We start from the raw sequence: 252,486 nt of genomic DNA, 5'->3' as shown, positions 1-252,486 counted from the left end.
ATTAAGCTATTTTACGTCAATTTTCTCAAAATTAAATTTTCTACAAGTTTTGAAAATAAATTTTACGCATTATTAGTCATCTAAAAAGTTTTTTTATTACAAACGTGTTTTAAATGATTGCTGGTGACATGGTTCTGAAATTTGTTTATTCAATTTTGTCAGGTTAAAACCCTTAAGAAACCATCAACATTATCCCTTAATTTGGGTTCCTAGAATTTCAGTATGTTTTTTCTTTCACTCATTGCCCAGAGATACAAGCGAAATATTTCGCTAACCGTAACTCGCCTACGGAGCGTTTTCAAACCCACGTTTATTTGAAATTTTTTAATTATTTTTGCTAGTAGAATCGAGTTCAGTAAGCGCCGGTAACACTAGACACTAGGTCTATACAGCGCATATCGTCCTTTTCTGAATCGCTAAAGATCGAACTACGATTCACAGAATATGGTTTTCTTTTCAAAATATAATCACTCATTTGGCTTTTCGATTTTTTAAGTATCGTATTTTGTTTATAGAACTCTTCTAATGGCATAGTCGGTATCGCAGGATTAAAAAAAATTCTCTGCTTTTAACTTCGGACAACTCCCAATATTGAAACAGCTAAATACAATAAATTGTCCTTATCTCTCTCTTAATAATCAAGGATGTTTTATAATAATATTAATGGGTATTTTTCTACTGGATTAAGAATTTGTATCGATTAAATTTTGGCGTATGGAAACAAGAATCGTAAATGTCACAATGAGCCAAACGTACTTCCAGTGGTAAGTAGAAATACTGCACTAATTCTGCAGATTTGGTTACGGGTTAAAATTATATTACAGATTGATAGTAAATGTGACTATAATGAAAAGTACTAAAAAACTTTTGCTACATATATTTTTAATAAAATTAAAAGGCATTCAAAAAAAAAATGAAAAGGAATAAATTTTAAGAATTAACCCTGAAACATCTAATATTTATGTAACAGTTACTCGAACTAGGGAATTTATCCTAATAATCTTTGGAAAAGTATAAGATATCTGCAAAAGCACTTTTTGAATTTAACTTTCTAAGATCCGTTCTTCACGCATTAAATGTTAAAGAAATAACTGAAGTGGATTAATCGTTTACATGGTCATTAAGATCAATTAATTACAGCAAATCGTAAGCTGGAAATAAAAGAAACAACCCGATCACAATGTCGGTGTGGTATGTATAAGCTATAACTGCAATAACCTTTTATGATTCTATGTAAATTACAACTCGCATGCTTAAAATAACGATCCTATCATGAAGTAGGGTATAATAAGGATAATTAGGAGCAAAGTACTTTCCATTTAATTATTTTTCCACTGTGGCGAATATACTGCCTATCTTTATACAAAGCTTACTGAAATTCAAGTAATATTTAATCCTTAAAAAAATGATACTTTCACTCAACCAGACTGATTGACTGTTTACTGAGCATCATTTCTGTCAGCTATAGAAAATCAATCTTGTACTTCCAATAACCTCAGGCACAATCTTGTTAGCTTTAAGAATGGCTGCAACATATAGATTAATTTTACCACTTTTTGTATACTCTTTTCATTCAGGACAATTAGAAAAAGAATTTAGATTTACAGCATTCCAAAAAAATAATTAACCAAGAAATCCTTTATAATTTTTTTTTTTGTTCGGCTTTTTCTAGCATAGGTTTCATGTAACTTTAAAATCTGAATTCTTGTCCGAGTTCATCCAGTATAGTTCTGATATCATTTTGAAAACAAGATTTTTGTTTATAAATATTTAAGTATAGAAATTATAAAATTAAAAAAATCATAATATCCATGGAAACAGAATAAAACAATTTAAAACAATTTTAAAAATCTTTATAAGCATATGTATCTTTTCTGATCAGTTTTTTACTTTTATTTGATAATATTTAAAATCGTGTACTGTATCAGATAAAATTAACATTAAAAAAAAATAAAAGTTTTTTCAAGACGTAAAACTTAAATTTTATTAATGTATTACCATAAACAATAACTTACTATTGTTAAGAATCAGAAAAATTATTTTCATTAGTATATTTTACGCGAAATATTTTTTGTAAGTTTTGAAATTTTTTTAATTACTTTTTTTGGAGTAGGACTTTAAACATTTTATAATATTTATGTAGGATGAGAATACAACCTGATGTAAGTTTCGATTGATTTCGCCATTTTTTTACGACAGCTTATCGGATAATTACATTTATTTAGTAATAATAGATGGAATCTCTACAACTATACAGACACATAAGAATTAAATTTATTACGGTATTCCAATGGGTAATGAGGATAAACGAAAGGTCAGGTAAAGAAAATTAATATTACATTAAGTGTAATACATAATTAAGTATATAACAAATTTTATTACATAATTTATCGTGCCATAATTACTAATATATTTATTTACATCTTACCGATGGAGTAGAAAAAATAAAGTCCTAGGGATATTACTAGATCTGTTTATTTGATCTACCTAAACAAAAAAATTTAACACATTTTAAGAAATATTGAAACTACACATAAAGTTCTTTCTTAAAATCAAGCTATTTAATTAGTAGAATGCAACTGTCAGTCAATGATGACTGACGGAAAATGAGGTGCCATGCTGTAATCTAGTCCCTTTATAACAGGTATTGAAAATGGTGCTGTTGTTGATGGCAAACATCTTAAAATGTGTTAGTGTAAACCCACTTATTAAATATTCAAACAATACAGGTCAAAGGAACCTGTCGTATTTGTTAACAAGCCGTTAAACAATACACAAATGGCAAGAAAAAATAATCTTTTTCAAGACAGTGCTCGATTTTATGTGCAATTTATATTGCATCCTTTCAATTAACTGATCAAGATACAAATATAATTCGATTTGTCGGCGATACTTTTCCTAATTGGAAAATGAGTAAATGAAACTAATGAACTACAAGAGAGCTCATTCCATTACCAATACTATATATATATATCACATTGGTTGGCACTGATGTTTGACTGCCTTGCTCTTGGTGGGAGGGCCAGAGACCGCCACTCTGGAACTTCAAAGATAAGGGGAAAATTGGCCACTCACAAGCAGCGAGGCAATGTGGCGAGAGACGCATTGTCGGACCGTGTGGGAGTTCCTTGATGGGGGTGCTTTCTTCAATCGACATCGGTAGTTTACTTAAGGGAAAGATTCCTACAGCACTGCTGTGGGAAGCTAACCTAAAGAAATATATATATATGGCTGACCACCAGCCAATTAAGGCTCCAAGCGCTTTAATATGGTGGACAGGTACTTGCTGGCATTCAGCGACCTAGGTGTGGCAGCGAACTGCTGTGTAGACGAAGTAAATTTTAATTTATGGATGTCGTATATATTTTTAGTAGTTGACGGGGTGCGCCTACCCATTTTAGTAAATATATGACAAGTGAGCGGTTGGGACACGTAAGTCGATGATGAATGGCACCACGCTTAGTCCGCTCACGATGTTAGGTAGTTTAGCGACCAGTAGCTCGCTAAACTGTTCGAGGAGTTGCCGTTTGTGGCACAGACAATCGGTCTTATCCTTTAGGGCGACCGATTGGAGTAGTGGCGGGAGAAATGCCAGGCAAACCAACTGGTTGGCAAATTATTCCTTAATATGAAACTAAGACAAGATAAAAATCGTTCCATTCTATGAAACTAAAGCGAAAGTCAATTTACGGACTGTAAATTGGTAATAAATACTCGTCATTCCAGACGGTATTCTTTAACAATTGAAAACAGTTTCTCTATACAATATCTAATAATTATAATAGTGTATCACCTTAGATGAAAGAAGTTTACGGAAATACCTCAACACTGCATTAAAAAAATCATTATATTTGCATTTTAGAGATTTAAAAACATCTTAAAATTATGTAACCATTTGACTGTCTATAGAATAATATTTCACTCTCTGACTATACACAATCATCTAAAAAACTGTGCCCAATATTTAATCTTTAATTAATATCTAGTACGTCAAAAAACTTACTGACTGCCCGTAAATTTCACCTAAGTAACTTATGAAAGATCTGCACTTCAAGAATACTGATTGATATACCTGCTAAATAATAGTAAATTATACAGCTACTAGGTTTAACATTTTGAACATAAATGTCCCCAAAAGAGACTCAAAGTTTGGACGATTAAACTTAAAACTTTAAAAATGTTGGGATCAAATTTTTATGACAAGTTACCAGATAAAATAAAAATATAAGAGAAATTCGGCAGGATGTATTACTTAACGAGATTAAATTACGTTTACAAACAAGGTGTATGAGGAATTTCGAGTCAAAATATAGTCATTATTACCAGTTACTTACACAAGCAGACTGATAATAAAGTCATGTTATAACATTATATTACTCGCACACTAATTAATATTCAAGAAATAAAAAAGGACCGTAATTTATTTTTGATGTGTTATTGTTTATTATTTTGTACTGAAACTTTTGGAATAAACTTTCATTGAATTTAAATTGTAACAAATAATCTTAAAAGTAACTGATAACTAGCAACTACAAGCTAATGTCCAAACAAAGCCACAGTTAAGGATAAAATTGAATACCTCTTACACATGAAGAAATACAAACCTAATGTAATTTTATTAAATTACGGATTTAATTAATAATTTCAATAAAGTCATTAGATGCCAAAACCAAAAAATTTGGTTGGTGAACAGGTGAAAAATTAACAGATTGTAATTTAAGCTACACGCTAAGATTACTCGTACACTTTTATAGGCAAATGTAGGAATTTAGCTTTAAAGTTTAGATTACAAATCTATTAAATTTATTATTTAATATTTAATAGAAAATTATCGAAGTTTACATTTAAAAGTATAAATAACAAAGATGGACCACTGAATGTGAAAATAGGAGGAGAAAAGATTATGGAGGTAGAAGAATTTTGTTATTTGGGAAGTAGAATTACTAAAGATGGACGAAGCAGGAGCGATATAAAATGCCAAATAGCACAAGCGAAACGAGCCTTCAGTAAGAAATATAATTTGTTTATATCAAAAATTAATTTAAATGTCAGGAAAAGATTTTTGAAAGTATATGTTTGGAGTGTCGCTTTATATGGAAGTGAAACTTGGACAATCGGAGTATCTGAGAAGAAAAGATTAGAAGCTTTTGAAATGTGGTGCTATATGAGAATGTTAAAAATCAGATGGGTGGATACAGTGACAAATGAAGAGGTATTGCGACAAATAGATGAAGAAAGAAGCATTTGGAAAAATATAGTTAAAAGAAGAGACAGACTGACTTATAGGCCACATACTAAGGCATCCTGGAATAGTCGCTTTAATATTGAAAGGACAGGTAGAAGGAAAAAAATGTGTAGGCAGGCCACGCTTGGTATATGTAAAACAAATTGTTAGAGATGTAGGATGTAGAGGGTATACTGAAATGAAACGACTAGCACTAGAGAGGGAATCTTGGAGAGCTGCATCAAACCAGTCAAATGACTGAAGACAAAAAAAAAAAACATTTAAAAGTGTTGGCACCATTGTTAATTGGCCTAAGCTATAAACATTTTAAATTCCTTCATTACCCACGACGGAACGGAGATGGTATAGGCGGTTGGGGAAGAGGTTGTGAAGTGCGTTTTTTTGTATACCTGTTAACATTTTTCTTAAAAACTATTCAACCGATTTCGATGAGGTTTTTAGCATTACATACGTATTACCACAGAGCAGGTTCTTCGATATTTTTTACGGTTATAGGCCACCAGGGGGTACTGCAGCAGATGTTTCTCTAAAACGGGATTTTGATGCGGTTTATGTATTACATAGGTATAACCTCAGAACGGGTTCTTAGATTAGTTTTACGGTTATAAGCCACCAATGGGCACTGCAGTAGATATATTTCTTCAAAACTGCTTTGTGGGTATTTAAATTTTTAATTTTACCACTTCGTATTTATCAGACAAATTATTTACTTCTTGTCGACATAAATAATTAAATTTTTAAATTCATTATTGTAAAATCAAATAAAATTCCTGTGGTAAACTACACTGCTTCAAATTATCATAAAATACAAGATATAAAAACTAAAATGACAAATTGGGTTATTTTAATAAAAATTAATTTTTAAAAGCTATTAAAACTTCACCTTCTAACTCTGTTAAAAAAGGTTTAGAAACTTTCTGGATATATCTCATTTACAGAAATATAATCAACTAGTCGTCTAATATTAAAAGTAAAAATAAAAATATCGGTAAGTTTTTATTACTATAATTCTTTAGAGTGGAGGTTATACTGATAATTTTATAATAAAAGTTTTAAGTTATCAGGACGCTGTTATCGTCCTGATAACTTATTTACAGAGAAATTAATTTATGTTTACAGAGAATGTTTAAAATGACCGGTATAAAAGAGCATGTTAGTGTGTTCCAGGGATTATTGGGGTTATTTTTTCAACTGGTTATTGTTATTTCCTTCTACTCTGATTTATTTTCTGCTATTTTAAAACATGCATATTTCAACCTAATTCTTATTGGATATTAAAAATACATAGATTTTTGGCTAATTGGTTAAAAATTAAGTGTTTTATTTGGGGGGGGGGGCGGGGGCTTTCCGAAAAAGAACTCAACTTTCTTTATCCAACAAGACTGCTTTACAAGGCTTTCTTGAAGCCGGAATGGACATATGGAAATCAACTCTGGGACTAAAACCGGTGTGTTGATCATTCAACGGTTCCAGAATAAAACACTACCGAACATGACCTACGCCGCCATGTTTCGTGAGATACACGATTATATAGGAATTCCATTCGAGATATATGACCAGGTTGGAGAGGCATGTTAATCATCCAGCTTTGAATTTAATATTAGACAACAGCGAGGACGTTAGGAGGCTGAAAAGACTCCATGCACTTATCTGCTTAATGGACCGATACAACTTCTTATAACCGTTTTTGTTTTACTTTCGGTTATTCCAATTTATGGATGCTTAAGTTTATTATTTATTTACTAACAGACCCGGCAATACTTCGCTACTGCTAGATTTAAGTGTGTGTGTATATATATATATTAAATGAACAGAATTGAAAGTTTGATAAAACATTAACAAAATTAACATTACGGAACTTCACAAAATTTAACCTTTCCCTTTTCCCCTTCCACCATTTCAATTTCCCACAATTCCCCATCTTCCTTTTTCCCATTTTCATTTTTACTACATTCCCTTTCACTTTCCATCATTTTCCCCTTCCCTTTCCCATATTTCTCCTTTCCATCCCCATTCACCATTTCTTTCCCCCTTATTGGCTTTTTCCCCTCCTCTTTCCCCTTTGCTTTTTTTTCCTTTTTCTCATTTCTCCTTTTCCCCTTTTTTCCTTTTCACCGTTTTCCCCTTTTAATTTTTTCCCATTTTGCCATTCTTTCCTTTTAACTTTTCCGATTTCTCCCTTTCTCCCTTTTTGTCCGCGCGTAAATCGGTCCAGTAGCTTTTTAACTGTAGCAGACACACATATCGGAAACACTGAAATGGAATCGTAAAATATTTAGTATAGCGTGTGTTGCTTTTACGTCCAACAGATACCTCTATTTAAAAAAAAATATATATATATATTTTACCTGTCACAGATGTAACATCTTAGATATATAAATAGTAGGTATATAAAAACACGCACATATTCGAATGCAATGTGTCAAAATTTCAAAGCAATCGGTGAAGAACTTTCGGAGATTTAAAATTTTGAACAAACGAACATTTACATTTTTATTTACATAGTTGGTTATCTTAAAGTTATGTTACATTTATTTATGTTCTATTTACGTAACCGACTTGATTAACGGAGTGAAAATACTTAACTGTATTCTCAGACGCTATAAAATATTTTATTATTTCATAGGTAGCAGAATTTATTCGTAATATTTATTTACATTAATTGTTTTTGTACTATTGATAGTCTGTCACACGACTTACTTTTAGCTTCAGTATGGAACCTGATTGTAAATAAAGGAATTTAGCAAAAAAAAATTCCAAAGTATAGCAAGTTTTAGAGAATTAACATTTTTTACGATAGTTTATATACTTAAAATACATATAGTTAGTTACATTTTACTTGCATATGAATGCTAAGTATACTGGAAAACGTATTAATAGTATCTGGGTGCATTTAACAGAATTGTCGACTAGAAATTACACAATGTATTACTATGCACTAATATAATACATGCAACAAACATAAGCGATATTGTACATTACAGTTAAAAAAATAAATTTCCAGACGGTGAGTTAAAAATTATATATTATTATATTACAAAACTTTCAACTAGAGATTACATAACCTCTGGGCTGTGCCTTTAATATATTATTATGAACTAGTATACGATAAACACAAAATATAAATGGGAGTGAAAAAAAAATATTATTCAAGTTTACTAATGGAGTAATTCAAAGAAAAAATTTGATTTCAAAATTAAAACTAATATAAATTGTTAGCAGTATCAATGTAACTTAATACAGAAGAAAATTGAACTAACAGTTTACCATAAAAGAAATAAAATACCGTCGGATTAAGTTATGTAGACGGTTTTTCTGGGTTCCGTGGCGCGAGTGGTAGCGTTTCGGCCTTTCATCCGGAGGTCGCGGGTTCGAATCCCGGTCAGGCATGGCATTTTCACACAAGCTACAAATCATTAATCTTATCCTCTGAAGCAAATACCTAACGGCGGTCCCGGAAGTTAAAATGACGGTTTGAAAGATAAATGCACTGGATACGGATTGTCACGTTTTGATAAGAAACCTTTTTTTATTGAATGCCATTAAAAAATTAAAAAAATTTTTTTTTAAATTCGAAAAAATTGTCGATATTAATTCACGATCTAATTCAACTAAAAATGAAAAAAATTTTCATTCTTCAGTGTTATTTACGCTTTCTCTAGTCACGTTGTGTCTTCGCGGATGTGTTTTTACCTTAGCAATTTGCTTCATAATAACGGAAAAAAATAAATTGAAATCGGTTGTATTCCTGGATCATTTGTCTTTGGGATATTAACTAGCTTCATTAATACTGTTTTTCTTTAAAATATTACGAAAATCTTTTAACAAACGAAAGTAAAACAAACATTTTAGAAGCATATGTGCCGGTAAAATAAATAAGAAAACGTTTCTCATTAATCTACCAAAATTTAAGAGGTTTTCCAGTTATTAGCAATTTTTTAAGCGTCGGGTTTTTCACCAAAATTAACATGAAAGTAATCGAAAATAATCCCACTACTATATTTTTAAAAAATACCGCTGTATAAAATATTTTCGCTTTTGAATTTTTATATATTCTATGAAGCGAATTATTAAGCTTCAAAGTCATCGGCAATAATAAACGCTATTAGTATACGTAAAAAATCCTTTTAACTTCCGGCTATTTTTATTTTATTATTATTGAATTCCTAAGAATTTTAAGAGATAAACAAGCTCTTTTAAAGCCATCTGGTCAACATTAAAAAGAAACAAACAACATTTTTACTTCCTAAAGCTTGGAATACAACAGGGTATATTATACTGTAGTATACGGCGTTAGGTATAGGATGAACGGAATTTCAAGTCGTAATTTTCAAATGAAGTGAAAATGAAAACAGGGTAGTTTGAAGGATGGCTTCCTGAACAGCTGTCACCCCATAAGAGGTGAGTGGACGCAATTCAACTAGGGTTGTTTAGTAGTTGTATCGGTATAAGTTTAAACATGTATTCAACTCTGGATGTCAGGGGCAATTTCAGGTTCTTTTTAGTAATGAATCTTTGAAAATATTTTTTATAAAGTTTTGTACCATGGCTTAAGAGATATATTCATTATTACTTCACAATAACAGGTTTTCTAAAACAATTTCCGAAAAAAGTACATTCTTTTTTTCACTTACTAGTGTAAGAACAGAATAGAATGCGTCTATTATACGATTATATTATATTTCATGTCTTCTGGTATATTAGATAAATAACAACAAAAAAAATATTGCAAAACTTCCCAGACTTTTTTCCTTATTTTCAAAAAAAAAAAGTTAATTTTAATCAAAAATTTTAATTCGTTTTTTATGAATCCAAGAATCAAGTACTATTTGGCACCGTTAAGTTAATAATTTTATTTAATAATGCAAATTATTCTTATTATTAATAATAGAGAAAAGTTTATTATTAATTTGGTTTGGCTGACCGGATACAGGAAGCAAAAATTTTACTCATTTGAAAAATATCAAAATTTTTAGTTAACAAAGAAATAAAATCCTGATACTGCATTTAGAATATAATTTGTAGTAAAAAAATATTGAGTCCCACTTAACTCCTACGAATAGATTCATATAAAATTTAACGAAAAATAAATTTGAAGATTTTTTGTCATTTCTTAAGAAATACCATAGATTATGATGAAAAATGTTTTAATCCTCTAGTCGAGACCCATGGGATCCGCTTTTTAAAAAAAAACATTCAATCTAGTCTTGTCGTCTATATTAATACTGTTATTATGTTAATATTAATGTAACTTAATATTCAAAATTAAAATTAAGAAAATTAATATTTTAAGTACGAATCCCATTCCTGCTTGCTTTTTTTGGAGTTTTAAGTTTATTTTTCGGAGTAACTTTCTATATATCAGTTAAGTCCTCCCTATTTATTTGGTGCAATGTTGTTCAATAAAGCTAAATAAAATTATAAAAAAATACATAAAAGAATAAGGGCGCCATAATGCTTTTTATATATATATATGTATATCCAAATATTTTTGCCAATTTTTAACTTTTTTGATCAAGAGATTTTTGAGATAAGAAGTAAAAACGTTTTAGAAGTAATGTAGAATACATCACACACTTCTAAATTTAACTGACTTGAAACTTTGGAATTTTAAGGAAATTAATTAGCACTTTCATTAACCGAAACTCAATATTCTACGACCACTATATAATAAGGCATAATTATGAGATCTACCTCTCCCCAAAATATCATCAACTACCAAAACACGCCTCTTTTGAGGCGGAATTAAAACAGGGTGTTCCAAACCATTCAGGAGGATTATCCGGTGTAGGAAGGGGCGTCTTGCATTCGGCGCTCCACAGAACAATTATGACAGAGATTGCAGCGATTCAAGCAGCCGCTACCCAACTTGAAATCCTTTTCTTCACACGGAAGGCAGTTTTCTTTGCCGATTCTCAAGCAGCCATCTGGAACTTGTCATGTAACACTATAATTGACTGCACAAGAACTTTCGAGTGCAGAAAGACTTTAAACGAACTGGGATGTTAAGGCTGGGAGTTAAAATTCCAATGAGTTTCCAGCCATGTTAACATATTATGGTAATGAAATGGCTTACAAATTGGCAAAGCTGGGAAACTCTCTGCCTCAGTCATCCAGCACTCTTTCCTCAAGCAATCAATAAATGGATTGACGAAAACCGCAAAGAATCAGAGGCAGGTAAGAAGTGAGAGGACCTTGTCACAGATAGCCCTATAAGCTACAGCCTCCCTCTAGCAGTCAGCGTTGCTGCATTAAATTAAAAACCAGATATGACTACATCGCATACGGGTTATGACCTCTCCAGCATGCCAAATCTACGGCCACGAAACTATGGATGCAGACCATCTGGGGATCTGCAGAGCTCTGCATCACCCGAAGAGTGATAATGAAGGCCCCGTTTACACAGAAGCTCGTCTATACTGGTCAGCGCGTCACAAAATGGCTCAACAGCAAAGAGTGAGCGTTGGCTAGTAAGTTATTGTAACAATTTTTAAATGATATAATTCTTCATTTTTAAATTTTATAATTTTTTTATTTTTTTAATTTATTTGACTACGCATTTCATAGGATTTTTAAACTTTGCTTTCTTTAATTCAACAGTGATATTCAATTAATTTTTTTAACAAAATAATTATATTTAAAAAAACGCTAATCGTAACATATCAATTGGTATCGTAGCATCAATTGGTATCGGAGAAATTTCCGAATTAAGTTCATCGAGATCTCCTTCGCAAGGAGAAACGGTTTATTGAAAAATTATTAACTTCTCTCAACATACCCTAAATTTTAAATAAAGGTCTATATTGTTTCTTCAGATCAACTCAAAATTTTTTAGTTATGTATTTTGAATGAGCAGTGCGATCCACAAACATGAACCCCATAAAAAGTGGCTTTCAGAAACGGGAAAATTTAACGAAAAGGAAGAAATTAAGGAAAGATAAGATCATAATTTATGTAAAACAAAAATTCAGATGTGGTCACCACACGACTTCCTTGTACGCCTATTAAATTACATCATATACACGTTATTAAAAGAACATAAAATTTTATTTCACTATTTTTTTAATTTTTTTATTGTTATTATTGAATTATTATTTATTGTAATATTTTTTTTTACAATCCCAGATTAATAATTATTAATAAATCAATGTATTTAAATTTAAACAAAAAGTTAAAAAGAGGAAATGACGTCGAATTCGATCCGATGTGCCTTTGTGCTGATGTCCCCTTGTAAAATACAAAAAACTGATGTGGTCCCCACATGACTTCCTTGTAAATGTTATTCCTTCCTTTGTTATTTTTTTATTGTAAATTTTTTTTACACTCGCCGACTTGTGTTTGTCAGAAAATCCGGTGATCTAGAGAACGCCCCTGCATTTAGAGCGCTGTGCCTTTTAAACAGTTTCTCTAAATTGTTTGAAAGGATACTCGTCAGATGGCTATAGCTAGAGCTAGAGTCCAAAGGTGGCCCTGAACGATATAGTTTGGGTTTAATATCTCTGCTATTAGTGCTGTCACTCGCGTTATGCATACGGTGGAGCGGGCGGCTAATGGGACCTGGAGGTCCAGAAGGATCCTTGTGGTTATCCTCCTGAACATTCGGAACGCCTTCAATTCCGTAAGCTGGAGGTCGATATTCCGGGCACAGGAGTATAGGGGTATTTCACCATATCTCTGGAGAATGATATACAAATATTTATAGAACAGAAGATATTTCTTTGAACTTGGGGAACAGAAGACGCACTTTGAAGAGTAATGTGGGGTTCCGCAGAGTTCAGTTATTGGGCCAACTCTGTGGAACCTCGTATACGACGGCGTGCTGCGTTTTCCTTACCCGGAGGGTATGCCATAGCCTTTGCAGACGACCTCGCTTGTCATTGTTACCAGACTGGAGGCGGACATTATGCTGATCATAATGACTGACTGACTGACTGGACTGACTGGAGGCTGATCAGTGATTGGCTTGACAAGCGGGGATTGTGTCTGTCTCCCCTTAAGACTGCAGAAGTAATGGCCGGTAAGAGGCGAGTGGAACCGACACGATTCACGGTTAATGTCACGTCGTGGTTCCAGAGAACGAGATAAAATATCTGGAATATTAGTTCAACCGGCAGCGTTCCTTCACAGCACACGTGGGACATGTTGCTTTGCAGGCAGAAAGGACGGTTCGAGCTCTGAGCAGACTACTTGGGAACGTTGGATAATCTGGATCCTCCAAACAATAGAGTCTACCCACATGTAGTAACCTCTGTTTTACTCTATGGTGTTCCTGTACTGCAGAAGGCCTTGAACGCTGCGAGAAACAGGCGCCTTCTGGAAAGTATCCAGAGACGGATGCCTTGAGATTCTCCTCAGCATTCAGAACTGTTTCGGCTGAGGCGGCCTTTATTATCGCGGGCACACCTCCCATTTGAGCTTCTGGCAAAAATGAGGTGTGAGACCTTTTCTGAAGTAAACAGAAGGGAGGACAATGACCTGCTGCTAAAAAGGTGACACTCATTGGAGTGCCGCAACAACTGAAGGATAGACTTGCCAGTTAAAAGACAAGAACCGTGAATCCTTATAAGATTTAGTGAGCTCAGTTACGAGCTCACTCAGTTCCTAAGGGCTACGACTGTTTCAGACAGTACTTACACCGGTGCAGAAAGTCTGAAGTCAACTCATGTTTATACTGTGGCAAAGTTGACGATGCCAAACACGTGGTTTTAGATGGGAGACTTTAAGATACAACCACCGACATCTGCGAACCTAACTCCAGAAAATATCATACAAAAGATGCTACAAGAAGAGAGCAATTGGGATGCCATCTCCAACCTGATGTGCATTGGCATCAAAGAGGCCGAGGCTAGGAGTGACTAATGACCAAGTGAAAGACTTAGACTACTGGAGTTCAGCCTCCACACCTAGCTGAAGACAATGGCCGGAGGGCATTAGCCTACATTAGGAGCCGTCATTCGTCCATGCTGGCATGGATGAGCGATGTGATGATGCACGTTGACTTTGAATCCTCTAAGCTTGAAGGTACCTCCTGGGGCTGAGCAATGCTTAATCGTGGAGGTGAGGTGGATAAGTGGGTAGGGCACAAATACACAGTTGGTAGACGCAGCGGAACCTGTTGCAAGTCTGACACTGCCCCTTTGGAGGCGTACGTAAATGCTAGTCATTTACGTAAACATTTCGTATCGCTCCGTATACTTGCAAAATATACAGTACATTGTCAGAGTTGTCAGGATAGTTTTTAGTGCGGTACGCCAGCCGACAGCGTGTGTGCACAGCTATACGCCGCCCGCTATACACGTCAATGTCAAGAGTAGGGGTGGTTTGCTGGATCAGTGATTGGCTTGCTAATGACGTCTTGTCATGATACATTTACCCCTTCCACTTTTCTATTAACAGCGCAACATTACATAAAAAATCCGGATAAAATTATTGCGCATCTATGTGTCCATCGAAAAGTTGTAATTTTTAATATTTTTGTTATGTTGACAATTCTACTACTTCTTTTTCCTGTTTAGCCTCCGGTAACTACCATTTAGATAATTCTTCAGAGGATGAATGAGGATGATATGTATGAGTGTAAATGAAGTGTAGTCTTGTAAATTCTCAGTTCGACCATTCCTGAGATGTGTGGTTAATTGAAACCCAACCACCAAAGAACACCGGTATCCACGATCTAGTATTCAAATCCGTGTAAAAGTAACTGGCTTTACTAGGACTTGAACGCTGGAACCCTCGACTTCCAAATCAGCTGATTTGGGAAGACGCGTTCACCACTAGACCAACCCGGTGGGTTATGTTGAAAATTCTAATTTATTAAAAGATAACCTGCGGGAATTACGAAAAGTTATTAAAAAACAATATTGACAGTTATTTTTTCCCCAGTAATAAAATTTCAAAGTTTCACAAATCTTGGTGTAGTACTTAGATTAACGTTAAAGTATATTTAAGAATATTATTTTATCTGCCATTTAACTTTTTTTTTACGGTAAGATTTTTTTATATTGAAGCATAGTTCAGTTTCTGTAGTGAGGCTATTCATTAAACCACTGTATCCAGTAGTTCAATGTACCGCTACGTCACACCAAATTTGCCCACTAGGGTCGTGCCGTTTTTCTTTAGTACGATAAAAAACCAGTTATTTTGTTATCCTGGGAGAAGGTTATCTCGAAATAATATCATTAAATCATGACAATTATTGTAACCGTGGACCATTACTTTCAAAACTAAATAATTTATTTTATTACGGTCACGATTTTTAGCAAATAGAATTAGAATTCTAGACTGCCATTTTTAGAAAAAGCAGGTTCTGACATTTTATCGAATTTTATCGACATTTCACATATCATAAACATCCAGGTAATACAGAGAAATTTGGTCGCGAGTAGCAGAAGAGAAAAACATACTGATATTCTATTGTGAAACGTAACCCAAAAAAACGTATCGAGTGTTGTCATGAACCTCCATCAGTTTTAACTGAAAAAGTTAAACAGGCCCAAGAGCGGAGCATGTAATTCACTAAAAATAAAAAGAACTTAGAAAAAAATATATATAAAAATCTTTATATAAATCTACTTTTTTCTGAAAAACTTTTCGTAAATATAAAAAACAAATCATTTCATTCATTGTGTTCTGCCAGTGGGACAGGTCTTGCCGTGGCTGCTCTCCACTTGTTCTTGTCCTGTGCAAGTGTTTTTGTTTCCGAATATTTTCCACTATCCATAATTCCATCAATTAATTCATTGTATACAATAAAAAAAAACTTGTAGAAGAAATTTTTAAATGTTTACCAAAATCTTTAAATTACTGGATTTTAATAAAATCTTTATTATAAACTATCGACTGGCAAGTTTATTTTTTTTGAGAACAGTTCATTTATACATTGCCTTCATACCAAATAATTCAAACTTTTTTTGGTACTTCAGCAGAGAGAAGGATTTCAATTACAGCCGGTGGTAATCTAGAACCTCTCAGAAATGATAACCAATCGCTTCGCGTAAAACATAATAAAAAATAGCATTACTCGTCAAAGTTTAGAAAGTTGACATGGTGCTCAAAGCGAGGATGGATTGTTGAACCGACAAGTAAATTTCTACCAATAAGATATCCTAGGCTAGAACCACTCTATGAGTACGTTTTCTAAACCTTGATGAATAATACATATCTTTTACCTAGTAAACTAGTCAAGATTATAAACAGTCTTGTAACGATGGAGGTAGACTACCGCTTTTAAATGGAAACTATTTTTTTTTAATTTTATCAAATAGTTATAAGATTTTCATACTGACAACAGAACGTATAGAAGCACGTCAATTGTTTATCGAGATAAAACTATGTTTGTTGTATTTTGTTAAAAAAGTGTTTACAAATGTTATAGTTATCTTATTAATTCTAAATCTACGAATCGTACAAGTAATACGATTATATGATTCATTATTATGTAACAGTAAACATTTTTAAATAATGTTAATAATACTTGAATAACTTTTGTAGTTTTGTTTATGTACTGTATTACAATCTAAATTACATTCTCCGCGGTAAAAGTCAACTGTAAATGCATTAAATAATTTTCGTATTTAAAATAAGTTTTCAAATTAAAACGTTTATTTTTGTTTCTTTGACTTAGGAATTCATTCGGGGAAGATTTAAACGATAGTTATAGAATTTATTCAATACTTTAAATAACATAAAACGATGGGAAAAATAGACCAGGTAAGATTTTAATTTTACTCTCTTTCAGCAAATTAAATGAATCGTTAGACGAATTAAAATTAAAAAAATTACTTAAGCTGCGGTTTATCGCGACCGTTTTAAATAAGCCACTCGTCGTTTCGAAAATGGGGTTAGCCGCTATCTGATAAAACCTAAGGATGAGAAACATTATAAAGTCTGATTAAACCAGAGCACACCCTTACTGCTACGACGCTATGACAGCTATAGCAGGAATACACTACTGGATATGATTATGGGTGAGGGGTGGTGAACGACATCTGGCGAGCAAATGACGAACCAGAGGTAATAAATGTCAACAGGCTGTAAAATATACGAAAGATCACCCTCTTTTAAAACCGTAGAAACAATTCTTACAAATTGGTTTAACATGCAATAACATTAAAAGTAGGCTATCTATTAAATTATATAGGCGTTACGGTAATAAAATGTTTATTTCTAATGCGCGGGTTGTTTTAAAAAAATAAAAGAAAGCGAAAACAAAATATGAACGTAAACAGGCTGAAAAGTATTCGAAGGATTTTTAAAATTATTTTCAACAAAATTGTTTTTTGTGCTCTTTCCTCAATAATTATTTTTTTAGCTTTCTCAGTTACGTAGTATATTTACATTCAACCGATCTCTACGGTAGAATAGTAGCGTCTCCGCCTTTCGTCTGGGAGTTCCGATTTCGAGTCCCGGTCAGGTATAGCAATTTTCACAAGTTAAAGAATTCATTATCGTCATCAGCAACTATTATTGGGCATTATATATAAATATAAAGAACTGCTGTTGTATAAAATGATAAAAGAGTTGTTGAATGTTTTTAATTGAAAACAAATCACGTCTTTAAAGTAAAATAAAGAATGAACTGTCCTGTATTCATCCTTTAATTTAATTAATTTCGTCCTTGTGACGAAATACATTAAATAGTTTATAACTCAACAGCATAGTAATCCATTGTTTTCCATAACCAACCACTTTTTTAAGTACCTCGTATTTGCACGACAGGAATTTTTGTTTCTTATATTGAACTATCCTTTTAATAATTGCTTGAAAATTATTATTTTCCTAAGAACTTACGATTAAATAATAATTATTTATTAATTTTGTTTTTGTTATCAAACCATTAAATTTGTCAGCGTAAATATAACAAAATAATTTCTGCTTTAGGTTTTGTCTTAAAATGCCTTTAATTATATTTTTCTACTTCTGTGATAAAAATTGAAAATACTTCTAATAACCCTTTTTCGTGAAAAAATTCAAAACGACGCCGCGGCGATTTGAAAAAACCGATTACTTTAGGAAACTATCAACTTGCCCTTTATTTATGATATTTATATCAGTGCAAAGTCGAGATTTAAATAAAAACATTGGCACATTTATCGAATACCGGAATCGCTGATTATTTTATTAAACACCAAATATTTTTTTATTTTTAACAATATAGGAATGTTATCTGATTAAATGGTTCGAAGAGATAAGATAAAATTAAGTTTCCTTGACGTAAATTCAATTCTGTATCTGTGTCTAATGTTCTGCAGCCGGTTACATAGAGCTGGTTCTGTGCGTTTAACGTGAAATCAGTTTTATTTCGCTACCGACATTTAACATGAATATTTGGAATTTACCGATTAATGAACACAATGCCATTGAGTTCCTGCAACTGCGTTGCATTCTACTGGAAACCAAGACATATCGCAACGAATATGATATGCTTTTGTACGAAACTAATTATGTTGTATGGCGTTGCAAAAGACGTAATCGCCGGTCGAAAGTCAATATGAGTGTCGGTACGTGGCTGAAAAATTCGAACCTCAGTTTTCCATATAGTTGGACGTCCGATATATCAAGTGCTGTTCGGTGTCACGGGGATCGAGTATGGATCTGAATACAATAGTTTACTGAAATACTTTCATTAGAGATTTGTGTGTTGACTGTATTGAACAACACAGGCAAGGTAAAATTGGGAAAATACTATGTTCGTCGAAATCAATGAGGTCAGTCAGGCGCAAAAATCATACTAGTCGCGTGTACCCAAAATAATAGGTTTTCGGCGACGAGTGTTTTGTTATGAAATTTGCTAACAGATTGATTCAATCCTGGTGAATGCTATCAAAGACGACTTTAATGGCGGGAGCGTATCGTACTCGGATTCCTGGCGCGCGTATCAAACCGATGCCCTGAAAATGGAAGGGTTCCGCCATTATAATGTGAATCATCTATACTATTTTGTTGATACTCACAGCGATGTTTGTGGACAATCTATTGAAAACTTGTGGGAATCGCTGAAAAGGCGGAATAAAAAGTACAGGGTAACTGCCAAGCTCCGTGTGAAATCCAGTTCGTCGAATTCATGGAGCGTCACACGATAGGGGACGAAAAATTGTTCCAGAAAATATTTAATGCAATAAAGAATCTTTACAAAAAATTCTCTTAAATTATTGAGAAAATGTTATTTCTCGCAAAAATACTGTAAATAAAATACTGTAAAAAAATACTGTAGGCTTCACATCGCCTTTCAACGACTAGATTTTAAGTAATGATTACGAAAATAATTACAAAAAATGATTAGCAAAATAATGTTACTCTAAAAAGAGATGTTGTTCTTGACGATTGTGTAGCTTGCGAGTTTTATTCGTGTTTTTTTTTTCTAAATCAGTTATTTGTTATGAAACAGTCCCGAGAGAATTTTTGTAATATTTTTCAAAGTTTTTGTTCGACATAATTTATTAACTTTTTTCTGCGTTTGAAGACTTGTGCAGAGAAGTTTCAGAGTAGCTAATAATATTTAGTTTCTTTGTAACATCGATTACTTTCGGATTCGGGGAAAAAAACTGTTTTTTGAAGAATACCTTCACACTGTTTTTCGGGGGTTTGTATTATTTATCATTTTTTCCATATATTCTGTTTTTTTTTTTTTTTTGTAAGGAAGTTCACTAACACCTTTACAATGAAATTGTTTTATTTCGTGGTTGTAATATCAGTTGTTTTAGTTACATATTTTTAAAGTGTACATCGATCACTTTTTTCTCTGTGAAAAATATACAGGCATCTCTTGAATTTTTTGGCTATCTTTATGAATGCTTAAATCGTCTTTCCGAATCCAATTCACGTTAAATTCAATTCTTATTATAATATACAGGGTTATCATAAAAGAATGGTGCGGTTTCAGTAATTCATAGGAAGATTGTAGGGAAATTTCTAGATGTTATATTGGTATCCCTGAAAGCCTCCAGCCCAAAAGTTTGTTTATCAGTAGTTGTAACCACAACGTCAGTTCTTGTATTGTTGTTGCGGTGAGTTTAGCGAGTTACTATGTTCTCAGATAAAGACAAAGCAAAGTGTGTTTTATTGATGGCTGAATTAACATCCGTAATTTTAGTTCAAGGTGCGTTTCGATGTGAATTCGGAAGAGATCCGCCACACAAAATTAACATAACACGTCGGTTCAAACGATTCGAAGAAACTGGATCGGTTAAGAAACAGAAATCAGCCGGCAGACCAAGTGTACCAGACGAAACGGTTGAACTCATTAGACAATCGGCAATTAGAAGTCCTGGGAAGACCATCCCCCGTCGAAGCGTCAAATTAGGTATTCCAAAACCAACAGTTCACGAAGTTTTACATAAAAAACTGAAATTACACGCTTATAAAATCCAGATACTGCAGGAATTGAAACCCGATGATGGTGTAAAACGTTACAATTTGGACGTTGAAATGTCGGACAGAATAAGTGAAAATGAATCGTTTTTAGATGATATAATTTTTACAGACGAAGCTACAGTCCGTGTGAATGGATGTGTTAACAGACACAATTCACGAATTCACTGAAAACCCACACGCAATTATTGAGAAACAACGGGATTCGCCTAAAGTTAATGTTTGGTGTAGTGTAATGAAAAATCGTGTAATAGGGCCTTTCTTCTTTGCTGAAAAAACAATTAATGGAGTCGCGTATCTTGACATGTTAACCGATTATTGCTTTCCGCAGCCGGATGAAATTAAAAACATTCATCGACTTCATTTCCAACAAGATGATGCTCCCCCGCACTTCAATGCATCGGTCACGGACGCTTTAAACGAAAAATTTTGAGATCGATGGATAGGCCGGCAAGGACCCATACTTTGGCTTGCAAGGAGTCCAGACCTGACACCTTGCGATTTTTTTTTGTGGGGGTACATCAAAAGCGTTGTTTATACACAAAAAATTCGCGACCTAAACCACTTAAAAAACAGGATTAATGAAGCAATGACAACCATTAACGAAGAAATGTTAGCTAATGTTTGGAGAGAAGTGAGTATCGTTTGGATATTTGTCGAGCAAATAAAAGTCGTCGGAAAAGAATAAAAATGGCGATTTCATTTTACATGAACAGAAAAGAGTAAAAACATTGAACGTGTCGATTAATGAATATTTAATAATGAAAACGGTTCAAAAACAGCTGATTTAAGTCATTTTTGAATTTATGCTACTTTTGAGAAATTTTATTTTATGATTCTTTTTATTATTTTTTCAATGTTTTTTTTTTAATCTGCTATTGAATTGTTTGAGTTTGATTCGTGTCAGTATATTCTAAAGAATGTGAGTTATATGATTTCACGAGTTATAAGGTTATTATTTTACATATTTGCTTTCTATTATTTTATTTTTTTACTGTTAAATTAATCTTTGGGTTAATCTAGTACCTCCGGTATGGGCTTCAAGTATTGATCAGCCTTCGGCTGTGCCCATCGATGATAATGGGTTGACAACTGGTAGCTCCGGTACAACGTTGTCTAGAAATCGTGGATCCTTATCGGCTTCTAATAGAGATCCAAGAAAACAGTCTCGACGCAGACTTATCAGAAACGATATACTATTTGATGTATCTGATGACAGCGAAACCGAAACTAAAAACACACTCTCATCTAATAATACCTATATCGTGGGAGAGTGTCGGATTTACGTGGACGGAACACAACTTAATACCATTTGTAAACCGGTGATTCATCCCTATCGATTGTTTTCAAGACCTTCCGATAGAGGAGACAACGTGGAAATCGATCGAAAGGACGCAATTAAGCCACCACCTATAGTCCTGTATGGCATCAATGTTGTTATGAGGCTATAAGAATTGATCTAAATAGTAATAGTCGATAAATGCGACTACAATATTAGCTATTAGCGCGAAGAACTACGAATTGTTTCAAAGGATGTGGCAGCCTACAAAAAGATAATTGACTTGGTGAGGGAACACCAACTGATCACAAGAACGATGAAACAGCCTTTGAAATTGTAGTGAGGAACCTGTATTTCTATGGTTCAATTGAGCTTATCAGAGAACAACTTGACAGTTACGGTCATGCAGTCCGTAGCATTGTCAACGTATGACACCGAATTACAAAATATCCATAATCAACTTTCTTTTTTCGTGGTTCTTGTGTGAAGAGATAACAACAAAAAGGTGTTTAAAATAAATCACCAATTGCGAGGTTGTTGTTGAGGCACCCAGGTGGTCTCCAGGGCTGGTGCAGTATATGTGCGGTCGACAGTACGGCGAAAGAGAAATAACCGTATGCGGCTTTCTCGATGTGTGAAATGCGGTGAAGGACACAAGTTGTTGACTCTACTAAATATAACATATGTGGCTTAGCAACCATATTAGGCAAGTAGCGGCGGATGCCGTCTCAGTGATGCACAAATTTAGGAGGATTGCTCGGAAGGACTGTGGGTTATCTGGCCGTCAAATGTATATGGTGTACGGACGTGTCTTCGAAAGTATGATATCTTACGCGACGCCCGTTTCGGCGCATAGGTTGGATATGAATAGAGCATTTGTTCAAAATTTAAGAACTGCACAGCGCAGAGCCTTAATTGTATGCACTGGTGTTTTTAAAACGACCTCCTACGAGGCTACCACAATACTGGGAAAGGCTCTCCCAATCGATTCAATGTTGAGAGAGCCGCATTGTCGAACCGTGTGGGGAGTTCCTTGATGCGGTTGCTACGTTCAACCGACATCAGTAGGTTACTTCAGGGAAAGACTCGTAACGCACTGCTGTGGGAAGCTAACCTTGAGATATATGGCTGACCACCAGCCAATTAGAGCTCCAAGCGCTTTAATATGGTGGACAGGTACTTGCTGGCATTCAGCGACCTAGGCGTGGCAAGGAATTGCTCTCTAGACAAAGTAAATTTTAATTTACGGATGTCGTATATATTTTTAGTAGTTGACGGGTTGCGCCTACACATTTTAGTAAATATATGACAAGTGAGCGGTTAGGACACGTAATCCGGTGGTGTATGGCATCGCGCTTAGTCCGCTCACGCTGTTAGGTAAGGTCTAGGAGCTATTTAGGACACTGGTCGCTAAACTGTCTCGAGGCTCAGTAGCCGTTTGTGGTAGAGACATTCGGTCTTACGCTTTAGGGTGACCGAATGGGGTAGTGGCAGGAAAAATGCCAAGCAAACCTTTATATACTTAATAGAACACTTCAGTTGTTTACACGAATAACCATCCGACAAACTACTGAGGATGTGGGGTTACACACAGATCATGGAGAGAAAACAGAGTTAAAGGGTTAGTTGGGCTACGAGAATAACTACTTATATTGGAAACCAAGATAGGCAGGCTACTTCCTTCAATTGGATAATACAGACATTTTATATATCTCGACGTTACAGACATATAACAACGATACAGACATATCTCGACGCTAGCGCCACCTAGCGGATCCATTTTTATTAAAAATATTTATTTTAATATACTAATGCATATTTTGAATATGAGCCAAATCGGACCATAAATACATTTTTTGAAATATCTCGACTCTAGCGTAATTCAGAAACCTTCACGGGCGTGCGCAGAACAACTCACCAAAGTTTATCGCAATTGTACGAGTAGTGTAGGAATAAATAGGGGACAAACAAACAAACAAAAACCATCCATTTTTATATATATATACTTCCCTACTTTCATCAGCAGTTATTACAGTATTCAACAAATTAATCAGTCATATACTTTTCTAAAAGAAATCTAGAGTGAATAAGGAACATAAGCTGTGAAGAAAGAAACGTAAACATGTATTTCACATTGACATGAATTCTCTCCCTATCTTCAGTTGTTAACGAACGATAATCAATGTTTTTAACCAACAATTTTTTTTTAAGACATGTTCACTTCAAAATTTATATAAATAAAATCAAAAAATAACCAAAAATGCTAGTGGAGTATTATCATGTTTATTCTGCATGAGATAAGTACGGTGATAATTTTCTTGCTATTTTGCATTTAAATTAAATTTTGTACAGAATATTGTGTATATAAAAAAAAAACTGCTTATATTCACAGCGCTAGAAATGTACTATAACTACCAATAAAATCTACTGCTCTTAATAATTGTAAATTGTAGATAATAATTATAAAACATACACAGTACATGTTCAGGAACTTACAATAAAATAGTGCGCCTATTTTCTTTTGAAATAAAACAAAAAGCTCCTTCATTAAGTAACTGGCTACTCATTACAACACATATATGTGGTAATAAATATGTACGCGTCGAAACTAAACAAAAAACAATGAAAATACAAATACATTTGATTTTAGACTACAATCAACCTTTACCTTATTCATTCACTACAATTAATTTACCTAATTTTTTTAATTACTGAATCTTAAATATTAAAATAAATACCTATTTACTTTTGTTTAATTGTTATTTAATAAACATTAGTTAATATGGATGGTTATGTAGTACTATTTCATGTATTTCAATAACATGGATTCCTAAAATGAAGTTAATACTTGTATCTTACCTTATCTCCAAATATTATAAAATTGATTTTATTCCTGCAAATAATCTACTAAAATGCCATTAAATCATACTAAATTAACACAAATATTTATAAGATATACGGTCATTTAAAGATTACGGTACATAAATTAAACGTACAATTAAAACGTAATAACTGTAAATAAGTAGTACATACTGACACAACAAACAGTACAGATTGACGCAGCACAGTAGATGATAGTCGTACACCTGTCTGAACATGTCATTCAACATGGCAGACTGTCAGCGGGAGCGGCGCAAGCGCACTGGCACAAACGGTAATCAGACGAAGATTTGACAACGTAACAATAGCGTTAGGTAAATTATTTATAGCCTATATAATAACCGTTAAATCTAAACAAATTTGAGCTAAAATCTCATTTGTTTAACTAATTTTAAGCCGGTATTTGAATGTCATATAGATATTCATTTTTGATATCATTTATTATCAAAACCCGAAATTTCAAAAATATCTATTTAGAATAATAATTGTTGAAAAAAAAATGGTTTTTACTTCTTTGTACGAAGTAAAGGAAGTACTGTGATCGGGAAAAAATTCGGTTTTCAGATTTCAACGGAAATATCCATTTTGACACCCCTGAATCAATTTTAACTAGTTTCGGCATGAAGTCTGTACGTACGTATATGTCTTGTAAAACTCAGAAATGATTAGCTATAGCATGTTGAAATTTTGGATTTAGGAGTGTTGTAACATCTAGTTGTGCACCTTCCCATTTCATTGCAATCGACTGGAACAAAAGTGTCCAAAAAAGCCCATAATCCTAAAAAAATTGGATTTTGGTATTTTTCTTAACTGTAGTAATAAGGCCTAATTGACAGCTTTTCAACGAAATAAGTGGTACTTATTTTCATTGGTTCCAGAATTGTAGCCAAATAAAATTTTGATTAATGAAATATCTGGCTCTTACAAGGGGAAGGCATATCGGATTGAATCAGACTTCATCTCCTTTAACTTTTTTTTTTTAATTGAAATATATATTGATTTATTCATAATTATTAACCTTTTTTTTCTTTTGTTTGTTTTACCTCCGGGTCCGCAGTCAAGCAATTCATTCCGCAGAGGATGAGATGAATGTTTTGTAGCGTGTGTGAAAAATGCCATGCCAGACCGGGATTCGAACCGGGGACCTCCGGGTTAACCTGTGATTTAAAAAAAAAATTGTTACGGATAAATAATCAGTAATAAAAATTAAAAAAATCTGTTTTGAACTTCACATCACTCCTTGTACTTCAATTAAATTACATATATTTGCTCTTTAAATTACATTATGTGCTCTCCCCTTGTAAGATCCACATATTTCATTAATTAAAATTTTTATACGCCTTCGGTAAAATTAAGCCGCACAATAATTCTTAAGATCCGAATTAAGGAGTAAAATTAGTGGTTTTACATGAAATCTGACTTGAAAAATTGGAAAACCTAAGTCCCAGAACTGTATTTTTAACGATATTCCAAAAATTAAAATCTGCCAGATTTTTATTTGTTTTGTTACTTGTTTTAACAAACTTCGAAATTCTTACATTTGTTCAATACTGTTATGCTTATATTACTCATTTAACAAAGATACTTTACGTCAAACATAAAATAGTGTTTTTTGACCCCAATCTTTCGTATTTTATCTCAGATTATTCGAAAATTTCTAAATATATAGTTCTGGGACCTATTTTTTCAATTTTTCATGTCATTTTTCATATAAAACCACAAAATTTACCTCTTAATTTTAGCCTCAACAATCAAATCTAGCGTAATTTTACCGAAGACACAGAAATCACGCCGAAATTTATCGCGCTGAAAATAACAATGAAGTACTGTACTGTACTTAATTTTTATTTTAAATGCCTGGGATAATAGAAAAGGCTATATATTTTATTTAATCTCAAATCCTTGAAGGAAATTGAATGCGAAAACAGTGTTGCAGATATCGAAATGAACATTTCTTTGTTAATTCGTTTATAGGAGTGTGAATTAAATACTGAAAAAAATTGAGTTTTATGGATACATTTTTCATAACCTAGTTTTTTTTTACAAATGTAAAAAAAAACAATTTTCATTTACATTTTTCAATTTACATTTACAAATGTAAATTGAAAAATATTACACCTTAAAAAAGCATAATAACATAATTCATAGCCTTTATTTGATAGATTTTTACTTCCTTGTACAAAGTAAAGGAAGTACTGTTCCTGAAAGTACTGTTGAAAATCACGAAAAATTTAGTTTTCAGATTTCAACGGAAATATTCATTTTGACCATCTCTGAAACCATTTTGACTAGTTCCGACGTCTGTACGTACGTATGTATCTCGCATAACTCAAAAACGATTTGCCGTAGGATGTTGAAATTTTGGGTTTTTTGACTGTTGTAAGACCTAGTTGTGCACCTCCCCTTATGATTGCAATCGACTAACCCTAAAGTGTCCTCAATGAAAGTTTTTTAACGACGTATCATAAGTGGTACATATTTTAATTGGTTCCAGAGTTGTAGCCAAATAATCTTGTAATTAATGAAATATTTGGATCTTACAAGGCGAAGACACATCGGTTCAAATCAGACTTCATCTTCTTTTTTTAGCTTTTTTTTTATTTAAATTTATTGATTTATTAATAATTATTAACTTCTGATTGTAAAAAACATTTTACGATAAATAATAATTCAATAACAATAAAAAAAATATGAAAAAATATTAGAAATTATTAATGAAATAAAATTTCATCTACTTTTCATTTTAAAAAAAGTGTTTCTGTAATTTAATAGACATAAAGTAAGTCATGCGGTGACCACTTCAAAATTTTTTTATACTATTTTAATTGTTTAAAATATTAATTATAAAGTGTTAATTTAAAAATAGTTTTGAATTACGGTAAAATATGGGAACAAATTTTCAGTTTAATAAAACTCTTGGTAAATTTATCAAAATCATTGCCTATGAATTTCGAAAGTATTCGTTTTTATACAGGTCTGACACTGAGACTAGCGGAACCGAAAATTATACGTAAATATTATTCTTATAAATATCTAGTCGTACAAACGTCAATAAATATATTTTCTATAAATATTAGATCAAAACATTCTACCGAGTACACATTTATTTCATTTCAATATCAATGCTGTTACTCATCTTTCATTTGTAACGGTTTCTTATATAAATAACATACATTCAACACGTCAGTAAAATTTTAATGCAACTAAAGTTGAATCTTTTGAATTATTTCAGAGTTTATACAGTTATTAATTATGTTTACTTAATTTTTAATAACTAAGATTGATATGTAGTTATAAATATGTTTCACGATGTAGGAATTTCATCCATCCAACAAATTTATAAGTTACGCGTAGCGTTATACAAGTGAACAAATACAGATTCACCGAGTAGGTATCTTTTTTCGTAACCCTAAAGATATAGTTCAGGCTATTTATATATAAATATTTTGACATATGAAATGCAACAAACGCAGTCTGTAATCAACCCTTCGACAACTCATTTAATTTCCTTTCAACTTCTTTAGTTTATTATATTGACCTTGTGTTTATTTTTATTTACCTAACTAATTTATTATTATTATTAAAAAATAATTATTTCAAAAATAGAAATGAGTACATTATTTACATTTAATAAATTATTTTCATAATTCACACAACGTGACCCCAGTAAAATTTAATTTTTTTTAATACTTGAAATCGTAATTAAGTAAAATTAACTTACACGTGAGGTTCCTCCATAATCGGATATTTTACACGACTGCCCAAAAAGGAGTGTAATGTATTTAGAAGGATGTATGTATGCTTGTTCAAACGTAGCAGCTCAACGATTGAACCGATTTAGATGTATAACTCGCGATTGGAATCCTCACGTTAGCGGGGTATCATAGGCTATATAAATAAATAAAAAAATATATATATATTTTACATACATGAGTTTTGCCTGTTGAAACACTAACTTTAATGAACTGAATTAATGAGCTAACGTTTCCACTGAATGATTCGAATCAATCAAATAAATATTACTAAAATAATACAAGTAAATATACGTTAAATAAAAAAATTATATTTTATAAATTAAAATTTCTGTTTCATAATAATATGGGATTCCCGTGGGGACTGCGTGTGATGTTAGAATTGTGAGGTGATGCGAGCAAGAAACGGGGTGCATCCGATGCGGTTTTAGTAGTAACTATTATTTTTCCATTGTGGCAAAGCCCTCCCCAAAAATTGTTTTTACTAAAGCTTCTGTATTTTTAATACAATGATAGCTATACTCATAAATAACAATTTTGCTTTGGAGCTTACATGTAAAAATTACATGAAAAGTTACATGTCAAATGGCTTCCCGCTGCCTTCTTAATTTGAGCCGAAGTAGTGGAGATTTGCCGGTTGAAGCACAAACTTTAATGAATTGAATTACTGAATTGTGAACTGTGAATATCTGTCACAGAATGAGTTGGGTTTGAACTGATTGATTACGAACATCTAAAAATTATTTTCAATCTGAGTTTCAAGGTAGAAAATTGATTTTAAATACTTGATTTTGAAACACTGATATTTTTTCTTTATTTCCCGGTAACAAATGAAGAAATCAATTTGATATTTGGTGAGTGCAATCTTCATATCAATAAACCAATTTCTAGATTTCTGAAATTCGACCTTCAAAGGGGATGAAGACATGTAAAATATTTTTTAATAATGATGGAAATTTTCCCAATACCGACTATAATAAACGAGATATACAGTAGATTTGAGCTTCCAAATATTCTTCAGATAGATAATTAAAATCTATTTTTTGGTTTTTTTTTATAATTCCGATTTTTTTTAAGGGATGCAGAGGTATACGGTACTGTGTCTCAACCACCGCAATCACCGTTACTGTATGTGGCACTGGCTGCACATGCCTCCGGTTACTAGACTAATAAACATAAAGTAAAAAGATTGATTGCTACGAGAAACGCAAGTAACCGTATAGCGCGGGCAAAGCTGCGATGTGGAGCTAATATTGCATAAACGGACTCACTTTTACATATTCTGTAGTTCCACTATACACAAAAACTTGAAGCACTGAACAGTCATTGATACAGTGAGATTTTCATAAAATAACTACAAATGACCGATAAAAATATTTTCTTACGTAATAAGAATAGCCTTTGTATGAGAGAAATGCAAAAGAAAGCTCGCATTAGTCTCGGGCCATGTCGTAAAAGTTTAAAAATTTTATAAATTAAAATTTCTGTTTCATAATAATATGGGATTCCCGTGGGGGACTGCGTTGTTAGAATTGCGTATGTTAGAATTGTGAGGTGATGCGAGCAAGAAACGGGGTGCATCCGATGCGGTTTTAGTAGTAACTATTATTTTTCCATTGTGGCAAAGCCCTCCCCAAAAAATGTTTTTACTAAAGCTTCTGTATTTTTAATACAATGATAGCTATACTCACAAATAACAATTTTGCTTTGGAGCTTACATGTAAAAATTACATGAAAAGTTACATGTCAAATGGCTTCCCGCTGCCTTCTTAATTTGAGCCGAATATACTATTTTATATTACCAAATCTATCGAAGATTTTTCAGTTAATATTCATTCTTAATATTACATCAATACCCAGTACAGAAAACATTACTTTTTTTTTACGGAAAGCAACACTGGTTAGGGGGCGTGGAATTCAACTGCTATATATACGTAGATACATACAGATATGAATAACATGCATAATATGCCAAGCTTTCTAAGAAAAATTTCTGGTTTATTCTTCACTGAACCAAAAAATTACGATTGTTTTACAAATTCCAAGCCCACAAAATACCATTGACATATCACTCTACAAATGTTCATTACAAGAACTAGTTGTATAGAAAACATCGTAATGCTCAAAGAAGATAACTTTATCGGTGTCTCTTGTTCCGTAAATACTTTATACGTCCCTCACAGTCATAAGAAATACTGAAAAATATAACAGATAAATTTACTCATTTCTGTTTTAAAACAGTGCATATTATTATTCCTAGCCCAACTTAGCTTAAATAAATTTTTTTAGCTGTTTCCGAGTCTGAGATGAATTTTTTTTTTTACTTACACGTTTTTTTTATCATTAAGGACTGAGAAAACGATAAACTTTTGGTGGTCTATCCTCAGAAATCATGATCAGATCCTACAAATATTTTTTTCTTTTAGATAATGTAATTTGAGGTGACTTTTTATTTTATTTATTATTTTTAAAATAAGAATAAGGGTAGAACTCATTTTACCCTACACCAATACAGGTGTTGGGTATATCCAATAAAATAATCTGAGCTGTTTCTCAGGGCTTTACAATATTACAGTTTTTAATTATGTACTATTTATAAAGTTAATTCCGATTAATTGAAAAAAATTAACCGTTACAGTGATAATCAAGAATAAAAGATAAATTATTTGTTAATTTAATTTATACGTTTAAAGTTAGATAACTTAATTAAATAATTACAAATAAAAATTCGGATCTAAAACTGTAAAATTATTGGTAAATTAGCAAATTAATCTTTGAAACAATATCACAGCGAGTGGTACTTATAACTATTGATTGAATCGTTTAATGTTATCCAGCAGTCAAAAAAGTAACAAGAGTTTAAAAAGCAATAGTTTAACAAGTAAAAGTACGGCTGTCAATGAAATTAGACTCCCCTGTAAGAATAACAGTTCACCCTGCTGTGATAATGATAGAAAACAGAGCTTACAAACTATTGTTCTCTTTTTTTACGTTTAACTCGGTTAAAAAGAGTAACTTTATGAAATAAAAAAATAAACAAACATTAAGTTAATTTACATCAATTTTTATATCCGTTCAAATATCGCTTTTTAAATACTTTCAATATATTTCACTTACGAAATCATCATTTTATTTTTCAATTAATTTTTGAAATGTAACAAAAATTACAAACCAAACTTAGAATATTAAATATTGAAATAATTATAAAATGAAATTATAAATTTTTCTTATTCTTTTATACCAGTTACAATAGAAAACGTGTACGCAACGGGAACAATATTTCGTTCCAAAGTTAACACCTATTAAAAATAAATTTATACGCGTGTATTAAACAAAGAACTTATAAAGAAGGATTATAAAATACGGTGAAATCGTGTAATATACAATTTACAACAGCGAATTGTGACAAGAAGGTTTTTTTAGAACAACCATTATTCTAATCTTGAAAAAGAAAAAGTGTTAAGATTACAGAACAATTAGCTTGATTTCGCATTAACCGATGATTTTTTTGTGAATTCCGAACAGATCGATAAAAATTAGAGTAAATAATATAGATTCGGAAAGAGAGAGAGATTCTGAAATACGTTGCTTCTAAGAACTACTGATGAGAGGTATATAAGAGGTAAAGGAATAAATAAAAACGGAAAAACGAAATGCGATAAATTAATGAAAATATTAAAAATACGATAAGTAGATTATTAAAACGATAAGTAGTAAAAGATTAATTTAAAAAAATTACCAAATTCAGAAAACGGCTATGTTTATTCAAATTTGAGCAATAAAGAGTGCTCAAACGAAGTGGTTAAAACCTAGCGAAGGAGTAAGGGAAGAGTGTTGTGTTGCCGATCATCACCCTTATCTAATACGTATTTTAAGGACGTGATATAAAAAATCGTACAGAATAAGATAAAGGAATCAGAATAGGAACAATGAGAAGAAAAGTTTCGCAAATGAGTATGTTTTTTTTTTAAGTGAAACATACAATGTTTAATTGATGATTTCAAAATTAGTAGATGAAACCATGAAGAAAATAAATTTAAGGAAAACTAAATATCTTAATCGTCTCCTATCTTCATCGTAATGAGGGAAGGAGACAATAAACAAATGAATTTTTGCACATGCAAGTACGTAGACGCATTTTTATCAGAATATTACTAAAGTAACACAGGAGTAATTTAAAAAATCTGATGTGGACAGCAACATGACTTTCCTGTACGCCTATTAAATTACTTATACAGGTTTTTAAAAGTACATAAAATTTTATATTTTTGAAAACCGAAATTTTTGCGATCAGAATACTTTGTACAAGGAAGTAAAACAGGATGAAAAAGAATTTAAAAGAAAGAAAAGTTTAGTATGAGATAAGATGGAGTTAAAACTGAAGAGGCGTCTTTTGAAGTATTATTTTTGGACTGTACTTCTGTTCGGATGTGAAACAAGGAAACCAAGGAAACCAAGTACATAAAATTTTATATTTTTGACAACTGAAATTTTTGCGATCAGAATACTTTGTACAAGGAAGTAAAACAGGATGAAAAAGGATTAAAAGAAAGAAAAGTTTAGTATGAGGTAAGATGGAGTTAAAACTGAAGAGGCGTCTTTTGAAGTATTATTTTTGGACTGTACTTCTGTTCGGATGTGAAACAAGGAAACCAAGAACATAACCAAGGAAACCAAGTACATAAAATTTTATATTTTTGACAACTGAAATTTTTGCGATCAGAATACTTTGTACAAGGAAGTAAAACAGGATGAAAAAGAATTAAAAGCAAGAAAAGTTTAGTATGAGGTAAGATGGAGTTAAAACTGAAGAGGCGTCTTTTGAAGTATTATTTTTGGACTGTACTTCTGTTCGGATGTGAAACAAGGAAACCAAGAAAAAGAAAGCAGAAAGTTTGAGGCGTTTGAAATATAGGTATATGAAGGAAATTTATGAATGATAAAAATGAGATACAAAATGAAAAATAAATAATGAGAAAATTTTACTGAAAATAAAACCTTACTCGGAAAACCTTACAATTTATAATAAAAAAAATAGCCGGCCGGGTCAAATCATGAGATAAGAAGATAGATTAAAGCAATACTTGAAGTCGGTAAAAATTTGCCGAAAGAAGTACAGAAAACAGTGAAGACTATCGAAAAGGAAATAAAAGTTTAGCTGGGAGTGGAGTAGAATAAAAATGGTCGTAGGGCAAAGGACCTGACTCAGGGCTAATTAAAAAGTTCGAAGCAGAAAAAATAAAGTACAGTCGACTTTGATTTACAAAAAGGTCTTTCCAATAATGGCATTTTTTTAAACGATTATTTTTAGTACATTATTCTTTAATTATAAATTTAAGTCTGTTGAGAAGCGAGGCAAAAATCTAATTTAACCCAACAGATATGATTTGATAAAATCCTCACTTTATCCCTGCAATTCATTATATAATAAGAATTGAAAAAAATAAAAAATAAAATTGGCACAGAGAAATAAGACTTGAGTGAAATATTAAATGCTATGTTATAGCCATGGATAACAAGTCGCGAGACATTTGTCACTAAAAAAACACTTTTTCAAAAATAATAAATCTCCAATGTTAGATTTACTTAGTTGTTTTCCATTGCTTTCTTCACCGAATGAATATACTGGTAAATCGAAATGAAAGTAATTTCAGCGGTACAAATGACAGTATCATTTTGATCCTCATAGATTCTACAATGAACACAAATACAATCGGAGGAAGCACTCGACAAGTTCCTCCTGTAGTTAACATAATTGTGCGTAGGTATGTGAATGAGCGTGCAGATTATCAGACTATTTTAATTTATTTTCTTCACGCCAATTTGAACTATTACATAAAGTTACACTAGTTTAAAATTTATTATGTCAGTTCCATTCTTCCTTAGAAGATTACTGACTAATAATTTATATATTTCAAAAAATATAATACAAATTTATTTTAAAGTAAGTAATTTTAACCACTCTACTATGTTCTGACTAACAAGCATTATTCAACAACGTTAATTAACGAAGGGTCATTTTTATTTAAGTTTAAATAAATTCGTTTTGTCTATAAGATAAGAAAGAGGTCATGCAACAGAAATGCTTACCCGTTGATTAAATACGTATTACTACTATTAGTTTGTTTTATGTGAGTATACAGCACGTCAAAACAATAATACTTTGTTGTTATTGTCTAAAATAACTTTAAAATCCATTGAAGTACTACGATAAATAATGATTACATAACGCTTAACTATGTACGCGAGTAACAATCACACAACCTTAATAGTATTACAGTTTTTTATACCCGCTGCACAGTCTGCAGTCTAATTATTTATTTACATTTTCACAGTAACACTAATAGGTTTATGCCCAACAAAACACAGTCACTGAGATAAATAATAGGTTTTCGTAGGTTTGAAAATGCTATGCCTGACCGTGGGATCTGAAGTTTTAATCATATCATTTTCGAATGAAAATGTTGAAAAAAACAAGATAAGAAATATTTTTTTTTAATATTTAGTAACAATTCGAGAAAATAATTCTAATTATGATACAATTTGTAATTTAAGCATATGTTCTACTGGTGAATTTAAAGGAAAAGTTCATATAAACATAAGTATAACTAAAATACAAATATTTTGCGGAATATGTTATATATATATATATATATATATATATATATATATAATATATAAACATATTCCGCAAAATTAAACCAACTGTTAATTGCTGAAGACACAAATTAACGGATAATTTGTTTTATATGAAATCTCTCTAACTCCTGTTCAGCCTCCGGCAATTACCGTTCAGATAATACTTCAGAGGATGAATGAGGATGATATGTATGAGTGTAAATGAAGTGTAGTCTTGTACAGTCTCAATTCGACCGTTCCTGAGATGTGTGGGTAATTGAATTCCAACCATCAAAGAACACCGGTATCCACGATTTAGTATTCAAATCCACAAAAAAGTAACTGCCTTTACTAGGACTTGAACTTGGACTCTCGACTTCCAAATCAGCTGATTTGGGAAGACGCGGTCACGCGTTCAAAACCCGGTGGGTTTTTATATGAAATCTAACGGAAAAATTGAAAAAAAAATAGGTCCCACAATTGTATTTTTAGTAGTTTTTTGAAAAATCTGGGGTAAATGACAAAACAATTGGAATCATCAAAACAAACTATTTTATGTTCGACGTAAAATAATTTTGTTAAATGGGCAAAAACCTAAAAAAAAAATCTGTAATGGACAATACATGACTTCCTTGTACATTTATTAAATTACATATACACATTTTTTTAAAATGAATAGTACATAAAATTTTATTTCATTAATAACTTTTGATATTTTTTTATATATATATATTTTTTATTGTTGTAATTAAATTATTATTCATGCTAATGAATAAATAAATCAATATATTTAAATTAAAAAGAAGTTTAAAAAAAAGGAGATGAAGTTTGATTCGAACCGATGTGTCTTTCCCTAAAATCTAAATATTTCATTAATTAAAATTTTGTTGACTATAACTCTGAAACCGATGAAAATAAGTACCACTTATGATATATCATTGAAAAACTCTCAATGAGAGTTTATTTCTGCGGTTAAGGAAAAGTTCAAAATTCAAATATTTTTGGATTTTGGGCTTTTTTGGACACTTTTGGTGTCAATCAAAAAAATTCAAATCAAAAAATTTGAAATCAAAAATTTCAACATCCTACGGCTAATCGATTTTAAGTTATGCGAAATACATACACAAAAATACATACGTACGAATAGAAGTCACGCTGAAACTAGTAAAAATGGATCAGGGATGGTCAAAATGGATATTTCCGTTTAAATCTGGAAAGTAAAATTTTTCGTGATCACAATCCTTCGTCTACTTGTACAAGGAAGTAAAAACGTTTTAAATAAAACTTGTTCAGAATTTGATACTGAGTAATATGGTAAGAACAAAGTCCAAAGAAAATAAATACAAAAGGCACAGAAATCGGGGCGAACTCTTCCGCCAGCTGACAATCGCGAACAAAGTATTTCCGAACCTGTTTACGTGAATTTTTTTTTCATTTGTAGAACACGTGTATGTATGTATTTGTGTGTGGGTTTATTTTAAAATCTGTGGAATACAAACTAATTCATCCATAATTATTATATATGTATATTTATCATAGGTTATATGACTATTCATTTCACTTACGGCAAATAAAATTTCTTCAGTTGAATAAACAGTGGACAAAAACGTTAAAAAATTGGTAAAATATTATTTTCATAGTTTATTAAACGTATTAAAAATTTAGCTTATTCCGTTTCTATGGAGAATTTTCGCCGTTCTTTTTGTTCTCAATTGCGCATATTCATGAAATTAAGGTATGAAAAATGTATAGCGTGTAGATATTGTGTCAAGCTTTATCAGGATTTGAATCGGAAACTTTCCAGATTTAAGATGGAGGCAATACCACTCTACCAAGGACATTTAATATTTAGATTCAAAAGTATTTTGAAAAAAGTTGGTAATTAGTTATACAAATTTGGTGTTTAAATACGGGTTAAAAATTATTACCGGTTTGTTTTCGTAAGGTACTACTCGTACAAAAAAATATTTTTATTAAAAGTTAACGAAAGAAATATTAAATATCAAAAATGGAAAGCAAAATTTTAGGGGTTTTGAAAATAGCATGATAGCTGTCCGTCTTTCATCCGAAGCTTCCGGTTTCCATTGCAAACGGCATATCATTTTTCACACGCTATAAAATTCATTATAATCCATAACGGAAACTTTTATTGCGTTTCAGTCATTTGTTGCTGTAAGAAATAAATAAAGTGATAAGTTTTTAAAATAAATACTTATTAACGAATTAAGCACTAAAGTTGGCACTATTATACAGATTGTATCAAGAAGTTCTCTCCGCTCTTTCAAAACTTATTCTACTCGTAAAATAATGAAAAAATTAATATAAACTTATGTTGTAAAATGCTTCGTTTACGAGTTACGGTAGTGAAATATTTCGCTAGGATTTCAGCTACCTCGGTGAAATGAGGTCGTAATGAAATTTTTACGGCGTTAATTAAGAAGCAGAATTAGTGATTTCTTATGGTATTTGATCTGAAAAATCTAATAAAAGTGCCAGTTATCAGTTTTATTATAAACATGCCGTACGTACCAGTTTATAATGTTCAAAAATAAGCCCACCATTTTCAACACATTTCTTGTACTACTTTTGTTGTTATTTTAGTTCTTCAGGGCTGTCCTTAAGTTGCTCAGCCGCATCCATAATGAGGACAATTCATTCCTTATGAGAATATATTTTTGTATTGTATACAATATTTTTCATCCATCCTCATCAAAATCTGTAGGTGCTACATGAGGCGAGCTTGTTGGCCAGGAATAAGAGCCTCCGCCACCGATCCATTCTCAGGGAAATGATGATTTAAGTTAGTGGAAACGAGTCATGGGAAGTGGGGAGGCGCGCCATTGTGCTGAAAGTATATTTTGCTTCTCAGCGCTAGGGAAACATCATCAAGCAGTTGTGACAATTATTCTTGAAGAAAGTGCCAGTAGACCTCAGCATTTAAGCAGCCTAATATGAAACGCTCCAAACAGCTGATTGTGAAGAAAACCGTGCCATACATTGACGCAAAATCGGTGTTAAAAATTGCATTCCCTTGTTTCATGAGGATTTGCTTCTGCCCATGTATGATCACTGCATAAGTTGTTGACGCCATCTCGGGTTAAATTTGTCTCATCCGTTAATGAGCTCCCATTAAAAAGGATTTTATAGGTGTTATTTTCCTTCGTTTTTGTTATGTATGTACGTTTATATGTTGGATATAAGATTGGTTATTGTGTTATTAATTATTTATTAGTTTTTTGAGGTTAAATTTTAATTTTATTGAATATTAGTGTTAGAAGATTAGGTAATAGGTATGAGTAGTGAAGCTCGTATCGAGATCAGTTCTGACGGTGAGTCTGTCAATGGTGCGGGTTCCAGTAAGCATCTAACGTCTAAGAAAAAAAGAAAAATACGTCTCCCCCTAAGGAGTCATCCTCTGGAACAGGGAAGCGGGTAAAAGCTTGAGATCGTAGGGGTATCTGGTCTAGCCGCCGATGATTCTGATTCAGATGTGAATCTGGTCGAGGAGATTTTTGGGCCATTTACTTCGAATCAGGGAACGTGCGGGAGAAGAGGGCCTCATATCCTTTCACTAATGCGAAAATTACGTTATTTGCATCTGTTACGAGTTAAAAGAAACGATAGGTTGCAGCTATATATTGAGGGGTACCTGGCTGGAAAGGGGTTGGGGAGAGGACTGTTTCGCTCGTTCCAGCCGCGAGATTAGTAACAGAGGAAGTTTATCATTTTGATTCGCAGAAGCCGAAACCGAAGGTATTAGTTATAGATAAGCCTTCTCATGTTTTAACTACAGTTTTCAAGGGTAGCCTAATAAAGAAATTTTATTCAAGAAATAAAGGTTTGCGGATTATCAGTCTGAAAGAAAATCCGAAAGGAATACTGACTGTTACCTACGATAGAGACACTGAACAGAACATTCGTGAAATAGAGAAGATGAGCAAATATCCAATTAGGATGGTTGCCTCTAGACTTCTGCGGCCTCGATTAATAGTGTACGGTGTTCCGCATGAATCCGGGGAAGGAGGCTTCATAGACGCTGGGGATTAACGATTACGACGATTTTCGAGTCAGGTTTAAAATCATTTATCGTACAGGCAAAAGAAATAGCAAGCAATTATATAAATTACGTCGTGGAATGTGAAAAGGAAATACGTAAAATTCTTCGTACGATTAGTCGCCTTTTCATAGATTTTCGATCGTGTAAGTTGAAGGATCATTTGCAGGCGAATCGTTGTTTCAAGTTTCTCGGGTTGTAGTACTTGTAAAAGGAAATAATTACGATCATTTTGTTCTAAAGAAGGTCATCCTGCAAAAAACTGTGCTGTCACCCGTGTCTTTAAATTGTTCAATAGTTAGGAAACTCTTTGGTCACGACTGTAGATCGGATGACTGTCCCGGAACAAGCATGCGCGGGATGATATCTGGTTGTCAGTTTTTGATGCTATGTGTTCATATGTGGTTTTTAGGTTATATTTTCGTTTTTGGTTGTCTTTTGTTGGTTGAATTGATGTTATTTTCTCTTGTTGTTGAATGTATGTTTCGGTTTGGAAGCGCTGATGGTTTGTCACCACAGTAATGTTCAGGTTTTTGATTTTACACAAGATTTTTAATTACAGTCTATTTGATGTTATTGTATCTTGTTTTCTGTTTATTGTGTGATTTTCAGTTTATTTTATTTTTGTTCAGATTTTTCGATCGATGTTTGTTAATTTTGATATATTACAGTTTGTTTGTATTCTATTTATGTTTTGTCGCTTATATTTTGTATGTTGTGTTTATATTACTTTTTTATGATTAGTTGAGGTGTTGTACGCCGGTGTTGAGTACTGCTCATGTGCCCATTAGGGGCGTAGTTGGGGATTCAGATCGCTCAGATGGTCCTTTTGGGATCTGTTAGATTTATCAGTTACAAGTTCCAAAATAGGCGTTTTACACCGATGTGAATATCGCTTGTGGCATTTGACAGCGGCCAGACCGGGAGATGTCTTGAGGCCTTTGAAGTTGACCTCCGGTAAACCCCGTAAGGGCTAGGTATGGAGAGGGTGCCGTGACGGTCGGACACCCTCTCCATCCGTCACATGGTGGGTGTCTTCCCTTCGGGGTCGAGATGTGTACTGACGCCAGGACTGCGCTGAACTACATCGATAATAATTTCATCAATAACAGTATTGTATTGTACAGATTGTTGGTAGCTGGTACGAATACAAGGTAATGAATCTGTTTCCCGAAAATTGCGAAAGCCGCGTTAATTTTTTTGAGATATGGAGTTCAATTCAGAAAATCTATTCCACATTCTACCGCAACAACTGTAGCATTACCATTACATACACCCAAAATGAATATCATATCGGCGTATTCCTCTGTTGTAATTAAGTGCGGCATTATTTCAACGGCAAACCAAAATTCACAAAAATCCTTCGCTAACGAAGCACAGTTCGAAGAACCCGATATACTTAACGCACAGAATAATTTAAATCAGTGATTCCGAAACTGAACGCCGCGGTCTCTTCACAAGGGTGCCGCGAAATACTGTAAAAGCTTCATAAATAATTGAATCAAGACATTTGTAATAATTAATTTAATGTTAATAAAGTAAAACAATAATCAAGATACGAGTTTTATTTATTTTTATCTCTTACTTATGAGTAGTCAAACTTTTACTTAGGGCAGAGCGCCGTGGAAAAATTTTAATTGAAAAAGGACGCCGCGACTCGGGAAAATTTTGGAACCACTGATTTAAACACTAATACGCTATTGCACATTGTTGATCAGCTGTTGTTATTTTATTGCCGACTGTGAAATAATAATTTTTCAAATAATTTATTGTATTTTTCTCGTTAATAAAAGACTTATTATCTAGTAATTTTTATTTATTTATATTTTATTTACAATTGTTAACAGCAATTTTTAATAGTGGATTTTGTTTTTAAATTTTTTCATATCACCAAAAAAGAATTTGGATTTTGTTTACATTAAAGAAGTACTTTTCTAAGAAATATAGTAATGAACTGTTTCTAAATAAAATTCGAATTTTTCTTTGTTTTATTCAACTTACATTAAACCATTTTGTTCATAATTAAATTCTATGCATTTTTTGTTTAATTTGTATGAATTTATTACTTATTTATCAAAGTTATTGTACGTCAAACGTAAAAAACATGAATTATTACCCCAATTTATTGGTTTTCACCCCAAATTTCACAAAAACTTCTGCAGATACGATTCTGGAACGTTCTAAGAAATCGATAATTTTGCTCCTTAGTTAACTTCCTAAAAATTTCAGTAACACCTCATTTCACCGGGGTAGCCGAACTCAGAGCGAAATCTTTCGCTAACCGTAACTCGAAACTAAGCATTTGAATACATATGTTTATATGAATTTTTTAATTATTTTCAGAGTAGAATAGGTTATGAAAGTCCCGGGAAAACTTCGTGATAATCTGTATGTTATTTATTTAAGGAACTTTGCCTTGACTGACACGATCATATATAGGTCTACAAATCACACAAGAATGTGTGTGATTCCTTTATTAAGGAGATAAATCTTGAAATCTTCGGGAATCTAAGAAGAAATCTTGATCCTGTAAAATATTCAAATTTATTTATGTGAAAGGAGACAGTCGTCCTGATAATTACTCTCGAGATTCAATTTGACATTAATAGTTTGTACCGCGCTTTGAATCTTTAAATCAAAAATAATACTTAAAAGCATTTCATTTGGGTATAATTTCAGTTATTTGAGTAAAATATGTAAATATTAAATTTATATTCGTCAAAATTATTACTTCTTTGATATGACTCTCTTAGGAAAAAAAATCACGTTAAAAAAGTAAAATAATTTTAAAAAAGATTTTTAGAATTACTTTACGAGTGTTTTTTCCCGTAATCTTCTGATAAATTTTAAAAACTGTTCAAACTAATAACGTTGTTGGTTTATTAAAAATAAATTAAATAATCTATAAACACTAATATCAATTAGGTTGAATAGTAAAAGCTTAAAACCATTCATACAGAAATTTTACGCCAAAGACTTTTATGAAATGTTTATTTTTTGAAGATTTTCGGGTCAGTTTATACAATGATTTTTCAGTGGAAGCTAAAATCGAAAAAGTACAGAAAATCATTAAATCCAACTTCTTAGAGATTAATCCTCAATGTTTTTTTGCCATGTCATACTATACAAAGGGTAGGACGAAATTATAAAGAACCCTACTGGAATACATCGTACTAAAAAAATAAATAAAATCAACTTCTACTAAACATAATACCTTAGTAAATTTTATTATCATTTATAGGACTTAACCGAAATATTATTAAGTTTAACCAAAGTTAGAAGTTTCAGCAGTAGAAACATATAAAAGCAGAGAGGGTTATTATGAATAATACAGAATACTCTTCTGTTATACAGAAACCGATAAAAATAACAATCAGAAAAAAAAATTAAATCGACCATAATACCAAAAAAATGGAGTAACTTTTCTAAAAAGTCACTAGTCTTCATATTTATGAGAAAAAATCTATCAATTTCTTTAAACAAAGAAACTAACAATGGGAAGAGATATTTTGAAAATGTAACAAATTTGAAATTAGAATGAAATATTTGCTAATCGTAAGTTGTTACTACGCCTGTTCGAAATTACTGAATGTAGTTAAAAGTATATGTTATGTTAACTTGGTTTGAATGCTGTTATTAATATATTATGACATAGCAGTGAATCGATTAAAACCATTATATCATTATATCAGAGGGTGACAGACTTGAAACTGTAAAATCCTCTAAGAGCAGGAATTTCGCTAATTTTTATTTATTTATTGTTTTAAATATTTTAATATGAGTAATAAATGATAGCTATTCGCTCAATTATATATTGCCAGTTTTACACAGGTATCTTTATTTAACTTGAAATTTTCACATATGCAGTTCGTGCTATATATTTTTATCCGAATGACTAGGGAAGATTTCATAATTTACTATTCAAAAAGTATACAGAGAACCTGTCAGATATAAGACGTCGATAAAACACTAATTACATCTACAGTTCTACAAAATTCTACTATTTTTCTTTTACCGCATTTAACTTTTTTTTTCGAAAAAGTAAATATGATAACTGATAATAACACTCAAGAGAAATAAAAATTTCGTCATTTTTTTAAAAAATAAAATATTAAAAAAAAAAAAATAAATATAAATAATAATGTTTAGAAGTTACTTTCCCCAATAACAAAATCTAATAAGGTTCAGGTTCAATAATGACAAGGGTTTTTTTATCTAATAATTCAATTATAGAGTTAAATTAAACGAAAGATTTTTCGTCATAAATCACAACATAGAAAGAAAATATTTTTTTTTAATGAAAATACATGAATTATTTTTATTAAATCAATTTTGGAAAAAAATACTTCTAGCGAAAGAAAATGAAATACGACATTAGTATCATTACAATTGCTACTGTAAAATTTGATATTGCAAAATTATACACGGTTATCACAAAACATAATTAAAATATACAACGGATACGTTTTCTTAAATTCATGGTTTACGGGTTTACGATCTAATTTCAAAAATAAATAACATTTTGCAGATAAATAATTATTTAGAGTTTACTTTATCGATAAAAAATTGCATAATCATTGTAAAATTTATCTGGGAAAAAGTCAAAAGATATTCTTGATTTACAAACAAATCCCTTATAATATGTGTAGAATATTCGAGACATGAAAAAAACAGCGTAGGTACTGTTATTTAATAAAAGATAAAATCTGTTTATAAAATAACTGATAATAAAACCTAACGATTGCAAATTAAGAAGCCTAGATGTTTTTGAAAGTTTAAATAAATTTTTAAAACGCCTGTTACATAATACGCTTACAAGTATTCCACCATATTAATCTACGATTTTGGAATTTATAGGTACAACTTATACTATAAATAAAAATATACTTCAAATTTAAGAATACTGGACGTACTTAGAATAAATAAGTCAACATTTATGAACAACAGATTTTACAAGAAAGCAAACACATAACTCAACCGTCTTCTTAATTGCGTACTCTACAAATAGACTTATTCATCTAGAAATGCTTGAGTCTTTCCGTAAGCTAAATGTATGTCGACCTGTTTACGATTAGCGGTACCTGAAAATGACTCAATACATATGTTAAGCAAGGAAGGATACAAACTGTCAATATATTTCACCATCTAATGGCGTTAGAGTATACTGTGTATCCTTGTCCTTGCGCCGCGGTAAACTATCCCTTTAATTGTTCTGTTAGAAGTACCCATAGAACTTCACACACCTCTAATGCGCATCGATGCGTTTACGCGTTCTAAGCCTTAACGAGTATTAATTATTATTTGATTTTCAATAAAACTTAAAACCTATTATTTTTTTAGAAATTTTTCCTGCTTCTATTTCTTTGACCTTTTTTCCCTGCTTTTTATTTATAAGTCATAAGTTCATCTCCTTAACTGTTTATTTTCTAGTTTTAACCTTCGACATCTTTCACCGCCGGTGGTAATTCCATAACTAAACTCGCTGAGTTATGAAATTAATAAATAACCTTGACATCTTTTCGTCTGCTGGAGCCTACCCCTGTACAAATACAAAAAGCCATTCTTTCTTAACAGTTTCAGGTTTAACTAACACAGACAATGCAGCGTTAATTTGCTATGCAACTCAAATAATAGAATTTTCTTTTAATCCCTAGATCACTGGGATTTTTAATAATTTGGATACTAAATATCTAGAAGTTGGCTGCACTCATATTTTGAGTAATCATAACTTAGGTGAATTTTACTTACTCGAAATCAGAATGGCAAAAGGTTATATGGTAAAATTAGAAATAATACCATTATGTTTTAGAAAGCGTACAACGTAAGAATTAAAACCGTTATACATTATTATTTATCAAGTATGTTTTTTTACGAAAAAGGGGGAAAATAAAATTAGCTCGTTACATTATCCTATATATAAAACAACATTTCATTCGTTTCATTTATATCGTATGACATATGATTTTAATATTAATATTTTTACGATGTTATAGCGTACAAAAATAAATTGCAAATCAATAACAACCCAGATAAAACTATTGACTCACTCAAATATTATGTCTACGAAGAAAGTCTAGTTTACAATTATAATATCATTAACATCGCATACCAAACCTTATTTAATTATAAAGTGTTTCATTTCAAAATTAAATGCGTTTGGGTTAACTATTTATCAAAACGCTGATTCATTTTTTCTAAGAACGATTGGAAACAGATGTAAAAGCCAGATTGAAGATAAGCCAAAAAATAATACGGTAAAATAAACTAAAAGAACTGGCGAAGAAATTACATAGGTTTCATTTATTTTAAATTAATCATTTTTAACCGATACAGATTGTCGATCTGTACCTTAATCTCATCAGCTAATTATTACGTAATTAATTATAATTATTATTGTTATTATTTGAACCAAAAAATGTAAACTTTTTTTTGTATTATGTACGATTTCTTTAGTCACAAGGTGCTGTTCTAATAAAATGAAAGATATAAAATGTAATTTTAATATTGAAATTTATTTATTTCATTTCAAAAGCTGAAGATGACGCCTCGTTACAGCTACCCACTCTTTTTTATAAGAAATTAATTTTTTTAGCGTTTAAAAACTACAAAGATTGAAAACCAGGATTTGAACCAAGAACTTTCCGAATGAAAGGCAGAGACGTTACCGCTTCGCCACTAATGTTGGGGTAATAATAAGTTGAAATAATGATTACAATACAAATTTTATTAGTATTATCCTCTTCACCGGCTAACCTTGCGAACGAAAATTTTATGTTCGGCCAACAGGCAGATGGGTTATTTCAAACGATAATAAAATTATACTTGGAAAGAAGCGTACTTGAACGTTTAATAATACATAATAACTAGCTGCTAATTACCTTTAAGCCTAAATTTAAATTGAAAAGCTGAAGGTAGAAAATGTAACGGAAATCTTATCGGCATACGAACGTCATTTACTGTATAATAATTCGAGATTGCGTAAATAAATACGTTAACTGATTGCTTATTTTCACGCAAAAAAAGTATATCCAAATGGTTTTCATGTAAATGAAGTAAGTCCATATATATTTGTATTTATTAAGATGGTCCTTCGTTTTTATAAACTTCGTTCTTACACTTTAAATTGTCATAAATCTGTAGCTTTATATTTTTTTGATTAATTTAGATGAGTTTATTAAAGAAAGTAAACAAAACGTTATTATAGGCCAATCAATATCTGAAAGCCTTTATTGTAAATTTTATTATTTTCAATTATTATTTGAAAAATGTAACAGTTAACTGTTTAATTTTCAACATTTACTGTTACGAATTTGTTTTCTGAGATCTTTAACAGATTTTTTTTTCTTTTCTGTTTAGCCTCCGGGAGTTACCGTCAGTATTACTTCAGAGGATGATATTGAGTGTAAGTGAAATGCAGTCTTGTACAGTCTCGGTTGACAATTTCTGAGATGTGTGTAAAGGCAGTTGCCTTTACGACCTTTACGTTGCCTTTATTTTCTATCTTTCCAAATCAGCTGATTTGGGAAGACGCATTCACCACTAGACCAACCCGGTGGGTTAACAGATGTTAGAAAAGACTCTAAATAAACTATTCTACAAAAATTAACAATATTTATTGATTTAATTTTAACTGATTACGATAAAAAAATCACATGTTTTACTGAATATTTTCTTAATTTTTTATTTTTTTAATTATTAATCTTTTAAATGAATTTCTCAGTTTCTTCCTACCAAGTGGTGAACCCTTAGTTACAATATTCTGCTTACGGATATTCGAAGTTACAGTGTCGAATGTGTAGAGATACGTACTGATAAGGTTTTTTAAAGTAAGACTTAACTAATTTAAATACGGGAACAATGGAAGGTGTCATGAACGGGTTGAGCATAGACCAGAAGAAATATCCTCGACCTGGATGCTTGGCTAGATCCCTCTCATGGCGAATTAGATTACCACACAAGGCAACTCATGTCGGGACATGGTGCGTTTGAACAATACCTGCATAGGTTTGGCAGGAGAAAGTCGCCCATCTGCTGTTATTGCGATGCGGTTGACGATGCCGAACACACTATTTTCGTGTGCAGACGATGGGAGGAACATCGTATAAATGCAGGACTGATATATATAGATAGCAGCTCTCGGAGTGGGTCTTGGCTATGTCGGAAACTGGCATAATTTTGCAATATTTGCAAGAGCAGTCCTCATAATAAAAGAAGATGATGCAAGACGACTGTGATACTGAGGGTTTTAGTTTATAGCAGGGCAGGGCGGACAGTCCCGTACCTGAGGGCTCACATGCCCTGGTGTGTGGGTTCCCGTGATGGAGCGGGGACTGTTCGTTAGGTGTGGATTAATGAAAAGACCGTGTGGGTTCCCGGATACGCTTCGGCTCCTGCGCCGTAAAAGATGGCAAAAGGAAAGACCGAGACCCGGTCTCCGTAGGGGGGGCTCCCCCTACGTTGGTTTCTTCCGTCGGAGATTAGAGGCAGGCAATTAAAAGATCCGGAAAGGACACGTCCCCGAGCCGAGTATACTTAATTGGATGTCCAGCTCGGGGATGTAGGGGTAAAAAAATTTAAATACACAACTCTTTCAATCTATTTACTAAATTACCAATTTCAATATTCTAATTATTATCCTTTTTTCTTGATTTTACTACCTGTATTCCGTTTTTAAAAAAACAGTATTCACAAATTCTTTATGTAAGGTCCTAATTATATAACCCACCCGCACTGTCCTTGTTTTTACAAGGTTTTACCGTAATCTTCTCTAGTAGTCTCAAAATCGTCCTTAAACCCCTTCGTTTTATGTTCTAATTAACCTGTCTCATTTTCAACGTTCTCGTCTGCATAATCTAACATTTTTCTTTTCAGGTGAAAAGAAATTATAACATATTTCATTACAAATTTCTTTTTACCATATTTAAACTGAATAATCAACTTGTATAGAAAATTATTTAATCTTTAAAAAAAGTGAGTAAGATTTAAATACAGTAGACAGTATCCTGTTAACCCACCGGGTTGGTCTAGTGGTGAACGCGTCTTCCCAAATCAGCTGATTTGGAAGTCGAGAGTTTTAGCGTTCAAGTACTAGTAAAGGCAGTTATTTTTACACGGATTTGAATACTGGATCGTGGATACCGGTGTTCTTTGATGGTTAGGTTTTAATTAACCACACATCTCAGGAATGGTCGAATTGAGAATGTACAAGACTACACTTCATTTACACTAACACTTCATTTACACGGTAGCTACCGGAGGCTAAAACAGTAAAAAAGAAGACAGTATCCTGTAATAATGGAATAAAACAATATAATGAGACAAAAAGAATAATTTGAAATAGTAGTTTGTGTAATAAATTTAGTTTAAAGTCGTAATCTAAAATTAATTATGCAGACCTTCACGGCTGAGTAGGTAGCGTCTCGGCATTTCTTGCGGAGGTCCTGGGTTCGAATCCAAGTCAAGTAAGGCTTCTTTTCGTACGCTACCAATTTCCACCGGGGTAATGACCGTAGTTGTTGATACCCGCTCTTTCATAAAAAAAAGCAACTTAAATATATTCTATTTTATACACAATATTCAACATCTTTACGAATTTTACAAGAAAAAGTATAAACGCTTACCACATCAGAATTTTTTGATTCAATCACTAAAATAAATTGAAACTATTTTTTCATTTTAAAGCATAAAAATTTTTTAAAATATGTAGAAATCTTTCAAACACGAATGAATTGTTCAATTCGTTAAACATTTGATTAAAATCCACTTTATTATATAATCATGGTCAAAATATATATATATATATGAAATAAAAATAAAAAATAGTAATGAATGTAGAAAGAAAAAAATCGATATAAACGAGACGAATATGAACACAGAAAAAAAATTACACGCAAAGAAAAATCATACCATTAATCAGTATAAAACTATACAGAAAAACATATTAAAACCAGAAATCTACGGTTTACAAAAAAAAAAATTAGATAAGTTGTTTTATTCAACAAAATTAACTTAATAAAAATTAAAAACTTTAACAGCATAAAAGAGTTTACGAGAATTTTTTTAATTTTTTTTTAATCTAAATTAATTATTATTAAAAAAATTTATTCTATAAATAAAATCTCTAACTGAAAAATTTAATAATAATTAATAAATAAAATAATAAGAAAAAACTGATAATGAACAAACTGCGTTGAAAAAATTTATAGTTTAAAAAAAATGTCAAATACAATTTAAAAATCTGTTGTATATTAAAATAAATAAATGTGATGATATAAATTTAATAATTAGGTGTATTACAGGTAGCTTAATTTATAATAATTAATCAGAAAGAAGCGTTTGGTTTAAACCGACGAACATTTACAAACTAATAAATCTCGACTACTGTAGGTCTACGTATACGGAATATATCGAATATCAATTGCGGTATACTATCTATTAGTTCCGTAATAAAGAAACATTAATAAAATTTTTTTGCAATTTATATTGCACGTATCGAGACAAGTGTATCGTGAAGATTACTCGATGTAAACGCAGGGAAGAAGGCATTCGAATATTCAAGAGTAGCGAGCAGTTCGCTTGTCGGGGAGTATGAAGTACAAAAGTAACAGAGTGCGCGACGCGGGCGTGCCGTTGGGAGGAGCATGCCGGGTTGCGTGCGACGTCTGCACTACCACACGCTGCAACGATCCCCACCAGAAACGTACCCCCTCCAGCGCGCTCATTCGGTCCGAGATCCAATCAAGTTAAAACCGTAGAATACAGCTATAAGCCGTTTCGCCCTGGAAGGCGAGCGACACACGTGGTTCTTCAGTCAAACTGTATACATGTGTCTCTATATGATATATTACTATTATTATTATAATAAAAAATATTCTCATGTAGTGCGTGAGTGCGCGTGCGGTTTTTTCTCATTATTAATAAAAATAATCGATTACTAATCACAATTAACGCGCGATGAGTTCTTATCAATTCGTTAATTCTTTAGCGTCGTGTTATCAACAAGGACAAACGCCGCGTTCGCCGGTCGATCCTCAGGTGCATTCTCCCGGTTCGGATTATTATCAGCATCAACAAGCCAGCGTTTATCCGACGGCCGGATGTTATTCGCCTCAACAATATCCTGGACAATACATGCAACAAAGTCCGCCTCCGGGTATGATGGATTATACCCAATTACATTCAGCGACCGCTACTTCCCAACATCAAAGATTAAATCACTTACAAACGCTACATACGACCGGGTCTGTTTCACCGATATTAAATAATAATAACAGCTGTAAATATGCCGATACTACGACATCGGTATCGACAGCGCCCAGCGGTATCAGTAGTCCGCAAGATTTGAGTACCACAGGTGCCCCGCCGACTAGAAGTCCGCCTCCGAGCACAAAATCAGCGAGAACATCGCCGGCCGCATCTGCAACTCCCCAAAATACTACCGGACCGGCATCCCAAAGTTCCTCATCGCCCGCATCGTCGACAACATCATCAAATTCTAATTCGACAACCGGTAATAATACGACATCCGGTGGAAAACCGGGATCAAACAGCAATCCGCCGCAAATATATCCGTGGATGAAAAGAGTACATCTAGGACAAAGTGAGTAACATTTTTTGTTCGTTACTTCTTAATTATTTAAGTAATATTCATTTTTATACATCAAATATCCAGATTTTTTAATAAGAATAATTAAGAAGTAAAACTTATTTAACAGTTTTCCTTCTGTCAAAAGAAAACCTAACCTCTCTTATCATCAAATGTTGTAATTATCATCGAATTATTATTAATATAATAAAATATGTAATTAACAAATTGTTGTTATTTTAATCGTTGTTTTTTTTATATTTATGAAAAAAAAAATATTATTAAATTTTTATTTTATAAAATACTGCAGAGTAAAGATTTTTTTTTAAAGATTACTTTTTATCAATAATTTTATTTAATATATAATATATATATAATATATAATATTATATAATATAATATATATATATATATTATATAATATATAATATTATATAATATAATATATATATATATATATATATATATATATATATATATATATATATATATATATATATATATAAATTATTACATATATAATATATATATAAAGATAACCCAGTGTGAATTATACATTTTTAGTTATCCAGTAATACCGAGCAGTTATTTATATATAGGCTAAATTTTATGTAATAATATTAATTGTATTTCTACTTCCATTTCAAAGTAAGTTTAATAAATATATACATAACATTCGTTACTGTACACATTAAATAGATTTTTTAAATGTTAAATATTTAAATGTTTATATTAAATGTATAAAAATATAATTTTTTTAATTTAAATAATGTTTAATAATAAATAAATAAATAGAAAACCTAATTTAAAATAAATATTGCAGCCATTCGTTGTTCAAAATAACATAGGCTAACTTTTAATTAAATTATTTGCAATTATAAATATATAAATATATATAAAAAATCATAAAGTCAAATAACAATAAATTTGATAATTTTTTCCTTTCACACAAAAAAAGAAAAAAACGAATAGGCCGTGTATTTAAACTGGATTGCTTACAAAAGAACGGATCAGACGTAACCCATTTCGGTGCCGGCTTATGTTGATTTATCGCTACTTTATTGTAATAATAATAGGGGCTCTTTTTTTAAGAGGTAAAGTCTGCTCATTCATAAAACAACTAAATTACATAACTAATTATAGGTAATTACCTTTATTTAATTTTATTAATAAATTTAATTGTAGGCTATCGCAATTACAACTTTTTTTTTAAAAATTAACTTGTACAGTACAATTAAACTAAAAAAAAGAAAAAGAAAATGATTTAATTTATTCTATTCCGTAAAATTTTATCCGGGTTCTACTTATCTCGCTGTTGATTTTTAAATAAAATTCATAAAATAACATTTTATTTATTGCATTTTTAAAAAAATATAGTACGGTATTTTAAAAAAATTACAACTATCTGTAATATCTTTACATAAAATAGGATAATATTTAATAAATAATTTCTTAATAGTATTTTAAGAAAAGAAAAAAAGCTAAATAAATAAACAGTAATATCTAATGTAAAAACATCAAACACTACAAGTAATATTTATTGCTCGTGCTCCTTTGTAAAGATTTATGGGTAGGTTTTGACAACTTAACTCTTACTGTAAATTAATTTTTGTTTAATATTGTAGTTTTTTTTTAAAGATACACGGTTATATTACCATTAAAAAATGTATAAATACTTTTTATTACAGTAAAACAAAAAATAAATTTCACTTAATGTTTAGAAAATACGGAAATAAATTTTAAATGTTACCTACCCATTACAATTTAATTTGATAATCGTATATCAATCGGCGGCTTTTCCTTCCTTCGAATGGAATTTTATTTTAATTTGGTAAAATCTGTATTATAGTTTATTTTTCATCGAATTTCTATTATTTTTAATAGAAAAATAATATATAAAATATGTAAAATATTATATGTAAAATTATGTAATTTTACATATAAAATTATGTAATTTTATAGCATTATTTTTATTATTTTACAATTTTATTCCGGATAAAAGCGTTCATTAATTTTTACTCGCAGTCGCTCGTTGGATCTACACAAAATCTTTTGACTTCATTTTTTTAAATATCAAATAAATAAAATTAAAAAAAATTTAACTTTTTGAATTTTAAAACAATATAATTATAAATTAATTCTTATGGAAACAGTACCAGAAATTTTTTATTACAACAAAATTTTTACTTATTTTACAGAACTATTTAATTTTTTTACTTTAAACTTGACTTATTTTTTAAACAAAATTAGTAATTTATATTTAAGCCTACTAATTTATATATATGTATATATAAATATAAGAATATAGATTTGTCATCATATTAAGACTTACTAAATTTTATATCTAGATACGATGAAAAAGTACACTTCTTTACGATTACGAAAAAATTCATGAAAGTATTTTTAACATTAACACCTGCAACTTAATTCTTATTATTATCGGATCCTCGGATGAGTCGATAATAAAAATACCGATTATTAATCTGGGAATTGTATTTTACATTATAATACGCGTAATTTAATGTTCAATATAGTAAATTAGATTTTTTTAAAGATTTTTATATGTGTCAGTTTAGTTATTGAATAATAACAAATTATCTTTTAATATCTAATTAAGTTTTATTTAAAGTTTTGTAAAATAGTAACATTAAACTACTAGGGTGTCATATTATAGATCTGAGAACATTAGTTATGACAAATATTTAACTGTTAACAAGAATAAAATTTGACTTTTTAAACAATATTGTAATACTAATTTTTTAACTTAAGTAATAAATTGCACACCGTTCTAAAAATTTAGCAGCACAAATTTTTTTTTAATCGTGGATTAAAAAATAATGGATTTACTTTTGAAAAGACACAAATTATCATCTTTAAATAATAAGTTATTACAACATTTTTACAAAAATATTGATATTCTTTTAAAATTGATCACTAAATTTTTTTAACGTAAAAATATTAAAATTTATTATTAATAACAATAATAATAAATTATTATTGTAATAATAATTTAAGTTTAATAATTAGTCCAATTATGATAATTTTTCTGAACGGAAATACCATTATAAATTACAAATAGTAATCGATTTCACATGATCATTAACAATATAAATTATTGACAAAAGTTCATTAACCTTTTGACCTGCAACAATATCATTGTTAATATTAGATTGTTATTGAAAACATAAATAACAAAACTGTCATATTTTATAAGTTTTTTTAACCTAGGTCTTTATTTAGTTATATACCGTAATGAATACAATTAATTAGTTATTAGAAAAATAACTACAATATACGACAAGAAGTCCCAGTTCTTTAAAAATAAACTTTTATAATTTCAGGTAGCGACAGCGTTTTTTAAAAAATAATATTTTTTAATAATAATATTAATAATAGGTAATTATAAAAAATTTGAAATTAGTTTTTTTCTTTAATTACACTCCATTAATTGTAGTTTTTAATACCTTAACTTAAAGTATAAGTGGATTTTATGTTTACAAATTTATAACTCTATACTAAAAAAACGCCATGCGAAATGTGAAGGTAATGCGTAAAAGCTGCTAGAAATTTTACTTCAATATTAGAATTTTAAATTATATTATATTTTTATTATGTTATATTATATTTTATATTTAAATTATATTTTTTAAAAAATGAAGCAATATAATATTTTTTTCTAAAATACAAAAAATTTTTGAATTAATGTTCACCTATGTAACTTTAAAATTTTTTTACACCGTAATATTCATTGATGATTTAAATGTAATTTGAATTCTAATAAATATATAAAAATAGTCAACGATTTTTTAAATTCTATTTTTAAAATAATATATTTTACAAAATTAATATATAAAGCGGTATACTGAATTGGATAGTTGCTCATTACGTGAAATATAAATTTCTAGAATTATGAAATATAAAAGTTGAAAGTTTTACAAAATACGCATCATTTTTTTTTAATAATTTGTTTATATATTTCAGTGTGAACCGTTATATTTTACGGAAACACACAAGAAATTTTGAAAAAATTATTGACTTTAACAGTGAATTTAATTTAAATAAAAATTATACTTTTATCTAATAATATGCCTTAAATATTTCTAACTTTAAAAATCTTCTTTTTTTTTAAATTATCTTTATCGATACAGGTTTTAATAATTCGGCAGAAAATTTGATAAAACATTTAAAAAATTCTAAACAAATAATTTCAATAAAAACATATTAAAAATAAAAATAAATAAAACTACAAAAATTACATCATTTTTATTATTTAAAGGTTCAACAAATTTTTACAGTTTTTATTTTATTTTATTTTGTGTATTGCGTTTAATTTGTGTATTAAATGCTTAAATTTCAACATTATTATTTGTAAACCCTAATTTTTGCTTAGGTATAATAGTATAATAACAGCGCTATTATGAGGGGGAATATTCTTTAACGTTGATTTAGTGACAACGTCTAAAGATTAGATCCGCTCTCTTCATAGAATCTACTCCACCCCGAGTTACCGTCGCTATTATCTTAACAATAAAGCTATTGTTTGGTCTGTTGTCGGCCGACAGGTAATAATCGGAGGGGAAAACAAGCCTAATATCAAATAGTAATAACTATTGTTTGTTTATTTATTTTTTTTAATTTGTCGTTTATAAAATAATTAAGTTATAACACTTGTATTAAAAATAAATACTTAAAATATACATTTTATTATTACTTAAATAAACAGAAAATTTTCTCTTTTAAATTTAATTATAAACACATTCCAATTCTACTTTTATAAAAAAAAATAATACAAAGCAGAATTGATTTCGGTGGTATTTTAGCAATGTTTTATAAAAATAACATTTATATTTATTTATATTATTACGCTCAGAAATAAATTTATAAATTCCAGGATAATTAGTCTATACATATCAAGTTATATAAAATAAATTAATAACTGAACCGTAGTTTTTTTTATAAAAAAAATAAATAAACGAACAAACCAGCCTGACAAGTAATGAATAATAATAATAATGACAAGTAATAAATTAACTTAAAAGTATATATTTTAATTATAAGCTACAGCTAATTTTAAAGAAATTTAAATCTTTTAATTAAGCGAACTGTATTTGGGTACTAAAATTTATATTAAATAAAAGATAATACAAATAAGTTTTTCATTTTGTAGGGCGCTGATAAAAAAATTATTACTAGGCAAATTATAGTTTATATATCAATCATTTTTCGGATTTAGACTCTATTATACCCCGTTCACTGATGTCAATTGAATCCCAACCGCGGAAACATTTGCACCTTATCGGCTGTTTTAAAATGCTGTAGCACTCTTAAAATTTATTTAGCGGTGTTCTTTTCATTTAGCGTTTAAATCTTAATGTACATTTCATTCTGTTTTTAATAGAATATTTCATCTACTTTTTCCCTTCGCTAATCATTTAGGACTTCAATAAGAGCCTATTTCGAATTTACTACTTTAATACCGTATTTCAAAACCCAATTTTTTCATAATTTTGTTTTGATCATTTAACTAAGCTATTGTTACAATTTTCAATTAAAGAAAAAATATACGATATTTTTAATAATCTTTTTCTAATTTATAAATCTGAATTCGACTTCCTTATTCTACTGTTTTAAGGTAATTTCTATTGTAATTTATTTTACCTCAGTAGAAAAGCATTTTCCCTCCTAGTAGGTCATATATTACAGATTATATTTAAGTATACAACTATTGAACAAAGTATATTATTTCATAACTTACAACAAATAAATATCGTCATAACATTATAATAAATCATTTTTATTTAATAGAAATAAAAAATGAGTAGCAGATTATGCGTATTTAAAGTAAAACGCTTAACATAATTAAGCGGTATATTCAGAAAACAAATCACATTTTAGTATGGTTTTCACTGAAATTAAGTAAAAGTTAAAAATAAATCTTTTAGACGTAGAGAAAGACGAGGAGTAGATAGTTAATGGCCGGAGGTGAAGGGGAAGAAGTTAATATTGGTAATATGCCAGTTTGTTAAATGTGTGACGCCATACAAGTGAAAAAAATATATATATATAAATATAAGAATTTTTTATGGTTCCGTGTACACCATTTCATCTCTGTATTAGCATTTACAATCATTGCATAGAGCCTGTAGGTCAATAAATTATGTAATTATTTACAAATAAAGATTTTATTAACACTAGCAAAATAATTATTTGCAATTCATACGGGCTGTCTTAAACTCGTACATTCTTACATTCTTACTAAAAAAAAATTGTTAACGATTTAATTCAGTTTAAAGGAAAATTATCCTGATGTTATTTTATTTTTTACTAGTCGCTACTACAGCTTTTAACTTTTCCAAATAGTAAAATAAGATAATGAAAATTCATCCATTACACTAAAATTTGTCATCGATCGGGTTAAAATTTAAATATTTAACTTAATTTTTTCCCTTAACAGACTGTAAACTCAAAATAATATAATTAATCTTATCATAAAATGATACTTTACATTTAAATATACTGTGGAAGCTAGCGTTTGGAAAATAAACGTCTTTAATTTGATTAGAAATTTGTAAGCGCATGATTAAAAAAAATCTTTATTTTGTTACTATAGAAATATAATTTTAGGATAATATACACTTTTTTTAAATGACCGCAAAAAATTCCGTGTTTATAAAAGAAAATGTATCGACTAAATGTAAATAAAAGAAAACGTTTTTACGTATTTATTTCAAATAGCAGTTTTAAAAACAATAAAAATTATCGACGGGAATCGCCAAATTATATAAGAAAAAAGATATACATCATAGTTTCTGTAGTAGAATGAAAAAAAAACCAACTGTAGCGGTCCGTCGTACAACGATTGCTTCCTTTCCTTACAACACACACACACACACACACTCTGAAAAGGTTTACCTGCTCCCCTCATAAATCTAAGAATTGACTGCTGGTAGTGGTAGTGCGGGAATAGTATGGGTAGGCCAATGGTTTTAGATATAAGAGGGCCCACCATATGATCTCCTTCAGTGTTAAAAGAAAAGGAAAGTCATTTTAAAGTGGTACAACCAAATAATACCGCATAATAGTAATATTCTGTGTTATAAAGGAGGCAGTGAGCAGTTCTTTCTTTCATTCGGATCGTGTAATATACTTCAATGTAAGTTACAAATACAATATATACGAAATATTACTATACGTACGCACGCATACCAAATCTTTTTTTTTCTTGAATATTATTATTATTATAATATACCTTCACTTACGTTTTATTCTCTCATTCAAAATTCAAGGTAAAATATCAGTAATACAATTGCTAAACTATATATAATTGTAGTTAAAATTCACGTAAACTGCTTTGTTTGTTTTCGCTTATTTTTTTGTATTATATATATATATTTAGTTAACTGCATGTATAATTAATTTTAATTTGAAATTGCGTAATTTTTTACTTTATATAACGGAGTTAAAAATATCTATAACATAACTTTTATTTTTGTATTATTGTTTTTTTCATTTTCTTACTAAAAATATTATTTTTTATTAGAAATATCAAGTACCTTTTTCAAATTCTCTCCAATGACCTTGGACTTGGATGACTAATGATTAGTCATAATATTGTTTTAAATGTAAACTTTTATCTTTATACTGGACCGATCTTTATTAGTATGTCATTTATTTTTCTTGGAAAAAGGATTACTGTACATATAATTCACAGCTGAAAAACTCTTTTTTAGAGTTGCATGTTGTTCGTTTACCAGTCAGTGGTTGTGTTTCATAAGACCAATACTTAATTTATTTAAAATTTGAAATATTAAGAATTTAGGTGTGATTTTAAAATGTAAGAAACATCGTTTGGTTAATCCAGAAGCGGCATAACGGCAGTCTTCCAGTTTCTTATACATGTATATATATATATAATGTACAATCAACAATCAAAATTTCTTTAAAACTTTACTAATTTTTTTACTTGCGTTTCACAATGTTTTTTTTTTTCATGTTTATCCTCAAATCTTGCATCCTTAATTTAACATATTTTTTCTGACATTGCCGATTAATGAAATTTTGCTCAGAAGGTCGGGTGACAGTACAATATTCCACCATTACTTTTGCAAACATCCCTTCGTGCGGGGGTAAATTAAGGGTCCGGGTGTAAAAAAAAGTGCAAAATCTGGAAAACGGTTTTTGGGGTCGCAGATGACAAATCCGATAATCTTATAACGTAAAAAAATCACAAAATTTGATTACGGAAGTTTTTGTGGTTTCGAATTTGACAACATTTTGTCATCATATATACATACATACATATATCAGATGATTTTTGGCGTGCGGTATGTTGAAACAGCTCCTGGCGGTTCACTCAACTCATAGCTCGTAATTCACATAGCTCGACGATTCACTCAGCTTCCGTATATATGATGTTATCTTTTGAAATATATGATGTTATCTTTTGAAATATATGATGTTATCTTTTGAAATATATGATGTTATCTTTTGAAATCCAAATTAAACTCGTGCAATGTATGATAATAATTTGATTAATGTACGACTAAAAAGTATGAAGCAAGTTTTTAAAAATTTTGTAATATTATTTTAACTTCGATGTTTAATTTTTTTACGTTATATTGGACAGATTTCATGTAAAACTGAAGAAAATTATCTTAATACATGTTTGCCATTTCATTTAGTCTGGGCATAAGGTTTGTCAATTTAATCGCTGAGAATATATTTCATAAAAAACATAATAATAAAAAAATTAAAACTAAACAGTAGTATATAAAAAAATGTTTTATTCTGTAAAAAATATTTTGTGACTTTTACGGGAAAAATCTTTTGAATTTTTCAACGGGTTTACGAATTTCTTAGAAATTTGTTTTCAATAGATTTTTAAATAATTGTTAAGAATTTATAATTTAAAGATTCCGTGTTATAAATCTAAATATTAATGAACAGCTTTATGAATTGATTTTTTAAATACAGTATGAAAAAAACATGAAATATTATTTATTTATTTATTTTTGCTTCATTTTTTAACCATTCTGATACCATAATTTTAAATTCATCAATCAAAACCTTTTTATCGATTACATTCTAAATACGTATCGACCTTACCAAAAGTAAATCTCCAATAATAATATTATCGGTTTCCCCCAACTAATGAAGAAAAGGCTTCAAGAGCTTGCAGGCTGCAAGAGCGATTGAAAATTACATTAGTATTTAAAAAAAGTATTTAAAAAATAGTCTAAGTTTTGTTTGGTTTAATGTTTAAAGATTTAAAGAACAAGAAAATTCCCATAATACTATTACAGTATATATTTAAATTATTATGAATACGTGGACTACTGTAGTAGGAATTAATTATTTATTTATAACACTCGGTAAACTCAACTACAGGCAAATTTTAACAAAATTCGACCGCAGAATATTTGAAAAATTTATATATTAAAAAAATAAAATGATTTAAGTCGTTCGTGAAATATATATTAAAAGAAAAAGAAAAAAAACTGAATAGTTTATTCAAATAGTATCATAAGCAATATTTTAGATACAAATCGATTTTCACCAATTAGATCAAGATAAGTTGTAATGGACTCCATTAAGATAGTTGTAAGTTATAACAGATGCGTGTTATTCGCTCGCTTGACAAATTAAATGTTTTTGTGCGTATGCGCGTACGTGCTCGGAAGAGGCAATCATAAGAGCATACATCCTTGATTATAATTTCTTAATTTCATAATACTACGTGAATTAAAGAATTCTTAATTGTATCATGAATTTTTTGGTCAGTTAAATATAGATCTTGAACGTTCCTATGTAATTTAGCATTAATTTATATATATATATATACAAAATTGTTCCATAATAAAGAACAAAATTGCACAATATAATTAGATAATGACTTTATATAATAATAACAAAGGACCACTTAGAAAACCTTAAAACAAAAAAAAAATCTCAATAATGATTAAGTTATCAAATAATTTTCTAAACTATTAAAAATAATAATATGTTATGGGATAATACAATTCAGATACAATTACTACTTAAAAATAAAAGTTACGATAATATATATGTTTAACAATATTTTTGCACCAAATTCTGTTATTAAATATCACCTTACTTATTTTAAAAAAAACAATTATTTTGTTTTACGCTTTACAAAACTCATGCAGAACATCCGAGTTCTGATTTAGATTTATAAAACCGACAACAAAACGGAATTAATAATGACGTTAATTAAACTGTAATTTCAACCAAATAAAAATGATGAAATTTTTATAAAAAATAAAATTCTAAAACCATACACGTTTCGATTGTTAAATAATCATCAGTATGTAAAAGAATAATTAGTCATGATAAAAAAAAAAAAACTTCAGATGTTTATTTAATTGTACCGGGTCAACTTTTATCGGAAGTATTAATAATGAGTGCGAAATGATTAGTGAAGTATAATCTCAAAGAGAACATGCTGGAGTACGGTCTTAATACTACAATGTTTTTTTTTTTCATAAAGATATTTCACTTCAGCAATCATTTAATGGAGTTCTTTGTATCGGCTATATTGATAGAGAAAATTGTATAATTACCTTTCAGCGTAAAACAATAATATATTTTCAGTAGAATTAATGAGTGTTCTGAGAATATATTTATGTCATTATTGTGCGGTCACTCAAAATGATGGTAAACCATTAATCCGAAGAATTAAAAATTATTCAGAATATCAAACACTTTATAGTACTTAGGTTTTATGAATAAAAAACTTAATTTAAAGATAATTATAAGCCGGATTTCTGCAACTATGAACTGTAATTATTCTAGCACGTTTTATTTTTTAATGAATTTTTTTAATAATAATAACTACACAGCAACTTTACAATCTGTTCAGTAAGGAACAATAAGTAAATAACACCTATTTGAACTAACATTAAGCAGCCAAAGATCCAGTGGTTTGTGACTTAATAATGAAATAGAAGAGTACTCGGTACGGCCTAATTGAAACGATAAGAGAAGCGAAGAATATTGTTCCTCAGCAATCTTGAAAAATTTGTGTTATCAAATAAATTGATAGCCAAATAATTCGGGTGCTGATCCAAACGATTTTAATACCGTAGCCTGATTAGAGAGATTTCCTGCCGAACGGTTCGCAACTTAAGATCATTGTACATCTTTCTTTTTCCTATTTAGTCTCCAGTGTTTACGTTTCAGATAATACTTTAGAACGAGCATGATATGTATGAGTGTAAATAAAGTGTAGTCTTGTACAGTCTCAGGTCGACCATTCCTGAGATGTGTGGTTAATTGAAACCCAACCACCAAAGAACACCGGTATCCACGATCTAGTATTCAAATCCGTGTAAAAATAACTGACTTTACTAGGAATTGAACGCTGGAACTTTCGACTTCCAAATCAGCTGACTTGGGAAGACACGTTCACCGCTAGACCAATCCGTTGGATAAGATGTTGGATACATGAGGGTGTTACTTTTGTACTAGGGTATGTTGAGCATTTTCCTGAATGTTTTTATACGGTAGCGTTGAAGTACATCAATACTGGAATTGCATGCCGTACCCCACAATTCAAGCCCGTAAGTCCAAACAGGCTTCAAAACGGATTTATAAATCAATAATTTACTTTCTACTGAAAGCCGAGATCTACGTCCTGTAAACCAGTACATGTGTTTAAACTTGAGATCAAACTGTTTCCGCTTAGATGTGATATGTTTCGCCCAAGTAAGTCGTCGATAAAGATGAAAACCCAAATATTTACAGTCTTGAGATCTTGGAATCGGAACATTGAAAGTAGAAATGAAAATTAATTTCATAAAATTAAAATAATTTTCCTGTATTTTTAACGCTTGCAAGAATTACTGAAATATAACTTATTTATGCTAGGTCTAAGAAGCCTATGTAAAATGATACGTTTCATCAGCTATTTGACTGTTTTGATGATTTTCTCTTCGGTGCTAATCATTTAATATTTTAATTTTGTTTTAATTTACATATATTTTGCTACTCTTCAATCCATTTGAGAAGTATACTTTAACATTCCATATCATTTTTAACATGTAACAATGCATTCGTAATTTAGGGTTCTCGCAGACCTTGAAAGTCAGGGCCATTCGATTTAGTCAGGAAAGATTTTAAAATTTCACCATGAATGAGAGAAATCTATTGAGACATTTGAAAATTGAAGGGAAAACTTGAAATATCTATTTGAGCAGAAAAATTACTAAAATATAACGGCAACTTATGTATTTTCCTCGCTAAAGAGGCTTCAATCATCAGACAAATTCTAACATTGAAATGGACAGTGTTCTAGCTAAATCCAATTCGGTTAGATTCAACAGGTTTCTTCAACGGACAAACGGATAAATCCAACTAAATTTTATTCAAATTAGATTAGCCAGATCTCAATGAAATGAAAACGATTTGATCCAATGGAATTTTTTAAGCAGGGCTGCGAATTTCACATATTTATCTAACAATTTGTACAATGAATAAGTTACTTCATGCTAGTAATATATACGTATATTATGGGTGAGATAGGACTCGAAATGTATAAGACGAATTGAGTATTTTATAATCGAGTAGAAACGAGTATTTAAAAACAATTTTACTAAGAAATATGCAAAGACTTGTATTTTCTATTTCATATTAATTTTGTAAAAGAGATTAATCAATCTACTTCTACTGTGAAATATATTTTCATATTAGATTGAGATTAATTCTATATTTACGGTATTGGAAAATATGATTAGTTTTTGAATTTCCAAGTTGAAAAATCATAATCGAGTCGTTTATCTCAGAAATCCGCTACGTTCCATATGAATATCGGGAATAACGGGATTTTGAAATAAACGATTATGTGCTCTTTTGAAAATTGTTTGGAAAAAATATTGTCAGACTTTATCTCTGTATTCATTAGAGAAAATTTTAGTCAGAGAAAATCATTTTAAAAATGTTGGTGGAACCTTGTAATAGCGTTGTTCTTTCGTATGTTCAATTACCATTAATACTAAATTTCATACAAATAATTTTGAGAACCTATCTCAAATTTTAATATTGGGGCCCTTTACACCCCGTAAGTGTTTGTGATTGTCCTTGTCTTTCATGTTTTAATGTTTATTGTGAAGTTTGTGTTTTTTAAATAAAATGTAAGGGCCCTTTACACCCTTACATATGACGATCCTGATGGAGATAATAATTTCTTTTAAAGAATGTGACGAGGGCTAATGACCTTAGCAGTCGATGCCCGTAAAAATTCAGTTAAAAAAAAAATAATAATTTTATGTTTTACAGAAAGAAATCGTTCATAAAAAAAAAAAAACAAGAAAAACAGGAAATTCGTCTATAACTTTAAATATTTAAAGAAAATTTAATATTCCAGTTTTTTTTAAAAATAAAAACACTGTAAAGTTTTGATTTGAACATAATTTAATGCTAATGTCGATGAAGATGTGAAAATTTAGTCGTTTATTTCTTTGCTTAGTAAATTGTTAAAATAGATATTTAGCAGTTTTGCAATAACATTCTGATTCAAATTCAAATAATATTATGAATCTATTTGTTTTAAGCATCAATATTATCGATATACATTAGTCGTTCAATTAAGAGCATTTACTCAATAAATTATTAACCTTTACGATAAGGTTGATCTGATTAATTTTACCTTAAAGGTCTATTGTTTAAATATTATTAATATTTTATAGAATTAAAGAAAGATTTTTGTTTTAATTTTTTACTTAATAATAATTTATAAACCGTTTAATTAAAATAATTTTAAATCAAAATGAACAACGAAGTGAAGTAAAATCATGTAATAAATATATTAAATACTAATTATTTCAATAATATTTCGCGTTTAACATTGACATCTGAATAGGAAAATGAATAAAAGTTTTATTTAAATAACTTTAACGTGACTAAAAAATGAGGTGTAAATACGGATTAGAAAAACGTTAATCGTTAATATTATTATCACACAAATATATTAAATACACATCTAGAAGAAAAAATAAGAATCGATGTATCTTTTCATAAAATCTTTGGTTTAAACTTCGGAAAAACAAGTACGCGAGTGTTAAAAATCACCGCAAGTTATTAGTAAAAAACTGTTAAATACAAATATTTATATAAAACAAAATAAATATAATTTATATGTTTTGAACGTAAATCAATTTTAATTAAAACAAGCGAATAATGAATTTGTAAAAAAAATTATTTTTTATAAACGAGTTATTAAACGAATGAAATATGTATATATCAAATACTATTATGAAGACATTATTTTTCATTTTATAATCTTAAAGGATGCTTTTTTAAATACTGTAGTTGAATAGAGTCAGAGTTAAGTTAAAGAAGGCAGTTAAATCGCCTTAGGGAAATCACGTTGAGGAAAAGGAGTTTGTAATTTATTCTGGCTTGGACCGACTACCAGCAACAACAACAACAACAATCTTAGAAGAGCCAACTCTAGTGATGGCCACTATAAAACTGTGGCCATGGTTCATAACTCGACGGCTTCATCATTCTGACGCTACTTTTGTTTTTTTCTCAATATTTTGAAATTATTTCACTAATTTAACACGGTGCGACAAAAACTATAATTATGTTTTTATTTTTTAAATTTACACGAAAAAAATAATTATGCAAAAATATAAAGGATTTAATTATATTAAAAAACTGTTCAAAATTTTGTGTAAATCGGTTTACGGAAATTACACGTCTAAATTCTTTAATAACAAATTATAGTCAATCATTTATGTAAAATAAAAACTAAAAAAACTGTTTTTTTTAATTCTTTTAGCTAACCACTTTCGTTAACTATTAAAAACTAATGTAAAAATCACAAATATTATGATTTAAAATAATTTTATAGATTATAACGTTTAAACAGTTATTCACAAGTCGTAGACATTATTTATCAAAACCGATTCAGTGTTTTTTATTTTTTTTTATATTACCTCAGAAAGTTTAATAAAGCATTAAAAAGTAGAATAAAAAAGTTACGTAAAACTTATTAATGTAGAAGTTATATAAATAATCGTATTTTTATAAAAACTAAAAATGAGATAATGGTAGAAATGAAGTGTTTCGTAATATAATTAATTTAAAATTATTTTCAATGCAAATTTATTTTAAGCATAAATATACTATAATTACTATGATATTTTAATAATTATACGTTGCTCGTATTGTAATTATAACCTAAATTATGCATTCGTGTATATCAAACTGGCAACTACATGATAACGACTGAAATATATAACGCTTTAAATAGGAGTGAGAAATTCAAAATAGTTTTATCAAATTTTATTTTGTTTATTTGCAAACTCAAATGAAATATGGCAGCTCTTTACAAATTTCTCCTATCCAGAAACATATGTCACTTTTATTTAACGTATAAATACACAGGTATATGAAGTTGTTTATCATTTATCCGAGTGCTATTTTCTTCCCTTCCTAACACTGTCACTCAAAAATACGTAGATGACGCGTTTCGGAGTATCTCCTTACTCAAAACTACTTTTAGGAGTTTTGAGTTTTGAAGGTACTCTGAAACGCATCGACTACAAATGTTGAAGTGACAATGCTAGGAAGGGACTAAAATAACACTGAAATGAATTAAGATAATCCTAGCGGAAATGTAAAATATTTTTATTTATTTTACTGTATTTTTTATTTATATTTATTAAAGATAAGAATTTTTAAGGAAAAAAATAATAAAATTACACCATTTTTCGATTAGTTCATTTATAAAAAATTTCGAAATATATGATAAATGATTGATTTTTTTTTTTAATACTCGTACTATACCAATTTGAGTTTCATAAATATTTAATTTAGTTTTTTTTTAAATTTATTTTTACTCAATATCAATCGTATTTATGTTTAATTTATTTTGTGTAATCTGTTTAACGCTACACATTTATATACATTTAAATGTGTATACATTTTTGATTCATTTCTTTTGTTAACCGTCGACTTACATGAAATTTATATTTATTGGATTTTCCTCTGATAATAACATTTTTTAACTATTAAATCATAAAAAATACTAATTAGGCACACATTTTATTAAAATAGATTTTTTTCTCTTAACGAAAAGTAATTTTTTGTAATTATCTTCATAAAAAATAGTCGTACAGTTTTTTATGCAAAATGTTAGTTTAAAATACCCGGCTTAGACGATTGATTTGATCTAAGGAGCAACAACGTAATTTTAAAAAATTGTTAAGTATGTTTATAAATTTAAATTGATATATAACAATCGTGTCTTACTATCTTCTAAAGTCTATCAAAGAACTATAGACATAAATGTTTATATTTCATTTATTTAAATCGAATCAATTGAAGTTATTTCTTAACTATTTTAGAATGTTTTTATTATTACAGATTTAATGGATGATTTAAAAAATAATTAAATTTAATTAACGGTGAAATTTAAATTAGTGGCAAGAATTTATTTTACTGAATTGGACCTAAGTTTCAATGTATATACAAAGATGAAAAACGTATTTCATCACTACTTTGTATATATCATTAAAAATAAGTATACATGAAAAGGAAAGTCTAATAAATTAAAACAACTTATTTTAGTTTCTTTCATTTTTAAAAAATAAGTTATTTAGATTTTACAACAGTATTTTTTTAGAGAGGTAGACATTTCTTTATAACAAAGAAATTTTATACATTTATTTACTTAAATTAAAACTTGTCAAGTTGACTGTATAAGACAGATTTAACGTAAACCCCTACTATAATTATCACTAAATTTTGTAGTAATTTGTACGAATCCTTCAAAAAGCTTTTAACTTAGGATAAGACCGGTTTTAAACGTACTCAAAAAAGATCTACTCTAATTCTTTTCGCTGTAAAACGAACATTAATGTGGATCCTAATTTATTTATTCATTCATAAAATAGTAAGAACTCTTAAGCGTAATAATAATAACCACCATAATGGATGACATGCCGGCCTCCGCGGCGCGATATGCTTTGAATCCCCCATCAGGCATGGCATTTTCAAAAGCTAAAAAATTATCATTCCTCATCCTCTGAAAAAATACCTAACGGTGATACCGGAGGTTAAACTATATATATAAAATGGAGGTATATAATTCCATGCTTGATCAAGATTCAAAACCTTTAGGTGTATAAATTTTAGAAAAATATTAGAACATTTAATAAATTAATACTTTTTTAATATTTATTTTTATAATTACAGTCAGAAAATTTAAATTTAATAATAAACATTCATTTTGGTCTTAATTCAGGATAAAAAAATGTAAACACACAAAAAGAATTAAACATAAATCCTTTTTATTTACTTGTTAGTGAAAGTAGTACAAGTATGTTTATTTTGAATTAATTAAAATGTAATAAATTACAATTAGCGTCCTTTGTTATTTTAACAACAATAATTTTACATTTGTAAGAAAATATTAAATTAATCGAAGGAGATGAATATATATATATATATATATATATATTATATACGCTCGTAGAAACAAAAGGTTTTATACTGAAGGCAACAAAACATTACTACTTCCTTATTCAATATTAAGGTGTCACTAAGAATTTTTTTTATTCTAATGAAAAACCTTAATTTTGTACTTACATTAAGTACAATGTAATCTTATTTTTCTTTGACAAGTCGCTTCTTAATTTACCGTAGCAGAGAGTATGAAGATGCCTTGACTCTCCAGGATTCGAACCCGAGACCCCCCCAGATAAAAGTTCGACACGCTAACCACTCCGCCGCATAAATCGGCATATTAGGGTTGAAATTAATTTCATATTTAGTTACTGTGTGATAACATAATCCAATGTATAATTCAGTGGTATTTTTTTGTCGGTTAATTACTTACAAAGACCTACTGGCGATTTACGTAAAATATTCTGCCTAAAATTAATATTTTGTATTTGTGTTGGTAATTAGTAAACCAAATTTCCAATAAAATAAAATTTTGAACGTGCAGTTTTCACGTCTCGGGACCAATAATTTTTTTTGGGAATATAAATTTCTATTGATCGGCTACTACCGTATTAATTCAAAGGTCATCGATTCATCATGATGTCAAACGGTTCACTGATATTTTACAGATAAATATTTTGAAAAAAAAATCTAAATTTGTTTTACAAGTAAAATTAAGTTATTTTCAATGAAGATTAATGAACATGAGAGGTATTAATTTTGCAAATAAATTAGAGTATAAAAAAATAATTAAGAAAATATGGAACGGCGCCTGCATTGGTTTACAATTGTGGATTTTTTACATGTAAGATAATATTATCATTATAGGTTAAAAAGGTTATTATTAAATTTTATAATTAAAACAACCATTATTTATCTTTTAGAGGTATAAAAACAACACAAAATTGCTAACATTTTAGAAGAAAAAAAATTGAATGGCGCCAATTTAATGAATAAATATTTTAAGATATAATAGTACAGCCTAAATATGGCTGAATAACACAATAGTAAAAAAAAAAAAAAAACAACGTTTAAATAATTGCATAAGTATTCAGCCTCTAAAAAGTAAAGATCAGTAGAAAAAAATTTAATTTACGTATTATTAGTCAATTTCTATAGATTTCACAATATTTCAACCATAATCATAAATGTATTGTGATAATATCGGGATCCCTGTTTAAATTCAATTAAGTAATTTTATAATTTAGGCGTTACGATAAAGTAAATGACACACATGAGAATTGTTTCCTGGAGTCCAAAGATTTAACTATAATATCAGTTTACAGTAAAAATTCTAATTTTTCTTTTGTCGGAGGGAAATTGTTACTTTGCTAACTCATAACGCTCAAAGTCGATTTACCAATAACTGCCTGTTAAGTCTAAGTTAACGGTTAACTGCCCAGGTTCGAAATAAATCTGAATAATTTACAACCGTAAAAAAACACGGAAACTTAATTCCAGAAATACTTGAAAATGGAGAGAAGCGAAAATCTAGTTAATTCATAGTTAAATGAAGAATCCGTAAACAAAAGGAATAAAACCGAAATAGTTTTAAAAAACTATCCCTTAGGAAAATAAATATTAACATAAACGGTCACGTAAAAGTAAAAATTATAAAAATATTTAAAAGGAATAATCGATATTTTATTATATAAATGAACGATGATTTTTAAATTAAATTATATTTTATAAATAATTATTGAATTTATAATGAAAGTCTTATTTTTCAAATCAGGAGATACTGAATATTTTTTTCATTTGACACATCTTGTGTTTAAATAGAAGCCGATTGGATTTTTTCTCATTAAACAGAAAAAGTTAAACAAGATATATTTTAAGTAGTGAACTCAAAAAAAGGGTTTTATCGCATCGAAATAAATTACGGATTACTAATTCCTTAATCTATTGAGTTTGCAAAATATACGATTCACTTAAGCGTTGGAAAATTTAGAACATAAAAAAAAATATGTTGACCTAACCCCTATTATAATTCCGTATTTGTTCCTACCTTGTGAAAGCATGTAAAACAGATACTTTTTAGATATATTGTTGTGTAGGAATTAAATATGCTAATTAGTTTATTATTATTGGATATTTTGTAGATATTTTATATACTAACATACTCGAATTTAGCTAATATGTGCCCATAGCGCGCAGGATGAGATTTTTGTATAACAACCTGATATTAAACAAAAGACCCTGAACCGGTCCATTGATAAAATCTCATCATCTATCCAAAAGTACCCAATTACCAAGAACTAGTTATTTTTATATAAGTTCCAAAATCTCTTACACGGAATTCTGACCAAAATTTACAGAATATCAAGGGTTATAGACGGGATTACGGATAGAGGAAAATTTTTGAAAAAAAAAACGACAGTGAGAAACTCATCTACCCATAAAATGATTGCAAAATAAACTGCAAAAATGTTTTTAAAGTCATCCCAACTGAAGAACCAGTCGGTCTATCGGGTCTCCAATCCCGCATCCACGATTCCTTTTTGTGATTATAGTTTTCTTTGCAGGTTAGAAGCATTAAAGTACGGTTCAGTGATTTTGTATTAAACAACTTAAACAGGCGCGGCGATAAATTTTTCTTTCAGTTACTAAAACGGAATTCAACTATCTCAATAAAAAAAAACCTTTGCTTATATGAAAAATAGTTAGATTATAAAACAATATTAATATTAACTTCTCTTTCTTAAAAATATTTTTTGTTATTTGTATTAGTTCCATATATTCTACAATCAGTACAATAGAAAGGAATTAACGACGAATGTAATAAAGAGAAAAACCAAATGATAATGAACAATTGACCTTTACAATGGCCATTGATCGAGATATAGAAGAATGATGCATCAAAAAATAAAAGATATCATGAATGATTGAACGAAAGAAAACGAGAGAAGAAATGTTATAGAGAGAAAGAATTACGAGGGGGGAGTGAATGAGAAAGAAACAGATAGAGTGGGAAGAGAAAAGGATATAATATTCAATGAAATATACTAGACTGGTTTGACATTAGATGACTGTCAAGCGGAAAAGAAGGGCGCTAATTTCGACAACACTTCAATACAGGTGTAATTACGACAGGGCGTGTGCCGTGCTTTATATATGCTGTTATGCCCGTCGGTCAAGTATTTATCTATCTATACTAGGCCTATATTTGAACGCGACGTTATAATATAAACTGTACGTTGGTAACTGACAAAAGAATCTTATATCAATACATCACTCGGTAGGAGGTTTACATATTATAACAACACACTGACTGTAGATATTTTAAAGGAAGCTGCAAGAGGATGAGTTTCGTTAGTTAGGTTTCTTACACGTACTAGACTATAATATTCGATGTAACCCTCTTTTGCGTAACTAACTAATTTGCTCTTGTATTTAATTCATGTCGTACTAATTCACGACGTCACATTTTTATTTTTTAAATCTATTTATTTTGTTTTTATTTTTATTAATATATCATGACGCCAACTATAAATAACTCACCGTATAGATTATTTCTATCACATATTTATGTTAATTAGAAATTTTTATGTAATGAATTATTAATTCATATATATTTATATTTAAATAAAGCAATACGCCTTTCGTAATCATTATTACGTAATAATCATCGTCGTTAAGTCCAGTATTTCATTAATAATCTACTAATATTTTTATTAATTTATTTGCAAAATCCTTCTTTTTAATCTCCATTATGTAGGCTACATTTATTTTTTTGTTACCTTACAATAAAGAAATCTATAATTAACAAAAAGTAAAAATAAAAGACTAAAATATTTCTATTTTACGTTTTTATTGTGTCGTGTGAAATTATAATAAAAGAAAAATATTGATATAGGAATACAGTTTAAAGGGAAACACAAAATTATATTATATTCCAAAGTTATAATGGAAAAAGAAGATTACAAATATTTTTTTATTTTAATTAAAGCAAATATGAAAAACAATGAGAAAATTCTCATTTTAACCAATTCGTTTGTCATTTTTTATGAAAATTCCTCAAAATGTTTCAAAACTTTAAATTGTCAAAACTTTAACGTCGAAAAAATTTACATGGAAAAAGATTTTAAAATAATATTTTTTTTTTTAAATTTATCATGAACGTATGCGTATAAAGTTAGGGATAGGGTTAATATTCTAATAAATTAACTTAACTCTCGTTTAGTATTAGTCTCGTCGTGTAATTTCTCGACATTTTCTTATTAATATCAAAATTGAGACTTCTAGCTGTCTTTTGTGGTTAACGTGTATAAATATTCCGAAGCATAATTTTGTCTCTGTGAAAGTGAAATTAATTAGATTTTTAAAAATTTGAAAGCATTTACTAAAGCATTGTAAAATATTTTTCTTAATTGCCTGTTCTTTAACAAAAGATTAAATAACTCTTTTCAATGCAGGCAGAAGTTATTGAAAGAAAAATATTACTTTGTATATAATAAAACCTTTATTTATACGCATATCTATAATAAAAATAAAATATAAAACTTATTATTGTTTATTCCTGTTATATAATTATTTTTCATCAATCATTTTAAAGGTTTCATGCAATTTAATTTTTATTTATATTTTAACTTCCACTTATCCTACATCCTTATTCTAAAACAAAAATATGGGACACCGGATTTTTTGTTGTTGAAGAAAATTTCCGCCGATTTCTTTTTATGTTTCTTCTTAGTCTTTTTGTTTTTTACGATGTAACTCGTCTATTAACGATGTAACATAACAAAGCCCACTATTTTTTCTTTATTGCTAATATACATATCCATTCTTTTTTATGAAGTGCCAGTAGGTTCTTTAATTTATGACATGAAAAACTTTCATTTTAATTTCTATTTTAATCTTTAATTCATAATAATCTCATTCTCTCACATTTACTATATATATATATATATATATATATATATATATATATATATATATATATATATATAGTAAGTATTATATATATATATATATATATAGTAAGTATTATATGGCCCAAATACCAAGTAAATTATTTAGATTTCTAATACTACAGATTTGCCTATAGGTTACAGGTAATGTTATAAACTTATTTTGTAGTAAACGTACCAAGCAAGTTGATTTTCAGATTGTAGTTCAAAGATAATAATTGCCCACAGCGTAGAAAGATTATTTTTATATTATGTAGTTAAATTTATTTAAACTTAATGAATAATAACAATGACAAGTAGAAGTAGGTCTTGTAATCAAGATTAAGTTATCTTTCTGCACTATGTAGGTACCTTCAGGGACTCGTAACTGAAAATAATAATATATGTTAACGGTTGAAAAACAAAAATAATACCGTAGAGGAAATTCACTTTGAAGTCGTTTAACTTATAAAGTAGCGTAAAATTTAGAATTGTAATTAATCTGTTTAATATACTAGGAGCATTATTATGATTTACAGTGTAATTGACAACTCGTCTAGTTCACTGATAAACAACGTTAAAGTCTTTATATTAATCTAAACGTTATAATTTTCTCTAAATGAGGTAGTTAGCCGTATATCCATCGATTTATCTCTAACATTTGAATATGTAATTACCCCTTTTAATTACCCCTTTTATTTGAAACGGTATATAATAGGGTACGATATTAGGCGTTCCAAAACCAAAAAGACACAGTCGTTAAAAATTATAAAAGATCCAAGAAGATATCAAAGGAAAATATGAATTGAACTTGACCGAAAATATAGATTTGTTAAAAATTAAAGTGTACGGTGTAGCCTACAAGAAAAATAAATAGTCAAGGGACAGACAGATGAATTAAGAGATAAAAAATAAAATAAAACGAAAGGATACGTGATGTAAAAAAATAAGTAAAAGGGGGAGGATTGTATCAGATTTCTTACGTTGATAATGGGAAACATGATACAGATCAAATCAATTCCATTGATTTTTTAATCAAAATAAAACCGGTTTTAATGAATAGCTAACATTATTTTAACTCGTAATAATTATATATATGTATACAAATTAGCGTGTTGTAATAAATAAAGCGACTAACATTGAAATTTCATTCGAGAAGCTTATTAAATACTACACAAAAATACGTTTACAAACAAATACGTAGACAAAAAATAACTTTTTTATTCTAGTAAAAATCATACTTATGAACAGCAGTACACGAATTATTTTTCTGCTATTACTAGTAGCGTAAACTGTCCTATAATGTATACTACAAGTACATTGTTGAATGACTCGTGTCAGATAAATCATATCACCGCGCTAATAAAAAGACTATATGTTGTTTGTAATAAAATTAATTTTTTAAAGAAATTAAGTTAAAATTAAAAATTACTTTGTCAACAAGAAATTTGTATTTTCAAACAGATTTAAAAATATTAAGTTAAGTCATTAAGTTAACTCAAACTACAAAGCTTAAATCAATAGTGCGGTTTCTTTAAAAATTAAAACGACTTACAAGAATGGGTTATTTAGATTATTCTTTGGAGCTAATAAATCTAAAACCTATGTTTTACTAAGTAAAAATATTTAGTTTACCCATATGCTCAGATATATATATATATATATATATATATATATATATTTATAATACCTAAAAAAAAAAATAATAATAGTCACTTTTACAAAACAACCCCGCTTACAAGAAAGGGTATTTCTGTACTACCATTTTAATAACTTACCGAACCATTTAAAACAGCTTCCCACTAGTTGATTTGAAATAGGAATAAAAACAATATTTTACAGAAATGATTTTACTGCGTCGTTGAATTTTTAAGTAATACAATTTAAAAAGAAAAATTTTGTTACAACTCCGTTCAAAAAGTACATAAATATGTATTTAAGTTTAATTAAACTTTTCCGACTTGTGAATTAATTTTAATGATCCTGTATTAATATAAATTCTATATTTAAATTTTAAATAATTAATTTTGATTTTATTCACTTGTACTTTTTATTTTATAATTTATGATGTATTTTCTTATGTTAATCTAATCAAGGTTTTACCACATTTTCCCTTAATTCATCCAGGCAATGCTGGGGTAGTTCCTGTTTGTCTTTGAACTCCGGACTAAATCTAAATTATTATTATGTGTCGATCAGAATAAAAAAAAGAAGATTTACAACATTCACTTTAAGTACCACTGGTATTAAGTTCTTTTTCTGGGAGTAAATATCATTTTAATTTTGAAAAGATTGACGTGCCAATATGCAAGAGAACATTTGAATTACTCCTGAATTAACAACAGTAAGCTTGGTAGTGGAACAATTTCTTTTGTTCAGAATAGCTGTAATTTTTTGTTATATGTTTCCATTTCAGAAAAACGAGAAAGGTTATTATCGACAGAATATTCCAAATTCAGTACCGTATTACAAATAAATTAAAAATACAATCATTTATTAATTTTGCAGTATAATTGGAAAGAAAATAAAGTCACAATTTTTTTTTTTTAGAAAAAATAACATACAGAGAAACAGAAAATGTAAATACGGACATGAAAGTTACTGAAGAATGAATATAAAACAAAAATCGGTGTAAAATTTAACCACACAGAAAAAAGCAAACAGACAATCTATATATACATAGTAAGCCGTATTTATTAAGCGAAAGTAATTTAGAAAGACTTTTCGGGGTCCAACCAAAAACTTAAAAGCAAAAGCGATTTTTTTTTTGCTCAATTATAATTAAAATTACAATCGGCTCTCCTGCGGAGCCATAAGTAAGTTTCCTTACAAAAGCACGTGATGAGAAGATCCTTAAGGAACCCCCTAAATAAATAATACATAATAAATAGTTGCAAATCAAATATGAAATTTCAAGCTCAGTCATAATTCACAAACCATTAATTTCAGCACCATATAGTCCAGAAAACAAACATTAATATCAAAAAAAAAAAAGAAAAAGAAAGAGAAGTAACAAGAAATTAGATATGACACCACTAAACTTGACGGTGTTAGATTCCAAACTGTTACGCAGACGAATACATGTGCTCGTTTCAACCGTCGGACGTTTCTGCTGTTATCGAGTAGATTAGTTGCAAAGTGGTTTACATGATTTTCAAGTCTCTGCAGGTATTTGACATTGCGTTGTTGTGCAATCTCACGAACCGACGGGAGCGCCAGATAATCACGAACTCATCATTCCGCGTGAATCACGAGCTTCGGCAATTACCCTCGCTACTTCGTTCTGAAATCGTTGTATAATTTCCACATTACTAGCACACAATTTGTGCTGAACTATTGAACTACACAATACATTTGTGCTGAACTACAGTACATTTGTGCTGAACTACACAATTTGTAACATTACTAGTGTTGCAATTTGTGCTGAAAAATCGGAATTCAGAATTTTAAAGCCTTATATTCGGAACTCAATACGTACGCGAATTCAAACGTACCTACGAACTCAAGTTGCCTACAACCGTTTGGTTTTAGCAATAAGTCTATAAACATTTAATCCTCAAATCGCTTTTTAAACAATGCTTTTATAAGAGTTGTTATTATTATTTAAGCAATAATATTTAAAAAATAATCATTCTTGCATTTATTAAATTTTAATTTTTTCAAAGACTTGTCAAAACAGATTATCTTTGATGACCCGCTGAAGTACTGATACTACTTATATTTCACAATATTCAGAGATTTGGATTTTTTTCCAATTTTTTACTGAAATTGTGCACCGTAACGTACAAAACATGGGTTTATGATATTTCTGTTACAAAAATAAAATGTAATATGAATATATAAGATAAGAAATAATCAGTACTTAATAACACAACAGTGTAGCATAATACAATATAATAATTATTCCTGTAATGCTTATTTAAATGGATAAGTTACGTACAAGTTATTTACTTTTATTATTTTTAATTTTAATAAATATCTATAATCACGTGAATTCAAATTTTTGCGAACTACTAAACTTATTTCGAAACTTACAGTTAGAGAATCACGTGGTCTATTCTACCGGTGAACGAAAAAGAACATCGGAGTTTTAATTTATTATATTCACTTTGACGAGGTGTACGGTGTTGACTTAAGACTAGAATCGTACATTGATTCGATATTTTTCCGCTGGACAGCGCCATTAGTTCAGAAGGTAACTAATTGCTGAATACAAAACTGTTTTCTAGTTTGCTAAATGCGAATCTATATTTTCAGTTCAACGTGCGTTTCAAGAAATATTCAATCTTAATCCTCCAAATGACAATAATATTCGTTGATGATGACAGTACGGAATGTACTAAGGAAACGTTTACATAAGTATCAATACTGTTTGCAGCGTTACAGATTTCGAAGCCCACTGAATAGGCTTTGTGTGCCGATTCGCAAATGTGGTGGAACGTTGTTGGTGGTACTTTGTTCGATGATGAGTCGACATTTCATCTTAGCTGAAAAGTTACAATACATACTGTCCGCATCTGGGATCAGAAAATTTCAATGAACTTTTACAGTGCAAAAGGGACTTCCCAAAATTAAATATTTTCTGTAAAATATCCCGACCGAAAGTTTACGGGCCCTCGTTTTTCGTTGAAACAAGCTAATAAGGGTTGCTTATTTGGATATGATGCATACACGGATCTTTCTTCACCTGTTTGGTTTTAATTGGAAACAAGATTGCTTCGTCTCATCGTTGTCATAACTCTATACGAGAAGTCGATTGAATAACGTTTTCGTCAACTACTGGATATGTTGGTGCGGATCCGATGGCAGAGCTTGTTACGGTGGCTTCCAAGGACGCCCGATTTGATTCCAAGTGATTTTTTCCTTTGGGGGTTTTTGTAAACTCCAAATATTGTGTATGCGCCTCCGCTACCTACTGATCTACCCGATTTGAGGCACAGGATTGAAGCTGTCGCTTCCATTATTTCTTAATTATTTATTTATTTGATGTGTAGGTTAAAGTGTTTGACGATCTGTCATGTCGGTTGCATGCGTGCCACAAGAGGAAAGGTGCTCATAATAAACACTTGTAGGAAAAAATTGTAAGAGTACTCTTTTATTTTATTTATGATTAATTACTGTAAGTCAAAGTTAAGAGATATTAAACAGCTTTAAAACGCGGATATTCTTTCTCGTGTAGATAAATAAGTTTAAAATTTTTAATTACTTAATTATATAATTGTAAATTTTTAAACTCATTAGAGCTTAATTCCTTCCTTTCCTTTCCTTTTTAAAATGATATTTAATAAAAGCATAATCTATATAAGTAGAAAATAATTACTTAAGAGAACGGCTATATTTATTATACGAGCGGGCTAATAATAGTAATATGTTCTTGCAGACAGGCTATGTAAATTTTTAACGTAAAAACAAAAACATGTTACTAGGATAAGTATTAATAATTTTAATTATGTACATTTTTAAAATATGAAAATTTATAGTATATATATATATTTTAAATGAACAACAAACCAATTAACATTTTAGAATTAAACCCGATTTTTAGTTAGATATGTAACGAGAAATATTAATCGCCAGTCAATCATTATTACAACATTTTTATTATGCAACTATTTCTTAAATATAATAATTTTTGTAATTACATGTACATATTTTATTAGAAAAGAAAATAACTACTATTATGAACAAAAAAATGATACATTTTCATGGTAAATAAGTTTTATTTTTTCAATCGATCAAGAGGAGTACGACCACAAGTAAAATAGTTAGATTATGAATAACGTATCAGGCGACCATTCAAAGATAGCTCACCTTAAATACAATACTAATAATATATATATCACCTCTCATCAACGAAACAATTATATATCAACTATATCAACGAAGCAGTTATTTAGTAAAAACAAATATAACAGATAATAAATAATTAAGCCAGATAAAGGAATTTATTTGGACTTTATTTATTATTATTAAAAAACTGATAAAAATTCAAACTAATGTAGGTAGGTTATGAACAATATTTTAAAACAGAATTTCGTTAAAAATGCCTACAACAAAAATTGTTAAAATTAATTTTAGTGCTTTATGATTCCCAATTTAAGAGAGCATTTAAAGATTTGAATGGCAGATAGGCTCCTGGAATAGACGGAATAACTGTAGAATTACTGCGCAGTGCAGGTGAGGAAGCGATTGATAGATTATACAAAGTGGTGTGTAATATTTACGAAAAAGGGGAAGTTCCGTCAGACTTCAAAAAGTGTTACAGCCATGATATCAAAGAACGCACGACCAGATAATCTTAACTAGAATTCTGTACAGATGAATTGAGAGGAGAGTGAAAGAAGTGTTAGAAGAAGACCGATTTAGTTTCAGAAAAAGTATAAGGACAAGGGAAGCAATTTTAGCACTCAGATTAATAGTAGAAGGAAGATTAAAGAAAAACAAACCAACATAAGGCATTTATAGACCTAGAAAAGGCATTCGATAGTAGCCAGAAATAAAATGTTCAGAATTAAAAAAAAATTAGGGTTTAAATACAGAGATAGAAGAACAATTGCTAACATTTACAGAAACCAAACAGCAACAGTAATAATTGAAGAACATAAGAAAGAAGCCGTCATAAAAAACGGAATCCGACAAGGATGTTCCCTATTCCCGATACTTTTTTATCTTTACGTAGAACTGACAGTTAATGATGTTAAAGAACAATTTAGATCCGGAGTACCAGTACAAGGTGAAAAGATAAAGATGCTTCGATTTGCTAATGATATAGTAATTCTAGCCGAGAATAAAAAGGATTTAGAAGAAACAATGAACGGCATGGATGATGTCCTAAGCAAGAACTACCGCATGGAAATAAAGAAGAACAAAACGAAAGTAATGAAATGTAGTAGAAATAATGTAGATGAGCCATTGAATATAAAAAGTAGGAAGAGAAAAGATTACGGAGGTAAGAATGTTGTTATTTTGGAAGTAGAATTACCAAAGATAGACGAATCAGGAGCGATATGAAATGCCGAATAACACAGGTGAAACGAGCTTTCAGTCAGAAATATAATTTGCTTACATAAAAAATTAATTTAAACCTCAGAAAGGCATTTTTGAAAGTATATGTTTGGAGCGTAGCTTTATATGGGAGTGAAACTTTGACGATCGTAATATCTGAGAAGAAAAGATTAGACGTTTTTGAAATGTACAAGAGAATGTTAAAAATCAGATGGATGGATAAAGTGACAAATGAAGAGGTGATGCGGCCAACTGATGAAAAAAAGAAGCATTTGCAAAAGGATAGTTACAAGAAGAGATAGACTTATAGGCCACATATTAAGGCATTCTGGAATAGTCGATTTAATATTGGAGGGATTGGTAGAAGGGAAAAATTGTGCAGGCAGGCGCCGTTTAGAATATATAAAACAAATCTTTAGGGATGTAGGATGTAGGGGGTATACCGAAATGAAACGACTGGCACTAGATAGGGAATCTTGGAGAAGTACATCAAACCAGTCAAATGACTGAAGGTAAAAAAAATTCACAAACACAAAGGCACAAAACATTCAAAAGTCATCAAAATAAAGTCAGAAATATTAAAATACTATAGATTTAAAAATTTTTAATTTATTTAACACGATAACCTACCACTGTATAATCAGTGGTCACGCACCTCAGTGATCATTTACCCCCTCAAAGATCAGCGAGGTCCAGTACATGTAGTCTCATGAATCGTGTTACTGCCTCACCGTTGTCATGTAAATTCAGAGCCAGATGATTCACATGTTTTTCTAGCTTTGATATGTATCTCCTTACGGACATACGGCACCCTAAGATACCCGTGTTCCTCATCGTTCCTAGCGAAATATGGAGCCTCTGATACCACACTGAGCACCTTGTTTTGAAACCTTTTGGGGAAAATTATTTCCCCAAACTCGTGCACCTTTAATGGTAAATAACAGTTGTTGTAAAATTATTATATGTTACATTAAAACGATTCTGCACTAAAATTAAGTTAACAATTCTTCGTTACCTAAATTTTAACAACGTCGTGTTTTAAAAACTTACATTAGTTTGAATTTTTAACGAATCTTTATTAAATATTTTTAAATTTGATAAAACTGGTGAGCGACTAAATACAAACCAGAATAATGCTAATTACATTTTATAAGTATAGTAAAAAATTTCATAACCATCCTGACACGAGATACAACTCAATCCTCTAACCGATCTACCCATTTCTATAATAACAAAGAGTTCTATACAAATTTCTCAAGATAAATGAGAGATAAATCCCGTAATGTATTTAGATTAATTAAATTAGTAAATTTCAAAAATTTTAGAATATTTATTAGTCTGTTTTAGTGGAAATCTTAATGTACATACTATATCAGTTTCTTTTTTTATAACAAGAAGTTTTTTTTTATTTCATAATATACTAAATTATTATTAGATTCTCTGATTATTTTAGAATTAAAAGTTATTTAGTATTAATTTTCCATTTAAGTAGTGTATGATCTTACAATAAATGCCGGTCAAAATAGTAAAAGAAAAACATGTGATAAAAATATTTTGATTGTTTTGTTGATAACTATATTTTGGTAATAATTAGGTTGGTTTGTATTTTACAAAAATGAATGAATTCAAATTTTTATAAAAATGTTATGAGAAAAAGTAAACAGGAACAAAATTAGGAGGCGATATAAAGTTAATAATTGAAAAATTAAATTAAATAACTAAATATTATTTAAACAACTGAAATTCTGTAATTAAAATACAATTAAATCATAATTAAAAAAATATAAAAAAAAACGTACAAATCGGAAGTTAAAAACTAAATAAATTAGCTATATATTACTATAAATAAATAACTGTAGTAATCGCAGCCAATTTCTATTAGCAACTTGAAGGAAAAAAAACACAATTTACAAACGAAAACACGTAATAAATTATCTTGTATTATAGTATTAGAGTACATTAAACTACGGATGCTTTCAGACTAAGATGAATACGTCGACTAACACTTCGAACGCGCTCTCTTGTCAAAAATGTTAACTATATCTTTATATTATGTACTTTATCATAGTTTTCGTTCGACCGGTATAGGAAACAATTAAAAAAAAAAGCAGTTATAGATTTATAATTTAAATTTCTAATCGTTAAATTTACCATTTTTCTTCAATATTAATTTATTCTAAATTTTTGTCATTTTTTAACTGTTTATGCCAAAACTTATTAACTAATAAAATATATGTATATAAATATACTTTTCAACAAATATGTTAAAAAGATTCAAACATATATTTTTTTTTATTTATTGTAAAAAATTTAAAAAAATATATATTCTTGGTAAGAGCGAAACCGAATGGAATCTTAATTGATAATTTTTTCTATAATAGTTCTACTCACTTTTGGATTTTGACATTTCAAGAATAATTTTCTTCTGGTCCTCATACAACAATATGAAAAATATTTTACTAATTACCATAATTCTGTTACAATCCAATTGTAAATTACACTTTACGATGTAAATAAAATTATGCTTAGCAATGTGCTTTATATTAATTGGTACATTATACATCGAGACTACGATGATAGCCACTGATGCACGACTGCCAAGTAGTAAGCTTTGCAGCAGTGCATTAATGGCCATTATACAGAGTTGCATACTATAATTTTTATACGGCTGAAAAATTATTGGGATTTTTTTTTATTTTAAATCAATTATAGAATACATAGTTTACGGAATATTTTTTTATATTTTTTCAATAAATGTAAAAGTCAATATAATTGACTTCTTATATTTCTCATTTTATTTATTTCTTTTCTATATAAAATACTGTAACAAACAGGTATAGAGTATCAGGATTGGTTTTTTTAAACAACGTGTAATATATTTAAAATTTATTTGTTGAAATAACCTGCTTTTTACTTGCTTTTCTTTAATTCACAATGATTTTTTTTCATGTTTGTCCTCAAATCTTGCGTCCTTAATTTAACATACTTCCTGACATTGCCGAATGATGAAATTTTTCACAGTTACTAGGGTCGGGTGATAATACAATATTCCACCATTACTTTTGAAAACATTCCCCCGTACGGGAATAAATTAAGGGTGCAGTTGTAATATAGCTAAAAGCCATTAAATTTCCTGCCCTGTACAGCTACGAAACTGCTGAACACCGAATGCTGGCGTTAATTTTATCACGGGCATCAACCGTCCATAAAATGCAAGGCAGCACTGTAGATTACGCAGTTGTTTATCTGGGTCTAAAGCTCTTTGCTAAAGGCCAAGCCTATGTCAGCCTTAGCAGAGTTAGATCTCTCGATGGATTTGAGATCGAATAATTTGACAGCTCCAAATTAACAGGAAGAAAACCTTGCAATAATGACGAATTATCGAATGAGAAATCTTTTATAAAAACTTTGTCGAAAATTGTGATAGTTAATTAAGTAAATGAAATAAAAACTTCACTATTTCGTTAGTTTGTATAGTAAATGTTTGATTGAAAATTTGTTTGATATTTTATAAATACATTAGAAATTCCAATATATGATGTTATCTTTTTAAATCCAAATTAGCCTACTAATTAAACTCGTACAATATATGATAATAATTTGATTAAAGTAAGACTGAAAGTATAAAACAAGTTTTTAAAACTTTTGAAAGATCTTTATAATATTATTTACTAGTTGTTGCAAACTGTGCACTTACATTCAAGTTACTGTTTCTTCGACGTAGTCCAATATTTTATTCGATACTTCAATTTTATTTCTAATCGACTCTGCTACGTACTATTAGTTACTTATCGGGGTACTTTCAAATTAATCTCTGCTGGCTAACAAATAAAAAAATATTCGCTTCTGATCGGTCGGTGGTTGAAAAGACCTGGTGTCTTTTGAACTGTATCATAATGACCCTCATTATGTTATTATCTTATCATTTTATAATTATCGTTGAAAATATCTTAACAAAAACGATTACCTTATAACTGTTAAATTTAAAAAGCAGCTTAATCCCAGCGCAAAAGATACTACTTAAATTATTTCATGATAGAAACCGCATTTTTTAGTTATTTTAAAGCTGTTTTCTTGAAAATTGTTTGTACGTCAAAATTTTATCAAACGTAAAAGTTCGTAATTTTACAAAGTGCTATACAAGATGTAAATCGAATCAAGTTCAAGGTTTAAAACCTTTTAAAGTAAATCATTAAAAAAAAATACATCACACACCCGTAAAAAACTCCTTTTGAATACTCAGAAGGAAATTTCGAGCAAAATTCTATTTATTTTATTGTCTTGACAGAAAGTTTGGGTTTTAAAAGAAAAAACTACATTTTTTATGATTACAAGATTAAACTTACTTCTAAAAAATAAATTATTTTTAACTTAAAATATTAAGAGATTTCTATTTCTAACACAAAGTGTTAGTTCTAGTTTAACTAAATTTCTAATAGAAAATCGTATATATATTGAAACGATGTATTTGTGTTTCATTTTGTATTATCTTCTCTACCAAAATATAATAATAAATATAGTAAGACGCGAATGTAATGAGAGATGTGAGATGTGAACCGAATGACATGAAATGAATTGGCCCGTAGCCAATTACGAAATGGGAATATTTATACACGAAATGACTTTTAAATGAAATATGTAGTATATTTATATAAGAAATATTTCAAATTTATCGTGTGATTACTTTAATTTTGTGGCGATTTTTCCGGTAATAACGTTACGAAGGTCGTAACAGATATCTGATGCAATATGGTTTAACAAGTATGCATTCGGAAACTAATAGGCTTAAATATATGTAAATGTTTTGGTAATCAGTCGTTTGGCTGTAAATATGTGACTAATATGCGCAAAAAATGAAGGAATTTTTATGTCTTTGTACAGAGTGTGATTTGTTACTTATGTGGTGTGTTTGTCACGGTTCTTACAGGTTAATTAATGATATATTCTAGCATGGAGTTATGACAACATTTGAAACCTGGATAGTATATCCAAACTGATAGTATTAACGATTTCTGTAACATGAGTGATACAAATATAGGATAAACGATGACTTCTGTTCTATCAAACTTTGTAATTTAAATTCAGATTTTACCGTTGTATTTATTTAAAGAATGTGAAACAATAAAGCCATTTCATACCCTACGTTAAAATTTATATCATTTACTTTCATACTTGCCGATAAATTAATTCTAAAACCAATTTATTAATAAAGCAATCCGGCTAACGAAATTTAATAAACATTATAACAGCCGGTTTTTTTGTTTTCCCGAATTAAATCTAACAATTTTTTCTTGAACGTCATTTTAGACTTAAAATTCACGAACCTATACTACCGAAAATGCAATTCCCGAATAATGTACCATCATACTACAGTGAGCAGTATAAAATACTGATTTGCTTCTATGGAACACGGTAAAGCGTCAATTTTATATTTCATTCCGATCTTGGAAATTACCCTTCTAAAACGCGAAGACAGATAAAAGTTTTCCGAGAGACGTATAACAATAGTAATAAAACTTTGTAATAAATAGGTAGGCAATAAAATTTATTATGCTTAGTGAAGAGCCTAGCGCCCTTTGACGATGTGTGTGAGAAAAGTAATCAGATTGGTAACATTGCTAGCGATCTGGCAACGCTGTGTCTACCGGTCTGTGCTAGACCGGTTTGTTCATCCCTTCTGCATGCTCAGTACGAGTTTCAACTCCGTTCAGCCAACACATTATTTTTGACAGCGCCATCAGTGAAGTTGTGTTTTTGTTGTGTATAACGAAAAAAGAGCACCGGAATTTAGAGCGACGTTGTGCGATAAAGTTTCGTGTTAAACTTGGGGAATCCGCGAGTGTGACCTTTCAAAAGTTGAAACAGGCCTATGGGGAACATTTTTTATCAAGAGCACAAGTTTTCCGCCGGCACAAATCACTTTTAGAAGGCCGAGAACACGTTGAAGATTAACCTCGCTCAGGGAGACCTTCAACTTCAAAATCTAACGAAAACGTTGAGCGTGTGAGGGTTCTTGTTAGATTAGACCGTCGTTTAACAATAAGGATGATTTAGTAAACGGTTAAATTTAAACACTTTCGCCGTACATCAAATTTTGACAGACGATTTGGACGTGCGAAAGGTTTGTGCGAAATTGGTGCCGAAAAACCTCACAACGGAACAGAAGGACAATCGCAGAAACGTGTGCGTTGATCTTCTTGAGAGAATTGACAACGACCAAGAATTCTTCAATCATGTGATCACAGGTGATGAATCCTGGAAATTTGAGTACGAACCTGAAACAAAGCGACAAGCGAAGAGTGGCACACTTCGTCATCTCCTCGACCGAAAAAATGTCGAATGAGGAAATCAAAGATCAAAACCGTGCTGGTTTGCTTTTTTGGCAGTGGGTATTGTGCATAAAGAATTTGTTCCTCCAGGACAAACTGTCAACCAATTGTTTTACAAAGGTGTCATTGAAAGGTTCAGGAAAAGAGTAGTGATTCGCGTGAGACCAGACATTGCAGACAAGTGGATGCTTCATCATGACAATGCCTCGTGTCACATGGCCATTTCCATCAGGAAATTTTTGACCTCAAAACGCATTCCTACGGTTCCTCAACCCCCTTATTCACCTGATTTGAGTCCTTGTGACTTTTTCCTTTTCCCGAAATTGAAACATATCTTAAAAGGAGGTCATTTTGGAAATCTGGAGAACATTTAAAAGACTGACCGACCAGTTAAAAGCCCTACCAGTTGAATCCTTCCAGCACTGCTACCAGGAGTGGGAACAACGACTCCGCCGGTGTATAGCTGCCCAAGGGAACTATTTTTAAGGAGATAATATTGTTGTTTGAAAAAAATATAAAAAGTCAGCCTCATTACTTTTCTCGCACACCTCGAATTTCTTTCCGTGAACTTTTTAAGCTACTATTTTGTTTATTTCTAAATATTGTTCAGTGATTTTGCGGATTCGTTTTTTGTTTGTTTACACTATTTTGATCTCTTGAATCTTTGTGATCACAGTTAATGCAAATGTGTTTATTTACATAGACTTTTAATGAATATGTAGTTTATTTATACGTATTTGTATATACGTCGGGAAAGACGATTTGAGAAAAAAATAATTTAAAAAGATTTACTCAAAATTCTATTCAAGAAAACACGGGGGAGCAATGTTCTATAATACCATAACTAAAAATTGATTTCATAATTAATAATATAAGATAAATAATAAACAACATAATTCAAAGAAATTTACTAATAAATTAGTTAACAGATTTTTGTAACAACAAAAATATGTTACAAAACTAAAAAAAAATGTGTATGATATTTTAAAACTTTCAAACTCCTTTGTAAAAAAATAGCATTTCATTTTAAATTTGAAAATTTGTTACTAACCGTTGGAATTTACATATTTTATTTATTATTAGTTTTTTATATTAATTTTCCTATCGAATAAAGATATTTCAGAAGAGGGAACAACCACCGCTTTTCCCGTGTCCGATTTTTTAATAGGCATTAAATAGCATTAATCTTTATATACTTCCATACTCGTACAAACAAATTTGATTCACTCGTTCCGAAGATGTTAAGAAAAATAGAACCAATATATACAGGTTTATACCTAAAGAATTTTACCAAAGGGTTGGAAGTTTTTTTTAGGATTAGAACACCTCAAAATTTTGAGAATACAATAAATAAACTACGCGAAATTTTACCTCATTTCGATATTATACCATTTTATAGTTACTTCGCCCCTCGCACCAGCAAAACAGCCTACCAGTGATCTTATCTTTGTTGATTTTTTCTTAATTTTCTCAGAGTGCATCAGTTTTTCTTTTTCTGTCGGTTTTCTTCTGGTGCTTTCTTTCTTTATCCACAAGAAACTTTGCATTATAAATTTTATCTAAACTCATAAACTTCTCTCTAGAATTTATTTAAACAGTCTTCCTTTTTTATCCTTAGGTTTAAAAGTTATTTTTTAACCCAGTTTATAAATCCTGTATGGGTTTTAAATTTCCAAAGTTTTCGAGAATTTGTTTAATTAGTTTTTTGGATCGAGAAATTTTAATCGGAAAAATAGAGATTCTATTTAATAATTTTTCAATGGCTGTTTTAATTTCAACCACGTTTGAATTACGTGGCTGAAACCTTTATCATAATGTCGGTCATTATGAAACAAATTGTCATTGTGATAAAGGTGTTCAACAGATCAAAATTCGTCTACTCTTGTCAACCACTGATCAACCGGTATTGTTTAATATATTAGCTATAGCAAGAAGAGGTTAATTTTAAAGTACACCCCGATTTGTAACTAAGTTTCTATACTAGACATTTATCATTTTGTTAAATATGACGGATTCTGAGGAAGAAATGTCTAACACTGATCGATATTAAAATAAAAGGCATTACGACTAATAACCTATTGTGACAGAAATGTATTGTTTAATGAATTTAAAAATATATATATATTCCGTAAACAATGTATTCTATCGTTGATTTGGATCAACCACCCAATATTTTCTCATCCGTAGAAAAATACGGTATGCAACTCTGTATAATGACCGTTAATGCACTCTTGTGAAGTTTAATAATCCCTGAGGCTCGTGTCCGTAACTTTGCACTCGTGCATTAATGGCCATCATTATAGGCGCGTTGCATAATATACTATTAATGAAATCGTTCGGTCATTCATTATTTCCTTTATCGTATGAAATAAGTTAAATATAAGCTACCGGTAGCATATACTAAAGATATTTTGTGTACATTAAAAAAATAAACAAAATTTTATCACAGTTTTATATGAGATTAATTTTCAACTAATTTGTCGTTATCATTAATAGTAATAATAACAATAATAATAAATATATATTGTAAAATACATATGTTAAATTATAATATAAATGATAATTATTTATGTTTCTGAGTAACAAATTGCTATCTTAAATGGGACTGAAAATGGGGTCTTTACAATTAGTATATAATTTGATACTCTTAACATAAAAGGTTATCTTAATATTTCTCGCACTAATAAATTAAAATATAATAAATAATTAAAAGTCACATTATCATAACAATAATAATAGTAACAACAATAATAATTGATAATTATTATTAGTTATAAATAATAATTTGACCAATCAACAAAATATTATTTTTAAACAGACACTATAGTTTAAATTTTAATTGGTTTCTTCCTATATCTATATATAGTGTGGTAACTGTATTTTAGGCTAGAAAGATAAACAGTTTTTCTGTGTGTTTTTTAAAATATTATCAAATTTAATATAAAAAAAGAAAATTTTAAAAGAAAAAATATTATCAGACTTATCAATGTTGCACGCGCAAATTAAATTTAATAGTATAATGATTATTATAATATAACGTTTTATTATTAAATTAATTATATATATAAAAAAAAAGGTAAAAAATAATTTAAATTTTAGTTAATTATTTAACATAACGAATTTTTATAATATTTAATTTTTTGTTTAATTATATCCGATAAAAGTAACACACATTTAAGCGTAAATACTCGTTAAATAATAACAGTCAACTTTGACTTTCCCAAATATATTTCATATTAAGGAAATATGTATTAACGTTTAGAAGGCCCGATAAGCATCTCGATCCCAGATTGAGTTTTTTACAGCCACCGCGTAGAAATTAGATTCCCTGAACAGATCTATAGGCACAGGATTTTACCAAAAAGAAAATTAAATTACGATTCTGTGGCTTAAAAAGAGACCATAGTTTTAAGTGTAAAAGCGTCTTAAAAGAATAAAAATAAATAAAAACGGTATCAACAGGGACGATGAAATCGTGGGTAAGGGAAAATTTTGAAAGTTATTTAAGCCATTATTTACCCAATGGGGAATTGGAAAACGAAATATGTTTACGAGTAAACACAATCCGTGGAGTGCTACCAGGCAGTCCCAAAGCGATTGGAACATTTATATCGTGATTGGTAGCAGCTTACTAACTACCATCGAGTTTTTGTTACACTTCAATATTTGTTTTTCCACCATATGAAAACCGCAAAGTAAATCTTTGCCAGTCGTTTAGAATTTGTGAGTTTTGGAAGTAGCTAAATAATTTTGCTAAGTTCCTCAAAGGAAGGTAATCGATAATTTTCTTAATATAATCGAACCGTTCAATAAGTAAAGACAAACGATTCTGTTCGATAACAGTTGCATTAAATAAATTTAACGGTTCATCTAAACGTATGAAACGGTTACATACTTTTTCCATCAATCTTTAGTTTTACATGCTAGCACCGAAAAATTATCTTAACTCTGTGGTAATTTTGTGCACTTATTTGCTGATTGCTGTAATACTTGACTGCATTTAATAATTCCTTTAAGGACGGAAACAACGGAAAAAATCTAATGAAGGCTCACCTTCCGAAAATGTACGGTTGCTGGATCTAGCAGAACCTCCATACCTAATATTTTGCCGATTTCAAGAGCTAATCGTCCAATATGCGGACGAGCATTATTATAAAGTTACACTTTTCTCTCTTTCTTAATCTATTTTTTACATTATGACAGGTAACACTATTTTTAAGAATGTATCTTTACACCGGTGTTTTATTGATAATAATGCGTTGATCTTTGGAATTCAATAAGATAGTACCATCAGCTTTTCTGGATGATGGTCGGATCATTAATTTTAATTGAGACTACCTGTGTTTTTATGGTTGCTTATCGACCGATTTAAATTGATAACACGGTTAACGGCTTATGATTTTGAAATTACATTATTTCTATGCGGCTGTTTATGGCTTTACTTATATATTAAGAATACATTCTTAATATATATTTAACTTTATATCTACACATTAAACTTTAAAACAAAAATAAAAATTAAAGGTATATGTGTATTATACAATTATGTGATTATCTTCAGGTAATATCTTTTAAAAAGTACTCACCAACTCGCAATCCCGCCTTCAAGAATGATGTATAGTATTATGAAGGACGTGTTTTATAATAATTTTAACTCGTGTAGACGGATCTTTAGGCCGCCCGGTCACTGTTGGGAATAAGATGAAGTAAAACAACAACCGACAAAAAAAATAAAAGAGAGAAACAGATGAATAATACGAAAAGAAAAAGAACGAATGTAAGTAGTGCGTTGTCGGAATTCTCCCCGTTAGAAAGACAAAGACAGAATTTAAAAGAGAAGGATATTAGTGTACCGGCGTTAAGTCGGATAGGTTAAAAAGGAGGGGGTTACAGTTCTAAGCAACAATTTGATTTATGCTTAAACCATGCGACCCACAAATAGCCACCTATCTTTGTTTACCTTCGCATTTTACAATGTGTAAATCAAAAGACAAACCGACTTCATATAAACGTACTTTTTCTTCGATCTTATATAGTCATAATTCTTCTTTATTTTCCATCTAAGCTACTCCTGTCTTTCTTTCTCATTTATCCGTCATTCTTTTTACCCCTGTCTTTTATCTCGCGCGCATTTATACACATACACAACAAGATTCATATATAAACACTCATTCCCTACTGCATTTTTTTGCCCAATTAACATGGTCTGTTTGATTTAATGCACGACCCTAATGAGATTAATCTTCCGCGATGTTGTACCAGGCAACCTGGTGACATAAGTAATGCGCGTTTGAATTATTCTTAACCGGTCGGTTATCATTCTGACGTCACGGTTTTCATCTTTCTTTTTTAATACTATTTATACCTTGTTTTTTTAAATTTATAACCCCGTTGTAGTAATATTTGTATCTGATATTAATTAACTAACCTATGAACAAGACCTAAAACCTGTACACGCTAAGTTTTATTATAGAGTATCTAATACATCTTCGAAGAATTCTTCCCGTTTATATAATTTTTTTTTCTTATGTATTACGTATAGTTGATTCTTTATTCAGTTTTTTTTATAAATACAATATTGCAGTATAAGCTGTAATACTGCTCTGTAGAATTGTGTAATATGTTGTCATATATGAAAGTTTTTTCAAATATTATTATATTTTTAACTAAAACTACTGCTCTATAAATAATTTAATTTTATATTATCACTGTACGTAATGGAAATTGTTAAAATTATTCAGACTAATAAATTATGTTATTATTATTATTATCTTTAAATAAAATTGTGTGTGTATATATATATATATATATATATATATATATATATATATATATATATATATATATATAATATTTCATTAATATTTATTACTGTTGAATAATAATGATGCAGGTTTTTTAATAATAATAATAGTAAAATATTTAAATTTCTGAAATAATTCTTTCGAATGTATTTATGCGTTTATAATAGCAAGAATTTTAATCTACTAATCTAATATATATTTTAACTATGTTTTGTATACATAAGAGTAGCCTAACCCAGTACACGCAAAAATATTATAATCTATAACATGTACCGTGCCTAATTTATATATGATTTTTCTTTCTACTTCCTTTTTGTAATAAGTTTTTATTAAATAAAATATGTCTCCATTTTTTAAAATTAAGATATAAGTTTTCTTGAAATTCTTATAACTGTAATTTTTATTATTATTTAAAATCGGTAAATATTTGTATACGTAAATCTTAAAATATTTATTTTAATTTAAAAGTAATAAATCTATTTTTTTGTTAATGGCATTTTTTTCGCCATTAATAATTTATATTAAACTATTTAATCTATTTCTTTGACGTACTAATAATAGAATTATTTATAAAGAATAAATATTTTATTATTTCACTTTCATGTAATAATTTTCTGAAAAAAAATCTTTTCTTGATTATGTATTTTTAATGTTTATAATATTTTTTTGTCGCAGTGAAATTTACAATCGATTCCAGTTTACGGGAACCGTAAGTAAATTTGAGTGCAAAAAAGACATGCAGAGATTGAAATTTTCAAAGAACTGTATACGTACACATATCTTCTTATACAGTATACATTAATGTACACGTAAACATAAATAAATACATGTAAAGATGAGTTCAAAAAAGTTGATTAAAATCCAAAATTCAGAACATAAAAGCAAAGAAAACACCAATAAAATCACTTTCCGCATGCCGGAAGACGTAGGTAGATTTCACCGGAGCTAAGTAGGGGATAAAAAAGATTTCCACCTTAAAATTAAGAAAAACTTCAAATTTACTCAATACGACAACGGTTACATGTGAAAAAGGTTTTACATATTTAGCATACGACAAGCCCATCTTTTTACAATTCCAGCAAAATTTTGTTCATCTCTTGCCGTAAGGGTTGGTCATATCAAAAATTGTTTCAGACAAGTTTTAGGTAATTGTTTAGAGGACTAAAGACCACTTTAAACAGATTCTATACTGTATCTATTAAGGGAAGTATGATTTTTTGGTCTTCGAAATCCCATTTTTCCACCCACTAAGCGAAAATATTTATTTACATAAGTTCTTTACTTTTGGGTTATTATTTTTTTTTCTATGTAGCCTCCGGAACTACCTAAGGTATTTCTTCAGAGGTTGAATGAGGATGATATGTATGAATGTAAATGAAGTGTAGTTTTGTACATTCACAGGTCGACTATTCCTGAGATGTGTGGTTAATTGAATCCCAACCACCAAAGAACACTGATATCCACTATCTAATATTCAGATCCGTAAAAAAGTTATTCTTCCTTTGCTAGGTTTTGAACCTTAGAATTCGACTTCGAAATCAGTTGATTTGCGATGACAAGTTAACTACTAGACCAACCTGGTGGGTTTACCAATTAAGCCTGCTACTCTTCAAGATCTGTGAAATCGAATTGATGCAGCAGTAAATTCAATAACCATGGATCAATTACCAATAAAAATAATTTTGGACCAATTAAAATAATTAACTGTTATTTGTAAATCTTGATTTTTACATCCTTGCACGAAGTAAAGGAAGTATTATGATCGGGAAAAATCTCGGTTTTCAGATTTCAACGGAAATTTCCGTTTGACCACCCCTGAATCCATTTTGACTATTTTCGGATACGAGATGCGGCAATAAAGTAATGAGACCGATGTGAAAAAAAATGTTGCTTACCGTTTTAGTCATGTTTAGTGTAGTCTCCTTCAAAGTAGTTCCCCTCTGATTGCACACACTTATTCCAGCGCTTCTGCCATTGATGGTAACATTTCTGTAACTCATCTTCTGTAATATCCTCCAAGAGCCTCGTAACAGCTTTTTGGACACCTTGTGTTGTTTGAAAATGGTGTCCTTTGACCGCCATTGTGACTCTTGGTAATAGCAAAAGTCGCACGGAGCGATATCTGGTAAATAAGGTGGCTGTGGTAGTATTGAAATTTGTTTTGAGGTTAAAAATTGTTGTACTGACAGCAGTATGGGATGGCGCATTATAGTGATGCAGAATCCAATTATCAGCAATGTTGGCACGGACACGAAGAATTCGTTTACGAAGTCTTTCTAAAATTTCTTTGCAGAAATATCGGTTAATTGTTTGTCCAGGAGGCACCCACTCTTTATGAACGATTCCCTTGGAATCGGAGAAGCACACAAGCATGCGTTTCACTTTTGACTTTGACATGCGATCTTTTTTTGGTTCGGGTGATCCCTTTGAGCACCATTGCGAAGTTTGGCGTTTTGTCTCTGGATCGTATTGAAAAAACAACCTTCATCACCAGTGATAACACGGCTCAACAAATCTGGATTGATTTCCGTTTGCACTAACAGATCGGCTGCCACATTTTTCCGTGTTTCTCGCTGTTGTTGCGTAAGATTTTTGGGGACCATTTTTGCACAAATCTTTCTCGTACCAAGATCTTCAGTTAATATTAGACGAACCGTTTCTCAATTGATGTTGGGTTCTTCTGCAATCATTTTCACGGATAATCTTCGATCAGACCGTACGATTTCACGCACCCTGGTCAAGTTGACATCTGTACGTGAGGTTGATGGTCGTCCACTGCGGTCTTCATCTTCAACATTCGTTCTGCCTTCACTAAAAATTTTATGCCACCGAACAACTTTGAGCTCTTGACATAACCTCCTCTCCAAAAGCCTTCTGAAGCTTACCGTAAGTTGTCGACGCGTTTTCACCCGATTTAACGCAAAAAGAAATGGCATACCGTTGCGCGATATTCTGCGGTTTCATTTCTGTGACGAGAGACACAATCACGTGTTCACTTATTACAGCACAACTCACGACTGAGCAGTTGCATCAATGTACCGCTTGGACTAGAAGTAGCTTATAGACCAAGGTCAAAGATGGTGTGCCTACGCAAGCTGCAGGGTTGCCACATCTTGCAAAGAAAAATCAGTCTCATTACTTTATTGTCGCACCTCGTATACTAGCAGCTAATCATTGGCCCGATGAAGACATTCGTTTAAGAATTTAATGAAGACCTTCAGCCATGTTCCGAATTAAGTACGTTCATTTTCAAATATTGATAAGAAAGAAATTTTTTATTATAAAGGAAAGGTTCGTGTTCGTTATTCCCTAACCGCACCTAATTATATCACCAAAAATCATAAGCAACATAATTAAACATACAGTGACTAACTACTAAATATTTTTTTGTTGGAAAATCAAGAAATTAATTACACATTTGCGATTCTTTTGAGGTAACGAATTATCTTATTAGCGTTTAACTAACCTCAGTGTATTACCTGAGATGCTACAATAAACTATAGACTTAATATAATTAATGAATTACAATTTAGATAATTCGTTACCTCTAAAAAATCGCAAATGTGTAATTAATTTCTTGATTTTCCAAAAAAAAAAAATTTAATTCATTAATTATATTAAGTCTATAGTTTATTGTAGCATCTCAGGTAATACACTGAGGTTAGTTAAACGCTAATAATATTAATCAAATTCAGAAAAATAGCAATAATTATTGAAATAATTTGGAAAATAGGTAAGCACTTTGAAGGGATTTACACAGAACTTTATTTTTAAAACCTAAAACTAGACGGTGATTGTTAAACGTTCAGTACAAATAAAAGATAAAGATAAAATAACAAAAATCATAATAGTAATGAATAATTAAGAATCGAATACGAATACAAAATAATTGTAACGTAAAACAGTATTCTGCATTGTTAAAAGTATTGTTTATTTTTAAAAAATACTTTACTGTTGAAAAATCGAAATGAAGTAATAATCACCTAATTTTAGTTTATTAAATACATTTTTTAAGAATGATTTGTCAATATTTTATGTTTTGGTTTTGATATAAAATCTTGAAAATTGAAATGGAAGTACATAACTGCCGGTCGATAACTTACGATTTACTATTTACTAATGAAAAGCACAGAGAAAGTTAACAATTTAACAAACTATATGGTTCATTATTGGTGTAGTTTACGCGAAGTAATAACACTGTAATACACAAGTGAACAACGGGGATGTTGTATAAAAATTTATTGATATATTTTGTATTTCATAACTCAATAAAATAAATTGTATTTCATAAATAAATTTTTAAAAAAAACATAATCAAAATAAATAGAATTTGTTTTAAGATATATTTATTTATTTGACAATGTATTCCTGAAAGTAACTTAACATCAAGAATATCAAACATTCCACGCCAATTTTATTAAGAAACGTGAGGAGTAAAGTGGTTTATATGGTCTTTTTTGCTGTTTTCTGTTTAGCCTCTGAAAATTACCGTTTCAGATATTACTTCAGAGGATGAATGAGGATGATATGTATGAGTGTAAACGAAGTGTAGTACAGTCTCAGTTCCAATACCCCTTGAAATGCATGTGATATTTAATCCTACGAGTAACATCGTCCCTCTATTTCTGGCTAGGACAAACTATTTAACAAATATCATTATTCCCACAGAAATCAAATCGAATATTTATTGTACAACTCTTTTACATGTGTTAGAGTCATAACAAAGTCTGGGACAAATTGTGTGAAGTAAGAAATTAAAGGGTACTCGTCCTGATGTAAAATAAAGCATTTTATATCCTGCTTCGACTCTGTCCGGGGAAGAAAATTACGCACTGTTTAATATAAAGAATTTTTTATAAAATCAAAACGATTATAACATCATCATCAATACATCCAGAGAGAGAAGGTATTTATATCCAGAAGGTATTTATAATCGCTCTGATGTGTGGTGATGAAAAACAATTTGACCAGTGATATTCGATACTTTTTTTTTGTATGTGGAAGAGAGGACGATCTCGATAAAAAAAAATTTAGAAAGAAACAGAAATTCCAATTTAAAGAAATATTGTTTCCTTTAATTAATTTGATACTTTATAATTTATCATTGGTTAATTAAATAAATTATAAACTTTTATAATCATTGACAACCATCTAAATTATTTATTATTTTTCTTCATGAAATATTTATAGATCGGTTTGAAACGTATTTCATTTAATGGTTGAACACCAATAATTGGTTTGGAATAATTTTTCCACGTTTTTGGAATTAGTATGCATAAATTAAACGACTTGATTAAAAAAATTATTCACAGTGTTAAACTTATAAATTAGAGAAAAAGTAATAATAATAATAATTACAACAACAAAATCATCAAGAAGAAAGTATATATATAAAAGAAATAGCAGTAGAAAAAACTCAAGCGATTTATAAAGAGAAGATAAGAAATTAAAATTATTTTGTTTATGTTTAACTTAAGCTGATTAAATGTAAAAGTTATAATTTTATGCAATAAGTTGTTAATAGTTATGAAAGACTGTGTGTAAAATTACTATTTAGAAAATTAACACACATAAAATACATAAACGCATAAATTAATTCAATCAGTAATTACCACTTATGATACACCTCTTTTGTTTAATTGTAATCAAGATAATTATTTACTTCCGTTAAATTGTTTTAAACGCAAAAATTTTAATTATATTTTAACATGATCGTCACCTTTTTAATTATATTGTTAATTTATTATCTTATGGGTGTATGTACTTTACATTTTATAAAAATAACGTAGAGATAGTAATAAATTTTGCTGTTAATTAATTTTTTTAATGATACTGTTTCGATGCATCTTGCTACACATAATATCGATGCGAGTTGGTAAAAGTACATTAATTCATAATCATATGTAGCTTATATGTATATGAATTAAAAAAAAAGTACATTAGGAATATTTTAATTTCAAAATGCAATACTACATTTTCTCTACAATGTTAAAAAAGCTGTTTACGATGTACCGGTGAACATTCTTAGCATTTGAGTAGATAATATTTCTACGATAGTTTTCCTGTTTTTAATTACCTTTTTTATGTTATTTACTTAGAAGAAAAAAAATGTTTTATTACAATTTTTTTTTGTTAAATCAGTTGAAATTATCTTATATCTGTGTAGATTAATTATATTTTTAATTATTGTAAAATATATGTATCCCTAGAAAAACAGGTTGGACTATTTATATCAAAGCTATTATTATTAATTTCATTATTAAAAAATGGTTCTTTTAAAAGTTAAAAGCCTTCACAGTGCTTCATTAAAAAAAGCGATTATAAAATAGTTTCAAGCTGGAGGGAAGAAGCAGTAAAAATATAAAATCATTTTACAAATTATATTTTTAGTGGAGAAGAAGAGTATATCAGCCATTTCTAATATTTTAGAAATTAAAAAAAAAAAAAAAAAAAAAAAAAAAAGAATAATTATTATAGTTCTGGTAACAAATTTGTTAACAGATAAATCGTTTTTTTTCGAAGAACAGTTCGGCATTATTTTCAACGAACGGTGGAATTGGAGAGATGAAATTGTTTTACATTTGAAGTATGAGGAATACGAAAATACCATCACTTAAAATGTATTTTCCTTATATACGAGGTTCATTCAACAATTAAACAGACAAACATTTTCAGTAAGTAAGCACTTAATACAGCCAATTGAAACTTTTGTAGTATTAGTTGACAACCTTGTGCAGAGTGTTTTAACACCTTCAGCTGTTCGATTAATATTTACGAAAACATAACCTCTAAAGTCTTATTACGATGGCGTGTCCACTCGAAAAAAAGTACTTTAGAACAGCGTTCAGTAATCCGATTTTTACTTTCGGAAAGTGTACCACCGTCAGATATATTCTCTCGGATGAACGAACAACACGGCAGTATTTGCATGAACCGTACGAGTTTTTAAGCGTAACTGGAAAAGTTTAAAAGTGGTCCCAAAACCGATGAGCACCGCTTCGGGCGTCCGGTAAGTGTCAACTTCGGCGTTAAATTGTTGTAGTGATTCACTTATCTAAGAAGATCGACTATTTACAGTTGAACAGATTGTTGAAAAATGTCGAGTAAATATCGGCACATCCTGACCCCATAGGGAAGACACCCTCCGTCCCTTATAGACTTTAGCAGAGTTCGTCTTTAAACCTTGGTATATGTCATATTTCAGTCCGCCTCAGCCAGGATGCCACCGATGCGAATGCCACAAACGTCATTCCCATCGCTGACCTCGTGTGGTACCTTGGGCTTCACCTTGTTCTTCGTTTTAAGTGGAAGTACCGCGTGAGACAATAAAAGGAAACGGTTAAACGCGATGTAAAAGAAGCTTTATCGATTATTAGGCAGGAATTCAGCGACAAAATAGTAGTCACTCACCGAAAAAATTTTAACGTGCAAGATGATTCTAAAACCGATTTGGACGTACGACTTAGAGCTACGGGTACGACAAGCAAGTGTAAGATTGAAATTATACAAAGTTTCCAGAATAAGTTGGCGAGATCCATCGCAGAAGCACCGTGTTTCGCACGGAAAAGAAATTCACGACTACGTAAATTATTTTATGTTCGCGAAGAGGTCAAACGGTTCGGTTCAAAATATAGGTAGCGTTTAGGTAATCACGTGAAATTTCTAGCAGTTAATTTCCTTGACAACGCCGGTCTTCGTGGTGCGAGTGGTAGCCTCTCGACCTTTCATCCGAAGGTCCCGCGTTCGAATCCCGGTCAGGCATGACATTTTCACAAGCTACAAATCATTCATTTCATCCTCTGAAGCGATACCTAACGGTGGTAGCGGAAGTTAAAAAAAATCTCCTTGACAACAGGGATGATGTCCGGCGATTGAAAGGCCAACATACGCTGGACATGGGGAAATCTGAGCGACTTTTAATCTGGTTCAATGTCACATATGTGATGAGCATCTTTCTATATTTTGATGAGGAGCCTAGCCTCTTACAGTTTACTTTTTATCGAGTGGAAACTGAGAGCTGGTTTTATTGTTCGTTGGAAACCCCTCATTATGTATTTTTTTTAATACGATTTACTCTTGGTTCTTTACTCGGAACCGATTATAAATAAATTATAAGGAAAAAATACAATTTAAAGGTGGTTTTATGAAATGCTTTTGTTTTGTATAAGGCTTTTACTTACAGTATGAAAATTATTTAATTTTTAAATGCGAAAATTAAAATTTTAATCAAGTCCAAACACTGTTAACAATAAGCCTTCCTATCTTTCATCTGATTTTCTGAAATATTAAATAGAATTGATTCCTCTAATATGTATGTTACCAAATCGCATTTCGTAGATATATAATTTCTGACATATAAAGAATGATAAATATAATTCAGTTCAAATTCACGCAATTTAGTAATCTAGATTTTGTTATATTTTAACTCGTGGGATTTTTAACCCTCCTGAAATACAAACGTTACAGAGTGTATTTATTTTTATAGTACAGAAATAAAGCACGATTTTTTTTCTACTTTATATATTATTATAACTGGGAATAGAGAAACATGTAGAGATAATATTTAATTGTAATAATAATAAATACGTGTTTTTTTTCTGTCACAACAAAAATCGTTTCAATTAAATTAAATTTATCTTTTTAGTATATATATATATATGTTGTACTACCTTATTAACAAACGAGATAATATTATGTATTGTATTTCATTTACATAAACATGTACTGCGTTTTCATAATAAATAACTGTTATTATATGTAATTTAATATTTTTTTTATTCTGCAGTGTTAAAATTATTTTTTATATAAAAACCTAAGATTTTATTCTAATTATCATATATTTTCACGTACATTCATATATATGTTCTTTTTTTAAGATAATATTGCTACTTTATAATGAAATTATTGAGTCACAGAATTTAGTTGGTGGCTATTTTTTTTATTATATGCAACACTGAATCATACTGAATACGTCTTGAGATATTTAATTTCAGATGAATTCAATTAAATGATCGTATGGTTATTTATAGACATTACATTATGGACCGTGTTATATCTAGTGAATTCATAATTTATATTCTACCATTTAATTAAAATTTCCTTAAATATACAGACAAGTTGAATTACCCGGCATTCTTCTGGATACTCTTTCTTATTTATTTAGGAATCTATTTAAGTAAGAGATTTAAAGAAGACAAAGATTAAATAAGTTCTGAATCAATATTTATATAAATTGTTTTGTTAAAATTTTCTTCCCGCGTAATAAATAAGAATGAGTATCCAGAAGAAGATTCCTAACAAACAAACTAAAAAAGAAAAATTACTCCCTCAATATAAAGGAAGTATCCCGAAAACCCTTTATAAGATTTTATAAATTAAATACCAAAACAAAAATCAGACTATTTTCTAAATGTTACTGTAAGCTAGACCATACCTTACCGTAAAATAGCAAGCACCCGTTTTGCGAAATACGGCATTGTAAAACATGACATGTTTAAAAGTCTTTCCGCTTATTCAATATTAAAATGTTATATTCATTCCTATGGTTAAATAAATAAAAATAACACTAAAATCGGCCCACCTATTATTGAATTTAAAAATATATATATAAACAAATTAAAATATTATCGTTCTTATTTATAAATTTCAAAATTCATGAATAAATTTGAGATTAAAAAACAAAATTATCCATAATTTTAATCTCGCATCTCTACCGATCTCATTGGTGGAATGGTAGCGTCTCGGCCTTTCATCCGGGAGGTCCCGCGTTGGATTGTCCGGCATGGAATTTTTCATACGCTAAAAAATCTTATTTCCGCATCGCACGCACAGGCATAAGCTTACATAGCGATATTATTAGCGAAAGAAAAAATAAATAAATTTTGTAATATAAACATTTTATTTTATAATATAATTTTTGTTTACAGTTCGTAAATACAGATAGATCGATTGAATAAAATAAATTAAATATTGGTTGATTGTTTATTTACATGTTTATTATATTTTATTTTCTTAAAAAAAAAAGTTTATTTTTAGCTGCGAGTAATTTTGATTATTCTATATATTTTTTTAATTAATAGACGATAACTAGATATGAATGTTTGATAAAGAAAATAAAAATAAAATGTTCATAATATTGTAATAATATTATGAATCATGTTAAAAAAATATCTTATCAGGGAAATAATTTCATTGAAAAACCAAACCAAACCTTAACTTACTAAATAAAAATTTCAAGTTAAAGAACAATAATATTTATTTTATTATAAAAAAAAAGAAATAACGTTTGTAATCTTTCATTACAGTCAGATATATATTTTCTTAAATTATAATATTACTTTTGTAGAAGCATATTTCTTTGCGTAAATGTAAAGTACATTTATTTTAAAAGTAACAATAAGGGCTATCGACCTTAGTTTAATTTTAATAAAAAATAATACATAAAATAATAAAATTTAGTGCATTTAAATTCTATTCATATTTTACCGTTATAGAAAATAATTTTAATGCAGACATTACTGTCGATTAAACATTTAATTAGTATTTAAAAAATAATTAAAAATAATTTATAAATTTTCATGAGATTCACACCATCGCTTTGCCGTATTTAAGATTAATAAATTCTAAAAATAAAAAGATGTTCTATCCCGTGTCTTTTTTTGGTAACTTGTTATGGAATCCGGTTTTCATTTAGTCTTATTATATTCAAAAGTTATAATATTATAATTATAAAATAAAATTTTAATTTTTAGATGTATATTTTCAGATAATTTTTTTGAAGTTTCACTTTTTAATCGATTTTTCTATGCGATTCCTTGTAATCTAACTAATCTTAGAAATAAAAATCGTTTCAAGTTATTTTCATATATTTTTCACAGAAAAACAAAACAAAAATAGAATATCACGGTGATACAGTTTTTTTTCAATTCTTATATGTATTTTTATCAGCAAAAAAAAAAAAATATATGAAAACAAATATTTTTATTTTGATAACGGTACGTTAATGAACTCTAGAGTTTTGAATCTATTTGCCAACAACCTCGGATCGGATGAATGACAGTGTTAAAGTTATGTATATTGTATTACTTAACTATTTAAGCTGCTTAATTTTTTTCTGTAGAAATGCTTTAGTCAAGTATTTTTTTCAGTTTAATTTTCTCCAGTATTAATAAAATTAGCTTAAATTAATATAATTATAAAAGTAAAATGTTACAAAGAAATAACTGTTGTAATAAATTATCTTTTGTATAAAAAAAAAAAAAAAACTACAGTAAGACCTCGCTATGACACGGCCATTCGAACAACTGTTATACCCACGTTATTTCAAGAAGATATGTAATCGCTTTATTCGAAGATAAAATAAAGAACAAAAAAATGAAATAATGACAATTTGTTTAATGTTGTTAAAAATAAATATAAAATATTAAAATAAAAATTAAAATATTACTGAATGGTACAGTTAAAAATTAGATTATTATGGGTGTAAAAAAATAAAATTGCTGAATGTTTATTGTATAGTAATTACAATTTTGTTAGCCGGCTTTCATTTTCAACTGTCTTTTTTTCGGAACGTTAAATTACAGTAATTGTACAGTCTTTTAAGCACTTTCTCTTACAGCCTGATAGAGAGTACAGATTTCAGTTCAAAATACAGTGTAGTAAGTCTTAATACATTACTATATTAACACAAATCTGAATATATAACTTAACAATTAAATTTAAGACAATTATTTGAAAAAGTAGGAAGTTATTTCAGTTTGTTTTTTGTTCATATTATTATTTATAGTTACATGTAATTTCTTAGAGCTAATTGTTTTAGCGTACGCGATTGTTCTGTTCAGTTTATTACTAAATACCGATAAGTACTTAATTCATTTAGCACATGCGACTCCCTCCGGAGAAGAGGGCGCATTGCTCCCTCCAAATAACTAGTACCCGACCCCGGGAATCACTCCGGGAGTAGAGGCTCAAAAGCCTAGTCTCGCACGGTCAGACCCGGTAAATAATTTTCACTCTGGTCCATGCGGAGAAGAACGCAAATCACCAAATCCGTCCATAAATAAAACTTAAAATTTATAACCGCCACTAAATAACCGATGAAATCCGCCCGATAATAGAAAGATACAGCAGCAAGGGATATTGTCCAGGTTCTGCGATCTGTAGGGAGAAATTATGAAACTCCCGCCATTCTTGCGTTCCATAAGTATTTAATGTACTTATAAAAACATTTAGAACGGACGGTTATTTTTTAAAATTCAATTTATAATAAAATTTAACACCCTTTAAGTTCGTTAATTTAAGGAGTTATTTTTTCCAGAACGAAAAGCTTAAATTTTTAGATCTGATGACTTTTAGATGATGATTTTTAGATCTAAATTCTTATATCTTTGGTATCACTAAAAATTAAAATATCTAAAAAAAAAAATTAATAAAAATACTTGTTTAGGTTCTCTTGGTTCTTTATATAACTAGTCTATGTATGTGAATGGGTTATATGTATGGTATATGTATGCGTTCTATAATATAAGCATAACTTTATGAACGATTTTTAGGTAGATTTTATAAGAAAGCTAATAGGTACCATGATTCGATATCTGGAAAGTTTTTACATATCTTCGCGTTTCACATTCCTTAAAGCCCAAAACCGCCATCAGTTCAAAGGTTTATATACAAATTTATATATGCAAACATATATATATATTTTTTACTTTCTTATAGACACGATAATTGCCATAATTTTCCTACATTACTTTCAAATTGATTCATAAAATATAACGACCCAAAATCTTAATCGATTTCGTTTATAGGAAACATCGGACCATGGGTGTGGAAATGGGAGGATTTTTTCGAAAAAAAATGAAATATGTATAAAATATATATAAGTTTCCTAATAAGTAAAATATCGAATTCGTTTAAAGTTCCTACCATTCTTTGGATAAGGGTCTAAAACCTATCTAACTAATGTTTTTTCTTTTATCACCAACCATTGGATCAGGGGGTGGAAAAAATGGGTTTCGAAGACAAAAATCATACGCCCTTAATAGGCACAGTATCGAATCGGTTTAAAGATGTACTTTAACATTACCTAAAATTTTTGTCGTAACAATTTTTAATATGACCAACACTTAGGGGCAAGAGATGACCAAAATATTGCTGGAATTGTAAGAAGATGGAGCTTATCGTATGCTAAACATGTGAAACTTTTTTAGATGTATTGTCGTATTGAGTAAATTTGAATTATTTCTTAAGGAAAAAATGTTTTTTATCTCTTACTCTTAGCACTGGTAAAATCCTACCGCCTTCCGGCGTGCCGAACGGGATTTTTTTTTTACTCCGCGTGACTCGGAGTAAAAACTAAGAACTTCTCAGTGAAATTATGAAACTGATAAAAATCCTCTTGAAAGTTACCATGAATAAATCAGAAACAGAACGCTGCTTTTCAACATTGAAAAGAATAAATACTTTTCTTAGAAGCACTATGAGTATGGAAAGACTAAATGGGTTTGCAGTACTTTCAGTGAAGGGAAATTTTCTCAGTTGTCATCCAGAGATCAAGGTAAAAGTTATTGGTCTTTTCGCGCAAATTAAAACAAGAAGAATTAATTTCATTTTTAAATGAATAATCAAGCTTGAACTGTAACGATTTAGGTTAAAGTAAGTAAAAAATGTTTGATTTTGTTCTTTTAGGATTTTATCAAGCTTCTGAATAAATTTTCTTTTTATTGCTTGTTTCCTTTACACAATTTTAAAACAAAGGTTAACATTTAACCTTTTACACACCACTGAGTAGATTAAATAGTGCGTTAAAGAAAATTAATTTCGTCACCATTCTCCCACTTTTGATAGTTGGCATTTTATGTGATCGATTTTTCGGCACATAAAAGTAATCAAGGACCATCTTCTGCCGTTCTTGACTTTTCTAAATACCTAACACATATTTCCACAGCTACGTTACTTCTAATTCACGCCATTTTCAGCTTGTTTGAATTAAAGTGTTCCACACGTTTCACCATTTCCTTACTCTTCCAGGAGATTAATCGCCTCATTTAACCGGTTTTGAATGTATAGTTTATACATGTTATAAAAATAAGTAATTATTTTTAATGTAAACAGCTAAGAAAATTTCATCAGTTAAATTTTGATATTAAAAATACTTTATTATGCAGTCACCATATTAAAAGAGCGATAAAATCATGTGTAATAATACATGTCTACTTTTATGGAGTCAGAATCGCAAATGGAATAAAAGACAAGTAAATAATTAAAAAATGAAATAAATTTACAGTTAATTTATAAATAATAAATACCAGTTATTTGTTAATATTTTTTTAAGATTTTCAATAGAATGTTTTTATAAAAAAAAATGACTGCTGTGTAAAAAATTGAATGATAGCAAATTAAAAAAGTTGAAAAACTCGATTTAAGAATAGAAAAATTTTAAAAAATTCATCTTCATTGTGAAAAATTTTAACGGTTTATATTTCCGCATAAGCAATGAATAAAAAAAAAGTCATCAACCTTGAAATAACGTAACAACATCGTTAGTAATGAGCGAGTGAGCCGTGCACTTTATACAAATATATAAACTGTAGAGTAGTAATAAATCATTAAACCTTTAAAGAAAATCTTTAAATGTAAATGATATGCAATGCAGAATTTCGTTTTTAAGTTAAGAGATAAAACATTTTACAAAATTTAAAATATCTACATTTTTATTTTTTTATTCTTATAGATTAAAAAAAAATATATATATTCAGTGTTAAGGTTTAATACACTTCAGCTAAATAAAGAAAAAAGAAATAACAAAAAAATCCTATAAATTTTTTAATTTTAGGATTGAGTTATATACAAAAAAAACCCATTAAAAAACAATTTTTTATCTGGTTATTAACGTATATTTTAGCACTGACAAACTGAAAATTGTCAAAGTTAATCACTATTTCAACATCCCTCGTAGTATGCACACCATCTTTTTTTTATGGTTTATTCAATGTTAAACAAGAAATTAGCATCTTCAAACATTAATATTACATACTGTACAATATTTTTCTACATCGCTTGCATTTTTCTATAATTTAGTCATGCTAAAGGTGAAAACTTTAATTTACGTATCGATTGATAAACTAACATCTGTTAAAAGAGTAAGAAACGCGACGATACGATGTTTAAACAGAAAACTTAAAAATATTTGCAAGATAGACTTTGAGTTTAAAAATAGCATATATTAAAGTATTACTGACACTTTGCGGATGTTAATTTTTCCTTCTCAGGAGAATATTCTCAACATAAAGAGATACTTAATTTGCCGCTTTAAATTATTAAACAAGACTGTGATACTGATGAACCACTTAAAGTCAGAGGTGATTTCGTTACGAAAAATTACGTTTACTTAATAAGTTCATATACTGAACAGGATGAAAGATAAATACCGCTTGGAGGGCTGAATATTACTTGTATTTTAGAGACGTTCTGATATGCACTAGGGAATATGAAATGACTTTATATCTTACACTGATTGGTAAACATGGGTACGTGATTCTTGTTATTTTTTAGAACAACAAGATTGTCATTTGGGAGTGTCTAGTACCTTATATTAGATCACCTACAACCATTCGGTTATAGTACATAATTTAGAAAAAGCCAACTTTCAGTTAAACAGTTTTTTAATTTTTTTTATAACGTAACAGCGACTTTACAATCTGTTCATAGAACAATAAGTAAATAAGATGTATTTCAATTAATATTACGTTGCCACAGACCCAGTGGCTTGTGACTTAGTAGTGGAATAGAAGAGCACTCCATACAGCCACACCACAAAGTCACCTAATTGAAACTATAAAGCAAACCAAGAATATTGTTCCTCAGCAATCTTGAAAAATCACTGATAGTGTTATATAATAAATTGACCACCAAATAATTCGGGTGCCGATCCAAACGATTTTGATACCGTATGCTGACCATTGAGATTTCCTGCCAAACGGTTCGCAACTTAAGGTCATTATATATAAGGTTATAACTTATGTACCAGGGTTTTTTGGGATTTTTCCGCAGTGTTGTTGTTTAAGTACAGCAGTTACAAGTAGAGCAATTAACGACGGTATTGAAAGTTTACTTTTACATTATTTATTGCAAAAGAAATCTGGTTTAAATTTAATTAAACGTATTACTTTCAAATGGGTTAAATGCCTATATTACTGCTGGGCTTTAATTAAAACAGGATACTCAAAAATATAATTCAACAGTGAACAAACTTAACTGATATTCTATAATTCTGGAACTACTACGTTTGGAGAACTGTTATAATTTTCTGATAAATAATACATTGATTACCCACCGGGTTGGTCTAGTAGTGAACGCGTCTTACCAAATCAGCTGATTTGGAAGTCAAGAGTTCCAGCTTTTAAGTCCTATTATTACACGGATTTGAATACTAGATCGTGGATACCGTTGTTCTTTGGTGGTTGGGTTTCAATTAACCGCTCATCTCAGGAATAGTCGACTGTACAAGACTACACTTCATTTACACTCATACATATCATGTTCTGAAGTATTATCTAAACGGTAGTTACCGGAGGCTAAACAGGAAAATGAAGAAGACAAATAAATACATATTTCTAAGTACGTGAAATGAAAATCATTTATTTATGTTTTGCTTGATTTTTTATATTTATGGCTTATCGTATTAATTCTACTAGAGAATTTTTAAAGATTAAAAAGTGCACATGTAATTATTTAGTAAAATTATTTGTTTTTATATTAATTAAAATATTTCTTTTTATTGTTTTAAGCTAATCTCAAACGAGCTAAATTTCATTTTGAACAAAGCAGTATTTTTTTTAAATCAAGAAATAAATTTAACCAAGAAGAATCATAATAAGTTCACAGTATCACCTTACTGAATAGTGAAAGATTAAAGTCAACGATCTTAGCCGATTAAAGTACCTTATAACAAATTCAGAAGAAATAAAAGAACTAAAGTTAAATAATGCATTAGACACGATTATTAAGATGATTTTATTTTTAATTTAAATTACAATCAGCTAGCATTTTTATCAAGTAGGCGGTTGGCATGTAAAGCAGATATGTAAAATATAACGAATAATGCATTTTAAACATACAACTAAAATTTTTGGATCAAACGTGAAAAAAATCGAGTAAAACACATATAAGAAAACTGTTCATATCAAAAAATTAAAATTTTTTGTATAATATTTCATTAATGTCTTAAATAAAAATTTATAGAGTTTTTTTAAGTATTGTAATGTGACTGTGACACCGTTTTCAGTCGCTGTTTGTTGAAAGATGAAGAAAAAATATGGACGGTTTTAAAAAGCGATTAAGAAAGTGTTATGGAATATTATCACTCGATATTGGATGTAGTGAAGAATGAAGACAAGATACTTAACGTCTGATGGGTCGTAAATTTTGGCCCCAGTTGCACTGTTTATATAAATAAATAAGGGAGGGGATAAAGTAAACGTGTTAGAGAAAGAAAAATAATAAGAAGAAATATAGTGTGGGAGAGAAAAAAAGAACGCGCGAGACCGATCGGATGATTATTTCTCCATCCAAACAAGAATACTTCTTCTTTATTAGGTTGGATATTCCCACTCTACCAGGTTATTTCTTACTGTCCCTGCCCTTGTGATCATAAATATTGCGGCGAACCGTACGACTACTCGGTTTTGCTTCTAGTAAAGTGCCCTCTGTGTAGTACACAGATAGAGGAACGTAACCCACGTGCTTTTTTAACCTCTTACTTCCTTAACCATATATAGCAACACAAAACAAGCGGCTGGTATATCAAGATTGTAAAATTGTTAAGGGTAGGCCGCATTACTAGTATATACAGTATTATTATTATTTCTTCTACCATCATAAATCCCTTTTTCTTTTCACTAGTCGTTTATTCCCCTTTCGTTTATATATCTTATTTATTCCCCCATATTATATATATATATATATATATATATATATATATATATATATATATATATATATATATATATATAAAATACAGACCTGACCCGAGACAATGTTTACTTTGTTGTAGGTTATGTTGCTTATTTTTGCAAATAAGTATGATTTTATTTATTTATATATAATATAGTATCAGTTATTTATTAAGGGATCGATTGAAAAAGAAAATTAGCCTAAGTAAAAGAAAGAGTTAAAAAAATTATTAAAATACATGAAAATATTTGTCACTATATTTTACCGAATATTATAGTTAAGAATGAGAGTATAAGATGAAATAAAATTTAGAAAAATAAATCTACTGATTTGTATTTTACAGTACTTACATTTTCTAGCTGGATTTCATTTTTGCATTGTTTTTCAAAGGTAAACTACGGTAATCGTAGTATTTTAAGCACTTTCCGTGATAAGCTTATTTGAAAATATAATACTGCAGTATTACTTAAAAAGAAAGGAGCAGATCTAAATATTTATTTCTAATGAATGTCAGTAGATAGAGACACATATGATACATCACTGGATGGAAGAAAGTTCAAAGTTTATTTTACGCATTCAACACCATTTATTATAAGACAAACGTCGAATCGGTAGTCAATTTCTTGTCACACACGAATTATCTGATCCCTGGTTATTAAATTTACTGCTGTAACGATTCCATTTCGCAAATCTTGAAGAGTAGCAGGCGTAGGTGGTACATACACGCTATCTTTTATGTAGCCCCACAGATGAAAATCTCAAGGGGTAATATTTGGGGACCTTGGAGGCCACTTAAAGTGAACAAGATCGTGTTGCCCACCTCTTCCGATCCATCGTCCTGGAATTGTGTCATTCAAATTCTGCCGTACTCCGTGGTGGAAGTGAGATGGAGCGCCGTCATGCACGAAAATAAAATCATCCCGATCTTATTGAATTTGTGGAAATAATCGGTTTTGGAGCGTGTCCATTCTGGTAATTCCAGTCACAGTTCCCTCCATATAAAAGAATGGCGCAAAATATTCAGCTTTAGAGAGTCTCTTTCATGTTCGTTGATTAGGCCGGGATTTGAAATCCCCAAATTCTGACATTGTGGCGATTCACTTTATTTTATTTGGCTAATAGTCGTTTAATTACAACTATAAGAATAAAATATAGTTTACTATAATGAAAATATACGAAGAAAAATACAAAAGAAAAGACTGCAATAAAATAAACGTAAAGAAGAAAAATAATAATAATTGTATCAAAAACATTACTAATTATAATAACAAAAATTATAACTTCTTGTTAAAAAAATTAAGCCCTTTTTTTAGATTATAATTTTCACATTATTATTTCTGAATATGTTTCTGAAACAACAATAAAGTAGTTGTATTTTATCGCATATCAGATCTAGATTTATTAATGACTGTAATGAATTCAAGTCTTTATTTCTAGAATAATATTTATAAAATCTATTTTTTTATAGTTTCAACGTTTTACATTTTTCAGACCCAAACCAGGAATTGAACCTAAGATTTTCAGTATAGTAACACAAAACTCATTACACAAATGAAATCAATCAAATTAGAAATAACGGTTCGCCTCCAAATCAACAAAAAGTTAAAGAACAACGATCTAATCGACGACTGACAAAATAGTCAGTGCAAGTGAACATTTTTTAGGAGGTAGAAAACAACTTGTAAAATTAAAGAATTTAAATAATATGAACTCTAGTTGTGAAGAAAATTTATCAAAACAGTTTTGATTAAAAGTAACTATTTCAAAGCGTTTTTGTGGTGCCGCATTGTTTAATTTACAATCGGTTACAATTTACCGGAACCGTAAGTCAATTTGAGTACAAAAAAAGACATGAGCAGGGAGGTTTCCATTGAAATCCCTCATAGAATTGTGTGTGTATACATATGTATACGTATCTTTTACATTATACATAAATAAATAACAAAACATAAGTTCATATAAAGATGAGTCCAAGAAACGTTGATGAAGTTCGGAACATAAAAAACCTATTCGAACGGTCGGCGATCCCAGATAATCGTGTATTTCAGTGTTTTTCGCAAACCACGGCGCTTCTGTTACATTTCTCAACAGTTTATTCTGGAATCGCTGTACGAATTCGAAGTTACTCTCGCTTGCCGTGCCCCACAGTTGGATTCGTCGGTCCAAATCGGTTTCAGGACGACTAAGTAAAGCATATGTTTGTTAGATAATAATAGCTTCGAACGGTCGGCAACCCCAGATAATCGTTTATTTCAGTGTTTTTCGCAAAGCACGGCGTTTCTGTTACATTTCTCAGCAGTTTATTCTGGAATCGCTGTACGAATTCGAAGTTAATTTTGCTTGCCGTGCCCCACAGTTGGATTCGTCGGTCCAAATCGGTTTCAGGACGACTAAGTAAAGCATATGCTTGTTAGATAATGATAGCTGCGATCCCCGCCCGGCAACCGGAACATTTCCTAGAACTTAATGTTAAGCTGCATCCTTTTCTTTTTGACACCAATCTTTCATGTCAGACGGCAATCCAGATGCAGTTCTAAGTATCGTATGCTGTTGGAATGCGGATGAAAACGTAATTAAGTTAACTCGGGGGTAGTCACCCCTCCTCGTTGCAAACCTAAGATGCACAGACATTAGCCGGATTAACCTTCACCTTCCAAGCTTTATAAAACAAATTTTCTACGTATAAATTACAAGATGGTGCTGTCAGCTTTGCTTTGAATACTTTGAATACTTTGCTTTGAAGAATACTTACTTAGAATAAGTTATCATAAGGAAACAAGGTTTTTGTTAAAATTCTGCTATAATTTATAGATTGATGTTTTAATATGGATATCGGAAAATAGGTCTGTTTTCTTCGGTAAGGACTTTAGTCTGGTTTCTATCGGATGGCTTTGCCCTTGGAATATTCGTACACTGCAGATGTTAGTGATCGACAATGTTTAGTGGTTACGGATGATGTATTCTTTTAGAGGTCAGTAGAAAACGCAAATAAAATCTATTTGTATACGAATTAACGATTTTTCTTAAGTTTGCGAAAATACCCAGAGAGTTAGGTTAGCTAACTCTGATACATGATACATGTTACGTAGACCCACCGGGTTGGTCTAGTGGTGAGCGCGTCAACCCAAATCAGCTGATTTGGAAGTCGACAGTTCCAGCGTTCACGTCCTAGTAAAGTCAGTTATTTTTACACGGATTTGAATACTAGATCGTGGATACCGGTGTTCTTCGGTGGTTGGTTTATAATTAACGACACATCTTAGGATTGGTCGAACTGAGACTGAACAAGACTACACTTCATTTACATTCATCCTCTCAAGTAATACCTTACCTAAGTTTTTTTATTTATTTAATCTTCTTAAAATTAAAAATATTTAGGTATACAATATATTGATAAAACAAATTAAAATAATTTCCATAAATATTGCTACTATATTATTTTTTTATAATTTTGAAATAAGCGAGAAAAATTCTTACGTTACTTGTTTATAGAATTATTATGATAATTTTTTGTTTAAATCATTATATTTCGACTACATTTAAATACCTACTGATTAAAATAATCTAAGTTGTGGTATTATTTATATCGAAAAATAAACTTTTGTATGACTACAGATTAATTACAAGATAATTAAGTGATAAATTCAAATTTCCTGATTAAGTGAGGATTTAAACAACCAAATAAATTACTTGGGAAAATCATGTCTGTAGATACTTAATTATTTACCCTTAGAAATCCCTGACATATCTTTACATGTTTACGTAAATATCTTATTTTTACGTACAATTTTTATTATAAATCGGTTTAACTTTAAGGAATGAACTTACTTCTTTTTAAGCAGATGAAAACTATAGACGATAATTCATAAATTATTGTGAACTGTAAAATAATAGTATATTAAAGATATACTTTAAGTATTGGTTATACTATTTGCATGAAATGGGAAATAATAGTACATCTGAAAATAAAAATAACTAACTTCGTACATAATTTATAATAGCTATATATGTAATCATTTATTCATATAATATATAAGCTATACTTAATGCAGTTGCAAATTATGTAATACGCACATCAAGATTTAGTTTAAATTTAATATTATATCTAGAAGTGGCTTAGATGATGGTAGACTTAAACTACATTCTATCGCAAAGAAAGAAGAGAAAAATAAAGGAAACTAACCTCGAGCATTACATACTATATTACAACTACTTCAACACTATAAAACCATAACCATTCATTAAATGCCACTCAGTAACAAAATTCATTTGAATGTCAGTGCCGGATGTTGCGCTGTGATTATTTTATCGTTATTGTAATATTTATTTTTTTTAATACTAAATAAAGAAAAATGTATTTTAAAAATTCGAACTACTGTATATCACTCTAAAAAAAAGAAATTATTTCTACATCAAGATTAAAAAAATATGTTTGTAGGTATGTATGAAATTATCATAAATAAGCAGAAGAAATTCCAAAATGAAACACTCCTATTGAAAAAAATTATGAAATTATTTTATTAGTTTATCTAGTCCGTACAAATTTTTATTTTAATAAATTACGAAGTAGTGTAGCGATAAGTCAAATTCAAATTTCATTTAAATAACTAAAACAATTCACTGGGTAATTGGTTTGCTTGCCATTTCTCTCGCCACCACCCCATTCGGATTTGAATGGCCATCCAGCCCTTCGCGGTTCACAAGGGTGGTTACGTTCGATCTTCCAGCTACGGTCGTGAATTAGCAAGAACTAAAAGGAGACAGTCATCGGCAAAAGCCTGGACCGTGACCCCTTCTGGGAATGCCAATCCCAGAAACCCGTTAAATACCAGGTTCCACAGCAGGGGACCGAGAACGGAACCCTCTGCGGGCTTCCCCTGTGACGGAATTTTCCACAGCTAGGTGCGCATCTTTAAACAGAGCCGTACGATTAGACAAATAGTCGCGTACTACGCAGGGCTATGGAAACATTGCGGCGTTCCAACTCATAGAGGACAGAACTCTAACACAAGGAAAAAAATGCTGTCTCTATGTCTATAAATATTGCCAAAACATATTACAGTTGGAGCTTTCCACCTCGGCAACAGCATTTAAGATCCAATCCTCGATGCCAACCCCTTTCGTGAAGCCATTTTGGCGTCGATTTAGAAAACCGTTCACCTCAATGCTTTTCCAGAGCCGTTCCACAAGCAACTTATCGATTACCGGCAAGAGGCTGATGGGTCGATAACAGCCGATCACACTAAATCATGTTGATAGATACTTTATTATATACCCTTAAAAATGCCTGCTCTGTATCTACATTTTTTTATGTAGAAAAATCTATTTTTGAAAACTTGAATATAGATTATTTACTTTAAAGTAAAACCCTAATCGTATCACGATGCCAAAAAAAAAATCACTAGCTGTGTTAATTCTATCCTTAAATGGCCATTATAAACCTACTGTCTTTTAAATAACAAAGAAATATGCAACTGCATTTCAATTTTTGTTTTCTTTTTCATTTTCTGGAACCCAGGATTTACATCTGTATATCATCGTCTATATAAATAGGCATTATCTTACAGCAGTAGTTCCCAAACTTTTTCGATTCTCAACGCCCTTAATTAATCTAAATATCCTCAAGTTGCACCCTACGTAACGAGTAACTTTTGCGAAATAGCCAATAACCTTTTGCAAGGGTTAGATAAAAGTTCCAAAAAAATAAATGTTACTGAACAAATTCAACGAATGATATTAATTAGTTGGAAAGGCTATTGATCGCCACAAGGTTTTTTCAAATAGTAAAATTAAACTTGACAAAGCCACCTTCTTCATTTCTTTCCTTGCACTGATTTTTCTTCCTTCAACACAATATGGATTCTCTTCCCTGTTGACTTTTCTCTTGCCATGACTTTGCAATACCAAAGTCCAAATAGCAGTTATCATATTTTTTTAAAATGTTTTTTCACATTCTTGCTGTAGGTTGACGATGCTTTCTTTGCTTTGATTCTCTGCTATTTGGTAAAAACTGATACATTTTTCAACACCAAATCCATGCAATACCGACATTTATTTATATACAAACACAATTACTAAAAATGATAGATATTGTTTTAGCGGTTTAAATCGATCGAGAGATTGAGCTGGTTTGCTTGGTATTTCTTCCGCCACCGCTCCATTCGGTTGCCCTAAAGTATAATACCGAATGTCTGTGCCACAAACGGCTACTGAGACTCGAAACAGTTTAGCGACCAGTGTCCTAAATAGCTCCTAGAGTTTACCTAATAGTGTGAGTGGACTAAGCGCGGTGCCATACACCACCGGCTTACGTGTCTCAACTGCTCACTTATATATTTACTAAAACGGGTAGGCGCACCCCGTCAACTACTAAAAATATATATGACATTCATAAATTAAAATTTACTTAGTCTAGGCGCTAGATCACTGAATGCCAGCAAGTACCTGTCCACGTTATTAAAGCGCATGGAGCCTTAATTGGCTGGTGGTCAGACATATATCTCTAGGTTAGCTTCCCGCAGCAGTGCGGTAGGATTCTTTCCCTTAAGTAAACTACTGATGTCGGTTGAACAAAGCAACCGCTGGCGCTGAATCTACTTGAAAATGGTGAGGAAGTAAGACGATTGTGGAAGTTTCATGTACTGGATCTCGCCGATCTTTGAGGGCGTGGATGATCATCTGAGTGCGTGACCCGTGGGATGATGCAGTGGTCAATTATGTCAAAGAGAGTTTAAACTTGAAGAATCTATACTGGAACTTAACGTACTTGAAAAGTTGGTGGTTGATTCTGAGTCGGCGGTTTTGATTCTCTGATGAGAATTTGGTGTCTTTATTGTTTTGTGTCTCTATTGTTTTTATCTGACATTATTATTTGTTATCTGTTATCTCTATTTTTCTTTTGATGAGAGAACGAGACTTGATGAGCCTGTCTTGACATGTTACTCTTATCCAAAATTTTACTTACAGTTGCAATTCTTTTGGCGATCGATTGTAAAAATTAATTTCTAAAAAAATAATCTGCTGCCAACCATTGTTTATATTAAAAATTTAACATTCTTTAGCATTGTGCTAGTACGGTGTACTGTGGTGAAGTATCGTTTAGCACAGTACTTTATTTCTGTAAATCTCATATTGTTTTTCCATAAATTAAAAATAATAAGTGATATCTATTATAATTTTTAGAGCTATTACTATGCTATAACAAGAAATAAGTTAAATATGACACCATTTTAGGAATCATAGATGTGTCATAATAACAAAATGTTTTGATATTTGCGTGTTATATTAAAAAGAGAGTTGTTTTTAACCGATTCAAAATGCATAATTACTATAATTTGATTTTGAATTATTTATAATGCAGGAATCTATATTTCATCTCGTAACGTATGGCTGTAACGATCGATCGGCATTTCACCAAATGTTTAAAATTTATTTAATTTTTAATTAATTCGTTTTAATTATTTATTAAATACGTAATTCAGTGAAATTTATCATTGAGAAGCAACTAAGGCAACATTTTACGCAATAGTTTAGATTAAATAATATTTACTTAAATACTATTACGAGATCCGGCTTTATTATCCTATAAGCACATCTACCTGAGATTAGTTATTTTATAGACACTGGTTAAGAAAGAGTGTTCCTGGATTTATTTTTAAACAGACTTCACCATCCCCAACACTGCAATAATACAAAAGACGCATTAGGTTCTCAAAATATTAACATGAAAAGACACAAGGAGTTAAAATTCACAGGTTACTTCCGGTAAGAAAAGGTCAAGGAAAAGGAAAAGTGACAGTAGAAAGAGATTATATTCTCATAGAGAAACTCTGAAATAAGAAACGGTCTTATCCACAGAAATGCTTCAAACAGCTGGCATCCATTTCTTCCATTATTATTTCCAGTATATCAGAGGATTAGAGGATTATTATTTCCTAGGATTAGAGCAACTAATTACTACTTTAAATATTGTTAAATCTAAATATTAAGGAGTGGGTTCAGGATTTCTCAAGGAAATTTTTTGTCCCTCCAAAACTTTTGATGTGTAGAACTACAAACTAATTAAATAGATCTTCACTGAAATTTAGTTTGTAATAAAAAAATAATAAATTTTATTTTTCAAACTTTGGTTTTCCAGCTTTGAAAGTTCTCGTTTATCATTTTCATTTTACTTTTACTACCTTCTTTCCATCTTATTTTACTTTTTTTAATCTAGCTTATGTATAATTGTTTGGTGCGGTTAAGATGATTCTTAAAAATGTCAACCATTCAAGAATTTACTTTAAATTTTTCTCTGAAATCTGATAAAAAGAAACTTTACATTTATGATTTGCAGCCGAGCTACCGTGTTCGAGACCAATGATGCTAGTCCTAACGATTAAAGTTAATTCAATAAATCATACTTCGTTTCTTTGTCCGTTTTCTTATGCATTTCAAACCCGACAAATTCGTCACCAATAATTAAATTCCACCAGAAAAACTTACAAGGATGCAAGAAACATTTCCTGTTTTTGGAAAATCCGAGCGAACTAGTTTAGATAACTACCGATACCGAAAGATTTCTTTTTTATTCATATAGTGCTTTTAACTAAACTAATTTCATTGAAGTAATAATTGTCATTAAATACCTGAACTGTGAAACTGCCAAAATATGCTCCTTTTGGCAATGCAGATAATTAGATGATAAGGATAAGGATAAGGATAATTAGACGATATGCTTCGATAAAATAATATTTGTTTTGTTTTGCTTAATAGAAATATTTTTCAGTTCGGATAATTTTTTCTATAATTAATTTCTTTAATTATCATAAATATTTTATAATTTCGGAAAATATTTTTTTGAATTTACATCTCTAATACAAAAAAGAAGAAATACTTCGTATAACTATTTATTCATTCAGAAAAAAATTATTTACCCTTTAGTTATTGCCACGTTTTGTTGAACACCGACTTCTTTTTTGTTTATAATATTTTAAATTTCATTTGTCACTTATTCAAATCGTTTAAAAGCTAGTCTTACTCTAATTACCGACAATTTAGTTTTATATTCCTATGTAATACTACTATGTAAATACGTGTTCTTTTTTCCATATTTTATATTTTAGAAGAATTATTTATCTTTTTTTAAGAAAATAGTTTTGTTTGGTTATAAATCCAATACAGATAAACAAATAAAAACTACTAAAAATTATGTTTGTAGTCTCATTTATTATTATGTAAATTAAATGTGACATTTTCCTATGTTTTAAGAATACCGGTGTCATCTGTAAGCTTGCATATTTAATGATTTACTTTTATTAATTGGATATTGACGTTCCATTAATTTGAATAGATTAATTATTAATCTATTAAAGTTCCATAATTATAACTTTATTTTTACGGTATAAAAAAAAATCAGTTTCTCAACGTTCAAATTTACATGACATATTCAAAAATATTATAAAACGTAAAATAAATCAGTGTAAAACATACAATTACTAGTATAACGTCATCCAGCAATAAAACAAATATACTCAATAAATAACAAGTTAAACCAATCTTGTCTCTGGGTGGGGTTTCGTATCTTGGGGAGTTTATTACTAAAAAATATGCACGCGCGCATGTACATACGCACAAAACCAAAATAGGATTATCCACACAACACTCATAATTATGCACTGATTTGTATGCACGTGCTATTTCTCAAAGGAAGTAAAGTAGTATTTCTCAAAGTAAGTAGTAAGTAACAAAATAAGTATGTTCCACATAAAGAATCTAAATAATACATTGGGCACATTATCAATAGCTACAACATATAATTTTCAATGTATACTGGAATTACAGTGATCAGTCAATCAGCTTAAAATCGATTTGTTGTGAGGTATTTTTGGAAATAACTTATCTATTTCCTTGACACGCGGTTTGAAATAAAAATACTTACTTAGTTACTAGCCAATACCCACCCTTAGCTGATAAGCCATTTTTTGACGCGCTGATCAGTATAGGGGGCTTCTGTGTAAACGGGGCCTTCATCTTCCTTCTGCGAGTAGTCCAGAGCTCTGCAGGTTCTCAGATGGTTTGTATCCATAGTTTAGTGGCCGCAGACTCGGCATACCGGAGAGGTCAGAACTTGTATGCGATATAACTAGTCATGCCCGGGTTTAATCTAAATGCAGCAACGCTGACTGCTCGAGGGAGGCTATAGTTTATAGGGCCATGTGTGACAAGGTTCTCCCACTTCTTGTCTGTCCCTGATTCTTTGCGGTTTTCGCCAATCCATTTATTGACTGCAGAGTCTATTTGCGCTTTGGCTGAGTCAAGAGAAGGAGTGCTGAGTGGCCGAGGCAGAGAGGTTCCCAGCTTTGCCAATTTGTCAGCCATTTCATTACCATATATGTTAACATGGCTGGAAACCCATTGGAGTTTCAACTGCCAGCAGTTCCGGATGGCTTCTTGCGAATCGACAAAAACTACCTTTCGTGTGGAAAGAACTTCGGGTAGCGGCTGCTTGAATTGCGGCAATCACTCCGTCATAATGGCTTTGTGGAGCGCCGACTACAAAATTCCCCTAGAAGTGGCGGCAGTAGTACGCGGCTCCTTTTTCCCCTGCTCTCGGCAGTGATGATTCGTCTGTATAAATGTATACCCATTCTTGTTCCGGTAAATCTTCATGAATGGTTTGGAGCACAGCCTATTCCGCTTCATAACGTGTTTTGACAGTTGATGATATTTTAAATTACATGTGACTTGCGGCAGATGGCCTTCTTTCTGAATGCGGAATTTGGAAGTACTGTGGTTGTGGCGTACTCTGATTAATCTTTGGCAAAGAAAAGGCTTGATCCATTTGAAAGAGCGCCCAGAGATATTGCACATGGCCAGCATGTGAATAAACATTAATTAATTAATTATTGTATGAATAAATATAGCAAACAATGCGTACTCTATTTCTCTTGTACTCATGTATATAAATAATCACTGTAAAATTGTGCGAATAGATTTTCATTCGATCTACTGTAGATTTATTTCATTACCGATTAATTTCGATTAAAATGATTTTCATAATTTTTTATTTTCTTTTTGTAAAAAAACATATTATGCAACTTATATAAGAATTGCTTTGAAATTTCCGACTTGAAATAAGATAAAACGCGGATTTAAAATTTGTACTTACTGATGACGTCAGTATTCTTCTTTGAATCAATATTTTTAATTATATGTAAAAAAAGATACGGAAAACAATTATAAAAAAAAAAAATAGGCCTCATCTATCTGTGATATGACACGACATAAATGAAAACTATATAAAATATTTTTCTAAAGCAAACAAAACATAATTTTACTAAAATAAAATGTTACATTAGATAAAGACGTGACCGGAAAATATTTAGTTACAATTCCTGAATAATTATATCTTGACAATTATGTCGTACCAAATATTATTTTCTGATATTGAACCTTAGCTTGAAATGTAATACAGATTGTATATTCGATAACGTCAATTGACTAACCGACTAAAATAAACAGATATTTTTAAGAGTTGTAATAATTAAACGACATATAAAATATATTTATAAACAAATAGGTTATTTATTTAACACATATCTACATATACAAAGTAATTCTTATCGTATTAACGATATCAATTCGTCATAAATTACATATTATGCAATTTAATTTTATAAATAAAATGTTATGTCTGTAAAAATGTATAGATTGATAAGCTTGATTAAAAAACAAACGTTGGGAATATTTTTTAAGATTCATATCTCTTATTGAGTACGAACAAAGATAAAAATTCTCTGCACCCACGCGGCGGAAAGTTACTTGAATAAATTATATAATTGGCGAGTATACATTTAACTCGATGTAACTTACTTGATAAAAATATAAATATTTAAAATAGTTACTCTATTATTTCACCGAACTAGAATCGAACGTTGAATTTCAAAGTTAAAAACAGTAGCTAATACAGAGTGTTTTTAAAACAACTCCTCGCTTTCAAGTTTTTTTTAAACAGCTTTATATTTATTACTCATTTAACTAAATATTCAACACGCAATAATTTGCATTCTGTATAAAATAATTATTCGTTTTTATATAAATAATTATCGCGGATTTGTATTCTGTAAAAGTAGGTTTCATATTAAGTAATTTGGTAATTAACGCTTACACGTGTGTAATTCACAACACGTAGTTAATCCTCGGATGACTGAATTTAAGATTGCACATGTTACATGGTAGTTAGGATCTAAATCAATTATTATTAATGGATGTCGAATTAATTTCTGTACTACTTTATAGACGTTACACCGTCAACAATTTATTCGACTGAATAAAATTAATTTTTACTAATACTAACGATATTACATGCTAAAGTAATTTTTAAAATTACACGTTCAGGAATGACGATGGAAGCTTAATATTTTCAACGGTCACCTTAAGATGCTAAAATAAAATTAACAATTGGAAAATATCTCTAATGACTGAAGATGTAGGTCATTCGAACCAAATCTGTACCAAAAACGCTAAAATCAACGTGTCAACCGACACTTCAACAGTAATAAAATAGAAATTAATACGGAATTGATGTTCTAAAATTAAAAACGGTATTAAAATTTAAGTATGTTTATAAATTTCAGATCTCAATTCCAATGTTTCAAATCGTTTCATAATTCTTACTGTCAATTTATTTCTTAAATAAAAAATGTCATATATTATAATTTCTGTCTTCCTTTCAATGTTTTCCGATCTGCAGTAGCTTTTATCATCAAAAATATAAGAATCAAAATAATTACGTATAAAAACTCTTAAGAATTATTGAATTCAAATTTATACCGTTTTTTAATTAATTTGAAATCGTCATTCTTAACAGTTTTATTTGATAATGCATGTTTAATAGTCGTACAATATTGGAATACCTTTAATATTTCTAGAAGGCTACATTTAATATTGTTACCGTGAAAAGATTAATGAATATTTATTAGAATACATAATATGTATTATAATAAAATAAACAAATAATTTCAAAAATTTTGATAAAATTCACAGATTTAATTTCTTAATAATTAATTTAGGATCTACATTTCATTGAACGCATAAATTCACACTGATATTTTCTTCACTATATACTTTTAAAATTTCATCTTTCCCGGCTATATTTAAAAACTTGTATCGTGACAAGCGTAATTTATTTTTTTCTTAAATAATTTCATTATACAATTTTTTAAACAGTAATAATATATCGCATAAATTTAAATAATAATCGTCAAATAATTTAAAGTAAAGAAAGCGGTACAGGAAAACGATTAATTTATATCGTAAAACAACTTTAATGTTAAAAAAGCTAGACGTTAATCTATTTACAGAATCATAAATAATAACAAGTCATCTTATTCGTTTAATCTGAAACACACATACGTACACACAAGTATAAAAATACACAGTAAGGGCTTGCGCGTTCGTAAACCGATAAAAATATATGTTGGCAACCGACAGGATTAACTAAACTATCATGTAGTACACTTTAATTTTGTTTAGTTCGTTCAAGTTAGAGAGCAGTCTATCGTTTTCTAAATACAAGTTAGCTAGCTGGCTGTAATATTGGTGAGGAGTCTATGAGTTGTAGACCGAATACTACTCTCTTATTTACTATAACTTAGTACATATGTGGCAGTTGTGACATCTTGTACATTTATTTTTTTCTACGTGTTTGTTCATAAAGAAAAGATTCCTGGCGTTTTATAAATGTAGTTAAAAAAGAAATCCCTTTCCTAGTATGTAAGATGGCATGCGCTTTTTTTTTTTATAACAAAGAAATAAATTCGAAACAAATTTGTCTTTTAACTATTGCCAAATTTTGGTATTTCTTTATACAAAATAACTTAAAATTATTCCTGTAATTAATACATGTAACGACTTGAAAATAAAGATTTGAGTCGAATGAAATATTTTAACAAACTTTAATGATAACAGATCAGTATAACATTTTTTAATCAATTACGTAAACCATTTAAAATAGTTATATTTTTTTATTTTTATGGGCTAATTAGAAAGGTTATTAAACTCAAACAATAGAGAAGGATTTCCCAGTGAAGTGTTATTCTAAAACATATCTTTTTTTTAGAAATTCAAGAACAGATAATTAGTTTTACATACATTCAAACACACACGATATGGATTTAGGCGGTAACCCATCGAAAACTCCCATAATTACTCGTTCTTTTGAAAATATAGATATTCAAAAGAGAATAAGCGGCCTATTGGAAAAGTGAACTTAGAAGTGGTCTCCCATTTTTTCCTCATTAAGACTAAAATATACACGTATTATTTTATCTACTTTGATAAGTGGTATTTGTAGCTCTATCTATGTAAGAGCAATGAGATTCTTTATACAGAAAACAATTCTAAGTCTACATGTTGTTTGTTGTTATTGATTACAGAAAATATCGGGAATGAAACCTCTTTATATCCGATGTAATGTGTTTATTTAATACGTACACTACCGCCAACCACTAGGGAATACCACTTAACAGATTTAAAGTAAGATGCATGTATAAAATTTATCATTCGGAAAATCTAGTCATAAAAAATACTATTTAGAAAAACATATATAAGTGAAAGAACTAACCATTTAATTCATTATTTTCGTTTCCTGGATATTTGTTTAATAAATTGTTAGTTTTTTTTTTTTTTACGAGTAGTTTAAAAGGAAAAGTAAAATCATAATTTAGTCGATGTTTATTTTATTGAATTTTAGTAATTTATATATTTCTTTAATTGTAAATTTATATTTACATAAAATAAATTATTATCATAATAAGATTATAAAATAAAACTAATATTAAAATATTTTAATTATTTCTATGTCTGAAAACAAAAGCACGTAAGTATATATACATACTAATTATTTTATAACTAACAAATAATTGTAATTTCCTTCTTCTATAATACAATAACAGAAAAATCTTAAATTTGAAAATGATTTTATGTTAAAATATTTCACGGGTCATTTGATAAATGATTTAAAAAGTTTAAAGAAAAAAACGTATGGTTCACATAAAAACCATTTCAATACCTTCCCATTCTACAGGACAATAATTATTTTACTTTTATTCGTTGATTTATTAGTTATTCGTTGTAAATAGACCGAAAGATAATAATATTACCATTCTTTAATGGTAGAATAAAAGTAACGGTGGTATTTATTTCAAATCATTAACACCCAAACAGGTAATAAAGATTCACTTGATAACACAGAACGTTCAGAAAGTCGCTGTGCAGTATGCTTTAGAATTTTGTAGTGCATTCAGTTCTTTCGGCGTTAGGTTGGTTGTGTTGCGGGTGCGTTGCTCAGTAATTGTCCAAGACGTTAGTTGTTGAATTGCGATTGAACGTGCTTCGTTTCTTGTAGTTTTTTATCGAAATCATTATTTGCGAGAAACGTAACGGTTCTTTCGGTAGAGGAATGCATTGAACCCGTCTTTCGCGAAGTTAACAAGAATACTGATTTAGTGAGGCACAAGTTTTCTGAAAAATTTCCAAACACTCCTGTTTCTCACCGCAATGCGATTTGAACTCTTATTGAAAATTTTCGTGCAACAGTTTCTATTAAAGACGTTGATCGAAGCGGAAGACCACCTAATATAAACGAAAAAAAGGGACTTGATATTTTGGTTATTATAACCGAAAGACCATTAAAGACAACACGAATGTTAGCACAGCAGCAAGATAACGGACTTGCTACCGCATATAAAACTGTAAGGAAAGAACTGAAACTTTTCCCGTACGAAGTAATGCGGGTTCAAGAATTAAACCTGCCAAAAAAAATTATTGTCAACGGTTTAAACACTTCATTGACCGAAATTCCGTAGGTATCCTCGATATAACGTTGTTTTTTTATTTTCAGATGAGGGTGTTTTTATGTGGAAGGGTGTATTAATTCACAAAATTCACGGCTGTGGTCGACAACTAACCCCCATGAATTAGACGATCAATCGTTACACACGAAGCGAAAATTGGATTCCGGGTAGGAGTGAGTAGGACGTGCATTGTAGGTCGATCTTTTTTGAAAATACAGTTAATAGGAATTATTTGGCTGTTTCATTAGTCAGCTAACAGAAGTAGAAATCAGTCCCGCTTGGTTCCGACAAAATTAGCGTCACAGCGTCAAGTCAACGCCAAAGTCAACAAGTCAATAAGTTTTTACGAAATGTCTTAGGTGAACGAATCATTTCGAGGGCTTTGTGGCCTTAGAAAGCACCCGATCTGACTTACCCAGATTACTTTGTAATGGGAGGTAGCGAAACGGCCAGTGTATCTCAACAGACTATGCACGATTGACGAACTAAAACCAGCAATAACGGCATACGTAAATACATTCCAGTACATCAGCCGAAATAAGTGTTTGAAAACAAATTGAAACGAGTGCAGTGTCATTTTGATGTTGGAGGAGCTCATTTTCAATAACTTTTTATAAAATATTCCAGTTACTGTAATATCAGTTTCTATATAAAATATGAAATAAAAAAACGAAATAATAATTAAGAAAGTTTCGTCATTACACTTTCTTAATTCCAGTGCACAGTAACTTTTCAAACGCTCTGTATTTCTAATTATGTAAATTATACTATTCTGTACACTAATTTTAAATGTGAATCTTGAAGTACACGTAAGCTATAAATAAATCGTAAGAACAAGAATATATTACGTTGATAAATAGACAGTACGTAAAATATATAACCACATAATATGAAAATTATTCTAAGAAATTATTGAAAAGGTTGTTTCTGATATTCTGCGCAACAAATTGCATACAGGCACGAACACATGCAAATATATGTATACATGTGTCTGTATTAAAAAAACGAAGTGTGAAATATCTTCTATAATTTTTTCTCCTTGCATTCATAGATTTTCTACATCTCCAGGCGTTATAATATATAATAAAAAGAGAACATTGATCATCAGTCAAACAAAAATTTACTTCTCCTTACTGTTTTTGTTGTTCTCAACATTTACAGGGGTGTCCGTTTTCAAAAATATTTATACTCAAAAATTTTATATTTACACATCCTTTTACATATTTGTACTAAACGATTTTTAACGAAACAAATTTAAAGAAAATATTACATGTCCTAGGCTTTTTTTTTTTGTATATAATTTGTTATATTAACGGCGATCAGAATACTATTTTGAACAAGGTCTGAATATTTAGTACTATAATATTTAATACTCTAAGTCTGAATATTTCCTGCATTTCATTGACTTGGCATGTCGTTTCGCAACAATGCATTTGAATCTGTAAAGAAGGCAACAAGAGATTTGCTTCTAACTTTCCTTATTAAGTCCGTCACGTGATGCTTTGTTACCTTTGGAACAAGTGTGAAAAATTAAGGCCGCTTACGTCATCGAAATATACAACGATTTACTTATTCCTCCGAATACACAACCATACCTATCTCAAAAGTTACATTATTTTATAATAATTCATGTTTTTTGACTTTCCATATATAGTTTAAACAGAATTTTTGCTAATTAAAATAAAAAATAATTTGTTATTCTGGAATTTAATTTTCTTTAGGAAATAAGTAAATAAATAAACAAAAAAATTAAGTTTAAAAGGATAAATTATATTTTTTTATGTTACAGTTGTGACAGTACAGCAACGTTGATGCCAGCTTTCTTTATTTAAATTTATAAAAAAATAATACTGTATAAACAACACAGATAAAAGTAATCGATAATCAAATTCTCCATTTCAGAACTGCATGCACACAGTTACGCATGCAGACAATAAATAAATCGTCTATGTAATGGATTATGTTGATCTCCTCAAATGTCGTTATTTTTCTTTTGTTATTGAAAAAAGAACCGCATAAAATATAATAAAGAAAAGCATACTATCATTTTACCACGATTGTTATTATTATTATTATTAATTAAAAATAGCTTATCTAAAACCATTCCTAAGACGTGCGGTTAATTGAAACCCAACCATCAAAGAACACCGGTATCCACGATCTCGTATTCAAATCCAAATAAAAGCACCTTCCTTTATTAAAATTTGAACTCTCGACTTCGTAATCAGCTGATTTACGATGACGAGTTTTACCACTAGACTATCCCGTTGGATTAGTTATTACATTATTTATATCGAAAACGTAAAAATATCTATATATTTTTATTACGAAATGAAAACCAGAAGATTTCTTAAAATATAATTCTGCAGCCAGGAATTACGTACGGGTGTTTCAGATATTTTCTAAAATAATAGAGAATGTTTTATTTCATAAATATTTAAGGTTTTTGACATCAGTATTCTATTTTTTCCGTGTTGACATTTTCGTCACACTGAATTATAGGACGTAGACGTAAAAGATCTGTTATATCTTAAAAAAAACAAAAAAAAAACATTTTCTACCGTTATAGCTTAATTTGTCACATAAAAATTTTAAACACAATCAATTTACTTACTTGAAAGCGTCTTACTAGAGATGAGGTGGTGTGAAAATTACTTCATCGTACTTGCCTGACGCGCTTTTGCGTCCAAGTATGGAATACCCAAAAAACTGAAAATTTATTTTTTACTCATTCAAAATTGCATGTTTTTGAGGTAAATTTCTGTTGTAGTTGAATTGATATTATAATTAATAATAATTATTTAAACATGAAATTACGCAAATTTTTAAACTTATTTATATTAATGTATTAATGCTAAACAAATTTAGTTCTTGGTATAAAGATAACTTTGTCTTAAAGTTAATAATTTAATGTTACACGATAAAAAATTAAGGCCCAAAGGAAGAGTTTCTAAAAATTAAATAATTTCAGCAAGGTTAACTAAATTTAAATTTGTACCTCAAAAGATATTCCAATAAGTTCCCTTAATTTTAGTTTTTTTTTTTTTTTTTTTAATCACGATAAGCGTTTGGAAACTATCCCTAAATAGTATCCAAGCGTTTTTTTCGGTATATAAATAATTTTAATAAAAATTTATTAGAGCTGTTCGGTTTTCTATATCGATATCTTAATGTTATTAAGAAGAGCAATCTACTAATAATAATTTAATTAATTATAATATTAGCAATAAATCAGAATTAGAAGCAATAATAAATAACATTTATAAGTAGAGAATTTCCCACTAGGATGAATCTCACAGTTAAGCGCTAGAGATATGTGGAACACTTGTTGCGGTATGAAGCTAGGCTATAGCTTTTCCCCTTACATGTCCCTCAACAGTCGTACAAATTTCCCGCAACTAAAACGACCTCAAACTCCCTACTTCCCATAAATAAACTACTGGTAGTCGTTCTCGACCTAGCGAATGTTTCCCCTGTCACGGATAACATTCAATTTTTATCTTTATACTTCTATTTTTATTTGATTTCTTGTAATGTTATCAATTTTGAATATGCAACGGCTAATAAGATTTTTGTTATTTTTATATAAAAGCAAAATCCTTCCCTACTAAAGGGCATTTGTATGTGTGTCTTGTCGGTATGTGCGTCCTCCTTAGGTGAGAACATACTTGCATGATCGAAGATATTGCTCGTCAAAAGATTTTTTTTTCTTAAATGTTTATAAACAATAATGAGAAGAAACAACATCAACAAGTAAGAGCAAAAAGAAAGAACATGCTTACATGATTGAAAATACTGCCCGTCAAAAACTCAACAGTGTAATAATAATTATAAAATAATAAATTTTACTACCGTAATTCATTCATTCATTCAATATCGTAGCAGATCTTAAAACAACTATTTTCGATACAAATAAATCAATACTGAAAATACTATCGATTATCCGGTTAGAATCGTGTATTTTTTTGGCCTTGTAGTTACAATTAAACACATACATATAGGCAAAATGCGAGGGTCAAATCTAATGGTAAACAATAAAAGTCAAAATTAGAAGAATTTTGAATCGACCTAAGGAAGGTTAATTTCGTATTACTATAATTTGTTTCGTAAATTGAATATAATATATAAACAATAAATTTAATTTATATTTAACCTTCCAGCTCTCGTATCGAGTGAATCTGCATGTAGATAATATGGATCTTGATTAAAATGATGAGAGTGTGGAATCTTTAAAAGATGCCTGAACCAATCTAAACCAAATTTAATTGCCAAGATGTGCTGATATTTTTTCGCTTTTCCTTTATCAATTTTCATCATTCAAAAAAAAAAGCATTTTTACACAAGAGGTAATCAATTTTGGACACCTAATAATCCCATTCCGAGACGCCGCCGCCAGGGCTTGGCTGCGGACCATAAGCACGTCCTGCAGCTGATATTAAATAAAATTATGAAATTGTATTTTGTAATTGATACCAGAATTGTTTTACACGAAGATTACTTATTACAATATGAGGATGCTGTTAAAATTAACTTGAGCAAAGTAATTCCAGACAATAAGTTGATCGTTAATTTACTTCCAGATTCCCCACAAGGCTTTAAAGTAAATTATTCAAAAAACACTTCGGTGACTTTATGATTTGAATAATTTTTTTTCATTTTCTTAATCTATTACAAATTTTTAACATTATTTTTAAATGAATTTTTATATTTCAATTTAATATAGTTTTAAATAACTTCTAGATTTTTTTTTAAATTGCCTTCAACTTTGAACACATCTATTTTTTTCATAATTAAACTTATAAAATAAGGGTATATTTAATATAAAGTATATATAAAGTATACGTATTCGTAAGCTCATTTTCCAAAATTATGATAAGACATAGATATATTTAAAACTCAGAATGTGGACAACATATTTTTTGAAATTTATATTTTCATCAATCGCCTAATAAATTTGTAAAATATATTTATTTTCTGTACCTTTAAGATGTGCAAGAGTATAAGAACATGGTCAATATTTTCCTAACGTATGACTTCTCCAGGATCTACGTCAATCGGTATAGTAGTTAGAATTCTGGTTTTTCAGCTTGTCAATTTCCAGCAAGGATCTCTTATTTTTACACGCATAATTATCTCATATTTCTTATTAAAGTACATCTAAATATCTAAATACATTTCCATAGTCGTAATAAAAAATAAACAAGTTAAAGTATAAACCTTTATTTATCTGCTTTACATACGGAAGTATTTCAATTTTTCTTTAATCCTCTTTGTGGAATGAAATCTAGTTATTACTTAACCTAATAGGAATATACCATCGTAACAAATATTGTAGGTTAACAGAAACTTCTTTGCCTGATAATACAAGGAAGAGAATGAGTAATTAATTATTATGGCACCGGATAATTTACTATCAGAAATTACAGAATTTTGTTATTCAAGTTGCAGTATTATGAAAACCGGATGGGGAAAAGTGAAGATCAAAACCTGACATGAATAAGCAACGATGGCTTTCACGCAGTTAAGTAATCTGCTGTTATCAAATACTGATCTAAGAATTAAAAAAATTATTATTAAAAATTTATTTCTATGGACTACAGGTATTTACGTGTGAAACCTAGACGTATAGAAAGAGAAAAGAAAAGGAATGGGGTTAGTTAACAAAATTAAATATTAGGTAGTACAAATGAAAAGGTCTTAAATTTAATAGAATAAGAAAGTAGTTTGTTGGGAATAATAGTGAGACATTCTGTTTTAGACGCAAGCATACGTTACAAATTCTTCTTCGTTTGTAAATTTATATGTTGAAATTTTCATAGTGGTTCAGACGGTGAAGAGCTTGTTGCTTTATCGCGTAGGAGGTTTTTTTTAGTGGATTCTTGATACTGTAGATTACCACCATTTATTGTTCGGATTAACAATCTACAGATGTAACAATCTGCATAAACAAAAAAAGTTGCTGTCTTCGGATCCGAATGAAAACACATCAGGTTGGTTTGTGGTGAACTCGTCATCGCAAATCATCAAATTTCGAAGTCGTAAGTTCTAAGGTTCAATTCCTAGTAAGGATAGTTATGTTTTTTTACGGATCTGAATTGTAGAATTAATCGCACATCTTAGGAACGGTCGACCTGAGCCTGTGCAAGACTACACTTCATTTACATTCATACATATCATCCTCTGAAGTAGCTAAACAGAAAATGAAAGAGTCCGACTCAAGAACTTAAAAAAAAATTACTGGAAATTGTCAGATTATCAATTTATGATTCACGATAGAACTTAAGGTTCATACACACTGTATGGTCAATACGCACTGTTACTGTATTATAGTATAAATTTAAAAACATTAGAATCCTCATGTTATTTAATGATACTTAATTTTGCCCCTTGGGTATCTTCCGTATCATTTTCGTTCGTTTGCAATTTGAGGGTTTAGAAATTTTATGAAATACACAGATTATTGTGGTAGTTTGAGAATTAGAAATTAGCATTCTTTTTCAGTTCCTAAAAGCTCTCAGAATTTTTCGCCCAAATATGTCGACAATTGATTATCACTTTTGCATTCCTAACTTGGAAATAATATAAGTTTATTTATCACTGTATTCGAAAGTGTGTAAATGTTGAAATGTGCATACTTGTATGATTCAATTAATTTTATTTTTAATGTTTTCAAATTTACTTTTTTGTCGTAATATTTTTTCTCTAATTGGTGGTTTTCATTCATTTTGGATTCATATTACATGCGAAGATCCTTTAATACTCTCAAATTATACATATTTCTTCTGTCGCTATAAAAATTGATTCATATCTCATTACATTTTATTATATATGTCAGTGTGTATTACGGCGGTTTTGATTTTTTACGTCGACGACTCATTCGATGTTATCATTGCAGATGAAATCATATTTTAACCGGAAAACATTAAAAATTATTTTTAATTAGGAAAAATAATTAAACCCACGGGTTGGTCTAGTGGTGAACGCGTCTTCCCAAATCAGCTGATTTGAGTCGAGAGTTCCGGCGTTCAAGTCTTAGTAAAGGCAGTTACTTTTATACGGATTTGAATACTAGATAATGGATACCGGTGTTGTTTGGTGGTTGGATTTCAATTAACCACACATTTCAGAAATGGTCTAACTGAGAATGTACAAGACTACACTTCATATCATCCTCATTCATTCTCTGAAGTAATACCTGAACGGTAATTCCCGGAGGCTAAACAGGAAAAGAAAATAATTATAATAATTTGAAAAAAATATTTTGTATGAAAACTTTTCAAAATTTTTAAGTTTTTATGAAGGACGAACAGTTAATATATTTTATAAATAAATATCCATTTAAACTTTTGCGGTGTATATTATACTCATTGTACTTAATTAATAGTTTGTCAACTTATAACGACTGATAAATTATGTACGTCAAAGATTAATGCACTTGTTTAGTAATTAACGGTTAATAAAAATACTGTGGAAAGAAATATGTACACAAAAGAAATCTACGATTATAAAAGGCATATTAGATATAAAAGAAGTTAACATATGAGAAAGAGAGAAGAGTGAAAAAAAATAAGAGAGGAGTGATTAAGGTAGGGGGAAGGTGAAAGAATCTCGAATCATACACCGGACATTTAAAGAACTACTTAATCATTGGGTATTTTGAAATGAATAAATTATATATTTTCCTGATATGTTACAGGCGACGTTGAATACCGACTAAGAAGACATTTTTATATTCGTGTACACGATGAGCTTATAGCGAGTGGATAATAAGAGGAGGGGGTAATCGTTTGAACGTGTGCGTCTGTGTGTGTTAGGGTTGGGTAGTGAACGATTAGCATAGCAGTAGGAGATCTTTTTTAGTTGACACGTAGGCCTGCAGTTTATACAATATTCTCTTGATTTTCAAGGCATATATACATATACGTCAGTATAGGTACTGTTCTATACAAACACAACGCGGACACACGCTCACAAAGTAGATATGTAATATATATGTACATACCGGAACGTCCCGACTACATCTTGCATCTTAACTAACTAAAGACGCTGACTGATCCTGCTTTCTCTTTACAGCTACTGTTAAGACAAATGAAAAATAACTAACAGCTTTTTTTTTATTTTTCTGTGGACAACGTAAAACAGGATGATCTAACTATATTTGTAGAATGTATAGGTCAACATAAAAATATATACAGTACGTATTATTTATACTTTATTGATATTTACCGTAGCATATAAATATATTTTTTTTATGCATAATTGTATATATATGATACAAAGAAATTTTGCATAAATAATCAAACTTGTAATCTGCCAAGTTGGCTATGTATTTCTAATACTTCATGACGTGAATCAGGCTATACCAATCTGCCACATCAAACAGGTTTAACTATTCACAAGCCTATACAAACTTAATAAAACTACAATTAATTATTAATTAATAAAACATTCATTATGAATGAATAATACAGTGAATATTTTTACGAAATATCTTTCCTTTAATCTTAAAATTCTAATACTAAAGTAATAGTCTAATCATTTTTAGAATTTACACATTTTTGTTTGTTTTCGAGTTCAAACAAGTAAAATCAGCTTTAACAAAATATTCTGTATTTTGTTTTGTCCTTGAATAGAGTAACTGGAATATAAATATGTAAAAAATGCGTTTAATATTTTTTTTTCTTTTATGGTTATTAAAATATTTTCCTATTTAGAATAAATTAACAATTTAATAAAATTTAAAAAGAAAAGTAATTAATATTTAGCAGAAATATTCCTTTATTATCATAATTAAATAATGATATATTTAAAATAAAGGATACATATAATTAATAATAACAATTAATATATCATTTGATAAAAAAAAAGATCTTTGAATATGAAATCCAGAAAGGAAATTTTAGGAAAAATCTAAAGATTGAAAGATTTCCAAACTAAACATCAGGTTCAATGATTGTAAGAAATGAATGGTACAGCGAGATGAAGGAATATTGGAATAAAAAGAAAAAAATAGATTAAGGCGAAATAAAAATGTAATGCTATCCATTGTAACCAAACCGGAAAGGAGAAAATTAAATAAAGTTTACAACGGTTTTTTTTTCTCTATTTTAACTGGACAGACCCTTTGCATTTCACTTTATAAAAAAAAAAGGATTTTATGAATTTTCAAACAATTTATTTTTATTTAAAAAAAAGAATCTTCCCACTTTTTCATTAACCGCTTTATATTCTGAATTTAAATTATGTAAATAAATAGTCTTTATTTTAAATTAAATTTACAATAAAAATTACTTGGGGAAAAATATTTACGTAGTGTTGATTACCGAGCAGCTGAGGAAATAAAAATAGACTAATGTAAATATCTGTGAATCGTGGGTGAGATAGATTTAAAATCGCTGAATATTTTATTTTAGCTTAAAAACATTTAAAATAAGAAAATTTAAGGCCAATAATAATCTAACTAAATATCATGAATGATCCATTACCGTGGACAAAAGAATTAAGAGTGCTTATATTAATGCGACATGATCCACACGAAGAAAAAACTTAGAGAATAAAAATATTATATATATTTATAAATTATCACACGTGAATGGGTGGTTAAACTAAAATTAGGGTTAAAAGTTTTAATCCTAATATCAGTAGCTCATTAATTTTAGTTGTTGTTACATCGAGAACCGAGTATAAAATAATATATATGACGAAACTAAAAGCTTTAGAATTGGAGCAGACTTTCTTGTCAAGTTTGAAGAGTTGTAGGACGGTTGTTTTTGGGTCGGTGTCAGCCATAATGCCACGAGGGGCGGGCAGACATCGCATCCTATCACATTCAATATAGCAGTTCAGCATGTCATACTTGTTTCTTACTTTAATCTTTTATCTTTTATCTCTACGGGATTTGATCTCAAACAAGAAATAAAAACAATACAAAAAAAAAAAAAAAGAATTCGAACGGTTTTGATTTCTTGGGAAAATAAGAAAGGCTAAATTATTTTGTATCTCAGTAGGCCAAACATCTGATTGATTGTTTGCGTTATACAAATTTGTATTTTTTTTTTTTTTTTTTTTTTTTTATAAAAATAATTGCCGAACAGGATTGAACACTTTCCGACCTCACTTTAGTTCAGATTAGTCATTTTTATCTTTTATTTCATTAAATTACGTAAATCATTAACAACTTAACAGAAGTACTTTATGAGAAAAAATATTAAGAGTAATATTCTATTATTAAAATAACCATCATTTATTTCATTATTATGGTTAGAATTGGTCATTGAATTTTTTTTTTTACTTTCTAAACACATAGAAGTATGCCCCTATTAAGTTGTTTTCATTTAGTTACAAGAAATATTTCCTCGTAATTAGAAAGTGACTAATACTTTTACATTTGTTTTCTAATAACTTTAAACAACACTTTTATGCTAATAAAGGAGTTACATTTTGGAATTGGAACAAAAACAGTTCTTAAGACAATTATTATCATATAAAAGTTAAATTTATCCTTAAAATTTCACGGACAGTATAATTAAAAATAAAAATCAATATTATATTATTTCTAGGCACATTAATGTGGATGCTTTATAACAAGTACTAAACATCATATAAACTAATTACTTCTAGAAATATTTTAAGGTATTCTTCAGAAACCGATTAGGAATTAAAACTTTTAACCATACCTCCGCAGAAGATTTCTATTTTATTTAACATTTTGTAAATTTTTGTGAAGTTTGGTTCAAAAAATAAGAATTTCTGTGTTAAGTGGAAATTAAAGTTTTTCTGTATTTCTGTTAACGAACTGGGTTCAAAAATTAACATTAAGATCATGTCGAGATAAAAAAATAATAATAATAAAATAGAAATGAAGAATTTGCACCAAAAATTTAAAACGACAACTCCCGCGGTTGTTCTTTTTTGAAATCACAATCCGTTTACAGTACGTACGATCCGTTACAGTAGGTTCCAAGAATGAACCATAAGTTAAATAGAATTACAGTTAGTGCTTGATGAGGGGTTTCCAATGAATTCCGCTAATAAAACATACGTATATAAGACAATAGTTCATTGTAAAAATGCACTTGCACAGATTTACTACATAAAAAGTACAAAAGTCCGTAAAACCCTAAAAAGGCATGTACTTAAGAGATTAGTGTAATACTGGTAAAGTTTTATTGTTTAATAAAACGCTTTAGGTCTCGTGTAAACAAATGATGTTTCTATCATCAAAATTATACACTCCATCTAATGTTAAAATTTTGATTAGTTCATAAAACGTTTTTTAACTTAGTCCAACATTCCAACGTGACATCGCTGCTCGCATAAAAACGATTTTAAAAAAATTTATTCCTTCAAATTTGGGTTTTGTAAATCTGTAGAAAAAAATGTTGCTAATCCTTAATTGGGCGCAGACTTCATAAAATTGTGAATTAATTCATTTTAGGGCGTTATAATTAAAGTTTCTTTAATTTTATTTTTATTTAAAAAAATGAATAAGTATACGAAAACGCTGATCGAAATATAAAATCCGTTCGCAAGAAATGAAAGGTGAGGAACTTACATCAAGATAAAATTAAGAAAAGAATGCGGAGAAACGAAATTGTCTTCGTAGATCAGTTTCCTTAAAAATATAGATTGTAGCTTAATGAGCGTGAACTAAGGCTCTCTGGAATGTACAGCGTGTGTGTTTGTATATATATATATATATATTATTGTTTTTATAATTATCTTGTTAGATTTAAATAAACAGTTGGTTTATGTAATCAAAATCATTTTAAAAAAACAATTACATTACTGTCCTTTAATCCGTCGTTTAAATTCGTTGATGCGTATATAAAAATAATGACTGTTTAAGCACCAAGATAAGAGCCATCATCAAATTTATTATTCCAAAGTAAACTCACGTGATATTACAGATATGCTTCATAGTAATTTTAAAGAGGGCAAACGATTTTTTTTTACGTTATTGATTTTGCATTTTATTCGCATAATTTTAAGTAATATAAATTATTTTACATTTTTATAAACCTCAAGAAAAGTTTACATCTGTTACATTTACTTTTGTTTTTTTCCTTTATAACATCTTTCCATTCTGCCAATTACATTTAGACATTTTACAAAAATATTACATAAATAAAAATGAACTAAATCAACCGGTACGGTTATAAACCCAAGGTGTACTAATTTGTGGAGCTCTCTCCATTAAAATTCTTAATTTAATATATTCTTTTTTCTTCAAAGATTATGCCTGTTTATAATTGTACAATGAAAAACAAATTACTCAAAGGTTACTTATTGTTTTCTGTTTATGGAAAGGCAGCATTTATTGTTTTTTAAAGTACATGTAATGTTTATTAATGCATTTGTAGTTTATTAGATGTATTTGAATTATATTGAACGTTAATATTTGTAAATATGTGTAAAAAGAATGCTGCCATGAATCACATCAACCCGATTACCAATAACTTTTCTATGTATTAAATCACCACAATTTGGTCAAATTTCATTTTGAGCAATTTGAAGAAACTAAAAACATTCTATAGTAAAAGCAAATAAAGAAAAATAAACATTAAAACAGACTATAAACATTAATAATACAAGTAACGGTTAATTTATCTACATTATTCTACATTTAGACAGACATATGGATCATCAAATGTATATAAATAGAAAAAATGCAGGAGGATATGTACATTTTTATTAATCATTTTAGAGTTGTATTGAATTCATTTAACGTTATGGTACTTTGAGTTCGAGGGGTAAAAGTACAACTAAAGGGTATAAGGGTGGTAAACGGGATGATAATTAAACGATGTTTTCACCCCTTAACACCCTTTCTCAACCCCCTTTTCTATACAGTACGTATACCATTCGAATATCAAAACAAATTACTTCGCCTAAAACATGCAATGCCTTAATCTGTCTATTTTAACTAAATAAGAGAAATATTTTATCTACTTTGGTTTTGTAAACATTTATAATCGTTTTATCTTGTTTCTAAAATATTTATTTAACTTTCATTTACTTTTCTGGTAATATAATGTAGCCTAACTTAAAGAAATCTATTCAGACACTTACTTCATGTCTATACTATATTATCTACGTTATAGAAAAAATAATAATAATAATAATTTAGCATCTGAGACTGATAAATGGATGAAGATTTTTCGCGGTAGACTTTGATAGCAGTTTATAAATGCCTAATATAATTGCCACGGTAGCTTACTAACAAACAAAAAAATAGTAATAGTAAATAAATAAAAATAATAATAAATAATTATAAATAAAATAAAAAGTACAATTTTCTTAAAATTTACTCAAAAAATAAGTTTCTTTTTATTGATTCGAAATCTTCCCAGCAAAAAATAAGAAAAATCGAAGTGAAGTTTTATGGATTTTTTTATCGATTGATCTCAATAATTTTTTCTCGTATTTCTCACTAGATAACCCGTTCGTAATATTTACCATTTACAAAAAATTTATTAAAATTATAAAGATGAAAAAAAAATATATATTTCAAATCACGGTAATATTAAATTGTTTTTAAAGATTTAAAAACTGTATTAGCAATGATAACTACATGTGTATATGATAGGAAGAATAGGCGAAACTATTTGAGAAAAAATAGCTAGCTATCTTGAGAAATCAAGCATCTGTTCCAACGTCTGTGTGTAGATCTGTATGTGTTTGTCTTCAGTTAGCGTCACAATATAATAGAAAATGTTATTTGTTATTTTGTAAACTTCGTCCACCACACTGTCCGTTTGTCATTGTCACATTTATGTTTTTTTTTTTCAGAAACCATTTTTTTTCTATGAACATTGATAATGAAAGATAGTCTACAGATATATCTCGATTTGTTTACTTATAAATATAAATTTATATATAAATGTGATGAAATCTTATACACGTTATTCAACATAAGAAGTGGATACATTAACAAATAAAAATTAAAAGAAAAAAATACAATATTACGGATATATTAGATGAACTTATTTTTAGTATTTAAATAACAAGTTGTTGTTGGTGTTTACAAGAAATTTTTGTTATAGTTTTACCAACAACAAAATTCTCAGTTCATATTTTCAGAAAAAGGAAGAAATATCGTAAATTATTTATTTAGCCTGGATTTGATTGCGATTAATTATTATAATTTTTTATGCATTTTTCCGTGTTAAACATCAACAAAGAAGTATTTAAAATATACGCCCACCGGGTTTGTCTAATGGTAAATTCGTCGTCGCAAAATTGCTTGTTTAACAGCTGATTTTCGAAGTCGAAGGTTCTGAAGCTCGGATCCTAGTAGATTGTTTTTTACGGATTTGAATACTAGATAGTGGATACCGGTGTACTTTGGTGAGTGGGGTACAATTAATCACACAACTCAGGAATGATCGGCCTGAGTCTGTACAAGACTACATCTCATTTATACATTCATATCATTGTCATCTTACTGGGTCATGGGGAGGTTGGTTATTGTTCGCTAGTTTAACAGATTATAACTTACACATTACGAATAAAAAAAAATATATATGCAATTATATGACACATCATCGTTTGTTTTCTATTATGAAAAAGCTAAATCCTTGCTGGAAATCAAAGAAGATAAAGCTAGCTTGAATGACATAAATAGCCAGCCGGCCAGGGAGTTTTTTTCTAATTAGACTAGTTATTTATTTGGCAAGTTTAACTTCGTATCTCCGATAACATTCTACGGTTGAAATAATCTTCTATAAAATTAGTGAAACGTAATGTCATTATTTTGGATACATAATAAACGTTAAAAAAATGAATAAATCGAAATTTAAGAAAAATTAAATACTTTTTAATAATTAGAGTATTTTTTTAAATACGGTTAAGATGTTAATATTTATGCTTAAAATTTCTATAAGGTGATTGGAATAGTAATAATATTTTTTTTAATAAAAGAAGATTTTTACGTTAATTTTAAATCCTTGCACTTCACTAATAATTTTGATATCATTACACCAACTATATTAAAGACTAATTATTTATTGTCCTTATACGAACGTAGTAATAAATGAAGTTTGTTCATACCAAAGGTTACAGGTATAAAAGATCGGAGCAAGTTCTTGGTCAAAAAACTTTACTTCTTTTTAATACGAAAAGGCTGTGTAACTTACGTAAGTAAATATAATGCAGATATTAAATCAAGAAGGAACCATAAGTAAATAGAATTACAGTAAGCGCTTGAGGGGTTTCTAATGTATCCCCTTAATTAAACACGCACAGATAAGACAATATGGTGCTAGTATAATATATAAACACATAAGACAATAATAGTTCATTTGTATAATGCAGTTGAACAGAACAGCATCATAATTAGTTAATGAAAGCAATGTAGGTCCGTCCCTTCATAAGGCATAGAAATTATGTTCATAGACATGTTAAGAGATGTCGTCCCAGTCCAAGAGTTCCTCAGACTCCTCCAGGTCCAGCACTTGACTTTTGATCGCCAAACATCCTCATCCGCACTGTAGTCTTGGATATTCAGAACTAGATATAGTTCACATGATTACCTAGCCGTTCTTTGTAGTGTGAACGGAACGGCTGGATTTCCTCGCGGACAAGACAATACCGTGGATTTATTCGTTCCGTGTAAACTAAGGCGCCTTTTGTAATAATTTTTGCCAACTTATTTTGGAAGCGTTGTGTAACCTCAACGTTGTTCTTGCTCGTCGTACCCCAGTTCGGCAGGGCAAATGTGAATTCCCGCTTAGTAACCTATAAAGCTCCTTAAACCCGATGTTGAGCTGTTTTCTCTTCTCATTCACTCGGTGCTTCCATGTCAAACGACGATCAAGTTGAATTCCGAAGTACCGTACTTCAGAATACAGGATGAAAGCGGCGTCTTCTCGGTTGACCCGTCGACAGTCATCCTCTCCTTGACGCAAACGTGACGCGATTCGATTTATCGTGATTTACTTTTATTTTCCACTTTGCGAACAGGTCGAACGCCGATCGAAGCTTCCCGGAGGCCTGACTTAGGGTCTTTATTAACAGCCAGGACCACTGCATGAGGCGATGGTTACATAGTCCGGAGTCGGAATATCCGAAGTGAAAATTGTGGGTACAAATACCGGTCCCAAAACAGGAGAATATAATAAATCAGAATTTTGTTATTTAGGTAGTACAATTACAAAGGCTGAACAAGAAATATATTTCCAAATAATAAAGTAAAACCATAAAAAATAATTTTACTAAAAACAATTTTTAAGAAAAATATATGTAAATTTTTTTATACGAATAAATGCACCATTATACAGATATAATTAAGAATCTCCTACTTTATGAAATTTGTTAAAAAGTCTTTTTTTAAATCTGTTTTTGTTAAGAAGGAAATGCATTCCTAATATTTGAATGTGTATTAATTATTTAAAAAATACTAAGGAAATATATATATATATATATATACTAATTTAAATCATTGCATAAATAAGCTTCAAATCTTCATTAAAAAATACGTGTACCAAAACTAACACAGTCGCCCAGTTAAAAAAAGTTAATCAGATTATACCAACTTATTAATTATCGTTTATTATTTATACAGATAAAATTAATACTAACCAGGAACAACCGAAGATAAAAAATTATATACATCGCGACCAAAAGTATTTCTATCTATCCAGATGTTAAATCGTCAAAATATAAAAACGAATTATAACGACAAAGGAATATAGATAAGACAAATTTAAAGAACAGAATGGTCAGACGTGTAGAATAAAACAGAAAAAAGTAGCAACAAAAGGAATGAACAGTAGAAATAAAGACGAATGTGGCATTTAACCGGCCGAATTAATAACATAAGATGTGAACACGGTCTGGTTGAAGCTCTTAACGAGTAAGCTATCAAAAAAAATCTTCTCTTAGTTTTTTTTTTATCTAAGTAGAGCATGGTAAAATTCTTTGAAATAAATAACTTACTTAAGAAAGATATGCAAGTTAGTTAGTTATTATAATACTAATAATAATAATAATAATAACAACAAAAAATTGTCTAACTTAAAACTATACGTCATTCATAGTTTGACAAGATGATATAAACATGCATTTTATGTTTGTTTTTTACTTTAGTATCTTCTTAAAAAGAAAGATATTTGTTACAGAAATATCAGCCAATAAAAGTAACAATATTCAACACACAAACAAAAAATTTCATTAGTTTAAATTAAATTCAGTCACGATTTATAACCAAAAATAAATACCTACTTTCTTCTTTTCCCATCATAATAAATAAATGTTTCATTAATTGTTTTACAAATTGGCTCTGAAAATAAACAACATATAACCAACGTACACGTATAAAAACTTAAATAAATTTTAAAAAATACTTTCCAACTTCGTAAATAATGTTAATACTGTATAATTTTTATACTATACAATTCTTACCTCGTTTATTGCTTCTAAATTCTCTGTTGAAGCATAAAAGATGCTTATCAAATATTGATTTGATGGAAAACAATCAATACTGTTAACAGTACCACTACAGCCCTGAAAAAGAAAACATAAATAAATATTCATGATGCTACACCCGGTTTTTTATGGTTTTTATTTTAACCTCCGGCACCATCGTTAAGTATTGCTATAGGATAAGATGGATGTCTCAAACTGAGTTTCATTATTACAGAAAGTTTAAAAAAATTTGATTTTAAAATCAACGATCAGAAGTTACATAGGTGTTCAAATCCAATTATAAGTAATTACAGTGTCAGATTGTTTTGAATATGACATTCACCGTAGTTTTTGTTATCTCCCGCAATTTTATCCGTTGTATATTTCGATGTATGTTACTAATAGTGATTTTCCAAGAAACTTTTCTTATGACTCAAATTCTATTATTATAGTACAGGATAGTATTACCTCATTGATCGAAATATTTCAACGAGGAATTAAATAAATAAAAAGGATCTTTCTATAAGATAACAGAAGCTCGTTAAACTTCTGGTTCCTCCAGAAGTTATAGTTTAATAAAAATTATGAATATCGATTACAGGTAGATGCACATGACTCACCGGGTTGGTCTGGTGGTGAACGCGTCTTCCCAAATCAGCTGATTTGGAAGTCGAGAGTTCCAGCGTTCAAGTCCTAGTAAAGCCAGCTATTTTTACACGGACTTGAATACTAGATCGTTGATACCGGTGTTCTTTGGTGGTTGGGTTTCAATTAACCACACATCTCAGATATGGTCGAACTGAGAATGTACAAGACTACACTTCATTCACACTCATACATATCATTCTCTGAAGTATCATCTAAAACAGTAGTTACCGGAGGCTAAACAGGAAAAAGAAAGGTAGATGCACATGAAGTACAGTCCATAATAATATCATGCGCTAGAAAATTCAAGGATTCCACTGAAAAAGTGACGGTTGAATCTGTAGTATAGATATTTGAAAGTCAAAATTTTTAATTACATCTTATAATCAATTATTCTCAACAGTTGTAAAATAAAATAAAACTGCCAAACAAAAATATTTTTTTGTTCGGCAGTTACGATATGTATTACTTTGGCCTCAATTTCATAGATTATTGTGTGGTCGCCTAGATGGAATCATCGATTTCACCGACTATAGTTAACATGGAGATTTCTGGATTTCAATTTAATCAATCAACTAATGTATGAATAAACATAATATCCCTTTTTTTAAATAGTTACAAATATTTTAAAATTGTTGTCATTATAGTTGAAATATGAAGCGACAATATCATGTTGCCGCTAGTTAACTTCAGCATACTTTAGCTGTGATTGTATTGCGATAAATATCTATGCATTCCTTTTAATTTAATTACTGTAACAGAAATGAAATAAATTTTATTAAATATTTTAGCGCTTATATAATATATCCTTGGTGAAAATTTGATTTAATTTGTGTAATTTTTTCAAAATAGTATATAAACAATAGTTGTATATATATATATATATAATATATAGGAAGTAGTGATTGTTTTAAATTTTTGTAATAATATAAGCTTAAAAAATTGAATTGTAATAGAAATCTAATTTTGATATTTATAAAATTCTAGTCTGTTATTTAGAACAGCGATTTCCAGTCGTTTTTGATTGCGTACCCCTAAGACAAAAATATTAATTTGTATCCCATATAATATAATGTGTATGTGGCGCGCACGCGTGTATGGGGTCGAAAATCAAATTATTATTTATACTATTTCTTTGGCATCCCCAAGTATCACTTTGTGTAGCCCCTGGGGTACGCGTACCCCACTTTGTAGACCACTGATTTATAGTTAGTGCAAATTGTATATGAACAGACACATTGCATGAACTGGGGGTCACAAAAATTCAAGAGATCTAACGAAAAAAACAATATAAAAGGAATCGACATTTTCAAAAAGGAAGAGATAAACAGAATAGCAGCATTGTCTCTATGTAAAAGCAAAAAAAGGTTTTTAAAATTACAATTTAGCAGTCAATCACGGTATCAACTATTAAAGATTTTCGTAGCCTATTTAATTTGATGTAATAAAACGTCAATTAAAGACAATAAAAATTGTTTTTACTTCTTTTTGAAATTCTTTTGATATTTGTGTGCTATTTTAGAGCTCATCTATTAGTACTTTAAAAGATAAATTACCGGATTAAAATACCCTGGATGTCTTTATGTTTTTGACAAAATAATGTAAACATTACACGTATACCGATTTTTACGTATGAGATTTATCATAACACCTATATACTTCCGTGAAAAATTAATCAGTTTTATATTTCATTATAAACAAATTAATAATTGAATTTCTCATCGTGTTTTTAGAGAAAAGAGATGATAAAAAAATTGATGATTTCCAAGAAGTCATTTTTAAATTCATTCTAATATTTGAATGTTTTTTCTTTCTGGTTACAATTTTATTTATTTTGTGTCTTCTTTACTTAAAACTATATGATCCCGTTAGTACATAACTTAGGTATGTATCTAAATTTACGCGTTCTTAAATTTGAAATTGAGGTTACAGGTTTAATAAATTTCTTTTTTTCCTGTTTAGCCTCCGGGAATTACCGATCAGGTATTACTTAATAGGATGAATGAGGATGATATGTACGAGTGTAAATGAAGTGGTGTATAGTCTTGTACAGTCTCAGTTTGACCGTTCCTGAGATGTGTGGTTAATTGAACCCCAACCACCAAACAAAACCGGTATCCACGATCTAGCGTTCAAATCCTAGTAAAAGTAACTGCTTTTACTAGGACTTGAACGCTCGAACTCTTGACTTCCAAATCAGCTGATTTAGAAAGATGCGTTCACCATTAGTCCGACCCGATGGGTTAGGTTTAATTAACCAACAGATGTTTTCATAATTAGAAATATTTTATGAAAAGAAAGTAGAAATTTAAAAAAAAATTAAAAAAACGACAAATTAATGTTCTTTTAAAACGACGTATTTATTTAATGACATCCATCTATTTAAGAGTTTATTGTCTTTTAATTATAGCTTTTAAACAAAGTTGATTGAAATGTCTTACAAAATTTTATTAATAGTTTCATTTTTTTTCTTTAAAGGTAATAATCCAATCGTCTTTAATTGCTTTAAACAAAAAATTAACGTGTTAATTAGTTTAAAATGATGATGTTATGGCTCATTGTTTATTATCGATGGAAAATTGGTGACGACTAACAGACGGAAGTTAGATAGATATTAGAGTACTATCTATAATTATTAGTTAGCTGGTTAGAGGAGAGACCACGCGCCAGAAAGGCAACTATAAACCAGGTGAGAAGGAAGTTTTTTGCCATACGGGTGGATCATTTAGTGCCAGGTTCAATAGACATATAGACAAACAACGAAATATGTACCATCAATCACTTAGGGGCCCAAGGGTAAGAGGAAAGCAATACCGATCAATAAAGACGAATGTGTGTTTGTGTGTGTTGTGTGTTTTCAACCGTCTCTCCATTTAATAGTATGTGGCTGACAGTTTGCCTATCCAATCGAATATTTCCCTACTAGGTTTTACAATTCATTTATTTTTATTTCACGTGTCCAGACTTTTTAAAGAGTGTAGCATTCTATAAGATAAACTATTTAAAACAATCTAAAAATAATATTTTAATAAAAAGATTAAAAATGTAATTATTTCAAACGTATTAATAATTTATACTTTGAATAATACATGAAATTCGTTATGATGGAAAACTTTTACCGCAACCGTTATTTTATAATAGATATTTAGAAAATAGAAAAGTAAATTCAGCGGAAGAAAAATAAAATCGACATTTTGTTAAAGGTAGAGATACTAATTGTTCTTTGAGTAATATTTTAGCATTTTTTTTAATCCGATTAACTAATTTTATGCTTCTTTTGGGCGAATGGTATGATGGAATCATCAGTACAAAAATGGTAAAACTCACTTTTAAATCCAGAAACGATTAAAAAATTGTCTTCACTTATTTATGGGACTTTGCGTAACACTAAACACCATCGGAAAGTATCTTAGGCATATTAGATTACATGAAAACGTTTATTTATCCCGGTACCTGGCTGCCTCTTTGACCAATTAAACGGCCTCTGTTTGCCAAACAAATTTCATCCGATTCAGTCTGTCCAGTCAGGAGATATCAAGCATAACCAAGGCTTTCAATGTTAAAATTATGTTTTTCGCTTTGAAGGAAACATGAAACGTAAAGATTTGCAATAACCTCGACGTGAAAATTCTTACCAGTTGTACAGCAGGGAAAGTAGAAATATGCATTATTTATATTACACAGTAAGGAATATTTTTCAATATTTAAAATAATGTTTATTTATCGTTAAATTCATAATTCAAATAATTATATATTTCTACAGAATTTGAGCGATTTTGATTGTTTTTTCTTATCTGTAAATTTCTTATCGCGTTTATAACTATTTAAGAAAATAAAAAGTAGCTTGTAAAAATTAAAATATAAAAACTTTGAATTTTTGTAATTAAATTCTGATAATTTGTTTGCCCGAAAATAAAATTTACAATCGGTTACATTACTAATAAACAAGAGAAACGATGAAACATTAAGAGAAACGAAAATATGAATATAAAACTAAAATTAATAACGAAAGAATGATAACTGATGAACGACGTAAGATAATGAATTTATAAGAAACATTCAGTTTTGATGTAATTCCACCTCAAATCACAAAGGTCCAACATTTGGAGTGGTTTTAAGCTTCTAACGTCTTAACTATTGTCTAGAAGGTTAATAGCTAAATGGTGCATTTACCATTTGGTTACGATAAGTCCAGATATTCGTGGATTTCACAGTTTCTTACGAACCAAAGCGCCTCTGTTTTGCTCCTCAGTAATTTATTTTGGAATCGCTGTATTATCTAGATATTGCTGCTGTTTATAATAACCAAAAGCTGGATCCAACAGACCCAAATCGGTTTCAGAGTAGTCTTATACAACTCGTTTTTAAATTTTTGATCTTCTAGAATGAATTTGTGATGTAAGTATATTTTTTTAGGATTTTTTTTTATTTATATTTTTAAAATGTGGACAACCCGCGTAAATTTCTTTACTACTACGCATATAAAATCTTAAAGATGTGGGCTAAATAATTTTTCGTTTTTCAATTTATAAAAAGAAAATTATGTAAACCCACACAAAAATATCGACAAATTCTGAAACCGGTTAAAAGTAATGATAATTAAGAGTATATTAATATTATTTATGTATTCGTAGTTGTCCGATTAAAAGTAGGCTACGATTAAATTTTTTTTTAGTGTTCATATTTTTAAAGAATTAAAAAAAGAAATAAAAGTGAGAAGTGTTTACCCAGTTACGCAATAGACTAAGCTGAACTTAAAATTAGAACTGTCACATAGATTTTACTTGAACTGGTGTTGTCAACATCAACAAGACAGTATGAAAGCATTGGAATGGATAAGAAGGGAAGTAAGACGTTGTCTTGCAACATTTTTTTTATTTTATTTATAACTACATTTTTTCTTGTTTTAAATAAATATTGATGTATTTATTTTTATATTAATCGCAAGTTTTTTTTCATATTAACGAATTAATGTTGAGTAATACAAACAATTTAAATCGTTATCGTAAAAAGACAAAAGAAAACTGTGCGGAATGTAGCCTTGACTAGAAAAAAAGCTCTGGTATTTTCTTTATGTTTAAAATAGTTTCTAATCTACAAATTTTAGTAAATGATGTTTTTTAATCGTTTGAATAACATTTGGGTTTTGATTGTTTTGGCTATAAAAACGATTAGTTTGGGATCAACAGAAGATTATTTAAAAAAATCTGGCAATAATTACATGATATTCCCGGCTATTAAAAATAAACATTGAAAGAATAAGAACCAAAACAGAAACGGAATATACGAGTATGTATGTGTTCTAGAGGTGGGAATAATTTCATGAAAGTTTTTTCTAACAGTATTTGCATAGATGCACCTTGGTCCATAAGAAATAATTAATTCTCCTCCTTCACTTACTTCCTAAAAATTTTAGTACGACCTCATTTCACCGGGGTAGCTGAAATCCGACCGAAATCTCTCGCTAGCCGTAAGGAAGCATTTTAGAATTTACATTTATATGAACGTTCAATTTTTTTTTAAGGAATAGAATAGGTTATGAAAGTGTTCGTAATACAACCTGTACACGCATTGTAGGTTAACAAATTTTCTTTACCAGTAAAACCTTAGCTTACATTCCATAGTAGTCAGTATCTCTCTTTACATTTCTTCTTTTTATCAATACGTAAATTTTTACGAAAAACCAACTAAAATATATTGTTTTATTAAATTTAAGTTTTAAAGTTTGATTTAAAAAAAAAATACTGATATGCAATTTCACAATATTATTTTATTTATTATTTTTTTACCGATTTAAAGTTATTATGAATTTTTGTAGTGTAACAGAACAAAGTAAATAAAAGGTGAATTTATAAATTTTATATCAAAATTTTTTCTTAAATAAAAAAACTCTAGTCTCGAAGCGGTATCAATAGCCACAGCAAAATGTATTCAATAGTCACAAATGAGAGATTGTTTGTGAATTTGCATTTAATAAATCACATAGAGGTGAATACCGATTACATTTCTGTGGTTTTCTACAGAAACCTAACTCACAACTGATGATCTGAATACGTTTAGTTGTTGCAACCACCCAAATGCTACTAAATCAGGCTGTGTACCTCTAAAGGAAGCCATTTTAACATATATTACGATAGAACTTATAAATAATATGTTTGAGTAAAAATTTGTATTAAGATGATAACTACTTACCATAAAATATCATAAAACTACAGAAATTTCTTATTTCTAGGTATAAAATTTTTTTATTTTAATTTATCTAAGGTACGTCGCATAATTTAATTTAATTGTTAAGAGCGTAGGCTTTTGTCCTAGAATCCTTAACATGAGATAAGATTTAAAATCAATAAAAAATATTCAAACTATTATCGAGAATCAAACCCACGACCATTCGTGTCGCAGATAAATGCGCTACCAACTGTTACCAAGATGTTCAAATTGATTGTGTTTTAAAAATACACCGCTAATTTAATATTTGTTAATATGTTGAAATTTATTTCCTATAACAGATAATTGAAATTTTAAATATATTTTCTGACTTACGTTTGCATATAGGCAACTCTTTAAAAAATTAAAAGACCTACATATATGTATATAAGCCTTTATGTATGTTTGTTTAACGCGTATGTGTGTGCGTACAGGCTATACATTGTCGGCATCGGTACTGAAGGTACTTCATTTTACAGTAGCCTACTTTTTGTAACAAGATATTTAAATGAGGTAACCTATAGGATACTTTTTTTTTGTAAATGTAAATTTTAAAAATTAATTTAAATAATTAAATCTGAATATAGTAAGTTAAGAAAAAAATGGACAGAATGAACAAATAAATATAGTATGGGTCGGGGGGGGAGTCAAATTGTAAGGCGTTTTTATGCTTCTATAAGCAACGTATTTAAAACATATGTTTCTTCCTTCCTAACGCGGGCGAGTAATTAGTGATTCAGTTTATTTGTATTTTTTTTTTTTTTAGTAATTCAAACTATTGTGTATTAATACTAGAGCCTCGTGGCATACACGTACAATATACAATACAAAAGACAAACATGAAACAAGAACTCAAAGAGGCAATGAACAATACACTTGTCTTTCTCTTGTGTGGCCCACAGAAACAAAACCGTTTGTTCAATATATGTGTCGAAGAATTTCTAAAAAAGAAAAAAATCCTTCCCGAATATGCAATCTTATTATATTATAGTTTAACTTCAAAGAACTTTTGCCGCTTCATTTTGTACACAAACAGAAATCAAATGAAAGAATATTATATTTTTAAATGCGTCAGTATGAATAAATAACTTTACACCGATTTATTCTGCATAACCTAAATATTAATTTTTGAATATATATATATATATGTAAGAGCTGTATACGGTGCAGTTTTATGGATTTTAATGCTGTAATTTTCAAAAAAAATTAGACAGCCGTATCCGAAAAAGAAATATTCTAAAACGGAAGGCCTTATTCTTTTTAATCACATCAAAGTATTATAATAATCTCTTTTCTATGTAAAAAATAAAAATACGAGATTTAAAATTTATCATAATAAATTTTTAACTGAAAGAATGTAAATTAATTAATCATTGTAATTTTTTAAATGTCCTGTTTTAATGTAGACAATAGGAATATAATTCCCTGTATTTGGAAAATATTAGTACCGTTATTTCTGGAATCATATTCTAAATGGCTTCATTCTATCTTTAATATATGTCGGAGCAGAAAAACTACTTTGCACATCTGAAGGAAAAAATTTGTCTAGCCGATACAGCTTTTAAAAAAGAAAAACTTGCGTAAAAAATAATTACCTTTTGGCGTTTTAATAATCGTACCAACAACCACTTTCGACTGTTGATATAAGGGTCCATCGTTTAATCTTTAAATTAAATTCTATTTAGTGTTTATCTTTTATTGTAATGCTTATTTCTTTCATGATTTCAAAAAAAAATCAAATTTTGATATTTATTTTTAACTAATGTCGGAATTTATTTATTAGGAAATCTACCAAATCTGAATATGTTTTCTAATTACTTTTCATCTAATCGACTAAATCCTTTGAAAAATTAAAAAGATTAATGGATGTTCGGATAGAAAAAAACATGAAAAAAATTCACAAACAAAATTATTCCTCATATTTTTAAAATCTACTGATAATTGTTTAAATCTGATGAATTTTAAGATTGGCAGCAATATTATTAGGTTGCTCAAGAACTTAGTTGACGTTATGAATTTAATAAACTATCTGTTTACACCCTAGTACTTCTCTTGTGACTGAAATTAAAATATTCTAAAATAGTTCACGTTTTAGTAATTTAGGCAGGATTAGGAAGTGAAGTTTTAAACGTTAGTTACTTTCGCCATTAGGTTTATTGTGTAGTCATAAGACAAGAAATAGACGATGGATTGGTCATAGATAGCCCCTCCTTAAATCACGCCAATGATGTGCTGGCGTTATTACCGGTTCCGATATCCTCAGCATTAATCAATCAGGGTTCGATGTATAAGTTAAGAACTAAAATAGGGAAAATCAAATCACGGTAAAAAAAGGGCCTAATAGTAAAAAATTACGATCTATTAGAAAAGGAATGGTAGCAGTTAAAAAAAAAAATTTTCTTTCCCAGAATAGATCCAGCGGAAAATTCTATTTTCTAAACTTTATTCTTAATTAATAATTCAAAAAAGATTTTAAACCAATTTTTTATAATTCAAAAATCTACAATTTTTGGGTAAAATTTCAATATTTATGCACTTATTTTAAACATCTGTATTGCACTAGTAAAATTTGAACATTGTCACAAACAAAAAATATTTTTTCTCACGTATAATATATGTTACACTTTAATAGATTTTTACGTCAATTTTTTTTTAATTAATTTTTTTTTTTTATAGCTCTTAAGATAATAGCTTATATTTAAAAGCGTGATATAATTTTTTGCAGGTAGAATTTTCAAAATAACACTAAAATAATTGTCCTTCCAAAAAAAAAAATGTTATAACATTTGTTACTATTTAAAGGAAATTTCACTTTATACAACGGAAGAAAACATTAACTGTTTTATATAGTACACAATATTACACATTCGCTTAATTTCCCCTCATATCCGCATATTCCTAAAATAACCATGAGTTTATTGTACATTACAACATAAATAAACAAAATAATGATTACGTTTCATTTTTATGACTTATTAACCTGTAAGATATACCTAAGACAAACCTTAACGTGTATGATATTTTTTTTTATTAATTAAATTGCTGTTAAGGCATGCGTACGGCTTACTTACATCATTATTAGTGAATACTTTTTAATAAAATTTGAATACTTAATTGAGAATTCCAATTGTATAAACACAATAAATCTTTCAAAAATTGAAATCAGTGACATTTTAATGGAAATTTTAAATTCGAAAATGCCCTTAGGTAGGGATATTAGCTTGTTACATATTAAATAATTTTTTACCTTACCTTTCACCCAAAATTAAAGGTTATAATTTTAACATAGTTTTCTGTGTCAAAGTAACTAAAATATGAATTAGCTAACATTCCAATTAGTTCAAAATAATTAAATTAATTGTTACCGCGATAAATAATTTAACAGTTTAAAAAAATAATAACAGGCATTCAATCCTACTTTTTTCTCAAAACGTTTAATTTTTTTAAGAATTTTCTTTTCACAGAAAATTTGATATTTTTACCTGTATGTTATATAGAAACACAAAGGACCTTAAAAATATTGAAAAATAATGATTTATAGACGATTATCATCATTTCGAAATTTAAATATTTTGAAAAGTTATGTTATTTTAACGAAAAAGATTTTTATTAGAATCCCAGATTGAATATTAAAAAGATTATATTCCAGGTTACTTTACCAAGGTATCGCTTAAAATTTTAATACATACAATGATGTTGAAACGACTAGCACTAGATACGGAATCTTGGAGAGCTGCATCAAACCAGTCAAATGACTGAAGACAAAAAAAAAACAATGATATTTACCCTTCATGTTTTTGAATATAACCCAAATATTCTGTAAAATAATTACAACTAATAGCTGGAAAAGAAATACCAACTGAAATTTATAACTTTTATGCTGAAAACCGATAAACGCACAATTGTTTTTACGAAAGAAGAAATACGAGTAGTTAGATCTGAGTGGGATAATGTAACAACAAAGCATTCAATACGGTTCTTGCTGATTTCTACTAGAAATCCATGGAAAGATAAACAATCAACTGCAGATTAGCATCGAGTGTCATGCGTACTTTGAGGGACAGGCAGATAATTTTCTATTGTAAAATCCCGGTTGAAAATATGTGAAAGTTGCATGGATCGAGAAAATTTCTTGTAGACATTTGTGTGTTAGTCAAATCTAAAGAATAAGATTTTACGCAAATATTATAATTTTGACTACAAATTTTAAACCTACCATCGATTACATTACTCGAAAGCGACTGGTAAATTTGATTAATATTTTCTAACGTTACTTTTTTATTAGTACGTTAAATTTCTATTAAATATTTCTTTTATAATTAGAAAACGGTTTTATTTTTTACGATGAAGTAGCTTTTTACATAAGAGAAAAGTTTGAATTCATTACAACGCGTTTAGAAGTTAGATGTATACCCGATTGATTTATTTTAAAAACAAATCACAAGGTATTAATTATGTTGCAATTAGTACACAGTATAACTATTTTCATCGGTATTGTTAAAATTTAACCGTATTTCTCAAAACGTTATGTAATACACAAAGCACAAAGGGAACTTTGAAAAGGGTTCGAATAAGCATTTTCATATTCGTTCCGGAAGAGGAATGGTTAAGGTGAAGAGAATTGTTGGAAAATAGTGAAAATAAGGGCGAGCGGGTGGGTCAGAGAAAGAGGGGTAGTGAAGAGAGTATTGTAAGAAGAGTGACAGAATGAGAGTGAATATAGGAAGAGGGGTGGTCTGGGGGAATGGAATGGGGGAGGTTTGGACAGTTATAAATGGAAAAGAGAACACAGGAGAACCTCAAAATTGTGTTTATTGAAAGCACTCACATGGGGGTTGTTTCCACCCCACCTCAAACTCAACTCAACTCGAACACTTCACTACTCCGCCCTCTGCACGAGTACTACTGACAAACCCGTTCAACCAACCAACCACCCACCACCCGTACAAACACAACACACACACACACACACACACACACACACACACACACACACACACACACATATATATATATATATATATATATATATATATATATTTACACATACGTCGTATTCTCTCTATTCTAGTTTGATGTAGATTCTATTACAAACTGTAGTCTTAAAATTAGGACGCCTTAAAATATAATATCATTTCTTCTCCGCCAAATGTACGAGTATATATATTTTTTTCATTTTTTATGAAAAAAATTATTTAAAATAAAAATATATTGCTATCAAAATATGTGTTTGTATTTATATTTCATAACCATGATTAATACTTTTTTATATAAAGAACGGGATAATCGTTTTTTAAAGGAAGATTAAAAAACATTTTCTTAATACCATTTGATTCTCAGGTTTTTTACATCGTAAAAATTTGGACTTTTGTGAAAATTCTAATGTATTACTTAACAAATAAATCTATTCTTAAAATTTTTTTTTATTTTTTAATTTATTTTATTGTAATCAAATTCCAGTATAATTCCTAAAGTTTAAACTAACTTTGACATAATAACTGCTGTATCCTCCCACGGTTCATGCATTGCAACGATAACCCACGTCCACAAATGTAAGCGACGTCCTGTACATGTCAATCGTTTTACTTCCTCACCGTTGTCGAGTAGATTCAGTGCCAGATTATTTACATCCTTTGAGCAATAATTCACATACTTGAGGAGTTATGGAATGCAAAGTTGTGGTTTGACAAAACAACCAGTAAAGATTGTAAAATCGTATGATCTTTATTTTTAATATTTTAATATGCTTTTATGAATCAGCATAAATGTCAATTTCCAAAATAAAAATTCTTTGTTATAGAATCATATTGATTAAAAATGAAATAAAAAATTAATTACACCGTTCATTGAGTTGAGAATATCTAAAAAGATTAAATATTACTGGATTTACACATTTTATAAAGGATAAGTTTATATTAGGTCAATGAGTGGGTGGCTTTCCCGTAAAGGAATACACAAAAATGTTTCGATTTAAACACCACGTTCTAATTTAACGATATCATCACATTATATATCTTACAATCTCATTTCAACCTAACAAAAGTTATTTTGATTTAAAAAAAAAAAATGATCGGATTTTGTCAAAATATGTTTGTTTTACCCAGAAATATATTTGACGAATAGATGTTAAATAATATATTTAACATAAAAGGGTTTATTTTTAAATCTTTACAAGAATGCAAAATGACGATAAATTTTAATGTAATTTTAATAACAAAAGAAAAAAAACATTTTGTATGACCTCAAAGTATCATCTAACAACATCTAGTTATTCCTCATGATGACTTTTGACAAATTTGCTTCAGTCTCTAAAACTTTTCACCCTAATTCTGTCACAGTGAAATGCGTAATTAATTAAAATCATCTTGTTTAAATAACGTTATGGTACGTCACTGTTTGTTTTAAATCAACGAAAACTGCGTTGAGAAAACGGATAAAACTAAAGTTTTATCGCGTGCCAAATAAAATGAAAAAGCAATGTGAAATTCGTTCAAGGTTTCTATTATGTAAATTTATCTATAACTAATCTTAATACCACGAAATTAAGTTAATTATTCGTTTATTATAGTATTACAATAACTATGTCATTCTGGTTTATAATTATAATTAAATTAGCATTTCTTTGAACAATAGAACTATACAAAAATTTATAAAACATTTAAATTAATAATATTGAATGAATGATTAATCTTAATCGATAATAAAATTTGTTATTCGTCATTATAGTAAAAGTAGTTAATTAAATGTCTTATAATATTTTGTAATGAAAAGCAGTTTACTTAAAATAAATTTCCTAAAAGGTTAAAACATAATGATATGATACATTCGGAGGTCCCGGATTCGAATCCCGATCAGGCATTTTGACCCCCGTAGGGAAGACACCCACCTTCTAAGAATTCCGGTCACCATACCACCTCCTCCGACCCTAGCCATGAAGGATTTTATTGAAGGTCGTATTGACTCTCGACCTTTGATTACATACCACAATCATCAGTATGGCCTTAGTTAGGATGCCATTGATGCCTCGATATTTTTGCTATCGCCTTCGCTGTAGGCTTCTTTCAAACATTTGCGCTCATCAACTGCCAGGCGGAACCAAAACAGGTATTGGTTTAAATTAACATAGTTGGTTAGCATCTGGGCACCCGTTGGGCACCCTTAAAAACGAGCTTGAGGCATGCCATCACCCCAGATCCTGTATAAATTTATACAAGCCGCTTCTTCCTTTAGTCGTGGTGTGCCATTTCAGTTGCCATGTATCCGTCGTGAGGCTCTGCAGCCTCTTTCGCAGGCGGGAGATGGGCAACTGAACGAAATATAAATCTGGTGTATTGTGATAGCCGTTCCGCTCCGGTACTGGCCCGGCTCGAACCCGCATCCCAAATACCTCGGCCTCTAAATCGATTGGGAGAGCCTTTCCTAATAAGATGGTAGCCTCGTAGGAGGTTGTATTAAAAACACCAGTGTATACAATTAAAGCTCTGCGCTGGGAACTCCTTAAATTTTGATATATGTTCACATCCAATCTATGCGCCAAAACAGGCGCCGCGTAAGAGGTCATACTTTCAAAGACACCTCGGTACACCATGTAAATTTGACGGCCCGACAACCCATAATCTTTCCGAGCAATCCTCCAAAGTTTGTGCATCACTGAGACGGCGTCAGCCGCTACTTGCTAACGTGGTTGCTAAACAGCAACTTCTCATCAAACAAAACACCTATGAACTCTCACTCGGCTGATTACACGGCCTTTATACTTAATGTGCGGGTTGCGACTATTTGATAATTTGTCCGCACTCCTGAGATGCAAGTACTTCGTTCTGGGCACAGAAATCCTTAAATTTTGCATGTCCATCCAGCCCTCTGCGGTTGACAAAGCCGCCTGCGCTTGTTCTTCTAGCTGCCGTTGTGAGTTACCACGAACTAATAGGACTTGAATTTTGCTGCAGTGTTAGACTGAAGTAAAAAGTGTATAAATTTGAGTCTACAATAAACCATCTAATATTCTATCCTCGTATTTCTTAAACTGTCGATCACAACAACAATTTTATGCTATGAATACCAAAGATACAGCTCTTAATTCATAAAAAAACAATGGAAATTTTCATACGCTACAAATTTTAATTTTCATGTGCCCAAGTAAAATCTGCTCTGGTGAATTAATTCATTGGGCCAAAAGAAAAAAAAATTGTTCAACACTTAAGAGAAATAAAAACATTTAGAAAATTTTCAGAATAATTTTTTTTACAGTGAAACGGTCTTTACTTTAGATATAACCTCTCGTATATTATCACCCCCTCATGTTTGTCAGCAATGATTAACAATGGTTTTTTTTTTGTCAGTCGTGTTTTTTAATTTCTAATATTTATTTCTTGTTATTTAACTAAAAATGGAAGGGTAAATATGACCAAGAATAAATTCGACAAAATCACGTTTTGAAAATTAATTTTACTTTTATGTGTAGAGTTAAATAAAATATCAGGCTAATCCACATATGAATAAATCAATAAATTATAAAATAATTTACATTAGATAGTTTAATTATACTAAATTTTATTAATTAGTCATAAGAAAAATTATTTATTGGATAAAGAATACCAACGTCTAGGTAAAATCAAAGTATAAACAAACGGGAAATACCATATTATATTTTGATCTTAACATACAAAAATTTATTGAAATCTTCTTTCTTTCTAGAGGCCTTTAAAAATAAAAATTAGATTTAAAAATAGCATTTAGGTTTTTATTTAAATAAAGAATTATGTTGGCTGGCTCTCTCCGTCTTTTATTTTTATAAAGGATGATTTAAACTTAACTGTGACTGAAATAGGATTAATATTTAGAAAACAATTAAGAATTAAAATATTTGTTCATTTTTAAGGTGGAAGTTTAAACCTTATTAAAAATATAAATTTTAATTTTAATTATCAAATAGTCTTATCTGAAATAAAATAAAGCAAAAACGAATGCAACGTAATTGTGAAACTATAATTCCTTGACAGATGTATCATAGATGGAAGGGAAGCTACCCCAACCGTAGACCAATTTTTATAATATTATAATTATAATTTAATAGGATTGATGCCTCATGTATCAAGTTTCAAATAATCATTTCAAAATCTACAGAAAATTCTACGATAATATTTTCATCTTAACACATACCCTATAGCTGTAGGTACATACATATTTATAACCTAGATTTTTATAGCATTTTTACATTCGAGGTATCTCTAAACCTTGAGATACGCAAAGAAAAAAATTGGGTTGACAATTTCTTGATTAACAAAATTATAAACATTATCATTATCGATTTTTTTTTTAAAATTTTAAGTGGATAAAATGAATTGGGGACCCGTATAAAGAACAAATTCAAACGAAAGAAAAAACATAAAAATACTATAGGTGAAAGCAATATTATTAATCTGAAGAAACACGCATAAAATGTTACGTAAAACTTTGCTGCCTAACTAGTGTTAAATATAAGAATTCTTCTGTATTTAATGAGTTGTGACATTTATTTGGCATGAGTATTAAGTCGAGGACAGTAAATTTTTGAATTTATTGGCTTAGGTTATTATTACAGACCTAATTATTGGTAAGGACTATTAAATATGTCTGTTCTTGAAACAATTTTTCAAAAATAGTTATTTTAAAATCAAACAGTTAAAAATTACCAAGTTTTTAACTTATATTATTAATTAATTCAAAATATAGTTAATTTTTAATCAGCTAAACGTTTTCTAAATATTTTCTAGGTAAAAATAAATAACAATAAAATATTTATTGAAACTCCTACTAAAAATATTACATAATATATTTTATAGCCTTATAGGTACTTGAAAAAATTAGTTAATGGAAAAAATTAATAAATATTTTACGCATAAAATCAGCTAATTTATTTAAGTTTTCACGTGTTTTGTTTTTTCTAAGTTTATTTTATTTTAATAAATCTTTTTTAAATAAATCACTACAAACGAGAATAGCATTTATTTGATGTTACATAAAAACGCACAAAAAGAAAACAATTATTAAAATGGAAAAATACAAAACGTGTAAAACGCTCTGTTTTCTTTTTCAAAACGGTCAATTAAAAAAAAAACACAGCAAGTAAAAGAATCCTGTTTTACAAAAAAGATGATTTATCAATAAGTTCTTTACATGTCTCACGTGAAATTATGTACTGGTCGACTGAAATGCGATCTTGAAGTGTCAAGTGAATCTAAGGTGGCTGCACACAAATTAATCTTGAAACCTGTTTTGACTCAGAAAGCTAAATTACATCGAATAACTCTAATGTTACATTGCTATATTACAATGTTATATTTTTGTAATTTTGAAAATAGTAAAATAGTCGGAATAATTACAAACCGTATAAATACCAATAGTATACAGAGTTACTAAAACGTTCTTTGAGCAAAAATTCGTAATTCTCACTTAAAATTAAGTGAAAAATAAATATTATATAATGTATTTTAATATATATATATAACACTTATAATGATAGGTTTTTAAACCTAATTGTTCGTTTATATATGTAATCGTCCGAAATGTATGTCTGAAAATTACGAAATGTATTTCTTATGTAAAATAACAGAAACATCAGAATCGCAGTAAAGTTTTTTTAATTATTATTATTATAACGACACATCTGTTCAGCAAGATAATTGAAAAATAAGTAAATATGATGTATTTCAACATTAACTTGCCACAGACCCATCGGCTTAAGACTTCAATGAATTGCATTCCGTACGGCCAGACAGTAACTAAGTCACCTAACTAACTGAAACGATAAGGCAGACCAAGAATATTGTTCCTCAGCAATCTTGAAAAATCACTGATCATGTTATCTAATAAACTTATCGCCAATTAATTCGGGTGCCGATCCAAACGATTTTTATACCGTAGGTTGACCAGAGAGATTTCCTATCGAACGATTTGCAACTTAAGATCATTATATATAAGGCTATTACTTATATACCAGTGTATGTTGAGCATGTTCCACAGTGTTTTTGTTTGGTAGCGTTCAAGAATGTCAATACTGGAGTTTCACGCTGTACTCCACAATTCCCGTAAGTCTAAACAGGCTTCAAACGGATTTATAAATCAATAATTTACTTCCTGCTGAAAGTCGAGATCTATGTCATATCAGCCAGTACATGTGTTTAAACTAGAGATCCAAATGTTTCCGCTAAGAAGTGATATATTTCGCCCAAGAAATTCGCCGATCAAGATGAAAACCCAACTATTTACAGTCTTGAGATGTCACAATCGGAAAATTGAAGATAGAAACAGGTGGGCAGTGTTCATTACGAAGGGTGAACCTGACGTGCTTTGATTTTAGTTCTTTTATTATACATCGAGGAAAACTTCTGAACACTACTGTTTCTCGTCTAGAGCATGATTTAACTTTATAGTCCTCTCTGCCTGCTCCACAGGAGTATGTTGATCCCTAAACCCAAATTGGTGAGCCGGAATGTGATCGTCCACGAACCGCTTCAGTTTTTTTTTCAAAAAAAGCTTTTCAAAGATCTTAGAGAGCACATGAATCAGGCTGATAGATGTATAAGATGTTACTTTTGTGGGTGTCTTTACCCGGTTTTGCTATAACAATTAACTGTGAAATTTTCTAGGGAGTATGAAGAATAAAGGCAAGTTGTCGATGGACGATCTCTTACATACGTTCGTTCAATAGCTACTAAATTACATTTACGATATGAGTAGAAACGAAATTAATTTTTATTTTATTTTTCAATTATCAAAAATATTTTTTCCCATTTCTACATATTTTTTACCAGAAATAAAAATAATAGAAATAAATATGTGAAATAATATAAAGAATTTTGAGATTATTCGTGGATGAGAATTTAGTTCCTAACTGTTATATTGCCTACATGTGTGTACGTTTAATCCAAGAGCGTACGCTTGCGTTAAGAATTTTGAACTTTTTCCAAGCTATGCTGAGTATTCACGTTTCTTAACACAAGTGCCTGACAATCATTCCTCTAATCTTCCTCTTCCTTATAAAAGGGGACTATTTTTTTCTTCTATTCAATCTACTTCTTGAATTAATAGAAAAAGAGATTCTTACACAAATTTGATTTATAAAACACAATTTGTTAATTTATAAGCGCAATTGTTTTGGTTTTAAACAATAACATTACCTATCATCTTAAATTATATAAACAGGAGTTGTTTATATAATACAAACAAAAAATTTTATCGGCGAAGGGACTGAATCAAGAAATCCCTGAATTGGTTTTTTGAAATATTTACTATTGACACGCACATAACCAGCTTTAGACAATTACCCTAGATCAAATTTGAGATATCAGTTCAGTAATAGAAAAGAAGTTTAATTTTAATAATAAGAATAAAACAAAAGATAATTAAGCGTGATAAAAAGAAAAATAATACTGCCTGCATTAATTATTACGATAAAAAAATTGTTTATAATAAATTCGAAAAAAATAACAATATAAGCAGTATAATAAAGGATAACAAATTATTTAAGATTAAAAATAAAATCAGAAAACGACAGTTTATATTTGGGGATTATAAGTAACACAATCGTGGAATAAAAACTTGTTTAACATCAGTTTTGGTTTCAAACAATTGAATAAATAGTTTTTGGATTATTATTTATTTTTAACTGGATTAAAATCATTTCGAAATAATTTGAAATAGTAAAAAATAAGCAGTTTTTTATCGTTTTACAAAATTCGGATTATAAATTCAAGAAATTGGAACTGCTTTTCAAAAATTATTAATAATAAAATTATAGTTTGGAAAATTTCATATTTTAATTGAAAAAAAATTATTTTTTAAATCAATTTTGAGGGTGTACTTCAGAATAGAGTCAATTTATTTAAATTCAAAAAAACATCACTAGAAAAAAGTTTTCTACCAAATTTTATTTAAATTTGGTTTTATTTGTTATAAATTAAATTAACAGTTCAATAAATTTTAATTCGCGCTTCAACTTCCGAGAACTGTTATCAGAATATTTTTTTATAGTAATAATTATAGAATTTTTATTTGGATAAATGTAATCAAAGAAATCCTAAATGTGATAACTATTTTTCATGTAGCGTGATATCAGATTCCTTGAAAATAATTGTAATTAAGATACTATCAAGATTGCATTCAATATTTGGATAATTTAATACTGGTCAGTTATCAGTTAATTTTTCATTTTCCGGCGAATGTAACTTTATAATTGTATTAATGTGGTGATCATGTCAAAAATGGAGTATCGGGTTTTATGCAAATCTTTACGTTTCATCTACATCAGAAACCATGCTTATGGTACGTACGAGTATATCATAATATTTCTTTATCTTTTTTCTTTAAATCTCGCTTAAATATTTCTATATATATATATATATATATGTATATGTATATATGGCATTGATCACATTTTTTTCCAAAATTCGTTAAAGCGACAGTTAAGAGATATCAGGAAAAAAGTAATTTCGATTTTCTTTAAAGGTATTTTGCAGAAAATGTTATTAAAGCAAATTTCCTACCTACAATGAAAAATTTTATTAATTATATAAATTATAATTTTTTTTAATTTTTATAAATTCTATAAAAAAAGTTAAATCAACACCCACCTCTGCAAATTAATATATATATTTCTTATTTTACTCAACTCACAATTTAGTTTAGATTTATTACAAAAAATTTAAATTTATTGTATAAGAGCTATCTAGAAATGTCTATATATTTTCTTTAATTTATAGAACCCGGACCTAAATTACAGAAAATATTTTGAAAATTTAATTTTTTTATTTTAGCTTTTTTTTGATTAGATTTAGAGAAAACTTTAATTAAGCATATTTGTTACGCTTAACCTACATATGAATATATTTAAAAAACCCTTTTTAAAAACTTAATTCCCACCTCTTTTTTGGTTCTATCTTAATTTGTATTATAATTTTTTTTTTGTTTTTTTTCCTTGCATCACCTAAAGGGCTATTAAAATTAAAGTAGCTTTGACACCTGCTTGTGTTATATTTTGTACCCAAAATGAGAAGCAATTTTTCATTGCAGGTGTAGGGTGCAAACACACACACTTTACTACCAGCTTTTTTAAAATTATTTAGGAAGAATGAAATGTTTCCAAATGATTTTAAATCGAAAAGACCAAAAATAAATTTATACGTAGATATGTTTAATTATTTAAATACTTTAGCAGTGTTATTTTAATCTTTGACCTTTACCATTAAGTAATTAAAATAATAAAAATTTGGTTTATATCTTATAAAAAAGTCTACGTGTGCCACTTGTGACTTTAATAGGTATTTTGAAAATTTATAACTTATTTATATGTTTTTAAGTAACATAGTTTATACGAAATAATAACTGGATATTTTTTTAATACTAATTTATATAGACAGCTAACATAATGTTAATATTTATTTTGTTTTTAATACATAAACAATTTTTTTTTAAAATATAAAATACGACATAAAACACTTTGCTCAGTGTAGCAGCTGTTTTCTAATAAATTAAAATATCAGTTTTTTGTGAATACCCTCTCACTCACTCACATTCACACCGTAATATACTTCTATTTTTTGCTCCGTCTGCTATGAATGAATCAGCAGAGCATTCTGCAAATGAAAATGTAACTTGAAAATATGTATTTGTTTTATAGATGCAAGTTAACTGTAAGCAATGTAATATATTACTTCGCAACAGTTTGTGTATTAAACGCTAAATAAGCCCTGAATACAGATATAATATTTTTTAATAAACTCCTGGTGATTAAATTTCGACTCCTTAAAGTGAATAGAGATTTATTTATTAAAATAAAAAAAGCCTGCGTATAATAAATAAATAATCATAAATAATATGAAACCAGTACAAGCGTCAAAATCTCATAACTGATTAAGGGAGACTTGAAACAGATTAACGGTACCCAAAACTGTATGAAAAATGGGATTAAGGATAAGAACAACCAACAGATGGTAAAATTGATGATCTAGTCACTGATAAATCAGAAAACGAGACAAAATCGAATTTTAAAGAACGAAACAGATTTTCAACAATGAAGGTGCAGGTTCAGGATATGATTGTTTAAATCCTTAAAATTAACTTAAAATAAAATAATAAATTTTTATTTGAAAATTTCGAGGTTTAGTATTTGAATTAGTTATGAAAATGATTTTTCGGGTGTTATCTCAAATAACAAAAAATGTTCAGTTACATATCGTATATTTATTTAAAATTTATATTCACCCAATTATTTTTAAAAAAATTACATTCATTTTTCTTTAATTTATCTGGGCTTAAGTGGAAAGGTTTAATATAATTTTTAAAAATAATTACCCCTTTTTGAGACCAATCGACCAGAGGATGTTAGCAGAACCCGACGATGTAAACAAGCTTATCACATGTAAATTTATGATAAATCAAGTTGTTTGATAACTTTACGCACGAATAGGAACTTACGTATCGAAGAACAAACGCTTCTGAAACTCTGAAAGATTATTTCATTGTATATATCTATTAAAAGTTTTCAATATATAAAATTGATACTCCTAGTATAAAATAATTTTTTTACATTTTATTATTTTAAAAAAAATCTTTTTACAGAATTAAATAAATTTGGAATACCTATAGTGGTGGATGTTATGTAAAGTTTTTTTTTTAGTTAATTAATTTGATATGTCATGTACCATCTATACAAAAAACGATTAGTTACACAGTAAATTTAAAATGGTGAATTCTGGTTCTACTAATTATTTTTAAAAAACGATTGATATACTAAAATCATTTAAATTATTCAAAACGCCTACCAATTAAGCCTGTTTCAATATCGGAGGTGCTAGGAGTAATCAAGGAAAGGAAGACATTAAAAAAGACTCCAGGCTTTGATTTAATCACTTATAAGTTATTAATAATGCTTCAGTGCAAGGCCATCCTTTACATAACGGACATTTTCAACGGGATCCTCCGAACAATTTGTTTCCCACCTGAATGGAAATTTTCCCATTTGGTAATAGTCACGAAGCCAAAACTCCACAAGATGTTACTTCCTACAGATCTATAAATCTTCTACCGATACCATCCAAGTAGTTTGAAAAGCGTTTCTCCGGAAGCTGTGATTTGTCTTAGAACGAGAGGAAATTATACCACATTATCAAATTTGAATCAGGAATGAGCACTCACCGTTAAACAGACCCAACATCATATTCAAATGCTCAGACGAGAAAAAACACCACTCAAGAGCGGTTTAGAATGTTCAGCAGGCTTTCGATAAGGTCTAGCGGCCTGGTCTGCTGTATAAGCTAAAACAGAGCCTCCCTCGGCCATTCTCTTCAGTCCTGCGAGTTACCTGGATGGGCTCTGTATAGTTCCTTGTCGCTGTATAGTGAACGTCACTGTCGGTCTACGAATTACAGCTACTGACGAATATTTGTTTTACCTATGGTAATATTTTCGTACATTGGTATTAATGACTGTTTTTATTTTTTTACTTTTTCTTCGTATGATTTATTTCTAGTGCTACATTAACTTTATTTGGACTACCTCTACGAGTGCTTTTCTTACATATGAGATGTTGAACCTTTGTATACTTTAATGAGGGGTTTGATCAGGGACTTCTCTTCACGTGATCATCATAAATCAAATTTATTTACGGTATCCTACGAGGTACCAATTGTAAATGCTAACAGACAGAAAAATGATTAAAAAAAAAATTAGAATTAAATATATATGTATATATATACTAACAACTTTAAAATACATTGGCTGCAGTGTAAAATTCCGATTTAAATTTACTTTTAAAAAAAATTGAGTTGCATAGTTCAAGTAAAATGTATTAAAAATTTATTAAATGTAATCTAAAAAAAGAAGACTGTTCATTTCTTTACAGAAGTTCTACATTTCTAACTAACGAGGAAAGCTTGATATAAAAAACTAAAACAGCTGTCAGTGCTTGTCGCGCCTCTAGCTCTATTTCGTTGCCACCCATTATGTTTATTCTCAAAAGAGAACAGTATGACTTGCATATTTTTTTCATTCTAATAAATATTTATTAATAAATGATGCTGCAATCAGACGTATAATAAACCGTAACGACAATTTTTAATTAAATGTATATTATTAATAAGCTGATTTAAATAAATACCTCTTTTACAATCCTAAGACATACTAGTAAATAAAAAGTAGGTTAATTTTAACAATAAAAAGTACGGAAATTCTAGGAAGGAAATTGAATTTCAAAATAATAAAAATAATGAATTATCTAAACTAAAAACAAAATGAATAATTAATTATTTGTTGAATATAAGAAAAAATTGATTTCGTAGTAGATTTAAGGTGCACTAAAGTCATGGAAAATTGATAATGAACCAGAAAAGAAAAGAATGGACGTTCTTAAAACGGAATATTAGAAAATAGTTTTAATATTTTTATGGCTTAATTAACTTTCAAAATCCACATTAATGAGGTTTTAGGAAAAAACTTAAAGTTACCTGGTAATCTGGTAAAATGAACAATAAACCACATAAAAATTGTCCGATACGTAAAAAAGCAACAAAAAAAAAACTGTTGAGATCATGCATGGAATGGTTGAATTATGCAAACGGAAATATCGTAATAAGAGTGTGTAAATTATCATTAGGTATACAGAATGACGAAACTTTAAGAAGAGTTCTGATAACGGTTTGTTTACTCCTGTTATATATGCTATAGTAAAGGAACACAATGCTAAAGTAATTGTACACAATACGGTAATAATCTCAGAATTTTACACTAAAATGCTATATAGTTGGAATAGTTGTAGTTTTTAAAGGATAGGTAGGTTTTATTAGAGTGAAAGACTCGTATCTCAAAATAAACTTCTATTTTTTATTACATTAAGTAAAATTAGCTAGAATTATAATAAATTACTATTTTGTGTCGTATCAATTTCCAAAATGTTAACAATCTGTGATTCATTAACATTTTTAGGAACAAAATTATTCTTATGTGAGTATTATTTGATATCATATTTTTTATTGTCCCTTTGAGAAGAATTAATTATAAATAAAATGACAACATATAATTTCATTTAAAATATGGCCTATGCGGTAAATAAAAATTACAGATGTCAAAACATAATCGAAACTTTTATGGATCAGCTTCGGAAGTTGTTTTACGCAGTACTTTATTTCAACCTAATTAAAATATATATATATATATATATATATATATATATACAATAATATCCGAAATGCATATAATCATAAATATCCGAGTTATAAAACTTTGCCACAAAATACTTTCTTCAAGTAATTTCTAAACAAAACTTAATTTTAATTTATAATAAAGTTTAAGGTTTTGAAATTATAGTTCTGTTTATAAAATAATTAGGGATATATAAGGGGGAATATATTAATTTGTTAATAAAATATTTATCATACATTTATTTCATCATATTATCGTTGAAAAATACTCGAAAGAGTTGAGTGAATTTGACAGTGGACAGTGTAAATAGCGTTTATTAAAAAAATTAAAAAAGAAAAAATCTTAAAGAAACAGAATGTAACACATTTCGATACTTAAAATATGAAAATTTTCATCATTTAACCAAGCTTATAAGCGTGAGAGAATGCCAAAAGATCTAAAATATTTATTGTGTTATCCCTGAAGTATTTAAAAAAAGATTTAAGTGCATATAAATAACAGATTGAAGTTTATATTAGTGAACTATATAATATTCACATCTCAAATACCTTTGATAGGCGGAAAATTCAACAGAAAAATATTATTGGGAATGGAATTAAGACATTCTGTAACTTTCAAAAAAAATTTGTGGTGAGGAGTGAACATAAAATTCAAAATAAATAATTTAAATAAAAAAATGTATGAAAACATTTTGTTGAAAAAAATAAATATGAAACGGATGATTATTTACTTCGTTAAATTTGCTAACAAAATTGAAAATTTACTTATAAAATAAAATACTAATAAATTTATTAGCAAGAGGAATTGTGTAGTGTAAAAGCAGAAAAGAAAGACGTTTATGAGCGTTTCAAAACAGTTATTAAACGATCTAGGAGAATTAAATTTGACTATTATCAGAGACAAAATATAAACTCTTTAAACATAATGAGAAAAAATATAATAATTATATCAGAATTAAAAGTGGCAGCCAGCCATTAGCTCCATCTTCTAACTAAAGAATTGAACATGAAATTTCACAGCAGAAATCTAAAGGTGTGGCCTTTTGCGGAAAATGGCCCTTACGTTCCAAGATAGTCATAGATGGGAAAACTCTGGAACAGGTGAAAAACTTCAAATATTTTGGGTGTGATCTGTCCTTTGATCGTGAACAAGTGTATACCCGAATTAGATTTTATTTAGATTTATTATAGGTCTCGGGTTCGAATTCCGGTCAGCCATGGGATTTTCACACGCTACAAAAATTGTCATTCATCTCATTCTCTTAAGTTATACCTAACGATAGTCGCGGAGGTTATAAAAAATTAGATTTTATAAAATAATGGCTATTCCTTTACTTACGTACGATAGTGAAGTGTGGACCGACAGCAAATCGGATGATATCCGTATACAAGTCACTGGGATGAGTTTTTTGCGGAGCGTGAAGGGTTGTACGAGAAACTATTGTATTAGGAATGAGGTAATTCGCGAAGAGAATAAGTTAAAATCGATCATCGAAACGATCACACGATATCGATAAAGATGGACGAGTCACCTGTTACAAATGCCTTAAGTTAGATTGCCGTTGTGTGCGCGGTATTATAAGCCGGATGGATGAAGAGATCTCGGCAGACCGAAACGTCAATGATGCCGGAACAGGCTAATCGATCCTAAATCATGGAGGAGGAAGAAAATTTATATAATTTAAAAAAAACTACTTAAGACTTATAACTATATTTAAGATGTCTAATAAATATAAATACTTATTAAATAAAATATGCCAGAAAAACCTTTTAACAAGAGAAATGACAAAAAGATAATATTACCTGCTTGTAGTATTGTTTGATTCGGTAATTTTAGCGAGAAATTTGATACGTTTTATAAGCGTTTCAAAATTAATACGATAGTCATTTTTTTAAACTATAGCTGCTTAGCATTTTTTTTAAACTTTTTCTTTATAAATTTATTGTTTTATCATTTATTGCCATAATTTATCACAAAAGAATTGTCTGTAATTTCTCTATAAACAGAAATGGGATAATCGTATTAAAAACAGCAATCTATTTTAGTAATAGTAGTGTAGCTATTTTAGCCAAATATATTAATATTAGAATATGAAAATAAGCCAACCCCACAGAAATTTAGAAGATATTTTACACTTCCTGTTCGCCAAAAGGATCGGGTGCGTAATGAATATTGTTCTCAGAGAAAATAGTTGAACTCTTCTAATACAAGAAAACTGAAATAAATAATGTTTGCGACATTAAGAGAATGAATCAGATAATATCCCTTATTGGTCATGCCTTTATTTATAAATAAAATTCTTTTGCAGTAAAATAAAATGTGTCCGATTCATATGGTTATTTTAGTTCTTAAGATTTGTTTTTAATAAGATATAAATGTTTCGAATATTCCTATCATTTTCATAAAATTGGTAATTTCATACGTCTTTTTGAAAGATTACATTAAAAATGAGGTGTTTTTAAACATCAAAATTGCTAGTATATACTAAATTAATTGATGTATCACGACTAGTTATACAAAACATATTTTTTCCATTAAAAATTAATGAATTTCATAGATTTACAATACCAATTAGAAATAAATATTTGATAAGGAATTTTATATGAAGGTTGCCAAGTTAGTTTGCACATGCATGTAGTGAATTAAAGTTAAACAGCAGCTGCTGCTGTTGTTGCAGTATACAGCAAAATTGCATTATAACATATGGTAAATTCATGTAGACTAATAATAAATTATAAGATACAGACCAAATATATATATATATTTGTGATTTGTAAGATAGAAAAGCAGCTTTGCCTTATTTAAATCTCATATTTTCTAGTTGTAGTTTAAAATGCTTAATCAAAATAATTTTCATTCGAAAAAATTGTATACATATATAATCAATTTTACATAAAGTTTTAGATTTACTTAATTAGTTATATGATAAATATTTAACTATTCTGACCAACTAAACAAAAAAACAGACAAAAAAACTTAGTTTATACTTTTATTTACGTTTACATAATCGTGTAATAATTTGTAAAAAAAAATAGGCTGCATGAGTGTTTTATTATTACTAGCTTGAGGGCGTGCCTGTGGCACGCCTCCGTGAAAATTGATATAGTGAAAGTTAAATTAGAAAATTTAACAGTAGAAATTGATACTAACGAATCGGGATTTTCCGCTAGTGATCGGTACATTCCGGTGCCTACTTTTTCGTTATAGTTCATTATTTTATGAATTAAAAACAATCACATAAATAAACAAAAAATATGTAAAAAAGATGATTAAAATACCACTCTTAAATTTAACGCACCACAAATTAAATTTTTTTTTTTCCTGAGATTAATTTAAGCGGTGGTTTAATTTTTTTATTTTTATTTATTTTCTACTTTTTAGTGCATTTAATGAGTGGTTAAAAAAAAATTAAATATTTTTTATGCTCTACCTTTTAGTCTTCATAAGTTTATACTTTACAGCTGTGCTAGCGCACAGGATTGAGCGTATTTAGCGAAAGATCAGATCGGTACGTTTTACGGTAGGCGAGTGCAATCAGGACACAGGGCTAAACTATTTGGATAACCAAGATACGGTAGATCAAAAGTGTACCCGATGCATTAAACAGTTAGTGCTTGACCTGCTGATATATACGCCGTTTAAATTGTGAAAATCGGACGAGCGGTTGCCGAGATATTACGGTGGCACACCATCGCAACCTGATATCAATTTCCGAACGGCGCCACGGGGGCGCTTGAAAATATTATCATCCGATGGGTACCACTGGGAGCGAATGCGGTATCATCGAAGGAATCGAACATTTTTTCTGAGCGCTACGACCGACCGTTTTTGAGATATTTGCGATTTTCGTCCGAAAATTCGGATCCGGTTAAAAAGTATTAAATTTTTCCAAAACCTCGATATATATACGGTATATCGATATATAATAATGTAACAAGTATAGATCTGACCACCAAGAGACATGTACTAACGATCGGTATTTTCCGTTAGTGATCGGTACATTCCGGTGCTAAGCTAAGGGGACGTACTCACAGACACACATACAAATACCGTTTAGTAGGATGGGATACATTTTATCTATTCATAAATTCTAACCTGTTATTAGTAGTAGTTTATTTGATCAATCTTGAAGTTTTAAACTAACTGACCGTTCATTTTAAAATTAGTATTTTGTCTTCCATAGAACTAACTGGTGTAATTTAATTTAATTCCCTTCTTTTCAACTGACAGTGATACGTTAATAATAAAATTTGAAATTTCATACAAAAAGAAAATGATTCGGAAAAATATAAAATTTTGACTATTTTTTTTACATTTTGTAATTATTAGATTTCTTCATTTCATTCCATCTCTCCGCATTTATTTGAAGAATAAAATCCGCCATACAACAAAATGTAATGTAACTCTTGAATTTTTTTCACGGTGTACGCTGTTTTATCTATATAGTTTAATAAAATTAAAATTTAATTCAACATTTTATATTTTTTGTCTTTATTGAATGTTTGAATTAAATTATATTTATTTTCTAAATTGAAGAAACTAATCTTCCTTGTTTATATTCGTTTAAAATTTACTACGTTATTCGTAAATTAGTGTAAAAATATTTTAAGTATTTTACTTAAAAAATAAATTAATAAACTAGAAAGTAAAAGATTTTTAAATACCGATTATTAAAACTAAAATCCATTGTTTTAATTAGTTTTTTTTTTGTTTCTAATGCATATAAAATTTTTAGATAAATGAAAATCACAGTAATGCATTACGTTGATTTCCAGCCGGTAAATCGTATTTTATAACAATTTTATCTCGATCGTTTATGTGAATTCCAGCTCATCAGAAATCAACATCTGATACGATCTTCAAAAGAATTTAGTAAACGTATTTAAATACTAATTTTGATTTAGATAGACGATAAATTATTATATTTTGCTATACAAAGATGTTTTCTTTAAGCTGAAATGTTTAAACGCAATTTATTAAACCGCGATGTGACGTTTAACAAGGATTAAATATTTTTTACGCGAAAGAATTTTAAAATAAAAATAAATGTATTTTGTATTTTAAACAACAGATAAAAAGTAAAATAAAACAAGAATTGAAACGAGACACGACATATGAAATAAGATAAGTTTTAAAATAAGATAAGTGTTATTTTCTGTTTCTAATGTCGTATGATAAATGTATGTTGTTTTCTTGTTATGTCCAGGTACGGTGAATGCAAACGGTGAAACGAAACGTCAAAGGACATCCTACACGAGATACCAGACACTGGAACTGGAGAAAGAGTTCCATTTCAACCGATATTTAACTAGGAGACGAAGGATCGAGATCGCGCACGCGCTGTGTTTGACAGAACGACAAATAAAAATATGGTTTCAAAATAGAAGAATGAAGTGGAAGAAAGAACATAAAATGGCAAGCATGAACGTCATTCCGTATCATTACCATATGTCTCAACCTTACGCCAACCCTTACCAATTTACGCATTTGACCACCTAATTTCCAACCACAACCTACCCTTAAGCTCAGCCGTTAATGAAATTTATCTATGAATAGACTGCTTATATAGGTAATTATATTTGTTCAAAAAACAACAAATATTTTTAAAACAATACAAAAAAGATTCTCTTATTACATTCCAACCGTGTGTACACATGTATATATAAATTGTAAAAATAATCAACATAATATTCAATTACGCTAATTATTAACCTATTTTTTTAAAATTACTAAAAAAATTTAATCGTACTTTAAACTAAAACCTAAGGATCTAATCACGGGTAAAAAGTGTTAAATTTACTTTAAAATGTATATAGTTTTCTATTTAATATTTTAATAACATATGTTAAATACAATTTTCTATCCAATAACTTATCTCAAATTTACCTGTCAGACAGATTAATCGATTTACGATTAGTAAATACCGAAAGAAAATACATGAATAAATGAAAGCATATTGGAAACTATTTTTGATACTGCAACAATTATAAGACCTTTTATTTAAAAACAAGCATTAGTTTGCATTTATTCGTCTAGTGTACGTAGGCGTGAACATCAATGATTTAATTTATTATAGTTTATCAATAAATAAATGAAAAAAGTATTGAATTTTTTTCTATTGATTTTTAATATTAATACCGAGTACATTTTACGGAATATTACTTTTATTTGTATTTGTTAAAGGGTTTTTTTTTTAATTTTATTAACAAAAATTTTAATAAAGATTGACTGATATTAATTTAGATTTATAAGAGAATCACTTGTATTTAAAAAAATATTTTATATTAATATCAATTCTTTTAAAAATAATTATAAATTTATGTAGCATTATAAAATTAAAAGAAATGTTACATTTTAAACGTCATCGGTCGTGTAATTCATTATTCGTTAAGAACATATGCGGTTCTTTAAAACGAACTGTGCAGATCGTACATCATTTTGATAATCTGTGCATTACATTTTCTAATTTTATAAACTTTAATAATTTTATTCATTAAATTTTTTTACTAGATCAAGATCGATCAGCTATTTTGTTAATGCCCATTCATTTTTTGAAAACCAGCGAAGAGTTTTGAATTTAATTTTTTTTGTCGATAAAAATCTTTACTAATGTTTACCTATCTCAATTAATTTAAAATAAATTACTGATTACGTTCCCTCATAAATAAAAACAACGTGGATAAATAATTTTTTTTATAATTTTCAAAAGAATTGATATTTATATTTTAAAGTAGATTACTTAAGAAAAATAATAATTACTTATAAATTACATAAGTAAAAAGTAATAAAATACGGCTGTAAATCGCTAAGGGATAATTAGGTTGTTATCGGATAAAACAATTATAGACTTTAAAACATACAAACTTTAAGTGTTTTATTTATGTATATTACAAACCTATATATGTATAAAAAGGCTGTTTCTTTTTTGTTTTTAGAAAAAATAAAAAGAGAACAAGTGTTAGTGATTATGCTTTAAAGTACATAAGTAAATAATTAAAAAAAAAAATATGTGTATTATAATGGCAATTATAAGTGAACAAAGTTCGTTGTAATTTATAAATTCATACTGTACTACATATAATAATAATAATTTTGTCATACAGTAATACCAAATCATCACACAATGAGAGGTTGATATTCAAAAATAAATAAAAAATTGAAAAATCATTTGAGATACAAGATATCGTGTAAAGTGTGTGAGGTTATTAATTAAAATAAATAATAATAAAGACGCTATTTAATTAGTGAAATTTATATTAATTATTTTTCATTGTTATTATTAATCACCCGATCGTTATGGGTGAATTTATGTGATTTGATTTTAAGTAGAGGAAAAGTGGTTAGACTAATGTACATAAATATATATATATTTAAAACTACTTATTAAGTATTGTGTGTGTTTGTGTGCGCGTGAAAGAGTGTATGTATGAGATTTTTATGTATAAACTTTACAGTTGATATAAAAAAGATTTATTAAATATAAAAAGTTTAATGCAGATGTTATAATCATTATAACAATGAAAAAAATCTTTATAAAAATGAAAAAAAACTGTTGTAAAAATAATAATTAATAAATGAAATTTATTTAATTATTTAAATATTAATTAATAATAATTACATTTACCTTTTTAATTATAAACTATAAAATGTTATAAATTAAGAATTTTCTATACTTTTCTTTAAAAAAAAAAAATAATAAAAGATCTACCTATAAAAAGAGTATACCCGAATATTTACCTTGATAAATCTTCTGTATACATTCAAGAAATATTAATACGATGAAAGTAAAGTTAGATTTATTATGTTTTTGCTGCATTTGGACTCTGATATTAATTTAAAGAATTTTATTTTACAGATAAAAATTCAAGAGAATGTGTTTCTCTTTAATCGAGTAACTTTTATTTTTATCTTTTATGTATAAATATAGTTTCATAATCTAATAGCACTCTTTACGCTTAACGTGATCGTATTTTTTTTTCAAAGATTGTTTATCTTCCTTTCAATCTACGATTAAAATAAATTTTTTATGCAAAAAATTATTTTAATTAAATAAAAATTGACTATTAACTTAGAATAGAAGAAAGTTTTAATTATTTCCGAATCCTAAATTTTAATTAAAATTAAAAAAATTTATATGAAAGATTAGTTTATCGGTTTTTCTGCAAGTACAATTTATTTTTCTTTTACGTTAAAAAGTAATTATTTAGGTAAATCAAAAGTGATTAAGGAAAATTAGTAAATTTATATAAAAATATATGTTTAAAAAAAAATGAATAAAAATGTAATTTTTTTTCCGTTTCAAATTCTATTTATTTTTTCCTAATAATAAAGACTGTAATTTGAAAATTTCGAACTTTAAATTCACTTACAATTCACCGAAACGTTTAAACGACTGTTACATAAAGTGTATTTTCCTATCTAAATCCATTTTTGTAAACTGAAATAATACGTAAATATAATATAAAATTATACATTTAAATTATTTATTAAAATTAAGAACTAATAACTAATATAGGTAAAATTAATTTTAGGAAACTGTTAGAAGATAAAACTCGACATTTTAATTTTATAATTAACTGCTTTGCGATTTTATATTTTTATCAAATAAAAAATTATTTGGCAAATTCTTTAAAATAATTTAAAGAATAGAAATTTAATATAAACTACAGGAAAATTTTTAATTTTACAGTAAGGTAAAATAAATAAGTTTAAATTTCGGATTGATAAGTTTTTCTTGACAAATTATTTGTTAGTAAATTTTTAAACATTACAAAAAAATATATTAAAAAAATGACCTTACATAACAAATTTCCGATCTTCGAAGTTTAGTGTTTTTTTTTAATTTAATGATTTAAAAAAACAATTTTAACTGAACTTCTAAAAATTCTCCATTTTACGATAATTAATAAGTATATACTTATTGCACTAAAACACATTTTAAAAATTAATTACCACGAATACAAAGCATTTATAATGTTGAATATAATTATTAATTTAATAAGTTTTATATATTAAATAATGTTTAAAGATCGTTCTGATTACTTACGGCTTTAGTAATAAAAATACGTCACTATCTTTGCTTGGTTTTACTTCCGGTGAATTTCTCGATCTTTGAAGCTAATGAATTTTTTTTTACAAAAATATTTAAATGAAGGACCAATAATATTCTAATTCCGTAAAATTATGGTTTTAGGTATCGTTTAAAAAAAATTATTTAACATCTTGGTTAATGTACTAGTATTTTAAAAAACTTCAATAAAATAATTTATGTAATAAATATATCAAGAAATTAATGGATACATTTTTGACAGAGAAACAGTTTTGTGTTAAAAGTAAATATTTACTTTTTAACTATATCTAATCGAAGCATTTTTAAATAATAAATAAATAGATAACAGACCTACTTAACCTTAAATATTACTGCCATCGCACTAGTCATGGAAATGTTAATATACCCTACTATTTGTAATAATTATAAAAAGTAATTCTAGATTCATAAATATAATAAATTCTGTGAATTAACGATAACCTATAAAAAAAAATTAATCTAAATAATAAAAAAAATTGTTTAAATTGAAAACTCAATTTAAATAATTATACAAATATTTTAAACTTTAAATCTAGACAAGTTCTACTCTACTGTACAGAAGAAAAGAAGAAAGTATTACAGGATAAAGGAGCAGTAATTTGTGTACCTGCACCTATTTATCTTTTCTCGATAGAGTATTTGACTATAGTAGTTCCTACGATACTTTTTTTTTGGTAAAATTTCCATTTTACCAAAAATGGAAAATTTTATCCCAACTTTCCAGTTGGGATAAAATTTTGTTACTTTATTGAAAGATCAGTTAATAAAAACTATTTTGTAGTTTTATCAAACTTTACATTAGTCTAGATCAATTTATACGGATGCCGGCGAGTAGTAGCGTCTCGGCCTTCATCTGAGGTCCCGGGTTCGAATCCCGGTCAGGCATGGAATTTTCACACACGCTACAAATCATTCATCTCATCCTCTGAAGCAATACCTAGTGCTGGTCCTGGAGGTTAAAAAAAAATTTATACGGCTGTCATCTATTCTAATATAGAAGGATCCTAAATGTGCTAGATGATATAGCCAATCGACAAACAAACGCGATTTGTTTTTATGATTCCGACACCGCATTTGATTATGAAAGCCCGCTACAGAACCTTTTTACGTGGACAATTTTCACTGCCGTTCACTTATTTCGGATTTGATTACTTAATAGACGATAAGTATCGTTATTTAAATAAAGATCTTGTATTATTATAATTATATTTCTTAAAATGGGATAATTTAAATTATATATCTTATAATTTGAATTATTCTATTTTTAGATTTTTTTTTAAATTCGTGTCACAATGTCATAACGTTTAGTTACATAAAAATTATAGTACATAAGCAGTAAAATCGACTGGACCGCTCTACTTTTTAAATTACAACATAAATAAAACAAGTATATTTGACTATTATATAAAACAATTAGCTTTAACCACGCTATAATTTTGATACAATATTGATTTTGCTTAAAGATCTAATCTGTGTTCAGATTTTATTCGATTTTTTTGAACAAATAAATAACTTTTACATACATTTTACAAAAACATAATATAAAAATTAAATTTAAAACATATTTAACGTAATTTAATATTAACAAATTCCCAATTCGTTAACTAAATATTACAAAACAAAAATGTAATTATTGTAAAAAGAAAAAAAAACAAAATTATTTTAATATTATTAAATTCAAATAAAAACTTATTAATAATAAGGATTTATTATTATTAAAAAAAAATTGTTTAAATCCTAAGTCGAAATAAAAGTGCAATATGTTGTGTAAACGTCTTTAAATTTTATATATATAATACGTTTATTATAGTAAATTTTGAATATAATGTACATGTATATTTATAAATAAATAATGTATTATTATTAATTACTACTATAATTTAATTTGTAAATAAATAAACTATAGTTATTATAATAGGCTGCTACTTATTATAATGTGTATTATAAATGTTAATATAACTGATTAATTGTTGTTCCATTTGTGTTTTAATAATAGTTATTGTACGTAATATTATCTTATTATTATTATAATTAGTAGATTATAAATATTGTAATTCAGAATAAATAAATTGGATAATGATTTAATGTGATTTTTTTGCTGATAATATTTCAGTGACATTTGTCAGTAATGTGAAGGTAATAAAACAATTATAATAAATAAAAAAAATTTTAAAAATAGTGTGTAAGATAATAGTTTATGAATAAATGAAATTTTTGTATCAATGTGTTTCATTTTATTAGGTATACAGTTCATTTATGTAATTATATTAAAAGAATAATAATAAAAATTGTTATTGTTATTTATTTTTGTATTTTGTTTTCTTTTTTTGTAATAATATATTTACGTTGTTATTATTTTTATTACTTATTTTTTTTTTTTTTTTTTAATTATTATTTAACCGATTAGAACAAATTCGGAAAAAAACAGGGAATTATAATTTAGTTATAGAAACTAAATATACCGTAATACTACGGTATTATAATTAATTATAAATATTTATTATAATATAACATATGTGTAATTGTGAATTATTATTTTACAATTTTTTCTTGTTAAAAAAAAGGAATGAATTTTGTGTGGATATATAAATAACAATATTAAATCGAATGTTGTATGTACGAAAAGAAATATATATTATATTTATAGAAATAACATGAAAAACACAGCATTTTCAATTATAAATAAATATTACTTTACACAATTACTATATGTAGTTAAAAAAAATATTTTTTAAAAAGATTATGAAATAAATATGTTATATCTTAATAATAAATGATTTAAAAGAGAACAAAGAATATGGATAGTAACTGCTGCCATTCTTAACAGTGTAAGGTATAGCAAAATAACAAAATAAATATAGTAGAATAAATAAAATGCAGTATTACTTATTTCTAAAAAAATAATAAAAATCTAATTGCTTGCTTAAAATTACTGTAATTTAATATTAGTTATTTTATTATATAAAAAAAAGTTATTACTCATTTTAAAATAATATATATATATATATATTGTATTTACATGTCAGCTTATTATTATTCTATAATAGAAACACACAACAAAAATCGTTTTTTTCGGTCATATTTATGTATTGTACCGTTAATTGAAATATATAATTTGTTTTTATATTATATATATATATTTATTTTACTTTTATTATTTTTCTTTAATAAAAATCATTATTTCTGAAAGTAATTTGTATTTAATTGCTTTTTGTTTCACTTATAAGAAATAATAATAGAAAAACGTATATATTTTTTAATACTCGACTTCAAAAAACCGTAGTAAAAATTAAGAAAATATAATTTTCTTCTTTGAAATTTGAGCTTTTGGAAGTGACGCCGAATTAATCCTTATCCGGTTTATGAAATTTAATAAAGAATTGAAAAAAAAAAAATTATTCCAATTTCTTTTAGTGATTTTATGTATATATTTTAAGCTTGTATATAAATTCTTCCCGTTAATGAATACTATTTGCAAGACATATAAATATAGAAATCCTGCATCTTGATAAAATACTGAAGAATACTGAAGAACGCTAAACCAGTTTTTTCAACTACTTTTTTAAGAAAAATATCCTCATCTAGACTTGATAAATAACGAAATTTTAATTTTTTTTTTAATTTTACATTTTTTCTAGATAACTATCAAAACCTATCTAGGAAAACCTTACAACTCAACCGTCAGAAAAATATTCTTCATAAAACAGAAAACAGAAATATTGAAATCACTCTACTTGGGGAAGAATAAGACTTACGCGCTAACAAGAAATTGTATCTACATATGTTAATAAATTTGCAACTGAGTATCACAACAGTATAATAAATTATTATCAGTAATAAAAATTACACTTACTGTTGTACTGTTTCTTATGATACATGATCGCTTTTTCGCTGATCACTACTTTATCAGATAATTCAAAAAATGAAAATGAAAAAGGAGTTTGTTTAATCTACCAGTCTAAACAGGTACCAAGAAGTGTCATTAATCCTATTTAATTATCTTCTTAGAAAATGAACCCAACTTCTTTTCTATTTTAATTTTTTAACAGAATCTTTTCATAATATTTGACGAAGCAGTGATCACTACGAAGCAGTAAGTGTAATTTTTATTATTATAATAGTCTAAATCTGTAAATATATTATAAACCAACATATCACGATATATTAGTAATCTACGTCCAGAAAAAACTACTGAAGATAAATCGATGATAAATTTGAATACACGTTCTTCTTACGGGGTAAGTGAACACAAAGAGGATTTTTTTTTTAATTTTGAGTTTAAAAGGTTAAAATTAGATTTTTCTTTTTTGAAGCCGAACAATTTTTTTTTTAATTTCTCGGTGATAAATGAAGATAAAAATTTTACTTTTAGTTTGCGTTATCTTCATGTGAGTATCTAAAAACAAACCTCAAGATTTTTTGAAATTCGACTATGAAGGATTGAAGAAAGATAAACAATTCGAACAATAACTGAAAATTTTTCCCGTTTCCGACTAAAATAAATAAGGTATTCACTAGATTTAGGTTTGCAAATACTCTTCAGATAAATATCTAAAAACCATTTTCGGTTTTTTTTCAATTTCGATTTTTGAAGCGATGCGACGGTGTGCGGCACCCGGTGGCTCAACCAATACAGCCACTGCCATAATTACTGGAGGAACGACGCGACTAGCTGCCTCCGGTTGCTTGATTAAAAGACTTAAAATAAAAATTATTTTAAAAATTAGAAACGAAATTCGTTCCCCTCCTAGTGGTATTTGTAGGGTAACGCTAAGAAAAAATGCAAAATACATTTTTACCCGTATGAAGGACGGATAATCACTATTTGAAGATGGAAGTCGACTATTGTGAAATTCGCATTCTTCGTTCCGCTCAAAGTTTTGGGTTCTGTAATGACCAAACTGTTGCACTGAAAAATTCCAATACACAGATAGCTTTTATAAATTGAACGGGGTTTAATCTATATTTTTCATTATTATTCTCACGATCGTGAGTTTAATGAACAAAGGAGGCAGAGCCCTGCTTCTGCTCTGGCTAGGTGAGCGAAGCAAGCCCTACAGATGCTTGTTAAAAAAATTGCTATGGATAAAAAAAAAATTTGAGAACCCCTCCTTTTATAGAAGTTGGTTTACAAAGAGATTGTTTAATTACTAAAAAGAGTAAACATGGGAATCTTTTTAATTTCATCTCGCAACTGAATAGACAATATCTTTTTCGTTTGTTACCGATAACCATGAAAACTAATTAACTAATCATTAAGAAATTTTAACTGTAGATTTCTTAAGATCCCCGATATGTTTACAGTTTAAAACTTATCCGTCTCGCTAATATCTAAAACACTAAAAAAATAACTTAAAATTTCTGCTTCATTTAATGTCATATGCCAGTAAGTTGTGTCATTTACAAAATGCAATGTTGGTGTCTAACCTGACGGCAAGAACTCACTTTTACGCAAGCAAAGAAACGCTGTAGATTTTTATATCCTGAACAAAGAAGTTCCATAATGGTACTGTACAAATAATCGGCATTGATTGGACGGACATTCAGTTTGGTGTTAATATTTTCATAACGCCTAGGTCGGCGAGGTCAAAGAGAGGAAGATGAATTTCTAAAAATGTATAATTGTGTACAACGTGAATCTGCGCCAGAGCGTTCTCAAATACTGGAATAACAATGTACACGCTCGGATCAAAATTGAGTCCAATTTTTGAGAAGTATGTTAATCAGATCTTGATTATCACCCTTAATTAACTACTTAAATTTAAAAAGATATAATTTTCTCTCCTGAGAAGGAAGTAATAATTCAAAGCTCCATATTAATCAATTTTAAAATCCAAACAAGAAATCATTTATTGTATGTATACATAAAAGAAGTACCTCTTGAGTAGGTCTGCCGTACTCAAGATGTTACTATTTTCTTATTTCCGAAGCTGTAGCTGTATAATACTGTTCCACGTCAATTAATTAGGCATAATGTTGATAATCAGCCTTCATATTGGCAACATCTTTATATTTAATAACAGTTTGGAAATAAGAAATAAAATCTGTAATGTATAATTTTTCTACTTAAAAATTGTCATAAATATTCTACCTACAATTATTAGAAAATCAAAGTAATTTTAATTTAACTGAAATTTTTTCATATTTACAGAAGAGTATTTTCATATTTACTTAGCGTGTTATCGGTAAGAAAAGTACCGTTTATATACCTCCCTGGGCTGAAAGTAAAAAAAATTTGCATAGTTTATCTACAGAAATAAAAAAAATTAATTCTAGAATAATGAAAGGAAAGGTAACCAAAAATTTTGAGTAACCAAAAAGTTGTGTGTTGTACTAAAGTTATTTTTTAGGTAAAAACTGTAGTTTTATTTTTAAATTAAATAAATAAAAAATGTATAGGTATTAATTTTACGAAACTGCAAACAATTGAACTCTGGAAAGAAATAATTTTTATATTATACACGATTTTATTTGAAGACTAACTACTAATCCTCTACAGTATTGTAAATGGTGAGGAATAAATGCCATCTAATCTTTGTGCTTACCAATTAATTGTGTGTTAGTCAATTAATACTATTGTACATTGTGTCATTGTAAAATCGTGTGTACATATAACGCATACAGGTAAGAAAATACAATGGAATTACAATAGATTTAAATCTAATACTCATACAACTAGCTTGTACCGAAGCTTTTCTTAATGATTGTTTAAAACGGATAAAACTTAACCTAATGTAGACTGATGTGAAAATCCGAAATTCTTGTAGAAAAAGGTTTCATTTTAACTAAATATAGCACAACATCACCTAAACCTTTAGGGATAGACTTTTTCCACAAAAAAACGTCAGGGGAACAATCCGAATTATTGTTCCGAATGAAAACAGAGCTAAAAACATTATGTTCGAAACCTTACAAGCGTAAATTTGTTTGTATTAAACGCAGATAGAAGAAATGAAAATGAAAGAAAAAGAAAAGAATAAAATTCTTTAATACTTTGAATGAAAAGAAATTCTTTGAAAAACTTGCATGTAATACTTTGTGGCCACGAATCACAAGGGAAAAGATAGTTTTGAATATGACGTTTAAGAGAACGGATAAAGATTTGGTGGATCGACAAAAATTAGAATCGATTTAAAGACATTGTTTTAAAAGGAAGTATAGAGCGTAAAGACAGAAAAGTGGATAAAAATTAGAATACATTCAACAGATGATTGAGGGTGCAAGATAGAAACCGACTACTTAAAAAATGATATGTTAGTGAAGTCAAAAAGTTTTAAAACTAAAACATATAATCTTTACTTCTGTATATATTTTTTTTGTATCTATAGAAACAAAAGAAATTATTTTAAAATAATTATTAAAGATAAAATAAAGCAAAAAGATTAATCTTGTTAGAGTTACGTGCCACGAGAATAATGCAGTTTTATATTCGTTTATAATATTTTTATGAAGTGGAGAAAATATTTATATTAAACGGTGAAAGTAAGGCTAATTTTTACGAGGTACTGTGCATTACAGATTTCAGTAAGTTAAGTTTTTTTTAAAGTAAAATATTATTCGTGAACCTGAAATATAATAATAAAAAAATTTTAAAAGTAATAAATGTCACTTGATATTAATGCCGATTATGATGAAAATATTTAAGAAATATTAAGGTAACTAAGTTGGATATTTTTTTAATTTCACATCACCGGACCGGGAATATTAGTTGTATTAAAATATGAGAATGAAAAAATTAACTACAGTAAATGTCCTGAAGGAATTACCAAAAAATATCCTTCTATTCGTAGAATTTTGTAGCACGAAATTAGTAAAATATTTCAGAAAAATGTAATATTCTACGAATAATCAAAGATTTTCTTAAGGAAGTCTGACACACTTGTTCTTAAACGGTTATTTTATACCTGAAGAAAACGTAGCAACATACATTTGAAGTTGTCAACTTAAAATTATTGAAATTGATATAAATTTATTCCGTGCTGAACATAAATTTGAAAATATTGCACGAATTAAAAAGACATTCGTGTCAGGTAGTTCAATGCACGTCTTTTTCATTAATAAAAAAATATTAGTGGAATAGAGGTCTATTGTCTGTAAAAGGCTTCTAAGCTATTTTGGAAGAAAATCTCAGGTCAACATCCCACTATTTATGGAATGACTACTCATTATCCTATATTCTTGGATCCTTTTTCCTTCGTAGTCTTCTGTGGGTTTTGGTTAGATGCTTATCTAATCCTTGAGAATGCATTTGAGGTTTTAATATTGATGGCAACAGCTCAGTCAACGGAAATTTTGGAAATTTTTTCTGTTCTGTAGCTGTATGCATCCATTACACAAACACATAACGAACCGGATACAACATTTAATATTTTTTTCATAGATAAAAAACCTTGAAGTAATTTAACATGGAAAACTACAATGTTGTTGAGATTACCTTAGGATTTATATCAAATATTTTTTAAGGTTTAAAAATGGAAACATCACTATTGAGAGTCTGCCAAACGAACACATTGTTAAGAAAACAAAGAAACTTTATTATCAGAAAACGATTAAAAATAAAATAAATTTAATGTTTATTCCAAAAATTGACACATTACATTCTATAGTAAAATACTTTTATACGTATGAAAATTTGCATTTCTCAGAGTTAGAAAATACGCTAGGAGCCTAAGGTAAGAATTTCTGACATACATTTTCATGGATTTTTGTAAATACAATGGTATTTATGTAATCATTCATGTTGTTAACCTGCGTACACCCCTAACTGCATTAGCAATTCTGATGCTATAAAAATATTATTTTCTATTGCCGGGAACATTTAATGTATATGCAGGAAGTAGAATTACACATAAAAAAAAGGTAAGTTGTAATATTAGTAAAACTTTAGTATACTTCTCACAAATTGTCGAGCTATTCTCAAGTATAGATATTTTTAAGATTATATGTATTATCTTAATTTATTTAGTGGTATTTTATTTCAGATATTCAGCACGCCAGAAGATTTTATTTGTAATTTAATAAATAAAATACTAAGTCAACACTTATTATTTTTATGAATGCGATTGAAAGTTATAATAAAAGCTAAATTAAAAGTTAAATAATGCAGCTAACACGAAGGACTGTTGCCTCAAACTTAACCTCTGACATAATCATCCCTACCGTAATCACCCCCTTTATACATAATACATCTCTGCGAGAGATTGTACTACGCCATTAATCATCCCTGAAGCGTATCAATGAATTCTGATTTCAATAAGAAACTGTGGGGTGTGTTTTTATAGAGCAATGTGATGGTCGAAGGAGGGGTGAAACCTTTGATGTAATGGTGGTGAAGAGGGGAGGTGGGATCGTATAGTATTGTTTTTATCTCCTTATCGTGGTTTGAGAAGTGAAAACGAAGAAAGAAACAGCGAGCGAGCGAGAGGGATAGATGAAATTGTTTTCTTTTTTCTTATTTCCACCACCCCTTTTTCCCTTCAATTTCTGCTCGCGGTACTCTTCCAAAACCTTCATTCCGTCCCTCTTCACAACGTTGCAACAACGGAGTCCGGAACTTTGCACTTAATTGGGTTTAATTGGAAAAGTTGTTTTGTCTCAAATGTTCGCACCCTTTTCTGAACAAACCTCTCGGTATCAACGCGCCCTATAGAGTGAACGTACACTTAGTTGCTTAAGGCTCGTTTCTTCACGTTATTTAATGTACTTAGGAACACTAAGATTATTAATTATTCTGCCCTAATATCATATATTTAAAAACGATTATTAAGAGTAAAACACTGTTTTAGACCACATTCATATAAACTTAATGTTTGGAAGTCGAGATAATTAAATTAATTCTTAAAATAGAAGATTTAACTTAATGCGTCAATTTATGACCAATAGGGTAATTAAAAAAAAGCTACATACAATATTTCTGCATAAATTTATATTAAGGAAAAACTTTTTCATGAAAATATTTAACAATAAAGAATAAAAAAGAAAAAATTAACTGATCTATTCTGCACACACAGCATTATTTTTTTAATGTAAAGAGTTTTCTTCATTTTTAAAAATATACAGACTTAACTAATCTCACTTGACTTTTGAAATCAATTCCATTTCATTAAAAATCAATGTTAGTAGATTAATTTTACCTATCAAAATGAACGTTTATCAAACTTTCGAGAAAGAAAAACATCACTACAATTTTATCATAACGTAAAGTTGTCTCTCAAAATTATTCTTTTAGACTGATGAAAATTGAATGTTATTAAATGAGATAATATATTTTTAACAACTAATTTTAATATAATAGAAAACAAGTTTTTTTTCTAAATGACGATAAACACAATTTTATAAACATTTTTCAGACTTTTATTTTAATGTGTAACAAAATTATAGTATTGTTTTTAGCCTTTATAATTTTAGAATTATCAGTAAGAACTACATCTTGATTTTAAATATCATCTGCATATTAGAAAAAATTATTTATGGTGTATATTATTAAAAAAACTACGTACGAATACATTCACATACACACACCTACCATCTCTGTTCCGAAAAGATTCCATCTTTAGTAATTAAAATATTAAAACCGTGCTCAACATTCATAATTAGTCATCGTTTGTAAAATTTTACAAAAAAATGTCGCAATTAAATAAAATAAAATGAAAAATAAAAATTCTGCATTTTATGATAATCAGGAAAGACGTCACATTCATTATATAAAATCAAACTAAGATTTGTTTACATTAATAAATAAAGAAACCAGAACTCTAACAAATCCTTTGAATTTCTACTTTTTTTATAAAAATTATCTCGCAAGATAATTTGCAAGCCAAAAATAAAACAAAATCGTTTCAGCCATTATACAGCAAACTTACAAATACTTAAACTGTTACCAAATTTATCTCTCCTATGGCGGCGTCCGTGCACGAAAAATATTTACAAAATCGTCAACATACAGAAATACATTGTATTGATTAATGACATAGAAGCTGCATCCAAAATAAAGTTTGTAGAGTGATATAAAATGCTTTAATAATGTCTAATCTTAAAATAAATTTTACTAAGTAAAAACTGTAAATTATTTAACCACGGTTTTTGTTTAGTTCTACTGTAATATTCATTGAGAGGACATACAATTTTGGTTATATTAGCTCCCTCTTCTCTACGTGAACTAACATTCACCAATCATAGCCAGTTCTTTTTTAATATCAATCATCAAAGAAAGAAAGAAAGAATAAGTTAAAATAAGCTGGAGCCTATTTTTATTTTAATAATTGCACATTTATATTTAAAAAAGGGACTAGTAAAGTGATTGATGGTGTACTTTTCCGAAGTAAATATTAATAATAAAAAAAAAAGTTAAATATTTTATGAAATTGTATTATTAGAAACAGACTATTGTACGCAATAATAGAATTAAAAATGATAAAAACCTACCTCTTACATCCAAGAAGGATTAGGGCATCTACATCCTAGAAATACGATAAAAAATTAATGGTAGTACCACAATTTCTGATACAATGAAATTCACAACTTAAACAGAGTTACGAGTAGTATAGAAATTTTGGAATAAGGTGAAACTTAATCTTTGATCTCGTATCGTCGCACCCATCCAGAGGGCACGGTCACCACTCTTCTTCCAGGTCAAGGCGCCACCTTGTCCCCACCTGAACACCACCTTTTCTCTTACCGCCCCTCTGCCTGCAATATCAATATCTTGACGTAATCTGCAATTAATTCACAGGAAAAATTAATTCGTGAATATTATTACCGCGCACATCAAACGGACGACATTCTGGAACGTGAAAGGTGAATTCTTAATCCAGTAGACTGATGAAAGAATCATAACTAGATACGAAGCCGCACGTTTCACGCTGAGTACAATACTAATGAACGGAATCTGCTACATGGTTGCAGTTAACTTTCTTTTTAAAAATGTCAATTCCCGATAATGATGTAATCTTTCTTGCGCTTCTTTTCCTCTAATCACTATTCAAAAACTTTTCAGCTGGTGATTTAAAATTATCCAGTCCTTATACGCTTGAAGCACTCGCTCAAGGTCTTACGCGTGCGTGCGGAACAGTAATGCTAAAATAATTGTTCATGGTATCGCATCAGATTCCTTTACTAATCCACTTGAGAAAGTAGCAGTTAAAATGGATGAAAATTCTTCTGTTGAAGAGGCTTGTCACCCGATAAGGCACACCCGAAATGGCACATTCCCAAGAACGTCATCTTCACAAGTGGATTGTTCTCGCAACCATCATCAATGATACTGATTTCACCTACAACTCTCTTCTTACGTATATGGTATTCTACTAATAAACTGTCGAAAAAAGCCTGACGGAATGAACATAACAAAAACCAATCACGGAATGAAACCGAAAATTGATGAATAAATGAAACCAATCTATTTTGATAAACTGAGAAAATTGGTCACGTTTCCACAATAGCATTAAGGTTGCAACAGTTCAAATATTTTTATTTACAAAGTTAAACTCTCCCAAGAAGGTCTACAATAAGAATCTCTAAATAATTATTTTTTTTAAAATTTTTATTTCTTTGTACAAAGTAAAGGAAGTATTGTGATTGCAAAAAATTTCGGTTTTGAGATTTCAGCGGAAATATTCTGACCATCTCTGAATCAATTTTGATCAGTTTCGGTGTGAAGTCTGTACGTACGTATGAAGGTATCTCGCATAACTCGAAAATGATTAGCCGTAGGATGTTGAAATTTTGGATTTAGGATTGTTGTAACATCTAATTGTGCACCTCCCCTTTTGATTGCAGATGACTGAACCAAAAAAGCCCAAAATCCCAAAAAATTTGAATTGTGATATTTTTCTTAACTCCAGTAATAAGCTGTCATTGAGAGATATTCAACGATATATCGATCATAAGTGGTACTTATTGACATTGGTTCCAGAGTGATAGGCAAATAAAACTAATTAATGGAATATTTGGATCTTACAAGGGAAGGCACATTGGTTTGAATCAGACTTCATCTCCTTCTGTCTTAAGTCTTTTTTTATATATTGATCTATTAATAATTATTATTCCGCGATTGCAAAAAAGGTTTTACAATAATTTATGTACTTTTAAAAATGTGTATATGTAATTTAATAGGCATTATTACTTATTGTACATGTAATAGAGTTTGTGAAATATCTGATATTTAATATTAATTGAAAATTATAATTTAGAATCGTATTGTTTTTAGATTGAATTTATTTATTCTGAAATTATTAAATAATTCCAGACATTAACGTATAATTTTATGTACATTAACATTAAATTCAGAGTGACTGAAAAATAGACATCACAAGAACAACATATATCGATTTATCCATATCAGACAAGGGAGTTTATTGCATCATAAAATCGGAATTGTTAGACAGTATGCTTCAGCTTTGTCGGAGATATTTGATGAAGATTCGAATTCGATCCGCACATCTACATTAGCCGTTTTTAACGTTTCAATCTTTTTTGAGCAGACGAGTACAATTAAAGATCCGATTTTTATAAAACAGCTTGATATTTCATCTCTACGCCTGATACTTCATCGTATTTCATTGAATATAAAAGGAATACAATTACTGTCTGCTGCTTGTGGTCAATGTCATTGCTTCTGAGATTGTTGCCTTTATCCTCCTTATTTGATAAAAACTAATTCCATTTTTAAATATTACTTTTGTTTTCTGAGATGAAGGCGAACAGTAATTGTTTCCTGTTTAAAAGTGACTATACCTTCAGTTTGATCCACTACTTGCATCGTGATGATGTGTATCCGGCTCGTATTGACTGAAAAAAAAAAATTTTGTGGTTTTTCTATAATTTAAAACCACTTTCAACAGTAGGAAAAAATCGTGCAAAACCTGTCTCCTTCTCCATTCGTAACCTTTAACTATGGTAAAAATTACACGTATGGGGTTTTGCGTTAAAATGGAAAAGCGGTCGGCGGGCATGTGCCATTTGTGTGGTTTTAAAACGATAGAATCGAAGTCTAATATCGAATCGATAGTATCCGTTGGTTCTGAATATATTTTAATCGTTCATTATACGCCGATTACTGATTTTCCTCACTTTAAACTGTTACCTTATACAACTATCTCCATTGTGCTAGAAGCGACAATTATACGATTACGATTTTCGTTGTTTTTTTTTTTTTATTGAGGCAATATTTGTTTCCAGCTCAGTACTTAATATATAAGCATATACTTAATATATAAGCATAATTATTTTTCCACTCATTCTCATTTCTAAACTCTTTTTTCCACCAACAGACAATGTAAGTCGTAAAGATAATTATATATTGATAATTTAATACAGATGGACCTGAAGTCGCTGTAAGTTAAAAGTTCGGATTCGTACAAGTTGTTGCAATCGTAGTACTGAACCCAAGACGTAGAATTTGAGATTCATAAAGGTCAGAGACTTAGAGGAAATACACTTTAGCATACCTATCTGAGATCATAGCTACAACCCCGTTTGTACCTTTTTCAATAAAAAGGTGCATGCCTACGAGAGTCAGAAGTTGCAGTCTTTGAGGGTAAATTTAGGCAAGGCATTCAAGGTGAAGTGTGAAAATGTAGTAAAAGAGAACGGGTTCAATCCATAGACACGTAAACAGTTGTCACGAAAACTCTCAGGCATCTGCTGGAAGAAGGACATCACACAAAATGTATAGATCGTGATAATCATTTGAAATAAGATAGCGCAAGAAATTCCAAACTTTTGGCATGGACATTTCTCTGGACAGTTTGCTGAAGAAAGGGTTTCGTGGAAGTAGGATGGTTTCGTAAAATTTACGTTTCTCCGTGTTGTTTTCTTACCGGTTTAACCCCTTTGCGGATGAGTAGGTCCCGTTTCGATGAACAGCAATTTCAGTAGCTTGTATAAGTTGGCGATGCATTTAATGTTAATATCTTCCAAGAGCGTAAATTGTGAAAGAATACTGGAATATATTAAATGCGGTTACAGTTTAGATTGCACTCGGCACCGTGAAACCGATCGTTAGTTTGTGAATGATGGCATACGCGATCATCTAACAATTCATTGCGATCGGTCTTTCGGTTATCATATTTTTGTGCAGTCGTTTATCGTGTGCCAGAAGCTCATCTAGCATTTTTTACTACTTTTTTCGTCTACACTTGTGGCTGGGTTACGTCACAAACATTCCCGGTCTTGTTCCGATTACAAAACAGTAACCGGATGGAACGAGTTGGGTCACCTTGTTGGTGAAGGTGGTGTTCGGCTTCGGAGAGGAAGTGTTTTTAGGAATGATAAACGAATCAGTCAGCGTAAAAGATACAGGAAACCTGGAACATGGACGATTAATTCCTAAATCTCGTCACGTATTCCCCCTCCTTATCGGAGGTAAGACGTTTTTACTCTGCGTTCTCTGACGTTGACACTTGATAAATAAATTCTGTCTGGCAACGAGTTGATCAGATGAGCTGAAACAGTGAAAAAAGGCAGTAAAGAAACGCACGAAGGGTTCTGGTGAAATCGAACAAAAGATTGTTCTTACCGCGTTTGGTGTTTATCAAACAATGCAGCTCTGGCCTGTAAATCGTGAACTGTTCTCTCGCTTCTACAATGAGCAACATTAGGCGGGTTTGCGTTCGACGGTATTTCAATAAATCCGATCCATTTCTTCTTTGTATTTGTGAGCATTCACATCGATATCTACATTCTGTCACTCCAATCTATCGATAATCCTAACACGCAAGGAATATTGGATGCCAGCTCTATTTGCTGATACTTCCTGGATTGACTAAGCGGATAAGCGGTAATTTTCTCCCGTTTGGGCATGAAGATGAAGGGGAAAATAAAGTCAAAATAACAGAATGAAGGAACTCATTCTCCGTAATCACACTGCACCTTAAATGTCGTCGTCGTCATTGTCATGATGGAGCTGTATAAGGAAGTAGATATTACGATCGGTAATCAACTTTTATACAGACTATGGTTCAAATCTACGAGAAGGAAAGAAGCCCCGCCGGGTGGCGGGGCTTCTTTCCTTCTAGGATAACGAGGCCTTCTGGCATATTCGGAGGCGGACAGGGCGGAGGTTTTCGCCGACACCATTGAGAACCAATTTACTCCAAACCCCCTCCCGCCAAGAACGACGACCAAACAACCAAGGTAGATTATTCCTCGTAGATTATTTATCACAGGTGGAGGACGCCCCACTAGAAATAGACCAAGTCGCTAAGGCGGAGGTTTCCGCTGCAATCAAAGCCACAAGCCCCGACAAGGCTCCGGGTATTGACGGGATCGGTGCCCGCGCATTCCAGAATGTTCCACCCGCTTTTATAGCGACCATAACTACAATATTCACGTCAGTTTTGTACGTTGGATATTTTCCGAATTCCTGGAAAACTGCAAAGGTGGTATGCCTATCCAACCATGGGAAAAGTCTGCTCTTTCCCCAGAATTACAGGCCGATTTCCTTATTACCAGTGTTGTGAAAGCTACTCGAAAGAATTTTCTTAGAGAGACTTAGGCGACATTTGAGAAAAGGAGTATGACCTGAGCAATTTGGGCTCAGAGAGTGCCACTCGACGACCCTCCAACTGGTTAAAATAATCAGCAGCCTTGTAAGAGGCCTAAATAGAGAAGCGGTAACTGCAACCGTTTTTCCAGATATGGCTAACGCCTTTGACAAAGTTTGGCATAGCGGCTCGCTATATAAACTCGCACATACGACGATTCCCTGTCGCTATATCAGATTCTTACGGTCTTATTTACTAGACTGACAATTTGTTGTACGCGTAAGGAGAACAATCTCCTCCACCAGAGACGAAGACGCTGAATTCTCCCAAGGAACATTGCTTTCGCTGTTCTTGCAAATGGCCTACGTCAACGATATGCCGCTGTCAGAAGGAGCCAAAACAGCTTTATACGCAGATGACACGGCATATTATTATGAATGGGAAGTGTAGATTACGTGATTGAGAGACTCCAACGGTAATTGGATCTAGTAGAGCCGTGGCTCGATATGTGGAGAATCAAGATCAACGGTGAAAAATGAGTGGCAGTGATGTTCACGTACAAGACACGTGCTCCAGCCAGGCAGCTGAAAATATCAGGAGAGAAAATCCCCTTTGGGAAAACAGTCAAGTACCAGGGAGTAGTCCTGGATAAACGGCTTACATTAGGAAAACATGGTAAATATATGACCCAAAGGACAAAGGCCGTCAGGGCCCCAACTATACCCAGTACTGAACAGTGCCAGTCTATATCCACTGCGACAAGATTGCTCATTTTTCGGCTATACGACCTGCCGATTCTAACATATGCTTACCCGGCATAGGGAGCTTTGTTGAACTGAACGCTTCAAGTTAAATTAGAAGCCGTCCATAACATAGCGTTGCGGACAATATTTGGAGCACCGTGGTTCGTCAGAAACGTCACTCTTCCCTACGATGTGGGATTACACATCGTATCCAAGGTGGGGGTGGCGCAGGCATGCAGACTGTTCGGGAGAGCGGCCGTGTCCGAATACGGTCATCTTCGGGACATCTGCCGAGAGGATCGTACTCCACAGGGTATAAGAAAACGGCCACATGCCGTATTAAACGAACCACCGAAAAGAGGTGGTACGAGAGTCAAAAAATGACAAACCAGGCTTAGGAGCCTCTATATCGCGCGAAAGTGACCGTTTTCACAATTAAATTTTCTTAAAACTATAAAAACCTAGACAACACCCCACACCGTCCCAAGAAGAGACCACAATTTCATTTAGTCAGCATATGCGACTACCTCCGGAGAACGGGCCACATTTTTCCCTCCAAATAACTAGACTCCGGTAGGCACATTCCTGCTAGCCCATGGGTGCTGGTACCGAAGGGATTTCAGTGAATGGACTGAAGGAGAGTCAGGCCGGGATTACTAGGCTCAAAATCTTAGTCTCCCACGGTCAGAACCAGTAAATAAATTTCACGCTGGTCCATACGAATAGGAACGCAAATTACCAAATCCGTCCATAGATAAAACTTAAAATTTACAACCGCCACTAAATAACAGATGAAACCCGCCCGATAATAGAAAGATACAGCAGCAAGGGATGTTGTCCAGGCTCTGCGATTTGTAGAGAGAAATATTGAAACTCCCGCCATTCTAGCGTTCCGTTCCGTAAAAGCAGAAAGAAGAGACGTACGGGGAATTATTGAATGGTACGTTGCTGTTTTTGTAGAGATTGTGAAGACAACACCTCTAGAAGGGGTAGTGGTGACGACAATCATTCACCAATGTTTATGTCCACGGCAATAAAAGGACAGCCGACAACATCAAAAACAGCAACGGTCAATTAAAGAACAGTGACGAATCTATGGAAAAATTGAACGATAGCGGATGGATGATGAGTAATCTCTTCTATATAACGCTAGAATCGTGCTCAGACAACCCGAATATAATGATTTGTAAGCAATTTTATTCAAAAAAATAAATCATTCTAAAAAGTAAATCTCATATTCAAGGCACGATTGTTTTATAATATGGGTAAATATTATAATTATAATATTATAAAATTTATAATAGGTAAATTTGATATGGTGTATGGGTGGAGGCTGCAAACCTATCAGTCAGTGAGATGAAGAGGTAAATTCAAGATGGCGGGTGGGTGGGGCCTGCAATCCTAATGGTTCCTGGTAGTGGGTAGATGATATCCTATAGGGCTGACATTACGTGAACAAAATACGGCGACCTATTGGTTTGTAACGCAGAACCCCTCATTTTTATACTACTGTTGATCAAGAGATTGCATAATATAAAATCTTACCACGATAAATAGTTTGATAGCATCTAATTATTATTGTAATTTAAATTTTGTCAAATAATATTTATTTTTATGAAAAAAATTATATTTATATATCTTTAAAGATTGTTTTATGGTGAGGCTTAAAATTTAATTATCATAAAGTGCCTTTAATTGTTTGTTTGTAAATTAGTGTTTAAACCGGTAGACTTAGCCTATGTCTATGTACTGTACTATAATACAGAGAGAGTAAAATTTTCCATGGTACAACTCTATTTTCTTGGTCTTTACTTTGTAATACAATGAATGATACTCGTACATCTATCTATAACTATATACTGTAATCTAAGACATACCGTATCAATTACTTTTAAAAACAGAAAATATATTGCTAAAAATTAAAATTCGATGCTCAATGTATGTAACCTATTTATTACTTCCAATTAAACAAAAAATAATATTTATTTTAAAGTATTAACTATGAAAACATATTGTACATTATAATATAATGAAGAACAGATTTTACGGTTACAGAATTGTTAAACTGCAGTCAATCGAAACACCAGATTCTTAATTGTAGAATCCGAGGTAGAAAAACTGAGATGAAAAATCTTTAAAATAAATAGAAACAAGATAATGCGAACGTGTAAATCAGTATAAGGATAGTATGCACATAACTACAATGTAACAACCATTTTTAAATCAAGAAAAAATTTCTTTTTAAAAACATATTACCGACAATATAGCAATTAGTTAGTACAAAAGAAACCTATTAATATTTATATCTACTTTAATTATAACCAGAAGAAGTTCACAATTGATGTTAATACTAATTATATGGTATGTAAAAGTAAATTTTTTAATACTTATGCAAATGATTATAGAATTTAAAGGACTTAATAATTATTCATAATGACTGATGTAAGTAAAGCTTGTTCACCGCTCAGCACAATCCATATTACATTAAAAAATAATGGTAGATCTAAATCTTCTTTTTAAAAGAAATCTTTACAGCGACTAAATTACACATCTAGATTTCAGGAAATAAATTATTTAGTAAATATATTTGCTTTATTTCAAAAATGGGTACAAAAAGTATAAAATTATCAGACATTTTATAATGGAGACAAAAATTAAATTACCGATGACTGAAAATCAGCTTGTTCGTATTTCAGAAATTTTATACTGTACTCATGGAACACACATTTTAATAAAATGAAATTTTGAAAAAAAAGCTAAAAAACTTCCTTATGTGAAGTAAAAAAAGGGACATCGTGAAAAATTTCGGTTTTCAAATTTCAAAGGAATTATCCATTTTCACCACCCCTGAATTAATCTTGACTTGTTTCGGCGTGACGTCTGTACGTACGTATCTCGTATAACTCAAAAACCATTAGTCGTAGGATGTTAAAATTTTGGATTTAGGACTATTTAACATCTAGTTCTGCACCACCCGTTTATAATGCAATAGACTTAACCAAAAGTGTCCAAAAAAACCCAATATCCAAAACATTTGGATTTTTAACTTCTTATAAGTGGTACTTATTTTTATTGGTTCCAAAGTTATAGCCAAATAAAATTTTAGTTAATGAAATATTTGGATCTTAAGGCACATCGGTTTGAATCCGACTTCTTTTTTTTATTTAATTTAAATATATCGAATTATTAATAATTGTTAACCTCTGATTACAAGAACATTTTCACAATAAATAATAATTAAAAAACAAAAGTGGAAAGATATCAAAAGTTATTAATGAAATCGAAATTTATATACTTTTCATTTAAAAAAAAAAAATGTATATGTAAGTTAATAGGCATACAAGGAAATCATGTGGTGTCTATATTCCATATTATATTTTTTAATTAAAGAAAACATTTTTTCCTGTGTGTGTGTATATATATATATAAATATGTAATTATTATTATTATTGTTATTATTATTATTATGCTTTGACGGCCAACATGGGACCACTTAAGTCAATTTTAGTTAGATCTTTTCTGAGAAAAGCGTGTTATTTTACTCTTCCGAGCTGCCCAGTATTTCTTCATCCGTTCAGATCTTGCTTTCTTTTCTTCATCTGTAAACACCCTCTTCGTTGTATTTTGTCGTTTGTCTGTCTTTTGTTTAAATCTAATGTTTTTGTCTTTTAGCTTTGTAATTTTTCCAGTTTTATTCTGTAGGTCAGTCAGGGAAATTCCCAATTCTTTCATATCTTCTGTAATTTCTTTGATCCATCCTTCTTCTAGTTTTTGGAACCAGAGCTTTTCAATGATATTTCTTGACAGTCTTGTTTCCGGTGTCCTTATGAGATGACCAAAGAAAGAGATTCTTTTTTTCCGCATAGTATCAGTAACAGGCTCTATTTTTCGATACACCACCTCATTTGGCACAATCCACCATCGGCCTTCTTTTTGCTGTTTTTTATCGATACACGTTCTGACAATTCTCCTCTCTATTTTCAGAATTTTATCGATTCGGTTTTTCTGAGTGATTTTAAAAAGGGTCTCGCTTCCTTAGGTGAGTTCTGACTGAACTACAGTTTTATAATGTTTAAGTTTTGTTTTAGTCGAAAGGCATTTTTTGTTATATGTCGACCAAGTTAATTTTTGGGATTTAATCATTTTATCTGTCCTGTTTTGCCATGTCACTTTTTCATTTAAATTATAAGTTATTTCCCCTAGATATTTAAATTGTTTTACTATTTTAATTTTCTGATTGTTTACCGTAATGTGCTCTATTACCAGAGGAAATATGGCCATTAGTTCAGTACACACACACACACAAACACACACACACACACACACACACACACACACACACACCACACATCATACATGACTGTTCGGAAAAGATAATGACAATTTACGTAATTGTAGACGTTTATAATGTTATGTAAATAAGCAAAATAATTACGATTCAATTTCAAAATTGTTACAAACTTTTCAGTTTATTTCTAAACTCAAAAGTTTAAAAGTAGTAATACAAAAGGAAGTCTATAACATTTAAAATGTATTAGTTTAAAAATATCTAACCGTATAATTACTTATTTATTAAAATTTGTAAAAATAAATACACCTTATTTTTTTACAAATTAAGTTTATGTATTTAACAAAAGAAAGTTCAGATTTTGCAATCTCTTACCCGTGTTGTAACCAAAGGACGTATGTAGGCTTTATAATAATTAAAACTGAAGCATGATTTACGAGTTTTGATTTTAAAAAAATACTGTACACAAGTGTATGTTCGTTCCTGTGATGTAGTACCCATATATCTATCAGTATTTATGGTATTATAAACGGCCGGATTATAACAACGAACCCCCGTTCAAGAAACCGATTAGTTTTGTAATGAATATCAAAGGAAGAGTGTTTACGAAATGGAAAGATAACACCGGGAATATATGAATCTGTAAATAATCAGAAGAGTCAATCCTGCATATATTTCTTTACAGATACCTCGGCATAACCGCAGTCGACATAAAATTAAATCTGTTATTTCGAACGACCGGTGCATATTTGAAACAACGATTTCAAGAGTTGGAAGTTCAAGACGAGGATAGTATTACGGAGTCATGCGAAATTTGCGTCTATGAACGAAAGACGTCGAACGGTTTTCTAAAAATTGAAAATTACGGTTTAAAGGAATTTGAATTTTAAACGTATTTATAATCCATAGACTTCTCGATCCGTTAAAGATTTCTTGCCGACGTCAGTTAGTTAACTGAATAACTTATAAAAGCCACCACAAGTAGAGAAAAGAGCGGTCTCTGTTAATGCACAGGTATCAATTATTTTCAGAATTTTTCAAGGAGATATATAAGTAAAAACGAAAAAATGTCTATATACACCGTTGCGGTAGCAGTAAGTAAAAGGTTCAATGTAAACGATATTGTTTTTATATTTCAAAAACATTTAGTTTTAAAGCAGGTGTTTCTTCTTTGATTCCATAGACAACAGCACGTGCCGTCTAATCACATTTACATTTGTAAAACAATAGTCAATTCATTTAGGATGAGGGTCGCTTGTATTGTGTTATGTTTTTTAGTTTCTATACAATAATTATAATTACAGATTTTGGATCATTTAAAGATTCATTTTGTTGTTTGTTTGTTTTTTAAATAAATTCTATAAGAAAGTAAGTTAAATGTTATTTTACTTTTAAAAATGAAAAGCAAGACATTATCATAAGCTTTTTTTTGTCACATTTTTTTATCGTACTTTATTATTACTAGGTTGTAAAAAGAATAAATAGAAAAACAATTCCAGTTCATTTTATAATCAAACAAGTTTATTATATTATAAATCTATTTGTTATTAAAATATATTTCACGGATATTTTATTGTATTCCAAGCAAATTTTTCTAAATTCATTATAGTTTTTTTTTTAAATTGTACCAGAAATCAAAAAACCAAATTATATTTGAAATCTCTCCGTTAATTTTGAATGAAATTCTTTTTTTTTAACTTGCTTTTTCTTTTCCCAGTGAGTATATTAGAAGGGACTGACTAACTTCATGTAAAAAGCCAAAAACACCTTATACATCTATATGCGTACGTATGTATGTCGCACTGCTTTGACATTATATCTCAGGATTGACCAAACCGATTTTCTTCATTGGCTCAAATATTTTTATATGTGATGCATTAATCACATATGTTTTAAAAATTCGATAAGGGGATGAAGAATATTGTGAAAAACCAGTTTCGATTATCTTCAGAGGTATATTTATTTACTGAAATTTGTTACCTTTCCTCTTTTTTTTGTTTTTGTTATAGATGAGTCTGAGAAATGCTATTTACGCACCCCCCATTAATGGGGGAGTGTCGGACTCGCACGGGTTCGGCTAGATGTTATTAAGAGCCTATGAGTACCCGCACCCTACCGACTAAAACTCATATCTCACCTTTTCACCTCCTCCGGGGTCGGTCCTGCAGTTCAAGCATTGCGCGGACTCAGGAGGTGCCTTTAGGTTCCAGGGGTCCAGAGTCCCCGTGCTTCATCACCGTCACCCATCCGCACGACGGCTCCACAAGGGGCTATCCATCACCCCTTCACCTTCAAGTCACTTTCTTCGCCTGAGTCTCAGGTCTTGTGTATGGAACTCTGATTCCTTGCTGGTGAGCCTCAGTCCTCTTACTGATCTGGGTCCTGAATCAGGCTCTATCCCATTCTCTAGCTTCTCTCGCTTTAATTTTCAGGATTTTAGTAGCTAGGTGTACTACCTTGTCCTATTCCGTTCTTCCTGTCAACATGTACGGAACTGTCTATTTTCTTCCGGAGAAAGCCACCTTAGCCCGACATCTTGTCTTACCACGTCCCACCGCTGGCATTGGTAGATGGTGTGCTCAACGGTATCCTTAAGATTGCAGTACCTGCATAGAGGAGACACTCTCCTGCCAAATCGATGCAGGTAAGCTTCAAATTCGCCATGTCCATAAAGGAGCTGGGTTATATAGAAACCTACCTCACCCAGTCTTCTCTGCACCCATACATCTATTCTCGAAATTAATTTAAGCGTCCATCCACCAGTAGGTGAGGTGTTCCAGGCCTCCTGCCACTCGGCCAGAAGTAAGTCCAAGATAAGCCTCGGTCATCCAAGATAAACCCGCCGGAGCATCAATGCACGCAGCCTCACCGGGGGAATCCCGGAGATGACCTCAATAGCGTTTCGCGAAACCGTGCGAAACGGTTATCTGCATAACTTATCTGTTATCTGCATTCTTTTTCTTGTTAGTTGTTACCTACAATCTTGAGTAAATAATCCGAATTTATTTATTTTTTTTAAAGTCTCCTCCCTTCGGTTTTAATTTATTTCAAAAATTTCTATTAATATTATACAAATTAATTTTTGATTTAAAATTACAATTTAAAATATTAAAATTACTTATAAAAATATACAATATGTATAATAATTTCGTCGATTAAAATATAATTACATCGTAACTGAGACAAAAATTTTCTCTCTTTATTTCTAATAATTTTTATTTTTTTTTATAAATTTGAGAAAGCGCTTACGGAAAAATCAGGAAGTGAATAGAATTTAATAAAATTACTTTTAATGTTCTGCTGCTAGAATGCAAATTGTTAAGCTGTTAATTAAGACTGAGGAAAAATATTTTCAAAATTGTATTCTAAACGACCAACAAAAAATATAAATTGATTTTTACGTATTTACGAGATACTTACGCTTACTATAAAATTACAAACATTTTTATATATATTGTCTATTTGTTAAAAGTTTGGAAAAAATTAATTCTACATCTTCTTGAATTTTCTTGTTTGCCATTAAAACAATTGTGGAAAAAAAATTAAAAACCTATTTTTTTCTACATGAAACTAAAAATATTTTGCTAAGTCTCGTACTTTATGAAGAAAGTTGGTTTTTTTAAACTTATTTCTGGTAGAGTAAATTCTATCAACATATTTATGTAACCCAATAATAATTAAAGTAATTTGTTTTATAAATTGTACCTGAATATCTAACAAAATTAACGCGATGTTAAAATAATAAATTAAAATCTTATCGATTAGCTTGCATATTTTATTGAATATAAATTTTTAGAGATTATTTTAGATTTAATGTTCTGTACATTAAAAACAAAAAAATATTCTTCGTAATAAATTTTGATGCGATGAATTAATTACACTCAACTATTCACTTCAGTAATTGAAGAAAAAAGTTTTAACTATAACCTGTCGTAAAAGAATATTTTATTTATAAATAACACCATATAATTTTAAAGAATAAGTGTTCAAAATTATTTGAATTAGTCGGTAAAAAACAACACATTAATCGGTACCGAGCAGTAACCTGACAATCCATTATGTATCGTAAAAACTGATTTTGACGTTTTAAGGTACCTAGGTAAAATATTTTATTTTTTAAGGGAATATCCGTAAACGTAAAAATTTAATATATACAATGATTACACTTTTTTAAATTAAAAATGATTTTTTGGCTAAATTGTCTTCGCATTTTAAATAAATTAAGAAAAATCATATCTAAAATACAACTTCAGATTATTTTTGCAGCTATATATATATATATATAAACGAGAATTGTCGGAAGATTTTATTCATATTATACACAAGCGATCGGATAAATCAGAATGATAAATACGTCATAACAAATACCAGATATTTATTATAACAGTTTGACATATCGTGTAGTAGCAGTAGTCTATCGCTCAAAAATAGAAATAAAAAAATGTAGTGTGACATTTTTCATGCGATACTATATATATAAAGCGTAACTGCGATAAATGAAAACAACCAACATCCTACGTGAAGCGAAGTCTTATTTACGCGGTCGACAGGGACAAATGTATCTTAGTCGCACAGCGAACACACCTGTGTGGTCGCATATACACGTATACACGATTACCAATAAAACTAAAAGGTTTACATATTTAAAAAGCCGTTGTAAGAATAACTCCCCGATTATTTTATTTATTTTTTTATATAATTTTATGATAAAATTTTTAAGACGTAAAACATTTATCACGGTTCATTTTATGTACCAGTCTCTTTAGGCTGGTTAATAAAATGTAAGATTTTAACAAAAAATAAAAACGTGTAAAACAACTGTTAAATTTATTAATTTTTTTAATATAAAAATGTTAAATATAAATACATAATATTGATATGTTTAAACTACCTTTAAAAACTGAAATTTTCACATCCTTACTGAGTAGTCGAGTAAATTTCAACTTTTTTCTTTTGTGTACGGAAGATCCTCTGTTTTTTCGTCCCTATTTAATCATAAAATACGCGTTATATGACATAAGTTTCGAGGAATAGATCAGCGTAGAAACCAAATTTAGCTCACACGTGAGCCGGAAACAGAGAAAATTATTGTTAGTTTCTATAACATACAGACCTTTTAATATAATACTCGAGGTAATTTTTCTGTCGTTTCTTCGACATGTTCGCAGTTTAGAAATTGCTCTGGTATGAATCTTTATACAAAATTCCATCTCGCCGCCTTTTTTTTACAATATTGTGTCGCAAAAGACCATCAAAAAATTATTATGTTACATTCATAATAATTTTTTGATGGACGTTTGCGACACAATATTGTAAAAAAAAGGCAGCGAGATTGAATTTTGTATAAAACCTGCTTTTTAATTTTAAAAAAATATCTTAAAACTGTTAGACTTTAATTGTCTATAATTAGCATAGCTGCGATAATGTATTAATACATTACCTTCTATCACAGAAAATAATTTGAATAAGACATCAGATATAAATCAAAGCTACTTTTTAATATTTTTGATATAGGTTGGGAAATAAAAGACCCCCATCAAAAAAAAAGAAAAAATTAGATAACATGTATGTTACAATAGTAATAATAATAAAAATTTCATGGATAAATTATTTATAATACTTATAATTATAAAATAATTTAAAAAGATAAAAATAAAACTGACTTCAGGATAAAAAAAACATTGCTTCAAAACCTAAAAACTAATGGGTTTTCAGTGCTTCTTCCCCACCACATTGACCTACTTATAACCAAATTTAACTTACGTATAATGCATATTCAGAAGTCAGTGTAAGAAGTGTCATAAAAATCGGTTTATTCAGTCAGAAGATACATGTAATGTAAATCGATGCTGACGAAATCAAAAACTGGACTTATTACTCAGATCCGTGAACGGAATCGCGTAAGTAATGCTCGCCTAAAAAACAGCCGAGCACAAATATTACGTACGTAAATATCCTATCGGAATTTTTCAATGATAAAATTGTGTTTTTTGAATTGAGGTTGTTATGAAACGTTAAGCTGTAAGAGAACCCCATTCAAAATTTTAACCGATTAATATACATTTTTTTATACGGTATACAACTATGAAGCAAAAAAAAAAAAGTAGTAATAAAAATTAACTGAGACTAAGTAGGACTTTAGAATTTTTAACTGGAATAAGAATAAGGATAAAAAAATACTAAGTAAAATAAAATATACTCACTTAAGATAAAAATGTACAAAAAAGCAAAATTTAATATATTTTCAATATTTTTATAAAACTGATATAATTTATATTAAAAAATCCAAAAAAATATCGATATTACTTTTTTGGACGTAGAAAAAAAATTATTTCCAAAGAAAATTATTTACTTTTATTTAAGATATTGAAAGGTAAACACCATTGGAATGCAAATAAATGACACCGAGGTGAGCTAAATTTTCACGGAATGCGGGTATATAACTTTTATATACCCTAAATTTTCTTAATTTTTTTCAGAAATTGTATACAGAATGACATCATATGACATTCACGGAATGCGGGAATATGACTTATCTTGAATATACCAGAATGACATCATACACGGAATGCGGGACCCTAAATTTTCTTAGATTTTTTTCTGAAATTGTATACAAAATTACATCATACGGTTAGTTTCACGGAATGCGGGACCCTAAATTTTCTTAATTTTTTTCAGAAATTGTATGCAGAATGACATCATACGATTAGTTTCACGGAATGCGGGAATATGACTTATCTTGAATATACCAGAATGACATCATACAGTTAGTTTCACGGAATGCGGGCCCCTAAATTTTCTTAAATTTTTTTCTGAAATTGTATACAAAATGACATCATTCGGTTAGTTTCACGGAATGCGGGAATATGACTTTTATTTACCCTAAATTCTCTTAGATTTTTAAAAAATTGTATATCTTGAATATACCAAAATCACATCATACGGTTTATCGTTACACTAACTTATAATAATCCAACTCTAACCTGTATTTTTTCAAATAATTGTCTTCATTATTTTTGTCGTAAAAAGTTTTTTAAAACTTACAGAAACTCTTGTAATAAGACAGCAAGTCATTTGCATAATAGCCGATGGCAAGATACCTGTTTTCGATGAAAACCAGAAAATTTAGAACAAAGAGAAAGGACCTAAACAAAACTATTAGTTATACGTATGATAATCTGAAATGTAGGAATATGTATAATTTGTCTGGAGTCTAGACTAATAATTTCCGAAATAAGTATTTTGAAAAAGTACTTTTAATGTAAGAGTACGTGTTATTATACGACAATAATTTATTTATATTCAATAATAAAAATAGAATCAGAATTTATATCTAACCAAAAAGGACATCGCCCCGTTTGCTGGAGAGTAAAGCTTAAATGTATATAAAATACTGAACGAAACTGAAATATTTCTATTGAATAGATATTTGAATAAACATTTTAAAAATTGTACGTGTATTTGTCCGTAAAAAATTGTTACAATAATTTAATACAATAATACAATACAATAATTTTTTTGCCACAGTGTTTAATTTACAATAGGTTCCAATTTACCGGAACTATAAGTAAATTTGAATACAAAAAACAGTCATGCAGAGAGGGGTTTCAATTGAATTCTTTCAGAGAATTATATATGTATACATTTCTTATAGTATACATAAAGAAATAATAAACTTAAATAAGTACATACAAAGATGAGTCCAAAGAACATCAAACTCTAAAGTTCAGAACCTAAGGAGCAAAGAAACTCGAAAAATAATCTTATCAATCAGTCTTAACAACCAGGCAAACAAAGAAACAGTGAAAGAAATCAAAGAACCAATAAAAGTAAGTGGCGAAACGAAATGAAGAATTTTGACGATGCACAACAACCTAAGGTAGCTGATACACCTCAAAACAAGAGATGTAATATATGCAGTAACTTTAGTTTCCGACCGTTTTCGTTGTATCCAAGAGATAAACCGCAAACAAATTCATATGTTTGTTCAGTTTCGTCTTACATCTTGTACCAAATCGCTGAATCTCCTTTCGAATGATTGACAACCCCAGATAATCTTGTATTTCAGATTTTTCGTAAACCAAGGGGCTTCTGTCATATTTCTCAATAGCTTGTTCTGGGATCGGTGTACGACTTCGATTTTACTCTAGCCCTTCGTTCCCGACAGTTGGATTCTGTAGGTTTAAATCGGTTTCAGGATCGCTGAGTATAGCTTTGCTTGTTAGGTAATGATAATTGTGATCCCGTGCCTAAAAGCTAGTACATTCCCTTGAACTTAACGTTAAACTATCCTTTTCTCTTTGATATGACTCCTCCTCCATATAAGATGGCTTTCCAGATGCTGTGCTAGGTACTGCACGTTGTTAGCATGCGGGGTAAAATGTCATTAAGTTAACTCGTGAGCAGTTATTTTTTTTGGTTGGATCTCCCCTTAAGATCACGGATACAGAGACCTGAATTCTTCCATTTATGTTTCCCTTAATTTTTTCTCCTTTCTTCGGTCCATTCACTGTGCTTCCTTTTCCGTTTCTCTGAAAATTTAGCTTTCCGAAAGATTCTTTCGAAAATTGTTTGTTTGGAAATATTATAAAATGTAGCATCTTTTTCAATTTCTTGAACCAATAGCAGCTTATTTTTTGGTTGCCATTATTTTATTTTTTTTGGAAAAGTTAAATAATTGTTTTGTTTATCTAGTTTCATCCATTCTGTACAAGTGGCGATAAAATTCAAGCCTTTTTTTTTTCTTGTATGGTCTATTTTTTCCGGTTTTCTTAATTTATAAATATTATTTTTGAGTTCAGGGCTGCTGATTTTTTAAAATACTTTATTCAAATTTTACTGGATTTTTCTGTGAAATTCAATAGGGCTTCTGCACCACAAAATGCCTCCAGTAAAAATACGCTTTAATAGTGTCTTATTTTCGCATTATTGGTTAAGGATTTTTATTGTAAATAATTTTTTTAAATGATAATCCGTTTCAATTTTTTGTGTTCTGGCTTCTACTCTTTCTTTTTTTTTATACATTTGGAGTAATTATTTTACCTAAATATTTACCTGAAATTTTTATTGTTTCAATAAAAATTTATTTTTTCATATGAAATCGTTGACCGACTTTGTTTACAGTTTTCTTTCTTGAATTTTGATTTTCGCCTATCAAATCAAACACAAACCTTTAAATTTTTTTCTTCTCATTTTTATACTTTTGTTTATCTTTACTATTATGTACAATATCAAAATTTATGTGACTTAGATTACAAAAAAAAATTTAATACGTTTTAAAATGCATTCTTTTAAGTATTAGACATGCGTTAGTGGATGTCTGAATCTCCATACATAAGAATGATTATTATCACAACACTAATTAAATTTTATAGAAAATTAAATCACTGAAGTACTGGTTTAGTGTTAACGACAAATATAAATACATTAAATAGCTTAAGACGGATATTTTTGTCGTTGAAAAATGTGTTTATATCTATAATAAAATAACGAAGACGTATCATAAAAAAGTAAAAGAGTAGGAACATTTTATTTTAAGAATTACTATAAAGAAGGCCCTATCATTGATCAGAAAGAATTATGAATAAATGAATCGATCATCACGTATGAATGAACGGACGACATTTTAGCGATCGATTCTTTAAACGATAACAGAATAAATTTACAGGTCAAAAAGAAATTTAACCTAACGATTGACCTAAACGAAATAACACCATAGTATTATTTTGAGGTGACTCAAGATGACGAGAAAAGTAACGAACATCGGTACGTATGACGACAAACGTGACTTATGACTGATTTGTAATTCAAATTAAAATAAAAACAAAATATAAATAATAATAAACATTTGACGCGTAGGTATCGTTATTAAGTATATACTTCAGGGAAAAATATAGGACAGTTGGCCATTTCAGTCATTTTTCATTCCGTGAATTTTAATGTCAATAGAAGGTTAAATGCGTGTAAGGCCACGAGATTACGTAGTGATATGGTGTGCATTCAGTATCTATTGCACTCGTCGCAGAATTATAATTGCAAATTTAAAATAAATAAATTGATAAAATATATATTTTTTAAAACAAAGATTTATTCAAATTCATACTTTAGTTTACAAAACAAATATATATGCTTAAATACTTATATATACTATATAAATACAATATATATAAATACTTAAATGATTATATAAAATATACTTTGTTGATCTTTTAAAACATTAAAACAATAATAAAGGTTATCCAGCTAAAAGTTTTAACTTTAAAAGAAAAAATGACACATTAGTCTTGAACAACAAGAAAAATTGTGAGATCCTGGATAAATAATTAAAAAAGTTATTAAACTGTGAATATTCCATAAAAAAACCGTACTTAAGCTTCACAACACAGAATACTGACTAATCCACCAGTCAAGGAAGAAATTAAAACAATGAGGGAGATGATCATATCTCCCTCAAAAACAACAAAGCTTCAAGTGAGGACCGGTATTAATCGCAGAATTATGGAAGATTGCAGATGAGAAATTCATAATACCAAATCTTCCAGAAAATTTGGAAAACTACTTTTCAACAGACTCAAACAAAGATCGACTTAAAACTCGACGAATGTCAAGGTGAATTCAGAAGAAACAGATGTACAGAACAAATCCTCAGCCTAAAAATGGTATTAAAGTATTACAACACAAGGCCAAAGGACATCTTTATTTCATTTATTAATTTTCTAAAGGCTTACGATCGGTAGAGAGAAAAACTATATTCAGCACACTAAAAGAATACATTCGACAAAAACCCATAGATTTAATTAAACTCACTTTAACCAACACTATATCTAGAGTCGAGCATCTAGGTGAAGTCGGCAAACCATTCCGAATAAAAACAAGACTAAGACAAGGAGTCTATCACCGATGCTTTTTAACTTGATTTTAGATAAAGTCGTGAAAACCTTTTAGGAAAATAACGAGTGCAAAAATGGGAACAAAGATTCTGAAAGTCAAGACTGAATGTAGCTTTTGCAGACGACTTAGCATTCTGCAGAATCAGAACAAGAAGCGATCAACCAAATTAACCGATTGAAAGAAGTAGCTGAAAAAAAACAGGCTTGCAGATCTTTTCAAAGATGGAAATGATAACAGATGACAATAGAAACAAAATATGGCAAAATTATTATGTTAAAAATTAAATAAAAAATGGCAAAACATCACCGATTATTTTAAATATCTTGGAAAAATAATTAGTAGAAACAGAATAGATAAACTAGTGACCGATACTAAAAAACACAAATTATTAAAATTTTACACAAAAATAACGTTTTTATAAATGCAAAATTAAGGCATTATAGCACATTTATAAGACTAGCCATCTTGTACGGCATGAAAACTGCAAATATAACTGGAATAGAAAATCTACTCACGATAGAAAAAAGAATTTTAAGAAGGAATTATGATCCAAGAAGAACATGAAGGCCACACAGGCTAAGATAAAATAAACAGATATACGAAAAAATTGAAGACCTGGAAGTAACAATAAGAAAACGACGACTAAAATTCTATGAACAAATGGTTCAAATGAACCAATCAAAGATAAACAAACAGATATTCAGTAAACTCAGGAATTTAAACGTTAAGGTGGCTGTGTTGAACAGATGAAAGAAGAATTCAAAAATGTCAACATTACAGAAAATGACTGTCTACATCGAGAAGAATTTAAAAAGAAGATTTTGAATAAAAGATTCATGTTGCTGAAACGAAAAAACCTCAGCAGAGGAGGATGAATGGAAGAAAGAAGAGCTAAACAGTCCAAAAGAATGAAGAACTTCTGGAAGAAAAAGAAAGAAACTGCATGAAATGATTTGCGTGTGGTCTTTTGAAGACCTATCCGCGGAGAAAAACCAATATATATAAGCTTGGAAAATAAGTAAATTTACATAAAATGTAATTTATTTGTAATAGGCTAAGATAATAATAAAGAAAATTAAAACGTTGTCTTATGATAGGTTGAAGAAAAAATGAATATGAAGACTAAAATTGTTAAAGATCAGAACAACAAGATTAGATGGTCCAATAAATAAAATTTCCGGGTAGGATGAAAATAAGAAAACTAGATAGGTCTCTGAACAAAAAATAAGAAAAAAAGAGTTTTAGAAAGCACGATAAACTATCGATTCATGTAGGTATTTGAAAAAGAGAAATTTATTTCACCCTATCAAGCGGGATATCGTAAATTTCACTCCACCACAGATCAGACGATTAACGTTGACAATTTTATATTAAATAGTTTTATAGATAAAAAAAAAATTGTATTGTCTTTATCGGTTTAGAGAAAGCCTTTGATATGACTTGGAGGTACAGCATCTTAAAATAACTACAAGATTGGGGAATAAGAGGAAGACTTCCAACTATTGTTAGAAGCTATTTAGACGAAACAAACTTTTCTTTCAGAATTGAAGACAATATTTGTCACTCAGGAAGTTAGAAAATGGTGTACCTCAAGGATCGCCGGTTAGCGGAACCTTGTTCACAGTAGCAGTGAACAAGCATATATCATCTGATATTGGAAGATGTTTATATGTGGACGACCTTGCTATTTATTTGCTACGCCCGCAGTCAAACCACAATGATCAAATACAAAACTACAAACGGCTATTAACAAACTCGTCGAAGGAGCAAACGAATGAATTCAGGTTTTCAAATGAGAAGACTTGTGTGCACTTCACTAGGAAAATATTGGAAGACCGAAGACCAGTTTTGACAATGGAAAACAGTATTATTGGATATAAAGAAACAGTTTCTTTCTTACGTCTTACTTTGGACAGATACCTTTCATGGATGGGTAGCGCATATAACAGAACTCGTAACTAAGTGTCAAAGCCCTAAATGTCATAAAGTGCCTATCAAATTTGAATTAGGGCTCTGATAAAGAAATATTGTTGAGACATTACAAAACAGCGGTCCAATCTAGAATAGGTTACGGATCAATAGCTTATGGCTCCACCAGATAGTATCATCTTAAGAAACTCGACTGATCCATAACAAAGGAATCAGGCTTACTAAAGGAGCTATCCGTACAAGCCCGACTAACAGTATCTTTTCAGAAGCAGGAGTTATACCATTGAATTACAGAAGCAAAACAATTCTACCAAGATGTGCAGCTTATCTTTTGGTTTCCCCAGACATATAAACATAGTTTGAACAGTATCGGAAAGAACCCGCTTTTTTTTAGACCAGCTGGAATAAAAAGAATGGAGATCTGGAGAAGCTATGGTCGTGATTTGCCAGAAGTTCTCCCGGTTTCCAAAAGAGAAGCCCCACCGTGGTTGATGTCAACGATGGAGGGCTACATAGACGAAGGAGAAGATAGAACAGGGATTATCAGACGTTTGTATTCAAAACGCTTTTCGACGACTGATTGCTGAATATAAAAATTTCACCCGTGTATTCACCGATGGGTCGGAGACCGAGAATGGTGTCGGAAGTTCTTTAGTTGTATATAGCGAATTCCACTTTTGGGGCTATCTACAGTAGCCAGTGTCTACACGGCAGAGTTACACGCAATTCAGCAGGCTCTTTGTTATGTATTACATTACAACTAGGAGGGAATGCTTCTCTGCTCCGATCCTTTAAGTGCAACATGTTTTAAGGAGTGATTTCACGCCTGATACACTTGTTCAAGATATATTGACAGCGTTTAAAAATCTTAAAGATAACTGTACAGATATAAAGAGAACTGTTCAGATATCGCAAAAGTTCAGTTCATTTACTTTATAAAAAATATTCTTTTCATCAGTTAGTTACTTAGCGATATCTGAACTTTTAATCTATTCGCTAGAATTAAGATAAAGAGGTGGATTTAGTTGTAGTATTCTTAGTCAATACAGTTGTTGAAAAATAACTTGTTTTACATATTGTAAAAATAAAAGAATATTTTTTACAAAGTAGATGTAGTTAAAAAAGAAGGTCACACTGATTTTTGTTGCAGTATGTACACTCGATTTCTACTACTGATTCGGATGAAAAAGAACGGATTATAATACTAAGTTTGTTCTTTAATAATAACGTCTTTTGCCGCAGTCATTCTCATGAATATATGGACATGTAAAGAATTTATACAGCCATCCTCTGTTACGAAGAGATTATAGATGACGCTAATACAATATCAATTACATTTTAGCGCTATAATACTGATGTACTTTTCTTAGAAAAGCTGGTATGGGAAGCTAATTATTTTTGAGAATGGCTATGCCACAGTTTGAAGCGGCTTGTGACATAACATTTCACTAAAACACTTTTCCGGAAATAACATTAAAAAATATCCCACGTATTTTTTTAAATTTTGTTTTAAAGAAAGTTTTATCTTCATGATTGTAATATTTTAATTTAATTATTTAAAGGTTTTCAGCAAAATTTATATAAATTAATTATGTATTTTTAATGTCGTGAATAAAGGAAAAAAAAGAAAAGAAAACAGAATTGTCGAGAGGTATACAAAATTTTATAAAAATTAATTATATATTGATTTAAATTTTATTTCCTTTACTTTTTTATTGTAATTTATTTCTGAATAGGTAAAAAGAATATCTGGAAAGTGAATAGTACAACGTTTGAAATAAAACAATTACTGGTAGAAATTTCGCTAAGATGGGATCTTATTTAAAACTTCCAATAAATATTACGTAAGAATAATAAAGTATATGTAAGGACTTAATGTTTAGTTATATTTATTTATTTTAATTTTATTTATTTTATTTTTTTAAACCAGGTTTAGAAAAGTAAATCTCGATAAATTAAAAGAAAATTTAAAACAAGGTTAAAGACAAACATTTAACAACCTTTATTAAACTGATTCTGCTATTCTTGTGCGATGTGAAAAACAGATGGACTTAACTCGAGAAACGGGTTTGAATTATTTATGAAACGTAAATTTAGAGAAGTTCATGAGCAAAAATAATATATACAGCTATATAATAATATATATACAGCTATAAGTTTAAAACGTCCAAAAAATATTTCGTTCTTATAAATCCAATTCCTTACAAAGAAACATTTCTTCTTAAAAATGAACAAATTGGGATAAAAAATTACAAGCGAATTCAGTTTGTGGGTTCTAATTAATTCGTATAGAAAATGTTCATACGTATAAATATAATTTTTTTTTTAAATTTATTCGTAAGCTTATTTTCCAATCGAATAATAATCGGTTTCAAGCTAACATTCCTTACAAAATGTTGAGATACAATCAAAAGTAACTAGAATTTTACGCAGATCTGAAGCTGGATCTTATAATTTAAAATTCACATGAATATAATCCAACTATCTCGTGAATTTTTAGGATTCCCCGTAATAGCATTCCCTACCGCAATTAAAAAAAAAAAGGTATATAAGGGTGGACTGCATTTGAACTAACCTGCTTCCGTTTAGACTAATTACAACTCACGTGTTTCGGATGAATTATTGGTGCCGGTAGTTTTCCCTAACCTAAAATTTTTATAATCCTATAACGATGTAAACATATAGGAGAATCGAAATATTTTAAATTTATTCTTTTTCCATGTTTATTTCAATCGAATAATAAATATTATACTTTTTTTATTTATTTCTTTAGTATAAATTGTTATTAAAGCTTTGATACAATCAAATCATTTAAATTCAACATTTCTGTATACTGACTACTACGTTTATAAAAACAATGGAATAAAAAGACGTTACATAAATGACATGATGTGGTCGATCGACTCACGTTTCTCCATAACACACAAAAACACTAAATATTAATAATCTTATTCTGTTAAAAAAAAATTGACACGTTTCTTTAAAACACTGGCGTACCTTTAGAGGACAAATAAGATTTCGAACTTTTTTCTTTTTTTCTTTTCTATTTTTACTTTTAATATTATTCATTTGTATTATTATCGATCAATAATTCTTCCTGCTGTAATATTGTATAATATTGTTTACCTTTTCCTTTTCCTTGAGGTTAATTTATATATGCGACTACATTTTACTATTTATATTTTCAAAATTCATCGTTTGATTCGTTTCATTATGAATGAATACCGCTCTATAAAATTATTACAAAATAGTAATTTTGTGTAACCATCGTAGACGAATCGTTTAAGTTACGAAAACATTACGTAAAACTGTATTATAAAAAAAAAGAATCGTACTGCATTTTCTTGTACGTTACCTCATCAACATTAATAATAGTAATTCTACACAGTTACATAAGGTTTTTAGCGTATAAATAATCAAACAATAGACGTAGAGTTTATAACAAAAAAAAAATCTACTAACGATTTTGCAGAACTTTTCCACCGTATGCATTGATATGTAAATTTAATCCTTCGTCTAATAATTCAATTGAAAATTATTATCTTGCTTATTTATTTTATGAAAAAAGAAAAAGCATTACAAAAAACAAAATTCTGTACTGTAAAAACAGAAAAATAAAATTGAATTCAAAAGCTAATAAAAAGTAAAGAAAATATAATAAATAATGATAATAATGGACAATCATCAGAGTTTCCCAGTCATTAAATATGCAGTGTGGAAAAATCAACAAAGTCAGTAAATTTAAGTATCTTAAAATAATAAAAATTAATATTTTAGATAAAGAAACCGAAAATATAAGGACGGCGAAATCAGTCTACCGACTAACAAAAGATACTCACAACAAAAAGAACATTTTAATAAGTAAAAAGCCAAAATTAGGCATTAAAATACGATAAGTTACCAGATAGTCTGTAATCTTGAAAAAAATCGTGCATTAATAAAAATAGGCAAAAATGGCTACAAATAAAGTAATAATAATCTTTACGAATACAATGAAAAAGAAAAATATCAGATTCCATTAAAAGAGAGGAGCAAAATGCTTCTGCCACCTTATAAGAATAAATGATAGACTCACAAAAAAAAGTCTTTGACCACATTTACCACGAAAATAATAGAAATAAACGGACCCAGTGGTGCACCACTGAAACCTGAAAGAAAAAATATCTGCTAAATAAAAAATCACTAAAAATCCTTAGCTATCCACTACAAACCCAAAAAGACACAGTACAAGTTTGTATTAAACTTTTACAAGATTTCCAGGGTGTCCAAAAAAAGGAGAAAAAAGACACCACCAATGTCTTTTCACCAAGGTCAGAAGAGAGAACGCAAAGGAAGCAAAAGACTGATTGTCAAATATTACATTCACGTGGTTCTCAGTTCTTAATATTATTAAAATAACTATGTAACCCACGAGCCTTTTGCACAACCTATCGGAGTTAGGTAAGTTTTATGTAGTTTCTTTATTCTGTTATTTCAACTTTTATATTTTAATGACTTCGTCTGCGATATTAGTTTTGAGTTTTATTTCACTTTTTTTACTTTTGTTTTAATAAATTATTATTATATGATTTATATTAATTTTAAACCTTATAAGTTTTATTATTTTAGAGTTATTTTACCTTTTTCTTAATAAAAATTCCGAGCGATGATAACGCACAGGCGTTTATCGCCCCAAACAAAAAAAAAACAAAAAAAAAACAAAAAAAAACAAAAAAAAAATACTTCAAAATGTCAAAAATACAACGAAGCAGCTGCGATCTCTTTTACCTACAAGATAATTTTTTTCTTATTTTCTTGTGGAAATTCCGAGAGATGTAATTTAAAAAAATTCCATTTTGTTATTGTAAATTTAAATCAATATCATATTTCAACTTCCATTTCAACACGAGATTTTTTCGCCATCAGAACCACCTTAGGTATTGCTTCAAAGGAAATGGACAGTTTGTAGCGAGTGAAAATACTCTGCCTGACCGGAATTTGGATCCGGAACCTTCGAATTTTAAACGAGAAATTATTAGGGAAAACTTATCCTGATTTGTTGATTTCTCGGACTGGAAGCAGTAATTTATCATAAAAATATTTATGTTTAAATGTTAGTAATTAATATCAGTCGTTACCAGGAATTAAAAAAAAATAGGATTTATTTACGAAACGGAAAGTAACATCACTAAATCTCTTAGATCTATAACGAATAACATGCTAAATCATGTTAAATAATATTTAGAAAACCAGAGGTTAATAAAATAAACTGTATTTATTTCAATTTTTTTTTAATACTCTTTCCATATTCCTATTTGATCTAATGTTTGTATTTACGGGTCAAAAATTGTCATTCTTTTGTGCCGCATCGGTTAATATCGAAACTAGAAAATCGTATAAAACAATATCAACACCGAAAAAAGTTACATTATTGAAGGCTAGTTATCGATATCTGTGTGCGGTAGAAATTACTTAACGTATCTAACTAACAATAACAGCGAGCGGGACAGAAAAGTCAAGACGAACGTGCGTTCCTTAAAGAAAATGAACCACTTCCTCTCCGGTTTAACATCGATTTGAACGCTTGTTAGACGTCGATCTACTATAAAGAGACTGTGATGGGAACAAGTTATCGTACACATTTCTTTTTACTTCTTTCATTTTTTTCTCAACGAACTTCTTTTACAACAATCTTGTTGAAGAATTATCGAATTTTTCTTGCCTAATCTAAACTAACTAGACTATAAACTATTTTTCCTTTATCCGGTATGGTTTTTTCCCCTTATTAAAAATAAACACCGGAAGCTTTAAACTTGTTTTCTCATCCAAAATAATTATAAATTTAATTTTATCCGTTTATAATTTTATTTAAAAAAAACAAAATAATTTATTTTTACCTGTAAATTATTATTTAATAAAATATTTTTAATGAAAATAACATATTACTTTCAGCTATATATTGAGATATTTGTAGATATAGTTAATAAATTTTAACATAATTACAATAGGCAATTAATAATAAAATAAACTATCCTATAATTAAGGGTCAAAAAGATGTATATAGATTTTATTAATTAAGTTGATGTTAATCATCTTGTATTAAGTTTGAAAAGCACTAATTGAGGCGACTTGAATGCATAAATTTAGTAGGTAGTTATTTTATAAATAATTATTTTTTTAATTAATAAAGTTTATACGCGTAAGGTAATTAATTATTAAATACGAGTTAAACGTATATTTTTGTACGTCGTATACCAAAAATTGTTTTACTTCTGGAATTAGATTATTTATATAAAAACGAATTAGGCTACATGTAACTGATATTAAATAATTAATATGAACGTTTTACATGCCAGATTTTTAGAACACATTAATTATTACTATTTAACAAACGCAAATTCTCTTCAATAATTACTTACTATTTTACAATATCTTTTATAAAGGAGTTGGATCAAGCGATTTTGGTAGCCAGGGATGTGGACTTAGACGACCGATCCATTTCTTTGGGAAATGATGATTTAATGACTGGAAACGGTACAAGAAAAGCAGGGTTGCGAGTCATCGTACTGGAAGTCTACTTACTCATCGTTAGAGGAATATCTTCAAGCAGCTGCGGCAATTCTTGAAGAAAGTGTAAGTTGATCTCAGGATTTAAGCGGCCACTTAATATGAACGGTCCAAACAGTTGATTGTGAAGAAGGCCGCACGATACATTAACGCTAAATCGGTGTTAAAAATTGCCTTTTACCGTTTCATGAGGATTTGCTTCTGCCCATGTAGGTAGTTGTTGACGCCACCTGGAGTGAAATGTGCCTAGTCGGTAAACAAAACATAATTGTCGGTTTGGATTCCACCTATTGCAGAACTACAAGCGAAGTGGACCGACTCCTGGGTGAAAACGGTGAACTTGCTGTTTATGATAAGGATAAAACTTGTGTGTGCCCTACAAACCATCCAATGTGAAACTCGATCTGTCTAAAAAGACGCCGTGCACTAAGTCTGGACTGCGCTGAACTGGATCGATAATAATTTTATCAATAACAGCGTCTTGTTGGACAGATAATTTGTAGCTAGTGTGAATACTAGGTAGTTAACCTGTTTCTCAAAAAAGATTGCGGGAAAATCGCGCTAGTTGTTTTGGGTTCTCGTATCCTGAAATTCGGAAAACGTATTTTATATTCTACTGCAGTATTACCAAAAAAGATTGCGGAAAATCGCGCTAGTTGTTTTGGGTTCTCGTATCCTGAAATTCGGAAAACGTATTTTATATTCTACTGCAGTATTACCATTAGACACACTCAAAATGGATACCATATCACCGTATTCTTCTGTTGTAAATAAGTACGCCATTACTTCAATGGTACCGATCACGTTCAAATTAAAATTCACATAAAACCTTCGGTAACGAAGGTTACTACTACTTCACGGTACTCGGTTGACTTAGTGTACCTAACAGAATGATTTAATTGCTAATTGTTAATCGGCTGTTTTTTTTTTATTGCCAACTTTGAAATAATAACTTTTCAAATAATTTACTGTAATTCTAACGTTAATAAAAAAATTATCTAAGTAATTTTTTTAAATTTATTTTTATTTTACAATCGTGTAATTTCCATTTCTTTAAAAATTTTTAACAGTAAATGTGTTTATTATTAATTTGTTTTTACACATTTTTCACATCCTTGTTTTATTCAACTTATCTTACAGCAACTAGTTCAGAATTAAACTTACTACAAGTTTCGTTTAAACATTTTATTTTTACCCATTTAACTGAGCTATTTTACGTCAAATATAAAAGACAGGGTTTCTTTCCTCAATATATTGATTTTCACCCCCAGATTTCTAAGAAAAACTACTGCAGATACGGTTCTGGGACCTATTTTATTCGATATTTCAGGTCAGTAACCAACTATAAGGAATCACTATTCTGCTCCTTAATTAACGTCCTAAAAATTTCAGTACGACCTTATTTCACCGGGGTTGCTGAAATCCGAACGAAATTTTTCACTAGCCGTACAATAGCCGTAACTCGCTAATGAAGCATTAGAACATATTTTTTATATAAATTTTTTCCATTATTTTCACTAGAAGAATAGGTTTTAAAACTGCGCTTTTAGAATTTTAGTAATGATATGGGTTGTATTAGCGGACATTCTATGAAAATTCTGGTAAAACTAAAATAACCGGTCTCGATTCAAAAAGGTTCGTCAATATTTTACGTTAATTTCACAATTTTTAAATTAAAATAAATAGATTTATTATCAATTCAACAAAAGTGTCAAGAAAAAGAAGCAAATAGAGAGAAACCAATTTATCTTTAAAAGTAAAAAATTACTTTAAAAAAAAAAAATTAAATTTAAATCAATGAGTGAATAAACACCTAATGTTTTTTAAATCAAGTGCCTTAATAATATAAAATATTTGGTAAAATGGCATTATTCTTATTTGTTTTAGGATATAAAATTTAATTATTTTTTATTGAACAGAATTTTATTTAGGGGAACTTATAAAAAAATATTTAAAATAGTCTTCCATTCGATTCAAAAGACTACGCGTGAAACTGATTGATTTGAATTGAACAATTTAATTTTTAGCAGTACTTCTACTTAAAAAACCTACATAATAATAAATAACAGAAGTAAACAAACATTTGAAACGTTAAATTAAGACTGTGAAATAATGCGCCCAACAACTGAAATGAGGGTTTCAGTATGTATAGTAAACATTACTGTTTTTTTTTTACCATTTAATATTTCAATTAAATTTAGTAGAAAGTTAATCATTAAGGTACAAATTATAATACAACAAAAACAATTTTTTATCATTGATGTATTGTCAGAAAAAATAATCCATTAATAACAGTACGAAACAAATTAAGTTGAAGCTTTCTACGGATACAAAACAAGTCAGATTAAAATATTTATTGATTTATTCTTGAAATGAATAGAGAAAACAGAAGGAAGAGTTTGTTTATTTATTTGAAAAATTATGTATTTTTTTTGTAAGGAGCAGTATAATTGAAAAAAAAAATATGTTGAGTCACGAAGCTAGATTCGAAAGAGAGGCGACGTTAGAATGCAATTCTCAATGAAACTTTTATCTTGAAATTCATCAAAGCATTGTATACGCTCTCTTATTTTTACCATTTCTTCTATGTGTGTCGTATATGTTATATGTTTATGTCAGAAGGAATACCTGTCGAACGGTAGAAACCAATCTACAAAACCATTATCGGTTAAACATCGACATCGTCTTCTCACGACACGTTCGCTTCCCTCCTCAACATTTACCCGTTGTTTATCGTTAACTTTACTTCTTATTTTATTACCGAAACCGATTTCGATTATTTCTTTCCACATTTTATTAACATCCCCTCTTTTGTAGAACTATCCAAGTTAAATAACACGAAACATGATGTGATTCGTAAGAGTAAAATTAGAAATTCAATAATGATTCTCGGGGTTAACTCTATTTTTTATTTTATGTAGCTCGTGATAGTTGGACTGGAGAAAATACTACCTAAAATATAGTAAAAAATTCAGTTTTCAATTTTTTTTTTTAATCACGATAAATTGTTTTAAAGAAAATCTGTAAAAAAGAAATTGTTTTATTTCACTACCAATTATGTGTCTGCTTATAAAATTTCAATGTTTCTGAAATCTCTAAATTAATGGATCTATTCCATTATTATAAACCAACTCTTACAATTTGTATCTATTTTAGGTTCCAGCTTCATAATTTTTATTTCAAACTAAGAATAAAACATTCCAACTATATCAAGAAATCAATTATATAAAAATCAAAAAAGCATCACAGAGAATAAAAAAAAATTAACTTAGAAACACTAACACAAAGACAACTGTTTAAATAATCTCTTCTAGACCTTCGAATTAAGTTAAATTAATTTAGTTCAATTTACTGCCTAAATTGGCATTAAGTAGTAAAATGTATTGTATTGTATTGTAATTCATCTACGTTATCCGAATTTTTTCGAAAACTCATTCCTAAATCAAAGTATATCTGATTAAAACCATAACATTACCTTTATTATTGTTTAATTTCATTTCTAGAGCTTTTATTTCTTGAAGTTATCGATTAAAACTAGAAAGAACTATTTTCTGCTTGATACTGATGAAGCCTCTGTCTGAAAAAAAGGAACATAAGAAAACTAATTTTATTTTGATTACTTAAAATAATATTTTCAACAAAATGCATCTTCGTGTAATAAAAAAAATTTAAAAATTGTTACAATAAATCGTATAATAAACATTTTTCTAATGACGTAAGTGAGAGCAATTCACTTGAAAAAATAACCAGCTACTTTTTCTGTTGCATGATAAATGCTTATATATGCACTGATAACGTGTTACGTATCTGCTTTTAAACAAAGATTTCTGTAACAAACTATTTTATCTTTTGTACAAATATCAGTTAATTACCCAGCGTTCCTTCGAATATCACTTTTATTATTTTGCCTGAAAGAGAACAGAGATAATAAATAATCAAAAATCATTTTTATTTTTGGAAATTTAAATTATTTTTGGAATTTTTACCTGTACAGTTTCTGTTATATAGGTATATCATTAAAAAGTACCTTCGTCAAGAGGTTTAAAAAATGTATTCTTTTGTTGCGTAATTTTCAACAAGAAAATTTTTTTTTTTTTAAGAACATTTTAAAATGATTAAGTGTAAAGAGTTTCATCATTATAAGGAGATAACTAAGATTTTGAAATTATAGTTGGGATTATAGTAAATTAATCTTGCAAATTAAAATCTGTTTTATTTATATTGTATAAATGCCGGTAACTTGCAAAATGTCACTAAAAATCTTATTTCAAGCAATGTAAAAAATAGAAAATAAGCTTTATTTGTAACGACATTTTTAGAAATAAATTTAATTAGCTTGTGTAATTTTTTTTATCAAATAAAATTTATAATTTTAATAGATGGAACAAACAAAATATTTAAGTTTTTTTCCTAAGTATAAAATATTTTCCCAGAGCGCTTTTTATACAAATGCATAATATATTTTATGTAAGTTATTAAAACTAAATAAACAATTTAATACATAAGAACCGATTTTTTTTTTGTGGGGGAGGGGCGAGGAGGTAAAATATTTAAAAATAGTTCATGATGGGGTAAAAGAAAGTTTTCCCTACATGCATATCTATGTTCTGTAACATCCTGCAACAAACACGAAATTTTGATTCTGTAGTGAATTTTAATCAGTTCCTTATTTAATTAAGTTTTGTATCTGCATTGAGAACAGTAACGTTTAACCGCACCAAAAAAGAATGGAGTTTTATGCTTTGTTGTTGATGGAAAAATAATAATTGTTTGCTGCCGTCCTGGAAGAAGTCTACGGATGATTTCCTTCTGATTCTCCATCCCAGTAATTGTGTAACTTGTAAATACAATTAAAAAAATACCAGAATTAGTAAAGGTCTTGCTGAACTAGTAGAAGTTTTAGAAAACAAGCAACTTGTTACGATGACAGTAGTAAAGAGCCATCAAACGTTAACCAGAAACGTTTCCGTTAGACTAGAAATACCCGTAACAAGTTTTGGATAAATTCTAAAGGAACTGAAACTTTTAAGTTTAATCGGGTCGGATAACTTAGTGAAGATAATTTTTAAAGAAGAATTGGATTTTTTGAAGAATTTATTATTAGTGTAGAAGCTATTATAATTTCTCTAGCACAGTGATGTAGTTGGATGAAGCACGATTTAAAGACGAGTTCTATAGTAAACCATCAGAATTGGTTTACTATGTCTGATGGAAACTCTCCTACAGTTATAGATAAGAAACGTAATTTCCTGGAGTTAATTTTTTGGTGTAAAATTAAAAAAAACTATGTACGTTAGTACTTCATTTCTTCTTTACCATAAATTTAATAAGCCTCTAATGAAAACATACCCTATCTCTTTCTGCTCCGGTTCGAATTCGGGAGCGAGGTCAATGCCTACATCCTCCCACACTGCCGTTCCATCACAGAGTTCTCCACACATCCAATCTCATCCTAATATGGAATATATCAGATAACCGGGTGAAAATGCCTATCTTGGAGAAGTAAGCACCAGGCGGGCCCCTACTAGGCACCCGGATTGCTATTCTATCTATACATCTATAACAGCATCAGACTGCCTCAGCTATTCTCCGTAGGGCTGAGAATGTAAGGAAGCCAGCAATTATTTTCCATTCCCTTTCGGTTTTCCAATTAACTTGCAAAGGAAAACCAGAATTGATCCTCGCAAGCTTTCTAGCTACTTTGGTACGTTCAGCTTCGTACCTAAGGCAGACATATAAGACATGACGTATATCATCAATTGTCCTACACTCCGGACACAAGCCTAAGTTAATCAAACCAGATTTGGTTCGAGATAGGTTTGCCTGGCTAACCTATCTCGAAAAGCACCCTGTCCAGAAAGAAACTGTATAATATGCCGATTTTTGTTTTTTTTTTTTTTTGTATAATATGACGATTGGGAGAAATCCACCTAACTCTCCCTGTATACTTGTCACATCAGGAAAATGCAATACGTAGAGCAGGTATTAACAACTTGTTTTAGATAATTGCAGTACCTATCTGGCAGAAACACGGAACACTTTCTCAATATGCTCATCTACAGGCGATCTCAATCAAACTTTTCCTGAAAGGAAAGGGCTGAAGACTAACGGAATTCCACTATTTTCATGTAATTTGTGTCCTTTTCACTTTTCTTCTTTGGAGTAGTCAAAGACGTAATATTTTCTTCAAATAATGATGATTTAAACCGTCTAAGTTATTGATAGAAATCTTAGTTGATTTTATAAATCGGGACAAAGTTTTACAAGAGAAAGATATTATTAAGTGTTTAAATGCCGCTTCATAAATAGATAAGAGCGAAAGGCGACATTTTTATCACTTTCTCAAATTAAACATTTTATATATATATATATATATATATATATATATATATATATATATACTTTTTTCTTCTTAGTAATCGGGGAACTAAATTTTAGTCGATCTAGTACAATTAGTACTCTGTATTGCAATCACTCAATTTGCAATAAGAATATATCTTAATTAATTAAGCCCAACCGATCAGTGTACACCATTAACATGTACATTAAGACAGAAATAGATCGAATTATAAATTTTTTTGGATTTGAACTTAGATCTTTTAGTACTGTATGTAAAATTAGTATCGATCACTAAATATAACTTAGCATAATAAATCAATTAATTACAACCATTTTATGTTTAACGCTTTGCTAGGATTCTATTTTGTGTTTATACCGGTAATATAAATTAATTAATAAAAAATACATCAAGATAGATAATATGAAATGAAAGGAGAAAGTTTGTTTTTGTTTGTGTACGGGATAGAACTTAAAATAATTTGTATTATTATCGAAGACGTTTACGTCGCAAGGAGTTCTATTATAAAATCAACAAATGTCAAAGAAACAACTAATTATAAACTTGTTGAAAATTAATACCGAAAGACAAGATTTCTCACCCTAATAACAACATTAAACGCAAACAAAACACACACATACAAACTCAACTGAAAATCATTAATCATACTCTTTTACCTTATTATGAAACGACAAAGAGGTAGATGATACACTTCTACAAACTTAGCACATTATTATAACATTGCGTTCGTTACGTAATATATAATGTAATATTATATAATAATACTTTCTTCATTTTCATCATCTAAAAACAACTTGAGAACTCTTGTTGTTATTAAAAAAGAAAAAATCATTTTGTTCCTATGGAAATAATTAGTCGTGAAAAAAATTTCAAATTTAATTGTTAAAATGTAAGCTTAGTAACAATAGTAATTTTCCAATTATACATTAAGATAATAACATGTAACCGATGATTAATTTCATTTTATTTTGAAACCAGACTTTCTAGAAGAAACGATAACAAGGAAAAAAGTAATAATACGGTGACCAGCAGTGGACGAACGAGATCATTGATTGTTTTCACCCGTTGTAATACAGTTTTAGTAGGCTATTGTAGGTTACAGAAGAAGAAGAAAAATATTCCTTGACGAATAGATCTACTGGACCGATTAAGCCTTGACGTTAAATGTCCACCGCTAATATTTCACTGCCTTTAACAGTCACGGCTGGGGAACTGCAGAGATTTGCTGGACCTAAACAACTTCCACAACGATACAGACTATTATTGTCGCAGTAATTGTACAGCTTGCAAGAAGAAACACAGCAGAACGAGTAACGAACAGAATAACGGTAATGTAATTAATTAACTATTGACTTAACATAAATAATAAAAAAAGGTAAATATAATTAATTTATACCCGTTAAAATATCATTTAATAATTAAATGTAAACGCTAAAAGTTTTTAAAGAAAAATAAATTACTTAAAATTTAAAAAACTTAATAAAAAGACAAACATTAAAATTAAATCGCAAAAAAATCTCAAACAAAAATAAATTTATAAATAAAACAGACTTTCAAAACATAAAGCAATATATAATGACAAAATATGAAATACACAAAGTCTCAAGGTGTTCTATTACTCTTTCCCTTCAACATATTTACGTCAAATTTGTGCTTGATTGTGTGGAGGAAAATGCAGAATATAAGATACATAAGAGCCCTGCAAAACTAAAAGTAAAAAAAATAGTATTATTGTTTGAATCTGATAGATATACTACATATTTCCAAACATTTTACAGTGATCGAGAGTCTAAATTTCTTCTAGAGATATCTAAATATTCTGGTTCATTTTCTTTTACTGTATAACAAATTGTTTTTTAATACCACACTGGTTACAGTTGAATTACTTACGATCTACATCAATTTTCCCATAAAATAGAATGTATTTCTAATGTTAAACATAGTCAAAAATTACTAAATACTTGTTTTAATTTTAATTTCGGCATTCTTTTTAAATGTAATTTTTACTTACGGTAATTTTGCTGGTTTATGTATTTTGTCAAAAAAATTGATTCAAATAAATATTTTAAAAAATTAATTTTTTTTTACAAATAATAAAATACTGTAATAATTGTTAAGATTTTCGGTTATTTGTTTACACACTTGACTTTATTGTACTTTATGTATTTAAGTGCCTGCAATATTTCAACTACCAATATTAATATATTCAGAAATATCATTTTAGTTAATAATACAGTACCTTTTTTAAAGTCATTAATCCGTAACAAATGTTTCTAACTTTTTACAACTACAGCTATCGACAGTATTTTTAAAATAAGGATTATTAGGTTGGAAATTTCTCTATCTTTATCACGCAGATACGCGTATAAGGTAAATCTTTTATAAATTAAAAATGACCACCGGTATTCCAAGCGTTTATATTTAAAAATGTATCGATGTTTGCTTAATATAGATATTTTCATTGACCTTAAGGCTAATACAAATATGCTGCAGAGTTTTATGAGGATTTTCGCTACCCCACATTCGGCAGTTACGGGTGTTCACCTTGCCGCCGCTAACGTAAAACGTAGTCTCGTCATTAAAAATTACATCGCCTAAAAATGTAACGTCATCTGCAATTCTATTCATCATTTCCACAGCAAAACTGCAGCCGAGAAACTTTATCGTCACCTGTAATACGTTGAGATTGAACCACGATTAGTTTGTACGGCTTTAAGTTCAATAGTTTACGTAACACCAGCCAAAGAGTCGTTTGTGGAATGCCGATCTCACGATACGGACGTGGATTTCTTTGGAGTACATGCAAATCTTTCTCTGATTGTTCCATAGCAACTTCAGGGACGGGTGGCCGTCCTGGTGATTTTAACTGGTCGATTTTAACGTCCTGGTGATTGTTCTGTTTAACAGAACAATCTATCTCAACAAAGGTTTGGTGCTAAGAGTAAATTGTTCTACTTTTTTTCTTTTTCCTGTTTAGCCTCCGGTAACTACCGTTCAGATAATACTTCAGAGGATGAATGAGGATGATGTGTACGAGTGTAGATGAAGTGTAGTCTTGTACATTCTCAGTTCGATCATTCCTGAGATGTGTGGTTAATTTAAATCTAACCACCAAAGAACACCGGTATCCACGATCTAGTATTCAAATCCGTATAAAAATAACTGGCTTTACTAGGACTTGAACGCTGGAACGCTTGACTTCCAAACCAGCTGATTTGGGAAGACGCGTTCACTACTAGACCAACCCGGTGGGTTAAGTTGTTCTACTAGGAGGATCCCTACCGTATTCTCTACTAAAATTACGCTGAACTCCAGATGCTGACTGTAAATCGTGAAACCAAAACACACAGCAAGTACGTTCCGCACCAAAAACGTATCCATTTTTCGCAACACTAATGACAGCGCTGGTGGCAAAATTTGATACTAATGAACTGCGTCAGTCAAAATTTTATGTGTTTTTCTATGAAATGAGATCTCAACCGAATCTGTAAGTTATCTAAATAAATTTTTATATGCTTTTGCTTTCAAATTTCTTTTTTGAATCACCCGTTACTTGGGTCTACGAGACAGCACCTTATTATACTTCTATTTAAAATCGTAATAAATTAAACTCCTCTATCAGAGGAGTAATGAACTAAAAGATAAGAATTTTTTGCAGTTTATTAAAGATCGGGTGTGTATGCCTCAGTGTATATGTTGTTTTTATGAGGGTCTATTTTTCAGTCACTCTGTAGTTAACTGTAATGTAGATATAATTAAACAGAATTTCCAGAATAATTAAATAAAATTAAATAGAAATTAAACTAGAAAATTAAAAAATAACTCTATTCTAAATTATAATTATCAATTAATATTAAATAATCAGATGTTTCACCAAATCTATTACATATACAGAAACGCCTATTAAATTACATATACAAATTTTTAAAAGTTCATAGAATTTTATTTCACTAATAACTTCTGATTTTTTTTCGTACTTTTTTTACTGTTGTTATTGAATTATTATTTATTTTAATGATTTTTTTTACAATCAGAGGTTAATAATTATTAATGAATCAATATATGTAAATTAAAAAAAGAAGATGAAGTTTGATTTGATCCGATGTGCCTTCCCCTTATAAGATCCAAATATTTCATTAATTAAAATTTCATTTGGCTATAACTCTGTATCAATGAAAGTAAGTATTACTTTTGATACATCGTTGAAAAGCTCTCTACAATTAAGTCCAAAATCAAATTTTTGGGGATTTTGGCCTTTTTTGGACACTTTTGGTTCAGTCGATTGCAATCAAAGGAAAGGTGCACAACTAGATATCACAACAGTGCTAAATCCAAAATTTCAACTTCCTACGGCTAATTGTTTTTGAGTTATGCGAAATACTTACAAACATACGTTTATACTGGCGTACGTTCAAACGTCACGCCGAAACTAATCAAAATGGATTCAGGGATGTTCAAAATGAATATTTCCGTTAAAGTCTGAAAACCGAAATTTTTCGTGACCACAATAGTTCCTTTACTTTGACCAAGGAAGTAAAAAAATCGTAAAAGTATTAATAAATTCTATTTTTAATATTGAGGAATAATTTAAATTAGGGACAAATTATTCGCGAAAGTTCTACTGCTTTTTGTCTATGAAGGACCTTAATACACTTATGAATTTCCCTTAAAAATCTTGAAAAAATTTATTACAACAGGCATTATAAGTTTAAAAATCCGTAACTATAGTTGTTACTTGATTTTTGTCAGATTTTTTTATACATTTGAACCGTTGTGTTTTTGTTATGCATTAAATTGGTATTTGAAGTTAGGGGTAGCTTTATTTACCGTTTGGGGGTGCTCTATTCATAGTTGTTACTTGATTTTTGTCTGTGGATGCTCTTTTCTTTTATTCAAATACGTTTTATTCAATTCGGTTCAATAGATTAAACTATATTTTTACTAGGACAATTTATTCGATTGGTATACTATAAAATAGAAGTAATTAGAATAAAAGATAAGTAAAAGGTCTTTTAAAATAGATTTCTAACAAAAAGTCCTCTTACTTCTGTTAGAAATCTACGACAAGGCTAATTTCAAATTTAAATTAATCTGCTGTTCTGTTCGGGTTCATACAACCCGAAAGAATTTTTGTTCTTTTAAGTTTTTAGAGCTTCATTACTTTATTTTGAAGGCTTCAGCTACAATAATTGTTTTTCATATTACTTTTTTTTATTATTGATCTATATTTTAGTTTTTTACTAATGTATTGTTATGAAAAATGTTATTTTTATGCAAGATATAAACAATTTCATAAAAACATATTACACAATTGTCATGTTGACCCGAACACTATGTTAATACAGCAAATGCAAAAAAAAAAACAGAGTTAAGAAAATAAATATACACATATATAAATCAACGTTTAATTGTATATGAAAATTATGTTGTTACTAAATTTTATAAATTCAATTCAAAAAAGTAACAAAATGATTATAATCACAAAACACTTCGCAGATTAATATAGTAGCAAAAAAAAATTATATATTTAGGGTTTTGGATACAATCGTCATACTAGGTAGATGAAATCGGCATAAAATTGTTTAAATTTCAGAGTAGAATAACATATTAATAAAATTATTGTCTTAATAAAAATCAAGCGCATATATCAAACAAATAATTTATCATTAGAACTGTGTATTCAATACATAATCTTTATTTTCATATACACTATTAATGATTATAAAAATACACGTTCAGCTAAACGTGCAGCCACGCATTTACACGTGTAAATACGAGTAAGAAATTTTCCTATAGCCCAAAACATTCCTATTCTATTTTTTATACGCGTAATTCATTAATTTATCCGTTAGCATGCCCTTCAACTAATAAGATTTACAAAATTTTGTTATTAATCATAAAAAAAATCAAACATAGGAACACGTTTCTATTAAAATTAAAAATTACGCGTAATATAATTTTTAAGGGAAACTCACAATGTATTAAGGTCTTCCATAGAAAAAATGTAGTAGAACTTTCTCGAATAATTTGCGCCGACTTTAATTTATACCATTTCTCAATATTAAAGTTACAATTTATTAATACCGTTACGAACTTATTTTTATTCTTATTTCCTACTTATTTTTTTTTTTATCTAAAAGAAAAAATAAATAAATTGTTTTATAATTTTTTATTAAACCAAAAAAACGTATGCGTTAGATTCGGATATATGCTACACAATATTAAGTTTTTGTCTTAAAATAAATTATTTTATAAGTAGATCTAATATTAAGTCCATAAATAATAACTTTTTAACTTAATAAATATTCTCATAAACAAAAATTTAAATATACGAATGCAATTGATTTAGAAATAATAGCCTTAAAAAAATAAATAAAGAGTTCGGTTGGAGATATTGTGTTTGATATTGGCAGTTTGTGAAAGAACTCTTATAAGGACTCTCTTACGTGACCTTTCCACGTTAGTCGACGGTCGAGGTGTAGACTTTTTTCCTGTTTAGCCTCCGGAAATCACCGTCAGGTATTACTTCAGAAAATTAATGAGGATGATATGTATAAGCGTAAATGAAGTGTAGTCTTGTACGATCTCAGTTCGACCATTTCTGAGATGTGTGGTTAATTGAAACCCAACCAGCAAAGGACAACTGTATCCACGATCTAGTATTCAAATCCGTATAAAAGTAATTGTCTTTACTATAATTTGAACGTTGGAATTCTTGACTATGAAATCAGCTGATTGGTGAAGACGCGTTCACCATTTTCTCGCACTCTCAATTTGCGGAATTACAACGCCATCAAGGTGGACTCGTGGGGAGTCACTCACCTTATCGTGAATGTCACATGGTTAGATTTAGCATGGTTAACGCGTGATCTCCATTTCCTCAATTGCTTGTTGATTAAATCCGAATCAAATTGTAAGCTTTTGGATGCTACAGTTGGGTGGAATCAACAGCAAGTACAGGTGAGTCATCCGCAAAGAAGGACTTTTAGCATTTATTAAATATAATATTAAATAATGTTTTATATAAAAATTACGAATGTATATTAAAGGTATTAGAAATAAGGGTAAAACATTTTAATTAATCAACATCTTTTCAATTAAATTTGTCCATTTTTTTTTTTTTAGAAAAAATTATCGTAGATAAAATATTTAGTACATCTAAATTGTAGAATTACACATATAAACATTTATCAAAAGATCTTCTACGATTTTTTAATGAAGGTAACATCCATATAAAATCTACTATCGCACAAAAATGAAAAACCTCCAATTTTTTGTATAACGAAACTCAAATAACTGCAGAGAATCGATGACAGCATCTTCAATATATTAGTAAGTAGGTTTACCAAATAATTTACAGTAGTGAAATGCTAAAGTTTATAAAACCGATAAAATTTGTTAAAATTATTACTAGCCAAAATTTAAATTATTTATGGGTCACTGAATAATTTAAAAAATGGGGACCGTTGTCATCAAAATATAGTTAACATTTTCTACAGCAATCGAATAACATTAGTTAAACTCCCACCGTTCATAAAACGCAAAGATGTATAATTTAAAGTCATTAAAAGCGAATGTCTTCTTCAGTGTAATAAAGTTAAAAACAGTAATTTTAATGTTAAATAACTGTATTTATTTTACAATTAAGGACAATGTAAATTTCTTTTTTATATTTACCTTTTCAAGTTTTAATAGAACTTTATGAATACATGATGGTTTTTTAACTTCGTAATAAATGTCATTGTTCGAATCCATAAAATAAAAGTAATGTGATAACACAATGTTAACTCAATCAACATCATTATTTTAATTATTATTATTATATGATAATATGAATATCAAATAGGAAAAAATTTTTAACTACCATAACACATTTACTAATCTCGTCAGTTAACCCAGAATTCTACCTATGAAATAAATATAAAAAGGAAATGGGAAAAATTCAAATACTTTACGATGTGTATATATATTTCATGCGCGTGCATGCGTTTGCAGGTGCCTGCGTAATATACGTAGAACATCGAGGATTACGGTTTTTATAAAAAATCCTAACTTTAAAAATAACTTCTGAAATTTTGCAGTAAGATTATATTTATCAGATTTCAACAAGTTTGACGGATATTTTTCAACGAAATTTCTTTGTGTTAAACCAAATCAAATAACTATCATTATATATGACAATTATCTAAATATTAAACTAAAAGTAAAGATACATAAAACTATTTTTCTTCCAGAATGAGATATCTCGAGTTCAAAATTTTTAAATAATAAGTCTTTCCGGTCCATCAGTAATTTATCATTCGAAAATTTATAAAAACTACTACTAAAATCCACATGAGTGAGGGGAGGTTTACGAAGAACGAAACAAAAGAAAGAATTGGTTGAAGGAATAAAAGGTTCAATATTTTCATGTTTTAGATAAAAAAAAGTCACGTATTTCATTAACTTTAATTTTTTGTAATTAAAATTTATATTTAAATAATAATTCTTAAGGAAAAGTAAAATAAAGAAATTCAAAATCTTATTGATAGTTTCAAATATAATTTCAGAAACTTTATGATTTAATAAGTATATATTTTTTCATTAAAAAATAAGCCGAATAATTATTCATAATTTCATAATTTAGATGCATCATACGCACAAGTATATTAACACAATTAAAAAAAAGAAGATATCTGAATAAAAATTTTCAAAATATTTCATTAAAATATTTTTGTTACCAAATCGGAAATCGCAAATTTAATCGCTGAACTCCAACAAAAAATAATTTTTAATTTATTCAGTTTAAAAAAAAACAGACAGAAAATGATGTAGATTTCACACACCAATAAAATTTAACGATTAAAAAAATAATATTACCGATATCGGTGGCGGAGTGGTAGAGTCTTGGTCTTTCATCCGAAGTCCCGGGTTTGAATCCCGATCAGGCATTGGTTTGCTTGGCATTTCTCCCGCCACCACCCCATTCGGTCGCTCTAAAGCATAATCGAATGATTGTGCCACAACGGCTACTGAGCCTCGAACAGTCTAGCGACCTGTATCCTAACATAGCTCCTAGAACTTACCTAACAGCGTGAGCGGACTAATCACGGTGCCATACACCACCAGCTTACGTGCCCCAACCGCTCATTTGTCATATTTGCTAAAATGTGTAGGCGTACCCCGTGAACTACTAAAATGATATATGACATATATAATAAAATTTATTTCGTCAAGGCAGCAATTCGCTGCCACGCCTAGGTCGCTGAATGCCAGCAAGTACCTGCTCACCATTATACAGCCATAATTGGCAGGTTCCCACCGCAATGCAGCAAGAGTCTTTCCTTTAAGCAAACTACGGATGCCGGTAGTTTGAACAAAGCAACCGCATCTAGGAACTCCCACACGGTCCGACAATGCGGCTCTCGCCACATTGACTCGCCGCTTGTGATTGGCCAATTTTCCTACTGACCTCTAAATTCCAGGGTGGCCCGGTCTCTGACTCCGCCAAGAGCAGTGCAGTCAAACATCAGGTTTTCATTTGACTGGACCTCCCCGTAGACGCACAACTCATCAGCTGCCAGGTGGAAGTGAAACAGATATTGGTTCAAGTTAGCGTGGTTGGTGAGCCCCCGGGCACCTGTTGCCCTTAAAACGAGCTGGAGGCATACCATCCCCCAAATCCTGGATCTTCCTTTAGTCGTGGTGTCCCATTCCAGCTGTCATGCTTCCATCGCGAGGCTCTGCAGCCTCTTCCGCAGGCGGCAGATGGGCAACTGAACGAAATTTAGATCCGGTGCAATGTGATCGCCGTTCCGCTCCGGTATTGACCCGACTCGATACCGCATCCCAAATACGTCGGCCTCTCAGCATCTTCGCAATTTCCACATGGTTGCCAGAACTTTCACCGCTAAACCGATTGGGAGAGCCTTTCCCAGTAAGGTGGTAGCTTCGTAGGAGGTTGTTTTAAATTCACCAGTGCATACAATTAAGGCTCTGTGCTGGGCACTCCTTAAATTTTTAGCAAATGCAATATTCAAATCCAATCTATGCGCCCAAACGAGCGCCGCGTAAGAGGTCATGCTTTCGAAGGCACCTCGGTACACCATATACATTTGCCGGCCAGACAACCCTTACTATTCTAAGTTTCTGCATCACTGAGACAAAATCCCCGAAATTCCCGATCAGGCATGATTTGTAGCGAATGAAAAATATCAATGAAAAATTCCAATTCCATATTCCGAACTGCAAGTCTCAAAATCTTCTGTAACGAAATAATTTATCAAGCAAAAAAAAAAAAAAATTCAGATTGATATTAATTTTGACGTAAACTATTAATGAAAATATTTATTACATAATTTATCTACCATTTGGTAATCCACTGAAATTAGTATAAAAAAAATTATACATTACGTAGTTAAAGTATCAACAATAGCTGTTTCTTAACAAAAATAGTTTGCAGTTATATTTTACAACATACGCGTAATTATTTTAATATACTTTATTTGGTTATATAAATTTTAAGAATATCTCAATGCAGTTTAAACAAATAGATAATGTAAAAACATATTACAGTGTTATGATGATGGCACTTAAATTTTCGTGTACAAAATTAAAGCATGCATTGTGTATTCACTTCAAAAGAATTCACGGTACTGAAAATTAACGAATACACATAAAATACTGTGAATCATGTATTTATAAAACAAGAAATACATAAATGTGTAAAATCGTATTAAATTACTCGTATTTTAATGAAATGTATTTTTGACTCTCAATTCAAAATTACATAATAGGAAAAATAATTAAAATAAATTTTGAAAAATGTTTACGAGTATCAAGAGTAAATGTATCAGCCGCAAAAACTTAATGACCAGTGACAGACAAACTTCCAATATACGCATAAATCTGTTTAAAATTTCTTTTATTTTAAATATAAATTGTCTAACTAAATATATAATTTTATCTATTAATCGGTAATAATTTGTATTATTGTACGAGTATTAAACCCCAATAGGAAGTATCTTTATACACAAGGATTTCACTAAGATATCAACATCATTTATTAACTGTTTATATAGCATATTAAAATGTAGAATAATTATTTGCCTAGATATCAATTGATAATTTTTTAATTAAATAACTGAAAAGACAACATAGGAAACAACCGCTTCTCCTAATAATCTGTAACTAAGTACCTCCATTACTTAAAAAATTTAATCATTATTATTCGGCGCCTTGAAGCGTCAGCATAACAAACTGTAAACAGTTTTATATTGTTTCAAAAAAACCTTGCCGTAAAATTTATCATTCTGGTTTTTTTGAGTTGTAATGCCACAACAAAAAAGAGAAAATTAGATTGTAAAGACGTTACTCGGGTGTGGTACAATCAAGAGATAAAAAGAGAAAACATTTAACCTTTAAATAACATTAAAGTAACCACTAATTTAATACTTAAAATAAAAAACAAGGTTTCGAGAAACATACCTTATATATATATATATATATATATATATATATATATAGAGAGAGAGAGAGAGAGAGAGAGAGAGAGAGAGACAGAGAGAGAGAGAGAGAGAGTGAGAGAGTGAGGGATAGAGAGAAAATTAATTATACATAATCAAATTTGTTCACAAACACCCAATTTATTTTTATTTTTAAAATTATCGGAAAGGACAATATCGAACGGAAAGGATAAGATTAGGAGTAAGTTTCCTTATAGTGACGTAAATTCAACTCTACATTTAATGAATTGCAACCGGTTACCTGGAGTTGGTTCTGTGCGTTTATCGTGAAAGCAGTTTAATTTTCCTACCAACGCTATGTTTAAACTAAATGTTTGGAATTTCCCGACTAACGAACACGATTCTACACGGAACCAGGACATATCATAACGAACATACGTGCATCCTTACGAAACTGACGGTGTTGTATGATGTTGCCCGAAAATATTCTTACCCGTCGAAGGTAAATATGCGCGTCGTTACGTGGCTGAAATATTCGTGACCGTCATACGTTTTGAGCTTTTGAATTATCAAGTATTGGTTGGTATCCGGGAAATCGGGAACTGGGGTCCGAATAAACTAGTCAAGTGGAATAATCTTATTAGAGAAGAGTGTATCGACTATATTGAACAGTACAGGCAAGGTAAAATTGAGGTAAATGGTACGTCGTTGAAATAGACGAGACGCTTTTCACGAGGCACAAAAATTGTGCTGATCGCGTCAACCCACAATAACTGGTTTTAGATGGCGTTTGTGTTGAAAACAGCAAATGCTTCGTGATGAAGGTTGTTGACAGATCGAATGAAACCCTGTTGAATGCTATAAAGGACAACACTAATCACGACAGTATAATGCACTCGGATTCCTGGCGTGTATACAAAAACGATGCGCTGGAACCGGTAGGGTGCCGCCATTATAGTGTGAATCACCGATACAATTTTTTTGATACTCAATGCGGGCAGGGGTCGCTGAATTGGCGGAATAATAATCACCGGGAACTGCCAGGCAGCGCGTGGAGTTCTACTTCACCAAATTCATGGGGCGTCGCATGATAAAGGAAAAGAATCCATTCCAGAAAATATTCGATGCATTATGGGGCATCTGGCCGCTGGAAGTCGCCAAGTAAGGAGTCTATAAGTAAGGAGTATAATAAGTAAATTTTCCGCGATCTTTATGTTCAAAAAAGCCATCGGATTTGAAGGGAACAAGTGGTGGTGCCGGAATTCGATAAAGTACCTTAATTTTTTTTTTTTTAATTTTCCTCATGTAAACAAAGAATCCACTCCAATATTCTCGCACTTCCAGGCTAGTACATTATATATAAATATTCTTAACTGGATGATAAGGAAACTGAAACGACATGATAAAGGTATTTAAAATGTCTTTATCCTCTTTTATTTTGGTGAGCAAAGATGTGACCTGCTAGTATGTGAAATTAGGAATGTAATAAAACTGATATATTAATAAAAATTAAAAAGAGGAAATTAGGTTTTAATATATTTTATCGAAGAAATTGGGGAAAACGTTTTTTGTTTTCCGTAGGAGGAGGAAAAAGCTCTGCCAGCCGCCGCCAGGCCCGCTCTGAAGGCCAAGTGCGGGGCTCTCACCCGCTAAAAATCCTCCCTCTCTAGTCGCGCAGGGGACAGACCTAATCCATGTGGTATATACACAGCCCCTGCGCAATCACCCGGGCTCTCTTGTCACCGAATTAGAGTAGCCAGAGCGACGTCCCCAAGCGATCATCGGCGAACGACGACTCCGAGGAACCCCGCTGCCCACTCCCTAAGGCTGGCCTGCATATAATAGAATGTTTCATCCTGTCCTGCAGATCAATCGGTAGCATACGAGCTACGACTGACGCCGCTTCTCTACCTATAGTCCGGTACCCTGCGATAACCCGCTGACTGAGCCGTCGTTATTGGCTCAACAACCTCTTCTGTTGCGTGCGCTATCAAGAGCACCAACCCAAACAGGCGCCCCATAAAGCACTACTGAAGAGTATACATTGGACAATAGCCTCCTCTTCGCTGTCCTGGGGCCAACCATATTGCTCATTAACCTTGTTAGGACTTGGATGACCCGTTCGCCCTTTCTGACAGCTTGCTCAACATATATGGAGAAAGACCTGTGGCTATCCATCCAAATCCCCAGATACTTCGCCGCCGTGCTTGGGTAGAAAAATGTTTTACCCACCCGGAACCGACGAGGACTCAATCTCCGGCGCTCAGTCCAACCACCTTCACTTTACCATTTGCCATCCTCAGTCCATTAGTCATACCCTCACCAAGTCCACCGTCCCTCCATCATAACCATCAGCTCGTCTTCGGTTTTACTGACTAATACCAACGCCAGGTCATCTATAAACACCACTGGTGTGACCCCCGCTGGATACTCCTGTCGTAATACTCCATCGAATGCTATGTTCCACAAAGCTGGACCCAAGACTAACCCCTGAGGAAAACCCCTTTCGACAAAGAACCTTTCTTCTCCCTCCTCAGAATTTCCGATCACGTACCTGTCTCTGAAATACTCCTGTATGACTCCTATACTTCTCTACTCCCGTATGAAAAAAAAGTATTAACTAAAAGAGATGTACAAGATTCGTAGATGATACATTTAGTAGTGAAAAACTTAAATGAATAATCGAAATTATTTTCTGTAATGTAATGTGGTGCAGCATGATTACACGAATGATGTTAAACTATGGAAACGTCTACATATTTCAAAACCGATGGAAACTAGGAGGAAAAAACAAGTGCGGATATACATAATTACAAAATAACTCATTATGGTATGTTTGAAATGTTGCCACTTAGGATCCGGCATATTGAATCTTTTTTTTTTAATAGAATGATGAAATGAGACATATTTTACGAGAAAATGAGGATGAAACCTCTTTCTCAATAAATACCTTCGTTTTTGAGTTATAAGCAGTTAAAATTGCAAAAACGAAAAAATCTCACTAATAATAAAACGAGGCAAATATTTTCTTTATTACCTTTACAATTACATTCAATAACAAGCTTTAAATATTGTAATTAATGAATCGAAAACTAATAATAAAAAATTTCACAATAATAAATAGCACTAATGATAATGATTTGTAATACCACTACAGATTAAATGTCTTCATCGAGAAACGTTTTTCGTCGTAATTTTTCTCGCAAAATGTTACATTCAAATTATCAATCCCATATCTGACTTCCTATTTAAAAAACATTCGATTATTGCGTCACTTTATGGAGTATAAGAAATTCCATTTGTGTAATTCACTCTCCACTAAGCAGGCAATGCTTGGTTATCAACGTCTAAGTGTATAACTGCAAGAAGTTTACGAGATTTATAATTTAAATAGAACTTTATTTTAAATAAAAGGTAATTAAAATTACCTTATAAATAAAAATGATTGTTAAATTTTACGTAAAGTTCTGACGAGTGTGAAAACTGAATGACCCAAAGATGAGAAATATCAGTCGATAATTATTCATATGATATACTTGAAATTAAAGTTCACCGACCGTATAGCGTGATATTATTTTAATGGAATGATCAAATTCTGCTGTAATATTATGTGTACTTTAAGACTGTTGTCTAAAAATTCAAATTTAAACTGAATACGTATACCGATGTAAATTTAGAAAAGGATAAATCAATAAAAATAACTAAACAAATCAGGCAGTATAAACTAGTATTTTCTTCCTAACAGCAGCTACTGCTTAGTACCGAGTACCGGTAGGCGAGTTCAGCTGGGTTACACAGAACTGGTCACGTTGAAAATTCCCATACTGTAAGTTTATCGTACAGATAATTTTCACGTTTTTAAATGACTTTTCACGTTTTCAATAATCCAAACGTGATAATACAACGCACTAACGAAATATCGGAAATCTATTCTACATGTGACGTTAAACATTTAAAGAGTACAAAAAAAAATGTCGACAGATATTTAGAACAATAAAACGAACATAAGTGAAAGGAGACCAAAGATTAATATCTCATTAAATGTAAATTTCAGGTCGTAGAGGAAATAAAATACACATGTTTGACAAGTTAATAGCAGTTTTCGTGTGTAGTGCACTTTAAATAAAACAAAACTTCAGAAAAAGTTTTAAATTTCTGCCCACAATTTTTTAATTTGCTCCCCTCATTGATAAGCTTCAGTTGTTCAATTGTTTTACTTTTCTTTATGAAAATTAGTCGATTTTTACTTTAAAAATCCGGCAATATTTTATGAAAAAATAAGCGTCAACGAAGTCTTTCAATTTTCCTTACTATAGAGCATGTAACAAAAGAATCAGGCGATTTCAAACAAATGTATTTCATAAAAAATGAGCTACAATTCCAAGATAAATTATATATAATTTAAAATTGTTACTCAAAAATTATAAGTGCTCTATACGTCCCGCATCTGCTGCACGGATAATATCAAGACGATAACTGAATTCTTCCTCAACGCGTTGCAAACTGTACTGTTACAGATACATGTTACAGATACTGTACTGTACAGTACTGTTACATGCTGCCTTACAGCTGAAAGCTGACGCTCTAAAGCCTAAGGGATAAGAATCCTGAAACAAAATAACCTGATTCTCCAGGTTGGGGTTTTGGCAATGTGCTAATAACTCATCCCTGTCAAAAGTAAACCGTTGAAACGCAATTATTGTCTCGGATAGGAAGGATTATTCGCCTAATAAATGGAAATACACTAAAGAAAGAATTAGGAATTACACCTTGGCACATGGAATGTCAGGTATTTATACACACAAAGAGCTGGTAATACCCTACTTATTACAAGCGGAAAGGAATAAAGCAGACGTGCTCGCGTTGCAAAAACAGGATGGATGGGTACTGGAAGCAAAGCAAATCGTGGATAAACATTAGTTTTACCTCATGAGTTCAGTTGAGGATGGATTTCCTGGGAAGGGATAAATATATGCAAGATATAGTAGAACTTAAATTCAAACTGAGAGGCTGGGGTGGATCCGGATGAAGGGAAAATTTAAAGATAAAATCTTTGTTAATGTGCACGCAGTCTGAGGATGCAGATAACGAGTATAAAGAGGGATTATACAGCATAATAGAGAGCGTCTATGACAGCCTACCGAAGTTTACGGTAAAAATTATTCTGGGTGATCTGAATGTCAAGATAGGTAAAGAGGATTACTACAGACTAGTAGTAGGGCAAAACAGTCTCCACAACATGGAAGTAAAACAGGATCAGAATAGTAGACTTCGCGACATCAAAGAATATAGTTGTAAAATTCACTACGATGCCAGGAAAAGATATTCACATAGTTACCATGGATATCTCCAGACGGCGCGGCGTCTCGAGGAACCATAATGACCAAGTGCTGATCGAGAAAAAGTAGCAAAACGAAGTCATTAATGTAGTCACCAAGAGGGGAGCAGCTATTAATACAAACAACTGTCTGATCATGATTATAGAAACCTCAAAAATTCCGAGGAATCACAAACTGTAAGTATCTATAACGCAGATCCTATTGGCCATAGTCAAAACCTTAACTTAAATATTCCCTTGGTAAAAGAGTTAGCGGATACCGAAAGAACTAGATAAAAAGAGTGTTAATATATTACTACAAAAAAACGAGAAAAAAATGACAACTTTTGTTACTTTTATCGTTTTCTGAAACTTGATTTTAATTTTATTTATTATTTTTTTTAACAGGTTATCAGAACCGATTCTGGGTCATAAGTGGTACGTACAGCTGGATTGTATTGATGAACCGTATTGATGCTTAGAGTAACAATAATCTCCAACTGAGAAGGATCTTCATTGCATCTCATTTTTCGGGACAAAAACGTTACTGTAATAAAGCAAATCACGACGATTCCAGATCTACACGTAACTTATTTATGCACTTCCTCGTTCAGAGTTACTAAGCTATTATCAAAATATTAATTAATTTTACATTATTGTTATAAAATAACGGATGATTTCTACAAAATAAATTTAATTTGTAGAATAATTTAAATTTTAAAATCGGCAAACAAGTTAGGACCCAGTTTAAGGATGCGTTACGCTCATGAGTCCTAGAATATTTTCTAAACTTGTAAATAGTGTACATTAAACCTTTTAAATATTTATAAAAATCACTAATTTTTTTGCGCTTGATGATTTCGCCACAAATCTTGTGCGTTACAGTATGAAAATAAACACTTTTGGAGCGTATGAAAAGTGCTACGCCTTACCGGGATTCGAACCCAGGACCACTAGACCGAAAGGCCGAGACGCTACCACTCCGCCACGAAGATAGGCGGAGATATTTTCTTTAGAACTTTATTTTTTCCATGTCAAAGCTCCTTCTCAATTATATTCTTACAATGTAATACACACAAACATTTTTGGATTTCGCTACCGCAGAAGACTGAAATAGTCTTTTTTTCCTTATTTCATCCTTCAACAAAACAGTTTATCGTAATTATTAAACCTCACCCCATTTATTTCTCGTTCCTTGAATTTATTTATTTTTATTTTTTGTGGCATCAATTTCTGTTTCACTTAAAACACATGAATAGCTGTGAAGCCTAAATTTATATCTTTTTTTATTATAATTACACAGAATTTAAGATAAATTGAAATTTTGTTTAAAAAAGGAATCGATTAAAAAGAAAAATCTGAGGGAAAATATTTAGAAGCTGTACAGCCAAGTACTGCTGTTTTGGGTGTGGCCAAGTCAATATGTATAGGCAGTTTAAAAAGAAAAATACTTTGCAAGAAACAGAAATGAGGAAAACATGATGATATTTTGATAAAAATTAAACAAAAGTACAAGAAATAACATATGAGCTATCGAGTGGAAACTAAAATCATAATGTAAATTTAAAAAAAGGAGGATTAGATTTTCCGCCAGTGGAATTTTTGTTTCTCTTTTTTTTAACTTAACACCTATGTTTACGTAACAATTATCTTCAATTTTTGCGTTAATTTACTGTGAATATTGATCTAATATCAAGCTACATAATTTTATACAATGCAATACTAAACAACGATGACAGCGGTAAGATATTTTCAAATTTTCTATGTCAAGGATTTAATATTTTTTATTTAAAAAAGTCACACTTTTAAGTTACCTGGAAAATTTAACGGTACCATTTGAGAAACTCGTTTAAAAAATAAAATAATTAAGCATCGAATAAAAGTCTTAAAATTGAAGTTTGGAAAAGTGAAAAGTTCACTTTTCGAGAGATCTGATCCAGGTTCAGTAGCCTATCGATAGAAAAAATTAGTAAAACGAATTAACAGAGTAATAAAAACTCTAATTAAATAACAAAGGTGTAATTTTTTTTTATTTACGTATATGAAAAGGTCAGAAAGTGAAATTATTTAAAGAAATGACATAAACAAGTAATTGAATGAATAGCTACAGAGAAGATGCATTAATCCACATTTAAAACTGTCACCGAGTTTATTCACTAGGAATGTAACGTTTCGTGGTATAGCAGTATTCTCAGTGTTACATTATTCGAGAAACCATTTACTCGACACGAATAGCGTTTTAATTTTTTGTTAAAAGAGTTTCAGATTCTAATTGGTTTTGATTGAAAATTAAACAAAAGCAGTAATAAAATGATAGCGGTAAAAAATAGACTTAAGTCCAATATGTTTTATGTAAAATTGTCTTTTTCCCGCTAGACAGTTCAGCAGACATTTCGCATGCAGCCGCGTTAGGCGACGTCTGCTATTACAGTAGCGATAGTTTTCAAGAGAGCGCGTTGCTGTCAGTCGATATTACTTGCCAGCCTGTTGGAATGCGGAATGACAGAAGCTTCTACGTCTCTCCTAAAAACACTCCTCTCGTTTCATGCCATCTCTTTTCAGTTTGTCCCTCTTTTCCTATCCTATAGCCGGGGGATTTTAAGTCGTTCTTCCCTTAGAACTAAACATTTAGCAGTAAAGCTACGTTTTGTCCATCTTTACTTCTCCTGATGAAAAATTTATTTTTTTCAGTTTATTATCAGATGTTATCCTCGGCATATACCTCAAAGGTTGCTTCGACAAACTTTTGTGCTTAGATCTTTCATTACCCTTCGGTAATATATTGTAATTTCTTCGTTTTCTTAAAATGTAGTACTTGAAAGTAAAATTACATCGATAGATTTTATAAATTATTAACGATAAAAATAATATGTTCATCTCAAAATTTATATTTAAAAAAAAAAAAAAAAAAAAAAAAACATTCTAGGCTACTTCTGTAAAATGTAAATACAAGCATCCTAAAAGTTCTGTTTAGTATTCTTTCAAAAATAGATGATGTGTAAACTACAAAAAAGTTAACTCTTAACCGACCTACAACATGATCGAAACAAAAATAATTTTTATAATAACATAATTACGAGGATCGTACAATAATTAAAAATGGAAATAGAAAAACAGCGAAAAAGCTATTAAGTAGAATAAATTGTCTGACGTTCATGTTAACAGTCTTGGCATAGAAAATATAAATCGTTAGAAAACATTTTCCATTATTATAACCATTTTGTTTATTTCAAACGCCGATTTTCATCGTCATAGAAGAGAACCGGTTGAAATTTAGACTGAAACTTTGCAAAATCGCATTAACTATCTTTTTCTCAAGGACGGGTAGATAAACATTAAGGAAACTGCTGAAATTTGTAGTGCGAGAATCGGGACTGTACATTCCATTATTCATAAGTTTAATAACTTCAGAACGGGTTCCAAGATGGTTGGTTCAAAACCACAAAGATACACACGGTTCATATTTATACGGTACTTAAACGACGACTTTTAGCGAAAGGTCATGTTTTTTAGATCGTACAACAACTTGTGATGAAAGTTCCAGAATGCATCATTTTAAGCCGGAATCTAAACGTCAAAGTATGGAATGGAAACATCCGAGTTCACCCGGCAGGAAGACTTCAAAATCAACTCGTCAGCCGGTAGTGATGTTAACGGTGTTTTAAGATTACAAAGGCCCAGATTATTACGATTATTTGGAAGAATATACGATCCACAAATAGCGGTACTATTGTAATATGCTAGAAGATAAAGTGAAGATAAAGTGAAATCCTCAATAAGAAAACACCCACCCCCATACCACTCAAAAAGACACGGGAAGCTATTCAAAGGTTTGGTTAGGAGGTGTTGTCTCTTCAACCTTACAATCCCGATCTCGCTCCATCAGAATTTTATTCGTTTTTTGGTCCTCCAAGGTACGTGGCACCAAATTTGGTAAAAATAATTTGATCGATCAATTCATAAGAACGGACACCAGGATGAACAATTCTTTACTACTGGAATAAGAACGTTAACAGAAATATGGAACAAGTGCCTAAATACAGCAGGGACATTTTGTTTAAAAGTAACATTAGTTTTATTGCCATTGGATAATAACTTTTCTGTAGTCATTTGTCTCTCCAATTATTGAACCGCCCTGATGTAGGGAATACAATGGCTTTTAGCCGAGATTAGAAGAAAATGGTGGCTGACATAGTGAAAAGAACCTGCCTGTGGGCAGAATAATATTTTTTTTCTTTTAAAAATATTCATTTCATTGTAAATATTCTTTTTGTTTTGTAAACGATTTTGTTTTTTCGGATTAGGTAAAAATGGAGATTTATTGTCCAATATTTTGTTTCTTCAAATAATTAGATACAAGTTGTGTAGTTTATTAGATCGTTTGAAATACCTATTTAATGAAAATCGATGTAGCCGTTCAAAATAGAATTTTATGACACAAAAAAATATAATAATTGATTTATTTTAAAAACCTTTGAAAAAGAATGTAACTCGTATGCATAATTGTTAATTTCATCGAAAATATTCAATATATAAATATTATTTTTTAAAATACAGTAATTCGATTGAAATAATTTTTTTCGGCTTTTCATGTAGGTGTTTTTATATATTTTTTTGATAGAAAACGTAGTGAAGAATTGTTTCGTAAATAATTAGTAATTAATTTAATTTACATAATTAACAAAATTTAGAGGAAATTTTCTTATTGAATTTTGTTATTGAAATGTTTGAATCAGAGTTTTTATGTAGTAATAATTAGTAATAAAACATTAAAGAAATTGATTTCCCAGGAAATATTTTTTTCTTAATTTTGTGTTACTAGGAAATTTATTGAATTATTTGTTTTGAGGTTGTGAAAGGGCTCTAATTTGTATTAGTTTTTCATCGAAAGTGTTCATCGGGGAAGTAATAATTGTTACCTTTAATAAATACTTTTTTTTCAGAAACGGTGTTTCTGTATTTTTTTACGAAAACAATGTGTTTTTTACAAGGAAGTATTGTGATCGCGAAAAATTTTGGTTTTCAGATTTCAACGAAAATATCCATTTGTCCACTCCTGAATCCATTTTGACTAGTTTCGGCGTGACGTCTATACGTACTTATGTATGTATTTATGTACGTAAGCACGTATCTCGCATAACGGAAAAACGATTAGCTGTAGGATGTTGAAATTTTGGATTAATTTTATAACAGCTAGTTGTGCACACCTCCTCTTTTGATTGCAATCGATTGAACTAAAATTGTCCAAAATTAACTGCAGTAATAAGCGCTCATTGAGAACTTTCAACGGTATATGATAAGTTGTCATTTGTTCCAGAGTTATAGCCAAAAAAAAAATTAAATTAATGAAGTATTTGGATCTTACAAGGGAAGGTAAATTTATGCACTTTTAAAAATAATGTAATAATAATAACTTTTAAACACATATGTAATAATGCCTACTAAATTACAAAAGCACATGTGTATATGTAATAGATTTGGTAAAACATCTGATATTTTAATATCAACTGAAAATTAAAGTCTGTTTAATTTTATCTACAGAGTAAAACTAATAGGGGTACAAGGAATTTACGTGCTGTCCACATCAGAATTTTTAAAAATATTTCCATAATATTTCAATTTTTCTTTTAACAATTTAGATATTTTTTGAGACAAATTAATATATAGTGCAGATTTTTTAATATTATTTTTATAAATAATTTGCCAAAAATTTTTAATTTGTGTTAAATATTCAAAAACCAAAAAATCATTCATTTTTATTTAGTACATTTTATGTGAAAAATAGTTTAAAAAACAATATTTTTACTTGGGAAAAAATATGCATTTCCAAAGAATTTTTTTGATAGTATGATCACATCATTTATAACATTGATAGTATGATAGCGCGATCACATGATCATTATGATTTACGATAATAAATTTTAAAGAAAACTCATTTGCATAGAAATCAATGTGTTTTTAGAAGTCTGCATTTCTGTAGAAACCACCCTTGAAATTTATTTTTATTTTGAAAATTTATTAATTTTTATTACAATAAAAACATTTTTTTCTTAAGCTTTTTAATGCATTACTAAAATCTTATATGAAAACAAATTTTTTCACATGAATCAAAAATATTTTCTTTGAGAAGTGTTGATGTATTGCATGAATAGCTTGACAAGAACATCAAGAATGTTTAAAAAAATTTTTTTTTTGAAATTCTATTTTATTTGTGGTGACAAATTTGAAAGGATTCTTTTCCATATTTACTGGGTTTTCGTTCGCGTATGCATTTCCAGTGAGTAACCCCTTTAAAAGTGCCCTATTGATTAGATATTTACAATGAAACTAAACTTTTTATTTTTTTTCCATTGATTATTTTTTAACAAAATGAATTTAATGTTTTAATGTTGATTTGATTTGATGTTTTGAAGTAAAAAACGTATTAAATGAGAGGCCAAATGTTTTACATAGGCGTATGTTTTTGGAACATATTAATTGTAAAAGTAGTCAAAATACTTCGCTAACCTTGAAAAAACATAGAAATCAAGGCATTTGGATTACATTTTTTAATATGTTGTTAACTTATTAGCAAGTCTTTTTTCTTACCAATATGTTTTTTCAACGTTAGCGAAGTATCTCGAAATGTTCAGATTTCTAAATCTCTCAATAACGAGCCGCGGAACGCGACAATATATACTGTTCTTTTTATATTATAAATAAAACTATGTGTAATTTCCATATAATTTAAGTAATTGTGCATTTTTCAAAACTTGTGTGCATAAAAACCCCTGCGCTCTTTGGCCGTGAATCTATTTTGAAAATTTCTCGCTAACTTCGCTTAATAAATCAAATAATAATAATTTAAGGACGGATAAAAATCAATATATCCATTTTTTTCAGTAAGATACAATTTTATAAGATCTATAGAATTTTATTAAAAATCTGGTCTGGCTCTAAAATTAAAGACTGAATACCTTTTTTTTATATATTCTTAACAACATATTCGACATTAATTTATTTAAAATCGTTTTACAACCGAACATACAAAATCAAATTAGGAAATTGATATCCTTTCTAGCGCTGCACATACGAGTAAAAATAAAAATTGATCAAGGATGCATCCGTTCTTCAATCAAAATTAAAAATCCGTTACTGTTTTTTAAACTGTAGTACATAAATATATAAAAGCATTATTCCAGTCGGCTCCGTTTAAACATTTAATCCCGATATCTTTTACCTTAACGGAGCTATATGACAAACATAGTTAAAATTATTAAACCGTATAGTCTAACAGCACATCGGCGAGAGATTTCAGTAACCGTTCCAATTTACACTTTATACGTAAGAATATGTTCTACTGATTTTACAGAAATTATTTCTTAACGCGTTGACGTAATGTATTTTCTGATTTAGTTCCATTACATATGAATACAAAATCGGTAATAATTATTCGTTAAGCTTTAAAAATTATTTTGTATTTTTTATAACATTTTAATAACATTACATTAACAAAACAATGAAACTAAAATTACGGTTTATTTTACGGAGTTTTCTGAAAAATCTTAATTTCTGCTTTATATTCGTTTTGGATAAGGAGGAGCCGGCAATGGTTGTCATAAATTTTATATTTTTAGATTGAGGCTTATATTATTATTAGTCCTATTAGAAATAGCACGACTTGACTAGTACTCTGATACACTGGTTATTTTTCACTATAATTATAGTTGTAAATTATAATTTACAAATTATTCTGAAGGCTGTTATTATTAGTGTTATTATTAACTTTAAATAGTTACTGTTGGAATTAATGACCCAAAGTTTGTAATCGGATGTTTGTATTCCTAAGGTAATACAAAATAAAAATCACGGAGCGTTTTGCTTGTTTTATTATTACTACCGCAATTCTTCCTTTTTTGAGTGCGTTAAACACATTGTTTATAACTCAAAAATTAATCGAAAAATGGTTTTCGTCATTTTGATTTTTTTCGAAAGATTACAAATATGTATCATACGTTTACCTTACTATTTAAAAAAAAAAGTAGTATCTCTTTTTGGAAGTATGAAGTTTTGAAATCATATGAAGCCCAGTTTCAAAACTCTCTCAGTTTTGAAACATGAAGTCGTTTTCATACTTTAATATCCGGGCCAGTACAGGAGCGGATCACAATGCACCGGATTTAAATTTCGTTCAGTTGCCCATCTTCCGCCTGCGGAAGAGGCTGCAGAGCCTCGTGAGGGATGCATGGCAGCTGGAATGACCCACCACGACTAAAGGAAGATCCTTGTATAAATTTATACAGGATCTGGAGGGATGGTATGCCTCGAGCTCGTTTTTGAATGCAACGGGTGCCCGGATGTTCACCAACCATGTTAATTTAAACCAAATTTTTTTTTCGGTTCCGCCTGGCAGCGATGAGCTGTGCGTCTGCGGGGGGTCCAGTCAAATGAACACCTGATGTTTGACTGCCCTGCTCTTGGGGGAGGGGGGCACAGACCATGCCACCCTGGAACTTAGAGGTTAAGGGAAAACTGGCCATCAAAAGCGGCGAGTCAATGTGGCGAGTCGGATCGTGTGGAAGTTCCTTGATGTGGTTGCTTTGTTCAACCGACATCAGTAGTTTGCCTAAAGGAAAGACTTCTACCGCACTGCTGTGGGAAGCTAACCTAAAGAGATATGTATGGCTGACCACCAGCCAATTAAAGCTCCAAGCGCTTTAATATGCTGGACAGGTACTTGCTGGCATTCAGCGACCTAGGTGTGGCAGCGAACTGCTGTGTAGACGAAGTAAATTTTAATTTATGGATGTCATATATATTTTTAGTAGTTGACGGGATGCGCCTACCCATCGGCATGTTAGGTAAGCTCTAGGAGCTATTTAGAGGTAAGTAGTTGGGATTTGGAATAAGTTTTATAATCGAATGTAACCTATAAAAATTTGTAACCTATAGTCGTGTTCAAACGGGTTTCAAACCTGGGAGAGTTTCCTAGGGGTCTTGAAAAACACTTCGCTACAAAGGCAGGTGGAGTTTTAATAAAACTAAACGTAATAAAGAGAAATAAATGCCATTTTATATTAAAAAAAAGCAATCGAAAATCAAATTCACAATTTCAATTACTCTTAAGTGCAGGTCTGATTAAGTGACCAATCTTTTCAGCTTTATACTGAATCTACACTTACGTTTACCATAATGCTATAATCAAGTATTTAATACTTTTGTGAAAATAAAATTGTATGAGTCAGACACCGTATTTTCTCCGATCCTGAAAGGAAATTGTTTGAAATTCATCAAAAGTTACATGAAAAGTTGTGTTATATGGCCTTTTAAAAAATAGATATTCCTTAAAATAATAAAACGGAGAAATTTTGTGAAAATTAAATTTTTTATCACAGATTTTTAAAATTCTTAAAAGAATAAATGTATTAAATTAAAACGACAAAAGTAAAAGAAAAGTAACTAAGTACGATTTGAATATTGATTTCAAAATTTTAAAAAGTAATAATTCGTTCGGCCAAAATAAAAATAAAAATCTAAATTAAATTTTATTAAACGGGAAATTCTAGATTAAAGAAAATTAATACAAATGAACGGTAAAGAAAATTACATAGTTTATTTGTTTTTAATAAAAAACGAAAGCTTTATATTATAGCAAGAATCTGTACATTTAAAATAATCGGTAATAACCTTCACACAATCCCCCAGCCACAACCACAGGATCGATTTCTCCAAATTTTAAAAAATGAAAACTTATGACCCTTAGATACGTCATGAATGGGGTCGTCTGCCCCCTTTCTTCTGGTCTCCCATTTTTGAGAAATATCAAATAAATACATCTAATGTACTAGTGTATAATTCTTTTAAACTGGCCATATCAATAATCAATTTCAATAGTGAATTAATAAATTATACAAAAAATTAATCTACTTTAAAAAGAAATTCTCCCGCTTCCGACCAGCTCTCACTCCAATCAGCAACCCCCAACTAGCCACTACCTACCATGAACGATAAATACGCCAAAGAATCACGCGAAGCGAGATCTAGCGCGTCAAGAGGTAGTTTTATTTAACCCGATTGGATAGATAGAAAAAATTGCGTAACTGACGAACAAAATCTGCAAGAAATTATTTCGATACAGATTGTATTTAAATAATTTTTTACTTGCACTTATTAAGCAAGATTCCTTTATTTGTTTTTATACTCTCAAAGTTAACGTTTTCTGTAAAACATATATTATAAAAAGAAACTCATTTAAATTTTAAAATGTACAAGTATCATTTATAGTGACATCGGATATAATGACACATCGGATATATAATTTGTCTCTTGGTATGCTGTTAATGCCTAAATACAGTATATATATTGTTTATAATTACACATCGATTATGACTTATTTTTTCTACTGCAATGCAACATTTTATTACATATAATGACGGACGAAAGTGACTCGTCAGTAACGTAGTATACCTACACTGAAGCTACAGAGATATTTTGACGGTTCCTTTTTTCTTACATACGTACTGTAGTTCTTTTTTTAACTTGGTTACCAGATTGATGTAAGCTTCGTATTCAATTGTTATTAATCTTTTGCTGTGAAGGAATCATATCGTGCAGGTACACTATTTTATTTTACGTATCCTGTGTAATTCATTAATTAAAACATTCACGATAGAGGAAAAGGCGCACATTATCTGGTGGTTACAGAATGGCGAAACTAATAAGGAAAATGCATCTTCCAGAGCTGCGATGAAAATCGTTTGCCAGTTTCACAGTTTTACAGAACTTGTTAATGAAGAAATAGAGTGTTTGTTCTGATTTAGAAAGGACCTTCAAAAATTGTATTACAACACGAAATGTTCGAAACAAATCAAAATAACCTACTTTTTGCACAAAGAGTAATTTTTACAGTCTTTCTCGATT

General features: G+C 29.7%; 1 protein-coding gene across 1 annotated transcript; it reads left to right on the top strand.

The window, feature by feature from the left end:
- Positions 1–49,971: 49,971 nt before the first annotated feature.
- Scr (homeobox sex combs reduced) lies at positions 49,972–176,171 on the top strand. The gene is made up of 2 exons (XM_075375512.1): positions 49,972–50,796; positions 173,707–176,171. The coding sequence occupies exons 1-2, from the start codon at positions 50,151–50,153 to the stop codon at positions 173,997–173,999; spliced, it is 939 nt and encodes a 312-aa protein (XP_075231627.1). The 5' UTR covers positions 49,972–50,150; the 3' UTR covers positions 174,000–176,171.
- The last annotated feature ends 76,315 nt before the right edge of the window (positions 176,172–252,486 follow it).

Source organism: Lycorma delicatula, chromosome 9 (genome assembly GCF_047948215.1).
Source record: "Lycorma delicatula isolate Av1 chromosome 9, ASM4794821v1, whole genome shotgun sequence".
NCBI lineage: Eukaryota > Metazoa > Arthropoda > Insecta > Hemiptera > Fulgoridae > Lycorma > Lycorma delicatula.
Note: the sequence above shows the minus strand (reverse complement) of the source record. Positions and strands in the feature narration are given on the sequence as shown.

What these genes read in the sequence shown, in the direction of transcription:
- Scr (XM_075375512.1), top strand. Translation starts at nt 50,151, where the DNA reads ATGAGTTCTTATCAATTCGTTAATTCTTTAGCGTCGTGTTATCAACAA. An exon ending in AAGAGTACATCTAGGACAAA is followed by an intron (nt 50,797 to 173,706) that starts GTGAGTAACATT and finishes TGTTATGTCCAG; the next exon opens with GTACGGTGAATGCAAACGGT.